Source organism: Bombina bombina, chromosome 6, assembly GCF_027579735.1.
Source record: "Bombina bombina isolate aBomBom1 chromosome 6, aBomBom1.pri, whole genome shotgun sequence".
Taxonomy (NCBI): domain Eukaryota; kingdom Metazoa; phylum Chordata; class Amphibia; order Anura; family Bombinatoridae; genus Bombina; species Bombina bombina.
In genome coordinates, this window is record NC_069504.1 from 546,090,513 (window position 1) to 546,378,870 (window position 288,358).

Below are 288,358 nucleotides of genomic sequence, written 5' to 3' on the forward strand. Positions count from 1 at the left end.
GGGTTTGGAAACCTCAGGAGGCGAGGTTACCAATCAATATTTTAGAACTCCATGCTATTTTCAGGGCTCTTCCGGCGTGGCCTCTATTGAAGAGACAACTTTTACATTTGTTTTTAAACAGACAATATCACAGCAGTGGCATATGTCAATCATCTATGTCCTTCAGTTTTGGAGGAAGTATCTTGGATACTTTTTTGGACGTAATCCAACTCTTGTCTAATTTCTGGGATTCATATCCCAGGTGTAGACAATTGGGAAGGGGATTATCTCAGCCATCAGACTTTATATCTGGGGGAGTGCTCCCCATCCAGATGTTTCTTTCATCTTGTACAGATGTGGTGTCTTCCAGAAATAGATCTGACAGTCTCTTGTCTAAACAAGAAGCTTTCCAGATACCTTTCCAGGTCCAAGAATCCTCAGGTGGAGATGGTGAATGCTCTAACAGTTACTTGGATTTTACCAATCTGCTTACATTTTTCTGCTTTTGGTACTTTTTCCAAGGGTGATTTCCAAGATCATAATGGAATGATCTTATGTGTTTCTGATAGCACCAGCTTGGCCTCTCAGGTTTTGGTATGCGAATCTTGTCAGGATGTCCAGTTGCCAGCCTTGGCCACTTCCTTTAAGGCCAGACCTTCTGTTTCAGGGGCTGTTTTTTCATCAGGATCTCAAATCTCTAAATTTGAAGTCATGGAAATGGAAAGCTTAAGTGTTTAGTCATAGAGGTTTCTCTGACTCAGTTATTAGCAAGGAGAATTTATTTTCGGGTTTGGAAAACCTTTATTTCATGATGTTCAACTCATGATTATTCTTGGCATTCTTTTAGAATTCCTAGGATTTTACAGTTTCTTCAGGATGGTTTGGATACAGATTTTGTCTGCAAATAATTTGAAAGGACAAATTTCTGCTCTTTCTGTCTTATTTCATAGAAAGATTGCTAAACTTCCTGATATTCACTGTTTTGTTCAGGTTTTGATTCATATTAAACCTGTTTTTAAATCTATTTTGCCTCCTTGGAGTCTCAATTTTGGTTTTGAAGATTTTACAGGCTCCTTCTTTTTTGAGCCTATGCTTTCTATGGACATTATATTACTTTCTTGGAAAGTGTTATTTCTTTTGGCTATCTCTTCTGCTTGAAAAGTTTCTGTATTGTCTGCTCTCTCTTGTGAGTCTCTTTATCTGATTTTCCATCAAGATAAAGCTGTTTTGCAGATTTCATTTAAATTGTTGCCTTAAGTTGTGGATTCTAACAAAATCAATAAGGAAATTGTTGTTCCTTCTTTATGTCCTAATCCTAAGAATACTCTTGAAGGGTCTTTTTCATTCTTTGAATGTGGTAAGAGATTTCAAATATTATGTTGAGGCTACTTAAGATTTCAGAAAGACTTCTAGTCTATTTTGTTATTTTTCCTGGCTCCAGGAAAGGTTAGAAAGCCTCTGTTATTTCTCTGGCTTTTTGGTTGAGACTTTTGATTCACAAAGCTTATTTGTCTCCGCCTCAGAAAATTACAGCTCATTCTACTAGATCAGTTGCCACTTCTTGGGCTCTCAAGAATGAAGCTTCAGTTGATCAAATGTGCAAAGCAGCAACTTGGTCTTCTTTGCATACTTTTTCTAATTTTATCATTTGTATCTGTTTTCTTCTTCGGAAGCAGCCTTTGGTAGAAAGGTTCTTCAGGCAGTTGTCTCAGCTTGATTCTAATGCCTTTGATTTGAGTTTTTGTGAAATTTTTAAGAAAACATAATTATTTTTTGGGATTTAATTTCTCAGCGGAAATAGCTGTTTTTATTTTATCCCTCCCTCTCTAGTGACTCGTGGACTTCCACATCTTGGGTATTATATCCCATACGTCACTAGCTCATGGGCTCTTGCCACTTACATGAAAGAAAACAAGGATATTCACAAAGGTTCTGGACGCTTTTCTAGCCAAAGCCAGATCGCAGGGTATTGCGGTAGCCCCTTACCTGGATGATATCTTGGTTCAGGCTCCATCTTTTAATTCGGAAACTCTTCTGAATCTGCTTCGGTCACATGGATGGAAAATAAACTTAGAAAAGAGTTCTCTGGTTCCCAGTACCAGGGTGGTTTTCTGGGCACTGTCATAGACCTTCAGTGGCCCAGTGCATGGAAGTAATTGGACTCATGGTGTCCTTTATGGACATTATTCCTTTTGCTCGATTTCATCTCAGACCTCTAAAACTATGTATGCTGACACAATGGAATAGTGATCATTCAGACCTGTCTCAGGCGATTATGTTGGACAACCTGATGATAGTATCTCTCTCTTGGTGGCATTGTCAAGATCACCTGTCGATAGGCACGTGCTTCTTGATACTATCCTGGGAGATTGGGACTACGGACGCCAGCCTCTCAGGCTGGGATCAGGGGCTTTGGTCTCTGGAAGCTTATTCCCTTCCGATCAACATTCTGGAACTCAGGGTGATTTACCATGCATTAATAGCATGGCCTCAACTGGGTTCGACCCAATATATATATATATATATATATATATATATATATATATATATATATCAATTCAATCAGACAATATAACCTCAGTCGCTTACAGCAACCATTAAAGAGGAACAAGGAGTTCCCTGGATGATAAAGGAGGTTTCCTTAATCTTACAATGGGCAGAAGTTCACAACTGTGTTTTGTCAGTTATCCACATTCCGGGGGTGGACAACTGGGAAGTGGATTTTCTCAGCAGACAATCCTTTCACCTGGGAGAATGGTCTCTCTACCCCAAGGTGTTTGCAGAGATTTGTCTCAGATGGGGAATGCTGGAGATCGATCTCATGGCTTCTCAGCTAAATGCTAAGCTTCCCAGATATGGGTCGAGATCCATAGATAATAGATGCACTGGCGGTTCCATGGAGGTTCGGTCTCATATACCTTTTCCCTCCATTGGCTCTGCTCCCTCGGGTAGTGGCTTGCATCAAACAGGAGCAAGCCCCAGTAATTCTAATAGCTCCATCCTGGCCTTGAAGGACCTGGTTTGCAGATCTGGTGAGAATGTCATTGTCTCCTCTTTGGAGGTTAGGTTTCAGAAGGACCTTTTTAATTCAAGGCCCCTTCCTACACCAAAATCTAGATTCTCTGAGGCTAACTGCATGGAGATTGAACGTTTAGTTCTGTTCAACAGAGGATTCTCAGAGAGGGTCATAGACACATTGATCCAGGCTCGTAAGCCAGTTACTCGCCGCATCTACCATAAGTGGTGGAGGACTTATTTTTACTGGTGTGAGGAACCTAGTTTCCCATGGCACAAAGTGAAGGTTGCTCGAATTTTATCCTTTCTCCAAGACGGTTTGGAGAAGGGTCTATCTGCCAGCTCTCTGAAGGGCCAGATCTCGGCCTTATCAGTCTTGTTGCACAAAAGATTAGCTGATCTTCCGGATGTGCAATCCTTTGTTACGGCTATGAGTAGAATCAGACCAGTCTTTAAACCAGTTGCTCCACCTTGGAGCCTCAGTCTTTTTCTTTGTGTTTTGCAACCGGCTCAGTTTGAGCCCATGCATTCTGTTGATATTAAGTTATTATCCTGGAAGGTTTTGTTTTTGTTAGCTATTGCCTCAGCTCGCAGAGTCTCTGCGATTTTGGCGTTACAGTGTGTGATTCTCCTTACCTTGTGTTTCATGCCGACAAGGTGGTGCTTACGTACAAGGTTAGGTTTCCTTCCTAAGGTTGTGTCTAATCGCAACATCAATCAGGAGATTGTAGTTCCTTCCCTGTGTCCAAATCCTTCCTCTACTAAGAAACGGTTGCTCCATAATTTGGATGTGGTTCGTGCCTTGAAATTTGACCTTCAGGCAACTAAGGAATTCAGACAATCATCATCCTTGTTTGTTCTTAATGCTGGTAAGCGCAGAGACCAGAAGGCCACCGCGACTTCCTTGTCTTTTTAGTTGAGGAGTATCCTCCACTTAGCTTACAAGACAGCGAGTCAGCAGCCTCCTGAGAAAATAATGGCTCATTTCACTAGGGTGGTTGCCTCTTCCTGGGCTTTTAAGAATGAGGCATCTATGAATCAGATTTGTAAGGTGGCTACTTGGTCCTCCTTACATACTTTTTAAAAGTTCTACAAGTTTGATGTGTTTGCTTTGGCTGAAGCAGCTTTTGGCAGAAAGGTTTTGCAGGCTATGGTGCCCTCAGAATAGGGTCCGCCTTTTGTTTTTTTGTTTCCCTCCCGCTTTTTCATTCAGGGTCCTCTGGAGTTTGGGTATTGTTTCCCAACAGTAAGGAATTAAGTCGTGGACTCTCCATGCCTTTGGAAAGAATGGATAAATGTGTTTCTTTCCTGGCAGGGAGTTTCCACGACCCCACCTGTGAGAATTTTTGTTTGGGCGGCCCCTCTTTTTATTTCTTCTGGCACCTTTATACCCTGATGTTTCTCCTACTTTTCCTCGTTCCCTCAGCCGAGGGGGGATGGGGGAAATGGGAGGGATATTTAAGCCTTTGGCTGGGGTGTCTTTGCCTCCTCCTGGTGGCAAAGTGTTGAATTCCCAACAGTAAGGAATGAAGTTGTGGACTCTCCCTGCCAGGAAAGAAAGGAATTTATCTGGTAAGCATAAATTTTGTTTTTTACATAACAGGCATGCAGTTATGTAGAACTATAATGTTAATTATACTGTCCTTAATTAGAAATAATAAACACCCCAAGCAACATTAATTAAATGTCAATGTATATGCAAATATTTAAACATTATGCATTCTAAATATCAATTTATCATTTTAAATATTGAATATTTATGTTTAGGGTCTTAGCTTCTACAGTTAGTTTTAGGGAATGGCAGATTAGCGGTCAATGTTTAAATGATATGCATAGTCATGTACAATGCATATTGTTTAAAGTATTGTAGATATGTTACAAGGGATTTAATGGTTGTTTGCTATTATTTTAAATATTAACATCTTTTTAAATTTATATTTATGTTTGAAATAATAGCAAGCAAATATTAAATCCCTTTTAAAATGTCTACAATACTTAAAATAATCCACATTATACATGACTATGCATATTTTGTTAAGGAGATGAGGTAAATGCTCCTAAAACTCAGCGCCACCAGAATTGAGCCCCAGTCCATTGTTTCTTAAAAGGGGTGTTGATCAAACATTCCTCCCAGAAGGTAGCACCCCCAAACAAATGGTATCCCTAAGTTCCTTATTAAATTGCCGACAACTTACAAAAAGGGCGACTTGATCCCCTGCACCCTACTCGATCGAACCCCTTTTAAGAAGCAGCAGACCGGGGCTCAATTTCCGATCCGGCGCTGAGTTCTAGGAGCCCGGCTAGGCCGACAAGGTTTTGCCGGCCCTCCGGCGGTCGGCCACTGTGGATTTAGCGCATCTCTGTGACACATTATTTAAGTATTGATTATAGCTTTAACAACATAGATTCATAGTTATAATGGGGAGGTTTATTATTTATAGTATAGTTTATTATAGTGATTTATTTTTTGACAGTAGGTAATTAGCTGGGCGTTCCAGGGGTGTGTAATTTAGGTGTGGCATACAGTACTGTGCAAAAGTCTTAGGCCACCATTAGATTTATTGTTTTAGGAAAGCTTTAATGACTATCCATATTTATTCTCCGGTCTCTTTATTAAGACACAAACAGAGAATACAGGAAATATGTACACAAAATATAAAAAAAACACAATTTTCAGCACAAAATGGCTTCTTCAGGCAAATATCAGTATTTAGTGTGACCTCCCTTGGCACTAAGCACATCTTTAGATCCAGGATTACTGCCAAGACAGTATTTCACTAGCATCAGAATAGATTATATAATATATAAGGGGCTAGATTACAAGTTTAGCGAAAAATATTGCTTCAGTGAAAGCGATATTTGCGTTCAACTTAGTAATACCAGCACACGCAAATGTGCAATGGTATTACAAGTGAGGTGCAGTGCCAACGCGACCTCCCGTTCGCATTGCACTGAAGCATTGCGTTCACAAGAGCGTGCTTCTATAGGCTTCAATGGGAGCTTTGTTCTCATGCCGTCAGGGGGTAAGTCGCACAGCGATGGGCAGCAAATATAAATATATATGTATATGACTATATACATATATATTTATATGTATATAGAAGGTAAGTCCCACCAGGGGGAGAGAAAGTAGGAGACCCGAAGACAACAAACTTGAGGTAAATTAGTATCTTTTATTCAGCCAAATAGCCAAATGACAGGTGTAAGTACAGATGGATACCTGACGCGTTTCGCGCATGCGTACATGCGCTTCATCAGAGGCTGTATGTATATACACATAAATATATAAGCATATACATATATATTTAAAGGGATACACACAGTTCCCATAGACCGCAAAGTAAAGCCACTCTTCAGTGCTGGTTTTTTACACCCCACGCCCACACACTTTAACCCCTAAAAACTGCTTAGTACAGTTTAAAAAAAAAAAATTAAAAAAAATTTAAAATGCTACTTTTTTTTTTTTTATTCAAACCACTACGCACATTTGTTGGGGCCAATTGGAGAACTTTAAAAAAAATTCTGAATGCTAACTGCTACCGCAAGCTCATGGTAGCAATAACCAGCCATGGCTGGTTATTTATCGCGTGCCCGCAAACAGGCAAATTTGCCAGTTTGCGTGCATGCGATAAATTAGCAATCCACTTTTTTTATTTTTTATATTGAAGAAATCTATTTGGAAAAAAATGGGGATTTTAGACAAACAGTAACAGCTCTTATTGCCACTGAATATGTTTCTGCTTACTGAGATTACTGTGGCTGGTACCCTAAAAATAACATCATCAAACACTCAAGAATGTTTGTTTATTAAGCCATCAACACGAGCCCTGGTCTGCAATCACTTCTTTCACACAACATATTTGTTTCTTGAACAAACACACAAATACACAGCCAGAAGCTGCTGAGATAGCAAAAAACTGTGAATTAATAAATGCAAACAAACACAACGTGTGTGTATATCTCTATCTATCCCGCTCACACAGCGGGTTAGGGACCGGAGTCCCGCTGTAAAGTGAAAACCGCATTAAAGTGAAACAAGGTAGTTTTTGCTTTATTTTCACTTGCCAATGTGTTTAAAAACTTGAAAACATGTTTTAACTAACATATATTAGGGGTGCAATAGTGCTAAGTTTAATTTAACACTAGCACAGCAAAGTATTCAATAAGTATTCAATAAATACTGTACCTGTAAAATAGTGACAATTACTGTAGTAACATTTGCCAGACTATAGCACTGAAACACCGATTGCACTGTAATGCTGTAAACAGAGTGAACTGTGCATAATAAAATGGTGCCAGTCACTTTTCTCGCAAACTCACAAAGATTACAGCACTGTTTCAAAATCCTTGGAGGTTGAACTTCAACTCCATAAAGCTATGTATTAGCGAAGCGCTGTAAAGTAAAGCACTGTAAAGTGACGTATACCTGTGTGTATGTGTATATATATATATATATATGTGTATATGCATATATATATATATATATATATATCCTATATTATAATATTATAAAAGGCCAAGTGTTTGTCTGAAGCCGTCATGCGCAGTAGAGACAAACACTTGGCCTTGAGATAGGGAGTGCGAGGTACACAAACAGCTGTGAGGTCTGGGGAGCGCGAGGTAAGCTAATTGAAACAGCCTGTGGCAAGAGATATGGAGCGCGAGCTACTCAACAGCTGTGAGGTGTGCTGTGTGAGAAGAGGCCACGCGCTCCCCAGACCTCACAGCTGTTTGTGGCCGACGGGAGCGTTGCAATGGGGGCGTGGCCGGGCACCGCGATGGGTGTGGCCGGGCGGGTCCCGTCGCGGTGGGGCGTGGCCGGGCGGGGTCCCGCGATGTGAAGACTTCAAGACAGAGCCAGAGAGGGAGCAGGAGAGGGGGGAGAGAGAGCCAAAGGGGGGAGAGCCAAAGAGAAGGGGGGGAGCCAAAGAGAAGGGGGGGAGCCAAAGAGAAGGGGGGGGAGAGCCAAAGAGAAGGGGGGGAGAGCCAAAGAATAGGGGGGGGGAGAGACAAAGAGAAGGGGGGGGGGCCAAAGAGAAGGGGGGGGAGAGCCAAAGAGGAAAAAGAGCCAAAAAGGGAGCAGGAGAGGGGGGGAGAGAGAGCCAAAGGGGGGGGGGGAGAGAGCCAAAGGGGAGAGAGCCAAAGAGAAGGGGGGGAGAGCCAAAGAGAAGGGGGGGAGCCAAAGAGAAGGGGGGGAGCCAAAGAGAAGGGGGGGGAGAGCCAAAGTGAAGGGGGGGGAGAGCCAAAGAGAATGGGGGGAGAGCCAAAGAGGAAAAAGAGTCAAAGAGGGGGGAGAGAGAGCCAAAGAGGGGGGAGAGAGAGCCAAAGAGGGGGGGAGAGAGCCAAAGAGGGGGGGGGGGAGAGAGCTAAAGGGGGGGAGAGCCAAAGAGGGGGTTGAGAGAGAGCCAAAGAGGAAAGAGAGCCAAAGAGGAGAGCAAAAGAGGGGAGAGAGCCAAAGAGGGGGGAGAGAGAGCCAAAGAGGGGGGGGGGCAGAGCCAAAGAGGGGGGGAGAGCCAAAGAGAAGGGGGGGGAGAGCCAAAGAGAAGGGGGGGGAGAGCCAAAGAGGAAAAAGAGCCAAAAAGCAGAGAGAGCCAAAGAGGGGGGAGAGAGAGCCAAAGAGGGGGGAGAGAGAGCCAAAGAGGGGGGGGAGAGCCAAAGAGGGGGGGGAGAGAGCTAAAGGGGGGGGGAGAGCCAAAGAGGGGGTTGAGAGAGAGCCAAAGAGGAAAGAGAGCCAAAGAGGAGAGCAAAAGAGGGGAGAGAGCCAAAGAGGGGGGAGAGAGAGCCAAAGAGAGCCAAAGAGGGGGGGGGAGAGCCAAAGAGGGGGCGGCAGAGCCAAAGAAGGGGGGGCAGAGCCAAAGAGGGGGATGCAAAGCCAAAGAGGGGGGCAGAGCCAAAGAGGGGGGGAGAGAGCCAAAGAGGGGGGAGAGAACAAAAGAGGGGGGAGAGAGCCAAAGAGGGGAGAGAGAGAGCAAAAGAGGGGGGAGAGCCAAAGAGGGGGGGGGGCAAAGGGGAGGGGAGAGCCAAAGAGGGGGGAGAGAGAGAGCCAAAGAGGAAAGAGAGCCAAAGAGGAGAGAGAGCAAAAGAGGGGAGAGAGCCAAAGAGGGGGGGGAGAGAGAGCCAAAGGGGGGGGGGGAGCCAAAGGGGGGGAGAGCCAAAGAGGGACGAGAGCAAAAGAGGGGAGAGAGCCAAATAGATGGGGAGAGCCAAAGAGGGGGGGGGAGCCAAAGAGGGGGGGGAGAGCCAAAGAGGGGGGAGAGAACAAAAGAGGGGGGAGAGAGAGCAAAAGAAAGGAGGGAGAGAGCCAAAGAGGGGAGAGAGAGAGCAAAAGAGGGGAGAGAGAGAGCAAAGGAGAGGGGGAGAGAAAGCAAAAGAGAGGGGGGAGAGAAAGCAAAAGAGAGGGGGGAAGAGAGAGCAAAAGAGAGGGGGGAGAGAGCAAGGGGTGGGACCGCTGTACTGCAAAAAATGGCCCGTGTACACGGGCTTTAGTACTAGTATATATATATATAGCATACTCAGACAGACAAGCAAACCCATGCACACAGACACACTCATATAGACAGACACACTATCACACACACAAATACACTAATACATGGACACACAGACACACTCATATAGGCAGACACACAAGCACACACAATAATCCACAATAATCCACGCACACATAGACACACTCATATAGGCAAACAATCACACACATTAATACATGCACACACAGACACACTCATATAGCCAGACACGAGCACCCACTTACACACTAATACATGCACACACAGACACACTCATATAAACAGACACACAAGCACACACCTACACACTAATACATGCACACACAGACACACTCATATAGACAGACACACAAGCACACACCTACACACTAATACATGCACACACAGACACACTCATATAGGCAGACACATGATCACACACACAAACACACTAATACATGCACACACAGGAACTTACATGCCATACACTTACACATTAAAGTAAGGTGAGGCATATGTTCACTGAGGGCATAACACTCACATAGCCATTCATTTTATATTTGGCATGTATGCAATCAGTCACACAATGATAGGATTTATTATATTTTAAATAGGACTTTATACATATACCATGTCATATAAAGTTTTTAATACATATTTTAGTACATACAGCATACATGTGTGGTTTACCTGACCTGAAAAAGTCCTTTCAACTTTTATCAACACCATAAACATTGCACACACACATATTGCATATAAAATCCCATAATCATATTGAGTCGATCATCTATACTCAGTTGCACAGGAATACACATTTACTTCTTGCCAGTTTGTGAAACAGACAGAAACACACATACACATGAACACACAGAGGCTATCACATGTGCTGGATCTCAGCAGGAAGAGAAATATAATAGTTTTATTAGAAACAGACAATAAACAGCAGTAAATTAATATCATATACCTTTAAATGCAATTGCAAAAGGTGTAACAGTAGCCAGGGCCGGTGCTACAATAGAGGCAGCCTAATTAACGGGCGCCCCTGTGTATGTGTGTGTGTGTGTGTGTGGGGGGGGGGGTGCAGATTTGGTGCATGAGATATATTTTTTTAACGTTTATATTTTTTTCTGCCTAGCTTGGGTTTCATAGTAGGGGACATATGTGATAGCATAATGGTTATAATGGGACGTGACACCCCTGTAACATAGGATGGCAGCGAGTGCAGGTCAGCTGGACGCATCTGGCTGAAATATATCACTGCATAGCCCATGTGCTCCCTATAAAACTATAGCAGCCTTAAAGGGACAGTCTAGTCCAAAATAAACTTTCATTATTTAGATAGAGAATGTAATTTTAAACAATTTTCCAATTTACTTTTATCACCAATTTTGCTTTGTTCTCTTGGTATTCTTAGTTGAAGGCTAAACCTAGGAGGTTCATATACTAATCTCTAAGCCCTTGAAGGCCACCTCTTCTCTCAGGGCATTTTGACAGTTTTTCACCACTAGAGGGTGTTAGTTCATGTGTGTCATATAGATAACGTGGAGTTCAGGCGAGCCAGCTCTGATTGGCTAAAATGGATGTCTGTCAAAATAACTGAAATAAGGGGTCAGTTTGCAGAGGCTTAGATACAAGGTAATCACAGAGGTAAAAGTGTATTTATATATGTGTTGGTTATATATGTGTTGGTTGTGCAAAACTAGGGAAAGGGTAATAAAGGGATTATCTATCTTTTTAAACAATAAAAATTCTGGTGTAGGCTGTCCCTTTCATAAAAGGTGGTGGAGCTGGTGACAGCAGTGGAACTCGCCTCCACCCACAGCCTTATGGGTATTAATAGGGCTAATGGGTACTTGAAGGAACCCTGATAATCGTACAATCCTTCAACTTTTGATATACTGCAAGATATCAGTGCACTTTCTTCTCCTGCACGATGTCTGGTATATCTATGTATGTATGCAGTACCACATGTCTATCATCTGTCTACCCTGCGTGCATATCTAAACATTAAAGTATAAAAAATGGCCATAATTTCAGCACATGTCCTATTTCAGTGTATAGATACTTAGCATAATAATATAGTTCTATTACTTCATTTTCAGTGTATAAATGTTTGGCATCATTATGCAACACATAGTGTTAACCACCAGTGTATAGGCACCCATCATCATTATACAGGGCAGCCGGTTCTGTTTTTCATGTCTGGACCCTCAACATCCTTATACAGTGCAGCATATATGTAATCTGTGTATATGTAATCTGTATTAATTTTACAGTGCAGCATGTTTATTAGTGTAAAGACGTTTGCATGATCATATAGTGCAGTGTATTGTGTTAATATGTGTATAAATGTTCATTATAATTACTATACAGTGACACAAGTGAGATTTGTACTGGCCCTTGGCTAAAACTTGCAAGTACTACCCTGCAAGTTAATGTGGTCTATTGTTAGGCTTGATGCATTTGCGAGAGTGAGACTGCAACCACAGAGACACAATCCCTGCTTCTTAATCTAGGTGCCAAAAATAAAACAACTTAAACTCACTTGTTCAGGGGGACTGACAGGCCCTGCTCTCATGCAATTGGTTGTCCAAGAGCAGGGGCCCGGACTGAACAGAGCTCTTCTGCAATCTTAAAGTTTGCCAAGTGGTAATTGCGGGTGGACAGGATCTCTGCTTGAGAACTTGTCCACCTACAGCTTGATACATTTTCCTGTTAGACATGCTAGTTTCAGTCTAGGGGGTCCATTTATCATTGTGCGGATGGACATGATCCGCTATAGCGAACCATGTTCGCTGCACATCGATAAATGCCGACAGCATTCTTGTGAACTGCTGGTGCAACACCGTCCCCTGCAGATTTGAGGCCAACCGGCCGCCAGCAGGGAGTGTCAATCAACCCGATCGTATTGGATCGGGTTGATTTTCGGAGATGTCTGCCCGCTACCTCAGAGCAGGTGGACAGGTTATGGAGGTTATTCATAACTTGTGTTTCTGGCGAGCCTGAATGCTCGCCAGGAACACGGGGCATCAAGCTCCATTCGGAGCTTGATAAATAGACCCCTATGTGTAATGGTTGAAAAGCGAAGAGGTCATCCTGTCTCCAGGTTCATGTGTTTTATATATTCTCACCACTGTTTAAACCTTTATGGAGAGCCACCACGGATTTGTTATATTGTGCAAAGCCACAACTTTCATACATTAGGTCATGCATAAATGTATTATTAAAACTATTATAGTTTTAAAAAATCAGATAAGCAGTAAGAGTTTGATGTCTGTATCATAGATAAAATAGTTATTTATATCTGCTTAACACATCACTAGAACATTTTGTTAAGAAGCAGTAATGGCAGGGTATATTATATCTACGGCGGGGGCAAAATGTGTCTTCGCCTGTGTAGCCAAAAATCCTCGCACCAGTCCTGACAGTAGCAATTCAACACTAAAAGTCCCCTCCTTTCAAATAGTTCCCTAGTACAATAGCTCAGCCCCTATATTGGTGATGAACATGATGGAGGCTCTTGAGATAGCGCTGCCTGGTAGTGTGAGTGAAAGTGCCCTATTCCTTGAATCCTCTGGCAAGGCAATAATCTGTTCTTTTATCCTCTCAACTCTCACCATCCAATCTAAGGCTATGTACTCTTTTAAAGATGCAGTCTCCTACTATGCCATCTCTTTGTGGTGGACTTTAAGAATGTCTGGGATAAGTGTATGGCTATCCTACAAACTAAATAAGTTTATACTTTTAGGAAATATTGGACAGCCTTGCTGGACCTATGGTTTTTATCTACCGTCAAAATCAATGTTGCTATATTTAAAGGAACATGAAACCCATTTTTTTTCCTTTCAGCATTCAGATAGAACATACAATTTTAAAAGACTTTCCAACTTCTATTATCAAGTCTGCTTCAGTTCCTTTATATCCTTTGCTGAAGGAGCAACAATACACTACTGAGAGCTAGATAAACACATCTAGTCAGCCAATCACAAAACAAAATTTTTGCAGGCACCAATCACCAGCTAGCTCCCACTGTAGGATATGTACATTTTCTATTTCAAAAAGGGATACCAAGAACAAAGTACATTTGAAAATTGAAGTGAATTTAAAAGTATCTTAAAATAACTTGCTCTATCCGAATAATGCAACTTTCATTTTGACTTTCCTATCCCTTTAATGGTATAGTTTCTAATCATGTGGTCTCCTAAAAGTACCGTTTCTTGAAGGTGGAGTGTCTCACATTGTGATCTCTTAAAGATGCAGCCTCTCACTATGAAGTATCTCACATGACTGTGTACCCAAACCCAGGATGACACCTGCTTCTTGTCCTGAGGTCGGTTAGCCGGACTACCGGAAGACATGAAAAATCGCACTCAGGAAGCTGGACACATCAACTGTTTGCTCCAGGGTAGGATCTGACTAATCTTAGTAAGTCTTCAGAAAGCTGATACCTCTCATGCCTAACCCACGTGCTTGAATGCTCACTGCTCCCTTGGAGCAGTTTCCCTGAAGCTAAAAGATACTACTCCCCGGATCTTCTCTACAGCTGTGGTTTAATGTGGTGATAGGTCCCTGTCTACATCACTTTGGGTAGTGGCTTAATCTACCTGGTCCCGTGCAGCACTGACTTCTCCTAAGCCCTTCTATACAGAACTTTAAAGCCAGTCCGTGATTATTTAGGAACCCTGGGTTTTTATATATATATATATTAAAGAATGGGGATGCACTCGCCAGGATTTCCAAAGTTACCTTTAATGTAACGTTTTGGGGTGTTACCCCCTTCGTCAGACAATACAAAATAACAATACACAACCTACTTACCACCGTGCCTTTTAAACTAACTTAAGTGATACAGTTCTAGGTCAACACCTGTGATGCCACTCCCACAATCAGCAATCAACAGGTGTAGACCCACACTGCCCTCCCAGTGTATGTGACTACCTAATCATACAAACATATTAACTAAAAGTGAACACCAAGTGCCCTATCTTACTAAAAGAATCACATAGCAAAAATGAATACATAACATTGCTCATAATAGGTTAGAGGAGTAGAAAAGAACATTTTGGGAAACTGTGATATCAGTCCCTGATAAGCCATATGTGCTTTAATCTGCTTACAGCCTGTGAGTGGTTGCCATAGCAACCAAAACTATCAACTACGGCCCCCATTACTGGGTAAGGCATAATATGGCCAATCAAAGGTACTGCAGCATGAATGAGCACCTAAAGTATGCCAATACAGCCTATTGTTGCCAAAGCTCCTAAGTATGTGTCTTAGTAACAAGAACTAACACGAGAACAAGGAGAAAAAAAAAAGTGAAAGAAGAGTAAATAAAAAAGGATAAGCAGAGACAAAGACAAACACAGATACTAAGTCTAAATACATATATAAGGAGGGTCATAGAACTAAAAGATAATCAAGACATAGTTGCCATGTAACTTTACAGAAAACAATGCCAGTCTAGATGAACATTAAGGCCATTTGGGGCCAGGGTGTCCAATCTGTGGGTCCACGTAGATTCTCTTTGCAGAAGAATTTTCCCTCTGTCCCCACCTCTAGATAAAGGTGGTACGTGGTCGATGATAGTGTGTTTTAAATCAATCACTGTATGTCCTTTTTGGACAAAGTGTCTTGCCACTGGTTGGTCCGATGTTCCCTTCAGAATAGCCATACGTATAGATGATCTGTGGTTGGCCATTCGTGTCCTCAAATTATCAGTCGTTTTCCCAACGTAAAACAGGCCACAGGTACAGTGAAGTAGGTATACAATGTATGTGGTTGTGCACGTCAGGCGATATCTATTTTTATACTTCATCTTCTTGGTAGGATGAGTGAAGTAAGGTCCTGTCTGTAGGGCGCTGCAGGTCGTGCAACCAAGGCATCTGAAACAACCTGGTTTTGTTTTTTCCAACCAGGACTTCTTCTGATAGCAAGGAAGGGGGTCCGTCTTTACCAGCATGTTCCTTAGTGATGAGGCTCTTCGAAAGCCCATGTGTGGTGGTACCATATTCTTGAAAGGCAACGCTGGATCACTCTTCACAATGTCCCAGTGCTTGTTAAAAGAATCTCTAAGGCATGATTTATCGCTTGTGTACGTGTCACAAAAGTGAGTTGTTCCTGTAGCCTGTGAGTTTTGGGGGTGTCCAACTCCATCAGCTGTTGATTAAGGATCCTCGAGGGGTACCCTCTGTCCTGGAATCTTTTATACATTTCTTCCATCTGCTGTTGGGCTCTCTCCTCATCCGAGTTGTTTCTTTGGACCCTTTTGAATTGGGACTTAGGCAGGGATCTCTTGAGCGATGGTGGGTGGCCACTGATAAATGAAAGAAGGGAGTTCCAATCCGTCTCCTTTCTATAGAGTGTACTTTTCAGAAAGCTTCCATCCTTAAACAGCTGGAGGTCCAAAAAGTGAATCATTTTATCATCTGTCTCCATTTTGAACTTGAGTGCCGGGTTGGCATTATTCAGGTTCTGAAACCATATGTCCAATGTTGCTCTGTTGCCTCTCCAGATCAACACCAAATCATCAATGTAACGTCTGTAGAATAGTATACGTGCATCTTTGAATAATTCTGTGTCATTGGTTTTAAATTCCGCCATGTACAAGTTGGCGTAAGATGGGGCCCCATTGGACCCCATCGCTGTCCCCGTTCTCTGTAGGTAAAATTTGTGTTCAAAACGGAAGTAGTTCATAGTGAGGCAGAATTCCAGGAGGTTAATTAGAATCTCCATAGGGGGTCCTATTTATGGGTCCCTCCTGGTGGGGAATTACAGTGTAAAGGCTTGTCACATCAAGTGTGACAAGTAAGTCATCATCTTCAAGGGGTGGTAGTTCTTTGATTGATTGTTTTCAGTAGTGCCTGTGAATCAAGTGGGAATGAGTCCATATTTCTCACCATTGGCTGCAGTAGTCCGTCAATATATGTAGCAATTGGCTGTAGTATTGAACCTATTGCCGATACAATAGGTCTGCCGGGGGGAGGGATCAGGCTTTTATGTACCTTCGGTAAGGTATACACCCTCCTTATACATGTATTTACACTTAGTATCTGTGTTTGTCTTTGTTCTCTGCTTATCTTTTTTATTTACTCTTCTTTCACTTTTTTTTGTTTGCTCTTGGTTCTCATGTTAGTTCTTGTTACTAAGACACATACTTAGGAGCTTTGGCAACAATAGGCTGTATTGGCACACTTTAGGTGCTCATTCATGCTGCAGTACCTTTGATTGGCCATATCATGCCTTACCCAGTAATGGGGGCTGTTGTTGATAGTTTTGGTTGCTATGGCAACCACCCACAGGCTGTAAGCAGATTAAAGCACACATGCCTTATCAGGGACTGATATCACAGCTTCCCAAAATGTTCTTTTCTACTCCTCTAACCTATTATGAGCAATGTTATGTATTCATTTTTGCTATGTGATTCTTTTAGTAAGAAAGGGCACTTGGTGTTCACTTTTAGTTAATATGTTTGTATGATTAGGTAGTCACATACACTGGGAGGGCAGTGTGGGTGTACACCTGTTGATTGCTGATTGTGGGAGTGGCATCACAGGTGTTGACCTGGAACTGTATCACTTAGGTTAGTTTAAAAAGCACAGTGGTAAGTAGGTTGTGTATTGTTATTTTGTATTGTGTGACGAAGGGGGTAACACCCTGAAACATTACATTAAAGGTAACTTTGGAAATCCTGGAGAGTGCATCCCCATTCTTTACTACTATCAATACCATGGAAGCACCCTGGGTGGATGAAATGTTAACCGTGAGTGCTGGCCTGCCTGCTGTCTATATATATATGTATATACATATATATATATTTATATATATATATATACAGGGAGTGCAGAATTATTAGGCAAGTTGTATTTTTGAGGATTAATTTTATTATTGAACAACAACCATGTTCTCAATGAACCCAAAAAACTCATTAATATCAAAGCTGAATAGTTTTGGAAGTAGTTTTTAGTTTGTTTTTAGTTATAGCTATTTTAGGGGGATATCTGTGTGTGCAGGTGACTATTACTGTGCATAATTATTAGGCAACTTAACAAAAAACAAATATATACCCATTTCAATTATTTATTTTTACCAGTGAAACCAATATAACATCTCAACATTCACAAATATACATTTCTGATATTCAAAAACAAAACAAAAAAAAATCAGTGACCAATATAGCCACCTTTCTTTGCAAGGACACTCAAAAGCCTGCCATCCATGGATTCTGTCAGTGTTTTGATCTGTTCACCATCAACATTGCGTGCAGCAGCAACCACAGCCTCCCAGACACTGTTCAGAGAGGTGTACTGTTTTCCCTCCTTGTAAATCTCACATTTGATGATGGACCACAGGTTCTCAATGGGGTTCAGATCAGGTGAACAAGGAGGCCATGTCATTAGATTTTCTTCTTTTATACCCTTTCTTGCCAGCCACGCTGTGGAGTACTTGGACGCGTGTGATGGAGCATTGTCCTGCATGAAAATCATGTTTTTCTTGAAGGATGCAGACTTCTTCCTGTACCACTGCTTGAAGAAGGTGTCTTCCAGAAACTGGCAGTAGGACTGGGAGTTGAGCTTGACTCCATCCTCAACCCGAAAAGGCCCCACAAGCTCATCTTTGATGATACCAGCCCAAACCAGTACTCCACCTCCACCTTGCTGGCGTCTGAGTCGGACTGGAGCTCTCTGCCCTTTACCAATCCAGCCACGGGCCCATCCATCTAGCCCATCAAGACTCACTCTCATTTCATCAGTCCATAAAACCTTAGAAAAATCAGTCTTGAGATATTTCTTGGCCCAGTCTTGACGTTTCAGCTTGTGTGTCTTGTTCAGTGGTGGTCGTCTTTCAGCCTTTCTTACCTTTGCCATGTCTCTGAGTATTGCACACCTTGTGCTTTTGGGCACTCCAGTGATGTTGCATCTCTGAAATATGGCCAAACTGGTGGCAAGTGGCATCTTGGCAGCTGCACGCTTGACTTTTCTCAGTTCATGGGCAGTTATTTTGCGCCTTGGTTTTTCCACACGCTTCTTGCGACCCTGTTGACTATTTTGAATGAAACGCTTGATTGTTCGATGATCACGCTTCAGAAGCTTTGCAATTTTAAGAGTGCTGCATCCCTCTGCAAGATATCTCACTATTTTTTACTTTTCTGAGCCTGTCAAGTCCTTCTTTTGACCCATTTTGCCAAAGGAAAGGAAGTTGCCTAATAATTATGCACACCTGATATAGGGTGTTGATGTCATTAGACCACACCCCTTCTCATTACAGAGATGTACATCACCTAATATGCTTAATTGGTAGTAGGCTTTCGAGCCTATACAGCTTGGAGTAAGACAACATGCATAAAAAGGATGATGTGGTCAAAATACTCATTTGCCTAATAATTCTGCACTCCCTGTATATATATATATATATATATATATATATATATATGTGTGTGTCTGTGTGTGTTTTAATGTAATTCTGTAGACGAACATCCGTTCTCCTAGTTTTTACTTATATCCATTTGAGAGTGGTGCATATCATGACATTGATGGTCAGGGTGGGGGTGAAAGGGACACCTGTATTATGTTACAATTCCTTTCTACTGACTTTTTTTAAAAATAATTTTAATGTTTTTTTAATTTGTGTCCTCTTTTGTTTACTATAGCTTCTTTCTTGCTTTTCTTTGTTTCTTCATCCTCACTTTTTCATTTATTTCACTCTTCAGCATCTTTATTTCTTGCCTCTCTCCATTATACATATGTTCTCTCCCTCCCTTCTCACCCTAGAGAAAATGTAGATTATTTACAAGTGCCTTTCTATAGATAGAAAATACATGCAGAAGCACTCCAGCAATAAGCCAGCCTTACTCATGTGAATGTTTCTCTATTTGTAAAGGAAATTTGTTTTCTAGTGGATAAAAAACAAACAAATAGATAAAACAGTAAATATATAATCTGGTTATTAACAGGAATGGATAATACAAGAGCACATATTATCCTTCACCCATGCATTAGTGAAATGGAAAATAATAGTTGCAGCATATATAAGTACTGAAATCTTTTTGCTCTTTATGGACTACATTTATTTTTTTGACCAATGTTTCCATTGTAAGCACTTATCAGCTAACAGTGAGACATGAAAAACCCTTGTACACACTACCTGCATGCAACCTTGGTTAAGAGCAGTCTATAAAACCATTTACAGCCGTATACACATATATACCTAGCTAATCTATTGAAGACAATACCTTCTTAATCATGGTGACTTCATTTTCATTTATCATGACCTTAAGAGGATTACATTTTTATGGTAGCAGCATGGAATGTTTCCAGTTGCCATGATTCTAGTGCTTAAAGAGAAAGTAAAGTAAAAATAAAATGTTTATGAATCAGATAGAGCATTCAAAGTACTTCTATTATTGCTTTATTCTCTTGCGGCTAGATTACGAGTTTTTTTCGGTAATGGTGTGCGGGGCTAACGAGCAGTTTCTGCTCACTACTCACCTACAGACAACGATGGCATTACAGGTTTTTACAAACCCGGCGTTAGCCGCAGAAAAGTGAGCGGAGAGCAAAATTTAGCTTCACTGTAATACGGTAGCTGCTTACGGTAGCGGTGAGCTGGCTGAACGTGTTCGTGCACAATTTCCCTATAGGAATCAATGGGGCAGAGCTTGCTGAAAAAAAAAACAACTACAAAAAAGCAGCGTTCAGCTCCTAACGCAGCCCCATTGATTCCTATGGAGAAATACATTTTATGTCTACACCTAACACCCTAACATGAGCCCCGAGTCTAAACACCCCTAATCTTACACTTATTAACCCCTAATCTGCCGTCCCTGACATCGCTGACACCTGCATTATATTATTAATGCCTAGTCTGCCGCTCCGGACACCGCCGCCACCTACATTATATGTATGAACCCCTAATCTGCTGCCCCCAACATCGCCGACACCTACATTATATTTATTAACCCCTAATCTGCCGCCCCCAATGTCGCTGCAACCTAACTACAATTATTAACCCCTAATCTGCCTCCCCCAACGTCGCCGCCACTATAATAAAGTTATTAACCCCTAACCCTAACACCCCCTAACTTAAATATAATTTAAATAAATCTAAATAAAATAACTACAATTAACTCAATTATTCCTATTGTAAGCTAAATACTTACCTATAAAATAAACCCTAAGACAGCTACAATTTAACTAATAGTTACATTGTATCTATCTTAGGTTTTATTTTTATTTTACAGGCAACTTTGTATTTATTTTAACTAGGTACAATAGTTATTAACTATTTAATAGCTACCTAGTTAAAATAAATACAAATTTACCTATAAAATAAAACCTAACCTAAATTACAATTACACCTAACACTACACTATAATTAAATAAATTAAATAAACTAAATACAATTAATTACAATTAAATAAAATTATCTAAAGTACGAAAAAAACAAACACTAAATTACAGAAAATAATAAAATAATTACAAGTTTGTTAAACTAATTACACCTAATCTAATCCCCCTAATAAAATAAAAAAGCCCCCCAAAATAATAAAACTCCCTACCCTATACTAAATTACAAATAGCCCTTAAAAGGGCTTAATTCTATCAGCCAATCGGAATTAAGGTAGAAAAAAGCCTATTGGCTGATGCAATCAGCCAATAGGATTGAAGTTCAATCCTATTGGCTGATCCAATCAGCCAATATGATTGAGCTCGCATTCTATTAGCTGATTGGGACAGCCAATAAAATGTGAGCTCAATCCTATTGGCTGATTGGATCAGCCAATAGGATTTTTTCTACCTTAATTCCGATTGGCTGATAGAATTCTATCAGCCAATCGGAATTGAAGGGACGCCATCTTGGATGACGTCACTTAGAGGTACCGTCATTTAGTAAGAAGACTCCGGATGAAGAGGATGCTCCGCGTCGGATGGCTTGAAGATGGACCCGCTCCGCTCCGGATGGATGAAGATAGAAGATGCCGTCTGGATGAAGTCTTCTACCCGTCTGGAGGACCACTTGGACTTCGGCCCGGTTGGGTGGAGACTTCTCAAAGTAGGGTGATCTTCAAGGGGTTAGTTTTAGGTTTTATTAAGGAGGTATTGGGTGGGTTTTAGAGTAGGGTTCGGTGTGTGGGTGGTGGGTTTTAATGTTGAGGGGGTATTGTACTTTTTTTTACAGGTTAAAGAGCTGATTACTTTGGGGCAATGCCCCGTAAAAAGCCCTTTTAAGGGCTATTTGTAATTTAGTATAGGGTAGGGATTTTTATTATTTTGGGGGGCTTTTTTATTTTATTAGGGGGATTAGATTAGGTGTAATTAGTTTAACAAACTTGTAATTATTTTATTATTTTCTGTAATTTCGTTTTTTTCCCTGTACTTTAGATAATTTTATTTAATTGTAATTAATTGTAGTTAGTTTATTTAATTTATTTAATTATAGTGTAGTGTTAGGTGTAATTGTAACTTGAGCTCTGATGAAGTGCCCAATAGGGCAGGAAACGCGTCAGCGGTAGTCAGGTCTGTGTACTGTGCCTTTGTCTTTTTACTCATGGAGTCTAAATATAGGTGAAGTTTTAAACGTATTTCATCAGCCTCACTGTTCTTTCGATTATTGGGTTCTATTTTGTCTCACTCAGAGGTGCTGAATATTCTTTGTAAATGTAACTTAGGTTAGGTTTTATTTTACAGGTAAATTTGTCTTTATTTTAACTATGTAGCTATTAAATAGTTAATAACTATTTAATAACTATTGTACCGAGTTAAAATAAATACAAAGTTGCTTGTAAAATAAAAATAAACCCTGAGATAGCTACAATGTAACTATTAGTTATATTGTAGATATCTTAGGGTTTATTTTATAGGTAAGTATTTAGTTTTAAATAGGAATAATTTAGTTAATTATAGGAATATTTATTTAGATTTATTTAAATTATATTTAAGTTAGGGGGGTGTTAGGGTTAGACTTAGGTTTAGGGGTTAATACATTTAATATAGTGGCGGCAACGTTGGGTGCGGCAGATTAGGGGTTAATAAATGTAGGTAGGTTGCGGCGATGTTAGAGACGGCAGATTAGGGGTTAATAAAATTTAACTAGTGTTTGTGAGGCGGGAATGCGGCGGTTTAGGGGTTAATATATTTATTAAAGTGGCGGCGATGTCCGGTTCGTAGGATTAGGGGTTACATTTTTTATTTAAGTGTTTGCAATGTGGGGGGCCTCGGTTTAGGGGTTAATAGGTAGTTTATGGGTGTTAGTGTACTTTTTAGCACTTTAGATAAGAGTTTTTTACTACAGCGTTAGCCCATAAAACTACTGACTTTTAAATGCAGTACCAGGCTTGACAGGAGAGGGTCTACCGCTCACTTTTAGAACGACTCGTAATACCGGCATTAGGAAAATTCCATTGAAAATATAGGATACGCAATTGACGTAAGTGGATTTGCGGTATTTTCGAGTCGCGAAAAAAAGTGGGCAGAACACCTGTACCTGCAAGACTCGTAATACCAGCGGGCGTTAAAAAGCAGCGTTGGGACCTCTCAACACTGCTTTTTAACCCTAACGCAAGACTCGTAATCTAGGCGTTGGTCTTTGTTGAAAAGAATACTGAGGGGTAAGCTCAGGAGCAGCAATGCAGTACTAGGAGCTAGATGATGAGGAAGATCTTAAAAAATGTATATCTGTGTATACATATATATTTAGACATATATACACATATAAACACATAAATACAAATGTACACACATATAGGGGCTGATTTATGAAAGTGCGAGCGGATATAATACAATGTAGCGTATCATGTCCGCCGCACATCGATAAATTTATCATTGCACAAGCAGTTCTTGTGAACTGCTTGGGCAATGCTGCCCCCTGCAGATTCGCAGCCAACCGCCTGCTAGCAGGGGGTGTCAATCAACCCAATCATTTAGGATCGGGCGGATTGATATCCGCAGCCTCAGAGAAGTTGCTTTTTGAAGGCTCACGCGGAAACAGGGGCATCAAGCTCCATTCGGAGCTTGATAATTCGGCCCCACTGACACATATACACACACATATATATATATATATATATATATATATATAAATATAAATAAGTGCATTGGAGCCCAACATAGAAAAACCTATTTATGCAATATTCATTTTTAATAAATTGTTATAGTGTGTTTTAACTGTAAATATTTCACATTCAGATGTTCTGCACATAGCAGAATATGTTCTATGTATTTCTAAATAAATATTCATATATACAGTATATTTGTATAAATCTATACCTATATATATATATATAATGTATGTGTATGTGTATATATATATATATATATATATATATATATATAAAAGCAGAAGTCCCGACTTACTGAATAACTGACTCATCAATGCCCAGCTTGAACCGTTTAACCTAGGAACGTGAAATTTGGAAGGATTTTTGGAACTTACATCCCTAAGGGGGTGAAAAGGGGAGTGGAAGTGTTTTAATAAGATACCTATATCTCAAAAAACAAATATGTTACAGACGTGAAAATTGGTATTTAGATTATCCTTTAAAAATAAAGAAACATGTTTTACCATTTCCCGAAAATCCACTTAAAGGGACACTGAACCCCAATTTTTTCTTTAGTGATTCAGATAGAGCATGCAATTTAAACAACTTTCTAATTTTCTCCTATTATCAATTTTTCTTCGTTCTCTTGCTTTCTTTATTTGAAAAAGAAGGCATCTAAGCTATTTTTTTGGTTCAGAACCATGGAAAGCACTTGTTTATTGGTCGGTGAATTTACCCACCAATCAGCAAGAACAACACAGTGTGTTCACCAAAAATGGGCCGGCATCTAAACTTACATTCTTGCATTTCAAATAAAGATACCAAGAGAATGAAAAGAATTTGATAATAGGAGTAAATTAGAAAGTTGCTTAAAATTGCATGCTCTATCTGATTCATGATAGAAAAAAAAAATGGGTTCAGTGTCCCTTTAAGGGGGCTGAAAAGGGGAGGGGTTATTTATGAGGATACCTATATCTCAAAAACCAAAGTTGCTACAGGTGTGAAAATTGGTATTTATATTCTACTTTAAAAATAAAGAAACATTAGTTTTACCATTTCCCAAAAATCCACTTAAGGGTAGTGAAAAGGGGAGGGGTTATTTATGAGGATCACTATATCTCAAAAACCGAAGATGTTAGAAAAGTAAAAATTATAATGTAAAATCGTCATTATAAAGTAAGTTAAAATGTAGCGTATCATGTTCGCTGCACATCGATGAATGCCGAATTTATCATTGCACAAGCAGTTCACCAGAAACTTTTATGATTCAGATAGAGCATGCAATTTTAAGAGACTTACATTTACAGTGACAGACCTTGAAAAGTAAATTAGATTTATTTTTTTTTAAACTATCTGAAACATGACAGTTTAATTGTAAATTCCATGTCCCTTTAAATATAGGGCGGAATAAATTGTTGTAAGCAAATGAGTAACTGGTAAGTTATTTTTCATTTTAATTTCCTCTTTGTATGACTCGCATTTTATTTCAAAATAGCAGCATTGTTAGATTTGTTTCCTATTAGGAATACATATATGCAGAACATTATTTTATTGACTTTACAAATGAACTTAAAGGGACAGTCTAGGCCAAAATAAACTTTCATAATTCAGATAGAGCATGTAATTTTAAACAATTTTCCAATTTACTTTTATCACCAATTTTGCTTTGTTCTCTTGGTATTCTTAGTTGAAAGCTTAACCTAGGAGGTTCATATGCTAATTTCTTAGGCCTTGAAGCCCACCTCTTTCAGATTGCATTTTAACAGTTTTTCACCACTAGAGGGTGTTAGTTCACGTATTTCATATAAATAACACTGTGCTTGTGCACAAGAAGTTGTCTGGGAGCAGGCACTGATTGGCTAGACTGCAAGTCTGTCAAAAGATCTGAAAAAAGGGGCAGTTTGCAGAGGCTTAGATACAAGATAATCGAAGAGGTTAAAAGTGTATTTTTATAACTGTGTTAGTTGTGCAAAACTGGGAAATGGGTAATAAAGGGATTATCTATCTTTTAAAACAATTACAATTCTGGTGTAGACTGTCCCTTTAAAGGAACTTACAATTCAAAATGAAACGTTCACAATTCAAATAGAACATGTAGTTTTGAAAGTCAGTTTTAAATTTACTTTTATTACCAAATTTACTTAGTTGTATTGGTATCCTTTGTTGAAAAGCATATCCAGATAAGCTCCGGAGGAGCAATTCCCTTTACTTGATGGAAACTAAAGTACTTTATTTAAACTAAAGCTTCACATATATTTTTCAATATTTAAACAACTAATATAATTGTAAAAAAATCTATATATTATTGTAAGGCTAATTTTTGCTTTGAGTACATCATTATGTGTAGAGCATATGTACCGTTTAACATCCCTTTTTTAAGGTATTAGCTTTGTCATTAAAAAAGCAAAGACAGTGAGTAAACCCTAAAAGATCCTGGTCCATTTAAATGAATAGCTAAAATGTGACACTTTCTATAAACTCAAACATTATATGTAATATTGGACTAATATAGATTTTTTTTAAAAGAAAATACAAGTGCATAAAGAGGACCGGGATTACCATGGTAATTCTCATGGAACACAACAGAATGGAAATATTCTAGTAAACATTTCTAGCAGACCTGTGCCATAGGAATAAGACTACAAACTCTCATGTCAATGTCACAAGCTGATCCATGTTATCTACTTGAGATAAACACTGATATCTGGTTAGACAGGATAGTAAGATGTATTTAGTGCTATAGTTCAAGCACAGACCATTTAAAACCATCTTATTATTCGAATACATGAGCTCCGTGGTAGCAAAGCATCTACAGACTGTTAAAAAAAACGAAGACTACAAAGCCCCAGAGTGGTTTTTGTTTGTTTGTTTAATCAGATGCACATTGTAGCACATCATGCACATAGATTTGCTATTTTGTACACACATTTTATTAAAGGTACAGTCAACTCCAAAATCTTTATTGTTTATAAAGATAGATAATCCCTTTATTACTCATTCCCCAGTTTTGCATAACCAACACAGTTATATTAATGTACTTTTTACCTCTGTGATTACCTTGTATCTAAGAGGCCCATTTATCAAGCACCGTATGGAGCTTGTGGGCCCGTGTTTCTGGCGAGTCTTCAGACTCGCCAGAAACACAAGTTATGGAGCAGCGGTCTAAGGACCGCTGCTCCATAACCCTGTCCGCCTGCTCTGATGAGGCGGACAGGAATCACCACAATTCAACCCAATCTTGTGAGCTGCTGGGGCAATGCTGAATACGGAGAGCGTATTGCTCTCCGCATTCAGCGAAGTCTGTCGGACCTGATCCGCACTGTCAGATCAGGTCCGACAGACATTTGATCATTCGGCCTCATAGCATCTTCTGAGAGTCCCCTTATCCCATGGCTATTTATTTATTATCTATTGACTTGCATTTTAGCCAATTAGTGCTGTGTTGTGCACAACTTCACGGGCGTGAGAACAATATTAGCTATATGGCCCACATGAACTAGCAGTCTTCTGTTGTGAAAAGCAAATAAAAAAGCATGTGATAAGAGGCTGTCTATAGTGGCTTAGAAACAGGCAGACATTTAGAGGTTTAATTGTTATAAAGTATATTAATATAACTATTGGTTGTGGAAAGCTGGGGGGTGGGTAGAAAAAAGGCGTTATCTCACTTTTTAAACAATAACAATATTGGAGTTGACTGCCCTTTTAAATCAATTGGTAAAATCTTGAGGATTTCCCAAGCGCACTTTACTGGAAGCCAGGTGCTTGAGATCATAAACAAAAGCTAGATACCTGAATGTGTTTGTTTTGTAAGGTCATTATGTAAAGATATTTTTTCATTGTGTTATACTGCAGTTTGCCTTACAAATATATATTGACAAACCTTGCTACTATGTATGGCATTATTGCTTGCAAAAAGACCAAGGCGTAAAGTCTGTCATCAATATGATGATTTGGGTTAGGTGATTTTCTTTATAACTTATTTTCAAGGTGCTGCAGGCATTTTAGTACTTTGTATGATTAATTTAAAGGGACAGTCTACTTGAAACATTTTATTGTTTAAAAGGATAGATAATACGTTTATTACCCATTTCCCAGTTTTGCATTACCAACACTGTTATATTAATACACTTTTTATCTCTGTGATTACCTTGTATCTAAGCATTTGCAGATTCCCCCTTTTCTCAATGCTATTTACAAAATTGCATTGTAGCCAATCAGTGCTAACTCCTACATAACTACACTGGAGTGAGCACGTTATCTGTAAGGTACACAGAAACTAGAACTGTATAACTTTGAAAAATGTAAAAAACTGTAAAATTCACTGAGATGAGAAGAGACCCTCAAGGACTTAGAAAACTGCCACTGAGCCTACCTAGGTTTAACTTTCAACAAAGAATACCAAAAGAACAAAGTAAATTTGATGATAAAAATAAATTGGAAAGTTTTTTTTGAAAATTGCATGCCTTATCTGAATCATTAAAGTTTAATTTTGACTTTACTGTCCCTTTAACTACTCTCATACTTCTGCTCATATACATTCTGAAAAATTACCTGCAATTAATTAGTTCATGAAACATCCAGTATCTTTTTAATGGAGACTAAAAAAAAAAAAAAAAAACTCCAGTTTTTGGGACATAAACAGTATTCATGGGTTTAAGGTAATATGTTGCAGAAAATGCATGAAAAGTCAATTATATATAATGCACTCATTTAATTAAAGGACTTAAATAATCACACTGACAATATGCATATATAGTGCCAGATTACAAGTGGAGCGCTAAATATTGCTTTTGTGAAAGCAATGTTTGCGCTCCACTGAGTAATACCAGTGCACGCAAATGTGCGCTGGTATTACAAGTTGAGAGCAATTGCTGGGAAGCATTGCGCACACAAGAGCGCGCTTCCATAGTCTCCAATGGGAGCCTCGTTCTCATCCCATGAGACATGGCATGAGAACTAGGACAGCAAACGGGTTAATTTGCGCAGCGATGGGCAGCAGTTTGTAAATATATAGGTATATGACTATATATATTTATGTGTTTATATGTGTATATACATATGTTTACAGGAAACACACAGTTCCCATAGACCGCAATGTAAAGCCACTTTTCAATGCCGTTTTTTTTCTAACGCCCGACACCAGCCAACTTTAGCCCCATGTAACTGCTTTTTGCAGTTATTTTACTAAAAAAAAGTATATTACACTGTATTCTGGGGGCATTTGGTGGAGGTTTATAAAATTATCCAGAGATCTGATTTCTGGTTAATTTTATAATTGCTACCGCAATGATGGGAAAATGTTTTTCTATTAGATGTGAAGGGATGGAGCAGTCAGTTGCCCACCCCTCCCTTAAAGGGACAGTAAAGTCATAATAACACATCCATGACTCAGAAAGAGCATACAATTTTAAACAATTTACAAATGTACTTTCATTATTTAATTTGCTTCCTTCTCTTCTTATCCTTTGTTGAAGGGTTTATATAGGTAAGCTAAGGAGCAGAAAAAGCACCTGGGTGCTAGCTGCTGATTGGTAGCTGCATATATATATGCCTATTGTCCTTGGCTCACCCCATGTGTTCAAATTTGCCCATTTTCGGACACGTGATAAATTAGCGCTCCCAACACAAAGTTGCATAGCAAATAGACTGACAAAGGTTTGCAAGTCAACTGATAGCCACACAGACTTCTAACATAATATAAAAATCACTCCATGGACTTGGAGTTTGAACTCAATTAATTAAAATTACTTCAACTGGCAATCCATAAAGCATCTGCTTTAGAAAAAAAAACAGGTGGATCGCATTGATGCCCTTTTGTGTCCATATCAATGCAACTCAAACTACTATCCTGATAGTTTAGTGTGGTTGAGAGTAGACACCCCCACTTATCGCTATGCTGTGATCCTACGTGCAGGTAATGAAATCTAAGATTTAGGAAGTAACAGAAGACTAAAAAAGCTGCTAGGATGCACTCAATACTTTCAATTACAAACATTTTAATTATTTCTGGCAACAAATTGTAAGCCATGTGTTGTTTTGAAAGAGAACACATAAGCTGGTAAACTGAAATCTAAACAGTTTGAATGCAGTCCAAAGAGCAGTTATATATAACATTAAAGATGTGTTGCTCCTATTTCAGCCAAGATTATTGCTGCATCTTTTTGTGCTATAATTAATAACCAAGTACTCAGTATCTGCACTGACCATGTGGGAAAATCAAAGACAAAATGTTTTTGGCTTGTTGGAAGGAAGCTTCACATTATGTCTGCTAGTCACACTTTATAGACTGAAAGACAACAAGGACACTGTTTTCGCTCTAGCGGTAACCCGACTAGCCCAAAAATCCAAAGTTAAAATATTGTGTGTGCGTTCACATATTCGCCCATAAAAGTCAATGGAACACTCCACTCTCGTTAAAACACGATTGCATATTCTCATTTTCGTTAACCCAATATGAAATATGAATTTTTCATATTCCAATGTTCTTCACATAGCATAATATGTTCTATTTATTCATAAATACATATTTCTACATATATCTGATATCCTATATTATAAAAGACAAGTGTTTGTCTGAAGCCGTCATGCGCAGTACAGACAAACACTTGGCCTTAGACAGCGGATCGCACGCGCACCCCTTCAGGTGAAAACAGCAGCGCGAGGACCGGCAAGTGAAAGAGCACAGCTGATCGCACGCGCAGGGGTGAAAACAGGAGAGAGAGAGAGAGAGAGAGAGAGAGAGAGAGAGAGAGAGAAAAAAAAAACACGGCCCGTGTGAACGGGCTTTAGGACTAGTATATATATAGGAATATCTATTTAGAAATAGAAAGAACATATTCTGCTATTTGCAAAGCATTGGAATGTGGAATATTTACAGTAAACACATAGCTAAAACCTTTATTAAAGGGACACTGTACCCAAATTTTTTCTTTTGTGATTCAGATTGAGCATGACATTTTAAGCATCTTTCTAATTTACTCCTTTTATCAATTTTTCTTCATTCTCTTGGTATCTTTATTTGAAATGCAAGAATGTAAGTTTAGATGCCGGCCCATTTTTGTTGAACAACCTGGGTTGTCCTTGCTGTTTGGTGGATAAATTCATTCACCAATAAAAAAGTTGCTGTCCAGAGAACTGAACCCAAAACAAGCTTAGATGCCTTCTTTTTCAAATAAAGATAGCAAGAGAACGAAGAAAAATTGATAATAGGAGTAAGTTAGAAAGTTGCTTAAAATTGCATGCTCTTTCTGAATTACAAAAGAAAAATTTTGGGTACAGTGTCCCTTTAACCCCTTAATGACAACTGACGTACCAGGTACGTCCTGCAAAAACTAGCAGTTAGTGACAATGGACGTACCTGGTACGTCAGTTGTTTAAGAGAGTGCTGGAAGCGATCGCAATCGCTTCCAGCAGCTCTCAGGGTATTGCAGTGATGCCTCGATATGGAGGCATCCTGCAATACCTTTTAACAAGCCTCCGATGCAGAGAGAGCCACTCTGTGGCCCTCTCTGCACCGGTAACAATGGTGCTGTGTTCCGGGGGGAAGGGAAGCAAGGAGGCGGCAGCGTGCGGGCGCGCGCGTGCACGTGGGGGCACGCGCGCGTGCACGTGGGGGCGTGCACGTGGGGCCGCGCGCGTGTGCACGTGGGGGCGCGCGTGTGCACGTGGGGCGCGTGCGCGTGCACGTGGGGGCGCGCGCATATTAGCCACTGACACCAATGAAAAAAAAAAAGAAGTTCAAAACATTAACATTAACATTAACATTAAAAAAAATATATATAAAAGGATCTGGGGGGGTTGGGGGTATTGAGGGGGGGGCTGCTACACTACAGAAAAGTTTATAAATATTTTTGGGGGCAAAAGTTTATAAATATTTTTGGGGGCAAATTGGGTACTGGCAGACAGCTGCCAGTACCCAAGATGGCGGCAATTAAGTAGCAGGGAGGGTTATAGAGCTGTTTGGTGGGGGATCAGGGAGGTTGGGGGCTAAGGCAGGGCTCCATTACAGCAGGATACATTTTTCTAAAAAATAAAATAAAATAAAAACTCCTTTTATTTAGTACTGGCAGACTTTCTGCCAGTACTTAAGATGGCGGGGACAATTGTGGGGTGGGGGAGGGAAGAGAGCTGTTTGGGAGGGATCAGGGGGTGGGATGTGTCAGGTGGGAGGCTGATCTCTACACTAAAGCTAAAATTAACCCTGCCAGCGCCCTACAAGCTACCTAATTAACTCCTTCACTGCTGGGCATAATTCACGTGTTGTGCGCAGCAGCATTTAGCGGCCTTCTAATTAACAAAAAGCAACGCCAAAGCCATATATGTCTGCTATTTCTGAACAAAGGGGATCCCAGAGAAGCTTTTACAACCATTTGTGCCATAATTGCACAAACTGTTTGTAAATAATTTCAGTGAGAAACCTAAAATTGTGAAAAATTTAAAGTTTTTTTTTATTTGCTCGCATTTGGCGGTGAAATGGTGGCATGAAATATACCAAAATTGGCCTAGATCAATACTTGGAGTTGTCTACTACACTAAACTAAAGCTAAAATTAACCCTACAAGCTCCCTACATGCTCCCTAATTAACCCCTTCACTGCTGGGCATAAAACACGTGTGGTGCGCAGCGGCATTTACCGGCCTTCTAATTACCAAAAAGCAACACCAAGGCCATATAAGTCTGCTATTTCTGAACAAAGGCGATCCCAGAGAAGCATTTACAACCATTTGTGCCATAATTGCAGAAGCTGTTTGTAAATAATTTCAGTGGGAAACCTAAAGTTTGTGACAAAATGTGTGAAAAAGTGAACATTTTTTTTTAATTTGATCGCATTTGGCGGTGAAACGGTGGCATGAAATATACCAAAATGGGCCTAGATCAATACTTTGGGATGTCTTCTAAAAAATATATATATACATGTCAATGGATATTCAGGTATTCCTGACAGATATCAGTGTTCCAATGTAACTAGCGCTAATTTTGAAAAAAAGTGGTTTAGAAATAGCAAAGTGCTACTTGTATTTAGCAAAGAACATGTAAACATTGGGTATTTCTAAACTCAGGACAAAATTTAGAAACTATTTAGCATGGGTGTTTTTTAGTGGTTGTAGATGTGTAACAGATTTTGGGGGTCAGTCAAAGTTAGAAAAAGTGTGTTTTTTCCATTTTTTTCTCATATTTTATAAAAAATTTTATGGTAAATTATAAGATATAATGAAAATAATGGTATATTTAGAAAGTCCATTTAATGGCGAGAAAAACGGTATATAATATGTGTGGGTACAGTAAATGAGTAAGAGGAAAATTACAGCTGAACACAAACACCACAGAAATGTAAAAATAGCCATTGTCATTAAGGGTAAGAAAATTGAAAAATGTTCTGGTCATTAAGGGGTTAAATATGAAAATGGCATAAATATGTTTTTTCATGTTTTCATCTACTGCAAAGGGCTCCAATGCATATATATATATATATATATAGATATATATATACGGTGTGTATATATATATATATATATATATATATATATATATATACTGTATATATATATGTGTGTGTATTTATGTGTTTATATGTGAATATATGTCTGTATAAATAAATAAATACATACATACATACATACATATGTACATATATATAGACATATATATGTTACGGGTAAGTCATAAATCCTGGTAATCCTGGGATTAACCTGGTAAACCTGACATTACCAAAGTTGTGGGTAAAGCCCGATGTAATGTAATTCCCCCATCTACACTATTTTTTGCCTCTGTCTGGGGGGTTCAAGAAAGGAGCCTTGCCGATCCTTTGGCATCCACCCCAAGTGAACCTTAGGGAATGAGGTTTACATGGGGGCTTAGCCCCCCTTGAACCCCCCAGGCGGAGGCAAAAAAGATAGTGAAGATGTGTGAATTACAGTGCATCGTATATATGTTTGATGCAGTGACTCGATGCACATTGAGAAGATTTACTGCATGACTTCACAAAAGCAGGTGTTTTATATATATATAAAATCCGTAGTGCATACTCACCTAGATTACAAGTTTTGCAAAAATAAAGGGTGCGAAACGAATGCAACAAAAGTTGCATTATTTTACCCTCCATAGCGCTGCCATTTCAGGTTTTTGAAAAGCCGCCTTGTGCATGCAATATGGTGGCGATGAGCTCCATACCGCACAAAATCCAAGGGCTGCTTTGACATGCTTGTGCACGCTTTCCTCATAGACATCAATGGGGAGAAGGTGTTAGAAAAAAAATCTAACACCTGAAGCGCGGAATGGTGATTGCCGTAATGCAACCCATTGATGTCTATGGGGAAAAAAAAAGTTAAGTTTAAACCTAACACCCTAACATAAACCCCAAGTCTAAACACCCCTAATCTGATGCCCCCTACTTCGCCGACACCTAAATAAAGTTATTAACCCCTAATCTGCATCCCCGACATCGCCAACACGAAATAAACTTATTAACCCCTAATCTGCCGCTCCCAATATCGCCACCACTATAATAAAGTTATTAACCCCTATTCCCCAACATCGCCAACACTAAAATTTGCTGCCATACCATTTTTTTGTTACACATCCTCCCTCTGAGATTGGACTACTGAGAGTTCCTGACTACTGGAGAATAAGTCTACTGGGTGACTTTATTGATCCCAGCTTGCCTCTATAGTACCAACGGAGGTGTTCTGCTAAATGTGAGTGTATATATTACCTTACTTCTCACCGCTTGTTACAACAATACTAGGCCATATACACACCCTTGTGTTTTATATACTTTTCTACAGATATCTGAATATCCACCATGGGCCAGTCTTTTGGGTGACTGCACTTGATCTCAGATTGTTCCGTCCACACCACTAGGGATGTCTTACCACATGTAATTGTCACATATACCATTATCTTTGTTCCATACAATATTGGGTCATGTGGCGCTTCTGTCCCTTTATGTTGTGTGCAGATAACTGATCCTGGATCATGGCCTTGATCCGTTACAGATAGCTGCCTCGACCAACTCAGTCATCCACCCACATTTGATACCTTCATCTCTAATGAGACTGTCTCATAGTTAGTCAAAATATGACTATCCATCTCACGTCTATTACTGTATTTTACATTTTGTATTTTTATCATCTCAAACTATTCTGTTGTCTATCAAATAGGGAATTTTAGATAGGGGTCCCTTCTGTCTATCCCATTTGTACCATTGTTTGTGTGCTGATGTCAGTTTAGCATTATAATATAGCAATTTTATTAGTGACATCTCCTATTACCACATTAATTCACACCAGACCACCAGTATATAAAGGTATTTATTTATTTTCTTGGTGACACAAGGGCGCCCCCTACCCTCTTCATACTTAATAAATATATTAACCCCTATTCCGCCACTCCCCGACATCGCCACCACTAAATAAAGTTATTAACCCCTAAAACAACCCTCTAACTTTAAATTCAAATTACAATATCCCTATCTTAAAATAAATAAAAACTTACCTGTGAAATTAAAAAAAACCTAAGTTTAAACTAACAATTAACCTAACAACTATTATACTAAAATTAAAATAACTATCAATTAAATAAACTAAATTACACATTAAAAAAACCTAACACTACTAAAAAAAATAATTCTAACATTACAAAAAATAAAAAATACTAAATTACGAAAAATAAAAAAACCTAGCCTACAATAAACTATAAGCCCTTAAAAGGGCCTTTTGTAGGGCATTGCCCTAAAGAAATCATCTCTGTTCCCTGTAACTAGAGCCGTTTGCTTAAGAATAGTAAGGAAAAATCCTTGTCAAAAAAAGTGTAAAAATGTTATCCAGAGCTACAGAAAGTGCTTGATTGCAGTTATTGTCTCCAAAGACTGTGCTACAAATTATTAGGTTAAGAGTATCAATATTTTTGTGCATGCCATTCTCATTTGTTTTACTGTTTAAAGGGACAGTCTAGTCAAAATTAAACTATCATGATTCAGATAGGGCATGCAATTTCAAACAATGTTCCAATGTACTTTTGTCATCAAACTTGCTTTGTTCCCTTGGTATTCTTGTTGAAACTGCTAAACCTAGGTAGGCACATATGCTAAGCCCTTGAAGGCTGCCTCTTATCTCAGTGCATTTTGACAGTTTTTCACAGCTAGACAGCGCTAGTTCATGTGTGCAATATAGAGAGCATTATGCTCATTCCCATTGAGTTATTTATGAGTCAGCACTGATTGGCTGTCATGTAAGTCTGTCAAAAGAACTGAACTAAGGGGGAAATCTGCAGAGGCTTAGATGCAAGGTAATCACAGAGGTAAAATGTATATTAATATAAACATGTTGGTTATGCAAAACTGGGGAATGGAAAATAAAGGGATTATCTATCTTTTTAAACAATACAAATTCTAAAGTAGGCTGTCCCTTTAAAGTAATATGGGAAATTATAAATCAAAAGTTAAGTTTCTGTTCTAATTCATTTTAATTATAGAATGGTGGATAACAGGCCTGCCACTAGAGTTTGTGGGGCCTCTTACTAAACCATTGAACAGGGCCTGCCTTTGACCTGTGACCTAGACCCAAATTCAGGACACCTCATAAATGTTGAGGAGGTTGTACCTTATAAAAACCCCAACATTTTTAAAACATCTGGCTACAACCTTTGAAAATCCACTATATTTATCTGTAATTATCTACAAACTGCACTTTGGGAGGGAGACATTGGAAGAAGGGAGGTAGAGAAATAGGGAGGGCGAGAGACAGAAGGAGGGAGATACAGGGGGGTGGAAGAGATCGAGAGGGGAGAGGGAGACAGGGGGAGAAACAGAGACAGGTGGAGGGGGGAAAAAGGGAGACAGATGAGGAGAGAGAGACAGAGGGGGAGGACAGAGGGGGGGGCAGAGAGAGACAGAGGGGGGGCAGAGAGAGACAGAGAGGGGGACAGAGAGAGACAGAGGGGGCAGAGAGAAATGGGGATACAGATGGGGGAGAGGGTAAGAAAGACCACTGAAAGAGGGGGAGAAAGACCACTGACAGGAGGAAGAGACCACTGAAAGGGGGAGAGGCCACTGAAATTGGGAAGATTGACACCACTGAAAGGGGAGGGGAGACACCACTGTAAGGAGGGGGGAGAGAGAGACATCACTAAAAGGGGTAGAGATCCCTGGGATCAGCTTTCCTCTCTCTCTCATATCCCTTTGGTCACTTTCCCTCCTCTCTCCTCTATATACCTGCCAGTCTCGCAAACTGCCCCTGCCCCAGCTACAAAACGTATATTTGCTCAACTCTTGATATTCCCCTACTAGAGCTCTAACCGTCTGCCCTGTCTGTCATGCAAGGTACCCAGCTTACCCTCCTCCCTACCTGAAGCCTCCTGTGGGGGGGTATATGACTTTCAGCCCCACTCACTTCCAATTTGTAGCTCCGGGCAGGAGCTCCTCTCTCCCGCTCTGGGTTGAGGTATGACAGAACACTCCCACCAAGCCTTCCTGTTCCCTCTGCCTTGGTCCCTATTCCATACTGGCGGCCTGGCTTCTCTCTCAGTGACAGTTATAGTAAGAGGCTGAGTAGGGACCCCAGTAGAGGTAATAAGAAGAGTGACAATCATAGCCAGTCTGTTTGGAGGTAGGGCCCAGCCAGATATTCCCCATGCATCAGCAGAGCACACATTATTTGCAACCAACCCCTTCCGGCCACATTTTCTTTTCCTCCCGCTTCCTCCTGGCTCCGGGCCCAACTCACTGTGCCTACAAAAAAAACACAGCACACACTACAAAAAAAAACCTAGCGCACTCTTCTGCAAGCACCAGCACTGCTCTGGTGGTCAGGGCTGGGCAGCCCCCCTGAGACCATCAGCCCCCTGACTACAGTTACCCCTTTCACACACTGATGGCGGCCCGGGTGGATACCAAATACTTTTCTCAATTTTTACTTAGTTCAGAGAAAATTGTGCATTTTACTAAAAAAGTGGAAGGGTAACAATACTTTTGGCCACATCTGTGTGTGGATAGATAGATAGATGGATAAACAGATAAAAGATAGATAGATGAAAGATAGATAGATGATATTATTATTATTTACTCATCACTGCCATCTCTTAACTGTCAAGGACTAGCGAAGTAGTAGAAATTTCAATTTGAAATTTTGTGTGTGTATGTGTAGTGTGTGTGTATGAAATATTTGAAAGGTGTCTTCTTTAGCTATAGTGCAATTGTGCAATACTGAATATTACTTTTATACTCAGTAAAACATATATTTAAACTAAGTAACCTCATTTTACCTCACCCTGCAATGCAAGTTAAGTTGGTATTTTGTATACACAGGATTAAAGTCACATGTGCAACGATATCATTTTCAAAAGACATCTATTACCACAGACTAGGACATGACATGCCTGGACCATGTTTCCAACAGCTACAATAGATGTTTTGTTTAGAGACTTATGCAGTATGTAATTGATGTTTATGGTGGAGACAGGACACCTTTTATTCTTTACTTATAATTCAACATGAACAATAATTTACTTTCTTCTCTTTACATAAAAATGAAATCAGCGTTACTATTTGAGAAGATAATTATAAATGAAAAACATGGGTATATACATTTATTCTTTGTATTCCAGACATGGCATGCTACTCAGTAAATTGTAATATTATAATAAATTCATAAAATATAAAAAGAAAAAACAGCTTAGCCACACAGGTTTTACTTTTAAATAAAGGGTAGGATTGAATGTACAAACATTCTGTGCCTTTTTGTATGTTTATATTGCCAAGGCACATGAAACTATAGACTGGTAAGGTGCAAAATGGTAAATGGTAAAGTCCAGATCTTCATAGGAACGCAGATTCCCCTTTTTAACTATACACTTGACATATCATGCAATGATTCCAGTGTTTACATAACTAGGGATAAAACACCATTATTTGGTTGTAATGATTTCATATATGTTTTGTATTGTAAGATTACATGAGCTTTAAGAGGTACTGCTTAGTTCCGAACCAATAAATTATTTTGCTGACTTATGTTTGTATTCTTGTGCAAGGCTGGTCTAAAGACCTTCTAAAAATGTGTTACATGAATAAAAAACTAAGTGCTCATGATTTTAATTAAATGGTAATTTTAGAATTAATTTGTAAAATAATGTTTAGATACTGTACTAAAATGAAGGAATAACTTTCATGCAGAAGTAAATCAAATACAGCATAGGAATCAAAAAATGCCTAGAATTTATTAATGTGCTGAAAATAGAAAAAAAAAAATTGGAATAAGGGTCGTCAAAATGAAAATTTAAAAATGCATAAAATGTTTCATTAGAGAAAATTGCAATATACTTATTTATTTTGCTGCTGTTTGCATTTGAAAATGATCTACTTTTCTGTGAACTAGTGGGAGGCAAGCACTAGTTCACAGAAAAGTAGATCATTTTCAAATGCAAACAGCAGATTTCTTAAAGTGGATTATCAGATTTGCAACCATAATCATCATAGGAAAATCATTTTTTGCAGAAGTAGTGGGCATACCAGGTAGCAGTGGTGGTTCTAGAAACCTTATTATGGGGAGCAAAGACTACTTGGTTCAGTTGCGGGTGTTCCTCAGGTGAGGACAGAGTAGGTGGAGGCATAGTTAAAGGTGTCCAATGGGAACGTTCAGGGCAGGGGAAGGTGGAGTCCAGGTGTTCTGAGTCATGTTGTCCAGGGGTCTGGTTAGGTAGTTGTGGAACATGGCTAACCTAAGAGGCAGGGAGCAATAATTTTTGCCTTTTTTAACCTCCTCCATTTGGACAAATTGCTCCCCCCTAGAATGCCCCTGCATGGTAGTTTAGGTGCAAATATTACTGTGTATATAAATATAGCTATTGCATGGAGATTAGAAAGGAATATATGTCTGTTTGTAAAAATATATGTTAAATATTAATTAACTAAGCCATTTCATTGTTAAACCACCTTAAGTGAAGACAGGACAACCCCAATATCCGTCTTTAACTGCCCACACAATAATTCAAGCTCAAACCCCCATATGTATAATAGTATATGATGGATTATAAAGGGTGATATTGAGCTGAGGAACAGGGAAACCAGAGAAAAAGAAAAAAGATAAAATAATATACTATTTGACAAAATAAAGCTGCATTGTTCATTGCAAAGTTCTTCTCAGGTATGAAGAAACATTATCATGCAGCTTGTGTTTAATGTTCCTTCAGAAAATGTTCAGACAATTTCCCAATGTGTCCTCAAAATAATAATGCAAATAACCAACATCAAATCAATCATGCATGCTGCTCTAAAGGGATACTGACAAAATACGCTCTGATGTGTATGATATCACAGTTTATTAAGCATATTGCATTTTTCCTAATCATTTGGCTTAAAATCAAGTACTGGATATATGCAGTCTTCATTTATAAATTTTATATTTAGACAGCACACAAGTGATATCATCTAAAACTGTTTTTAATGAAACAGTGATATAAAAAAAATATCAGAGATGAGCAAAAATGAAAATTATTCAATTTTATGTGTCTGCTCTATTTTCCAAGTCACAGGTTTGTAAAATTGGCCCAATGAACAAACATATAACAGCATGGAGAGAACTCACACAAAATCTTTTTTTATTAGCATTATATTGTAATTTGCCTATCCTAAATGATTTGAATCACCTTGAACTACTGAAGAGACCTCAGGCATATAGCAATAAGTACATGGTTCCTATTTGTAGAACTTAATAAAGGCTTCTGGGTAATAGGTTTTGTTTAGTTTGTTTTACTGAACCTTTCTATAAAAGTAGCCTGACCAGTGGCCATGCTGATAAATTTCTTTCTCCTACGGTGTGTCCGGTCCACTGCTTCATCCTTACTTGCGGGATATTCTCTTCCCCTACAGGAAATGGCAAAGAGAGCACACAGCAAAAGCTGTCCATATAGCCCCCCTTCTGGCTCCGCCCCCCAGTCATTCGACCGACGGTTAGGAGAAAAAGGAGAAACTATAGGGTGCCGTGGTGACTGTAGTGTACAGAAATACATTTTTTTAAACCTGACTAAAAGCCAGGGCAGGCCGTGGACCGGACACACCGTAGCAGAAAGAAATTTATCAGGTAAACATAAATTCTGTTTTCTCCTACATTGGTGTGTCCAGTCCACGGCTTCATCTTTACTTGTGGGAACCAATACCAAAGCTTTAGGACACGGATGAAGGGAGGGAACAAGTCAGGTTACCTAAACGGAAGGCACCACGGCTTGCAAAACCTTTCTCCCAAAAACAGCCTCTGAAGAAGCATAAGTATCGAATTTGTAAAATTTGGCAAAAGTATGCAGAGAAGACCAGGTCGCTGCCTTACAGATCTGATCAACAGAAGCCTCTTTCTTGAAGGCCCATGTGGAAGCCACAGCTCTAGTAGAGTGAGCTGTAATTCGTTCAGGAGGCTGCCGTCCGGCAGTCTCATAAGCCAATCGGATGATGCTTTTCAGCCAAAAGGAAAGAGAGGTAGCCGTAGCTTTCTGCCCTCTCCTCTTCCCAGAATAAACGACAAACAAGGATGATGTCTGTCTGAAATCCTTTGTTGCTTCTAAATAGAATTTTAAAGCACGGACCACATCTAGGTTGTGTAACAAACGTTCCTTCTTCGAAACTGGATTCGGACACAGAGAAGGAACAACTATTTCCTGGTTAATATTCCTGTTGGAAACCACTTTTGGAAGAAAACCAGGCTTGGTATGTAAAACTACCTTATCTGAATGGAATACCAGATAGGGTGAAGTACACTGCAAAGCAGATAATTCAGAAACTCTTCTAGCAGAAGAAATAGCAACCAAAAACAGAACTTTCCAAGATAGTAACTTAATATCTATGGAATGTAAGGGTTCAAACGGAACCCCTTGAAGAACTGAAAGAACTAAGTTTAGACTCCATGGAGGAGTCATAGGTCTGTAGACAGGCTTGATTCTGACTAACGCCTGTACAAACGCCTGTACATCTGGCACGGCTGCCAGACGTTTGTGCAACAAAACAGACAAAGCAGATATCTGTCCTTTTAGAGAACTAGCTGACAAACCTTTATCCAAACCCTCTTGGAGAAAGGAAAGTATCCTAGGGATTTTAATTTTACTCCAAGAGAATCCCTTGGATTCGCACCAACGGATATATTTTTGCCATATCTTATGGTAAATCTTCCTAGTCACAGGTTTTCTGGCTTGAACCAGAGTATCTATAACTGAATCTGAAAACCCACGCTTAGATAGAATCAAACGTTCAATTTCCAAGCAGTCAGTTGCAGAGAGACTAGATTTGGATGTTCGAATGGTCCTTGTACTAGAAGATCCTGTCTCAAAGGTAGCTTCCATGGTGGAGCCGATGACATATTCACCAGGTCTGCATACCAAGTCCTGCGTGGCCATGCAGGAGCTATTAGAATCACCGAGGCCTCCTCCTGTTTGATCCTGGCTACAAGCCTGGGAAGGAGAGGGAATGGTGGAGACACATAAGCTAGATTGAACGACCAAGGCGCCACCAATGCATCCAGTAGTGTCGCCTTGGGATCCCTGGATCTGGACCCGTAGCGAGGAACCTTGGAGTTCTGACGAGACGCCATCAGATCCATATCTGGAATGCCCCATAGTTGAGATAACTGGGCAAAGACCTCCTGGTGAAGTTACCACTCCCCCGGATGGAAAGTCTGACGACTCAAATAATCCGCCTCCCAGTTGTCTACTCCTGGGATGTGAATTGCAGATAGATGGCAGGAGTGATCCTCCGCCCATTTGATGATCTTGGATACCTCTCTCATTGCCAAGGAACTCTTTGTTCCCCCCTGATGATTGATGTACGCTACAGTCGTCATGTTGTCCGACTGAAATCTTATGAATCTGGCCTTCGCTAGTTGAGGCCAAGCCAGGAGCGCATTGAATATCGCTCTCAGTTCCAAAATGTTTATCGGGAGAAGAGACTCTTCCCGAGACCATAGACCCTGAGCTTTCAGGGAGTCCCAGACCGCGCCCAGCCTAAGAGACTGGCGTCGGTCGTGACAATGACCCACTCTGGTCTGCGGAAACTCATTCCCTGAGACAGGTGATCCTGAGTCAACCACCAGCGGAGTGAGTCTCTGGTTACCTGATCTACTTGAATCTGGGGAGACAAGTCTGCATAATCCCCATTCCACTGTTTGAGCATGCACAGTTGCAATAGTCTTAGATGAATTCGAGCAAAAGGAACCACGTCCATTGCTGCAACCATTGATCCTATTACCTCCATGCACTGAGCTATGGAAGGCTGAGGAATAGATTGAAGAACTTGACAAGCGTTTAGAAGCTTTAACTTTCTGACCTCTGTCAGAAAAATCTTCATTTCTACAGAATCTATTATTGTTCCCAGAAAAGGAACCCTTGTGGATAGGGACAGGGAACTCTTTTCTATGTTCACCTTCCACCCGTGAGACCTGAGAAAGGCTAAAACAATGTCTGTATGAGCCCTTGCTTTGGAAAGGGATGACGCTTGGATTAGAATGTCATCTAGGTAAGGTGCTACAGCAATGCACCTCGGCCTTAGAACCGCTAGAAGGGACCCTAGCACCTTTGTGAAAATTCTGGGAGCAGTGGCTAAACCGAATGGAAGAGCCACGAACTGGTAATGTTTGTCCAGAAAGGCGAACCTCAGGAACTGATGATGATCTTTGTGGATAGGAATATGCAGGTACGCATCCTTTAAGTCCACGGTAGTCATATATTGACCCTCCTGGATTGTTGGTAAAATCGTCCGAATGGTTTCCATTTTGAATGATGGAACTCTGAGGAATTTGTTTAGAATTTTTAAATCCAGAATTGGTCTGAAAGTTCCCTCTTTTTTTGGGAACTACGAACAGGTTTGAGTAAAAACCCAGACCTTGTTCCGCTGTTGGAACTGGGTGTATCACTCCCATCTTTAATAGGTCTCCTACGCAATGTAAGAATGCCTGTCTCTTTATCTGGTCTGAAGATAAGCGAGACATGTGGAACCTTCCCCTTGGAGGAAGTTCCTTGAATTCTAGAAGATACCCCTGAGAGACTATTTCTAGTGCCCAGGGATCCGGAACATCTCTTGCCCAAGCCTGAGCAAAGAGAGAAAGTCTGCCCCCTACTAGATCCGGTCCCGGATCGGGGGCTACCCCTTCATGCTGTCTTGGTAGCAGCAGCAGGCTTCTTGGCCAGTTTACCCTTGTTCCAGCCTTGAAATGGTTTCCATGCTGGTTTAGGCTGGGAAGCGTTACCCTCTTGTCTAGAGGCTGCAGAGTTAGGAGCCGGTTCATTCCTGAAATTGCGAAAGGAACGACAATTAGATTTGTTCTTAGCCTTGAAAGGCCTATCCTGTGGGAGGGCATGGCCCTTTCCTCCAGTGATGTCTGAAATAATCTCCTTCAATTCTGGCCCGAAAAGGGTCTTAACTTTTAAAGGAATATTAAGCAATTTTGTCTTGGACGACACGTCCGCCGACCAAGTTTTTAGCCAAAGCGCTCTGTGCGCCACTATTGCAAAACCTGAATTTTTCGCCGCTAATTTTGCTAATTGAAAAGCGGCATCCAAAATAAAGGAATTAGCCAACTTTAGTGCGTGAATTCTGTCCATGACTTCATCATATGGAGTCTCCTTTTGAAGCGAATTTTCTAGTTCCTCGAACCAAAAAGACGCCGCCGTGGTGACAGGAATAATGCACGAAATTGGTTGAAGAAGGAAACCTTGCTGACCAAATATCTTTTTAAGCAATCCTTCCAATTTTTTATCCATAGGATCTTTGAAAGCGCAACTGTCCTCAATAGGAATAGTTGTGCGCTTAGCTAACGTTGAAACTGCCCCCTCTACCTCGACAATGGGGAACATTTTCTTAAATATAGGAGGGGGAACAAAAGGTATACCTGGCTTCTCCCAATCCTTAGTCACTATGTCCGCCACCCTTTTGGGTATCGGAAAAGCATCAGCGTGCACTGGGACCTCTAAGAATTTGTCCATTTTGCACAACTTCTCTGGAATCACCAAAGAATCACAATCATCAAGAGTAGCTAGCACCTCCTTAAGCAGGGCGTGGAAATGTTCTAGCTTAAATTTAAATGCCACGATATCAGGTTCTGCCTGCTGAGAAATTTTTCCTGAATCAGAAATTTCTCCCTCAGACAGACCCTCCCTCACTGCCAACTCAGATTGATGTGAGGGTATAACAGATAAATTATCATCAGCGCCAACTTGCTCATCCTCTGTATTTAAAACTGAGCAATCACGCTTTCTGGGAAATGCTGGCAGTTTGGATAAAAGATTTGCTCTAGAATTATCCATTACTGCTGTTAATTGCTGCATAGTAACAAGCATTGGCGCGCTAGATGTACTAGGTGTCGCCTGCGTGGGCAAAACTGGTGTTGACACAGAAGGAGAGGATGATGAGCTATCCCCACTACCTTCATTTGAAGAATCATCTTGGGCAACCTTATTAAATGTGACAGTACTGTCCTTAATTTGTTTGGACGCCATGGCACAATTTGCACATACATTTAAAGGGGGAACCACCTTGGCTTCCATACACACAGAACATATGCTATCTGAAGGTACAGACATGTTAGACAGATTTAGGCAGGCTATTAATGCAATAAAAACGATTTTAAACAAAACCGTTACTGTCTCTTTAAATAATAAAAAGAGCACACTTTATTTCTGAATGTTCGAAAAACTATCAAGGAAATATCCGATCTTTATAATTTATATATTATAATTTATACCCCAGTGTCTTAATGCTTTGAAAGTATTGCACACCAAATTTCAAGTCTCTAGACCCTTAAATGAGCAAACCGGAGCTAAAAGTTCAATTTACCGGTTTAAACACACTACAGTCCCTGCCACAGACTTTGCTGCGGCTTTTACCTTCCTTAGGGGTTATTCACCACAGAAATAAGCCTTCCTGAGTCTGTTTCTCAGTCACAGGACCCTCTCACATGAAGCTGCATGCACTGCCTTTAGAAGTAACTGCGCAACTGAGGCGCGAAAATGAGGACTCCTCCCTCTGCATACCAGAGTGAAGGGGCCTTTCTGACTAGATTAGGCGTCTAAACAACTGCCAGGCGTAATTAAAAGTTCCCAAAAGTGTTTCAAAGTTCACAAAACACTCCAAATGTCATATAAATATGATATAAACAAATCGATTTAGTCCACAATAGTGTCAACCAGCATAAAGCCCAATTTATAAGCCTTAATTCTGTTACTGAGTTTAAGAAAATGGCTTACCGATCCCATAAGGGAAAACTGACAGTCTTCTAGCATTACTATGTCTTGTTAGAAAAGAGACTGGTCATACCTGGAGCAGATAAGTCTGCAAACTGTTCCCCCCAACTGAAGTTCTCTGGTTTCAACAGTCCTGCGTGGGAACAGCAATGGATTTTAGTTACTGGTGCTAAAATCATACTCCTCTTTTAAACGAACTCTTCATCACTTTCTGTTGTAGAGTAAATAGTACAAACCGGCACTATTTTAAAATAACAAACTCTTGATAGAAGAAATAAAACTACAACTAACACCACATACTCTTTACCATCCCCGTGGAGATGCTACTTGTTCAGAGCGGCAAAGAGAATGACTGGGGGGCGGAGCCAGAAGGGGGGCTATATGGACAGCTTTTGCTGTGTGCTCTCTTTGCCATTTCCTGTAGGGGAAGAGAATATCCCGCAAGTAAGGATGAAGCCGTGGACCGGACACACCAATGTAGGAGAAATTTGGGTTGTATGTCAGTTTCCAGCATTTGTAAACCTTGGTATATGCATACAAAATGGTTACCACATAAATGAAAAATTACTGCATATTTGTATATAGGGTGACATTTCTGGAATGCATATATTTTATATTTGATTATTAATTAAACATATGTCAATGTGTTTATAAAATAAGAAGGTCCAGCAAATCTGATTTGTTCTTTTAATTTAATATTCATAAGTTGAATTATCAGTCAAATGACAGCTGAACCCAGTATTCATATCACAACTTCATCACCTCTCCCTCTCAACAGCTCACTTCTATTTCTGACTTGCAGACTCCTGGGTGACCTTTCCGCTTGCTTGACTGGATTTTAATTCTTTAAAATTTGCCTTTAAAATACCTTTCCGCAATTTACCAGGACAATAGTAGTCAGGTAAGCTATGCTCATGGAAAGACAGGCATATATATAATATATAGTTAGCAAACGTTAAAGAAAAAAATGTTTAAAAATGTTATTTAAGATGTAGTATTACCACTGGAAAAAATGTTTAATTAAATATTTAAAACATTTCTTTAGACCATGTAATTTAATAAGGCTTTTGCTAGAAAGCAGAAAGCACACTGTACATATAGATAGCCACAAATGTTAAAAAACAACATTATCAGTTACACTAAGCATTGGGAAAAAAAACAGTAAGTTACATAACTATCAGAATTTAATATGTTACATAATGAAATCAGTTTGTGAGTTCAGACCTTAATCTCCTTGTGGGGATTACAACCCTGTATAGGTTTCACAACCAGCCCTTTTCTGTACCTCATTTTTCATATCTGTCATACTGTTAATAGCTGTGAAAATGATTCTTTTCTTTGGTGTGTGCTAACCTTTTGTGAAATGCAGATGTGTCTGTCAGAGGCCTTAGTGCTTGAAAATCTCTTATGAAAAAAACAGAAAATTTGAGGTTCGAACTTGAGTGTAAAGCAAAAATAGTGTTAGTTTAAATAAATAAATATTTTTAAAAAAAAAGCGTTTTAGGACCCCTTTCACTTTAAAAAGGTATGGTGGTATGGCATTTTCTTTACTTAGAGGCTGGTGCCAAAACAAGCATGTGTGTTTTGATGCCAGAGATGTTGAACTAATTATTCACAACTGTTTTCAATAATCTAACCCCGGTTTATATGCCCCCTTATTTCCTTGCATATATAATTGTAGCACAATGTGAGACATACAAGCACATCCATCTACATACTTTGTTCCTGTATAAAATCATTTTAATTTCAGTACATAAATTACATTTGCATATAGAGGTAAAAGAGATACACATTTTCAATTTTCTGAGGCTCTAAACTATTGCATTATGTTTTTTTCTGTGCTTCATTATTCTCACAATAAGAAATGATTTAACAAATTCATAAAATGTGCTTTTCCTAGCTGGTGTTTTGCTTTTTTTGTGTTGCTGTATTTTTTCCAAAACAATAATCAAGAGATAATTATTGCTAGTGTTCTTTAGATTAATCCACTTGCCATAACAAAACAACTGGTCTTTTGGGGCATTACTGTCCTTTGGAGAGAAAAAAAAACATAATTATAATTTGGGCAGCCAAACTAGTACTAACAAAATGTTCTAAGTCTAAGAGGATTAGAAAAAGCTGGGAGCATATGAGTTAAGACATTAAGAAGTGTTTACTATATGAGAGTTTCAACAAGGAAATCAGCATGATTTCCAACTGAAATAGAGCAGCAGGTTTACTTTAACAAAAAAAGGAGAAAAAAAAATATTCCAGAGGAAGTTAGTGTTTTGATAATCAGAACCCCCACTGTAAAACATAGATGAACTTAAAAAAACATAGGGTTAGATTACAAGTAGAGCGCTATTTATCGCTCTCGCTTGTGCGTTAACTTCTCTTGAAGTAAACTTTTTGCATGTCGGGTAGTGCACATTTTACAAGTTGAAAGTGAACGGTTTGCCCTTGTGCACTAACTAGATGCATGGAAAAAGCAGAAGTTAGAATATTACGATCACATTAACGTTTTCCCCCAGACTTCGATGGAGTGCAAAAGATCTAACACCCTACTCGCGCACAAACCCGATCACATTTTTTCAAGTGTGCTGACACAACTTATTCATAAAGATATATATATATATATATACAGTATATATATATATATATATATATATAGATTCTCAAAAAACAAAGTATTGCAGTATGCAGTGATACCTTTTTTTATTGGACTAACATAATATTTAAAAGACAAGCTTTCAAGAGTTTTCCTCTCTTCCTCAGGTCTGAAGCAATACTAATCATTCTGATATAGATACACATCACTTAGAACAAATGGAAGGGAGGGAGGGGGTGAGAGCGGTGTCATAAAAGCAGAGAATGTGTCTGAAGGAGAAAATAGCTGAGGAGAGTAAATAGGCCAGATGAGAGGAAAAACAAAAGGAAAAATAAACCAATATAGGACAATAAGATGAGAGATTATAGAAAGTTATGGTAGTGTGTGAGAAAGCCAGAGTCTACATTAAGTCCTTCATTTCTGGTATTGAAATGTGTGATCATTTTCATCTCAAACGTCTTTCGCTCATGAGTCTTTGAAATTCCAATTAAGAATTTTAATCCTGAGGTTAAGGATGGAGTGACCAGTCTGGGTGAAGTGATGACCAACAGGGGTACAATATTCATTTTCCTTGTGGTTTTTGATCGAATGTCTGTGTAAATTCATTCTGAGATGCAGTTTTAGGCCAGTTTCTCCAATGTAGCAACCTCTGTCACACGCTGTACACTGTATCATGTACACCACATTAGCAGATGAGCATGAATAGGATCCTTTAATATTATATGAGGCGTTGTTGTGTCTGGCTGTGTTGTTGTCACATATATGTTGACACAGTTTGCAGAGTGATTTGTTGCATCGTGCAGTACCATTCTGTGTAAGCTTCTGTTCTGTGGTTAATTTGCTGCGGACCAATCTCTGTCTCAGGTTAGGTGGTTGTTTGAATGCTAGTATGGGGGGTTCAGGAAATATTTTTTGGAGTGTGGGGTCTTCTGAAATTAGTGGTTGTAGCTCTTTAATAATTTTGCGTATTCCTTCCAGAGTAGGGTTGTAAGTGACTACTAGAGGGGTTCATGTTTTGTTTTCCTTTTCTTTGTATTGTAGGAGCCTTTCCTGTGGTGTTTTTAGGGCAGATTTGATTTTTTTAGATATTGTCCTTTCCTTGTAGCCCTTTTGCCTAAATGACTCTGACAGTGTACTCAGGTGCTGATCTCTGTCTTTTGTGTCAGAGCAAATGCGGTGATATCTGATAGCTTGGCTGTAGATGATACCTTGTTTGGTGTGAATGGGATGGAAGCTGGAATTGTGGAGATAGCTGTACCTGTCTGTGGGTTTTCTGTATATAGATGAATGAAGGATGCCATTGGTGACAGTTATTGTGCAGTCCAAGAAGTTCACACTATGATTTGAAAAGTCCATTTTAAGGTTTATTGACGGGTGAAATGAATTAAATGATTTGTGGAAATCGAAGAGGCTTTCTTCTCCTTCTGTCCATATTATGAAAATATCATCGATGTAACGATAATATGTATAAGGTTTGTGGGGCTGAGTACATAAGAATCTGTATTCTAGGTACGCCATGAAAAGATTGGCGTATTGGGGTGACATTTTTGTGCCCATCGCTTTCCCTGTCATTTGTAGGTAGTAATTGTTGTTAAAACTGAAATAGTTGTGTGTGAGTATGAATTCTATAAGCTGGGCAATAGTTGCACTATCATATTTGTGTGTTGGTTGGTGGGATGAGAGAAATTTACTGCAGGCCTCAATACCATCCTTATGCGGGATGTTGCTGTATAAGGATTCCACATCCATAGTAACTATAGTGTTTCCAGGTAGTTCATTTATCTGGTTAAGTTTATTAAGGAAGTCTGTAGTGTCCTGTATAAAGCTATCAGTCTTAATAACAAGAGGCTTAAGAATGTTTTCTATTAGGCCAGATATTTGTTCAGTGAGTGTTCCCATACCTGTTATAATGGGGCGTCCTGGGTTTCCTGGCTTGTGGATTTTGGGCAGCATGTAGAAGGTACCCATCTGAGGATTGGACGGTACCAGATTTTCTAATTCTTGCTGTATGTGTTTAGGAAATGTTTTGATAAGTTTTGTGAGTTTAGCTGGGGTCCGTGTCCAGTTTTTTGTAGTAGTTTACATCAGACAACTGTCTGTAACCTTCTGTAGTGTAGTCCTGGGTATTCATGATAACTACTGATCCACCCTTGTCCGCCAGCTTGATGATGATGTCATTATTATTCATCAAGTTTTTCAAGGCATTTCTTTCCATATGTGAGAGGTTGTAATCGATTTTTTTCTCTTGTGTGGTGACTAGGGATGCCACTCTCAGGCGAAAACTTTCAACGTAACTGTCCAATTTGATGTTACGTCCTGCTGTCGGTGTAAAATCTTTGTTCTTTTTTCAGTTTGTTGTATGTGATGTGTATCTATATCAGAATGATTAGTATTGCTTCAGACCTGAGGAAGAGAGGAAAACTCTCGAAAGCTTGTCTTTTAAATATTATGTTAGTCCAATAAAAAAGGTATCACTGCATACTGCAATACTTTGTTTTTTGAGAATCTATCTACTGGACTAACACGGCTACTCCAATCTTCACTACTATGGCAGATACCGTATTCAGCCGCATAAAGAAGCAAATGATCAAACTGATTAGAAGAGAAACACAAATTAACAGTGACATATATTTTTTTACACGTTGTAAGAAAATGTATCTAATCCCTAATGGACTTCGAATTAAGAATCCACTTTCTACTACCCACAACTCACCATATGCTGAGAATCTCTGCAGACAGACTAGTGAGAAACTACGCAACAACCTAATTCACCAACTATATGACAGAAAACAAAAATGACTCTGTCATAAGCAGTCCCTATTTCAAGATCTTCAACAGGTTACATCCGAAACCAAAGCAATGGAAATAGAAATGGATTACTTCTACAGGAAACAACAACATAATCTCATCAGGAAAAAGAATAACAAACTGGCTGAGCTCAAACAGCACAAAGAAAGCCCTAATGAAAGATCAACTGATTGCTCCATTGAAAAACAGCTTACTCCAACCAGAACTACCAATGACCCAAACCAAACTGAGCCTGCTAACTACCAAAAACAATTCACGGACAATACTGGGATTGTAAACCTCTCTAATCATCACCTTTCAAAACCTGAAAAATCAGTCTTATCCAAGGGGCTAACATTCTGTCCTAACACAAATGTTCATCACATCCAGTTATATTCAGACTTGGAAGAATTTTTCAGAAGATTGAGACTTAAGGAATTCTTTTATGCCAAAAAAAACACGACTCTTAAACAGGATAATAATGGTAGGAAAAAGAACAAAGATTTTACACCGACAGCAACACGTAACATCATATTGGACAGTTACATTGAAAGTTTTCGCCTGAGAGTGGCATCCCTAGTCACCACACAAGAGAAAAAAATCACTTACAACCTCTCACATATGGAAAGAAATGCCTTGAAAAACTTGATGAATAATAATAACATCATCATCAAGCCGGGAGACAAGGGTGGATCAGTAGTTATCATGAATACCCAGGACTACACTACACAAGGTTGCAGACAGTTGTCTGATGTAAACTACTACAAAAAAATGGACACGGACCCCACCAAGGAATATTCAGCTAAACTCACAAAACTTATCAAAACATTTCCTAAACACATACAGCAAGAATTAGAAAATATGGTACCTTCCAATCCTCAGTTGGGTACCTTCTACATGCTGCCCAAAATCCACAAGCCAGGAAACCCAGGACGCCCCATTATAACAGGTATGGGAACACTCACTGAACAATATCTGGCCTAATAGAAAACATTCTTAAGCCTCTTGTTATTAAGACTGATAGCTTTATACAGGACACTACAGACTTCCTTAATAAACTTAACCAGATAAATGAACTACCTGGAAACACTATAGTTACTATGGATGTGGAATCCTTATACAGCAACATCCCGCATAAGGATGGTATTGAGGCCTGCAGTAAATTTCTCTCATCCCACCAACCAACACACAAATATGATAGTGCAACTATTGCCCAGCTTATAGAATTCATACTCACACACAACTATTTCAGTTTTAACAACAATTACTACCTACAAATGACAGGGACAGCGATGGGCACAAAAATGTCACCCCAATACGCCAATCTTTTCATGGCATACCTAGAATACAGATTCTTATGTACTCAGCCCCACAAACCTTATACATATTATCGTTACATCGATGATATTTTCATAATATGGACAGAAGGAGAAGAAAGCCTCTTCGATTTCCACAAATCATTTAATTCATTTCACCCGTCAATAAACCTTAAAATGGACTTTTCAAATCATAGTGTGAACTTCTTGGACTGCACAATAACTGTCACCAATGGCATCCTTCATTCATCTATATACAGAAAACCCACAGACAGGTACAGCTACCGCCACAATTCCAGCTTCCATCCCAGTCACACCAAACAAGGTATCATCTGCAGCCAAGCTATCAGATATCACCGCATTTGCTCTGACACAAAAGACAGAGATCAGCACACTGTCAGAGTCATTTAGGCAAAAGGGTTTCAAGGAAAGGACAATATCTAAAAAAATCAAATCTGCCCTAAAAACACCACGGAAAAGGCTCCTACAATACAAAGAAAAGGAAAACAAAACAAGAACCCCTCTAGTAGTCACTTACAACCCTACTCTGGAAGGAGTACGCAAAATTATTAAAGAGCTACAACCACTAATTTCAGAGGACCCCACACTCAAAAAAATATTTCCTGAACACCCCATACTAGCATTCAAACAACCACCTAACCTGAGACAGAGATTGGTCCGCAGCAAATTAACCACAGAACAGAAGCTTACACAGAATGGCACACGATGCAACAAATCACTCTGCAAACTGTGTCAACATATATGTGACAACAACACAGCCAGACACAACAACGCGTCATATAATATTAAAGGATCCTATTCGTGCTCATCTGCTAATGTGGTGTACATGATACAGTGTACAGCGTGTGACAGAGCTTGCTACATTGGAGAAACTGACCTAAAGCTGCATCTCAGAATGAATCTACACAGACACTCGATCAAAAACCACAAGGAAAATGAATTTTGTAACCCTGTCACCCAGACTGGTCACTCCATCCTAAAATTCTTAAGGGGAATTTCATGAACGAAAGACGTTTGAGATGAAAATGATCACACATTTCAATACCAGAAATGAAGGACTTAATGTAGACTCTGGCTTTCTCACACACTACCATAACTTTCTATAATCTCTCATCTTATTGTCCTATATTGGTTTATTTTTCCTTTTGTTTTTCCTCTCATCTGGCCTATTTACTCTCCGCTGTTTATTTATTCTTTCTGGCTATTCTCAGCTATTTTCTCCTTCAGACACATTCTCTGCTTTTATGACACCCCTCTCACCCCCCTCCCTCCCTTCCATTTGTTGTATGTGATGTGTATCTATATCAGAATGATTAGTATTGCTTCCGACCTGAGGAAGAGAGGAAAACTCTCGAAAGCTTGTCTTTTAAATATTATGTTAGTCCAATAAAAAAGGTATCACTGCATACTGCAATACTTTGTTTTTTGAGAATCTATCTACTGGACTAACACGGCTACTCCAATCTTCACTACTATGGCAGATACCGTATATATATATATTCTATCACCTACCAAAGGTTCATAAAGACACTAAGAACCCCCTAGGTAGGCCCATAATAGCAGGAATTGATTCACTAACCTCCCCATTGTCTGAGTATGTGGATCATTTCCTGCAGCCTATAGTGCCAAAGATTAAATCCTATATCAGAGATACACTTGATACCATAACAAAAATTACTAAAGTTAAATGGGATGAGGACTATATATGGGCCACAATTGATGTCACGGCCCTTTATACTAATATCCCCCATACTTTAGGGATTGAAGCTGTGGGACATTGGTTGGAAACACTAAGGCCTAGATTTGGAGTTTGGCGGTAGCCGTGAAAACCAGCGTTAGAGGCTCCTAACGCTGGTTTCAGGCTACCGCCGGTATTTGGAGTCATTCAAAAAAAGGGTCTAACGCTCACTTTTCAGCCGCGACTTTTCCATACCGCAGATCCCCTTACGTCAATTGCGTATCCTATCTTTTCAATGGGATCTTTCTTACTCCGGTATTTAGAGTCGTGGCTGAAGTGAGCGTTAGAATTCTAACGACAAAACTCCAGCGGCAGAAAAAAGTCAGTAGTTAAGAGCTTTTTGGGCTAACGCCAGTTTATAAAGCTCTTAACTACTGTGCTCTAAAGTACACTAACACCCATAAACTACCTATGTACCCCTAAACCGAGGCCCCCCCCACATCGCCGACACTCGATTACATTTTCTTAACCCCTAATCTGCCGACCGCCACCTACGTTATCCTTATGTACCCCTAATCTGCTGCCCCTAACATCGCCGACCCCTATATTATATTTATTAACCCCTAACCTGCCCCCCACAACGTCGCCGCCACCTACCTACAATAATTAACCCCTAATCTGCCGACCGCAAAGAGCCGCCACCTACATTATAGCTATGTACCCCTAATCTGCTGCCCCTAACACCGCCGACCCCTATATTATATTTATTAACCCCTAATCTGCCCTCCCTAACATCGCCGACACCTAACTTCAATTATTAACCCCTAATCTGCCGACCGAATCTCGCCGCTATTCTAATAAATGTATTAACCCCTAAAGCTGAGTCTAACCCTAACACTAACACCCCCCTGAGTTAAATATAATTTAAATCTAACGAAATAAATTAACTCTTATTAAATAAATTATTCCTATTTAAAACTAAATACTTACCTGTAAAATAAACCCTAATATAGCTACAATATAAATCATATTAGTTCAATTCGATTGGCTGATCAGATCGGCCAATCAGATTGAACTTGATTCTGATTGGCTGATTCCATCAGCCAATCAGAATTTTCCTACCTTAATTCCGATTGGCCGATAGAATCCTATCAGCCAATCGGAATTCGAGGGACGCCATCTTGGATGACGTCCCTTAAAGGAGACTTCATTTGTCGGTAGTCCGTCGGGCCAGCAGGATGTCGGAGGTCTCCAAGATGGATCCGGAAGAAAGAAGATTGAAGATGCCGTTGATAGAAGACTTCAGCCGGATCATGGACCTCTTCAGCTCCCGCTTGGATGATGACTTCAGCCGGATCATGGACCTCTTCAGCTCCCGCTTGGATGATGACTTCAGCCGGATCATGGACATCTTCAGCCCCCTGCTTGGGCTTGGATCAGGACATCGGAGGAGCTCTTCTGGATCGATCGGTGAACCTGGTATGGTGAAGATAAGGTAGGAAGATCTTCAGGGGCTTAGTGTTAGGTTTATTTAAGGGGAGTTTGGGTTAGATTAGGGGTATGTGGGTGGTGGGTTGTAATGTTGGGGGGGGGGGTATTGTATGTGTTTTTTTACAGGAAAAAGAGCTGAATTTCTTGGAGCATGCCCCGCAAAGGGCCCTGTTCAGGGCTGGTAAGGTAAAAGAGCTTTGAACTTTTGTAATTTAGAATAGGGTAGGGCATTTTTTATTTTGGGGGGCTTTGTTATTTTATTAGGGGGCTTAGAGTAGGTGTAATTAGTTTAAAATTGTTGTAATATTTTTCTTATGTTTGTAAATATTTTGTTTTTTTGTAACTTAGTTCTTTTTTATTTTTTGTACTTTAGTTAGTTTATTTCATTGTATTTATTTGTAGATATTGTATTTAATTCATTTATTGATAGTGTAGTGTTAGGTGTAATTGTAGGTAATTGTAGGTATTTTATTTAATTAATTTATTGATAGTGTAGTGTTAGGTTTAATTTTAACTTAGGTTAGGATTTATTTTACAGGTAATTTTGAAATTATTTTAATTATTTTAGCTATTAAATAGTTCTTAACTATTTAATAGCTATTGTACCTGGTTAAAATAAATACAAAGTTACCTGTAAAATAAATATAAATCCTAAAATAGCTATAATATAATTATAATTTATATTGTAGCTATATTAGGAATTATTTTACAGGTAAGTATTTAGCTTTAAATAGGAATAATTTATTTAATAAGAGTTAATTAATTTTGTTGGATTAAAATTATATTTAATTTAGGCGGGTGTTAGTGTTAGGGTTAGACTTAGCTTTAGGGGTTAATACATTTATTAGAATAGCGGTGAGCTCCAGTCGGCAGATTAGGGGTTAATACTTGAAGTTAGGTGTCGGCCATGTTAGGGAGGGCAGATTAGGGGTTAATACTATTTATTATAGGGTTATTGAGGCGGGAGTGAGGCGGATTAGGGGTTAATAACTTTATTATAATAGCGGTGCGGTCCGGTTGGCAGATTAGGGGTTAATAAGTGTAGGCGACATTGTGGGGGGCAGATTAGGGGTTAATAAATATAATATAGGGGTCGGCGGTGTTAGGGGCAGCAGATTAGGGGTACATAGGGATAATGTAAGTAGCGGCAGTTTACGGAGCGGCAGATTAGGGGTTAAAAATAATATGCAGGGGTCAGCGATAGCGGGGGCGGCAGAATAGGGGGTAATAAGTGTAAGGTTAGGGGTGTTTAGACTCGGGGTACATGTTAGAGTGTTAGGTGCAGACGTAGGAAGTGTTTCCCCATAGACAACAATGGGGCTGTGTTAGGAGCTGAATGCGGCTTTTTTGCAGGTGTTAGGTTTTTTTTCAGCTCAAACAGCCCCATTGTTTTCTATGGGGGAATCGTGCACGAGCACGTTTTTGAGGCTGGCCGCGTCCGTAAGCAACTCTGGTATCGAGAGTTGAAGTTGCGTTAAATATGCTGTACGCTCCTTTTTTGGAGCCTAACGCAGCCATTCTGTGGACTCTCAATACCAGAGTTATTTTAAAGGTGCGGCCAGAAAAAAGCCAGCGTTAGCTACGCAGGTCGTTACCGACAAAACTCTAAATCTAGCCGTAACTAATTTGACACATACCAAACGGTCCTTTCTTAAGGATGCCATAGGTTTCATTTTAGAGAAAAATTACTTTTTATTTGAGAATGAGTACTATGTACAGGTTGGCGGCACAGCTATGGGCGCTAAGTTTGCTCCTAGCTACACCAACCTGTACATGGGATATTGAGAAGAAAAATACATTTGGCAAAATAACCCTTTTCAAAATAAGGTAGTTACTTGGCTTAGATTCATAGACGATATTCAGTTGATCTGGAAAGGGGAAGAGGAAGAACTGCTCCAATTTTTTGAATATCTTAATGTTAACAATATGAATCTCAAGTTTACTGAGAAACATAGTAAAAAGGAAATAGAGTTCCTAGATCTCTTACTATTTCAGGAACAGGGAGTGATAAAAACCCGCCTATTCACTAAAGAAACAGATAGTAACGGGTATATCCATGCCTCTAGTGGACATCACCCTGCTTGGATTAGAAATATCCCGGTTGGACAACTAGAAAGGATAAGAAGGAATTGTACAGATTATAGTGACTGAGAAAGAATCAAAGAAGTTGTCTCAAAAATTCTTGGAGAAAGGGTATAAGGAAAAATGGATAGATTTGGCCCACAAAAGAGTCGAAGATAAGTCTAATAAAAAGGAAATGATTAACCCTGAAATAATGAAGAGTGAGAAAAATCAGAGAAATGGGAATACCAGCTTCATATCAGTATATAATGAGGGATCAGAAGGGATTAAACAGATCCTTAAAAAACACTGGTATATCTTACAGAAAGATAGTCTTCTAAGGGATAAAATAGGGACGAAACCAAATTGTATTTTTAAAAGAAATAAAAATTTGAAATCTATTGTAGCACCCAGTCAGCTAAAAGAGTTAAGCAACAAGGATAATTGGTTAAATAAAGGATCTGTTGGGTTCTATAAATGCAACAGACTTAATTGCATTTCCTGTGAACATATGTATCATGGTAATAAATCTTCTGGAATTATCAATTCCACATCTAATGGGAAACAATGCAAGATTAATAAGATGGTGAATTGTAGGACTACCTTTGTAGTATATCTACTTCAATGTAGCTGCAATCTCCGATACATAGGCAGAACAACTAGGCCATATAAGAAGAGACTGTATGAGCATGTCAATAATATCAAAGAAGGTCTGAAATCACATAATCTATCTGACCACTATAGACAAAAACATGATAAAAATCCAAACTGTCTCAGGGGTACGATTTTGGAGCATGTGATCGTTGGAAAAAGAGGGGGTGACAGGGAAACCCTACTAAGACAGAGGGAAACATTCTGGATTCATGCTTTTAATATGAGAACACCTGCTGGACAGAATATAGATATTGATATTGCAGCATTTTTATAATCAGGCCCCTACGTTCCCCTTGCAGGCAAAAATATATATAAACCCTAAAAAATATAAAAACATAAAAACCTAAAATGGTTTTAGAGTCCTATGATCTAATTTTTAATATGGTCTTTGCTTCTATAATGTCTTACAAATGATCTTAGAACATTTTTTAGAGTAATCCCCCCCCCCTTTTTTTGAGTAGTTGGGTTTAACTTTGTTCTTGTTTTTACAAGTAGCTATTTTAATATTTAATATTTATTATGCATATTGGCTGTCTTATTTTACATATTTTAATCATTTATTGTTTTAAATGTATTTTTAACAAAAGCAGACTGAAATAGAATTGTGGTCTCCCTCATCCTTTTGTAAGGGAATCTATCTCTTGTCTAATATTTTAAGGGAATATTGGTTCTATTTATGTGTGTTCATACATATATATAGATAAGCTATATTTAGGAGATTGGAGCATGGTTTATTTATAATTACTTAATCATGATGTTCATAATGGATGGGTTTTAACACATTTGTTTCTTAACCTATATTATGGAATACTTTCAGATTGCTTACACTAGGGTTCTCTTATATATATATATATATATATATATATATATATATATATATATATATATATATATATATATATATAAAAGAGATATTGCAATAAGTTGTTCCTTTTAATAATTGGCATCTTATATTGCTGTATTAGCTTCGCCTTCGGTCTGACACGCATGGTTGCAATAAGTCCTATATGGATTACGGATGTCCGTGGATTACTGTTGGTACCCATGGTAACCGTCAGTGATACATGCTGAGTACTTTACTATAGGTCGCTTGATACCGGAAGTGACGTTTTGCGCTTCACTGCGACCGCAAACGTGCTTTGCGTGTCAGACCGACAAGCGCATCGGTGTGTGTAGAAAGAATTACAATATGGGCTATTTAAGGTGAGTCTAGACCTAAGTTACTTACCTCTGATGAAGAAGGGAATTACACAATTAACCCCTTCGAAACGCGTAAGGTATATATAGATAAAGGCTTTTCCCTCCTGCATGTGTACCGGATCAAGCAGTGTCTCTAGTACCCTGGATTGAACTGTATACTCTTGGACTCAGTTATTTTCATGCTGTATTCATGCCTCATTAGTTGAGGACTCTAAATGTGAGTGGAAACTTGTGTGTTGTGCTTTTAAACTATCAATAAACGGTTTTACACTATGCACTGTTTTTCTGGCTTTTCCTATGGTCACCGGAGTTGAAAGTTTCCATCCTAAAAGAGAGCACTGGACCTCAGAGTATCTATACGGAGTCTGTATGAGAAACGTGTGACAAGATTCTGCATATCTCCAGAGATCAACGACACGCCTGATCCATACTACAGGAGGCGCCTAGCCCATTTGTGATTCAGCTACATCCTTACCTCATACGATTGAGGGTATTAGAAGTAAGTGCACATCTACTACGGGGACAGTGACGAAGATCAGCTGGTTCTCTTCATATATATATTTTTATATATATATATATATATATATATATATATATATATTATCACCGACTTTTTTCTTTTCCCCTGGAACTGTGATACTTGCCAGTCTATTCATATGTTTCACATTTTATTTATTTGCAAACGTTTTTTTATAATCTTTTATTTATGTTTATTATGATATTGCTGTGGGTATAACTACCTTATTTTTGGCATTACTTTTATATTGTTCCTGATTTCAATTGATTTTTGTATGCTAGTTGTATCTCCTGCGCCATCCCACCTTCTTGGTTTTAATTTTGTCTGTTATTAGAAGTGTGAAGGGACACCTCTATTGTTTTGGGACTGGGCTGCTAGGTACCCTCAGCTAGTGTGGTGTTTTTAGGTGCTCTGTAGTATTCTCAGGGCGGTCGAATATCTGTATAGCTGCGCCATAGGGTGAATTAGGGGCTTTTGTCCTTAACACATTTCCCTCTTTGCTTTATATATATATGTGTGTATATATATTTGTGATTTTTTTGTAAAATATATATCTACACCTATATATTTAGATAATTATATATACAGTATATAATTATACATATATACAGATATTTATAGGAATATCTATTTAAAAATAAATAGAACATATTCTGCTATGTGCAGAACATTGGAATGTGAAATATCTACAGTAAGTACAAAGTATAACACTTTATTAAAAATGAATATTGCATTAATATGCTTTTTCATGTTTTTATCTACTTGACTGCAAAGGGCTCCAATGCACTTATATATATACTAGTGGTAAAGCCCATGTACACGGGCCAAAATGTTTAATGAAAGAAATATGCCTATCCATCCCTATCCCTCTATTCATCTATCCCCCTATTCCTCTGTCCCTGTCCCCCTGTCTCCCTATCCCCCTGTCCCTATCCCCCTGTCCCTATCTTCATTTCCAATAACTAAAATTACCAAAAATAAAAAAAGATAAGATTACTGAAAAAAATGTTATTTTTTTTATTTTTTTTTAAAAAGCCACCCCAAAATAAAATCCTAATCTAATCTAAACTACCAATGGCCCTTAAAAGGGCCTTTTGTAGGACATTGCCCTAAGTTTAACAGCTCTTTTACTTAAAAAAATACTAATCCCCTTTTAACATTAAAACCCCCAACCCACCAAACCCCCCAAAATAAAAAAAAATAACACTAATAAACCTAAACTACCCATTGCCCCTAAAGGGGCATTTGTATGGGCATTGCCCTTAAAAGGGCATTCAGCTCTTTTTTACTGGCCTTAAAAGGGCATTCAGCTCTTTTTCAAATTGCCCAAAAAACCCTAATAAAAAAAATATAAAACAAAAAAAAAAAAACTAACTAACACTAAAGCCCCAAATAGGTACTCACGATTCCTGAAGTCCGGCGGAGAAGGTCTTCTTCATGACAGGTCCATCATCTGGCAGCGCTAAGCGAAGATGCGGAGCAGTGTTCCCAGATGTGGCGATCCGCAGAGGAGGCGATCCTCGGCTGCGATGTTCCTCGGCGAGGAGGCTCCTCTTTATGTGATCGTCTGCCGCACAGTAAAACCAAGAGCAAGTGAAATCTTATTGGCTGGTGAACAGCCAATAGGATGAGAGCAACTGAAATGTTATTGGCTGTTCACCAGCCAATAAGATTTCAGTTGCTCTCATCCTATTGGCTGTTCACCAGCCAATACGATTTCAGTTGCTGTCATCCTATTGGCTGATGTGAAAATGTCAGCCAATAGGAATGCAAGATACCCCAATAAATATGGTGTACCTTGCATTTAATCTTTAGTGTGCGGCCGACAATCGCATGAAGAGGAGCCTCAGCACCAAGGATCGCCACATCTAGAAACACCGCTTCGCATCTCCGCTCCGCACCGCCTTCGCTGAGGATGAAGATAATGGACCCACATAGAAGAAGACCTTCTTCGCCGGACTTCAGGAACTGTGAGTACCTATTTGGAGCTTTTTGGGCAATGTGAAAAAGAGCTGAATGCCCCTTTAAGGGCAGTAAAAAAGGGCTGAATGCCCTTTTAAGGGCAATGCCCATACAAATGCCTCTTTAGGTGCAATGGGTAGTTTAGGTTTATTAGTGTTAGTTTTTTTTATTTTGGGGGGTTTGGTGGGTTGGGAGTTTTAATTTAAGAGGGGGGCTTAGTATATTTTTAATGTAATTTCTTTAGAGCAATGCCCTACAAAAAGCCCTTTTAAGGGCTATTGGTAGTTTATTCTTAGATTAGGGGCTGTTTTTATTTTGGGGGCCTTTTTTATTTTCATAGGGATTAGGTTTAATTTTTTATTTTGGATAATGTGGTTTATTATTTTTTGTGATATTATACTTATTTTATTTTCTGTAATTTTACATTAGTTTAAACTTAGTTTTCTTTATTTTTAAAGTAATGTTAGGTTTTTTATTTTATTTGTAATTTAGGATTATTTTAATTTATGTAATGGGGTTAATTTAGGGGGTGTTAGGTTAGGGGGCTTAGTGATTAGTTATTTGCATTGTGGGGTTTGGCAGTTTAGGGGTTAATAGATTTTTTATGTTAATTGTGATGTGGATTAATGACGGTTTAGGGTTTAATAGATTTATTAGGTAGTTTGCGATGTTGGGGTTGGCGGATTTAGGGGTTAATAATTTTATTAGGTAGTTTTTTTTTTATTAATACTTCGTACGGGTAGTTAGTTTTAAAAAAAAAAAATACTTATTGCGGGCGGTTATTTTTTTTTTTTAATACTATGGGGTTTATTTATGAATGTGCGAGCGGACATGATCCGATATTGCAATGCCGCCCCCTGCAGATTCACGGAAAATCAGCCGCTAGTAGGGGGTGTCAATCAGTCTGATCGTATTGGGTCGGGTTGATTTCCGGCGATGTCTGGCCGCCGCCTCAGAGCAGGCAGACCGGTTATGTAGCCACCAATCAGCAAACCTTACCCAGGTTAGCAATTACCACTACAAACACTACTCAATTTAGACAATAGTTTAGGTGCAATATGAGAGTTGTAATATAATCAATCTAAAATGTGACTCTCTCCATGCTATTAAAGTGGTAGCACTTTCACCCAGAGTTATACTGTTTTATAGCTTTTATATCTAAGTCATTAAAATCCCTTCGCCGTTTTTGACTCATCACTTAAAGATAAACTTGACCTTATTTTGACATAAGAATCTTTTTTCTGATTGATTTAGAGTGAATTCCTGCCCCAAAACGTTGGACACGCTTCTCTATCTCTCCCTATGACCAATTTTGACCATATTTCTCAATTAAAAAAAAAATAAATGTCTTAGTTATAAATAAGAATAAAATCCACATTGAGGAATAGAAAATTCCTTATTCAAAATATCAAATGTTTAAATAAGTCTCCTTATCTTTTAATTGCATCACATATTTAAGTATCTTTTTGATAATAGTTTTTAAAAATCCCAGGACTAAGACCAGGAAGAAAATCTGGGTTACCTATAATTGGTAAAGACTGACGGCTAGATTTAGAGTTTTGTCGGTAACGACCCGCGTAGCTAACGCTGGCTTTTTTCTGGCCGCACCTTTAAAATAACTCTGGTATTGAGAGTCCACAGAATGGCTGCGTTAGGCTCCAAAAAAGGAGCGTAGAGCATATTTAACGCAACTTCAACTCTCGATACCAGAGTTGCTTACGGACGCGGCCAGCCTCAAAAACGTGCTCGTGCACGATTCCCCCATAGAAAACAATGGGGCTGTTTGAGCTGAAAAAAAACCTAACACCTGCAAAAAAGCCGCGTTCAGCTCCTAACGCAGCCCCATTGTTGTCTATGGGGAAACACTTCCTACGTCTGCACCTAACACTCTAACATGTACCCTGAGTCTAAACACCCCTAACCTTACACTTATTAACCCCTATTCTGCCGCCCCCGCTATCGCTAACCCCTGCATATTATTATTAACCCCTAATCTGCCGCTCCGTAAACCGTCGCTACTTACATTATCCCTATGTACCCCTAATCTGCTGCCCCTAACACCGCCGACCCCTATATTATATTTATTAACCCCTAATCTGCCCCCCACAACGTCGCCTCCACCTGCCTACACTTATTAACCCCTAATCTGCCGAGCGGACCGCACCGCTATTATAATAAAGTTATTAACCCCTAATCCGCCTCACTAACCCTATAATAAATAGTATTAACCCCTAATCTGCCCTCCCTAACATCGCCGACACCTAACTTCAAACATTAACCCCTAATCTGCCGACTGGAGCTCACCGCTATTCTAATAAATGTATTAACCCCTAAAGCTAAGTCTAACCCTAACACTAAAATATTTTTATTTTTTTTGTAACTTAGTTCTTTTTTATTTTTTGTACTTTAGTTAGTTTATTTCATTGTAGTTATTTGTAGATATTGTATTTAATTAATTAATTAATTAATTAATTAATTAATTACAATTAGGTTAAATTGTAGGTAATTGTAGGTATTTTATTTAATTTATTTATTGATATTGTAGTGTTAGGTTTAATTGTAACTTAGGTTAGGATTTATTTTACAGGTAAATTTGTAATTTTTTTTAACTAGGCAGCTATTAAATAGTTCTTAACTATTTAATAGCTATTGTACCTGGTTAAAATAAATACAAAGTTACCTGTAAAATAAATATAAATCCTAAAATAGCTATAATATAATTATAATTTATATTGTAGCTATATTAGGATTTATTTTACAGGTAAGTATTTAGCTTTAAATAGGAATAATTTATTTAATAAGAGTTAATTTATTTCGTTAGATAAAAATTATATTTAACTTAGGGGGGTGTTAGTGTTAGGGTTAGACTTAGCTTTAGGGGTTAATACATTTATTAGAATAGCGGTGAACTCCGGTCGGCAGATTAGGGGTTAATGTTTGAAGTTAGGTGTCGGCGATGTTAGGGAGGGCAGATTAGGGGTTAATACTATTTATTATAGGGTTAGTGAGGCGGATTAGGGGTTAATAACTTTATTATAATAGCGGTGCGGTCCGGTCGGCAGATTAGGGGTTAATAAGTGTAGGCAGGTGGAGGCGACGTTGAGGGCGGAAGATTAGGGGTTAATAAATATAATATAGGCGTCGGCGGTGTTAGGGGCAGCAGATTAGGGGTACATAGCTATAATGTAGGTGGCGGCGCTTTGCGGTCGGCAGATTAGGGGTTAATTATTGTAGGTAGCTGGCGGCGATGTTGTGGGGGGCAGGTTAGGGGTTAATAAATATAATACAGGGGTCGGCGGTGTTAGGGGCAGCAGATTAGGGGTACATAAGTATAACGTAGGTGGTGGTCGGCAGATTAGGGGTTAAAAAAAAATTAATCGAGTGGCGGCGATGTGGGAGGGCCTCGGTTTAGGGGTACATAGGTAGTTTATGGGTGTTAGTGTACTTTAGAGCACAGTAGTTAAGAGCTTTATGAACCGGCGTTAGCCCAGAAAGCTCTTAACTACTGACTTTTTTTCTGCGGCTGGAGTTTTGTCGTTAGATTTCTAACGCTCACTTCAGCCACGACTCTAAATACCGGAGTTAGAAAGATCCCATTGAAAAGATAGGATACGCAAATGACGTAAGGGGATCTGCGGTATGTAAAAGTCGCGGCTGAAAAGTGAGCGTTAGACCCTTTTTTGAATGACTCCAAATACCGGCGGTAGCCTAAAACCAGCGTTAGGAGCCTCTAACGCTGGTTTTCACGGCTACCGCCAAACTCCAAATCTAGGCCTGAGAGACTTGTTGATTGATCTGCAGTTCTTTACATATGTCTGCCCTGCTATAATACTATTTCTAAGTGCACACATATTATTAACATTAGACAGGAGTTTAGAACTTGGACAGTGTAAAACTGCTTTTAAAGAAAACGGAGAGATCAAATTCTCCTCCATTTCATAAAAATAAACAGTTATTTCCAGTAAACCAATCAACAGCTATTTTTACCATGGAGACCAATTATAGTATCAAATATTTGGAAAACCAAAACCTCCAAATTCTCTGTGTTGGGAAAATCTATTTATTGAAATACGTTCCTCCCCCAAGCCATAAAAATAAAAGTTGCACTATATAATTTTTCAGTATAAAAAGGGAAAGATTTTGCATTAAATATAACAGCTGAGGAAAAAGAATATTTTAAATCTGCCTAATCTTTGCAGACAGACATAATGGAAGATGGGACCATCTTTTTAATTCTAACTTACATCTGCACAAAATTTTGGGAGAATTCCATTCATACCATTTTCCTGGATTCCCTCCTAAGTAAATATCTGTGTATTTAATTTGATCCTCTACTATCTTAAAAGGATAGTCTAATCAAAATTAAAATTTCATGATTCAGATAGAGCATGTAATTTTAAGCAACTTTCTAATTTACTTCTATTATCAATTTTTCTTCGTTCTCTTGGAATCTTTATTTGAATGTAAGCTTAGGAGCCAGCCCATTTTGGTTCAGCACCTGGGTAACTACATTTAGACACCAATTAGAAAGCGCTAACCAGGTTATAAACCAAAAATGGGCCGGCTCATATGCTTACATTCCTGCTTTTTCAAATAAAGATACAAATTTCTAATGGGAGTAAACTAAAAAGTTGCTTAAAATTGCCTGCTCTATCTGAATCGTGAAAGTGTAATTTTTTACTAGACTATTCCTTTAAAGGGATAATTACTTATACTATCCTTTGTTTTAAAGATCAAAAAAATTCAGATTTTTCCTGATTAAGTTTTTATTCTCAGAGAAAGCCCTATATTCATTAATAATATTAAAAAATGCAGAATATTCTCATTAGCAATGCTTATGAATAATAACAAATTGTCTGCGTATAAGGAGAGTATATGTGTGTTACCTCCTAACTGAGTACCCCCCAATTCTTTTCTTAAAAAAGCAGCCAATTGCTCTGTAGCAAGATTAAAAACTAGCAGGGAAAGAGGACAACCTTGTCTCATCCCTGTAGATAACACCATTCTAGAAGTCAGACCACCATTGATTAATATATAGATGAAACAGGGTTTTTAAAAATGAAATTAATAAAATTATTGAACTGTCTGGTCAACCCAAAAGATATTAAAAAAATGGACCCAGCCAATTGAGTCAAACGCCTTTTTGGTATCTTTAGTAAGTAAAATAATATCAACTTTACGGTGGGATTTTTTAGTTTTTATTCTATTTCAATAGTAATCTAAAACAACATAGCTTTACGTAAATTCCTCACGGAATTCCTACCAGACACGAATTTGGAATGATCATTACGTATTAAAGTACCTAAAATCCTTTTAAGTCTATTAGCAATTATAGATTTTGGTCTGTAAGAGCTCAAAGCTTCTGGGTCTTTATAATATTAATATTATAACAGATAAAGTAAAATAGGGTGAGTTCATTCTATTTTGGGTATAATATTAATTAAATAACTGAATGCGAGTATAAAAAAATCTCATCTTTCAGAATCCTATAGAATTCTGCCAGCAATTGGTCTGGATAGGAAGCTTTATTTAATGGAATAGATTTTATGACCTGTATAATCTCTTCTTGAGAGATAGGCTGATTTAATTGTTGTAAATCCTCAAAGGAGACTTTTGGGAGACTAACCTTATCCCAGAAATCCTTCTTATTAACTACATTCAAAACATTTGCTAAATATATATTCTGATATCTTTGGGACAGGTAAATCTCCTTTTCCCACTATTAATTGCTTCAATAACATTATTATTCTTTCTACTTTTGACTAAACTAACTAAATATTAAGAAGATTTCCACCGATAGCCATTAAAAAAAAAAAAAAAACTTTAGTCCTAAGATCTTCCTGCATTGTTTTTTGCTTTAAAAAATATCTCTTTCAACTTTAGCTGAACTATATTTATCCCATGACATTTTGGGCTGGATTACTAGTAGAGCAGTAATTACTGCTCCCGCTTGCACGCTAACTCAGCTTAAATTCTGCTTTTTGCGCACGTCAGGTAGCGTTGACATTAAATATTTTACATTCACTCGCTAACCCGATGCGCACAAAGAGCAGAAGTGACAATATCGCTACCGCGTTAGCTTACTCTCTTATTGACTTCAATGGAGAAAGAAAAGTGGGAAAAACCTAATTGCCATAAGCCTCCTACTTTAATAACCCTTAACCTTCCGCATAGCCCACCGCAAAGTCCCCACTACACTATTAACCTCTAAACTGCCACACCCCCATCGCAAAGTAACCTAATACACTATTAACTCTTAAAATGACACAACCTTATCACAAGGTAACCCACTACACGATTAGCCCCTAAATCACCACACCGCCATCGCAAAGTAATCACTACACTATTAACCCCTAAACCGCTACCCCCATCGCAAAGTACCCCACTAGCATATAAACCCCCTAACCCTACACCCCCTGCTACCACAAAACAGACTAACCTTACTTGTGAAAAAAAACTATTTAACAGTACCTTTAAAAAAACAAAAAAAAAACAACCTAATCTTACATTAAAACCAACAATCCTAACATTACTGAAAAAAGAAAACTATCAATACAAAAAACAACTAACAGTACAATGTGGGGGGGCGGTTTAGGAGTTAAAAGTGTAGTGGGTTACTTTGCTAAGGGGGTTGTGGCGGTTTAGGGGTTAATAGTGTAGTGGGTTACTTTGCAAGGGGGTGGCAGTTTAAGGGTTAATATAGTGTAGTGGGTTGCTTTGCGATGAGGTGTGTGATGATTTAGGGTTTAATATAGTGGGTTGCATTGTGATGGGGTGTGTGGCAGTTTAAAGGTTAATAAGAGTAAATACATATATACACATATAAACATAAATACACATGTATGCATATATATATATATATTTACACATAGGTATATATACATACCACATACACATATTTAGACATGTATATGTATGTATATATACATTATAGCCCTTTCCAGTCAAATACATTGTCAAATACCATATACCTTTGAACTCTTATAACTTTTTTTTAATATTTATGTGAATAATTTTCATTAGATAGTGTGTATATGAGTATAACACTCTATTTTAATGTATTTATGTTGTGTTTGGTGCAACTTTTAATTTAGCCCTAACCCTTTACCTGAGGACTTCAGTCGTAGCTTGTTTGCTCTTTTGCTGTCATGTTTACTTTCAACTTGCTATATGAGCTCGTTAGCACAGGGGAAATATTTCAATATTGCACGCTAACGTTAGCGCAAAACACTTGTAATCTAGCCCTATGTGTTTTACAAATTGGGAGGCTCATAAGTCTTGACATTACTTCATACCTGATGAAAAAAACTGCTTATTTCTAATGCTTGGATTTTTTATTTATTTTTTAAACATGGAAGCAGTTTGAAAAATGCTAAGATTATTTAAATGATGATGTAAAATAGCTGTTATACACAATCATTCCATGCATCTCACTAATGTGATGTGTCCTCTGCCAGAGTAAGAGGTGTTGGCTTGAATACAAATGTACTTTGACTCCTTCTGATCATGTTGTGCTAATTAAGTCTGTTCTCATCTGCTACTTGAAATGCTGCTTTCACCTATGAAAGACTTATTCCTGGCCATCATATGTATAAGGCCCCATAATTATGGCAGAACATATATAATAGTTTAAATCCATTACAATTAATAATTACTCAGTCTGTTAAATTAGATATAACACATCTTTAACTATATATAGAATTCACCTTTGATTTTAAATTAACTAGTTGCCATTTCTTGAAAAAGAAACTGAAATATATTTAGTTTCTTTTTTATTAATTAAATGTAAACATATTTTTTTCTTAAACCTTTTTGTATAAATCATTTCCTGAACCTCCCTAAGGGTGATGGGGAAAACAAACCTTGCCCAATGTGCTTAGACGAATATGGCTGCACCTCACTGATGAGACCCAAAGAAGGCCAAAACGATTGTCTGGGGTAGCTGTGTTCCTTGTTCAGATAGTGTTTGCCTGGTATTTTGGGTCTGGCCTGACCTTGTCTAACAGAATTGATATAGTGAATAGAGGGTTGGCGCTTACTAAAAAATCCTGTATGCCTGGTGGATGGGGGAAACTACTCCTCCTCAGTAGTTTAGGTTGAGAACAATTGTAAGAGTTTGGATTTCCACTGGCGCTTAAAAATTAAGCTAGGATTTATGCTACCATTATATGTGTAACTTATCTAAGTGAAATATTATAAGTGATTCTGATTTGTATCAGGTGTAAAAACAAAAGTATCTAAGTGTCTCAGACAACGGATATTTAGGATTTAAGTCCTATGTGTTGACTGGTATAAATTTTTTTTTTTTTTATGTTTTGAAAAGAATAATATTACTAAATCTGTAATTACAGATGATGTGGATAGTGTTCTTGAATAGATTATGAGGAGTAAATAAGTGTAAGTGAAGCTAGTGACGATCCAATTTACAGTGATAAGAAATGGATATAACTATATCCAAAAAATAAAGAAAGATATAGAAGTGTTAAAACTATTTTATTAAACTAAATTATCTGTCAACAATAAAACTTTAGGATTAACTAAAAGATATATGGCAAATAAAACAAATAAAAGCAAATAAAACAAGGGACGTCTCCCTATGAACTTGTTTCAGTAAGTCGAGTGACTTGACAGTATATGGTCTCTGAATATAACTTGATAAACAAAAAATGCCACCTTGGGATTAAAGCAAGCTGTAAGGTACCTTACAAATGTCTGTTGGGAATCGTGTAAGTGCCGATGTTCTGTGAGCTTCCTTCTCAGTTTTGTTCCTTCGTGGCTTAACGTGAGATAACAAACAAGCCTCCGTTCCTGATTGGTGGTTAGGGGGTCACACCTCTCTTAGGATAGGCTGTGACTGTGCACGCTGGATGTTTAGCGTGTTCAGATGTAATTGATCTTTTTCAAGATGTTTGAACTGCAGCTGTAAAAAACTTTTTTCTTCTGCACTTTGATGTGCAGTGTTGGGGATCCACTGTTAGAAAGAAAAGCTGTGCTCCACTTTCTCGCTGATCAGATCCTTGGTCCTCCTTGTGGTTTTGGCTCCTAAATCATGAAAATTAGAGAGTCCACTTGAGGGGCTGGATCGCAGCTTCTTGGAGTTTGTAAGACTTTCTTTAAACGTGGTTGTAGAAAAGTGGTAGTAGAAAAGTCTGGAGTAAAATCTACGCGTTTCACCCTCTGGGGGCTTTATCAAGATACTCCAGACAGGTTGAGTGCTTCCTTATAAAGGTGTTTCTTGTGATCTTATTGGTTGGGTAATTAAGGTAGGTTCCATGGAGGCACACCTTCTTAGGTTTAAGGTGGAATTGCAGGTTAGCAGTTTTTTGTATATAAAGGTGGTAATAAGGTTCACTTTATGCTTTTCACTCGACTTCTGACAAAATAAGATATTCATTATGGAATCTTATACACATAATAAATTAACTATTATCTCATAAGATATTATTATAACAGGGAACACAATAATGTAAGTTTATAAAAAATAGGCAATATGGACTTTAAAAAAGTTACATTAGATATAATACCTTATGTTGTGAGGTGTTGCACATAACGTTAAGCTAGTTTTAAAGTGATCTCTGAGGCAATAGATTAGTGTTAAGGATGAATTGTTTTGTAAATACTACCATTCAGAATTAATGACGTTATACCTACATAAGTGACATCACTGAAGGTGGACTTGATGGAATAGTGTACATGAGGGACAGTGAGTCCATCATATGGTAGGATTTGGAATTGTAATTTCATCCAAATATTGCAGATATAGAGGTTTTCTAATTCTGAATCCATTTGTGGGATTGGACTGCCAATAATTAGACAGATAGAGTTATTTGCGAAATTAGCGATTATGTATACCAATATCAATTATGAGTGTGCCTACATTTTGTAGTTTTGGGGGATCGCTCCTAAATATAAGGTATCAAGGGTACATTAAGCAAATATAACAAAAACTTACAATATGGATATCTCTAATTCTGAATTTAGTCCTAGTGGCTGGAGGGTCTGTAATGTATATATGGTTTCTGATTCCATTCTAAGGAGTTCAACTTCTAAGTTACCTCCCCTCCAATTCGGAGTGATCTTTTTAATCCCCCAATATTTAAAATCTGATAAATTATTGTTATGGTGTTCTTTAAAATGTTGGTATAAGTAGGTTTCTTTTTTGCCTTTCTCTATTGTCCATAGATGTTCTCGGATTCTTTCCCTGAGGGTCCTAGTCGTTTCTCCAATGTATTGTTTATTACATGTGCATTGGATCATATATATTACCCCTTTATCTTGACATCTAATTGTGCAGTCTATGTCATATATTTTTCCAGTTTGTGTGGACTTGTAATTTTTTGTTTTACAACTATGTTGGCAGGACTTACATCCAAAACAGGGGAAAAAACCTTTAATATCGTTACCTGATAGGCTGATTTGTTTAGTGATTTGATGTTCAGTTTTAAACTCACTAGGGGATAGAATATTTTTTAGGTTTTTTGCCTTTCTGTATAGAATATTGGGGTATGGAGATACTTTGTTGCCTATTATTGGATCATTTTGTACCAAATGCCAATGTTTGTTAACAATCTTTTTCAAGGTTTTGAAGTCATCATTATAATTGGTGATTAGTGGTACATTAATAATAGTATTTTCTGGAGTGTTTATTTTAGATTTGTCTTTATATTTTAAATATTCATTTCTATCAGTTGCTTCCACATCTTTTTTTGCTTTTGTTACTATCTCTTTTTTATAGCCTTTCTCTAGAAATTTTCTTTCTAGAAAGTCCGCTTGTTCCAAATAATCTATTGTTTTAGAACAGTTTCGACGTAGTCGAATACATTGTCCCTTTGGAACATTCTCTTTCCATCTTTTTAGATGACAGCTTTCTGAATGTATTAAATTGTTGGCGTCTACTGTCTTAAAATGTGTCTTTGTGTTTATTGAATTGTCAATAATTTCAATTTCTAAATTCAGAAAAATTATTTTTGTTCTACTTATATTGTTTGTGAATTGCAGACCTATTGTGTTATGATTCATATCATTAAGGAACTTTTCTAAATGGACAATATCCCCTCTCCAAATCATCAGGATATCATCTATGTACCGTTTGTATAGCACGAGGTTTGCGCCAAGCTCATGGTTCTGGATAAATTCTTGTTCCCAGTTGCCCATGAATAAGTTAGCGTAGCTTGGCGCAAACCTCGTGCCCATAGCTGTACCTGTTATCTGAAGGAAAATTTTCCCATTGAAAGAAAAATAATTTTGATTCAAAATAAAAGAGATTCCCTCCAATAAGAATTTGGCCTGATCTTTCTCAATTTCTTTGTCATTAGATAGATAATTTTCCACTGCTTTTATACCGTAATTATGTTTGATACTTGTGTAGAGTGATGAAACATCACTAGTAATGAGGTAATAATTGTCTTGCCATGTAATTTTATCTAAAGTTTGTACTACGTCTGTCGTGTCTTTCAGATATGATGGGAGAGTTTTAACATATTTCTGTAAAAATTTGTCTATGTATTCTGAAAGGTTGCATGTTATTGATCCAATACCTGAAATGATTGGTCTACCAGGTGGATTTTGTATATCTTTATGTATTTTGGGGAGGTAGTAGAAAATGGGTATTTTTGGGAATGTTGGTGATAGATATCTAAATTCTTTAGTATTAATAATGCCTTTCTGTTTGGCTTCATCTAGTAATGCATTCAATCTGTTAGAGTATGTATTAGTTGGATCTGATTTAAGTATGGTGTAAGTGGTCTGATCTTCAAGTAATCTATTTGATTCTTTCAAATATTCTGTTTTATCCAGAATTACAACCCCCCCCCCTCCTTTATCAGCTTGTTTTATTACTATGTTTTTGTTCTTTTGTAAACTTTGCAATGCTTGTTTTTCTTTTAGTGAAAGATTATATTTAGCATGGTTTTTTTATTTTGTATTTTGTATATCTTTTTGAACTAGTTGTTCGAATAACTCGAGATTACTTCCACGTTCATGTCTTGGATAAAATTTAGATTTTTCTTTTAAGCCAGTATGTATATACTTTGGAGAATTATTGGCATTAGTAGTGTGATTAAGTGGTGTCTGGAAGTTTCTTTCAATGGGATTTTTTATGAAATATTTTTTCAAAGTCAGTTTTCTGACGAATTGACTTATATGTATGTGTGTTTGAAATTTGTTCATTCTTGTAGAGGGTGCAAATGATAGACCTCTGTTTAGGACTTTTAATTCATCTTTATTCAGCGTGACACTGCTTAAGTTAAAAATACCCTTAGCTACTACTTCGTCCTTTTGTAATCTCTTATTTTTGTCTCTTCCTCTACAACCTCTCTTAATCTTTTTCTTGGACTTTTTTGGGGTCTTTGTATATCTTTTTCTGTTTCTATTCTTGGTCTTAATCTTGGTGATTTTGGATCTACTGGGCCTTGGGATAAAAAATGATGATGGTTTTATAGAGTGATTTCATCTGATCTTAGAGTTTCAATAGCTGTAAATCTGTTCCTAGTTGGTATTTGCCAATGTGGTTTATCTTCAATGTAATTGTGATTTCTACATTTAGGATAGGTCCAATAATTTTCATTTCTCTCTTGTTTATTATCATACCTGTCATATTTGTCATTGTATCGTGTTTGGTAATGATTAGAATCATTATTTCTATAGTTATAGTTTCTCTGTGGGTGTGTGTTGTCATAATAATTTCTTGGTTCTGTATAATACGTGTTAGATCTAGTGTGGGCATTATCCATCTCATTTCTTCTTTCTCTAAAAAGATTTGTCCTATTCCAGTTTTGTCTATTGTATGTGTTACCCGAATTTTGCCTTCTCTCTCTATTGTAGTGGAATTGATTCCACTCCCTTCTATTATAATTATCGTTAGTATCATTAGTGTGGTAATGGTGGAAATCTCTTCTATAGTTATCATCCCTGTTGGATCTATTATTTAGATGTTGAGGGGCATATTGACCTCTAGAATGTTTCAAATGTTCATTTTGTTTGTGTTCAGTGATAGTTCCATTATTCTTACTTGTTGATGGTTTCGGTGTTGTTGGCTCTGTGTCTATATTTATTAATTCTATAGTTTGTTCTAGATAGTCATTTTGATCTCTTTTTAATTTTCCCCATTTTGTGTTTAATAGGTCTTTTCTAAGTTCTCCCAATTTATATATAATGTCTTTTTGTCTATCTTTATAATCATTATTTTCCTTTTTGTCTGACAGTTTTGTTTTGATCTCTGAAATCTTTTTTTCAATATCTGTAAGTGACAGTTCTCTTGATTTTTTAATGATACCCATTAATGTTATTGCCGCTTTTTCTAAAGTGTCATCCCATTCTTTTTCAAATTGTATTTGTAATTCAAAGTTACATTTTTTCTTTATTCTAAGGCCTCTTGGAACTATACTTGAATCTATATATTTATCCATAAAGATAAGTTCAGTTTTTTGTTTGAGTTCTCTAATCATATATTTTTCTAGGTTAAACATTTCATCCATAATATTAATGGTTGTATTCAGGTTATTGTTTTCAATTGTATGATTGTCTGTTAAGTGAGCTAAAAGATTATCTCTAAATTCAAACATATCTTCTTCCATAGTTAAAAGTGTATTTTATACGGTAGTTAGTTAGCGCAATGCAACACTCAGTGAGAAGATAAGAGGGATAGTAGTGATATAGTGAATAGAGGGTTGGCGTTTACTAAAAAATCCTGTATGCCTGGTGGATGGGGGAAACTACTCCTCCTCAGTAGTTTAGGTTGAGAACAATTGTAAGAGTTTGGATTTCCACTGGCGCTTATAAATTAAGCTAGGATTTATGCTACCATTATATGTGTAACTTATCTAAGTGAAATATTATAAGTGATTCTGATTTGTATCAGGTGTAAAAACAAAAGTATCTAAGTGTCTCAGACAACGGATATTTAGGATTTAAGTCCTATGTGTTGACTGGTATAAATTTTTTATTTTTTTTTTATGTTTTGAAAAGAATAATATTACTAAATCTGTAATTACAGATGATGTGGATAGTGTTCTTGAATAGATTATGAGGAGTAAATAAGTGTAAGTGAAGCTAGTGACGATCCAATTTACAGTGATAAGAAATGGATATAACTATATCCAAAAAATAAAGAAAGATATAGAAGTGTTAAAACTATTTTATTAAACTAAATTATCTGTCAACAATAAAACTTTAGGATTAACTAAAAAATATATGGCAAATAAAACAAATAAAAGCAAATAAAACAAGGGACGTCTCCCTATGAACTTGTTTCAGTAAGTCGAGTGACTTGACAGTATATGGTCTCTGAATATAACTTGATAAACAAAAAATGCCACCTTGGGATTAAAGCAAGCTGTAAGGTACCTTACAAATGTCTGTTGGGAATCGTGTAAGTGCCGATGTTCTGTGAGCTTCCTTCTCAGTTTTGTTCCTTCGTGGCTTAACGTGAGATAACAAACAAGCCTCCGTTCCTGATTGGTGGTTAGGGGGTCACACCTCTCTTAGGATAGGCTGTGACTGTGCACGCTGGATGTTTAGCGTGTTCAGATGTAATTGATCTTTTTCAAGATGTTTGAACTGCAGCTGTAAAAAACATTTTTCTTCTGCACTTTGATGTGCAGTGTTGGGGATCCACTGTTAGAAAGAAAAGCTGTGCTCCACTTTCTCGCTGATCAGATCCTTGGTCCTCCTTGTGGTTTTGGCTCCTAAATCATGAAAATTAGAGAGTCCACTTGAGGGGCTGGATCGCAGCTTCTTGGAGTTTGTAAGACTTTTCTATTGCCTCAGAGATCACTTTAAAACTAGCTTAACGTTATGTGCAACACCTCACAACATAAGGTATTATATCTAATGTAACTTTTTTAAAGTCCATATTGCCTATTTTTTATAAACTCACATTATTGTGTTCCCTGTTATAATAATATCTTATGAGATAATAGTTAATTTATTATGTGTATAAGATTCCATAATGAATATCTTATTTTGTCAGAAGTCGAGTGAAAAGCATAAAGTGAACCTTATTACCACCTTTATATACAAAAAACTGCTAACCTGCAATTCCACCTTAAACCTAAGAAGGTGTGCCTCCATGGAACCTACCTTAATTACCTAACCAATAAGATCACAAGAAACACCTTTATAAGGAAGCACTCAACCTGTCTGGAGTATCTTGATAAAGCCCCCAGAGGGTGAAACGCGTAGATTTTACTCCAGACTTTTCTACTACCACTTTTCTACAACCACGTTTAAAGAAAGTCTTACAAACTCCAAGAAGCTGCGATCCAGCCCCTCAAGTGGACTCTCTAATTTTCATGATTTAGGAGCCAAAACCACAAGGAGGACCAAGGATCTGATCAGCGAGAAAGTGGAGCACAGCTTTTCTTTCTAACAGTGGATCCCCAACACTGCACATCAAAGTGCAGAAGAAAAAAGTTTTTTACAGCTGCAGTTCAAACATCTTGAAAAAGATCAATTACATCTGAACACGCTAAACATCCAGCGTGCACAGTCACAGCCTATCCTAAGAGAGGTGTGACCCCCTAACCACCAATCAGGAACGGAGGCTTGTTTGTTATCTCACGTTAAGCCACGAAGGAACAAAACTGAGAAGGAAGCTCACAGAACATCGGCACTTACACGATTCCCAACAGACATTTGTAAGGTACCTTACAGCTTGCTTTAATCCCAAGGTGGCATTTTTTGTTTATCAAGTTATATTCAGAGACCATATACTGTCAAGTCACTCGACTTACTGAAACAAGTTCATAGGGAGACGTCCCTTGTTTTATTTGCTTTTATTTGTTTTATTTGCCATATATTTTTTAGTTAATCCTAAAGTTTTATTGTTGACAGATAATTTAGTTTAATAAAATAGTTTTAACACTTCTATATCTTTCTTTATTTTTTGGATATAGTTATATCCATTTCTTATCACTGTAAATTGGATCGTTACTAGCTTCACTTACACTTATTTACTCCTCATAATCTATTCAAGAACACTATCCACATCATCTGTAATTACAGATTTAGTAATATTATTCTTTTCAAAACATAAAAAAAAACAAAAAAAAACAAACTTTTTTATACCAGTCAACACATAGGACTTAAATCCTAAATATCCATTGTCTGAGACACTTAGATACTTTTGTTTTTACACCTGATACAAATCAGAATCACTTGTCTAACAGAATCAGACTGATAAACGTCAGGAAAGTTCTTCTCTGTGAAAAGCATTATTAGGGCTATAAGAAGCTACACCCAGGTGGTAAATCGCCATAGAACAATCTAACATGGTATTGAGCAGTTGTTTGCTCCTGAGAGAGTGCTTCTCTTTCTTTATGTATTTGTACTATTTCTTTATGTATGTGTACTATGACCCTGGGGAAGTCTCCCTAAGGGTGATGGGGGAACCAGGCATGGACTCCTTACCAAATGTGCTTAGAGGAATATGGCAGCAGCTCACTGACAAGGCCCAATGAAAGCCAAATCAATCATCTGGGGTTGCCTGGTATTTCGGGGCTGGACTGACCTTGCTAGGTTGTATCAAACTGATATACTTCAGGAAAGTTCTTCCCTGTGAAAAGCTCCCAGGTGGTAAATCACCATAGAACAAGCTAACATGTTATTGAGCTGTTGTTCGTTCCTGAGGCCCAGATATTCAAAACATTGACAGACTGGCAAGAAACTACTTGCTTGGGCTTTCCAGACTCGCAGTTCGTCGATCTGTTGATATATTGCAAAAATGGGGCTGAACCGCAAAGTGCCAAGGAGTGGCGATGTGTCTCCCTTAAGAAATAATAGGCATGGATTCAGCAAAAGTCTGCCAACATTGTGTAATAATCCAAGTAGATTATTTTCTGAAAAAAGGAGATGCAGACAACCCAGCTGCTGAACAAACTCAGGCTGAAGTAAAAAAGGTGTGTAACAGTAGCTTTTAACCATAAACCACAACTTAGGTCATAGTATTTAAGCACTGTGTTTATTTTAATAAAGGATTTGCTAAACAAATGAGTAAAAGTCTTAATTCTCAATGCAATTGTTTAAACCCTTTATATAACATAACAAAACTGAGTACCCTGATATAGTAAAAATAAATATGCATAATAGAAAAAGTAAGAGCTCTAATGTGATGCAAAATAATCCTTAATAGAATAAACAAAGTTATGCACAAAAAAATACCTTTGAGTAGAATATCACTGAATTTACAGGTCCGTTATCACAGCAAGTAGAACTTAAGAAAAAATGAGAGAGCAGGGATTACTCTCAAAGTTTGCAGAGCAGGAGTGAGCAGGAAGCGTGTTCACAGAGCTGAAGGAGAGAAGCCACACCCGGCTGCAGCTGATGATGTCAGAAGTGTCTCAGTAGAAGGCCTGTCAGATTTTACAGCACATCAGAGCAATAGAAGACTGAGGAATTCAAAATAACAAGCAATGACAGGAAGACACAGGTCAGTATTTATAGGGTGTCAGAATGAGCAGCCATAAGGGGTGGTAATATGACATACCCCCCCCCTCAAGGAACAACCTCCGGTTGAGAAGAAGAAGGTCGATCCGGGTGACGGCGGTGAAAAAGTGATACCAACCGAGGAGCATGCAAGTTCGTGGCAGGCTCCCAAGAGTCATCAGCAGGGGTAAACCCCTTCCATCTTATGAGATATTGCAGAACCCCACCTACTCTTCTAGAGTCCAAAACAGTTTGAATCTCATACTCAACCTCAGGTTGTACAATGGTCGAAGTCGATGCAGGAGAAGATGTGTCCAAACGTAATGTGGCAGGTTTCACCAATGACACGTGAAAGGTGGGATGAATTTTAAAATGTGCAGGCAAGTCCAAAGTAACTGTATTCGGGTTATTTAATGCTGTAATAGCGTATGGACCTATAAACAGTGGACTTAGTTTCCTCGAAGGAGCGGATAAGCGTAAGTGTTTGGTGGACAACCAGACCTTTTGTCCAACCTTATACACAGGTGAAGGCCTTTTTCTTAAATCATAATAACGTTTATGAGAATTTTGAGCTACTTCAATATTATCCTTGATAATAGCAAACTTCTCCAAAATAGAATTGAGAGTATCATTCACCGCTGGACAGGTGCTAGTCATATCAGAGAATACATGAAATGAAGGATGAATGCCATAGTTAATAAAGAATGGTGTTTGTTGGGTGGAGCTATTCATAGTGTTATTGTATGAAAATTCTGCAAGAGGTAAATAAGTTGACCAATCTTGCTGTTGGGAAGAACAGAAACACCGGAGGTACTGTTCGAGCCACTGGTTAGTGCGCTCCGTCTGTCTATTTGTTTGTGGGTGGTAAGAAGTACTGAGCCTCTGTTGAATATGAAGTGTAGAACATAATTCCCTCCAAAATCTGGAAGTAAATTGTGATCCCCTGTCTGAAACAATAGATGTTGGTAAACCATGCAACTTGATCACTTCTTTTATCAAAAGATCACTAGTTTGTTTTGCTGTGGGTAAAGAGATGCAAGGAATGAAATGAGCCATCTTGGAAAATGGATCCACTACTACTAAAATGGTAGTGTAATTGGAAGATTTGGGTAAATCCACAATATAGTCCATTGAAATGTTTGACCATGGTTTACTGGGCACAGGGAGAGATAACAGCAATCCATAAGGTTTGCCTCTTGAGTATTTTGATGTTGCGCAGGTGGTACAAGTAGAGACGTAAGTTTTAACATCCTTATTACAAGTAGGCCACCAAAAAGATCTCTTTAGTAGAGATAATGTCTTAGTCACTCCTAAATGACCTGCTAAAGTGGAATCATGTACCATCTGGAGAACAGTGGGTCTACAAGATTTTGGAATATATATCTGGTTGTTATATAAAAGAATACCATTAGAATCTTGATGCAACAGATGCATTGGTTTCTCTGTGTCACTACGTTGTAACTGTTTTAAAGAAGTAGGTGTAAGTTGTAGAATACCTAAGAAACAATCTTCTGGAATGATATGTTGATGTGGTGGTGCGTAGCTGGGTTTATCAGGCAACCTGGATAGGGCATCTGCTTTACCATTATTTCTTCCCGGTCTATAGCAAATAACAAAGTTAAACCGTGAGAAGAAAATACTCCACCTCACCTGACGGGCAGACAGTGTTTTACAAGTTTGCAAATATTGCAAATTTCTATGATCAGAATAGATTAAAACTGGTTCAGTTGTACCCTCTAGTAAATGCCTCCATTGTTCAAAGGAGGCTTTTATAGATAGGAGTTCTTTTTCGCCTACTGAATAATTCATCTCCGCAGCTGAAAGAACTCTAGAAAAAAATGCCACAGGATGAAGTACTTGGGTAGTGGAATTTTTTTGTGACAATACAGCTCCTAATGCATATTCTGATGCATCTACCTCCAAAGTAAATTGCAACAATGGGTCTGGGTATTGCAAAATAGGGCCAGAAGTGAAGCTAGATTTTAGGAATTCAAAAGCGCTTTGAGCTTCTGAATGCCATTTGAAAGTGTTTTGTACTTTAGTGAGATTAGTCAAAGGTTTTGCAATGTCAGCAAATTTATTAATAAACTTGCGGTAGTAATTAGCAAAACCTAGGAAACGTTGTAATTGTTTCCTAGTCCGAGGTTGTGGCCAATCTTGAATAATTTTCACCTTATTCTGATCCATCTTAATACCAGATGGTGAAATTTGATAGCCTAGGAAGGTAATCTCTGATGAGTTAAAAATACATTTTTCTAATTTGGCAAACAAATGATGAGCTCTTAAACGGGATAAAACTGAACGAACATGTTTTATGTGTTCATCCAAGTTCTTAGAAAAGATCAGAATATCATCCAAATATATGATGATGTAAGTGTCTAATATATCTCTAAAAATATCATTTATGAAATTTTGAAATGTGGCTGGGGCGTTACATAGCCCGAATGGCATGACTTGATATTCAAAGAGACCGTAACGGGTCCTAAAAGCTGTCAGCCATTCATCTCCCTCTTTCATTCTGATCAGGTTATATGCACCACGTAAATCAAGCTTTGTATATATGGTGGCGCCTTGCAATCGTTCTATAATCTCTGGAATGAGAGGTAATGGGTAACGATTCTTTTTGGTACATTTATTCAGTTGACGATAATCAATTATTGGATGTAATGAATTATCCTTATTACGTACAAAAACATTCCAGCACCTGCTGGTGAGGTAGATGGCCTAATAAAACCTTTTTTTAAGTTATCATCGATATACTCTTTAAGATGGTTTAATTCAGATTTAGATAAAGGATAAATTCTCCCTATAGGTACTGTGCTACCAGGTAATAACTCAATTGGACAGTCATACTGTCTATGCGGAGGTAATACCTGACTTTCTTTTACATCAAAAACATCACTAAAATCCGAATAGTGAGATGGTAATGAGAGTGAGGATGTATGTAGTATGTGATGATTTTGTAAACAGGTATTTTTACAATAACCAGAATCAAGTTTTATAGATAATGTTTGCCAATCAAAGATAGGGTTATGTTTTACTAACCAGTTCATACCTATGACAACTGGAAACAGAGGTGAGGGTATTATGTCAAAAGACATGTATTCAACATGTGTCTGATTGCAAGTCACCAGTAGAGGTATAGTCTCATGTGTAACTGGACCAGTACTCAGGGCCGCCATCAGGGGGTGACAGGGGTGACTCCTGTCAGGGGCCCAATGGGCTAGGGGGGCCCCAGTGGGTACTACAGCAGAGTGCTAATTGAGCATGGGGAATGTTATTACAAGGAGTAAAGTATTAGCATTTGAGAGGATTTCAGAGTGTGCACTAAACCACTATGCACAGTGTGAGACAGACTTGGCACTTTGTTTGTAGAGCGTGTGCCTGAGTCAGACGGCTGATCACTTTCATTTGCAGAGGAGGTAGGAATTACTTAGCAAATGTTTTTTATTTCTTTGTGCAATTTAAGATTGTAACTTCAGTGTGGTAGTAGTTGTATGGTGGGGCCAGGGGTTCATAAAAACAAATTTTTTTAGCAGCAGTGTATTTATGATTATTTGACAATGCTGTAGAAATTCTATATTTAAAACCATGCAGAAATGTTTCCTCCTCAATACACAAATGATATATTACATTCCAGTTTACTGCCCCTTTATGCAAGGACATTCCAGATACAAGGAGGCATTTTATGTAAGATTTTTACATCTGCATAACATGTTATACTCTCAGACTAAGATTGCTCAGTGTTGGAATGAGACAGGTTAACTTAAAACTGTTCAGTTTACTCTACAGCTGACTTAATTTTGAAATGCATACCAACAAGCTTAAATCCTGCATTTAACCAGATCTAATGGTATGAGTACCACAGCTTATGGTTCCACCAAGACCATATAGAGTACAGCATTTTCAAAATCCACAAGTACAGCTGACAGATGGGAACATTTGTACACTATATTTGAAGTGGTGCTCTTGGTTGGGGAAAATATCAAACAAACATATGTCAACCTTTTAAAAGTACTTTTCTTCATCTAGCCATCTACCCAGATCATTAATGTACAATTTTGAATTCACAGAATTATTTTTGTTTGCACATTTACAAATATGATTCTTTAAAAAGTGATCTCTTAATTTCTGCATTTTTTTATCATGCATGTCACACACTGTTGATTAAGGGGATGCAAGGTGCATAAATGTTTCCTCCTGTGAGTGTTTCTGTGGGTGTCTGTGTTTATGTCTTTGTGCTTTGGTTTGTGTCTCTATGAGTGTGTATGTATTTTTTTCTGTTGGTCTCTGTGAGGTTGGGTGTGTATGTCTTTGTGCATTTTCTGTGGATGTCTGTGAGGGTGTGTGCATATGTCTTTGAGCTTTTTCTATGGGTGTCTCTGTGAGGGTGGGCGTGTATTTGTCTTTGTGTATTTTCTCTGGATGCCTCTGTGAGGGTGGGTGTGTATGTCTGTGTTTTCTGTGGATGTCTCTGTGAGGGTGTGTGTGTGTGTGTGTGTGTGTGTATGTATGTCTGTGTTTTCTGTGGATGTCTCTGTGAGGGTGTGTATTTTCTGTGGGTGTCTCTGTGAGGGTGTGTGTATGTCTTTGTGTGTTTTCTGTGGATGTCTCAGTGAGGGTGTGTATGTATGTCTTTCTGTGTTTTCTGTGGGTGTCTCTGTGTGTGTGTGTGTATGTATTTGTGTGTTTTCTGAGGCTGTCTCTGTCGGTGTTTCCTTGGGTGTATGTGCAAGTTTGAGTTTATGTGTGTGTGTGTCCATTGTCTGTTCCTTTTTAGGACATTTTGACCTAACTACTAATTATTCACATCTTTCTACAGACTTTGAGACTAATGAGACCTTTCCGGAAGTCAGCAATCTACCATTTAACCTTTAAATTATTGTTTAGGCAGTTCAGGGCCCTTCCTTTCAGCCACTGCATGCTGTTGTCATCATTTAGTTGGCATCTTCCTTTACAAAAAGATAATCAGAACTCCATATTTTGTTTTCTAAATCTCCTTTTTTTACAACTGTAGTCTACCTCATTACTTGTCAGGTCAATGTAAACAAGTGCTGAGTGTCTGTTTGGGTGTCTGTGTCTGAGTTTCTTTGTGTGTCTGCTAGAGTGTCTATATGTGAATCCTTATTTGTAAGTGTGTGTGTGTGTCTATGTGTTTGCATGTTACTACCTTTACAACATTTCCAAGTTTAAATAGACAATTAAGAATAAAGTGCATATACATTTTAGTCACTTGGTCAAAAATTGCACGTGTCAAAGGAGGGGGGGGGGCCCTGATCAATGGTTAAGTCAGGGGCCCCAAAATTTCTAGTGGCGGCCCTGCCAGTACTAATTGTGTTACCATCTATGACACGTATAGAAACAAGTTTTTCTTTTGCTATATGTGGTATTTTATTTTTTTCAATTAAACTTATGTCTATATAACAACCAGTTGCTCCAGTATCCACGATGGCCTCAATATTCAGTCGTCTTTGATCCCACTGCAAAGATAGAGGTAGTTTTATAAACATCTGATCTGAAAGAGAAGTACAGACAGTAGTGTTAGTAGTGATGGTTTTACCTGACTTCTGTTTTAGAAGATTAGGGCAGTCTCTCAGAATATGTTCTTTAGAACCACAATACATGCAGAGATGATTCAATCTCCTTCTATTCTTCTCCTCTTGAGTTAGGGGTCCACGTAATACCCCTAAATCCATAGGTGTTTCAGTAGATGTGGCTGGAGCAGGGTTAGGAATACTGTTGTATCTTTTGCTAGATGACTCATAAGAAAGTTTCTCAACCCTTCTTTCTCTATATCTCCTATCTAATTTTATTGCTAAATCATATAGGGCATCTAAGGATACAGGTAAGTCTAATCTAGCAAGTTCATCTTTTAGGGATTCATTTAAGCCCAGGCGAAATTGATTTCTTAAAGAAACTTCGTTCCATTCAGAATCCCTGGCATACCGTTTGAACTCAGTAATAAAGTCCTCCACAGGTCTTTTAGCTTGTTTTAAATTTCTTAGGGCTTTTTCAGCTGTTGCCTGTCTATAAGGATCCTCATACAATGCTGACAATGCATCAAAAAAGACCTGAAAATTATTTAGTATTGGATCTTGTGATTCAAAGTAACTATCAGCCCACGCACGGGGTTCTCCCCTTAAATAAGTTATGATAGTTAAAACCTTCTGTTTGTCAGTACTATATGTTTTTGGTTTTAGGGAAAAAAGGAGTAGACAGGCGTTTTTAAACTCCCTATACTTTGATCTATCACCAGTAAAAATTTCAGGGTGTAACACCTGTGGTTCAGGTGTAGTAGCTGACATTTTAACTGCAATTTCCTGAGAAATAAAGGCTCTTAGATGTTGTATATCTAATTGAGTCTGTCTGAGACCTTGGCTTATATTATCAACTCTTTGGGATAATGTATAAACTGCTTGAGCAAGTTCAGCTGGGTCCACTTGCATTTTTTAGGCTTGTTATTATGTAATAATCCAAGTAGATTATTTTCTGAAAAAAGGAGATGCAGACAACTCAGCTGCTGAACAAACTCAGGCTGAAGTAAAAAAGGTGTGTAACAGTAGCTTTTAACCATAAACCACAACTTAGGTCATAGTATTTAAGCACTGTGTTTATTTTAATAAAGGATTTGCTAAACAAATGAGTAAAAGTCTTAATTCTCAATGCAATTGTTTAAACCCTTTATATAACATAACAAAACTGAGTACCCTGATATAGTAAAAATAAATATGCATAATAGAAAAAGTAAGAGCTCTAATGTGATGCAAAATAATCCTTAATAGAATAAACAAAGTTATGCACAAAAAAATACCTTTGAGTAGAATATCACTGAGTTTACAGGTCCGTTATCGCAGCAAGTAGAACTAAAGAAAAAATGAGAGAGCAGGGATTACTCTCAAAGTTTGCAGAGCAGGAGTGAGCAGGAAGCGTGTTCACAGAGCTGAAGGAGAGAAGCCACACCCGGCTGCAGCTGATGATGTCAGAAGTGTCTCAGTAGAAGGCCTGTCAGATTTCCCAGCACATCAGAGCAATAGAAGACTGAGGAATTCAAAATAACAAGCAATGACAGGAAGACACAGGTCAGTATTTATAGGGTGTCAGAATGAGCAGCCATAAGGGGTGGTAATATGACACATTGCCACTTGTTGGCACCATCAGCAGTTTGGGGGGGGGGAATAGGGGCTGTATTTGAAGTGTTCCTAAACAGCCCAGACAGTGCGTTTACTGAAAAAAAAAAAGAGGTTTCTGTGTAAGAACACTTCAAATAATGCTTACCTAATCTTACTTTTACTAAACCTATAATACCTGCCTAACACTGGAAAATATGGCTGAAAACCTGTACCTAACCTGCAGGGCACTACTGGCAATGTTTTCCTTTTAAAATGCAGGCTACACCCCTGGAAAGCCCAGCAAATTCCCAAGGAACGCCTATCTCTTTGTCATATCTGCAAACTAACTTAACAAAATAAAAAAAACCTTCCTATTAAAGGGATACTAAACCCAATTTTTTTTTTCATGATTCAGATAGAGCATGCAATTGTGAGCAACTTTCTAATTTACTCATATTATGATTTTTTCTTTGTTCTCTTGGTATCTTTTTTTTTCAATATTTTTCTCTTTATTTTTTAAAGATATAACAAAATTACAACATTTCAGAAAATTAAAGATCAAACATATCAATTGACCAGAATTAGTTTAACATAATACAGAACATCATTTGTAAAAATACAATCCAGGCAGGATTAATCAGACTGCATTATATGTGGAAAAAAACCCAAAGTCATTAAATTATCGTCTTTCTGGTGTCCAAATGTTGACTATGTGATATTTATAGTCTAGACTCACCCACAAAATGGTGAGTAGATTAAATGTTGGTAACCAGAAAGGGGGAAAAGAAACATAAACAAAACTACCAAGGGAGTATATAGCATATAACAATATCAATACAATAAAGAAAAAACACATTTGCAGATCAATACCTTGCAAGATTCTACATGTCTAGCACTATATAAATACCATTTTGTTTCAAACTAAGAACTCTCTATAAAGCATAAATGTATTGCTCCCATAGGAAGATCATGTCCTGATAGAAGTTCATTTGTCCTATTTTAAAATAGTGAAATCTTTCTAAGATTAAAGTATTTTTTACTAAATCAATCCAGTAAGAAAGGTTAGGAATTTGGGAACTTTTCCAAAATGTAGGAATTAGACGTTTAGCAGCGTTTATCCGAATCTGATATAAACCTTCTAATTTTGCAAGAGATGTCAGATAATGCATTGAACAAAATCCTTTCTGGGGATAGTGTCAATTGGATGTCAATGATTTTACAAGCATGGTCATGAATTTTGGCCCAAAAGGGGCGTAGGACATCACAGTTCCATCAAATATGATACATAGTGCCCTCCTGGCCACAACATCTCCAGCATCTATTGCTAGCGCTGCTAAACATATGTTTTAATTTACTAGGAGTTAGATACCATCTATTAATAATCTCTGTGTTAGTCTCGAGAGCTGTCGCAGAATGTGCGGATTTGGCTGTGGCTTTAAACCATGATGACCATTGTTTAAGAGATATAGGTTTATTCATTTATTTTTCCCATTAAAATGTATAATTTGGTTTGGTAGCAAAATATGATTTAAGAAGGCACCTATAAATCATAGATATTACTTTTTTGGGGGGGGGGAGTCTGCGATGTGCATAAGGTTTCAAATATAGTGACCGGTCTTAGCATATCATTATTTGATTTATGTGTAGTGAGGAAATGTCTTACTTGGTGATAAAGTAACCAGGAGTTGAATTGATTCAGGCCCTTCTCTAGCAGTGTTGTCCTCTGGGTCAGATGGCCTTGGTCTAATAACGAGTATATAGGCATGCGTTCTAGTAATGTTGCTGGATTGGATATGTTAGACATTGTTCCGGATATGTCGGCTGGGAAATCTTTATTGGGACTTAGAATCATTAATGGTGAATAGGGTGATGTGATACGGTGGTGTTTACTGCGTATAGTTGTCCAGTCTGACCATGTTTCTTTTATGATCGGATACGAAAAAATCCTTTTCAAAGAGGGTTTTTGAGGAGCCCAGCAGATTCCTCCTAATTGGGGTACATCTAGTAATTGTGATTCTAGGTGAACACATCTTTTATAAGATGCATCTCCTTGTCTACACCAATTAATAACTCGGTTTAAAGATATCACTAATTTATATAGGTGGAGATTGGGAACTCCCAGTCCTCCCTCTTCTCTATGTGTGTATAAAGTACTTTTAGCTATTCTTGGTGGTCTACGATGTCAGATATATGTATCAATAATAGATTGTAATCTACGTATGTCTGCACTAATACCTGGAATTGGAAGGGCTTGCATGACATATAAAGCTTTCAGCAATAACGTCATTTTTGTCGCTGCTATTCTCCCTAACCATGAAATGTTCTTTGGAAGCCAGGAAGAGGTCAAATATGCAAATTGATCTAGTAAACAGCCATAATTTAGTTTATGCAAGCCTTCTATTTTTAAAAATATCCATAAGTATTTTAAAGCTTGTTTTTGGATTTTAAAGTTATATTGTTGCCTAATTATTGAGAGATCTTTGTCAGATAAGTTTATTGGGTATAATTCTGATTTGTTGGTATTTATCAAGAAGTTGGAAACATCACTATATGCTTTCAATTCATATTGGACAATTGGGAGGGATTGTAATGGGGAGATCAGTGTCATGAGAATATCATCGGCAAACATTGCCAATTTGTACACTTGATCCTGTATTGTAATACCTTGTATCTTGGGGTTATTACGTAGTTTTATTGTCAAAGGTTCTAAGGAGAGTACGAATAAGATGGGGGAAAGTGGGCAACCTTTTCGGGTCCCACTGCGGATTTCAAAATTTTCAGATAGTATCCCGTTAACCCTAACCTGTGCTGATGGCTTGGAATAAAGGGCTAATATTTTTTGTATAAATTTCATAGGGAATCCAAGAAGAGTGGTTTGCAAGAAGGTCCAATCCAATCTATCAAATGTTTTTTCAGCATCGGTTGAAAGATATATTGAGGAGGTATTTTTTTTTTTTACATATTCCATTATATTTAGTACCTTACATATGTTATCTTTAGCTTCTCTATGTGGGACTAATCCGACTTGATCGTGATGGACTAAATTTAGTAGGCATTTATTTACTCTATTTGCTTAAATTTTTGAATATAGCTTCAGAGGTCAACATTTAATAGAGAGATAGGCCTAAAATTTGCAGGAGAATCTGGTGTTCTACCGGGCTTGGGGAGTACTGAAATCTGTGCTTGCATCATGGTGTCCGGTAGCTGTTAAAGTCTGATATATAAATGAATAGATTAAGAAGGTGCGGAATGAGTTGGGTTTTGAAGGTTTTACAATATCGATTTGAGAAGCCATCAGGGCCGGGAGTTTTATCTGGCTTCATTTATTTTAGGGCTTCTAATATTTATTTGCCCGTGATCGGGGATTTTAGGAGATTGACCTCACTTGTGTCTAGTTTGGGAAGTGTTATGCTGTCAAGATATTTCTCGCAAAGTATCTTGTGTAGGTCTGGGGACCTTTTAGGAAATAAGTTATATAATTTATGATAAAATGTTTTGAATGTTTTACCAATAGTTGTCGTATCTTCTATTATAGATCCTTGATTTGAAGTTAGAGAGTGGATGTATGATTTTAGCGTTTGTTTTTTCAAGGCTCTAGCCAGCATTTTACCCATTTTATTCCCTTCACCATAATATTTTTGTTTTAGAAATAACTGATATTTGTAAGTGTTGAGTTAAATTATTTTGCTTTTCTTTTAAGGTGGTGATAAGATTTTGATCATTTGGATTTAGTTTTAGCAGATAGTCTGCTTCTGATACTTCTTGGGCTAATTTAATATATGCTTTTAAGGATTGTTTGCATTTGTAGGCTTTTATCTTAATAAACTCGCCATGCATAAAATCCTTATGAGCTTCCCAGATCATGGTTGGTTTAGATTCTGGTATGTTGTTAATAGAGAAGTATGTATCCAACTGTTTAGTCAGTTTTTCTTATACCATCTGATCTGATAATAAGGAGTCATCTAATCTCCATGTAAAAGATTTAATTGGAATAAAGGGCCAGTGTAAAATGCATTCTACTAGGAAGTGATCTGACCACGAGGTATGTTTGATATGGATTTGTTTAACTAGTGATAGGGCAATGTGGTCAACCAGTATGTAGTCAATCCTAGAATGACTTTTTTGCGGGTTTGAGAAAAAGGTGTAATCTTTTATGTGGGGATGGGAATATCTCATGAAGAGTCAGAGATTTAATATCTTTCCATATGGAGTGGAGTGTTTTTTGGCTGGTCCGAATACAAGGGTTTGAGCTGTCCATTTCAGGAACTAGAGGGATATTAAAATCTCCCGCTACTATGAGAGGGCCTTTATAGAGGTCAATAACTTTAGTGGTGATGTGAGAGAAGAATTGATCTTGACCTGTGTTGGGGGCATAGAGATTGATTATAGTAACTGGTTTGCCAAATAATAAGCTTGTGATACCCGAATATCTTCCTTCTCTATCTTTGTCTATCTGCTGGATGATATGGGCTTATGTATTAATATGCTTACCCCGTTTGTTTTTTTTGGTTGTATTTGTACTGTGGAAATGTTGGGAATAATGAGTAGAGAAATATTTAGGAATTTTATTAGCTTTAAAATGGGTTTCCTGTAATAATAGTATAGTCCCTCCTCTTTTGCGAAGGTCTTGTATGGCTAAGGCCCGTTTGTTGGGACAATTAAACCCTCTCACATTTTGTGTAATTATACGAATATTTTGTGCATTAAATGACATCATGACATAAGTTCAATTCTATCTTGATAGCTAGACTATGGCCTGGTAATAATATATTCATATTGCAGTGACATTTCAAACATATGTTAGAGATCCTTGGAGGACCAATAATAGTACAACAAAAAAACAGAACATTGAGCATAACTAGCAGTACACAACAGGTGTAGCTTGCAGAACATGAATTAGAAATTCTCTTAAAGGGGGGAAAAATCCCCTGGTGGGCGTTGTACGCTATTTAAAGTCATAATACGCCTAATGATATGAGGTAATTAACATATTACTCTGCTTAATAATTGTGGAGTTTGTAGTTAAACAACAATCCAGTTAGAATATGAAACTTAGAACTAGCAATTTTTAATGTGGCAAGATTTTACAATGAAGTTTAGAACATTGCGGTTTATGTTAAATTAGTAACAGACATGTCCTAATACAAGGCCTAGAAGAAAGCATAATATTGTGACTAATGGAAATGCATTACCTTTCAAAGTCTATATCTAGGCATTGCCTGTGGTGACCCACCTCTAAAACAAAACACTAGGGTAAGTCACAGCAGAGCAATACTCTGTTTGATAAACATATTAAATGAAAGGCACATCATGTCAATTACCATCCTGAGGCAGTTACCGTCCTATAGAGTCAGAGTCTCTAGATCCAAATGTGTCTTTATGGGGTTTATTTGGAGATACTTTCTTCCAACCTGATCTTTGAGGGAGAGGTGGCATGTGGAGAACATCATCAACTGTGGATTGACGTGATTCCTCTTGTAAAGAAGGTGAGATGATTTCTAATTCTTTGCAAATCTGAATATCTTCCTGTGCATGACATATTAATCTTCTACCCTTCCATACAATTTGCAAGTTGAAAGGATGTCCCCATCGGTATGGGATGTTGAGTTGTCGTAACTTGGAAGCTAGAGGTTTAAGTTCTCTCCTTTTTTGCAGAGTCCTAGGAGTCAGAGCTTCGAATAATTGTATGGGGTCAGATCGGAATTTTATTGGGTGTTTCTGCCTTGCTTTTTTCATTATTTCTTCCTTCATAGGATAGCTGGAAACTTTAACAATGACATCCCTTGGTGGCTGGTCGCCTAGGGGCTTAGCTCGTAGAGCTCTATGAAATCTATCTAGAGCTATAGTGGCATCCTCGACAGTGTCCATCAGATAAGTGATAAGGCCTTGTAAATACTGCTCCAGATCCGCTGGTACAACTGCTTCAGGGACTCCCCTGATTCTAATGTTACAGCGGCGACTTCTGTTTTCCAGATCGTCTATTTTGTTTTCCATTTGTGCCAACTTCTCATCTTGCTGAGAAACTTTAGTGCGAAGGAAAGTTAGATTAGAGTTAGTGAGATTCAAGTTTTCTTCAAGCTTTTTTACTCTCTGACCAACATCAGATAATTCCTTTTTGATTTCTGAAATGTCCTCCCTTATACATTGTTTGACTTGACAAAATAGTGTTGAAAAGTATTTTTTAAATGGTAAAGAGCCCAGTAGGGCCCTAAGTATAGAGATAGCTGAGTCCAGATGTTCTGCCTCTGAATCCGAAGATAGTAAAGAAGCTCTAGAGCACATATCAGAAGGGTTATTTAGTGCCTTGACAGGTGTCTCCAGGTTTTTAAAACAATTATTTGCTGAAGGCATTGAAGACACTTGCTTCTTGGCCGACTTATTGGCTTAGCGCCCCTTCTTAGGAAACATGATAGCAACAAAAGATCCAGAAACATTTTCAAAAAGTCCTTGCTGTAAATATATTACATGCAGCAGACAAGTTGGTCTGAAAGCAACAAAAATCTGAGAGAGCAGATTTGTGGTGGAGAAAATTAGAAGATAAATCTGTACCAGGTCTCAGGCAGGTAACATAATTAGCAGGTTAATATCCACCCCTTAACAGGATGAAATTGCAGTGTACAAAGGAAGTCTCATATATTTTTCTTGTTATTCATGCACATGTGATCAACCATACTTCTGAAGGCTGTTCATCATAAAATGACTAGATATATAAGATTTACGTTGTGTTATACCCATATTGTATAGCAAGCAGGAATAATTATATTTTTATCAAACATCTTCCAACCAGCAATAACCATAAGAAATTCATGCTATAGACATATATGTTTGCTGGTCTGATATGATAATATCCACAGACTTTATCTCAAAAGTGCTAATAGTGGCAAGCGTCTGCCTAGATGTTGTAATAGCTTCTGGGTATACTCATGATCCTACATAAATGTGATAACCATGTTACCTTTTTTATCCCCCTTTAGGCTTGTGTCCGTGTAGCGGTTATCATTGCGCTGTTGTCCCACACGCAGTCTGAGGCTGTTTTGCAGCTCAATCTGCAATGTACGTCCAACAGCAGGGAGAGAGATTGACGCAGTCAAATGCGGCCTACCAGCATGGCGCAGTTAGCTTCTGTGTGGCTCTGTCAAGGGCTAAAGCTGCTTGTAATCCGTCTCGCTTAGCCGGAGCAATTCGCTGCATAGACTCACTGCCTCAGCCAGTACGATCTGCTGTTAGGGGAAACCTCACATCGGTATTAGGTTGCATTAAAAGTTATTTTGCCCTGCAGGGAGCTCAGAGCTCACAAAAGTGCAGCCATCTCAGTTGATCGCTGGCTCCGCCCCCCGTTATCTTGGTATCTTTATCTGAAAAAGCGGGAATATAAGCTAACGAGCCAGCCCATCTTTGGTTCAGCACCTGGGTAGCGCTTGCTGATTGGTGGCTAAATGTAGTCACCAATCAGCAAGCGCTACCCAGGGTGCTGAACCAAAACAGTTATGTAAAAATGTAAAGTTGCAGCTACTGACTTGTATAACATAATTATATAATGAAAAATAAATATTATTTTTAAAAAATGGTACACAAACCCCCTAAGCTGTTTAAATTCTATACAATAATTAAAATAAGATGCATTATACAAGAAAATGCATCTAATTAAAACATTGTATATACATATAATTCTCCTCTAAACTATTAACCTCTTATGCTCCCTCTCCCCCAGTGCAACCTAATCTTGTGACATTATTAACCCTTAATCTGCCATAACCCCCATCGCTATTAGCCCCTAACCTTTTAACCCCTAAACCCCCAATACCCCATCACAAAAAGCTCTATACTACTTAACCCCTAATCCAACACATCCCCCATTGCGAATTACCCCCTAACCTATTAACCCCCTAACCACCACACTCTCCATTGCAAAACAGTTTGTGATGGGGTATTGGTGGTTAGGGGGTTAAGTAGTGTAGGGATAGTTTGCAGTGGGGTATTGGTGGCTAGGGGTTAAGTAGTGTAGGGATAGTTTGCGATGGGGTATTGGTGGTTAGGGGGTTAAGTAGTGTAGGGATAGTTTGCAGTGGGGTATTGGTGGTTAGGGGTTAAGTAGTGTAGGGATAGTTTGCGATGGGGTATTGGTGGTTAGGGGGTTAAGTAGTGTAGGGATAGTTTGCAGTGGGGTATTGGTGGTTAGGGGTTAAGTAGTGTAGCGATAGTTTGTGATGGGGTATTGAAGTAGTGTAGGGATAGTTTGCAGTGGGGTATTGGTGGTTAGGGGTTAAGTAGTGTAGGGATAGTTTGCAGTGGGGTATTGGTGGTTAGGGGTTAAGAAGTGTAGGGATAGTTTGTGATTAGGTATTGGCAGTTAGGGGGTTAAGTAGTGTAGGGATAGTTTGCAGTGGGGTATTAGCGTTTAGGAGGTTAAGTAGTGTAAGGATAGTTTGCGGTGGGGTATTGGTGGTTGGGGGGTTAAGTATGTATAGAGCATACTTATCCCTACAACATTCTACACAGCAATTGCTTACATAAGTGTTGAAGAATATTTACATATGGCTATAACTGGCTAATGCATAGATAAACATACTCAAGAGGAGTTTAAATGGGTATTTACATAGATTCCTCTGAAACATTAACATCATGCAAATTTTGCTAATAAAATTAATGCTTTAAATTTAAATTATAATACAAATGCATTCTCTAAAATGAGTTTCATGTCAATTTAATTATTTTTGGAAAAGTAATGTGACATTGTAGTTGTTTTCTGTTACCAGTATTATAACTACAATACTGTACATACACCTTGTACCCCTACATCTCTCCCCTTACCTGGTGGAATAAACCGTTTTCTCAAAACCCTGTTTTACTTATCCATTCATTATAAAAGATGCATGATCACTGTCCAAATTACACTTAGACAAACTGGTAATTTAAATGTTGCACTGTATGGTTGAGGTTTTCCAGCCTTATTTCATCATCATTTAACCTCCTCCACTGCAGGGACTGCTTGATTTTTTGGTCTATTGTTAGGTCTCTTTTTGTAGTTTCATTGCCTGCTTTCTAGATGTATCTTGATTTCATTTGGATTATGTATGTTGCTTTGTGCTAATGATGGTTTATACTGGTTATGATGGCAAATAGTTACAACTGCTATCTAGATCAGATTATTAAAAACAATTTATTATACACCTTTATAAAAACAAAATTCAGAACTCTCTTTAGGATCTCCAAGGACTGTTGTTGAAACTGTTGCTCATTATCTATTCTCATTGGGACTAATTATAGACTGAGAGAGATAGTATTGGTGAAATACATTAATTTCAGATACAATATTGATATTTTTCTGGATTTGAACTTGTTTTTTATTTAATGTATTTATGTTATAATTATATAGCTTATTTGTTATATGTCATGCTGTACCACTCAATTCTGACTGCATGGTTTGTCCACTGTTAAGATTTTTATAACAATAATTATCTGTATTATTTTGACTGCAAAATATAAGCAGTATGTATTCAAGTATGCTGAAGTTCAATGCATTTTTTTTATTTTCCCTTCCTCAACTAAACTCTTCCAAACTGAGAAGAAAATAAACTGATTAAAGGGACACTAAAGTCAAAGTTAAATGCTTATGATTCAGATAGAGCATGCAATTTTAAACAACTTTCAAATTTACTTCTGTTATCAAATTTGCTTAATTCTCTGTGTACCTTTATTGAAGAGTAAAACTAGGTAGGCTCGTAAAAGCTCAGGAGTGTGCATGTGTTTCAGATTACTTTGTTATTGTATTGAGGTGATTTACTCAGGTTTGGAGAGTTACTTAACCCTCAACGAACCATCTCCATAAGATAATAATAGAATTGAGATTTTTCACTAGGGAATGTTATGAATTCTTAGTAGATCTGTGTAATTGAGGATAAAATGTATTAATATACAATTACGTATGTAGTCAAATATAATTTGTGTAATTCTGTTTTGCAGTAATTAATATAAAATGAGCGTTTTCTGTTTACTGTTAAAAATAAGTTATTTTTTTGTGTGCAAGTGGTTAATTTCTGCTATTTATGGTAAATAATTGAAGATAGTTAACAGTTATTACTTAAATAGTAGCTGCACCCTGTAGTTCCTGTGTGTTAAGATAGAATCTATGAAATATTACAAAAAAAAAACAAATCACTGAACAAGTATATACTAAATGTGATCTCAAAAGGCTGAATTTTATTAGTAGTATTTATTTGTAAAATACCACTGTATGTCCAATGAGGTATGTAGCACATGACAATTAGATAATGCAAACAGAAGGAGGAGACGCAATCTAGAGGTTAGTGGCTGCTGAGATAAAATTGTAGGGTATAATATATTCTATAAAATCCTTTTACACTTTCTTTGGGACTTGCCTCGGAGGTTCAAAGTGTCAAGCACACAGCCTTTATTAAAATATTTATTTTATTTTTTATCTCACCTTCAAACCCTTCCCTCTTAACTGGTCCCCATCTATGCCATTTAAATTAGTCAACAGACTAAGCATATTATTTTGATCAAATGTGTGAAAAACAGCTTCCTTAGCCCTTAATGATGTCATATACAGCCATGTGCCATGGTGCTGGTTGGTGGTATGCTACGTGTATACCTACTTACAGTAATGTAAAAGATCTGCATAAAAAAAAAAATTTATAAGCACTTAAAACAGTATTTCCAGAGGAAGGACTACCTTAAAAGGCCACCTTAGAAGTTGCAGAATTTTTAGCTCCCAGAAGCATCCATGTATACTAACCTTAATATCCTTTTTCCATGATCTTTACAGATTACATTGTTACTGATTTTTTTTGTCTCTAATGTGCTCTTTGCTGAGAGCAGTCCAAGGTCTATATAGTGTAAAGTTGTTATGACATACTCTTCAATAAAGAGTTGATCTCTTAAAACCCCTCTCCTGCTGTGATGGACAGATCTGTAAATGCTAAAATAAAGGCTAGGAAATCTCCTGCCTCCGAGAAAAATGTTTGCATAAAAAGGACCTGCTGATAACTGGCCCTGTGACTTTGCTGAAATGCACCAGTTCCTGTTTGAGGAAGGTGTTGTCAGAGCCTTGGTGCAGCTTTACCTGAATGAAGAGTTTGTTATGAGACTAATCAAGGATCCACACATATTGTGGTTCAATTCAAGCTGATGAAGAGGACTAGAATGGAGGTCAGAGGTGGGCGGATTAAATTTAGCCAAGCAGTTGAATAGTTTACTGTAGGTTCCCTGCCAGTACAGTCTTCTTTTCTCAATAACATTACATCATATCCCATGCAATTCTGCCTTTTAACATATATAGAGGCCCATTTATCAAGCTCTGAATGGAGCTTGAGGGCCCGTGTTTTTAGCGAGCCTGCAGGCTCCATAACCCTGTCCGCCTGCTCTGAGCAGACATCGCCGAAAACAACCCGATCGAGTATGATCGGGTTGATTGACACCCCCCTGCTGGCGGCCAATTGGCCGTGAATCTGCAGGGGGCGGTGTTGCTCCAGCAGCTCACAAGAGCTGCTGGTGCAATGCTCAATACTGAGAGCGTATTGCTCTCCGCATTCAGCTAGGTCTGTCGTAAAGATGTAAAGATGTCTTTATTGTAGCATTTATCTTTAATCTTTGAAAACATAAACTGTATCTTTTTATATATATTTGTTTTCTATTGAAAATTCAATAGAAATATTTTTCAACTGTCCTTTTCATTAGAGGACTATTAAATACAGTAGAGTTGCATTATCAACAAGTGCATAATAAAAACACATTCAATAGCACTTACTTTGAATTTTAAATGAGCAGTAGATTTTTTTTCTGACCAATGTGTCGGCCCCCTGCATCATGTAACAGCGCTCAGCCAATCACAGACTCATATACGTATACACTGTGAACTCTTGTAAAAGCTTATTAGTAGTTGGTGCCTCAGAAAGTGTGCATATAAAACAATATAATAATGGAAGAAAATGGGAAAATCTCTTAAAATTGCACATTTTATCTGATTCAAGTTTAATATTGACTTTGTATTTCACTTGTAGTGATATATATTGAAAAAGCTCTTGAGAATGCTGATCTTAAAGGGACATTGTCGTGCAAAAATGACATGCTCTTATTCATTACAGCAAGTAACTTTAGCACAACTGACACTGCAAGTCTATAGGGTAGATTTATCAAATGTCGGGCGGACATGATCCGCTGTAGAGCATCATGTCCGCCCGACATCGCTAAATAATATCATGTGAAATGTTTGTGCAATGCCGCCCACCTACACATTTGCGGCCAATCGGCTGCTAGCAAGGGGGTGCTAATCAACCTGATCGTATCCAATCGGGATGATTGCAGTCAGCCACCTCTGAGTGAAGGAGCAGCGGTCTTACGACTGCTGCTTCTTAACTTATGTTTCTAGCAAGCTGGAAGCTCGAGTAGAAACAGCAGCATCGGCTGCATAATAAATCTACCCCTATTTGTTGAAGCCCTGCTATCGACCCGTATGTCTCTGCAGCATCTAAGCAGAATTTTGTGGGGTGTTAAAAACAGATTTGCAGGGCCAGTAGTGCTAAAATTAGAGCATGTGATCTTTGCACTACAATGTCACTTTAATTCCCTTGCTGTGACCAGAAAGCGCCAGATAATAATAAGCTCATACAGTGATCAAAGCAAGCCCTGTATAGAATGTTGCATAGATATTTAAAGGCCCATTAAGTACAATACAAATACCTAATAATAATATAATTGCATAATCAACAAATGAATAGTAAAAATGTAATGTAATTTCAGATGAGCAGAACAATTTGTATTCTGATTAATTTGACATTTCTTCCATTTGCTGGCTCTCTGTATTACGTGACAGCCATCAGAAAATCATAGACTCATATACGTATACACGGTGAACTCTTGCACATGCTCAGTAGGAGCTGGTGCCTCAGAAACTGTGCATATAAAAAGAATGTGCACAAGTTGATAATATAAGTAAATTGGAAAGTTTACTAAAAATGTGTGCTCTAGCTCAGGGCTTCTTAAACTTTTTCCACTCGCGACCTCTTTGTGCAAGACAAATTTTTACGTGACCCCTGGTATATAAAATAGGTATACAAATCAAACATTTACTGATAATAAATCATACTCATATTTGCCCTTTCATGCTCACTCCCCTGCCCTTTCCATACTCCTCCTTCTATGCTCACTTCCCTGCCCCTTTCATACTCCCCCTTCATATTCATACCCCTTCAATGCTTATAGCCCCCCTTCCATGCTTATACTCCCCCTTCATGCTCATACTCCCCCTTCCATGCTCACTGCCCCTTCCATGCTCACTCCCCTGCACCTTCCATACTCCCCCTTCACACTCATACTCCCCCCTTCCATGCTCATACTCCCCCTTCATACTCCCCCTTTCCATGCTCATACTCCCCCCTTCCGTGCTCACTGCCTCTTCTATGCTCACTCCCCTGCACCTCCATACTCCCCCTTCATAGTCATACGCTCTTCAATACTCATACCCCCCTTGCCATGCTCATACTCCCCCCTTCCATGCTCACTCCCCTGCTCCTTCCATACTCCCCACTTCATATTCATACCACCTTCATTCTCATACTTCCCCCTTCAATGTTCATATTCCTCCCTTCCATGCTCATTCTCCCCCCTTCCATGCTCACTGTACTTTTGTGTGTAACGCTATAGGATGTGTATATATTTATATATTTAAAACTTGTGGGGATTTTTAGCAAATAAGTAGATCATTTTAATACTTGGTAGAATAACATCCTTAAAGTTTTCTGTATCATGCACATACTTTAGCAAAGCATTTATGTTTTAATTATTAGTCTTACATATTGCACAATTAAGTCATTTTTTAATCCAGAAAAAGTATTCGACCTCTAAGCTTGTTCTCAAAACATCCGTGCACATATCAATCTCACACGCCAAAGCAAGAACTGTGCAGTGCACAATTCAACTACTAATTGTCTGCGGCGGCCGGTACTGAGTGCACAGTGACCATGGGACTGGGTTAAATCTTAAATAAGTGAACTGGCAGCCAGAGCACCAGCCTCCACCCTGCTTGCACTGTTACCTGTGCAGTCTGTACTCTGGTTGCTCTGCTGCGTCGGCGGCCGCCACCCCCCCACGAAAATAGATTTGATCTCATGTCACAGCACACTGAGACAGACAGAATGGATAAGATTATTTTCTTTACACACCTCTGAGTCCCTCAACTGAGACAGTTCTGCGCCGCTGCTCGCACTCAAGCAGAGATGACCACGTGCAGTCACCTGCACCAATACCTTGTGACTTGAGCCACATGATTGCAGTGCAGACTCACATGTGCACTGCAGCTATTGGGTGCAAGCTGATTGTCATGTAAGGAGGAACCAATAGGAAATAATATTTTTAAAAATTAACAATGCGGGACAGACAGCACGGGCCTTCTTGAATTTTTTGTAGCCCCCACATTAGGGTTACGCGACCCCATATGGGGTTGCGACCCACTGTTTAAGAAGGTCTGCTCTAGCTGACTCATGAAAGAAAAATTTTGACTTTAGCGTCTCTGCAAACTTTCTATGTTTATAAATTTTTTTTACTTCCACTGGAATCAGTTCAACTTGGAGAAAGAGAACTGAGTTTATAAACTTTATGTTGTAGTTAACAGAACTATGTACAATTGTATCCATAACAATGGTTTAAAAATATAAACAAAAAAGTTTCCAGTGTGTGTGTGTAAAGAAGTCTTTCTCCAGTAAAAAAAGACCTGAAAAATATCAGGATTTATTTTGAAGCTAACACATTTTATGACTTAAATCTACACATTCTACCTCCTGGAAGTAAAGCCCCAATTTGATTCTGGACTGATCTGACCTCCTCACAGAAAACAATGCAAATGTCTGTAGACCATGAATACAACTAGAGCTTTTGTAAACTGAAGAGATACAATAACATCCCAAATACATTTAGGGTTAAAATAAACTTTGCTTCTTTTAAAGGGGCTTATAAACTGAAATTAAATGCATTTCAGATTGAGGGGTTGATAGAAGTATTGTGCTTGTTTTAGGCAGATGATTTATACAATTTTGATGATATTGTCAGTCTGCTTTACAAGTGATCACAATCCCAAAATGTTTCTGCTGCTAATTTAATTACCCACAAGGACAAAATCCATCTGCCTCATTAATTTGATTTCAAAATCTAAAAAAGTAAAAGACATTTTTGGTGATTATTAATTACATTACAGGATATTTTGTGTAGTGAGGCTATCAGCCAGAGAGAAAGTGATCTGTGTGGATCAGTTGTGCACAAACATGCATAAAATGCATTTTCTGTTTCATTCAATACTGGTAAAGAGGTTGATTACAATTTTAATTTTGTTTTCAGTAGATAACAATTTCAGAACAATGGCTGATGTCAATGTGTTTTCCAGTGATCACAATCATAAAATGTCTCTCTTGTTAAAAAATGAAAAATATGACCGGGTCAACATCAAAAAGGCTCATCTGTAGTTTTTAACACATGGATAATTTCAAATGATATAAGTATTTTTTTATCAATGTGCATGCATGCAAAAATGCTGCTTTTGTGATAACTTTTATTGTGCGAACAACCTTCTTTCACTAAGGCAACATGATACGATAAAATTAATCACAGAAGAAGCAATCATTTTAAATTAAACATATCTGCATATACATTTATATTGCATAAACTCTTCTAATTGAATCTCAAATGTGGTAATAAGGATTTTAGATTTGATATTTGTGTCTCTTTAAACTGAAGTGACAAGCATTATGCTACAATCCTATATTATAAAAGACAAGAGTTTGTCTGAAGCCGTCATGCGCAGTTCAGACAAACTCTTGCAGCTGATCGCACGCGCACCCTTGGCCAGCTGTTGATACTTCGCACGCGCGCACTCTCGCACCCACTTAGCAAGAATATAGGATAAAATACCCCCCCAACACATACATAGATCATGATCCCAGTATACAAGTATGTAGGGTACCACACTAATGACATCACTGGTGTATTACTGACGTCATAACATGATTAGCTAACCTATACTAATAAGGTATTTAACTGACAGGTGTGATATAATAACGCACGTGACTACTGCATGTTGTGTAAACCTACAGCAAATGACACAACACATGCAACATTGCTGAGTGAAATGCGAACTCGCTGATAGTGTATTGAAAGGCCCCTGACTTACCATCCCGCTCCGGTATCCGGTGCGCGCACAACTCAATGTCACTAGCGAGGGTCAGAGGGAACACTATAACCGGAAACGACATTAAAGTGAGCGACCATATTGGTACTCCAACTGTGGGACGTTAGGGGTGTTCCAACATAGCCGTCTTCCGGTCGCGTTGCCAGGAAACTGAATCACACCGCGACAATGTAGCTGATTTCAGATCTTCATCATAATTCATATGCCCAGAGGTATAATGTGCACAGCTCCCTGGTATTATAAGAGACATCAGGTTTTACTGTGCTGAAAACTGTTAGTTTTGTATTAATAAATGTAGTTGCTGAATCCTCTACACGTTTTTTTTTTATAGTTTTCATCATTTGAAATATATGATTTTTCATTGACCCTTGGATGAGAATCCCACAATATGGGCCCAACAAGGACCTTGAGTTGACATCCATGCCAAACACACACCACGCGCACGCAAATAGCCGTTGAAAGCAGCTGATCAGAGGCAGGGGAGAGGGAGAGAGGGGAGAGGGAGACAGGGGAGAGGGAGAGAGAGACAGGGGAGAGGGAGACAGGGGAGAGGGTGAGAGAGACAGGGGAGAGGGAGACAGGGGAGAGGGAGACAGGGGAGAGGGAGACAGGGGAGAGGGAGACAGGGGAGAGGGAGACAGGGGAGAGGGAGAGAGGGGAGAGGGAGACAGGGGAGAGGGAGACAGGGGAGAGGGAGACAGGGGAGAGGGTGAGAAGGGAGAGGGAGACAGGGGAGAGGGAGACAGGGGAGAGGGAGACAGGGGAGAGGGAGACAGGGGAGAGGGTGAGAGAGACAGGGGAGAGGGAGACAGGGGAGAGGGAGACAGGGGAGAGGGAGACAGGGGAGAGGGAGAGAGGGAGACAGGGGAGAGGGAGACAGGGGAGAGGGAGACAGGGGAGAGGGAGAGAGGGAGACAGGGGAGAGGGAGAGAGGGGAGAGGGAGAGAGGGGAGAGGGAGACAGGGGAGAGGGAGACAGGGGAGAGGGAGAGAGGGGAGAGGGAGAGAGGGGAGAGGGAGACAGGGGAGAGGGAGACAGGGGGACAAGGGAGAGGGAGAGAGAGACAGGGGAGAGGGAGACAGGGGAGAGGGAGACAGGGGAGAGGGTGAGAGAGACAGGGGAGAGGGAGACAGGGGAGAGGGAGAGAGAGACAGGGGAGAGGGAGACAGGGGAGAGGGTGAGAGAGACAGGGGAGAGGGAGACAGGGGAGAGGGTGAGAGAGACAGGGGAGAGGGAGACAGGGGAGAGGGTGAGAGAGACAGGGGGGGAGAGAGAGAGACAGGGGGGGAGAGAGAGAGACAGGGGGGGAGAGAGAGAGAGGGGAGAGAGAGAGACAGACAGGGGAGAGAGAGAGAGACAGGGGGGAGGAGAGAGAGGCAGGGGAGAGAGAGAGAGAGACAGGGGAGTGAGAGTGAGAGTGAGACAGGGGAGTGAGAGTGAGAGAGACAGGGGGGAGAGAGTGAGAGAGACAGGGGGGAGAAAGAGGGGAGAGAGAGAGATAGGGCAGAGAGAGAGAGAGAATATAAAAATAAAAATAAACCACACGGCCCGTGTGAACGGGCTTTAGGACTAGTAAATAATATGTAAATAGGAGTCTGTTACCTTGAAATGGTGTACCTCAAATCAAATTGTGGGGAGGGAAAAGCCATTTAAACCACAAAATACCAGGCAGTTAAATCTAGATACTGTATATAGAAAGATAGAGTACTGGATACAGACTCACTCTGCCATTACTGCATGCATCAGTGTTTTATTATATTAGGTTATTATACATTCTCAGGGTTAGACGACATACAGTACAAGGTTTCTCTTGCATAGCAGAGCTATTTTCTATTGTATGCATTTTAAAATGGTATTCCAAAAACAGTCATTAAAATTGTTCAAAGAAACCTAACACCATTGAAATGTTTGTCCATATTGTGAAGCATTGTTAGTTGCCTAAAGCTTCACTGCTGAATCTACCCACTTTAGGCATGCATGTAACACAAAATACACCTGGTGAGATATGTTGTAGTTGCTCTATAAGGGCTAGATTATGAGTGGAGCGGTAGTTTGAGCTCACGCTCGCGTGTTAACTCTGCTAGACGAAGGCTTTTTGCGCGTGTATTACAAGTTGAAAGTAAAACGTTTTTGCACAAGTGCTAACCCAAAGCCCAAATATCGCAAACCACAAGTGCACTAACCGAACATACCAGTGTTTTTCACATATAGGGGGGTAGTTATCAAGCCGTCAACTTTTCTGCCTTCGCCAGCCCAATACGCCCGCCTAAGCTCGCCTCACATCGCCGCCGCGGACCTGAAAAAATATGCCTAAGTTATCAAAAAAAGCTGTCAAAAAGCCGCGGGGCGATGAGCAGCGCGGACTGTGAGAGTTATCACTCATCCGATCTCGCTGCTCTTCGGCTGTTTGACAGCTTTCTTGCTAGCCTGTCACTAAGCACCCACACTAAACTGCACTGTTCTACCCCCTATACCGGTGCCCCCGGAGCCCCCCGCAACTAAATAAAGTTACTAACCCCTAAACTGCCACTCCTAGACCCCGCCGCAACTATTAAAAATGTATTAACCCCTAAACCGCCGCTCCTAGACCCTGCCGCAACTATTAAAAATGTATTAACCCCTAAACCGCCGCTCCTAGACCCCGCCGCAAGTCTTATAAATGTATTAACCCCTAAACCGCCGCTCCCGGACACCGCTGCCACCTACATTATACCTAGTAACCCCTATCCTGCCCCCCCTATACTGCCGCCCTCTGTAATAAAGTTATTAACCCCTATCCTGCTGATCCCGCACCTCGCCACAAATAAAAAAATTGTTTAACCCCTAAACCGCCGCTCCCTGAACCCGCTGCAACCTATATTAAATTTATTAACCCCTATCCTGCCCCCCCTACACCGTCGGCACCTATAATAAATTTATTAACCCCTATCCTGCCCCCCACTACACCGCCGCCACTGTAATAAAATTATTAACCCCTAAACCTAAGTCTAACACTAACCCTAACACCCCCCTAACTTAAATATTAATTAAATACATCTAAATCATATTTATATTATTAACTAAGTTAATCCTATTTAAAACTAAATACTTACCTATAAAATAAACCCTAATATAGCTACAATATAAATAATAATTATATTGTAGCTATCTTAGGATTTATTTTTATTTTACAGGTAACTTTGTATTTATTTTAGCTAGTTAGAATAGTTATTAAATAGTTATTAACTATTTAATAACTACCTAGCTAAAAGAAATACAAAATTACCTGTAAAATAAATCCTAACCTAAGTTACAATTAAACCTAACACTACACTATCATTAAATTAATTAATTAAACTACCTACAAATAACTACAATTAAATACAAATACATAAACTAACTAAAGTACAAAAAATAAAAAAAGCTGTTACAAAAAATAAAAAATAAAAGTTACAAACATTTAAAAACATATTACAACAATTTTAAGCTACTTACACCTAATCTAAGCCCCCTAATAAAATAACAAACCCCCCCAAAATAAAAAAATGCCCTACCCTATTCTACATTAAAAAGTAAACAGCTCTTTTGCCTTACCAGCCCTTAAAAGGGCCTTTTGTGGGGGCATGCCCCAAAGTTCAGCTCTTTTGCCTGTAAAAGAAAAATACAACCCCCCCCAACATTAAAACCCACCACCCACATACCCCTAATCTAACCCAAACCCCCCTTAAAATAACCTAACACTAATCCCCTGAAGATCATCCTACCTTTAGTTGTCTTCACTCAGCCGAGCCACCGATGGAACTGAAGAGGACATCCGGACCGGCAGAAGTTATCCTCCAAGGGGCGCTGAAGAAATCTTCCATCCGATGAAGTGATCCTCCAAGCGGCGCTGAAGAAATCTTCCATCCGGGCGAGGTCATCTTCCATAAGGCGCTGAAGAAGTCTTCTATCCGGGCGAGGTCATCGTCGAAGCCGGGTCTTGAATCTTCATCCCGCCGACGCGGAACATCCTCCTTTCCCGACGAACTACCGACGAATGAAGGCTCCTTTAAGGGACGTCATCCAAGATGGCGTCCCTTCAATTCAGATTGGCTGATAGGATTCTATCAGCCAATCGGAATTAAGGTAGGAAAAATCTGTTCCGATCAGCCAATAGAATGCGAGCTCAATCTGATTGGATCAGCCAATCAGATTGAACTTGAATCTGATTGGCTGATTCCATCAGCCAATCAGATTTTTCCTACCTTAATTCCGATTGGCTGATAGAATCCTATCAGCCAATCGGAATTGAAGGGACACCATCTAAAGGAGCCTTCATTCGTCGGTAGTTCGTCGGGAAAGGAGGATGTTCCGCGTCGGCGGGATGAATATTCAAGACCCGGCTTCGACGATGACCTCGCCCGGATAGAAGACTTCTTCAGCGCCTCTTGGAAGATGACCTCGCCCGGATGGAAGATTTCTTCAGCGCCGCTTGGAGGATCACTTCATCGGATGGAAGATTTCTTCAGCGCCCCTTGGCGCTGAAGTTCCATCGGTGGCTCGGCTGAGTGAAGACAACTAAAGGTAGGATGATCTTCAGGGGATTAGTGTTAGGTTATTTTAAGGGGGGTTTGGGTTAGATTAGGGGTATGTGAGTGGTGGGTTTTAATGTTGGGGGGGGTTGTATTTTTCTTTTACAGGCATGCCCCCACAAAAGGCCCTTTTAAGGGCTGGTAAGGCAAAAGAGCTGTTTACTTTTTAATGTAGAATAGGGTAGGGCATTTTTTTTATTTTGGGGGGGTTTGTTATTTTATTAGGGGGCTTAGATTAGGTGTAAGTAGCTTAAAATTGTTGTAATATGTTTTTAAATGTTTGTAACTTTTATTTTTTATTTTTTGTAACTTAGCTTTTTTTATTTTTTGTACTTTAGTTAGTTTATGTAATTGTATTTAATTGTAGTTATTTGTAGGTAGTTTAATTAATTAATTTAATGATAGTGTAGTGTTAGGTTTAATTGTAACTTAGGTTAGGATTTATTTTACAGGTAATTTTGTATTTCTTTTAGCTAGGTAGTTATTAAATAGTTAATAACTATTTAATAACTATTCTAACTAGCTAAAATAAATACAAAGTTACCTGTAAAATAAATATAAATCCTAAGATAGCTACAATGTAATTATTAATTATATTGTAGCTATATTAGGGTTTATTTTACAGGTAAGTATTTAGTTTTAAATAGGAATAATTTATTAAAGTATAGTGTAGTGTTAGGTGTAATTGTAACTTAGGTTAGTTTTTATTTTACAGGTTAATTTCTCTTTATTTTAGCTAGGTAAGCTATTAAATAGTTAATAACTATTTAATAGCTATTGTACCTAGTTAAAATAAATTGAAAGGTACCTGTAAAATAAAAATAAATCCTAAGATAGCTACAATATAATTATTATTTATATTGTAGCTATATTAGGGTTTATTTTATAGGTAAGTATTTAGTTTTAAATAGGATTAACTTAGTTAATAATATAAATATGATTTAGATGTATTTAATTAATATTTAAGTTAGGGGGTGTTAGGGTTAGTGTTAGACTTAGGTTTAGGGGTTAATAATTTTATTACAGTGGCGGCGGTGTAGTGGGGGGCAGGATAGGGGTTAATAAATTTATTATAGGTGGCGACGGTGTAGGGGGGGCAGGATAGGGATTAATAAATTTAAGATAGGTTGCGGCGGGTTCAGGGAGCGGCGGTTTAGGGGTTAAACTATTTATTTATTTGTGGCGAGGTGCGGGATCAGCAGGATAGGGGTTAATAACTTTATTACAGAGGGCGGCGGTATAGGGGGGGCAGGATAGGGGTTACTAGGTATAATGTAGGTGGCGGTGGGCTCCGGGAGCGGCGGTTTAGGGGTTGACATTTATTATAGTTGCGGTGGGCTCCGGGAGCGGCGGTTTAGGGGTAATAACTTTATTTAGTTGCGGCGGTGTAGGGGGGGGCAGATTAGGGGTGTTTAGACTTGGGGTACATGTTAGGGTGTTAGGCGTAGACAGCTCCCATAGGAATCAATGGGATATCTGGCAGCAGCGAACTTGTACTTTCGCTATGGTCAGACTCCCATTGATTCCTATGGGATCCGCCGCCTCCAGGCTGGCGGATTGAAAACCAGGTACGCTGGGCCGTAAAAGTGCCGAGCGTACCTGCCAGTTTTTTGATAACTAGCAAAAGTAGTGAGATTGTGCCGCACTTGTGTGCGGAACATCTGGAGTGACGTAAGAATCGATCTGTGTCGGACGGAGTCCGGCGGATCGAAGCTTACGTCACAAAATTCTACTTTTGCCGGTCTGAAGCCTTTGATAACTAAGGCGAATCAGCCTCTCCACAAATACGCTGCGGAATTCCAGCGTATTTGAGGTTGACGGCTTGATAACTAGGCCCCATAATATGTTCTATTTATTCATAAATACATATTTCAATATATAATGGTTTTTGGTAAAATATATATCTATACCTCTCTCTCTGTATATATATATATATATATATATATATATATATATAGATATATATCTATATATATCTATATATATATATATATCTATCTATATATATATATATATATATATATATATATATATATATATATATATATAGACAGAATGAAAAGGGATGGCACTACCATGCAAATACTATATGCATAAATAAGCTGATAAAATATATGTGCAAATATAAATATCAAATGTCACAGAAAAGAAATAAAAATATGCCGCTAAACACTAAAGGAAAGACGGACTCCTCAATATGTCAAACTTAAAACGATCAGAGTTGTTTGTTTAAAATTATTTGCAAGATATATACACAAATACCATATCTTAAACATATCTAAAAGTTTTAGATATGGAATTTGTGTAAATATCTTGCAAATAATTTGAAACAAGTCTGATCTTTTTAAGTTTGACATATTGAGGAGTCCGTCTTTCCTTTAGTATTAAGCGGCATAAGTGGCGAGCTTCCAAATATTAGTCTTGTGTCCCTTGGCATCCATAGCAAACACTTACCTAGCACAGATCGTAGACACTCGTAAGCCACCCTATCCGCGTCACACTTCCAGGTTTGACATAACCTACAATTAATAACTAAATAATTCCTATTTAAAACAAAATACTTACCTGTAAAATAAACCCTAAGCTAGCTACAATATAACTAATAGTTACATTGTATCTAGCTTAGGGTTTATTTTTATTTTACAGGCAAGTTTGTATTTATTTTAACTAGGTAGAATAGTTATTATATAGTTATTAACTATTTAATAACTACCTAGCTAAAATAAATACAAATTTACCCTTTAAAATAAAACCTAACCTAAGTTACACTAACACCTAATACTACACTACAATTAAATAAATTATCTAAATTAAATACAATTAAATAAATTTAATACAATTACATAAATTACAAAAAAACAAACACTAAATTACACAAAATAAAAAACAAATTACAAGATATTTAAACTAATTACACCTAATCTAATAGCCCTATCAAAATAAAAAAGCCCCCCCAAAATAAAAAACCCTAGCCTAAACTAAACTACCAATAACCCTTAAAAGGGCCTTTTGCTGGGCATTGCCCCAAAGAAATCAGTTCTTTTACCTGTAAAAAAAATACAAACAACCCCCCAACAGTAAAATCCATCACCCACAACCAACCAACCCCCCAAATAAAACCCTAACTAAAAATCCCTAAGCTCCCCATTGCCCTGGAAAGGGCATTTGTATGGGCATTGCCCTTAAAAGGGTATTTAGCTCTATTGCGGCCCAAACCCTAACCTAAAAATAAAACCCACCCAATAAACCCTTAAAAAATCCTAACACTAACCCCTGGAGATCCACTTACAGTTTTGAAGACCGGACATCCAGTTTTGAAGACCGGACGCTGCTTTATTGCAGGTGTTAGGCTTTTTTCAGCCGGCTCTCCCCAGTGATGTCTATGGGGAAATTGCACACAAGCACGTACAACCAGCTCACCGCTGACTGAAGCAGCGCTGGTATTGGAGTGCGGTATAGAGCACAATTTTGCTCTACGCTCACTTCTTGCCTTTTAACGCCGGGTTTGTAAAAACCTGTAATACCAGCGCTGTAGGTAAGTGAGCGGTGACAATAACGTGCAAGTTAGCACCGCACCCCTCATAACGCAAAACTCGTAATCTAGCCGATAGTTAAACACTTTATTAAATATGAATATTGCATAAATATGATTTTACATGTTTTCAGCTACTTAACTGCAAAGGGCTCCAATGCACTTATACGTAAGTCTATGGGGTAAATTTATCAATTGCTGTAGACATGATTCGCTGTAGTTAATTATGTCCGCCCAACATTGCTAAATGCTGAACGCATACGCTGTCCGCATTTAACATTGCACAAACATTTCTTGTAAAATGCTTGTGCAATGCCGCCCCCTGCACATATCATCTCGATCGGTGGTGTAGAAGTTAAGGAGCAGCGTTCTTACGACTGCTGCTTCTTAACTTAAGTTTCCGGCGAGATGGAAACTTCGGGCATCGAAAACAGCATCCGCTGCTTGTTAAATCTACATATGTATTTATATGTGTCTATATGTCTGTAAATACATACATACACATATAAATACATCCTTACACATATTTAGACATATGTATGTATGTATATCTATGTTAAAGCCCTTTTGGAGACTTTTTTAACACCTGATACCTCATATGTTTGAGCCTTTATAACTTTTTTATGCATTTTTTAAATAATTTGTATAAGATAGTGTTATTATGAGTGTAATGGTACTTTTAAATAAAATGGTGATGTGTTTTGTGCAACTATTCAAGCGTAACAGTTAACCAAAGCTCTAAAGTCCCGCTATCCCGACGCGCATTAAATTCAATTGTGCACAAGTGAACACATTTACTTCCAAATTGTAATACGGTTGCTACTTCCGACATGCGCAATGAGCCACGATAAACCCCTTTCCGCTCACACGCAAGAGTTAGAGTGCCACTTGTAATTTAGCCCTAAATCGGCAAAGTCAGTACAGGTGGCCCTCATTTTACAACGGTTCAATTTACATCGTTTCAGAATAACAACCTTTTTTTCCAGTCATGTGACTGCTATTGAAAAGCATTGAGAAGAAGTGCATTGATTAAAATAGCCAGTAGGTGGAGCTGTCCGCTTGTGTTGCAGCAAAGCCAAGCAAGCTGAAATTAATCAGTTTAACCAGACCTGAGCAATCGAACAGATTTTAAAGGAACAAGATCTTCCTGTCTATAAATCATTCCAGATTGGAATGCATAGAAAGAACTGTTTGCAGAAAAATGCAAGTGAAGTCTGTGTTGTGTGATTATTTTATTAGGTTTATAATGCTGTTTAGCAAATGTTTTTGTTCATTTAACTTAGTTTAATTATATATTCTGTGTTGTGTGATTATTTTATTAGGTTTATACTGCTGTTTAGCATTAAAAGTCTTCATTTCAAAACTTTAAAAATAATGTATTAGGTGTTACTTATGACAATTTTGAGAGTGGCCTGGAACCGATCTCCCTCACTTCCCATTGACTTGCATTATAAACTGGGTTTCAATTTACAACGGTTTCGATTTACAACCATTCCTTCTGGAACCTAACCCCGGCGTAAAGTGAGGACTACCTGTATTGCCCCTGAAAGAGGTTGAGAAGAATCAATCAACCCAACCCAGCCAGCAAGCTGTGAATCAACATACTGGTAGTAATTTGTACCCAGTCTTTGCTTAAACCCCCCCCCATTATTCTATTAAAAAATTATATGTGATCTTATCCCAGCATTTTAGTTACGAAAGCAGGATAGAATATGCGGTGCTCTTTATTTATTCATTGCTTAGTGTACTAGCTGAGGAGCAACAAAAGATGTTTTCTTTTTTAAAGAATGAAATTTTATAATTAGTACGATCGTTGTTTGAGTATCGGTTTGATGATATCTGCAACACGCTCACACATTCACAAGGCTTTTTCAAACAATAACAGCGTACAGTAGTGTTGTAAGCAGGATCATATTTCAGATGAAGAGTGCTAGCGTAAGCAGTTACAAAAAGCCATCAGCAGTCTGCATTATTTTCTTTTATGCAGCAGCTAAGAACTCCAGTTATGAGGGAAAAACAAAACTAACAAGTTTAATTTAATTAAGGTTATACTATTTAAAAAATATTAATTTTACAGTGCAGCTTTTATGGCATTATGTGATGCAATTGCATCTTATAATTAGAAAAAATAATAATAAAAGCAGTGTTTAGTATAACATAAAAATTCTAATATAAAGTGAAATATTGGTATTGAATTCTATGATAATCACTCCTGGCCAAAATTCCCAAATCAAACATAGGAATCTATCAGAGAGGACAATGTAAAATCACCTGAATAGTGATAGGTTTTATAGGTAGCCTGTACACTAAAGACTCTACAAAGTAATGATACACAGAAAAATGTGAGTTTTCTGTGTGATATATTGTAATTGGGCCATTTTAAGAAGCCTTGTACAAATTACAAGGTGGTATTACCCTCAAAAAATGAAGCAACACTTTAGCCAAAGGCAGTCATACCAACCACTGAGGCTCACGCTAGTTAGGGATCAGAGATAAACTGAAATGCAGGTGTCTCCTATATACCAGAATAATTACTCCCAATACTGCTAAGCTTAATGTGAGATATTTTATTGTAATTAATCCTGAAGGACCCATACCTCATTCTCATTGCAGAAGTGACATCCAAGCTGCATACATAGCTGTCACCACATGGGCTGCTAAATAAAACAGCTGGATGTATGCCTGTAGTATATCAAGACCTGCACTGCCGATACACATCTTTTGCTGGGTTTTTATACTATTCTTCTTTAACTTGGTTGTGACAGCCTGCCTGTGTTTACCTTGCTATTTGGTGTTACCTTAATTCCTATTGAGATTGCTTTACTGCAGAAGTCTACTGGCTGCAGCAAATCCTTGACTGCAAAGTAATAACAATACAATGCAATCCTCAATGATCTTCATTCGCAGCCTTAGGGGCCTATTTACCAATGTGCGAGCGGACATCATTTAAGTAGCGTATCATGTCCGCTGCACATCGATAAATGTCAACAGCATACTCTGGTGCAATGAAGCCTCCTGCAGATTTACGGCCGCTAGCAGGGGGTGTCAATCAACCCGATCATATCCGATCGGGTTGATTTCTGTCCGCCGCCTCAGAGCAGAAGGATAAGTTATGGAGCAGCGGTCTTTAGACCGCTGCTTCATAACTTCTGTTTCCGGCGAGCCTGAAGGCTTGACGGAAACAAGGGTCATTAAGCTCCATATGGAACTTGATTAATATGCCCCTTATACTGGGGTTTCTGAGCTTCTTTACTTTGCCCTATGGGTACAACACCTGCTAGTACTGTCAATGGGCTAGAACCAATAAACCACCAATGATGATATTATACAGATAAGAGGGTTTCATTTTACAGAAGATGTTGTCCAAATAATTGTATTTTTTTTCTTCATTTCAGTCTGACTTGTGAGAATAAGGGAATACTTTGTGCCTCCTCTTCCATACAGCACTGTGAAATGTATTTTACGTGTTTATATTTTGCAACTATTTTATTCACTTCATAATGTAAATTTATACTTTGTATATTTGAATTACTGTAGCAAGGAAAACAATATTACATATACAGTATATACAGCCTTGGTTAAATACAAAATAGTTGTTTATTCCTATAACATTCAGATGCTAGGGACCTTGCAGACCGGTTTCAAGACCGCTCAATTTTCAAACAAACTTTATTAAATCTAACCAAATGATAAATGAAATAAGCATTACAGGATTTTGTGGCGCTATACAAATAAATGCAAACAATAATAATCCAACCAGCCAGCATTTCACAGTGAACATTCTTTTGCACACCTGGCGATATCACAAAACAATATCTACTGTGTTATACAAATCAGTTCCTCCTTGTTTTCATCTATATTTTATTCTTAGTGGAAAATTATTTTATTTCATGTTTTTCTAATATTGGTCAATATTTTTGAGAAAATAAAAATCTAAAATAATTTGAAATTTAAATATTTTAACTAGTGAATAAAACATTTCTGACAAACAATATTTTTGGTTTTAATCTATTTCTTTCTCTTGAACTTAACAAAAATATTCATTCAAAATGTGTAGGCTTATTAAAACTTACATACACAGCAGCTAAGATGTAATTAGATATTAAAATATTAATTTATTGTACTTTTCATTGATATATGTTTTGCATTGTTAATTCCTAGATTTTAGAAACAATAACAACCCTATACAGAAACTGAATAAATAAGTAAAGTTTTGTTTATATATATATTTACTTTAATAACAGAACCACATTATATGTTAGAAATAATAAACATAAACAGATATTGTATATTCTAAGCCAGGGTAATCAAACAGGAAGGGGTTTACATCATTTGATTTTTCATTTCATTATATGATCTTGAAATAAACCTAAATAGTGTATCATACTGTCTCATAGTGTGGAACAGCAAGCAATGTTAAAAACAATAATTATAACAGCAACACTTTGGAAACAAGCCTGCAAAACTGTTTATGCAAATGAATGTAATTGGAAAATATTTGCATGTCTGTTTTGCTAAAGTAAATTAGTCTCACTAGATAGAATTTTGGGTATCTTGAGATGCTGGCAGTGGGCATTCTGGAGTGTTCTAGAGGCTTAGCATGTTGAATGAAGACTCTATTGCCTTTGTGAAGTATCTCACTGTTTCAAAGCTGATGAGGTTGTTTCATTTTTTATTTTATTTCTCTTGTACTGTTTTTAAGTATTAGTTTGTGCATATGTTAGCTTGGACTGTTTCTGAGGGTTTTTTTTTTTACTGTTAAAGTGAATGTAAAGTCAAGCTCAATGCTAAACACTGCTTAAAAACTGACCTTAAAATACTGCCACTTTAATTCATAATTTTTTCAGCAAAGTTCTAATGACCTATTATTTGAGCTTTATTTCATTACGATCGTCATCTCAATCCTCCGCCCGCCATATTGGATTAATGATTGACATTGTAGGCTTGCTTATGTCAACCACGGGGGACCAAACCCCTTTTGGCTACGTCACGTGTATGTAATGCGCCTGAGTTTGTAAGCTGTTGTCACACTGAGCTCTCACGCGTGTTCACATTTTGCGCATGCGCTATTAAATTTTTATGGGACTTAGAAGTCATTTTAGCAGCAATTTTCATAGCGCTTGGTAAGTAAGTACATGGGGGGCTTTGTTATGAATGCTAATGCAATGCGTTCCGAATCAGAACATAGCACAGTATATTGGGTATGATATAAAAATAATAATATGAGATTTATCGATTATGTTAATTATTTGAATGTTTTAAAAGCTGACCATTTCTTTATGGCTGTTACATCGTTGGAATCAGAATAATACTTTCAATGTAATACTCCGGTTTATTTTGTGTGTGAACAGTGGAAAAAATTGACACTGCCATTTATCAATCTACATATTATATTGTACCAACCAAAATATATTTTTTTTTTGGTGGGGGTGAAATAACATATATATATATATATATATATATATATATATATATATATATATATTTTTTTTGTAGTTTGAAAATAACAGGTAACCGAAAAATTGATGCAAAAATAACAGTTCATAAGTAAAAGTAAAAAGAGTTCACAGTAAAGATCGTATCAAGTAAAGATCTTTTTTTTTTTTTTTTTATGCGAATAACATGATATTCTTATTTATTTATTTATGTAGTTTAAACATATTATGGAACATAAAAATTGATGCCCAAATCTAAACTGATAATAATAATAACAATTAACAGTAAAGATAATTTCCAGCAAAGATTGTTTTTTTTCTTCCTTTTTGGGCATATAAATACATGAATATATATCTAAAAGAATTTGTAATAATAATAAGGGACATAATAATAGAGGCACTAATTCAAGTTCATACTCACAAGTCAATATCGTTAGAAATTCAAAGAGTTCAAAATAAACTGTACGGACAATGTAATGCTGCTGGACTGTATTCAACGATAGTGTATATATATATATATATATATATATATATATATATATATATATACAGTATATATACTCACAAATATAATTTTCCTTGTTAATTTTACACTTTTGAAATTAAAAACCCCCCTAAATGGCTAGGATTAATGACAATTGTGGGTTTAAAGATTACATCACAGAGTGAATGAACCCTTTTAATAGTTTGTAGTGATACAAATATAGGTAACACTCGTACAATTAACTTGTTGTGTTCCAAAACCAAAGAGATATGTGTGCATGTCTTCCTAAGAGATTTTAACAATTGAGAATTATTAGTATAGTGAGCATGTGTGTTTGTTGTGTTATTTATTTTACAAATTTGTGTTAAAGTGCTTATTATTATTATTATTTACTTTAATTGATTGAGCAGGTACTGTTTGTATCTTTTTGGTGAAATTACTTTCTAACATCATTCAATATGGCAAAAAATGGTCCTATAAATCTGCTGTTAAGTATTTAGAATCTGTATTGTGATCTGCCAAACAGGACTAGAAAGTATTTGGGATAGGGTAATTTTTTCACTAACCCAGTCATGAAAAAAGAGCGTTGCAGATAAACAATGAAAGTAGCTGATTTTTTGTGATTGTGCTGACATGGAAAAATGCCCTTTTGCAGACATTGACATCCCGATAATGACCAAACAATAAACTGTGATCAACCCTAAAATAGCTGAATAATTTTTCATGTATGTATGTATACATAAAATGTGTTTAACTGACACTATTTGATATGTCTAATTTCTTTCAAATAGGTGGTGAGAGTCCACGATTTGTTGGATATGGGATATACATTCCTACCAGGAGGAGGCAAAGTTTCCCAAACCTCAAAGCCTATAAATACCCCACCCACCTCACTCATAGCTCAGTTTAAACTTTGCCTCCTTTGGAGGTGGTTAAAGTATGATGTGCTTAAAGTGAAGGTAAACTTTGATGAATGAAAGCCCGGTTTTTAAAAATACTATTTAAAACAGGGGCACTTTCATTCATCAAAGTTTAGAAAGCAGCCGTTTTATTTAAAAACGTACCTTTCTTCTCTTTACAGCCGGAGCAGCTTCCCCCGCCCCATAGATCCTCTCTTCACACGTCAGCAATGACTAATCCGGCTTCCTCCAATCACGGCTTTCCCCCAGGGGAATCATTGTCTGAGGCCATGCCGTGATTGGAGGAAGCTGGATTAGTCATTGCTGACGTATGAAGAGAGGATCTCCGGGCGGAGGAAGCTGCTCCAGCTGTGAAGAGAAGAAAGGTAAGTTTTTAAACTTTGATGAATGAAAGTGCCAGTTTTTAATAGTATTTTTAAAAACCGAGCTTTCATTCATCAAAATTTATCTTCACTTTAAGATAGGTGCTTCAGTGTATATTGAAGTCCAGTTTTCCCCTCAGAGTAACATGATTGTCGGAGGGATGTTTGGGGAGTTTAGCCTTTAGACACCATGTTGAAAACCTCTGGAAGTCTTTCTAAGGCCCTCTGTAAATTTGGTTGCAGTAAGTCTTTTTCTGCCTCCCTTTACAGATCTACATACTCCTATCTTTACCTTTGCTGATGGGCTTTTCAGTACTGGTTGGCTGTCTGCTTAGCGTGGGCATGTGTCTACAGAAATACAGGTACGTATATATTTTTTCTTTTAAACACTGCCTTTTTATGAGCAACTTGTATAGGCTTATATTTAAGTTTATAGGCAGCCTGGGGACAAGCATTAGGATGTTTTATGGAAACAGTCAGGGTTCTGATTTGTAATTGTGATCTAATTTTTGTGTGTTATATGGAGTGTTTTAGGCTCAGATAGTAATTACGGTCTCCAGGGAATGTTTAAAAAAATTATACAAGAGCGGCTGTTGTGCCGCGCCTTTTTTTAACCCCCGGTGACGTCATAGTGCGCCGGTGCGCTTTTGTGCAGCAAAATTTTTCGCATAATTTAAATTTAAATAGTTTCTCTCTGTTTTCATTCTCACCCTCATTTTTATATAGGGGCTTTAAAAACAACAGCTAATAAGCGCTCTATGTTTATTGTTTTTAAAAGAAACAGTTATTTATTTAGAAAACTTCTTTTTAGCACAAACTTTTCCAAATCTCAAAGTTTTTTATGCAAATAAGGAATTATATTATATTTTTTCATTTTTTTGCTTTTTTACTTTGTCTGCCATAATTGAACATCTTGCTTCTGTCCCTGAAATTACCATAGAACCTGAGTCTGTTGTACACCTTTCTACCAAAGCGAAGTGTGTTTTTTGAAGAACGTCTTCAGCAAATTTATGTGACTCATGTATAGTATTTTTATCACGTCCTAACGATGTATCTATGGTTTCAAATGCTCCTTCTGTTTCAAATTCACAGATGGATACAGATGGCGTACCCCCAGCAATGAAGACATTTATTGCTGCTTCAATTCAGAAGGCCCTGACTGAAATTCCGCATTCAAATAAGCATAAGAGATCTGCCCATGTTTTACCATCTTCTAGTAAAGTATGTAATGATCAGACTATTACTGATGTATCTTCTCATAATGGTTCCTATGATTCTGAGGCTCCCCCATCTGATACAGAACCAGATAAATCTTCTTTTTTATTCAAAATTGAGCATATTTGTTCTCTTTTAAAAGAAGTTTTAGTCACTTTAGGAATTGAAGAAGCTAAACCTGAGGATATTCCTGGTAACAGGTTAAATTCTTTTTTTAAGTCTAACATTTATCTTCCAGAAATATTTCCTGTACCTAACGCAGTTTCTTATATAATTTCTAAAGAATGGTCTAAACCTGGTACTTATTTTAATCCTACTTCTAGGTTTAAAAAATTGTATCCTTTACCTGCTGCTAATTTGGAGCTATGGGAAACTATCCCTAAAGTAAATGGGGCTATTTCTTCTCTGGCTAAGCGTACTACAATTCCCTTAGAGGATAGTACTTCTTTCAAAGATCCTTTAAATAAGAAACTTGAATCTTTTATGAGAAGGACTTATTTACATACTGGTTATGTCCTTAGGCCAGCTATATCTATTGCTGACGTAGCTGCTGCCTCTACTTTTTGGCTTTCTAATCTTGCTCAACAATTTTCTTCAGATCCTGAATGCTGAAATATTCTTCATTTACTACAGGAAGCAAATATTTTTATTTGTGATGCAGTATTTGACATTATTAAGATTAATTCTAGGACTGTCTTTAGCTGTTCTTTCTAGAAGAGCTTTATGGCTCAAATCTTGGAATGCTGACATGGTCTCTAAAATGAGATTATTATCTCTTTCTTTTCAAGGAAAGAATCTTTTTGGATTCAATTATTTCTTCTATTACTGGACGTAACTCAGTTTTTCTGCCTCAAGATTATAGATCTAAAGGAAAATTTAAGGCTCCTAATCGTTTTCATAGTTTTCTAAACAAAGATCAAAAGCCTCTGGCTCTAATTGGAGACCTTCTTCCAATTGGAATAAATCAAAACAATTCAAGAAGCCTAATCCTGTCCAGAAAACAGCATGAAGGAGCGGCCCCCAACCCAGTTCTTCTGGTAGGGGGCAGATTACATTTTTTTTAAACAATTTGGTCAGAATCTGTCAAAAATCCCTGGATTCAGAGTATTATCTCTCAGGGATATCGAATTGGTTTCAAAGTCAAAACCCCAAGGGGACGGTTTTATCTAACCCATGTTCCAAAATATCCGTTAAAGGCTCAAGCTTTTCTAACATGCAGTGGCAGCTTGTGGGTTATTAAAATGGGGGTTCACAATATATAAATATATATATATAAATAAATATATATAGCTATATATCATTCTATATATATATAAATATATATAAATGTATATCTATTATAGATAATTATATATATATATATATATATACAGGGAGTGCAGAATTATTAGGCAAATTAGTATTTTGACCACATCATCCTCTTTATGCATGTTGTCTTACTCCAAGCTGTATAGGCTCGAAAGCCTACTACCAATTAAGCATATTAGGTGATGTGCATCTCTGTAATGAGAAGGGGTGTGGTCTAATGACATCAACACCCTATATCAGGTGTGCATAATTATTAGGCAACTTCCTTTCCTTTGGCAAAATGGGTCAAAAGAAGGACTTGACAGGCTCAGAAAAGTCAAAAATAGTGAGATATCTTGCAGAGGGATGCAGCACTCTTAAAATTGCAAAGCTTCTGAAGCGTGATCATCGAACAATCAAGCGTTTCATTCAAAATAGTCAACAGGGTCGCAAGAAGCGTGTGGAAAAACCAAGGTGCAAAATAACTGCCCATGAACTGAGAAAAGTCAAGCGTGCAGCTGCCAAGATGCCACTTGCCACCAGTTTGGTCATATTTCAGAGCTGCAACATCACTGGAGTGCCCAAAAGCACAAGGTGTGCAATACTCAGAGACATGGCCAAGGTAAGAAAGGCTGAAAGACGACCACCACTGAACAAGACACACAAGCTGAAACGTCAAGACCGGGCCAAGAAATATCTCAAGACTGATTTTTCTAAGGTTTTATGGACTGATGAAATGAGAGTGAGTCTTGATGGGCCAGATGGATGGGCCCGTGGCTGGATTGGTAAAGGGCAGAGAGCTCCAGTCCGACTCAGACGCCAGCAAGGTGGAGGTGGAGTACTGGTTTGGGCTGGTATCATCAAAGATGAGCTTGTGGGGCCTTTTCGGGTTGAGGATGGAGTCAAGCTCAACTCCCAGTCCTACTGCCAGTTTCTGGAAGACACCTTCTTCAAGCAGTGGTACAGGAAGAAGTCTGCATCCTTCAAGAAAAACATGATTTTCATGCAGGACAATGCTCCATCACACGCATCCAAGTACTCCACAGCGTGGCTGGCAAGAAAGGGTATAAAAGAAGAAAATCTAATGACATGGCCTCCTTGTTCACCTGATCTGAACCCCATTGAGAACCTGTGGTCCATCATCAAATGTGAGATTTACAAGGAGGGAAAACAGTACACCTCTCTGAACAGTGTCTGGGAGGCTGTGGTTGCTGCTGCACGCAATGTTGATGGTGAACAGATCAAAACACTGACAGAATCCATGGATGGCAGGCTTTTGAGTGTCCTTGCAAAGAAAGGTGGCTATATTGGTCACTGATTTGTTTTTGTTTTGTTTTTGAAAGTCAGAAATGTATATTTGTGAATGTTGAGATGTTATATTGGTTTCACTGGTAAAAATAAATAATTGAAATGGGTATATATTTGTTTTTTGTTAAGTTGCCTAATAATTATGCACAGTAATAGTCACCTGCACACACAGATATCCCCCTAAAATAGCTAAAACTAAAAACAAACTAAAAACTGCTTCCAAAAATATTCAGCTTTGATATTAATGAGTTTTTTGGGTTCATTGAGAACATGGTTGTTGTTCAATAATAAAATTAATCCTCAAAAATACAACTTGCCTAATAATTCTGCACTCCCTGTATATATATATATATACATACACACACGCATATATATATCTATACATATATATATATATATATATATATATATATATATATATATGTATATATATATATATATAGTAATCTTCAACATAGGACTGCACTCGCTGAGTTTATATAAAAAAACTTTTTAATTAGGTAACGTTTCGGAGCACGCAGACCCCTTCCTCAGACCAGGGGTCTGTGTGCTCCGAAATGTTACCTAATTAAAAAGTTTTTTATATAAACCCAGCGAGTGCAGTCCTATGTTGAAGATTACTATGATTACTAATTGATCTGGCACCCTGGTTGGCGACTATATGACATTGTGAGTGCAGATACACATGGAGGATATATATATATATATATATATATATATATATATATACACACACGCATACATATAAACAACTTTTATTTTTTTAATCTGGATCCAAAATGAATGGATTTTTTTTAATACCTAACTATCTTTTAATTGCACAAATCAAATAGATTCACCACTTGCAGGAGTTAATACAAAGAATTAAACCATAATGTAAGAATTTTTTAAAAAAAAACTTTCTAAAAAAAAAGAGCAGTACAGACAATGATTTACACACAATATTAGGCACCACACTTATCTCACAGCATCACATTTTTTATCAGAAAGGTTGAACGGCAAAAGACTGACTGATTACTAAGGGCTCAGATTCTACCAAGCACATGAATGAAAACAAACATATAGCGAGGGGGAAGACATGAATGAAAACAAACATATAGCGAGGGGGAAGACGACAGGAGCAAATCAGCAGCTTAAATAAACATGACATTCACACTCAACTGAATTTAATGTCTGCAGCCCAGACCACTTCACTCACGCATAGTTAATAAAGATGCAACAGTCCTCAGACTTGATTTATAATTCCCGCTCTAAACTGGCACGCACTTCCCCAACTAACTAAATAAAATATGCATGCTCTACCCTCCCAGACTGCCACTTTAAACATTTCATGACCGGGTTAAAAGTCTACATCGGAACAGCGTTCCGATGTAGACAAATTGAAATCACACGATCGTACAAAAGATCGCAAGATTTCAATTATGGGATCGGGTCTGGGGGGCGTCACTAAGACGCTAGGAACGCCCTCCAGACCGCGATCAAATCCTGCAAGCCTAGTAGGCTTCAGGACAGCCGTTTGCGATGACGTTGTATTCCGTCATAATGGCTTTAAAGCCCAGTGCCGTTGTGACGGAATACAACGGCATAAAAAGGCTAAAAAAAATAAATAGATAAATAAAAAAAAGTAAACAGTGTGTCTGGGGCCTATTTAGGGAAGTGGGCCTGGAGCTGTAGCTCCTCTGGCCCCTACGTTAATCCGGCCCTGAAGTTTGGCTGTTTTTTTTTTTCTTTCAAAATGGAAACTATAAGGACTATTCTGCCTTTTGTTCAGCAAGGTCATTATATTTGTCCACAACCGACTTACAGGATGCTTATCTTCACATCCCTATTCATTCAGATCATTTTTAATTTCTGAGATTCTCTTTTCTAGAAAAGCATTTTCAGTTTGTTGCTCTTTCCTTTGGCCTAGCAACAGCACCAAGAATATTTTCAAAGGTTCTCGGTGCCCTTCTATCTGTAATCAGAGAGCAGGGTATTGCAGTGTTTCCCTATTTGGACGATATCTTGGTTCTAGCTCAATCTTTTCATTTAGCAGAATCTCACACGACTCAACTATTGTTGTTTCTTCAAAATCATGGTTGGAGGATCAATTTTCAAAATAGTTTTTTGATTACTCAGACAAAAGTCACTTATTTTGGATTCCAAATAGACTCAGTGTCCATGACTCTTTCTCTAACAGAAAAGAGACGAATAAAGTTAGTTTCAGCTTGTCTGAACCTTCAGTCTCTATCATACCCTTCAGTGGCTATGTGCATGGAAATCTTAGGCCTAATGATTGCAGCATCGGACGCAATCCCCTTTGCTCGTTTTCATATGATACCACTTCAACTTTGAATGTTGCGCCAGTAGTGCAAGGACTATACTCTAATATCACAACTAATATTCTTAGATCCCAACACTCGTTTTTCTCTGACGTGGTGGCTAAACCACCAATTTCTTCAAGGGGCTTCCTCTGTTTGCCTTACCTGGCCTGTGATCACAACAGACAACAGATGCAAGTCTTATGGGTTGGGGAGCCATATGGGGGTCCCTAACAGCACAGGAAGTTTGGAATGTTCAGGAAACAAAGATTCCTATCAATATCTTAGAACTCTGTGCTCTTTTCAAAGCTCTTTAAGCTTGGCCTCTTTTGAAGAACGAACCGTATCTTTTTTTTCAAATTGACAATATCACAACGGTGGCTTATGTCAATCACCAAGAGGGAACTCGAATTTACCTAGCCATGAAAGAAGTATCCCGGATACTTTCTTGGGCAGAGACCAATTCCTGTCCAATCACTGCGATTCACATCCCAGGTGTGGACAACTGGGAGGCAGATTATCTTAGCCGTTACTTCTTGGCTATATGTTAAACTGAGATATGAGTGAGGTGGGTGGGGTATTTATAGGCTTTGAGGTTTACGAAACTTTGCCTCCTCCTGGTAGGAATGTATATCTTATATGTAACAAATCGTGGACTCTCGTCACCATGAAAGAAATTAATTTATCAAGTAAGTTCTTACATAAAAAAATGGTTTTATCAGTGATCTTTCAAGGAAATCTGCTACTCCATTGAGATTGCTTAAACCAGGCTAAAGAACCAAGCATAATCCCTTTATGAGGCCAGGTCCTAAATAAATCACTTAGGGTCAGATTACGAGTGGTGCTTTAACAATTATGTGTGAGTGAAAAGGGGTTTATTGCGGGTGTTTGACGCTCGTATTACAAGTTGAAAATAAACGCAAATTTGTGAGCGCAATTGCAGTTTACACTAGAATGAACACCACGTCCTCACAGCTCTGGTTAACTGTTCCATGAAACAAAAGTGTCACAAAACACATCAAAAATACATTACAAAGTACAGTAACAATCTTAATAACACTAATAAAAATTATTAATAAAAAATATTGCACAAAAAGTTATCAGGGCTCAAAGAATCACTCTATCTAACCTTCAGAAGGAAGGTGAGAGTTCCATTACCAATGCTCAAACTAACAGAGTAAAGGGAATGAAACCGCCATCAAAATTCTATCCCATACACAGTAGGGGTAGCATAGTCGAGAGCTTAAAACTCTTTCGGAATCACCAAAGAAATCAAGAAATAACCTCAATAGGGATGAGATAGAGGCTATTAAACAATTGGCAAGTAACCCAAACATTGTTGTCCGCAATGCGGACAAAGGTGGTTCTGTAGTGGTCCTTGATAAGGATCAATACATTAATGAGGCAATTCGTCAACTGGAGGATAGTAACTCTTATAGTATATTGTCATCCAATCCCACTATTCGTTTTCAAAAAGAACTTGGGCACCTCCTGGATGATGGTTTGGAAGAAGGGTTTCTTGACCCTGATACTGTGAATTATCTTTATGTTACAAATCCTGTAACACCTGCCTTCCACCATCTCCCGAAGGTGCACAAGTCCTTAACCAATGTCAGAGGCCACCCCATAGTCAGCGGCATAGGATCGCTTTTTGAACATCTGTCTCAATGGTTGGACATGATTCTACAACCATTTGTAGAAGCACTTCCCAGCTACCTTAGAGACACGAAACATCTGGTCAATTTAATGAGAGATCTGGAATGGAAGTCTGATATCTACAGGTGGGCAACTATAGATGTTATAGCACTATATTCCTCCATCCCTCATGATAGAGGGATGGAGGCGGTTGCCTTCTTTCTGAGGGAATGGTCAGATCTCTCCTGTGAATTTCAGACTTACATTCTTCGTGTCCTTAGGTTCCTTTTAACACACAATTTCTTTGAATTTAAGAACGTCTTCTATCTCCAGAGATGTGGGGCAGCTATGGGGGCCAAGTTTGCCCCCTCCTATGCCAACCTGTTTATGGGTTGGTGGGAGCTGTCCCACATCTTTGGAGAGAGAAATGAGTTCAAGCACAACATTACATTTTATCGTCGTTTCATAGACGATTTGATTATTGTCTGGGAAGGTGATATAAGTGAGCTGACATTATTTGTCAATAATCTTAATACCAACGATGTGGGTATACAATTTACTTTTGAAACACATCAGAAATGTATCAATTATATTGATATAACACTAAGTGGTACAGAGTGGGGCCAAGTCAACACCAGTCTCTACAGGAAACCCATTTCGGGCAATTCCGTATTACATGCCACTAGCTGTCATCCTAAATTTGTACCTTACGCAATTGCGAAGGGACAGCTCATCAGGGCTAAGCGGAATTGCTCGGATGAGGCTGACTGTAAGGTACAAATGGATGATGTCTGTAACCGACTTAAGAGAAGGGGCTACCCACGTAAAGCTATTCATAGAGCTTATGGGGAGGTCTCTAGATTGAACAGAATTGAGTTACTAAAGGATAAACCTAAGAAAACAACTACTGTTGCCAATAATGGAGTAACATTTGTAATAGACTACAGTGCTCAATATGAGCAAGTGGTCAATATTGTTAAACACCATTTTAACATGCTCATTGCTGACAACAGATTAGTTGATTGTGTACAAGAAGGATTAAGATGTTCCTATCGCAGAAATCGCACTCTAGGCAACATACTATCTCCCACAGTTCTTAAAAAACCTTTGTTCTCAGGTAGTGCCTGGTTAACTAGCAAGGGGTCCTACAGATGTGGGAGCTCCAGATGTGGAGCTTGTGAATACCTCATTGTATCTGACCACTTCAGGTCTACTGTAACTGGTAAAACTTATGAGATAAATTTTTGTCTCAATTGCACATCTGAGTTTGTTATCTATTGCGTAACATACACTAAATGTGGAAAACAGTATGTTGGTCTCACCACTAGAGACATAAGGTCCAGGGTGAGAGAACATCTCTCCACTATACGTGTGGGAAAATCTACCACACCTTTGGTAAATCATTTTGCCAAATTCCACAAACAGGATTTGTCCTGCTTCTCATGGCAACCTATCGATATGATACCTCGACCACGTAGAGGGGGTGACAGAGAGATCCTGTTAAACAAAAGAGAAATGCTGTGGATTTTTAAACTTGAAACCAAAGTACCTAAAGGTTTGAACTCTGAATTCGATCTTATTAATTATTGGGAATGATATGGTTGTTACCATCCCATCTATTTTGGGTCTTTGGTTTCCCCACAGTATGTTCTGAACAACAGGTCACTGTCTATATCCCTATTTCCCTCTACTGATATGGTGTATGATAGTATAATAACGCACATGAATGGCTATGTACAGTTCCCTCTCTATCTATATATATGTTTCTAACCTGTTAGATCTAATTGTTCTATATGTATGAGATATTTATCCATACATTTATGCATATTAATATATTACTAGACATTTCTGACGTGTATATATATCTACATATTCTTTTATAAAGCTTGTTATTTTGAGTTAATGATATTGTTCCACTTCGATATGCTTCATTGCTTCTAAAGTGGTGTACATGAATGTCTTTTTCATACTAGTTGTGTACAGTGTTTAGTGTCATCCATATTACTATTTTTATGTATCAATATACATAGAATACCTATAGTGTAAAAATAACGTATGAACAATCTAGTCATGTACGGACACTACTTCATTATACATGCATGTTTAGTAAATATTAACATAATATGCCTATAATGTTCCTATTTCATTTAACTATTGGCATATGTATTATGGAATTGATCTACTTACATTTAATCTATATTCCTGTATTTGTTTGCAGTGTGTTACATTTGCATTATAATCTATCAATTACTTTGTTCTGTCCTGGACATGTAATAGTTACACCTTGTGGGCGTGTTTGGTTTATTAACATGTCCTTCAATTTTTAACCAATGAAATTTAACAGAATTGTGTATAAATTATACACCTGGGACTGGCAAACTATGCTATGACTACGGCATAATGCCGAAACGCGTAAGCCTGCCAGCCCCAAGGTGTTCATGACTCTCAAAGGATGTCTCCTTGATCCTGTTTTTATATTTTTTGAATAAACACTACGTTTTATTTTTACAGCTGGTTTGCTCTCTCTTTGTTTATTGGCACTATATCTTTAGTCTGTTTGAGCACCGGCACCTGCCTGAACTTTATCCTGTACACCATTTCTACGCTAATATCCGTGACCGGACACCAGTGAGTGCTATGGATTCTACACGCAGCCTGTGTTACCTTTTGGCTCCCGATACAGGAGCGCACTGATTGGCAGTTCATCCACTACGACATAGTCGTCTGCTTGTGCCTGATAGGCTCTACCCGCGGAAGTATCCAGGAGGAGGGCGGGACCAGAGCGGCATCGAGCGAGGACGCCAAACTGCGGTAAAATCAAGTTTACAGCGAGTAACACGAGAAGGGCCCCATACTTTACAGCGGTATCGAATGTGACCTCAACACAGTGTAAGTCTTTTGGGACTCTGCTTTTGGTGGTGAGACACCCATTCAAAGTTATTACCGAATAAGACTTTTTATATGTTTTGCTATCGTAGCACTAGGATCCTGTGTTGTGAAATGATGATTTATGACCGCTTGTGAAATGACTCTGATGTCACTGGGTCACACTACAAATCAAGCTATAAGCTTTTGGTGTACGCCTTGTGAGCTATAAGGACTTGTTCAGTATTGGCGTTGATTTTCCCCATTTTCTTCTTTGGTTGTTCTCAAAGATATGATGTCTCAGGTAAGGCAAGGGGCTTTAACATTGAGATACATACATATACATGTCTAAATATTTATATGTATGTAGATATATATATATATATATGTACAGATGTATTTATATGTGTATATATGTATTTACAGACATATACACACATAAATAGACATGTATACAATATAGACATATATATATATATAACAGAAGAGGAAAGGGCGCACAGCAAAAAAGTCCTTCCTAGTGTAGTATATCAGATAACTTGAAAGTTATTCAAAACAGTGTAGCCAAATGAACACTCACGTGCAACACAGCTCTTATGAGGTATGGATAAAGCACTGTGTGGCATATAGCCACTGTAGATCTCAGCTCCGTTTCCCTCAGGCACCCAGTCATTCTTTTCTTGCAGGTATAGTACTCACCTCTCAACAGAAGATTAACCGTTTCAGAAGGGAGGGCAAAATCCAAGGCTATCCCTTCTTACCACCTTCATATGAGAGCTATCACAGCTGCAGTGAGAGCTAAGAGCAGAACATCCCAGTAATGTACTCCCAATCTGCCTAGTGAGAGCGGTGGATGGATCATTTTTGCCCACAATAAAGATGGATTCAGGCGTAATGGCCAAGTACTAGATAGTGACGCAAGCAGGATATAAATAAGAGGACTGGGGGGGTGTTCCCTACCTCTGAAGCGACCAATAGCGTCGTGAAACGCATCATGCCACGCCCCCTCACTAGCTCAGATACTCAGTGCTACGGCACACCTCTGTCTTCTCTCATTTACTGTTGGAGAGTTTTTAATGAGTGTTCGTCTGTCACACTATACTATCAATAGTATTTTTAACATTTGTTTTATGTTATATGTTTAATAAATCGTTCCTTTAACAAAGCCGTTTCTTGCCCAGTATTTCTCTCCCTGTTTGGGTGCATATAGATACACTCTGCAAAGATTTATCTCTCCCTCTCAAAACGGTTCAGCTTCTGTTGGGGAGGTGAGGATTGGATCTGGAAAAAGAGAGCGACTGCTGGGAAAGCAAGGAGATCTGGTCTGCACTCCCTAGAGGCTTTATGCCCTCTGGTGCTGATTCCATGCCTCATAGGAGTTGAGGTTGAAAAACGTGAGTGTCCATTTGGCATTTTTCCTTCTCTTACATTCAAGTTCATCCTACAAACTAAACCAGAGAGGACTTTTTTGCTGCGTGCCCTTCCCTCTTCTGTTCTATATATATATGTGTGTGTGTGTGTGTATGCATTAGAGCACTTTGCAGTTAAGTAGATGAAAACATGTAACAGAATATTTATACAATATTCATTTACTGTGTATTTATTGTAAATATTTCACATTCTAATGTTTTGCACATATGGGAATAGGGAATATGCTCCAAGTATTTATAAATAGATATTCCTATTGGAATGTGAAAAATTAATATTTTCATGTCGGGTTAACGCACTTGAGAATAGGCAATCGGGTTTGCACGCAAGTAGGGTGTTTTTTTTCACTTTTTTGCTCAATTGAATTCTATGGGGGAATACCTTATTGTGCATGCGATATTCTAAGTTTGGCTTTTTACATGCATCAGGGTAGTGCGTGAGCGAAACCAGTTTACTTTCAACTTGTAACACGAGAGCACTAAATGATGCACACAAAAAGCTTACATCTAGAGAAGTTAGCACTCAAGCGGAGAGTTAAATACCGCTTCACTTATTATCTGGCCCTTAATTGGGTGAGCTCATCACATTATTAGCTGGCTAAGATCTAAAGTGAAGATTGAGTACTGCAAGTTTCACTTTTTTTAATACTGGAGGGAAACCAAGATAGTGAAAGGGCTGTGGGGTTATACCTTAGGTTGGTGTCAATAAGAACACAAAATGAAAGTTTCACTCTGGGAACAGTCCAAAGTGGCTCCAGATAAAAATAAAGCTGGTTATTGGATCATATGTATACATGCCTGCTCTTGATGGGTTCATCAGCCATTTTCTTATTTTGAGCGGCATGAAAAAAACTGCTTTGACTATATACTAGATTAAAAATCATTTGGATAGCCAAACATAAAAAACAATGGTATAATATGCTGCAACCCACAATTCAAAATCACACTATGGCAGTCAGTGGCATGCCTACCTAGGGGGCCACCTATGACCTTTCCACAGATGCAGGTCTTGTAGCAGAAACAACATGGCTTGCAATTTTGGGTTTTGCATATGAGGCTCCATGATATACTCTATACTTCCTACACTGGTGTAAATCAAATTGCATTGCACTCTGGCCTCACATTTAAGGCTTTTCACCAGTCCTGTGATCTGGAACTATAATTCAAATATACATACACTTTTTATTGTTGGTGCTTTTGCAAGTTTGAGTAGAGAATCTGACCCCAGAGAATTAAGCCTACCAGCTAATTTGCAGTTTGAATATCACATTCGTTACTGTGATTTTCAAATCTGGCCAGCCAACAATATGATAGATAGATTGCGAGGGTCAAAGTTCTTGATTTACACTTTGTTCACAAACAAGTCTCTTCTATTGATGTTGACACTTTTTTTTATAGCTATCTTGATAAAGAGACATTTTCCGTCTGTTACCTACAACGAACCATTCATTGTTATAACAAGTGTTGCGAAATGTGCCTGCATCAGTAGAAGTACAGTATACTGCTATTTGGACAAAGGCAGTGCTGAGGGGATTTTGAACCTCAACATTTTTTTCCAGTGCGTTTTGCAAGCTCTATTACCAAATTAAACACAGTACGACTAAATTATTCAGGATGCTAAAATAAAGCGTTCAGTTCCCCCACAAAAGAGTCTAAACTTAGCACGCAGCACCAGTTTGAACGCTCCCGCCCAGGTGACGCGGTGCCTGCAAGGGCCGGGCTAATGACGCAGGAGGCGGTGGCTGCTCGCTTTCCTCTGCCTTTCTCCTCCCTCAGCAGTCAGTCCGGGTACATGGCGACTGCGGCAAAGATCAGGAGACAAGACGTAGAACAGACTGGGAGGAAGAGCGAAGCCTCCTTTGTTTTACGCTTGTGTTTCCATCACTCCATATTATGAACCTGCCCAGACCAGTAAGTAATCTGTGTTCCAGCAATGCTGGCTGTGTCCTCTATAACCGGTTGTGTGATGTGCCGGCTGTGTCCATTGTGTGACTGACAACGTCGTGATAACTTAACAAAGAATGACCCCCATTGCAAGTCTCTGTTCGCGACTCATTCACCAACGTGCAGCCCTTTCTTACGCTGGTTGCTCCTGTAGTTTCCTCGTAAGCTTTTTGTCTAACGGGGACCGACGACATTGTCCCTTTTTCTTTCGTTTCGGGATGTACCAAGCCACCTGTGTTCTCAGCTTCATTTTGTGTGCATCGCATCTCTCTGCCCTTGGGACAGATCTTCTTTCCCATTCATTTACACGTTATTTACCTATCGCATATAGCCGAATTCATAGTAACAACTGTTATAGCTTGCTTATGCTGTTAAAGCGTTTTATATTACATGTACAATCTTGCCTACTTTAGCAAAAAGGAGAAGATTTAGGGGAGAATGCATTCAGCTGGCGGCACGGAAGTAACCGGCCTTTATTTGGCTTGCGACCTTTGCGTAAAATCAGTAGAGAATACAAAGAGCAGCATAGTAGCGCAGTGATTGACGTGGGACTCGGAGTCAGTAAGCAAGGGGGCTGCTAATGGGCTGTCCCTGGAAGCAACCAATGGCTTTACGCTATTTCCGCTGTAGGGACTGGTGACACGTTGTAGACCACGGTGGCTCATTTTATTTTGGTAGTGGGAGTCCTACGGTGACAAATGTAATCTAGTAATTTTAATATCATTTTGTTATTCAACCCAACACCTAAAGCATAATACATTTAGCTTGAGAGCACCACGTATCTAGCAAACAATACTACATTATTGTGGACGTAGATTTTCAGTTTTCACATTTAGGGAGCAGTTTTTAATTCTCATAATCGTAGGCGTACTTTATATTGCGGGGAAGAGAAATGCATCACGAGTGGGAGAGTATTTTTTTGTGATGACTCAGTGTTCATGAAAACAAAATCTGCAACGTGTTGGCGTAGGCATCGCTTTATTTATGCCATACATTAAATGAGTGATTATCTGCAATGGTTTTAAATCCATCATTGAGGCAGAGTCTCTATTAGGCTTTACAAACATTTATAATACAAGTTTCCATTGATGTATGTAGGGAATGTTGTAGATGGTGTGTGTGTGTGTGTGTGTATATATATATATATATATATATATATATATATATATATATATATATATAAATTATATTGCAAGACAGCTGTTCTGTAGATAATTTACAGTCAAGCCATCAAGAAAACAGTGAAGTTGTGTGTAAATAGATGTATTCAGGGAATTCCCATGTGACTACCCGGAACAAACCTGTGTCACTAGTGATGACGTCAAAGCTACCGTGGTAACAAGCTTCATTGTTGAAGTTGAATCATAAAAGATGTGGACATAAGGATGCACTTTCCTGGAATGCTGCAAGGTTCTAGTTAGAATTGGTAGCTTGATGGTATTTTGCTGAGTATTGTTTGACTTTGATCATAATGTTTTAGCAGAAGCACTATAACATTACATATTGTTGTATGTAAACGATTGTGTCAAGGTACATACATGAATAACCATTCAAAATTATCAGTCTGTCAGCACTATAGAAAATAACACCACATTTGATGTTCTGTGTGCTTTCTTGAGTCATTAGGGTAAAATCAGTTCAAGCCTTAGCTTCCTTTGGATATTGCGTTAGGATATCAACCCACCTTTTTTAAAAATTACATTTCTTCAGCAAGTGTCTGCATCATGACCTGCATACGTGAACTAGCGCTGTCTAGCTGCGAAAATGCACTGAGATAAGGCAGTCAATGGCTTAGAAATTAGCATATCAGCCTGCATAGGTTTAGCTTTCAACAAAGAATACCAAGAAAACAAAGTAAATTGGAAAGTTGTTTAAAACTGCATGCCCTATCTGAATCATGAAATTTTTATTTTGACTAGACTGTTCTTTTTAAGACTATTGAGCCTACACTACTGTGTGTTTAACTCCTGAAACGGGTTAAACCCAAGTGCTACTCTGAACTTGCAGAGTACTGCAGGCACCCTTTTCATTTTTTTTTATTTTTGTTGGTGAATACTAGCTTTTTTAATGCTAGGGTCTACCATAACTTTAGCACATTTAAATTGCTTATATATTGCAGGGATCCATTATGGAAAATAATTAAAGGGCCATAATATTTGAAGTTATATGTCCTATTTCATTAGAGCATGTCATTTTAAGACTATAGGCCATACACTATTGTGTGTTTAACCCCTGCAAAGTGCCACTGCTGGTCCGGAGTGGAAACTATCACTGATCCAATTGACAGTGCTAGTTGCAAGAGTCAGATGTGCAGTTAGCGCTGCTGATTGGACCACTGCTGTTTTCCTGCTCTAGACCTGCAGTGCTCTGCGTCTTACGAGTAGCACTTGGATTTAACCCCTTTTGCAGGGGTTAAACACACTTAGTGCAGGGTGTATAGTCTTACAGCGACAGTAAAGTAAAAATTAAACTTTCATGATTCACATAGAACATTGAATTTTTAAACAACTTCCCATGTGGCCAAAAGCATACAAGCTGGGGCTGTCAATCATTTTAAATTAAAATCCGCCCCTACTTTAGGTGATGGAGAGGTTAAGACCACTGCTTAAAGTTGCGTGAGCCTGAAATGCTTAGCGCAAACTTTGTACCTTAAAAGATTTCAGTGAAAACATGCTAAGAAATCTACTTTCACAGTATGCCGCTCCTGGCTCTACTGAGCGGGTCTGTTTGTTTCCCCTAAGTGCATCGGGCGCGCTGTCTATTCATAGCAGTCTCGATTTCTCCATTAAACTCGATGTAACTCGCTCCTGCTACCAGACCAGAGTGGGAGCGAGTTACATTGAGCTTAATGGCGCGGTCGGGCTGGCTGTGAATAGACAGCATGTCCGATGCGCTTAGGGGAAACAAACAGACCCGCTCAGTAGAGCCAGGAGCAGCGTACTGTGAAAGTAAATTTCGTAGCATTTTTTTACTGAAATCTTAAGGTACAAAGTTTGTGCTAAGCTGATGTTATATAATTCTGCACTATGTGCAGAGTCATATAACATTATTTTGTGGGTTTACTGGCCCTTAAATAAATTGAGTCCTATTTCTGATCTCTGTACGTTTTTATTACATTTTTGCTATGAAGAAGAGGCATGTAAAAATGCCCAATATTGGACTAGGCTACGAGTGAAGTGCAATTTTTCACTCCTGCTCAAGCGTTAAGCTTGCTCGGAGGTTTTGCGTGTCGCATTATGCTAGTATTACAAGTTTAATTGCCCACGCAAAGAGACTAACTTCAAATATCGCGAACACTTTAACATGTTCCCCCATAGACTTCAATGGAGCTCGTAAAGTGGGGTAGAAAATGAACAACCATACTCGCAGGCAAACCTAATTGTATTTAACATTCCAATGTTCTTCACATAGCAGAATATGCTCTATTTTTGTTATGTCTGTTTTTCTGGTTAAATAAAAATCTGTACCTTTTTTTTAAAAAAAAAATATAAATATATATATATATATATATATATATATATATATATATATATATATATATATATATATTTATATTAGGGGTTAAAGGACAACTAAACACAGTAGAATAGCATAATCAATAAAGAGACAACACAAAAGCACTTAGTTTGAATTTTTCCATGTGACATCCATTAACCAATCACAAAATGCATATACGTATATTCTGTGAATTCTTGCACATTCTCAGTAGGAGCTGGTGCCTCAAAGTGTGCATTTAAAAATACTGTGCGCATTTAGATCATTAATGTGAATTGGAAAGTTGTTTTTAAATGTTTGCGCTATCTAAATCATGAAAGTTTAACTTTCACTTTAGTGATCTTTTAAACATATATTAAAAGTAAGCTTCAGATTACCAAAACACTATTTGAGGCTAGCTGAACACCATTCAACATCTAGCTCCCACTAGTGCATTGCTGCTCATGAGCCTACCTAGGTATGTTTTTGAACAAAGGATGCCAAGGGAAAAGGGGAATTTGACCTTAAATTATAAACTCTATTAAAATTGCTTACTCTTTCTGAACCATGAAAATGTAATTTTGGCTTTCATGAACCTTTTTTTGCGAACTACAATTGCTTGGAAGATTAAGAAAACTGACTAAGAATGAATAATTGCTAACTTGTAGTCTCTTTTTTTTTTGTCTTCTAGGTTTTCAGAATATAAAATGGATAGCAGCTTCGATTGTGATTGTGGTGAGCTGGAGCCACCTGATCATTAACAACGTTCTTCTATAATATAAGTTCTGTCACAGTTTCCTCTTCGAATGCACTGCACCTAAAAGTAAAACAAAATCAGAATAAAATAATTTATGGTGCTTACCAGCTCCATATGTCGCTGCTCAGGACAAGTTTAACACTGAATGTATCTGCACTGTGAGGAGGATGTTGATAAAAGCCCATTTTGGCATATTTATTCACATTTTTGTTAAATGTTAATCTGTTTTGCACACTAGAGCCGAGTGCATAGTATGTCATTTCATTCCGTTTCCGTTCCTGTGAGTGTTTTCTTTAAGGTCTTCTGGAATGCTGCATCTCTTAAGAATACTGTAATTTTTCTAGTCAATATTCCTGAGTGTAGGGTCCTTGCTTGTGAGAGACACCAGGCTTGGCAGGCTGGTATGCAATCAAAATAAAAGGAGTCAATTCTAAGTAAGAGCATTTTTTTATTATTATTTAGTCACCAGCAGTGGTTGCTCAAATATTTGGTATAGGCTAAAAGGTTGAGATAAAGAAAGTAGTAACCAACAAAATGGCAGAAAAGTTTGAAAGTCTCATGAACATTCACGGCTTTGATTTGGGATCTCGCTATATGGACCTTAAACCCCTTGGCTATGGTGGTAACGGGTTAGTTTTTTCTGCCGTTGACAACGACTGTGATAAGCGAGTTGCCGTGAAGAAAATTGTTTTGACAGATCCCCAGAGTGTTAAACATGCCCTGCGTGAAATCAAAATTATCCGAAGACTTGACCACGACAACATTGTGAAAGTATTTGAAATTCTTGGCCCTAATGGATGTCAGTTAACGGATGAGGTGACCTCCCTAACTGAGCTAAACTGTGTTTACATAGTACAGGAATACATGGAGACTGATCTCTCGAAATTGCTTGAGCAAGGCCCATTACGTGAAGAACATGCTCGGCTTTTCATGTACCAGCTGTTACGTGGTCTCAAATATATTCATTCAGCTAATGTGCTACACAGAGATCTCAAACCAGCAAACCTATTTATAAATACCGAAGATTTGGTGGTAAAGATTGGAGACTTTGGTCTTGCTCGTATCATGGATCCTCATTATTCTCATAAGGTGGGTATTTGCATGCAAATCTGCAATTTATAAACAAACTGTTGATTTCACATATGGTCAGTCTGCCTGTTGAGGAGGTGGTTTGATAGCTTACAATTATTTGCCAGTTAGATTGCACTGAAACATTAATATAATGGATGTATCCCATGTCTTTTTGTGTAGTCGATATGCACAAAATTTTATATATTTTCTTAGGTGCAGTTGACTTTATGATTTAAGAAAATCTTTGATAGTCTGAACTCTACAACTATGTATAATTACACACCAGAAAAGTGAGTGCCAGCAGGTCCATGCTTTAAAAATGCATGATTGGTTTAATTTAGACCAGGCATGTCCAGCCTCAATCCCAGTGCCCTTCATTTCTGTAAACCAAATTCTGTATGTCTGAAGCAGGGAGGGTTATTTTCACTACTGCATTTTATAATAGCTTCATGCAGGAAATGTGTACTGAAACCAATTCATATCTCCAACCAAGACATTGCTTGCTTTAAGGTTATGGCAATAGTGATGCCATGCTCATTAGATTTGACAAAGGGGAATTTTGTTTGTGATATTTCTGAGGCAAACGTCCTCTGAGTTTTGTCCCTGAAACAAATACATTTATTTTCTCCTGACACCTCTTGTCTGCTGAACCCACTGTCTTAAACCTTGTTTTCAGCTCTAGCCCTCATGTATCCCTAACTAAGATATATTTTCAGCCCTGTTTGGGCTGTTCAAAGGTTCCATCTCTGGTGGAAAATTCTTTAAATATGGTCTCTTAGAACAGTGTTTCACAAGTGTTTTTTTTTTTTTTTAAAGCAAGTAACCCTTTAGGGTTTTGCCATAAGTACACTAACTGTAACATGTAAATATTAAGTTAAAGAAAAGAGGCAATCCTGCATAGATATATTGCTGAAAATAGAAAAAATTAATTAAAAATCCTGAAAGCAAATGCAGCAAATACATTTGGAAATATAAAAGCAGCAAATAATAAACAAACTAATATTTAAGTTTCCACATCTACCTGCATCATTTCCACTGATCAGGCTTATTTTAGTGGGACGCACATGAGTATAGAACACTTTTACCTGGCACATTTTCCTTATATTTCACTGTATCTCTATATCTGGAACATGTCTCACTTTTACACAGTGATACGCACTTTACCTGCCACTCCAGGCCTCAAATTTCCATCACTGGCCAGATCTAAGTGAGTGAGCAGCTGATCAGCCCAGGCAGGCAATTCAAATCTGGCCTTCTAGAGGTGCTTAAGGGTAGAACTGATTTTCCGTGGCACAGGACAAAAAATAAAAAAAAACATGTAAGCCACTGAGGCCCTCTTACCACTGATCCACGTACCCCCAGGGGTACATGTTCCACAGGTTGAGAAACAATGTCTTGGAGGTACTGGAGTTGAGAAACACTATCCTAAAGCTTCAAGTTGTGACTTTGTTTTTATTCCTCTTTCTATTTTATAAAATGAATCACCAATCGCTTAAAGGGACACTGAACTCGCATTTTTAAGCAGCTTTCTAATTTACTCCTTTTATCAAATTTTCTTCATTCTCTTGCTATCTTTATTTGAAAAAGAAGGCATCTAAGCTTTTTTTTCTTGGTTCAGAACTCTGGACAGCACTTTTTTATTGGTGGATGAATTTATCCACCAATCAGCAAGGACAACCCAGGTTGTTCACCAAAAATGTGCTGCATCTAAACTTAGATTCTTGCATTTCAAATAAAGATACTAAGAGAATAAAGAAAATGTGATCATTGGAGTAAATTAGAAAGTTGCTTAAAATGACATGCTCTATCTGAATCACTAAAAAATTTTTTGGGTTCAGTGTCCCTTTAATCGAGCAATTTTAGTCATCTGGAAACAGGGTATATATATGATCTAATATAGCGCAACATCATGTGCATAGTCCTCCTTTGGGTTTGTGAATCCTAAATGCATAATTGTCCACTTTTTCTGTTAGATTTTAGCCCAGGGCTTCACAAGATTTTTCAGAAAGTTGGAGATCAAAGCCATCTTTTTAAAATGCTTATGTATGGCTTTAATGAAAAGGGATCTCCTGTGAGCTTCTTATACAATAGCGATGTCACCAGTTGTATATGGACCTCATTCAGTCAGCACTTCTGCTCCTTCAGTGGCAGCACTATGCTAAAAACAAAACCTCAATCGCACTCCCACATACCTTTTTTTTATTTAACCCAGCAAGGTTTCATATTACCGGGTCCCAGTGCAGACTAACACTGCAGGATCTGTCAAATACTCTCAGTAGTATATGGGGCAGCAGACTATTAGGTCCCCAGGCAGTTTAAAGGGACACTGAACCCAATTTTTTTTTCTTTTGTAATTTAGATAGAGCATGCAATTTTAAGCAACTTTCTAATTTACTCATATTATCACTTTTTCTTTGTTCTCTTGCTATCTTTATTTGAAAAAGGCATCTAAGCTATTTTTTGGTTCAGTACCCTGGACAGCACTTGTTTATTGGTGGGTGAATTTATCCATCAATCGGCAAGAACAACCCAGGTTGTTCACCAACAATTGGCCGGCATCTAAACTTACATTCTTGCTTTTTAAATATAGATAGCAAGAGAACAAAGAAAATTGATAATAGGAGTAAATTGAAAAGTTGCTTAAAATTGCATGCTGTATCTGAATCACAAAATAAAAAAATTGGGTTCAGTGTCCCTTTAACACCCTGGACCTGGGAAATACACACAAAGAATGGGCAGCAAAAAGAGTGGGTCTTTTAAATACGTTTCCCATATGGTATCATATATTGTAAGTGTGTGTAATGTCTGTTTATATTGTAGCTATTGAAATTTGTAGTCCTACAAAAGGACATATTTGAAAAAGCCATAGATCTTTTAATTTACTTATTTTTTTTTTTTTTTTTTTTTTTTTTTTTTTTAGGGTCATCTATCTGAAGGACTTGTTACCAAATGGTACAGATCTCCACGTCTTTTACTTTCCCCCAACAATTACACAAAAGCAATTGACATGTGGGCGGCAGGGTGCATTTTTGCCGAGATGCTGACTGGAAAAACACTGTTTGCAGGTTAGTTGAAATACTACAAATTAAATATAATGTATTTTGTATTAAAATAGATGCTGTTGTCTATTTGCTTGTTTTTGCCCCACCTTTTGTTTCGTGCGTGCATAAAAAGTTCATGGTTTTTTTTTGGGGGGGGGGTTTTCTTTTCTCTTTTTTTTTTTTTTTTTTTTTTTTTTTTTTAAAGTGTGCCACCAAGAGGTGTCTGCTTACATCTTTGATTCCTAATGCAAATTAGTGGACATTAGATCACTGCTTCAGCAGTTCATAATGTCACTTGAGATCCAACAAACCATATTGCATATAACAGAATTTAACAATGTGTGTGTATATATATATATATAATTTTTCTATGGATATTCTTCTTTATAGTAGTGTCTATTACATGCATTTATATGAAAATTGGTGTGTACTGTCCCTTTTTTAGTATAGAAACTTATGTAAAATAAACTATTTCAAATACAGATAGAAAGCTAAAGGAGATATTGGCAAACAATAATGCATCAGGTAAAATTGATCATTGGGAACAAATTAAAGGGGAGACGAATATAGACCTCAAGATAAAAGGTTAAAGGAACCCTCTTATTGCAAATACATATTTTTCCTATAGATAAATTACTTATGTGGGCGTTTCTGGGGAGGGGGACACTTTTTTTTTTTTTTTTTTTTTTTTTAAAAACCCTCTTTTTTTTTTTGTATTTTTTTTTTTTATTTATACACATGAGGTAATTAAATTGATTGCCGCCATTTTGACTCCATAGTTTGTCCAGGCAGGCACAAAGTTGCATGAGCGCCACCTTCATTCTCTTGATATCATAATTTTTTTTTTATTTATTTTTTTTACAGCAAGAATATAAGCTTAGGACCCGGCCCATTTTTGGTTCAGCACCTGGGTAGCGCTTGCTGATTGGTGGCTACATATAAGCACCAATCAGCAAGCTTTACCCAGGTGCTAAACCAAAAATGGGCCAGCTCCTATGCTTACATTCTTGCTTATCAAATAAAGATACCAAGAGAACGAAGACAAATTAATAGGAGAAAATTAAAAAGTTGCTTAAAACGCATGCTCTATCTGAATCATGAAAGTTTAATTTTAACTAGACTATCCCTTTAATTCTTAGTATTGAGATGTGTTATTTAGGTTGACCAGAAGGTGGTGCTAATCCATTAATTTCACATTCAATATTGCAACAAAATTGTTTCAGCACCATTTTTATTTTTAATATTGCATAACTATCAAAAACAAGTGCCTTTTACCACAGCAGCATTTATTAACCCCTGCATCAACTAACCACTATCTCCTTTCTTCTTCAATCCACATTTGCTCTCTACAAACACCTCACTCCTCCAGCACATAACTCTGCAGCCTCTCAGCTGCTTCCTGTTATGCTGTGCACCAAATTCCACCCCTCCCTCAGCACATCTGGACTTCTGTTAGTTATTAGTACTGCTCACACTGATAGAGATTCCTCTGCACTCCTCTTTGTACCATTGCTTCCTAGCATTAAAGTAAGTACACCTTACCCAACCCAATTGCCCACAGCATTTCTTTAAGTAACCCTATAAATGCCAAACAGCTCAAATTATTTATCTCATTTTCCATTTTTATTTTTCAGTTTTTCTCAAACTGAACCTGTATGATTCCTGTAGATTCTAATAAATCTCAAATTACCATGCAGTTTTTTGTCAGCCCTATAGTCACAAAAAGCATATTCCCTTGCATTATGCATCAGATGCCCTGCACCACCTCTGAAAACCACATGACCCAGCTCCCCTTAACTGGTTGTATGGATTGAACATTTGAGTTCTTTACTGAGCAACATACAATTTAAATACAATTTGAGCAACATGACTATTGACTTTCTGGATGTTAGAGTACTCAAAACTGAGGAAGGCATGGGGACAAACACTGATAGAAACTCTATTCTTCATGCTACCAGTTGTCATCCTCCAGCGTTGATATGCAATATTCCCAAAGCCCAATTTCAGAGGGTAATTGTGAACAACACAGATCCAGGAGTACGGGAGAGACAAATCGATTAAATGATAATACGCTTTTTGAAGCGGGGATAGAAACAGAAATTATTAGACATTAAAGGGACACTGAACCCAAATTTTCTTTCGTGATTCAGATAGAGCATGCAGCTTTCTTTTTTTTTAATTATTTATTTATGACAAAGACAGAGAAGGTTGCTACAATCTCGGTTACCAAGTATAAAAACATGTGTCACAGTGAATATACATAATATATAAATACATACTTAGGTAAAAAGCCATATAGGTTGATTTAAAGAAGAAAGAGTGCCCGTACATCATTCCAATCATTCAAAGTTATTTAGGGCACTAATAATTATAGAAGTAAACCATAAAAAATTGCATAGGGTAACCAGATAAACCTTTGTACAATAACTAGTCTTTCTTTGTCTCGGAGATTTCCCCCTTTTATCCCCCCCCCCCTATTGGAACAAGACGAACCACATCAACCAGGACCATGAGGAATAAAAAAACAAAAAAAGTGAAATAGAAATAATGATCCTCCCCCCCTCAAACCACCTCACTCGGCATCCGTTACCCACTCTTCCGGGAAGTGGCCCACTAAGATATTGATCTGGACAAACTCCGAATTTCTAAATGGTTTGATTAATTTTTTTTGTTGTAGTAAGGGCAGGGATCTTACAAATGGCTCCCATTTTTTAAAAAATACTTCTAAGTATTTATCTTGAGGGAATGGTACATTAAACTGTTCTGTTATGAATTGGTTACACAGTGCCATTTTAAATTGGGCCATAGTAGGTGCAGAAGATGCTTTCCATGATTTAAAAATGAGGTTACGTGCTGTTAGTATAATAGTATTTATCAGAGCATGCAGCTTTCTAATTTACTCCTATTATCGTTTCTTCATTTTTTTTTTTTTTTGGTATCTTTATTTTAAAAATAAGACATCTAAGCTTTTTTGTTGTTCAGAACTCTGGACAGCACTTTTGTATTGGTGGATGAATTTATCCACCAATCAGCAAGAACAACCCAGGTTGTTCACCAAAAATGGGCCGGCATCTAAACTTTCATTCTTGCATTTCAAATAAAGATACCAAGAAAATGAAGAAAATTTGATAATAGGAGTAAATTAGAAAGTTGCTTAAAATTTCATGTATTTATATATTATGTATATTCACTGTGACACATGTTTTTATACTTGGTAACCGAGATTGTAGCAACCTTCTCTGTCTTTGTCATAAATAAATAATTAAAAAAAAAGAAAGCTGCATGCTCTATCTGAATCACGAAAGAAAAAAATTGGGTTCAGTGTCCCTTTTTAAGAGATGAATATGAATGATTTGAGTATGGAGAACCCTCGAGAAGGAGTTACCAAGAATGTCCTTCATGACTAGATAGTCACCTGACAAGACCCCAGTAACGGCAAGTGTTGAATGGCTGACAGTCTCTACAGGTCCTACATTACCTTTTAAAAAATGGGGACCATCGAGAGAAACATACAAACAGTTTAAGAGATATTTAGGTTAAAACTGATGATAGGAAAGTGGATGAACCTTAGTGTTGAATAAAAAATGAGGATGTTACAGATGTGTTAGCTGCACTACTTGCAACAGCATGCTAACAGGAGCAGTTTTTCAACACCCATTGAAATCCAAGAAATTTGAAATTAAATATTTTGACATGTACAGCAAAGTACATTATCTAGCTCCTTAATTGTTCATGTGGATTGTTCTATGTCGTAAGACTAAAGATGATGCAAGAAACGAGACTGGCTAACCATCGAACAGCTATGCATCTCTGAAGAAGTGAACATTGGATCAGCCTGTAGCTTGACACTTTGTGGAGGCTGGCTATACCGTGAAGGATCTACAGTACATGGGTGGCGATAGTGCAAAGATTTTTTTGAAGAAAGAGACCAGATGGATCTAAATGTTGGATACCTTGACTCCCAGTGGCTTGAATACACATGGGTTACAAACCTAACATGTTTATGTATTCTTAACCTGGGGTTAGCACAGCCTACAGTGGAAATAGAGGAATTAACCAAAAAGTTGCATGCTGTATCTGCATCATGAATGTTTTTAATTTTGACTCTAGTGTCTCTAAGTGTGGTTTATAAAGAAACTAACCTAATGGCCATACATATTTCTCTTGTAAGGTGTATCCAGTCCACGGATCATCCATTACTTGTGGGATATTCTCCTTCCCAACAGGAAGTTGCAAGAGGATCACCCACAGCAGAGATGCTATATAACTCCTCCCCAACTGCCATATCCAGTCATTCTCTTGCAACTCTCAACAAGCATGGAGGTAGTAAGAGAGAAGTGGTGTAACATAGTTTTTTTGTTTTTTTTCTTCAATCAAAAGTTTGTTATTTTTAAATGGTAGCGGAGTTGTACTATTTTGTCCCAGGCAGAAAATAGAAGAAGAATCTGCCTGTGATTTCTATGATCTTAGCAGGTTGTAACTAAGATCCATTGCTGTTATCACACATGACTGAAGAGAGAGGTAACTTCATCAGGGGAATGGCGTGCAGGTTATCCTGCTATGAGGTATGTGCAGTTAAAATTTTTTCTAGAAGATGTGAATGCTAGAAAATGCTTCTGATACCTGATTTATGTAAGGTAAGCCTGAATACAGTGATTTAATAGCGACTGGTATCATGCTTACTTTCTGAGGTAATACTCTTATAGATTTGCAATATAAAACGTTTGCTGGCACGTTTAAACGTTTTTATATATACTTTGGTGATAAACTTTATTGGGGCCTAGTTTTTTTTTCCACATGGCTGGCTTAAATTTGCCTAGAAACAGTTTCCTGAGGCTTTCCACTGTGTTACTATGAGTGGGAGGGGCCTAATTTAGCGCTTTTTTGCGCAGTAACTTTTACAGACTGAGACATCCAGCTTCTTCCAGGAGTCCCCTGAATGCTATAGGACCTCTCTCAAGGGCTCTTAGGCTTTCCAAAATCGTTTGCTGGGGAAGGTAGGCCCACAGCAAGGCTGTGGCAGTTTGGTGTGCTGTTAAACGTCTATCGTTTTTTTTTATTCATTTTTTGAACTAAGGGGTTAATCATCCATTTGCAAGTGGGTGCAATGCTCTGTTGGCTTATTATACACACTGTAAAAATTTTGTTTGATTTACTGCTTTTTTTTCCCACTGTTTTTCAAATTCTGACAAAATTTGTTTCTCTTAAAGGCACAGTACCGTTTTTATTTTTTGCTTGGTAACTTGATTTAAAGTGTTTTCCAAGCTTGCTGGTCTCATTGTTAGTCTGTTTAAACATGTCTGACATAGAGGAAACACCTTGTTCATTATGTTTAGAAGCCATGGTGGAACCCCCTCTTATAATGTGTACCAAATGTACTGATTTCACTTTAAGTAATAAAGATCATATTCTGTCTTTAAAAAATTTATCACCAGTGGAATCTGACGAGGGGGAAGTTATGCCGACTAACTCGCCCCACGTGTCAGACCCTTTGACTCCCGCTCAAGGGACTCGCACTCTAATGGCGCCAAGTACATCTAGTGCGCCCATAGCGTTTACTTTACAAGACATGGCGGCGGTCATGGATAATACCCTGTCAGCGGTATTATCCAGACTACCTGGGTTTAGAGGAAAGCGAGACAGCTCTGGAGTTAGAAGAAATACAGAGCATACTGCCGCTTTAAGAGCTATGTCTGATACTCCCTCACAATATACAGAAGCTGAGGAAGGAGAGCTTCTTTCTGTGGGTGATGTTTCTGACTCAGGGAAAAAGATTCAACCTGATTCTGATATGTCTACATTTAAATTTAAGCTTGAACACCTCCACGTGTTGCTCAGGGAGGTTTTAGCTGCTCTGAATGACTGATACAATTGCAGTGCAGATTGGACAAATACTATGCAGTGCCGGTGTGCACTGATGTTTTTCCAATACCTAAAAGGTTTACAGAAATTATTACTAAGGAATGGGATAGACAAGGTGTGCCGTTCTCTCCCCTTCCTATTTTTAAGAAAATGTTTCCAATAGATGCCACCACACGGGACTTATGGCAGACAGTCCCTAAGGTGGAGGGAGCAGTTTCTACCCTATCTAAGCGTACTACTATCCCTGTCGAGGACAGTTGTGCTTTCTCAGATCCAATGGATAAAAAGTTAGAGGGTTACCTTAAGAAAATGTTTATTCAACAAGGTTTTATTCTACAGCCCCTTGCATGCATTGCCCCAGTCACTGCGCAGGGCGCTATGGCTTAAATAATGGTCAGCTGACGTTACTTCAAAGTCTAAGCTGCTTAACATTCCCTTCAAGGGGCAAACCCTATTCGGGCCTGGTTTGAAGGAGATCATTTCTGATATCACTGGAGGAAAAGGACATGCCCTTCCTCAGAATAGGTCCAAATCAAGAGCCAAACAGACTAATTATCGTGCCTTTCGAAACTTCAAGGCGAGTACGGCATCAACTTCCTCTAATGCAAAACAAGAGGGAACTTTTGCCCATTCCAAGTCGGTCTGGAGACCTAACCAGACCTGGAACAAAGGTAAGCAGGCCAAAAAGCCTGCTGCTGCCCCTAAGACAGCATGAAGTATCAGCCTCCTATCCGGTAACGGATCTAGTAGGGGGCAGACTTTTGCTCTTCGCCCAGGCTTGGGCAAGAGATGTCCAGGATCCCTGGGCGTTGGAAATTGTATCCCAGGGATATCTTCTGGATTTCAAAGCTTCTCCAAAAGGGAGATTTCACCTTTCACAATTATCTGCAAACCAGATAAAGAGAGAGGCATTCTTACACTGTGTTCAAGACCTCCTAGTTATGGGAGTGATCCATCCAGTTCCACAGGAGGAACAAGGACAGGGATTTTATTCAAATCTGTTTGTGGTTCCCAAAAAAAGAGGGAACCTTCAGACCAATTTTAGATCTAAAGATTTTAAACAAATTCCTCAGTTCCATCATTCAAGATGGAGACTATTCGTACCATCCTACCTATGATCCAGGAGGGTCAATACATGACTGCAGTGGATTTAAAGGATGCTTATCTTCACATTCCGATACACAAAGATCATCATCGGTTTCTCAGGTTTGCCTTCCTGAACAGGCATTACCAGTTTGTAGCTCTTCCCTTTGGGTTAGCTACAGCCCCAAGAATCTTTACAAAGGTTCTGGGGTCACTTCTGACGGTCCTAAGACCACGGGGCATAGCAGTGGCCCCTTATTTAGACGACATTCTGATACAAGCGTCAAGTTTCCAAATTGCCAAGTCTCATACAGACATAGTTCTGGCATTTCTGAGGTCGCATGGGTGGAAGGTGAACGAAGAGGAGAGTTCTCTATCCCCTCTCACAAGAGTCTCCTTTCTGGGAACTCTTAATAGATTCTGTAGAAATGAGGATTTACCTGACAGTGTCCAGGTTATCAAAACTTCTAAATTCCTGCCGTGTTCTTTATTCCACTTCTCGCCCTTCAGTGGCTCAGTGTATGGAAGTAATCGGCTTAATGGTAGCGGCAATGGACATAGTACCGTTTGCACGCCTACATCTCAGACCGCTGCAACTATGCATGCTCAGTCAGTGGAATGGGGATTACACAGATTTGTCCCCTCTACTAAATCTGGATCAAGAGACCAGGGATTCTCTTCTCTGGTAGCTATCTCGGGTCCATCTGTCCAAGGGAATGACCTTTCGCAGGCCAGATTGGACAATTGTAACGACAGATGCCAGCCTTCTAGGCTGGGGGGCAGTCTGGAACTCCCTGAAGGCTCAGGGATCGTGGACTCAGGAGGAGACACTCCTTCCAATAAATATTTTGGAACTAAGAGCGATATTCAATGCTCTTCAGGCTTGGCCTCAGCTAGCGACGATGAGGTTCATCAGATTTCAGTCGGACAACATCACGACTGTGGCTTACATCAACCATCAAGGGGGAACAAGGAGTTCCCTAGCGATGTTAGAAGTCTCAAAGATAATTCGTTGGGCAGAGATTCACTCTTGCCACCTATCAGCTATCCATATCCCAGGTGTAGAGAACTGGGAGGCGGATTTTCTAAGTCGACAGACTTTTCATCCGGGGGAGTGGGAGCTCCATCCGGAGGTGTTTGCACAATTGATTCATCGTTGGGGCAAACCAGAACTGGATCTCATGGCGTCTCGCCAGAACGCCAAGCTTCCTTGCTACGGATCCAGGTCCAGGGACCCCAAGGCAACGCTGATAGATGCTCTAGCAGCGCCTTGGTCCTTCAACCTGGCTTATGTGTTTCCACCGTTTCCTCTGCTCCCTCGTCTGATTGCCAAAATCAAGCAGGAGAGAGCATCGGTGATCTTGATAGCGCCTGCGTGTCCACGCAGGACTTGGTATGCATATCTGGTGGACATGTCATCCTTTCCACCATGGACTCTGCCGCTGAGACAGGACCTTCTACTTCAAGGTCCTTTCAACCATCCAAATCTAATTTCTCTGAGGCTTACTGCCTGGAGATTGAACGCTTGATTTTATGAAAGCGTGGTTTCTCAGTCAGTCATTGATACCTTAACCCCTTAATGACAACTGACGTACCAGGTACGTCATGCAAAAACTAACAGTTAAAGACAATGGACGTACCTGGTACGTCAGTTGTCTAATAGAGTGCTGGAAGCGATCACAAATGCTTCCGGCAGCTCTGAGGGTATTGCAGTGATGTCTCGATATGGAGGCATCCTGCAATACCACTTTACAAGCCTCCGATGCAGAGAGAGCCACTCTGTGGCCCTCTCTGCACCGGTAGCGATGGTGCCAGTGTCAGGGTGTGAGGGTGCGTGCGCGCATGCACGAGGGGTGAGTGTGCACGTGCGCGCATTAGCCACACTGACACCAATGAATGAGGGCAGAAAGGGAGAAAAGGTAAACAACATTTTTTAAATATAAAAGGATCTGGGCGGGGGGGGGGGGGGTATTGTGGGGGGCTGCTACACTACAGAAATAGTTTTTAAGTTAAAAATAAAAAAAATACTTTTTGGGGGGTTTTTGGGGCCAAACTGGGTACTGGCAGACAGCTGCCAGTACCCAAGATGGCGGTAATTAGGTAGGGGAGAGTGTTAGAAAGATGGAGGGGGGATCAGGGAGGTTGGGGCTAAGGCAGGGGTCCATCACAGCTAAAATATTTTATTATTTTTATTTAAAAAACAAAAACTCTTATTTAGTACTGGCAGACTTTCTGCCAGTACTTAAGATGGCGGGAACAATTGTGGGGTGGGGGAGGGAAGAGAGCTGTTTGGGAGGGATCAGGGGGTGGGATGTGTCAGGATGGAGGCTGATCTCTAAAATTAACCCTGCAAGCTCCCTACAAGCTACCTAATTTAACCCCTTCACTGCTGGGCATAATTAACGTGTGGTGCGCAGCAGCATTTAGCGGCCTTCTAATTACCAAAAGGCAACGACAGACATATAAGTCTGCTATTTCTGAACAAAGGGGATCCCAGAGAAGCTTTTACAACAATTTGTGCCATAATTGCAGAAGCTGTTTGTAAATAATTTCAGTGGGAAACCTAAAGTTTGTGACAAATTTTGTGAAAAAGTGAACTTTCTTTTTTTTTTTTTTGATCGCATTTGGCGGTGAAATGGTGGCATGAAATATACCAAAATGGGCCCTAGATCAATACTTTGGGTTGTCAAGGGATATTCAGGTATTCCTGACAGATCAGGGTTCCAATGTAACTAGCGCTAATTTTGGAAAAAAAAAGTGGTTTGGAAATAGTGAAGTGCTACTTGTATTTATTGCCCCATAAATTGCAAAGAACGTGTAAACATTGGGTATTTCTAAACTCAGGACAAAATTTAGAGGATGAAATGAGGGTGTAATACACATCAATGTGTATTACTGCCCTTAGGGGGCGCCTCCTATAGCCTAACAACTAAACATATGTTCAAACAATATCAGTTAACTAAATTAATACTTATAAGAGATATATATATACAGAAACATACATATATATAAAAGTGTACCAACATAAAGTCCAGTAAGTGATATAGATATAGTCCCAATCAGTGGTAAGTCCAAAAAAAACAGTAGTAGGCAGCTCTCGGTCTTAGGATGGTCTTCCTGAAAGATGGGTAACTAGAAAAAAAGAAAACACAGAGGCGCCAAACATGGCCTAGTATAGCCAGATACCAGATATAACAATTAACAGGGTAGCAATTGGATACTCACAAAGGAGACGCACCCAATGGTGCTATTGAAGCAGACTGGAGCCTCTCAGTGGTCCAGCTCACTGATGTGTCTCACGTATCAGTTGTGGTCCTTGGTGATGGTGATTAACAGGTTCCTGAGTGAACAAAAAATATGCAAACCATAGCCCAGTAACGTTTGTACAAGTGAATGGCAATCTGAGCAATCCTACTTACAAGATCCAAAGCACCTGCAGGTGCATACACTGCAAACTGGAACCAAACAGTCGCCCAGTAGACTGATCCCTCCAGGTGAAAGCAGATTAACTCTCAGGTGCCAATCAAAGTTTAAGCAGCATGTAAATGATATAAAGATTGTCCAAAAAGCAAGTGTATTTCTGTAAAAATCTTTATTAAAATGCGACGCGTTTCTCAGCTATAACAAGCTGTTTCATCAGGCTAAAAAATTATAAAAACACATTCAGAATACACTTGCTTTATACAAAACTAAACCTACTAATTAGCCAATCAGATGGCTCCAACCTTGATGGTCATTAAGTGTTAGCACCTGTCTGCTAGAAGGTTGGTATGGCAACCAACAGCCCAAACATAATTTAGTACAGATACCAAACTTCAGCAGACCATACTAGTGACCAAATCATCGTTTGTGTGCATCAAAATAAATCATCATTGTGTATTGATGATAATAAAAAACATAAGCAAAACACTGTTAAGAACAGGAACACATTTCCTATAAAATTGTACTTCATGAAATATAAATAAACAAACTAATACATATAATGATATGTTTCCCATACCTATTCAGTCTACATAAATCGTGCTTTTATAATTTCAGCCTTAACTTCCTCTTAAAAAATGTTAAATTAAATATGCGACTTAATAACAAGTTAAGGACAGGCAAAGCAATGCTGTCAAACTTATTGTTGAACTAATGTTGCAAACCCAAGTGTTCGTTAATACGACTCCTGCTTCCTGATGTCAAATAGCACAATAGCTGATTCTTCAAAAATAAATGGGTGGAATTTGTTTGACGAAAATCTTATGAGACCTTGATGACAGGTGTATATTAACAGCCGCTGGGTATAAGGCTATTTTATGTGCGATCCTTGTATGTCAGTGTGTTTACCACTGATCCGGTGGCTTGTCGGTGTTTAACCGGGTTTATCTCTATATGCAGTATTGCCTAAACATTTGGGTGTAAACTATTTGTATAGCATAGAATCCTACACCAATGGCTGCTTTGGCCTGTGTGGGTGGGTGTGAACTATTCCTATAACGTATAAACATGTACCAATGATTACATAGGCATGTGCAGATGGGATTGGCTTAACCTGACAACGTCAGCATACTGTGTGTCAAGCGTACAACCTCAATCTTGCGTGTAGAGGTGTCAACCCACGCAACCTCCGTGAACGACAGTTCAAATAACATTATGCGATCCTATCTATTTGGCAGGGGATGTTATATCCAAAGTATATCTAGGCTGCCTGCACTCATAAATAGAGCGTTGTGTCACAACTCTGAGCACCAAATGTAATACTGTCATAGACATCTAGTAGGCACTCGGTTCTAATCAAAACATATAGTATTATTATGTTGAATTTATCCGACCTTTGTAATCATATGCTGATAATAAAATATCAAATTGTGTTTATCCATGATGTGATGATATAGTGAGATTAGTGATGTGAGATAGGGTGATGTGCAGATTGTGCTGTAATGATCTGCCATCATCATGGTTATGAGTGGGAAGTGTATGATATTAATATGTGATTAACAACATGTAGTGTTAGATCGTTCTTAGTGAATATTATAAGTGTAATGTGTATGGTGTTAGTGTGTATTCTACTGTGAATGGTGTGTGGATCATACTTTAAGGAGAATGTAATGTGCTGTGCAAACGTGTGAGTGATGGCCCAATCCAACGGGCACTTCTAATAGTGATATTCTCTACGTGGTGTATGAATAACATACTGCTAGAGATATAGGGGAAGGAAAATATGAAGAGAAAAGGAGGACTCTCTCATACCAGAATATAAAAGTTAAAATAAAAGAACTTTCTAAACCAGATATTAGCCCTGGCTATAGGGCTAAAACAAAGGGGTTCAGGTGCAGGAATTAAGGTACCTATACCATCACCTTATTGGTCTAAGTGGGTATTAAAACCATATTTGTGACGTATAAGCAGTCAATGTTATTTATAAAAAACTAATAATAAGTTAAGGCACTGGTCATTTCACTAGTGTAAGGGGATACCGTCTTCTAGTAAATAGAGGTAGGCGCAGCATATGTCTGCTTTCTAAATCCATTGGATAGGGATAGGCACAGCTTAGGTCTGCTTTCTCGGTCCATGCATCAGCATAGTCGTGGAGGCCATATATAAAGAATTACACATCTGAAAGAATAATACCTGGGTTAACTAACCATTATTTGAGAATGGTTGATATAGGACCCTATATGGTACATGATACAAGGGAGCAGTCTGCCTTGTTGGAACACCCTAAGGTGAACGTGAAGGGATAATGGAAGGGACTCTTCCTGTGCCAATAGAAATTAGGCAGAGGCAAGTGAGTTCCCTAACCGTTGAACGGAGACAGGATTGTTCCCTATATATTCTGAGTAACCATAACTTGTTAGATCTGCCTTAGAGATGATTACGCTGGTAATAGGTCAGATCAAAAAGAAGCCATGTCTAGATTTTCATTCAAGCCATAAGGCTGTAATGTGACTAATTTCTTGATCCAAAAGGATTCTCTTCTCCTGAGAGTTATAAAAGCATCCTTATTGGATCTGGATATCATCTCTATGGGTGTTATCCTCATGGGGTCTTTGAGTGTTTTATGGAGATTCAGACAGTGTCTTGAGACACTGTGAGATTTAGATAATTTTTTGATGTTATATGAGTGTTCCCCCCATCTTTTTTTGACCCTGCGGCAAGTGCGGCCCACATATTGCACCCCACATTTGCAGCTAAGCAAATATATTACAAAAGATGTTTCACATGTTATACGATTCTGAATCACAAATGATTCTCCTGTAACAAAAGATGTGAACGATGATACTCTGTGTGTTATGAAACTGCACATACCACAACGTTTTCTAAAACATTTTGATACCATAAGTTTCTGTTTGTTAATGTCCCGTGGAATGCCTGGGAATAAATTATTGTTGGTGTATTTGTCCCTGACAATTTTGCTCGGCGCTAGAGCTGTTTTTAGGGTTGGTGCCCTCCTATAAACTACCTTGGGTTTGTCACCCAAAAGTTGCTTAAGGGTAGGATCATTGGTGAGGATAGACCAATGTTTCTTGAGAATTTTATTTACTGCAAGGTGGTTAGAATTATATCTGGTAATGAAGAGGGGGGGATTAGTATCCTTGAAGACAGTCTGGTTTCCAGCTTTATTAATGAAGTAATTCGACCTATCTTCTTTCCTGACCCTATCCATCTCCCTGGATATCAGGTCTGGTGGATAGCCTTTTTCAAGAAATCTCTCGCCAATAATTTTGGCCTGTGTGTCATAATCATCAATTGATGAACAATTTCTCCTAATCCGTCTAAATTGTCCGTAAGGGACATTCGTTTTCCAACATTTATAGTGGTTGCTCTCAAAGTGGAGAAAACTGTTGCAATCAACTGTCTTGAAAAAGGTTTTTGATGATACGTGTCCATTTGGAGAACTACCAAGGACTAAATCAAGAAATTCAATTTGTTCCTTTTGAATGTTATATGTGAAAGATATCCCGAAGTTGTTATTATTCAAATGTGTGACAAAGTTATGGATATTTTCCTCAGTGCCTTTAAAGATGAAAAGGAGATCATCAATATAGCGGCCATAGAACACCAGGTTCGCTCCAAACTGTGAGTTGTAGATATACAGGTGTTCAAAGCTACCCATAAAAAGGTTAGCAAAGCTTGGAGCGAACCTGGTGCCCATGGCCGTCCCCTTCACTTGAAGGTAATATTTGCTCTGGTAGAGAAAGTAATTATGTTTCAATATGAAACTGATCAGTGTAATCAAAAAATCAACTTGTTCACCAGGCATATATTGATCCTCTTCCAGGTAGGATCGCACAGCTCTAATACCTAACTCGTGTTGGATGTTGGAGTATAAAGCTCCAACATCACATGTGATCCACCAGCATTGTTCATCAAAGGTATGGTTTTTGAGTTTCATCAATAAATCAGATGAGTCCCTTATATAGGAGGGTAAGGTTATAACAAATTTCTGTAAGAACTTATCAATATATGCTGATAGGGAATCAGTCAGGCTTCCTATTCCAGCAATAATGGGTCTACCTTGCGGTTTAATGGGGTCCTTGTGGACCTTGGGTAGATGGTAATAGAAGGCCGTGCACGGGTATTTGGGTAGACAAAAGTCTCTTTCCAGTTTGGTAATAATACCCATGTCAAAGCCTTTTTGTAAGATTCCCTGAAGTTGGTCATAGAACTTGGATGTAGGGTCCCCACATAACACCTCATAATACTCTTTATCATTGAGGATACGATCGGCTTCAGTTAAATAGTCCTGCATGTCCTGCAGGACTATCGCCCCACCCTTGTCTGCCTGTCTGATCACAAGGTCAGATCTTTTAATGAGTCTGGTCAAAGCTTTCTGTTCTTTATAGTTAAGATTATTTTTATATCTTAATTTTTTCTGCTTTTTGGCCAGTTTCTCTAGATCCTCCAACACTAGGTTGGCATATATCTCTATGTGGTTTCCACTACTCTTCGGTGGAACAAAAGAGGATTTTGGCCTCAAATTGGTATGAATATATCCATCATATAGATCTTCTATAAGCATGCTGGGTTCATATACCAGGCAGCCATCACTTAGATGGGCATCCATTAGGTCTGTGGTAATGGGTCTCATAGAATCATCTTTAAGCTTTTTTTCAGCAAAATATTTCTGTAGTGATAATTTTCTTACATAGCTGTTGATGTCTACAAACATCTCGTACATACTAAAATGGTTGGACGGGCTGAAAGAGAGACCCCTCCCCAGAACTCTAATCTCATCATCCGATAGTGGATGGGATGATAGATTAAAGATCCCCTTCTTGAATTTTTCTAATTTTTCCTTTTTGCGGGTGATGGATTTACCTCTAGATCCTCGTTTCCGAATGGTCTTTTTTGTCTTTGGGGCAAAGACAGTCCCCCATGGCCTTGCCATACCGGAGGATCCTGATGTAGGTGGCCTGGCCCTAAAAAAGGAGAAGGAACTTGTGGGGTGTTAGTATTCCTATTTTCACCATTTTTATTCTCCAAGTTATGTAAAACTTGGAATCTGTTAGGATGTGAGAAGCTATGTTCCTGTGATCTTTGGTCAGTATCATTAGATCCCATCGTATGATGGTATGGTTGTTGCCTGTAAGTATTGTGATGGTTATGTCCTGGGCTATTGGAAGCTCCCTCAGTATGTTGTTGATACGTATTAAGTGTGGATGGGTACATATTGGAGGTGGAAGGATATTCCCTATTCTTGTGATAATGTTGATTTTGATTGTGTACCCTTTGGTTCGCATAATTGTTATGTGATTGGTGGCTCGGTGTAAAAGTTTTATGATGTGACATATTGGAGTTATATGTGTTAGGGGTGAAATTGGTGTTGGTCCACGGGGACTTAGTGTCCCTGTAGGGGGGACCAGGGGGTCTCCTGACTCCAGTCTGTATTTCACTTCTATTGTTGTTATCTGCATTATAATTCTCTTGGTTGTGCATGTATCTATTATGGCCATTATGTCTTGAAATCCTATTCACACGATTGTAGGTGTAGACTAAGCCCTTAGAATAATCATCATCATCTCTCTCCATTTTCTTGTTTTTATTGCTGATGATTTGCTGTTGATATTCATCAGCTTTATCATATGTGTTCTTCATAAGATTTTCAAATTGGGGTGATGATTTGTGTGTGTCTATTTCTTTTTGGAGGTTGTCAATTTCAAGGCCTACTTCATCTACCAACACCTGTCTGTGTTTGATCAAAATCTCCATAAGGGTCATAGAACAGGTGTTTAGAGCACTCTCCCATTCTTTAAGCACCCCTTCATTATTTTTGAAGGAGCAGTTTTTAAACATCCTAAGTCCCCTAGGGATCTGATTTTTATTCTTATATTTTTTGAGTGTATCAAGATCCCACCAGTGTCTGTGTTCTGTTTTTAGTAACGCCTCTAGTTTGTTAAAAGAGGACTGTAGAGACAGTGGTGGGTTAGATCCTACCGGACTTGACTGTTCTATGCATGCCCTCTTGTTAGCTCTTTCTGAAGATGACAGCATTTTGGAAAACAATAACAAACAATATTGCTATTCCAAATTGTTGGTTCTACCAATAAGTGATAAGTGTATGAATTGATACTATTAGAGTGATAATAATCAGCAACCTATAGTTTAAAAACTGATATAGGTAGGTGTGCGATCAAAATAGAGTAGGTTACTCTAATTTAGAGATAATAGATATATATAAAATGCTAAACTAAACAACAAACCACTATAATGGAGTACAGCTCCCCTATAGGTGACCTAGATAGTGTATAGAGGATGAAATGAGGGTGTAATACACATCAATGTGTATTACTGCCCTTAGGGGGCGCCTCCTATAGCCTAACAACTAAACATATGTTCAAACAATATCAGTTAACTAAATTAATACTTATAAGAGATATATATATACAGAAACATACATATATATAAAAGTGTACCAACATAAAGTCCAGTAAGTGATATAGATATAGTCCCAATCAGTGGTAAGTCCAAAAAAAACAGTAGTAGGCAGCTCTCGGTCTTAGGATGGTCTTCCTGAAAGATGGGTAACTAGAAAAAAAGAAAACACAGAGGCGCCAAACATGGCCTAGTATAGCCAGATACCAGATATAACAATTAACAGGGTAGCAATTGGATACTCACAAAGGAGACGCACCCAATGGTGCTATTGAAGCAGACTGGAGCCTCTCAGTGGTCCAGCTCACTGATGTGTCTCACGTATCAGTTGTGGTCCTTGGTGATGGTGATTAACAGGTTCCTGAGTGAACAAAAAATATGCAAACCATAGCCCAGTAACGTTTGTACAAGTGAATGGCAATCTGAGCAATCCTACTTACAAGATCCAAAGCACCTGCAGGTGCATACACTGCAAACTGGAACCAAACAGTCGCCCAGTAGACTGATCCCTCCAGGTGAAAGCAGATTAACTCTCAGGTGCCAATCAAAGTTTAAGCAGCATGTAAATGATATAAAGATTGTCCAAAAAGCAAGTGTATTTCTGTAAAAATCTTTATTAAAATGCGACGCGTTTCTCAGCTATAACAAGCTGTTTCATCAGGCTAAAAAATTATAAAAACACATTCAGAATACACTTGCTTTATACAAAACTAAACCTACTAATTAGCCAATCAGATGGCTCCAACCTTGATGGTCATTAAGTGTTAGCACCTGTCTGCTAGAAGGTTGGTATGGCAACCAACAGCCCAAACATAATTTAGTACAGATACCAAACTTCAGCAGACCATACTAGTGACCAAATCATCGTTTGTGTGCATCAAAATAAATCATCATTGTGTATTGATGATAATAAAAAACATAAGCAAAACACTGTTAAGAACAGGAACACATTTCCTATAAAATTGTACTTCATGAAATATAAATAAACAAACTAATACATATAATGATATGTTTCCCATACCTATTCAGTCTACATAAATCGTGCTTTTATAATTTCAGCCTTAACTTCCTCTTAAAAAATGTTAAATTAAATATGCGACTTAATAACAAGTTAAGGACAGGCAAAGCAATGCTGTCAAACTTATTGTTGAACTAATGTTGCAAACCCAAGTGTTCGTTAATACGACTCCTGCTTCCTGATGTCAAATAGCACAATAGCTGATTCTTCAAAAATAAATGGGTGGAATTTGTTTGACGAAAATCTTATGAGACCTTGATGACAGGTGTATATTAACAGCCGCTGGGTATAAGGCTATTTTATGTGCGATCCTTGTATGTCAGTGTGTTTACCACTGATCCGGTGGCTTGTCGGTGTTTAACCGGGTTTATCTCTATATGCAGTATTGCCTAAACATTTGGGTGTAAACTATTTGTATAGCATAGAATCCTACACCAATGGCTGCTTTGGCCTGTGTGGGTGGGTGTGAACTATTCCTATAACGTATAAACATGTACCAATGATTACATAGGCATGTGCAGATGGGATTGGCTTAACCTGACAACGTCAGCATACTGTGTGTCAAGCGTACAACCTCAATCTTGCGTGTAGAGGTGTCAACCCACGCAACCTCCGTGAACGACAGTTCAAATAACATTATGCGATCCTATCTATTTGGCAGGGGATGTTATATCCAAAGTATATCTAGGCTGCCTGCACTCATAAATAGAGCGTTGTGTCACAACTCTGAGCACCAAATGTAATACTGTCATAGACATCTAGTAGGCACTCGGTTCTAATCAAAACATATAGTATTATTATGTTGAATTTATCCGACCTTTGTAATCATATGCTGATAATAAAATATCAAATTGTGTTTATCCATGATGTGATGATATAGTGAGATTAGTGATGTGAGATAGGGTGATGTGCAGATTGTGCTGTAATGATCTGCCATCATCATGGTTATGAGTGGGAAGTGTATGATATTAATATGTGATTAACAACATGTAGTGTTAGATCGTTCTTAGTGAATATTATAAGTGTAATGTGTATGGTGTTAGTGTGTATTCTACTGTGAATGGTGTGTGGATCATACTTTAAGGAGAATGTAATGTGCTGTGCAAACGTGTGAGTGATGGCCCAATCCAACGGGCACTTCTAATAGTGATATTCTCTACGTGGTGTATGAATAACATACTGCTAGAGATATAGGGGAAGGAAAATATGAAGAGAAAAGGAGGACTCTCTCATACCAGAATATAAAAGTTAAAATAAAAGAACTTTCTAAACCAGATATTAGCCCTGGCTATAGGGCTAAAACAAAGGGGTTCAGGTGCAGGAATTAAGGTACCTATACCATCACCTTATTGGTCTAAGTGGGTATTAAAACCATATTTGTGACGTATAAGCAGTCAATGTTATTTATAAAAAACTAATAATAAGTTAAGGCACTGGTCATTTCACTAGTGTAAGGGGATACCGTCTTCTAGTAAATAGAGGTAGGCGCAGCATATGTCTGCTTTCTAAATCCATTGGATAGGGATAGGCACAGCTTAGGTCTGCTTTCTCGGTCCATGCATCAGCATAGTCGTGGAGGCCATATATAAAGAATTACACATCTGAAAGAATAATACCTGGGTTAACTAACCATTATTTGAGAATGGTTGATATAGGACCCTATATGGTACATGATACAAGGGAGCAGTCTGCCTTGTTGGAACACCCTAAGGTGAACGTGAAGGGATAATGGAAGGGACTCTTCCTGTGCCAATAGAAATTAGGCAGAGGCAAGTGAGTTCCCTAACCGTTGAACGGAGACAGGATTGTTCCCTATATATTCTGAGTAACCATAACTTGTTAGATCTGCCTTAGAGATGATTACGCTGGTAATAGGTCAGATCAAAAAGAAGCCATGTCTAGATTTTCATTCAAGCCATAAGGCTGTAATGTGACTAATTTCTTGATCCAAAAGGATTCTCTTCTCCTGAGAGTTATAAAAGCATCCTTATTGGATCTGGATATCATCTCTATGGGTGTTATCCTCATGGGGTCTTTGAGTGTTTTATGGAGATTCAGACAGTGTCTTGAGACACTGTGAGATTTAGATAATTTTTTGATGTTATATGAGTGTTCCCCCCATCTTTTTTTGACCCTGCGGCAAGTGCGGCCCACATATTGCACCCCACATTTGCAGCTAAGCAAATATATTACAAAAGATGTTTCACATGTTATACGATTCTGAATCACAAATGATTCTCCTGTAACAAAAGATGTGAACGATGATACTCTGTGTGTTATGAAACTGCACATACCACAACGTTTTCTAAAACATTTTGATACCATAAGTTTCTGTTTGTTAATGTCCCGTGGAATGCCTGGGAATAAATTATTGTTGGTGTATTTGTCCCTGACAATTTTGCTCGGCGCTAGAGCTGTTTTTAGGGTTGGTGCCCTCCTATAAACTACCTTGGGTTTGTCACCCAAAAGTTGCTTAAGGGTAGGATCATTGGTGAGGATAGACCAATGTTTCTTGAGAATTTTATTTACTGCAAGGTGGTTAGAATTATATCTGGTAATGAAGAGGGGGGGATTAGTATCCTTGAAGACAGTCTGGTTTCCAGCTTTATTAATGAAGTAATTCGACCTATCTTCTTTCCTGACCCTATCCATCTCCCTGGATATCAGGTCTGGTGGATAGCCTTTTTCAAGAAATCTCTCGCCAATAATTTTGGCCTGTGTGTCATAATCATCAATTGATGAACAATTTCTCCTAATCCGTCTAAATTGTCCGTAAGGGACATTCGTTTTCCAACATTTATAGTGGTTGCTCTCAAAGTGGAGAAAACTGTTGCAATCAACTGTCTTGAAAAAGGTTTTTGATGATACGTGTCCATTTGGAGAACTACCAAGGACTAAATCAAGAAATTCAATTTGTTCCTTTTGAATGTTATATGTGAAAGATATCCCGAAGTTGTTATTATTCAAATGTGTGACAAAGTTATGGATATTTTCCTCAGTGCCTTTAAAGATGAAAAGGAGATCATCAATATAGCGGCCATAGAACACCAGGTTCGCTCCAAACTGTGAGTTGTAGATATACAGGTGTTCAAAGCTACCCATAAAAAGGTTAGCAAAGCTTGGAGCGAACCTGGTGCCCATGGCCGTCCCCTTCACTTGAAGGTAATATTTGCTCTGGTAGAGAAAGTAATTATGTTTCAATATGAAACTGATCAGTGTAATCAAAAAATCAACTTGTTCACCAGGCATATATTGATCCTCTTCCAGGTAGGATCGCACAGCTCTAATACCTAACTCGTGTTGGATGTTGGAGTATAAAGCTCCAACATCACATGTGATCCACCAGCATTGTTCATCAAAGGTATGGTTTTTGAGTTTCATCAATAAATCAGATGAGTCCCTTATATAGGAGGGTAAGGTTATAACAAATTTCTGTAAGAACTTATCAATATATGCTGATAGGGAATCAGTCAGGCTTCCTATTCCAGCAATAATGGGTCAAAATTTAGAAACTATTTTAGCATGGGTGTTTTTTGGTGATTGTAGATGTGTAACAGATTTTGGGGGTCAAAGTTAGAAAAAGTGTGTTATTTTTATTTCATTTTTTCCTCATATATTTTTTTTTTTTTTTTTAGTAAATTATAAGACATGATGAAAATAATGGTATCTTTAGAAAGTCCATTTAATGGCGAGAAAAACGGTATATAATATGTGTGGATACAGTAAATGAGTAAGAGGAAAATTACAGCTAAACACAAACACTGCAGAAATGTAAAAGTAGCCATTGTCATTAAGGGTAAGAAAATTGAAAAATGGTCCGGTCATTAAGGGGTTAATTCAAGCCTGTCACCAGGAAAATCTATCATAGGATATGGCGTAAATATCTTTATTGGTGTGAATCCAAGGGCTACTCATGGAGTAAGGTCAGGATTCCCAGGATATTATCTTTTCTCCAAGAAGGATTGGAGACAGGATTGTCAGCTAGTTCCTTAAAGGGACAGATTTCTGCGCTGTCTATTCTTTTGCACAAGCGTCTGGTGGATGTTCCAGACGTTCAGGCATTTTGTCAGGCTTTAGTTAGAATCAAGCTTGTGTTTAAACCTGTTGCTCCACCTTGGAGCTTAAATTTGGTTCTTAAAGTTCTTCAGGGGGTTCCGTTTGAACCTCTTCATTCCATAGATATCAAACTTTTATCTTGGAAAATTCTTTTTTTGGTAGCTATTTCCTCTGCTCGTAGAGTTTCCGAGTTATCTGCCTTACAATGTGATTCTCCTTATCTGATCTTCCATGCAGATAAGGTAGTTCTGCATACCAAACCTGGGTTTTTACCTAAGGTGGTATCTAATAAGAATATCAATCGGGAGATTGTTGTTCCATCATTGTGTCCTAATCCTTCTTCAAAGAAGGAACGTCTATTACACAGTCTTGATGTTGTTCGTGTTTTAAAGTATTATTTACAAGCTACTAAAGATTTTCGTCAAACATCTGCTTTGTTTGTTGTCTACTCTGGACAGAGGAGAGGCCAAAAGGCTTCGGCAACCTCACTTTCGTTTTGGCTAAGAAGTATAATCCGCTTATCTTATGAGACTGCTGGCCAGCAGCCTCCTGAAAGGATTACAGCTCATTCTACTAGAGCTGTGGCTTCCACATGGGCCTTTAAAAATGGGTTTTCTGTTGAACAGATTTGCAAGGCGGCGACTTGGTCTTCGCTTCATACCTTTTCAAAATTCTATAAATTTGATTATTTTGCTTCTTCGGAGGCTATTTTTGGGAGAGAGGTTTTACAGGCAGTGGTACCTGCCTTGTCCCTCCCTTCATCCGTGTACTTTAGCTTTTTGTATTGGTATCCCAGAAGTAATGGATGATCCGTGGACTGGATACACCTTACAAGAGAAAACATAATTTATGCTTACCTGATAAATTTCTCTTGTGGTGTATCCAATCCACGGCCCGCCCTGTCTTTTTAAGGCAGGTATTTTTTAATTTTAAACTACAGTCACCACTGCACCCTATGGTTTCTCCTTTCTCTGCTTGTCTTCGGTCGAATGACTGGATATGGCAGTTGGGGGAGGAGCTATATAGCAGCTCTGCTGTGGGTGATCCTCTTGCAACTTCCTGTTGGGAAGGAGAATATCCCACAAGTAATGGATGATCTGTGGACTGGATACACCACAAGAGAAATAAATTTATCAGGTAAGCATAAATTATGTTTTTAGCATAGCAATATTAAAGGGACATAATACTGATATGCTAAATCACTTGAAACTGACGGGAAAATATCACCTGAGCATCTCTATGTAAAAAAGGAAGGTATTTTACCTCACAAAAAAACAGCAGCCCATCAGCAGTGCTGAGGTCATGAACTCTTTTACTGTGATCTCATGCGATTTCACTTTACTCTCTCATGAGATTTCATAGTAACCTTCCTTAAACTGATTAGGGAAATATGAGTGTGCACAAAGCTCACTCCCTTGCCTGTCCCGGGACAGACATACTGATTTGCTGCTTAAAGTCCTTTTACAATGGGGTGTGACTACTTCGGACTATTTGAGGTAAAATATCTATTTTTTTTTTTTTTTATTTTTTTTTTTTACATAGAGATGTTCAGGTGATATTTTCTAGTCAGCTTTTTACAGCTATGCTGTATCACTTTAAAGTGTTTCAACATTTGGGTATAATGACCCTTTAAGTAAATAAAATCTTTCTTGGTGTTTCCATGCCAGGCAGTTTGTGGAGGATATTCCTTTGAGACCAGTAATAAAAGATAATAGAGGCACTAAAAGTGTGTAGCAAAGGAAAATTAAAAAGGTCATTCATTGTGTTACGTCTAAAATTTGGATGATAAATCCAAAATGGGTAAAGTATTTAAGCAGTTTAGTTGTATATTGACAGTTTACTCAGAACAGACAGTTGGCTTTGAATATGGTGTAATAACCAATAATTTTTGTCTAGTTCTCCAAGGGAAATTTAAAGGGATATGAAGCAGTGTTATATTCTCTCTCTCTTCTCCCCCCCCCCCCCCCCCCCCCAACTAAAAGAAGGTAGAAAACACTTTATCCAAACTCTTTGGAACTAGAAAATGTTGGATTTCGGAATCATTTGGTTTTGGAATGTTTGCATTTGTAAAATGGGACAGTTTGGAGAGGGGATGGAACCAAGTGTAAACATCTTGTCGTTTAGGCAATATTTACATATCTTAATACAGTTTATACCTGTAACCTAAAGGTAGTTTTATATGAAGTATCATGTACACTTTTGTATACACTCAGAAATATAGTACAGTGTTGTATATCAGGTAATATTTGTTGTTTTAAATAAATGTAGACTATTTTGTTTTTAGAACACAAACATCAAACCAAAGACACAGGTAGAGAAGATTGTGTAATTTTTCATCATTTTATATATTATAAAAAAAAAAAAAAGTTTGGATTTCGGAATTCTGTATTTGGGTTTTGTGCTTGTGTTTATAGTAAACATGAAAGCAACCTATTGTGTTAAATAAATTAAAAAAAGAGCATTTTACTTGTTTTCTTGCAAAATGAGCACTTAAAAAATTCTTAGTTTAACCCTGGCCTAAGGAAGCTGATATGTTGAGAACTTAAAAGAAATGAAATCCAAAATATTTTTCTTTCCTGATTCTGATAGAAGTAAATTGGAAAGTTGTTCAAAATTGTATGATCTATTACACATTTCTAGGGTCAACAAATCTGTTTAAAATTTAGGATCCAAGAAGAACATCTAGTGGCCAGTGTCTCTGTCTCTAGATCTATCTGAATTATAAAAGAATAAAGTTGGGTTCGATATCACTTTAAATTGCATTCTGCATTGGCAAGAAATTGACTATTTCTCTAGAATTAATGTAATAAGCCAGCTCATGTTGCGCTATTATCAAGCTATATATGCCTTCCTGTAGAGACCCCAACCCCTTGTGGGGCTGTGACGGGACGTAATGGACCCTGCACAAATGAAGTTAAAAAATAAAAGGTAAAAGCCTTTCAAATTGATGGAAATCACTTCAATGTGTATTAATTATTTAACGCCTTTAGGACATTCCATGCCGTCCTAACTGCGCTGGGCTTTAGAGCCGTTAGGATGGGATGGAACGTCCTAGCCGTTCTACTGTACTGAAGCAGCTATGGCTTGCAACTGGGATTGCGGACTGGAGGGCGTTCCTAGCGTCATAGGCACTCCCCCCAGACCTGATCCTATCATTTCAAGTCAGTTGAACTCAGGTGATTTCAATTTTTTTTTACTAATTTTGTTTACATCGGAACTTTGTTCAGATGTAACAAATTGGTACTGGCAGGAAGGGGTTAAGTTAAAACCCACTGCTTAGTGCATTTTTTTTTTTTTTATTACCACAGTGAAACGCTGGTTTTATATTTTTTTTTTAATGCAATTTTAATGTGTTGCAAAGGTAAATAAATTGCAGACTTTCTAAAACAAAAATGTGTACTTTTTAAAAAATAAAATAATTCACAAATGTTTTATTGCGTTTAACGTTAATTCTTGTTTTAAATTCAAATTCATTGTAGTGGCATGATGGTATGAAAGTAAACTGTTTACAAGTTTTTGTTTTTTTATTAAATTTCATCCTCTGGCACTAATATTCCTTTTCTTACCTAATTTTAATTTCTACCACTAGGTTCAGTGTTTGAGTGACTTCTGAACACCATAACCAGCTTTTGCATTTATACTTTTGTTTGTAGTCCGTACTGTTCTTTCTTTTTCTATATAATCTCCCCAAGTTGTTTAATTCTTGCGTTCTTCCATCTCTACCTTTCCCACTTCATATTGCCCCCTCCCTACTTCTTTTCATGACCTAATTTCTTGGGGGACCAGCACTCCCATTATATATTACTATCATGCCATGTTTGTCACTGTCATATTGATGTCTATCAGGCAGGACTCGCAATTACTACAAGTCTTTTGACTAGTTTAAAAACAAAATGTGGTACATAAATATGAAGCAGTGTTTTCCTTATGTATAATTGAAAAGGCTAGTATATTTTTCCACTTGATCTGTAGTGATATTTTCCTAGCAATGCCTATGGTGGGGTTTGTGATTCATTGGACTTACAGTCCTTTTGGGCCTCTAAACATAGACCAATGATTATTAGTGTTTGTTTTGTGAGCTTCCTAACAAAATACGTTTGATATATGTATATTTAACTTGGCAGTTGGTAATTTGGTTGCAACATGCATGTATGTTGGTTGCCCTCTATAGTTGTATTTTTTTTTTTTTATTATTTAAAGGGACAGTCAACACCAACATTTTTGTTGTTTAAAAAGAAAGATAATCCCTTTTATTACCCATTCCCCAGTTTTGCATAACCAACACTGTTCTAGAAATACACTTTTTACCTCTGTGATTACCTTGTATCCAAGCCTCCTCAGATTGCCCCCTTATTTCAGTTATTTTGACAGACCTGCATTTCAGCCAGTCCGTGCTGGCTCCAGGGTAACTTCACGTGCATGAGCTCAATGTTATCTATATGAAACACATGAACTAATGCCCTCTAGTGTTCAAAATGCATTTAGATTAGAGGCATTCTTCAATGTCTAAGATATTAGCATATGAACCTCCTAGAATTAGCTTTCAACTAAGAATACAAAGAGAACAAATCAAAATTGGTAATAAAAGTAAATGGGAAAGTTGTTTAAAATTACATTCCCTATTTAAATCATTTTTTATTTTGGACTTGACTGTCCCTTTTTAAGCTACTTGAAATTAGGTATTAAAGTGTAACCATGTTTTCCTTTTGCCTTAAGGTGCACATGAGCTTGAACAGATGCAGCTTATTTTAGAATCAATACCTGTTGTTCATGAAGAAGACCGTCAGGAACTTCTCAGTGTAATCCCAGTTTACATCAAAAATGACATGTCGGAGCCACATAAGCCTTTAACACAATTACTTCCTGGCATTAGTTCTGAAGGTAAAGTATGCTTAAGTCTGTGTTAAACCCTTAAAGACGATAAAATATCTGTGTATACTGATGTTTGTCCCATCTTACAGCTCTGGATTTCTTAGAACAAATTCTGACGTTTAGCCCTATGGACAGGCTAACTGCAGAAGAAGCCCTATCCCACCCATATATGAGTATCTATTCTTATCCCATGGATGAGCCAATTTCCAACCATCCGTTTCATATTGAAGATGAGGTAGACGATATATTATTGATGGATGACAGTCATAGCCACATTTATAACTGGGAAAGGTAAACTAAAAATATACTTTTTATTTTAGTCTTGACCTTAAATGGATAGACATGAATACACATTTTCTTTCTTGACAGTAGCAACTTATTGTTTTAAATGTTCATGGTGAACAAGGTAAAATCTATTGAGGTATTGAAATTTTAAACCAGCATGAAATATTTGTTGTGCTCCCTTGCAGCATCATTTGCCTCTTGTGTAGTTATTTTTCATATGTACATTGTATTTGGTATCTTGGTGAAAATGATTGGAAGGTGCTTACATGGACATTTTATAGTTCAGAGGTAGATCATGTTTTTTTCAAACTAAGGGTGATGATCTAGTTAATACCAAGAGTAACATCAGCGTCCTTCTTCTTTTGCCAAAGTAAGGGAATGTTTCAGAGCATTTGTTTATAACAAACGTTGATTGCTTCTGTCTACTCTTGATAAATGTTTGCATTATGGTATTATTTGCTACAAATGAATGTGATCTTTTAATTTAAAGGGAAATTAAGCACTAAATGTATTTTGTGATCATAGACAGCCTGCCATTTTAGAAAAGTTTCCAATTTACTTCTATTATCAACTTTGCTTCGTTCTCATGTTCTGTGTTGAAGAAATACCTAGGTAGGCATCTGGAGCACTACATGACAGGAAATAGTGCTACCATCTAGTGCTGTTGCAAATGGATAACATTCTTGCAAAACTACTGTCATATAGTGCTCCAGAAATGGGTTGGCTCCTAAGCTTACGTGCCTGCTTTTCAACAAGATACCAAGAGAATGAAGAAAAATTAATAGAAGTAAATTTAGAAAGGTGTGTTTTATTTTTTTTTGTTTTTAAAATGCATGCTCTATCTGAATCTTGAAATACATTTTTTGGGTTTCATATACATTCAAGAATATGTAAGTAATGCTTTTAAATGTAATATTCTAATGTTGACTTATAGTATTTCTGAGAATCAACATTGAGATATTTCTTCTACTAGATACGAGTCCACGGATTCATCCTTGTGGGATATTCTCTTCCTGCTAACAGGAAGTGGCAAAGAGCACCACAGCAGAGCTGTATATATATAGCTCCTCCCTTCTCTCCACCCCCAGTCATTCTCTTTGCCTATACTAAGTAATAGGAAGAGGTAAAGTGAAAGGTGTTAATATGATAGTTTTTATTTTCTTCAAGCAAGACTTTTTTTTTTATTTTAAATGGTACTGGTGAGTGCTATTTTTTCTCAGGTAGCAGATGGATGAAGATTTCTGCCTGGAGACTGATGATCTTAGCAGTTGTCACTAAGATCCAGAGTAGTTCCCACAGAATGGCTGAGGAGTACTTGAGAAGCTTCAGTGTGAGGAACGTTTTTCATGCTACAAGCATTGAGGTATGGTCAGTCATATTTTTCTGGAGAGACTTATTTCAGAACTGGCTGACATTGTTCCCATAAGGAAAGGGGTAAGCAGTAATCCTACATTTAATAGAAGGGGTATTACTGGGACCTGTATATTATGGGCTAAAAATTGGTTGACACTGGTAACAATGTTTTGAGACAAAATGGTTTTATGCTTAGAGGGCATCATAACGTTTTTATGAGCAAACATTTTATTTTTGATGGCACTGGAGGGTTTCACATGGCTTACAGTGGTGGATTGGGAATATGAAAAACCCACATGGCTAGTTTCTAGACCGCTTTAAAGCGATTTTATTAGGCAAAAAGACATCAATATGTATGGGCGGGGCCTAATTTCGCGCCTCAGATGCGCAGTTGAAATTTCTATGAAGGCAGCAAGCTTCAGCTCCGGTGGGCCTAAACTGAAGATTTAGCCAAAACAAAGTGATAGAGTGGTTTATCAGACCCCTGAGGGCAGGTAGGCGCCACAGTAGAGCTGTGGCGAGGTGCAGGGGGTTGCAATCTTAATTTTCATAACGTTTTTGTGTAACGTTTTTTTCTATTAAGGGTTAAGTATACCTTACTTGTGGTTCAATCTTAGCTGGCAAGATAAGACACATTTATACTAAAATTGTGATAATTATAACATTTTAGAGCAGTTTTGGAGAAATTTTACGCTTTTTTTTTACTCTTAAAGGCGCAGTACCGTTTTTCAAATTGTTGTTTTTTTCACTAAATAAAGTGTTTTCAAGACTTTTTGTGGTTATTGCTAGTCTGTTCATGTCTGGCATTGAGGAAAGTCAATGTTCTATGTGTTTTAGAAGCCACTGTGGAACCCCCACTTTAAAATGTGTCCCTCATGTACTGAAAGGGCCTTACTTTGCAAAGAACATATTTTAGGTGATAAAAGTATGTCTCGGGATGATAATCAGTCTGAAGAGAATCAGGTTATGCCATCCAATTCTCCCCAAGTGTCACAACCTTTAACGCCCGCCCAAGCGACTCCTAGTACTTCTAGTGCGTCTAATTCTTTTACCCTGCAAGATATGGCTGCAGTTATGTCTACTACCCTTACAGAGGTATTATCTAAACTGCTGGGTTTACAGGGTAAGCGCAGTAGGTCAGGTATTAGAGTAAATGCTGAGCCCTCTGATGTACCCTCACAGTGTTCTGATTTGGGGGTGGGGGAATTGCTGTCTGAGGGAGAGCTTACTCAGGAAAGAAGTTCCCTCAAACAGACTCATAAGTGACGGCCTTTAAGTTGAAGCTTGAACACCTCCGCTTGCTACTCTGGGAGGTTTTAGCGACTCTGGATGATTGTGACCCTATTGTAATTCCACCAGAGAAATTGTGTAAAATGGATAAATATCTAGAGGTCCCTACTTACACTGTTTTTCCAGTTCCTAGAAGGATTTCGGACATTGTTACTAAGGAATGGGATAGACCAGGCGTTCCGTTCTCTCCCCCTCCTACTTTTAAGAAAATGTTTCCCATATCTGACACCATTCGGGATTCGTGGCAGACTGTCTGGTGGAGGGAGATATTTTACCCTGGCTAAACGTACAACTATACCTATTGAGGACAGTTGTGCTTTCAAAGATCCTATGGATAAAAAAATTAGAGGGTCTTTTAAAGAAATTGTTTATTCATCAGGGTTTTCTTCTGCAACCTATAGCGTGCATTGTTCCAGTAACTACTGCAGCAGCTTTTGGTTTGAGGCTCTAGAGGAGTCTCTTAAGGTTGAGACCCCATTAGATGATATTTTGGATAGAATTAAGGCTCTCAAGCTGGCTAATTCTTTTATTACCGATGCTGCTTTTCAAATGGCTAAATTAGCGGCAAAGAATGCAGGCTTTGCCATTTTAGCGCATAGAGCGTTATGACTTAAGTCTTGGTCTGCTGATGTGTCATCAAAATCTAAACTTTTAGCTATTCCTTTTAAAGGTAAGACCCTATTCGGGCCTGAACTTAAGGAGATCATTTCCGACATTACTGGAGGTAAAGGTCATGCCCTTCCTCAGGACAAGACGGTTAAAATGGGGGCCAAACAAAATAATTTTTGTAACTTTCGAAACTTTAAAGGTTGGACACTCTACTTCCTCCTCCGCCACAAAGCAGGAGGGGAATTTTGCACAATCAAAGTCAGTCTGGAGACCTAACCAGACCTGGAATAAAGGTAAACAGGCCAAGAAGCCCGCTGCTGCTACCAAGACAGCATGAAGGGGCAGCCCCCGATCCGGGACCGGATCTAGTAGGGGCAGACTTTCTCTCTTTGCTCAGGCGTGGGCAAGGGACGTTCAGGATCCCTGGGCATTAGAAATCGTGACCCAGGGGTATCGACTAGAGTTCAAGGATTTTCTCCCAAGGGGAAGATTTCATCTTTCACTTTGTCTGTAAACCAGACAAAAAGACAGGTGTTTTTACGCTGTGTAGAAGACACTAGAACAGGGGCAGGGGTTTTACTCAAATCTGTTTGTGGTTCCCAAAAAAGAGGGAACCTTCAGACCGATTTTAGATCTCAAATGCCTAAACAAATTTCTCAGAGTCCCATAGTTCAAGATGGAGACCATACGAACTATTTTACCAATGATCCAGGAGGGTCAATATATGACTACCGTGGACTTGAAGAATGCGTATCATCACCAGTTCCTCAGGTTCGCCTTCCTGGACAAACACTACCAGTTTGTGGCCCTCCCCTTTGGGTACCACAGCTCCCAGAATCTTCACAAAGGTGCTAGGGTCCCTTCTGGCGGTTCTAAGGCCGCGGGGCATAGCAGTGGCGCCCTATCTGGACGATATTTTGATTCAGGCGTCAAATTACCATTTAGCCAAATCTCATATGGACATTGTGTTGGCTTTTCTAAGAACTCACGGGTGGAAGGTGAATATACAAAAGAGTTCACTAGTTCCACTGTCAAGAGTTCCATTCTTAGGAACTCTGATAGACTCGGTAGACATGAAAATATTTCTGACAGAGGTCAAAAAGTCAAAAATCCTGACTACTTGCTGAGTACTTCAGTCAATTCCTCGGCCATCAGTGGCGCAGTGTATAGATGGCCTTGGATTAATGGTAGCGGCAATGGAGATTGTTCAGTTTGCTCGCTTAGATCTCAGACCACTGCAGCTGTGCATGCTCAGACAGTGGAATGGGGACTATGCTGATTTATCTCCTCAGATAAATCTGGATCTAGAGACCAGAGACTCTCTCTTCTTTGGTGGTTGTCACAGGATCGTCTGTCTCAGGGAATGTGCTTCCGCAGGCCAGCATGGGTCATAGTGACGACGGACGTCAGCCTCTTACGGTGTTTGGACTCGGGAGGAGTCCCTACTACCAATCAATATTCTGGACCTGAGAGCAATATTCAACGCGCTTCAAGCGTGGCCTCAGTTGGCTTTGGCCAAATTCATAAGATTCCAGTCGGACAATATCACGACTGTAGCATATATCAATCATCAAGGAGGAACAAAGAGTTCTCTAGTGATGATAGAGGTTTCCAAGTTAATTCGATGGGCGGAGACTCACTCTTGCCATCTATCAGCAATCTATATCCCAGGAGTAGAGAACTGGGAAGCAGATTTTCTAAGTCGTCAGACTTTTCATCCGGGGGAGTGGGAGCTCCATCCGGAGGTGTTTGCGGCATTGATCAATCAATGGGGCACACCGGAATTGGATCTGATGGCATCTCGTCAGAATGACAAACTTCCTTGTTACGGGTCCAGATCAAGGGATCCCCAAGCAGTACTGATAGATGCTCTAGCAGTACCTTGGTCGTTCAACCTGGCTTATGTGTTTCCTCCTTTTCTTCTCCTGCCTTGTCTGATTGCCAGAATCAAACAGGAGAGGGCTTCGGTAATCTTAATAGCGCCTGTGTGGCCACGCAGGACTTGGTATGCAGATCTAGTGTGTCATCTCTGCCACCGTGGAAACTGCAACTGAGACAGGACTTTCTCATTCAAGGTCCGTTCCAACATCCAAATCTAAATTCTCTGCAGCTGGAGATTGAACGCTTGATTTTATGTAAGCGGGGATTCTCTGAGTCGGTCATTGATACCTTGATTCAGGCTCGGAAGCCTGTTACTAGGAAAATTTACCATAAGATATGGCGTAAATATCTTTATTGGTGCGAATCCAAGGGCTACTTATGGAGTAGGGTTAGGATTCCTAGGATTTTGTCTTTTCTCCAAGAAGGATTGGAGAAGGGATTATCGGCTAGTTCCTTTAAAGGGACAAATTTCTGCTTGGTCAATTTTACTATACAAGTGTCTGGCGGATGTCCCAGACGTTCAGTCTTTTTGTCAGGCTTTAGTCAGAATCAAGCCTGTGTTTAAACCTGTTGCTCCGCCATGGAGTTTGAATTTAGTTCTCAATGTTCTTCTAGGGGTTCCGTTTGAACCCATGCATTCCATTGATATTAAGCTTGTATCTTGGAAAGTTTTGTTTTTAGTTGCTATCTCTTCTGCTCGAAGAGTTTCTGAGCTCTCTGCATTACAATGCGACTCGCCTTATCTTATATTCCATTCGGATAAGGTGGTTTTGCGTACAAAACCTGGATTCCTTCCTAAGGTTGTTTCAAATAACAATATTAATCAGGAAATTGTTGTTCCTTCTCTGTGTCCTAATCCTCCTAAGAAGGAGCGTCTGTTACATTATTTGGACGTGGTTCGTGCATTGAAATTTTACTTACATTCGACCAAGGATTTCCGTCAAACATCTTCTCTATTTGTTGCTTATTCTGGAAAGGGTAGGGGTCAAAAAGCTACAGCTACCTCTTTCTTTTTGGCTGAAAAGCATCATCCGTTTGACATATGAGACTGCTGGACAGCAGCCTCCTGAAAAAATTACAGCTCATTCTACTAGAGCGGTGGCTTCCACATGGGCTTTTAAAAACAACGCTTCTGTTGAACAGATTTGTAAGGCTGCGACATGGTCCTCCCTTCATACCTTTTTACAAATTTTACAAATTTTATACTTTTGCTTCTTCTGAGGCTATTTTTGGGAGAAAAGTTCTTCAAGCAGTGGTGCCTTCTGTTTAGGTATCTGTCTTGTCCCTCCCGTTCATCCGTGTCCTGTTGCTTTGGTATTGTATCCCACAAGTAAGGATGAATCCGTGGACTCGTATCTAGTAGAAGAAAAGGAAATTTATGCTTACCTGATTGATTTTCTTCTAAGATACGACGAGTCCACGGCCCTCCCTGTCATATTAGACATATTAAATTTTTGTTTTCAAAACTAAAGTCACCTCTGCACCTTTTAGCTTTTTCTTTTCCCTTCCTATACCTTCGGTCGAATGACTGGGGGTAGAGAGAAGGGAGGAGCTATATATACAGCTCTGCTGAGGTGCTCTTTGCCACTTCCTGTTAGCAGGGGAATAATATCCCACAAGTAAGGATGAATCCGTGGACTCGTCGTATCGTAGAAGAAATAAATTTATCGGGTAAGCATAAATTTCCTTTAATTGGTGGGAAAAATAATTGACAAATTTAAAACATTAGACATATGTATTGGGTATAATCATAAGAATGCAAGGTATAGATGAGCATTTAAAGGGACAGTCTACCATAGAATTGTTATTGTTTTAAAAGATAGATAATCCCTTTATTACCCATTCCCCAGTTTTGCATAACCAACACAGTTATATGAATATACTTTTTACCTCTGATTACCTTGTATCTAGGAACCTTCTTCCAGCCCCCTAATCACATGACTGTGACTGTTTATTATCTATTGCAGAGCTTTCCAAACTTTTCATGTTGGTGACACACTTTTTAGACCTACATCATTTCGCGACACAGTAATTAATTCAGTTGTAGTAGCAAAAAGGAGGTTAAACTAACTTGTTTTAAGATATACGTACACATACATAAATCCTATATTGTAAAAGACAAGTGTTTGTCTGAAGCCGTCATGCGCAGTACAGACAAACACTTGGCCTTAGACAGCTGATCGCACGCGCACCCACCCGACCTGACAGCAGCGCGAGGACCCGGCAAGTGGAAGAGCACAGCTGATCGCACGCGCACCCACCCGACCTGACCGCAGCGCGAGGACCCGGCAAGTGGAAGAGCACAGCTGATTGCACACCCACCCACCCGACGAGAGAGAGAGAATAATATAACACAACACGGCCCGTGTGAACGGGCTTTAGGACTAGTTATATAATAATTAAATGTTTTTACAAGTAACAGTATGTATGTGCAAGAATTAAAAATAAGTTTAATATCACCAATAGCTACTTACTATTTTAATGGGATGTATGAGGTTGATAGGATGAACACAGTTTCTGAATATTTAGTGAAATATTAGATAAAGACACTCGCATTTTTAAGCTTCAACTTCCTATCCATATATCAAGAGCAGGAGCAGCAATGCACTACTGGGAGCTAGCTGCAAAAATACCTCACTGTGACTTCTGACTTCAGCTCAGCTCCGTGAGTCTGACTGAATACTGCCCATGCTGCAAACACACTGCTGTCCCACTCACTAACTATACATGCAGTCACGAGCCAATTAATGAGACTTCACGTGCAGTCAGGAGCCAATGTCCCGCCAAAGCCGCCAATGGGAATAGTTTCAGTTCTCACTGAGCTGCGCCAATTGGTTAAGATGATCTGTGACCCACTAGGTATCAATCACGTGTCAACCATGTGATATGCGTAGCAGGCAGGCAGAAAGTCGGAAACCAAAAAAATAAAAAAATTTAAAAAATTTGTGCTGAAGCAGGGACACACCTACACACTGCTGCCGACACACAGTTTGGAAAGCACTGCCCTAAAGCATAACACATATAATATAAATTAACAAACTCTCTGGCAGCCAGCTCACTAAGAGGAAATAATGTTTTGGGTCAATTAAATAGAATACTCAAGCTCCATGTATGTGTAAAGTCCCATAACATTCTTAAATCTCTTCATTAAGAGGCTTTGGAGACATACTAGCCTCTGTGTAGCAGGGAATAAGCTATATTGGAAAAAAAACCCGGCACAAGATGGATAGTATTACATACTTTATATGAACAGACTCACATTTATTTAAGTGACCTGGTCTGATTGACAATATGACATAGTCAATTCTTTGGTAGCTAATATGAATCTGAGTGCCCAGAAAATTGAGAAACATTTCTCAATGATAAACCAACATAGTAGCAATTGAATAATATCTCAAATTATATAATAAGTTGATAAATGCAAAGGGATGGCACAGCAGTCTCCTTTTTAAAATCATATGGTCTATTACAGAGAGCCTTTAAATTTAAAACATAGGTGAAAGCATTATATGGGTGTATAGATGTGAATCCAGGTAGGTTATATGTTCTAGGGCTAGTTCACTGAGACGGAGACAATATTAACCCTTTGAGTGCTAAGCTGGATTTAATTTTTTTTGTTTTGTTTTTTTTACTATTATTGTTTCTGTTTCCCAGATCCCCAAGGCTTTTGGAAAGGCTAGGCGATTACCTTTCCAATGGTGGGTCTTGGGAGTCTGTAGCTGCTTAGATGCCTGAAATACAGGCTTCTAACCAGCATGCCCCCTTTTCCTATCTTGTTAATTGTTATTTTTAAATAGTTGCATGGTGACATCATTGTGCGTGACGTCACCGCACGTAACGGGAAGCCCTGGCGATGCCTGTCACTATACAGTCTCGATCGCTGGGGTGGGAGTCGATGGGAGCCCCCAGATAACACTCAAGGGGTTAACTGCATGTATTTTAAATAACATGCTCTTTTAAGTACCTCGCGTAATGAGGTTCTACAAACTTATTACAGTTTAGGGTAATGACACTTGAAAACGCCTCAAAGAAGCAGTACATGAGTAAGAGAAATATATTTCAGGAACGCTGACCATTTGTGCTACTATATCTTCTCCAACTGAAAAAAGACAGTCAAACCCCAGTTATAGCTATACGATATTTGTATCTTAGTACAAACGACCTAAGAGTAATATAGATTAGGTGAACTACAGCCTGTCTCATGTCATACCAGGTCAAATATAAAATTCTGTACTTGAACTTAAAGTACTACTATGGTTATACGAAAGTTCGAATGAGTCCCAGCAGAGAACTGAAAATTCAGCCAATTGTTCTCCTGATGCGATATTCCAAAGGGTCGCGTTATCTCACTCTAGAGCGATCCACTTAGCCCACTCCAACTCGCCATAAACTGTCTCATTAGGAGTAGAAAAGCAGGCTGAACCTTGCCTGGGTCTCGTAGTCGAAAGTAGCAGACAGCATTCTTGAATCTTCAGATTTTGTGTGCTAGAATGAACAATTTTCTCGTGTTTCTGTCAAAGACTGAGCCTCTGGAGTATCCTTACCCCACTCAGATGAGCTGGCTGCATCCCTCCAAGTAAGTAGGTCGTTCTGCCTCACAAGTCGATCCAGCTGAGATACTTCTCCACAGCCTATGAATGCGGGTCTCCAGTCAGTAGAGTGCATCATGCTCCACTACAATAAGTTCTAAGGTCTCCGATGCATGCCTCTGTAGCTCCAAGTTAGGGGAGTCAGCCTAAGGTATACCTTTCATCAGAGTCTCTCTCACAATCCTTGGAGCCTAATTCTGTAGGGTAGGAAATGGCTGTAAACTCTGCCATTTAATAGTAGAGGAAAAATGCAACACTTCATTTAGATCTTTTAAAAAGGCTGTTCAAAAATCTTCCAGCAAGTTGCTAAAGTTGGCCAGAATAGCAGTTTCCATATTAATGCAGCACTTTTCACTGCCAATAATCGTCTGAATCTGGGGGGGGTACCTCAACTAAAATCTTAAGTATAATAAATCAATTCTAAGAAGAAATAACCCCTGAAAGCACAGCAAAAATCCCACAAACACGTCCTTTTGCAACAGTTGTAGGCTCCATCCCCCTTAATTTTGCTATTTTGTATGTGGTTTCCTTAAGTTTTTTCCTATTTTGAACATTTTTAAAGCATTCAATAATGAACAATTCTGATATAAAGTTTAAAATGGTTACTGGGAACATTCATCTGATTAACATATTTGTTTGAAGCATTGTCCGGCTTCCTCTAATCGCTGCATACCCTGTTTATGTCGTGGGGCACGCATCGATTAGAGGAAGCCGGATTCGTCATAGCTTTGCTATAGAAAGTAGGAGATACGTGCAAGTTCAGCAGTGTGTTTACCATAACAGTGGTAAATATTGTAAAAATTAAGCGTCTTTGTAAAGTTTGATTTAAAATGCCCCTGTTTTTAAGATTATTTTTAGATACTGGGCCGTAATTTTTTAAACTTTAAAGTCACTTTAACAATAACAAAGCATATGGGTTGTGAGGGTATATGATGATTTTGAACATATTTGTGTGTAAATAACATTGGTTTAGAACATGCTTCAACTATGATTATGTTGAAAATTTGTATATCAGTTTATTCTAAAATTATTTATATATTTTTTTTTAATTTACTAGTAGCATGAGGTACTTTTTTAGTGTCAACTTTGCTCTAATTGTATTTACAGGTATCACGAAAGTCAATTATCAGATCATGATTTGCCTATCCATAATAATTTTGAATCTGATGAGGTCCAGCGAGATCCAAGGGCTTTGTCTGATGGTAGTGATGAGGAAGAAGTACTAGTTGATCCACGCAAATATCTGGATGGAGACAGAGAGAAGTATATGGAAGATCCTGCATTTGACCCTCACTTTTCTACAGAGCCTTGCTGGCAATATCCAGACCACCATGAAAACAAATATTGTGATCTGGAATGTAGTCACACTTGTAACTATAAAATGCGATCAACATCTTACCTAGATAACTTAGTTTGGAGGGAGAGTGAAGTTAACCATTATTATGAGCCAAAACTTATCATAAATCTTTCTAACTGGAAGGAGCAAAGCAAGGATAAAGTAGATAAAAAGGGCAAGTCTAAATGTGAAAGAAATGGCTTAGTGAAAGCTCAGATAGCTCTAGCAGAAGCGTCTCAACAGCTGGTTGAGAAAGAAAGGGAAAAGCACCAAGGATTTGACTTTGATTCATTTATAGCAGGTACCATTCAGCTTAGTTTGCAACATGAGTCAAATAATGTTGACAAACTTAATGACTTGAATAGCTCTGTGTCACAACTTGAATTGAAATCTTTAATCTCAAAGTCTGTAAGCCTAGAAAAACAGGAGAAAGGAATGGCCAACTTAGCACAATTAGGTGTCCGAAACCAAAGTTCTTGGGACAGTCAACTTGTAAGTGGGGACGACTGCTTCCTAATAGATCAGTTTTGTTGTGAAGTAAGGAAAGATGATCATGTTGAGAAGGAAAACACTTACACAAGTTACCTAGATAATTTTTTTAGCAGGAAAGTAGAGTCAGATGTGTTAGAAACTGAGCCATTAGATGATGGAAAGGTTATTGGTAAAGAACAGGAAGGCCTATTGAATTTTAATGGTGACATAATGCTTAATAAGCAATTGGATTGCATAGATATTCCTCAGTTTCACAATCCTGTTGACTCACCACTTAAAGCAATTCAACCCTTACTGGCACCCGCTACAATTAAATCTCCTCAAGTTCCACATAAAACCTACAGCAGCATTCTTAAACATCTGAATTAAAACGCTCACCATTTCTTCATTTTTTTAAAATTTTTATTATTTCATCGTGTTTATTTTTTTAACTTGAATTGTAATTTTAGTATTTAATTCAGTTTTCATTTTTAGTTTTGTTTACCATTGTTTTTACAATCTTGAATTAATTTCTACACATTAATTTTAAACTGGCATGGCATTTGCACATAATAAATTAAAAAAAAAAGTAAATAAAAGTATATCTACAACAAAATAATGCAGTGCAGGTGGAGACAGGTAATGCACTAAATGAAGTATAATAGAGCCATTTTGTTCAGCATATTATCTTGCCTTGATATTAACACAGTGAGTCACCTTCACATAATTGCATTGAATTGTCAGTTTCCTTTTCCTTCTAATATACCCATTTGTGAACATGTTTCATAATATTTTTTTTTTCTCATATCCATTTCTTAAAACACATGATACCAGCAGCAACTGAAGAATGCATTTGCTGGTACGCATGTGTTATCTACCTCAAGGTAACGACAGTATGTGGCCAACCATTAGCCACTTCTAGTGCAATTCATCATGCACCTGTTACGCCAGCATTATTGTAGTAGCTTTTCCTAAATGAGTGAAAATGCAAAAATATATTTGTAAATGTTCTGGAATGCATCTTATGTAGTGAAGTGTTAATATGCAGTATTTTATTTATTATCATTTAGAAATGTCTTTATAAAAGTCTATCAATGTTTCTGAAATGCATTTACAACTGTTTAGATCTATAGTTACTATTTGTCTTTTATTTAACATCTGCATATTACTAGGCTTACTGCCTAGACTTCGCTCTGCTCGCCCCCATGTCTTCATTTCAAGGAAAATGTTCACTGTGTATAGGAATTTGCAATTTCAAAGTGCTTGACCGAACTCTATGGAAAAAAATAGGAACAGCTTTATTTTAATGTCTAAACTTTTTTATTTTATTTTAATTTTATAAAGCTAAAATAGAGTGCATGGGAGTAATAGTGGTACAAAAATACTGTAAGTTAAGATTTGTCTTTCTTTTAGCTTTTGCTGTATGTTTTTACTGAATCATTTTTGTTTCAAGCTTGCATGAAAAAAATATAGCATGTAGTATTCTGAATTCTCTGGAAACTTGATTTGCCTTTGAATTTTGCATACTATTTATGTACAATTGGTTCCCATATTTAAGAAACAAAATAAACCTGGCCAGCAAGATTTGGATTGTCTTAGTATTTCGGAAATTTGTATTAATCATTTAGAAACTGTAAAACAATTACACTTTTTAGGAGCTTTCTCATTATTCTAACACTGTGGTTTGACATTTTCCATGTTAAAGGCACATTTTAGGGAATAATATAAAGCTGTGCTAGACCATTTTTTTTATTAAATGAATACTTGTGAACTGTTTAACATCTGTAAATGGGTTAAACAGTTAAATGTCTTGTTTAGTGTCTTCTAGCTTTGAAGTAAATGGTATGTGCCATCCATAGGGTCTAATCCAGTGTTCCCTTTTTTTTAAGTTTGAACCCAACCCAAATTGCGTTAGCGTTCCATAACACATGTATCTTATGTTTTCATTGCATTTGTTCTTCTAAAACACCCCTATACATTGCATAGAGAGAGGTTGATACTGGTACATCAACCAATGTGAAAATTCCCTTCTGCCAGCTTTTCATAAGATTTGTGGACATTTTTACCTTCTACACTTTGGACCTAAAGAAAAACAGTTTTGAAAGAATAAAATGAACCACTCCAATTTGAAAGCATCCCTTTTATTTATTGCCTGTTTGAAAGGGCATTGAATTGATGTTTTACCAACTATTACATTTCACATTTCTTTCCCATGCTCAGTCCACAGTAAATTGGATTTTTATTATTAGAAAAATGAAAAATGCTGTTCAAATAATTCTATTAAACTGTATCATATCTATGTTCATTTATGTTTGCAATTTAGCATTTTGAAGGTTTAAAATGTTAATAGTTTCATAACATTTTTATTATTGTATTTATTCCATACCATCAACTACTCTACTAGTTATGAGTAACTATTATTGGTTAAAAAGTGCATTCATAGTCTATTTTCACTTTATCAAATATTTTGCTTCTCTAAAAGAAAAGTCTTGTGCAGCCCAGAAAAAGCATTGCTTATTGGTTTTTGCTAAAATTCTAAATAAAGTAATATATTTTAATACACTTAGTCAGCAAATCAAACCGAAGATCAAACCACTGGTGTAGCTATGTATTTAATTAGCCTTTGCAGAGACAGTGCTAACTATTTTTATCTTAATTGGACATTGAATAATTGATTATTTAAAACTGCCCTCTGCATTCCCCATTAATATTCTAGATGCTGGCCTTTTAAAGTGTGCACAGTAGCACACTACATAGTATACACTTACACATGCAGATACACACACACACTACATAACATACACTTAAACACTTATACATACACACACATTACATAGCTTAAATACCCACACACCATAGCTTACACTTATACATGCAGATACACACACTACATAGCATAAACCTATTCATGAAGATACACACACTACATAGATTACACTTATATACGCAGAGACACACACTATATAGCATACACTTATACATGCAGACACTCACACTAACTACATAGCATAAACATACATATAGATACACACACACATGCTCTTATAGCTACAGATAGAGACACACACACACACTACATCATTTATGGGTATCTGTAATCCATTGTATGGGGTCCTGGGCTTGGCAAGCACATTAGCTGGCAGTCTGAGGCTGCCACTGTTCGTTACCCTGGTGTTAGCACTGCTCATCGTATAAAACTGAAGGCATGCTAGTATTATCACCAAGTGTTAGACGTCATCACTACCAGAGGTAGGTTAGAGAGGCCATTACCTGAGGTCAGAGGGTACACAGCCTTCTTACTCCTGCTTAACCCACACACCTTTCTTTTTCCACAGAGAATCTAACGGGTATCTAACCCTGGGAGAGCAAAGCCAGCTGCTTCTGAGTATGGGCCCAATAGAATTTAAAACATTTTTTTAAATGTATGGGGCAATGCGGGACCAACCCCTAAAATCGTGACTGTCCCGCAAAAAGTTGGGGGTTTGCATACATACATGCACAATTGTTACTCTAATACTCTGGCCCATTATCTATACTAAAAGAAGGAATGATCAAGATCCTATCTATAGATAGCGGGGTGGGGGGGATTTTTACTGAAGGATCCATGGACCTTTCAAAGTGGAGTGAGTAATCTGCAATTAAATAAGCACCAGACCAGTTTTTTATTATATATTTACTTTGCCCAACTGAGTGTCTCTAAAGTATTAGGCGCTGCAATGTTTTTTTTCTTCTTCGGATAATTAGGGACAGATCTAAGACCTACCATGAAAGAGTGTATGCAAACAAGGCTGTGTTGGAACTCTGATAGTGACATTAAGAAGCCTATTTTCCACAAAATCTTTCACTGTCTTGTTATGTCTAACTGCCCTTACCAGGGAAAACCTAGGTTACAACATGGCATCACCCATGAATCAATAATAAAATGACTAATATAATGTAATAAACCCAAAAACACGTCTGAATACCAGTGGCATGGGGGGCTGCAAAGCACACCTAGTCTATTTTACACCTGCACTCCTGCAACTCCACCTGCCCTGACCATACCTATAGAACACCTACTATGCTTACACCCAGGAATGTTTGCCATTGCTCATAGAGAAATATATAGAGAGATATAGAAATTATCATATGAGCCTTCCTAGGTTTAGCTTTCAACTAAGAATACAAAGAGAACAAAGCAAAATTGGCAATCAATGTAAACTGGAAAGTTGTTTACAATTACATGCCCTATTTGAAACATGAGATTTTTTTTTTTTTTTTTTACTTGACTGTCCCTTTTTTATGATTGAGACAGAGCAGGCAATTTTAAGCAACTTTCTAATTTACTCCTATTTATCAAATTTTCTATGTTCTCTTGCTATCTGTATTGGAAAGCAGAAATCTGAGATTAGGAGCTGGCCCATTTTTGGTTCAGCACCATGGGTGCTGATTGGTGGCTACATTTAGCCACCAATAATTTTCCCGGTTTAGTATTCTTTAAAGCACTTATTGCACAGGGAAAGACTGCTTGGATAAGCTATAAAGACATACAAGTAATGGAGCAATGATGTAGTGACCCCATAAGCTAAGGGACTGATACTGTCAAACTGTGCCCTTGATAGGGTACAGTTTATGTATTAATATAGTTCTCTTGTAAGGTGTATCCAGTCCACAGATTCATCCATTACTTGTGGGATATTCTCCTTCCCAACAGGAAGCTGCAAGAGGATCACCCACAGCAGAGCTGTCTATACAGCTCCTCCCCCAACTGCCACCTCCCAGTCATTCTCTTGCAGCTCTTGAAAAGGGAAGTAGCTAGATGTGCATTAATGTAGTTTATCTTCAATCAAAAGTTTATTATTTTCAAATGGTACCGGAGTTGTACTATTTTAGCCTCAGGCAGAAAGTTGAAGAAGAGTCTGCCTGTGGTTTTTGATGATCTTAGCAGCTTGTAACTAAGATCCACTGCTGTTCTCACACATAACTGAAGAGATGGGTAACTTCAGCTGGGGGAATAGCGTGCAGGGTCTCCTGCTCTGAGGTATGTGCAGTTTTAAATTTTTCTAGAGAGATGATAAGCTAGAAAATGCTGACAATACCGGATTTATTTAAGGTAAGCATGATTACAGTGATTTAATAATGACTGGTATCATGCTTGCTGTAAAGGGTAATATTTTTGTTATTTACTCCCATTACTGAATAGATATAACGTTTGCTTGAGGTATATAAACGTTTATTATATATTGGTGATAAAACTTTATTCTGGGGCTCAGTTTTTCCACATGGCTGACTAGATTTTGCCTAGGGATAGTTTTTTAAGGCCCTCTCACTGTGAGTACAGGTTGGGAGGGGCCTAGTAGTTTTTGCAGCTTTAGACATCCAGCTTCCCTGAAGGAGTCCCCTGAACATATAGGACCTCTCTAAAGGGTTTTTGTGCCTTCCAAAGTCGTTGTATGGGCAGGTAGGGCCACAGCAGAGCTGTGGCAGTTGGTTGTGACTGTTTAAAAACGTTTATCGTTTTTTTGATCCGGTTTTGAAACTAAGGGGTTAATCATCCATTTGCAAGTGGTTGCAATGCTATTTCAGTCTATTATACACACTGTAAAAATTTCGTAAGATTTACTGCTTTTTTCACTGTTTTGCAGTTTCTGTGATTGTTTTTTTTCTATTAAAGGCACAGTACCGTTTTTATTTTTTGCTTGTTCAGTTATTAAAGTGTTTTCCAAGCTTGCTGGTCTCATTACTAGTCTGTTTAAACATTTCTGACTTAGAGGAAACTCATTGTTCATTATGTTTAGAAGCCATTGTGGAACCACCTCTTAGAATGTGTACCAAATGCACTGATTTTACTATAGATTAAAAAGACCATATTCTGGCTTTAAAAAATTTATCACCAGAAGAAATTGACAAGGGGGAAGTTATGCCGTCTAACTCTCCCCACGTGTCAGAACCTATAAATTCCGCTCAGGGGACGCCAAGTACATCTAGCGCGCCCATTGCGTATACCTTGCAAGACATGGCGGCGGTTATGAATCATACCCTTATAGAGGTATTATCTAAACTGCCAGGATTGCAAGGAAAGCGAGACAGCTCTGGGACTAGAATAAATACAGAGCTCTCTGACGCTTTAGTGGCTATGTCTGATTCACCCTCACAATGTACTGAAGCAGGGGAGCTTCAATCTGTGGGTAATTTTTCTGACTCAGGGAAGATACTTCAACCTAATTCTGATATGTCTACATTTAAATTTAAGCTTGAGCACCTCCGCGTATTGCTCAGGGAGGTCTTAGCAACTCTGGATGACTGTGACACTATTGTAGTCCCAGAGAAATTATGTAGATTGGATAAATTCTATGCAGTACCTACTTACACTGATGTTTTTCCAATCCCTAAAAGGTTTTCTGAAATTATTACTAAGGAATGGGATAGACTAGGTGTACCGTTCTCTCCCCCTCCTGTTTTTAAAAAGATGTTTCCTATAGACGCCGCTACACGGGACTTATGGCAGACGGTCCCTAAGGTGGAGGGAGCAGTTTCTACTCTAGCTAAGCGTACCACTATCCCTGTCGAGGACAGTTGTGCTTTTCTAGATCCAATGGATAAAAAATGAGAGGGTTACCTTAAGAAAATTTTTATTCAACAAGGTTTTATTCTCCAGCCTCTTGCATGCATTGCCCCAGTCACTGCTGCTGCGGCTTTCTGGTTGGAAGATATTATTGACAAGCTTAAAGCTCTTTAGCTAGCCAATTCATTTGTTTCTGACGCCGTTGTTCATTTAACCAAACTAACGGCTAAAAATTCAGGTTTTGCTATTCAGGCGCGTAGGGCGCTATGGCTTAAATCCTGGTCAGCTGACGTGACTTCAAAGTCTAAACTTCTCAACATTCCCTTCAAAGGACAGACCCTATTCGGGCCTGGACTGAAGGAGATCATTTCTGGCATCACTGGAGGAAAAGGTCACGCCCTTCCTCAAGATAGGTCCAACAAATTAAGGACCAAACCGTCTAGTTTTCGGCCCTTTCGAAACTTCAAGTGGCGCAGCTTCAACTTCCTCTAACACAAAACAAGAGGGAACTTTTGCCCAGTCTAAGCCGGTCTGGAGACCTGACCAGGCTTGGAACAAGGGGAAACAGGCCAAAAAGCCTGCTGCTGCCTCTAAGACAGCATGAAGGAGCAGCCCCCGATCTGGAAATGGATCTAGTAGGGGGCAGACTCTCTTCGCCCAGGCTTGGGCAAGAGACGTCCAGGATCCCTGGGCATTGGAAATTGTGTCCAAGGGTTATCTTCTGGAATTCAAAACCTCTCCCCCAAGAGGGAGATTTCATCTCTCACTTTTATCTGTAAACCAGATAAAGAGAGGCATTCTTACATTGTGTTCAAGACCTCCTAGTTATGGGAGTGATCCACCCAGTTCCGCAGGAGGAACAGGTACAGGGCTTCTATTCAAATCTGTTTGTAATTCCCAAAAAAGAGGGAACATTCAGACCAATCTTAGATCTCAAGATCAACAAATTTCTCAGAGTCCTATCCTTCAAGATGGAGACTATTCGAACCATCCTTCCTATGATCCAGGAGGGTCAATATATGACTACAGTAGACTTAAAGGATGCTTATCTTCACATCCTGATACACAAAGATCATCATCGTTTTCTCAGGTTTGCCTTTCTAGACAGGCACTAACAGTTTGTGGCTCTTCCCTTCGGGTTGGCCACGGCACCAAGAATCTTTACAAAGGTTCTAGGGTCCCTTCTAGCGGTCCTAAGGCCGTGGGGTATAGCAGTAGCCCCTTACTTAGACGACATTCTGATACAGTTGTCGACTTTTCAAATTGCCAGGTCCCACACGGACATTGTTCTGGCATTTCTGAGGTCCCATGGGTGGAAGGTGAACGAAGGAAAGAGTTCTCTATAACCTCAAACAAGAGTTTCATTCCTAGGGACTCTGATAGATTCGGTAGAAATGAAGATTTACCTAACGAAGGCCAGATTGTCAAAACTTCTAGACTCTTGCCGTGTTCTTTATTCCACTTCTCGTCCTTCAGTGGCTCAGTGTATGGAAGTAATCGGTTTAATGGTAGTGGCAATGGACATAGTACCGTTTGCCCGCCTACATCTCAGACCGCTGCAACTTTGCATGCGCAGTCAGTGGAATGGGGATAACACAGATTTGTCCCCTCTACTAAATTTGAATCAAGAAACCAGGGATTCTCTTCTCTGGTGGCTATCTCGGGTCCATCTGTCCAAGGGGATGAGCTTCCGCAGGCCAGATTGGACTATAGTAACGACAGATGCCAGCCTTCTGGAACTCCCTGAAGACTCAGGGTTCGTGGACTCAGGAGGAGGCCCTCCTTCCGATAAACATTCTGGAACTAAGAGCGATATTCAATGCTCTTCAGGCTTGGCCTCACGACTGTAGCCTATATCAACCATCAGGGGGGAACAAGGAGCCCCCTGGCAATGTTGGAAGTTTCAAAGATAATTCTATGGGCAGAGGTTCATTCTTGCCATCTCTCAGCTATCCATATCCCAGGAGTAGAGAACTTGGAGGCGGATTTTCTAAGTCGGCAGACTTTTCATCCGGGTGAGTGGGAGCTCCATCCGGAGGTATTTGCCCAGCTGATTCAACTTTGGGGCAAACCAGAACTGGATCTCATGGCGTCTCGTCAGAACGCCAAACTTCCTTGTTACGGATCCAGGTCAAGGGATCCCCAGGCAGCGCTGATAGATGCTCTAGCAGCACCCTGGTCCTTCAGCCTGGCTTATGTGTTTCCACCGTTTCCTCTGCTCCCTCGGCTGATTGCCAAGTTCAAGCAGGAGAGAGCTTCAGTGATTTTGATAGCTCCTGCGTGACCACGCAGGACTTGGTATGCAGATCTGGTGGACATGTCATCCTTTCCACCATGGACTCTGCCGCTGAGGCAGGACCTTCTACTTCAAGGTCCCTTCAAACATCCAAATCAAATTTCTCTGCGTCTGACTGCTTGGAGATTGAACGCTTGATTTTATCAAAGCGTGGTTTTTCTGAATCGGTTATTGATACCTTAATTCAGGCTCGAAAGCCTGTCACCAGGAAAATCTATCATAAGCTATGGTGTAAATATCTTCATTGGTGTGAATCCAAGGGTTACTCATGGAGTAAAGTCAGGATTCCCAGGATATTGTCTTTTCTCCAAGAAGGATTGGAGAAAGGATTGTCAGCTAGTTCCTTAAAGGGACAGATTTCTTCTCTGTCTATTCTTTTGCACAAGCGTCTGGCGGATGTTCCAGACGTTCAGGCGTTTTGTCAGGCTTTAGTTAGAATCAAGCCTGTGTTTAAACCTGTTGCTCCGCCATGGAGTTTAAATTTAGTTCTTAAAGTTCTTCAAGGGGTTCCGTTTGAACCTCTGCATTCCATAGATATCAAGCTTTTATCTTGGAAAGTTCTGTTTTTGGTAGCTATCTCTTTGGCTCGAAGAGTTTCAGAGTTATCTGCCTTGCAGTGTGATTCCCCTTATCTGACCTTCCATGCAGATAAGGTAGTTTTGCGTACCAAACCTGGGTTTCTTCCTAAGGTGGTATCTAATAAGAATATCAATCAGGAGATTGTTGTTCCGTCACTGTGTCCTAATCCTTCTTCAAAGAAGGGAACGTCTTTTACACAATCTTGACGTGGTTCGTGCTTTAAAGTTTCATTTACAAGCTACTAAAGATTTTCGTCAAACATCTGGATTGTTTGTTGTCTACTCTGGACAGAGGAGAGGCCAAAAGACATCAGCAACTTCTCTTTATTTTTGGTTAAGAAGTATAATCCGCTTAGCTTATGAGACTTCTGGCCAGCAGCCTCCTGAAAGAATTACAGCTCATTCCACTAGAGCGGTGGCTTCCACATGGGCTTTTAAAAATGAGGCTTCTGTGGAACAGATTTGTAAGGCGGCGACTTGGTCTTCGCTTCATACTTTTCTAAATTCTACAAATTTGATACTTTGGCTTCTTCGGAGGCTATTTTTGGGAGAAAGGTCTTACAGTCAGTGGTGCCTTCCGTTTAAGCGCCTGCCTTGTCCCTCCCTTCATCCGTGTCCTATAGCTTTGGTATTGGTATCCCACAAGTAATGGATGAATCCGTGGACTGGATACATCTTACAAGAGAAAACAAAATTTATGCTTACCTGATAAATTTATTTCTCTTGTGGTGTATCCAGTCCACGGCCCGCCCTGTCATTTTAAGGCAGGTGTTTTTTATTTTTAAACTACAGTCACCACTGCACCCTATAGTTTCTCCTTTCTGTTGCTTGTCTTCGGTCGAATGACTGGGAGGTGGCAGTTGGGGGAGGAGCTGTATAGACAGCTCTGCTGTGGGTGATCCTCTTGCAGCTTCCTGTTTGGAAGGAGAATATCCCACAAGTAATGGATGAATCCGTGGACTGGATACACCACAAGCGAAATAAATTTATCAGGTAAGCATAAATATTGTTTTTTTCATGAAGGACATAAATCCAGTGTCTGCAACAGGGGCAGAGCTACCACTAAACATTTTTCTTTAAAACACTCTAAACCACACCTACTTTTCAGATATAGTGCAAAATATTAATCTGTTACTACATGGATTAAGACAGTAAACGTTGGGAATAAGGTTACATAACTGCACTATGTGCAGAATTATGAAACGTGACGATAGCCCTTTTGATTTAATTTTTTTTTAAAGCCTAATTTCTTTTGTAAACTGATGGGCCACAATATTCCATAACATACATAATATATTTCCTGCCACTAGGAGGTCAAGAGCCCATATCAGAGTTTAAAATCCCTCCCATCTCGCTCTTAGTTTTGTTTTTGGCCTCATAGAAGTTGGTTGAGAAAAGGGGTTCCCAGCTACTTGCTTATGGATTTGGAAACTCAGACAAATGTGAGACTCGTAGTCCCTGGGAAGTATTCACAAAGAATACAGAAGAGAAACTTCACAGCAGCTGAATGATGCAGGGACATAGGGAAATACTGTGCACATAACAGGGTATGCCTATGTGACTTCAGCCATAACTACCATCAGGTGTTGTGACTCCTTAGCCTCCCGCGAGGGACACTGGTATTTCCTACTGCAATCCTCGGGCGGAACCCGATACCTGCACTGGATGGGCTCTCTACTTGATACTGCTGCAACTGCATTGACAAGGATCTGACATGCTCTTGGTAAGCCAGTGGAGGGGTTCTGCATAGGTAAGTGGAGCACCCACACAGCCCAGAGGCTATTTGTATGTACTCTGAAACAGGCACAGCAGGGGACTTAACTTGCTCTCCTTTTGATACACTTATCTTTTTTCTTTCTAATAACACGATGAGTCCACGGATCATCATCATCATTAATTACTGTTGGGAATAACACTCCTGCCCAGCAGGAGGCGGCAAAGAGCACCACAGCAAAGCTATTAAATATCACCTTCCTTCCCACCCCAGTCTGTCTCTGCCTACGTTAGAGCAAGGAAGTGGTAATGTTAGGTGTTAAAAAACAATAAAATCTTGCTTGAAGAATCTTTTCTAAGTAGTGCAAGATTGTGCTGCTTTGTTCTAGGGTGTAGCCGTAGTCCATATCAGTCTCTTCAGTAGAGCAGTGGTGGCTTTCAAGCAATGGGAACTTGTGGGACATAATTCTCACTATGCCTCCCATATAGTTAATGCTGCCCTAATACTGAAAGCCCCTGAGTAAGATTACTGTCTATCTCATTTTTCCACAGGTCCATGTGAGGGAGAGGAACTTTAAAACCAAGTGAGCTGCCATGCTGCTTGGCATATTTATGAGGTAAGTGCTGACTTTATTTTTCTGGGTACAACAGGAAAAAGTGGGCACTTTATTCAAACTAAGGGACACTCTGTTTTTCAGAAAAAAAGGGGGAAGATCTGCGGTGCAAATGGGCTAGTTTATAATGCCAACTAGATACAGGTGATTTCTCCAAGCACACCATAAAATAGTGTGCTTTTATATATATATATATATATATATATATATATATATATAAACTATATGACTGAGCAAGTGTAAATAATATGCAAATATTGTGCATATGTAATTTTGATACAATATAAAAATAATAAGGTATACAATAAAAAAGGTAAAAAGGGGTATAGAGATACTATTATCCTCGCAAGCAATGTGGTTTCTTAAACAAATGGATATTGATATTCATATAAAAGATCTGCTTAATACGATATATAATCCGGAAATTGCCCCAGAATAATTTATAACAGTTCAAAAATATATTAAAAACCTTTCATATAAAACAAATTAAAAATCTTCCAAAAAAAAACATTTCATAAAGATTTCATAATGAACCCATTTCATAAGCCACACATTAAAAACCTTTTCCAGAGCAATATAGTTGGTTATAAACACAAAAACAGAATCACAATAAAAAAAACAGAATCGCAATACAAAAACCAACATGCAAACGTTTAAAATCCGATCTCCACAGGGAGATATTCCTTTTGATAAACTTAAAGTGTAGTAAGCAAAACGATTCAAATGTACAATCTATGTGCTGTGTATAAACGGAGAGCCTTTCAAATAAAAAGTCTTTCAGTTTTGAGACTCCAGTTTCCCTTATATAGGGGGAGTTTAATTGATAATTCAATCTATTAAAATAAACTTGTAAGTTTGATTGCTATTGGGATCTGACAATGCTCATGATTTTATGATATATAAATTTCTAGATTTATCAAGATTTGGGTATTAATGTAGGTTTATTTAAGATTTGGGTATTAATGTGGGCATAAGATTGAAACCGCTAACAATCTAATTGATATAAAAATGCACATTTCATATTGATATGTATATATCAACTTTGTGTACAATAACATTTGGAAAACAATAATAGAAGATAAAAAATATTGAATAATCATGAAAAATGTATATACCTGTATTTGGTTTTAAATGCCTTCTTATTGAAAAACTCATACGGTATGCTAAACTGTATAAAAATATAATTAATGAATGATTTATTATAAGTATTGAATAAAAATATTAGATTAAAATATACTTGATGGACAATCTTTCATAGGATATTTCATTATTTAAAATATCAGAGCAATGATATTTTTGGGGTATTTCATTATTTAAAAATAATAATAAATATAAATAATGATGGACAGTATATCAAATAATCTTATACTAGGGAAATATTACTTTTAATATTAGTTTTATTTTATAAAGGTAGCAATTGCACTATATATATATATATATATATATATATATATATATATACACACACAATTGCTATTCTGAGAGAAAACAACGTAACTCAAATTTTTTATTTAAATCCAATTGCTCTCTAATTTTAATAGACTATTATGTATATCTATTCCTCTCCAGTTGTTTCTAACCTTTGCAATACTTGTATATTTGAAATGTTTAGTGTTGGCTTTATTACACCTAACAAAATGTTTCGTATAGGGAGTACCTGATTTCTTTCTTGGTTATGGTTCTCAATTGATAGGATATGCTCCCTAATTCTGTCCATGAGGGGCCTTTCTGATTCCCCTATATATTCTAAGCCACATTTGCATTCTAAGAGATAAACAACATTTTTATCTGAACATCTAATTTGCTGTGTAATTTTATAGCTTTTCCCTGTAACATTTGATTCTATTTCCTTTCTCTTTTCTGCATGTTTGCAGGCTTTACATGTAAGGCACGGAAAGAACCCCTTTATAGTTTTGCCCGTGAGGTCTTGATCCCTATTTGTTTTTTTCTTCTTTAATTCTGTTGGGGCAAGGATAGATTTTAAATTTTGGGATTTCTTATAAACCATGTTTGGATTTTTCGGTAATAGATCCCCTAGTATTTTGTCACTTTTTAAAACTGTCCAATGTTTCCTTATACTTTTTTCTATTAGATAGTGGTTTTGACTGAATTTAGTTATAAAAGGAATGAACATTTCTTTACTATTTGTTGTTGTGTCCTGTATTGCATTCTTTTTTATTGTTGTTGTTGTTATTCATTTTTTTCTATCTCTTCTTTTCACTTCCTCTTTAATTGCCACAATTTCATTTTCCTTGTAACCTTTTGCTATAAATTTATCTTTTAAAAAATCTGCTTGTACTTCATAGTCTATATCATTACTGCAATTCTTTCGAATGCGTAATAACTGTCCTTTAGGGATGTTGCTCTTCCATTTTTGATGGTGGCAGCTTGTCTGATGTATATAGTTGTTCGCATCGACAGTTTTAAAATGTGTTTTAGTATTTATAATGTTATTTGAGATATAAATTTCTACTAATTTCACTAGTGAATTTATGATTTTTATTGTTATTCATTTCTATCAAGAATTGTTAAAATTCCAAATTGCTTCCCTTCCAAATTAACAGTATATCATCTATATACCGTCTGTAGAGGACCAGGTTTGCCGCAAGTTTGCTAGTCTCCAGGAATTCTTTCTCCCATAGTCCCATAAAGAGATTAGCATAACTTGGGGCAAACCTAGTCCCCATTGCTGTCCCACAATTCTGTATATAAAATTCATCATTATAACTAAAATAATTATGAGTTAACATAAAATTAATACCTTCCATTAAAAAAGATTTTTGCAATGGTTTCATGGTATCATCATTGTCTAGAAAATATTGTACTGCCTCTAAGCCATCTTTATGGGAGATACAGGTATAAAGTGAAGTTACATCACAAGTTGCGAGCCAAAAATTGCTCTCCCATTCTTTATTCTCTAATAGTTTTAGCACCTTGGTCGAGTCTTTTAAATATGAGGGTAGATTTTTTACGTACTTTTGTAGATACATATCGATATACTCAAATATGTTTGAAGTTATAGAGTTAATCCCTGATATTATTGGCCTACCTGGTGGGGCAACTAGGGATTTATGAATTTTAGGAAGGCAGTATAGCAATGGTATTTTAGGTGTTTGTAATAGAATGTATTCTTTTTCTTTTTTTTATTCAATATACCCTCCTTGCTTGCCCTATCTATAATTTATTTTAATTGTATATTAAATTGCAATGTTGGATTTTTTCTAATTTTACTATATGTATGAATATCTTCCAGAATGGTCTCACATATTTTGTGATAGTGTTCAAAATTTAAGATGACAATTCCTCCACCCTTATCGGCAGGCTTCAATATTATTTTTTTGTTGTTTTCTAAGTCTCTGATAACTTTAAGTTGTTTTTTAGTGAGATTATTCTGTACTTTATTCATTTTTTTCTTCTTTAATATTTTCAATATCTCTAGTTATGAGTCTTTCAAAAGTTTCAATAGCATGTCCCTTATGTTTTGTATAAAATGTGGATTTATTTTTTAAATTTGAATGTATATATCCATTTTGATCTGTGAGAGTGGCCTGTGCTTTTTTCTCAATTTCAGTTTTAGCAAACCATTGTTTGACCATTTTGTGCATCAATGAAAGTCCCAAATTTGTCTAGTTTACTAGTAGGGGTAAAAGTGAGTGCTTTGCTTAAAATATCCTCTTGAGTCTTATTTAGTGTATAATTACTTAGATTGAAAATTCCATTGCTTTTTTTATTCTTATTTAATCCCAATTTTTCATTTTTTTGTGACAGTTTGTTCCACCTCTAATTCCTCTTTTTCTGATGCCCTTCTTTTTCTTATATTTCTTTGTTGTAAGGGGCTTTCTTGTAGTGGCTTTTTGCTTACCCCTAAAATATGATGATTAACTGTATTTTGGCCAGATTTTTTATTATTCGTTTCTGTTTGCCTAGAGGTGCTTGGTCTTGGGGAATTGTAGCTATTTTCATCTATGTGTCTTAGTGGTTCATATCTATTTTCTAAAGGCACTCTATTGTTTGTCTCAATGTTAGAATTTCTGTTCCTATTCTGAAATTGACTATTCGAATTTGTATTAGATCTCCAATTCTTATTTGTGTTGTAGGAATTATTTCCATATCCATTACCATTATAATGATGTCTGTTATAGTTATAAGAAGCATAACCTCTATTGTGTGCATAGTGTTGTGTTTCAGTAAAGTCTCTATTTCTATGGTTATTGATATATCCTCTATAGTTTCCCTAATCCTCAGTGTGATCTCTACTATGGGTGCCATGTACTAAGCTTCGAAGTGACCGTCCGTCTGTATTTCCGCATCAAAATTCGCTCACGATCTGCTTCTCGTATGTACCAATCTGCGATCTGGTCGAAAAAGCACTATTTTCATCAGCGATCGTAATTTTACGCAACTCATCGTTCCGAAGCCTTTTTCCACTTACTACATGTTCGATCGCACGTAAATTCGCTGTAATCGGAAATTATGAATGTTACAACTAATCCCTCCGCTCCAACTTTCACTGTTACTTCGCGACCATTTAGGTAGCGAATACAATAGAAAACTATAGGGGGTATCAACCTGACACCAGGTAGAAGTACTTAAGTGAAAGGACTAGACTACTATTTTAGCATTATTGGTTTTTGGATCACTGAATGAAGATGGAGACACTTTTACACATGTTTCTTTTCCGATTAATTCAATTACGAGGAAGAAGGGCTATACAGGTACCGGTTGACAACTTGCAAAGAAGGAGAGGTAGAAGAATCAGAGTCCCTAGAGTTTTCCTTCCACGTATGGGTTTGGAAAGCATTTCTGACCGAGAGATTATCCAGAGATTCCGTTTGGACAGAGAAGCTATTATGGAACTTTACAATGAAATAGCAGAATACCTTGAACCTATGACAGCGCGTTCACAAGCCATACCCGGACTATTATACTATTATATATTATATATATATATATTTTATATATATATATATATAAATATATATATATATATATTATACTATTATTATACATGTCAGCAGCCAGACGTTGCCGCTTGTCTGACGATTATGACACCTAGATCGTCACGTGGGTAAAGAACTAAACCAATCAGGTCGCAGACTGCTTCTTAACTTTGCTTCGACACACAATAGACGCGAAATTTTACGGCTTGGTTTTTAGTACATTCATGTAACGAAGTGCCATCCGCATGGTGCGAATGCCGGCGGGTTATTTCGATACGGTCTGTGCGAAAAAATTGACGCCTTAGTACATGGCGCCCTATACCTTTTGTTTATTTGCATAATTTCTATTATTACTATTGTATCTGACTTAATTCTTATTATTTTAAACCTCATGTAGTTATTCCAGAAGTTTTCCCAGTTCCTGATGCTATTTCAGAAGTAATTTCTAGGGAATGGAATAGTCTGGGTACTTCATTTACTCCTTCTCCAAGGTTTAAGAAATTGTACCCTTTGCCATCTGATAGATTAGAGTTTTGTGAGAAAATCCCCAAAGTTGATGGGGCTATCTCTACTCTTGCTAAACATACTACTATTCCTACGGCAGATAGTACTTAGTTTAAAGATCCTTTAGATAGGAAGCTTGAATCCTTTCTAAGGAAGGCTTATTTATATTCAGGTAATCTTCTTAGACCTGCTATTTCTTTGGCTGATGTTGCTGCAGCTTCAACTTTCTGGTTGGAGGCTTTAGCGCAACAAGTGTCAGACCATAATGCTTATAGCATTGTTAGACTTCTTCAACATGCTAATAACTTTGTTTGTGATGCCATTTTTGATATAATTAGAATTGATGTCAGGTATATGTCTTTAGCTATTTTAGCCAGAAGAGCTTTATGTCTTAAGTCTTGGAATGCAGATATGAATTCTAAGTCAACTTTGCTTTCTCTTTCTTTCCAAGGTAATAAATTATTTGGTTCTCAGTTAGACTCAATAATTTCAACTGTTACTGGGGGGAAGGGAGCCTTTTTGCCTCAGGATACAAAATCTAAGGGTAAATATAGGGCTACTAATCATATTCGTTCCTTTCGTCAGAATAAGGAACAAAAGCCTGACCCTTCCCCTAAAGGAAAAGTTTCCATTTGGAAACCTTCGCCAGTCTGGAATAAATCCAAGCCTTTTAGAAAGTCAAAGCCAGCTCCCAAATCCGCATGAAGGTGTGGCCCTCATTCCAGCACAGCTGGTAGGGGGCAGGTTACGATTTTTCAAAGATGTCTGGATCAATTCGATTAAAAGTCTTTGGATTCAGAACATTGTTTCACAAGGGTACAGAATAGGTTTCAAGGTAAGACCGCCTGAAAGATTCTTTCTCTCACGCATTCCAGTAAACCCAGTAAAGGCTCAAGTGTTTCTGAAATGTGTTTCAGACCTGGAGTCAGCTGGGGTAATTGTGCCAGTTCCAGTTCTGGAACGGGGCCTGGGGTTTTATTCAAATCTGTTCATTGTTCCAAAGAAAGAGAATTCTTTCAGACCAGTTCTAGATCTAAAAATATTGAATCGTTATGTAAGGATACCAACATTCAAAATGGTGACTATAAGGACTAGTCTGCCTTTTGTTCAGCAAGGGCATTATATGTCCACAATAGACTTACAGGATGCATATCTTCATATTCCAATTCATCCGGACCACTATCAGTTCCTGAGATTCTCTTTTCTAGACAAGCATTACCAGTTTGTTGCTCTTCCTTTTGGCCTAGCAACAGCTCCAAGGATCTTTTCGAAGGTTCTCGGTGCCTTTCTCTCTGTGATCAGGGAGCAGGGTATTGTGGTATTTCCTTATTTGGACGATATCTTGGTACTTGCTCAGTCTTTACATTCTGCAGAATCTCACACGAATCAACTTGTGTTGTTTCTTCAAAGACATGGTTGGAGGATCAATTTACCAAAGAGTTCCTTGATTCCTCAGACAAGGGTAACCTTTTTGGGTTTCCAAATAGATTCAGTGTTCATGACTTTGTCTCTGACAGAGAAAAGACGTCTGAAATTGGTTTCAGCTTGTCGAAACCTTCAGTCTCAATCTTTAACTTCGGTAGCTTTGTGCATGGAAATTTTAGGTCTCATGACTGCTGCAGCTTTGTATGCTGAATCAATGGTGCAGGGATTATACAAAGATATCACAATTAATATCCTTAAATCCCAATGTTCGATCTTATCTGACTTGGTGGTTGGATCACCATCGTTTAGTTCAAGGGGCCTCTTTTTTTCGTCCAACCTGGACTGTGATCTCAACAGATGCGAGTCTTTCAGGTTGGGGAGCTGTATGGGGATCTCAGGAGGCAAGATTACCAATCAACATTTTGGAACTCCGTGCGATTTTCAGAGCTCTTCAGTTCTGGCCTCTTCTGAAGAGAGAATCGTTTTTGGTTTTCAGACAGACAATGTCACAACCGTGGCATATGTCAATCATCAAGGGGGGGCTCACAGTCCTCAGACTATGAAAGAAGTATCTCGGATACTTGTTTGGGCGGAATCCAGCTCCTGTCTAGTTTCTGCGGTTCACATCCCAGGTATAGACAATTGGGAAGCGGATTATCTCAGTCGCCAGACGTTACATCCGGGCGAATGGTCTCTTCACCCAGAGGTATTTCTTCAGATTGTTCAAATCTAGGGGCTTCCAGAAATAGATCTGATGGCCTCTCAACTAAACAAGAAACTTACCAGGTATCTGTCCAGATCCAGGGATCCTCAGGCGGAAGCGGTGGACGTGCTACTTCCTTGGAATTATCAACCTGCTTATATCTTTCCGCCTCTAGTTCTTCTTCAAAAAGTTATTTCCAAAATCCTAATGGAGCATTCGTTTGTACTGCTGGCGGCTCCAGCATGGCCACACAGGTTTTGGTATGCGGATCTCATTCGGATGGCCAGTTGCCAACCTTGGACACTTCCGTTAAGACCAGACCTTCTATCTCAAAGCCCGTTTTTCCATCAGGATCTCAAATCATTAAATTTGAAGGAATGGAGATTGAACGCTTAATACTTAGTCATAGAGGTTTCTCTGACTCAGTAATTAATACTATGTTACAGGCTCGTAAATCTGTGTCTAGAAAGATCTATTACCGAGTCTGGAAGACTTACATTTCTTGGTGTTCCTCACATAAATTATCTTGGCATTCTTTTAGAATTTCTAGAATTTTACAGTTTCTTCAGGATGGTTTGGAAAAAGGTTTGTCTGCAAGTTCCTTTTCCTCTGCTCTTTCTGTTCTTTTTCACAGAAAGATTGCTAATCATCCTGATATTCATTGTTTTGTACAGGCTTTGGTTCATATCAAGCCTGTCATTAAGTCAATCTCTCCTCCTTGGAGTCTTAATTTGTTTCTGAGGGCTTTACAGGCTCCTCCGTTTGAACCTATGCATTCTCTAGATATTAAATTACTTTCCTGGAGAGTTTTGTTCCTTTTGGCCATCTCTTCTGCTAGAAGAGTTTCTGAGTTATCTGTTCTTTCATTGTGAATCTCCTTTTCTGATTTTTCATCAGGATAAGGTGGTGTTGCAGACTTCATTTAATTTTTTACCTAAAGTTGTGAATTCTAACAACATTAGTAGAGAAATTGTTGTCCCTTCATTGTGTCCTAATCCTAGGAATTCTCTGAGGAGATCTTTACATTCTTTGGATGTAGTAAGAGCTTTGAAATATTTTGTTGAAGCCACTAAAGATTTCAGAAAGACTTCTAGTCTATTTGTTATCTTTTCTGGTTCTAGGAAAGGTCAGAAGGCTTCTGCCATTTTTTTTGGCGTCTTGGTTAAAGTCTTTGATTCATCATGCTTATGTAGAGTCAGGTAAATCCCCGCCTCAAAGGATTACGGCTCATTCTACTAGGTCAGTTTCTACTTCCTGGGCTTTTAGGAATGAAGCTTCTGTTGATCAGATTTGCAAAGCAGCAACTTGGTCTTCTTTGCATAATTTTACTAAATTCTACCATTTTGATGTTTTCTCTTCTTCGGAAACAGTTTTTGGTAGAAAAGTACTTCAGGCAGCTGTTTCAGTTTGATTCTTCTGCTTATATTTTCAGTTTTTTTCATTATAAGATTAAAACTTTTTGATTTGGGTTGTGGATTATTTTTTCAGCGGAATTGGCTATCTTTATTTTATCTCTCCCTCTCTAGTGACTCTTGCGTGGAAGTTCCACATCTTGGGTATCTGCTATCCCATACGTCACTAGCTCATGGACTCTTGCTAATTACATGAAAGAAAACATAATTTATGTAAGAATTTACCTGATAAATTCATTTCTTTCATATTAGCAAGATTCCATGAGGCCCACCCTTTTTGTGGTGGTTATGATTTTTTTGTATAAAGCACAATTATTCCAATTCCTTATTTTTGATGCTTTCGCTCCTTTCTTATCTCCCCACTTCTTGGCTATTCATTAAACTGAATTGTGGGTGTGGTGAGGGGTGTATTTATAGGCATTTTAAGGTTTGGGAAACTTTGCCCCTCCTGGTAGGAATGTATATCCCCATACGTCACTAGCTCATGGACTCTTGCTAATATGAAAGAAAAGAATTTATCAGGTAAGTTCTTACATAAATTATGTTTTTAAGGTGGTTATGACTTTTTGTATAAAGCACAATTATTTCCAAATTTCCTTTGTTGATGCTTTCTACTCTTTTCTTTATCACCCCACTGCTTGGCTATTCGTTAACCTGAATTGTGGGTGTGGTGAGGGGTGTATTTATAGGCATTTTGAGGTTTGGGAAACTTTGCCCCTCCTGGTAGGATTGTATATCCCATATGTCACTAGCTCATGGACTCTTGCCAATATGAAAGAAATGAATTTATCAGGTAAGTTCTTACATAAATTATGTTATTCTATCACTCATAGGAAGGGATTCCATCAATGATACTAGTCTGGCCCTTTTTGGATGTTATATCCATCTATAAAATGGTAGATTAATGTAAAGATGTATTGAATGAGTGAATTAAATAAATTGTGATAAACGTGAGAAACCCTAAGAAGTGGACAAAAATAATATCAACTATATAATGAGTGAGTGAGATTGTGTAAACATTTTTTTCTGTGTCTGTAGATATGCAAGTCATTGCATGTTCTATGCTAATAATGTACACAATAGATTAATATATGCTCCTCTAGGTATATGTCTTTTATGCATATTAATTTAATTCCAAATGCAGTCCTGTAGGGTTTCTCTGTATTTTAGTACAAAAGTATAGATCCTTTAGAAAGAAAATCTATTGCTATCTCTCTTATACCAATGTTATGTGTTATTTATATCTATGCAGGTACTGAACATTAATCATGAATATTTTCAATAACAATGTAAATTGCGTATTCACTTTGTAAATATACGCAGTCGCTACTTATTCTGGACATGGGTTTACATATGTGGTACTTCTCTAGTCAGTAAGGTCAAATGAAAAACTAAAAATGTGTTTATGCTTAAGTATATACTGTACATGTATACTACATACTGATGCTTAGGTCATGAAAATATTTATAAACTTTGTATAAATTTTATGTATAAATTTATATATTTTAGTATTCATCGGGAAAAATAGTTTCGGATATCCAGACTAATTCTTTTTGTCCTTCAAGAGATTAAGAGTTTTGTTCTCCTTTTTGACCAGCGGTTCTCTCTCAAACATTCTTCAGAGGTGGCAGCCTTTATTAATGGATTTGGAGCATAAGGAAATAATTAATCCCAATACCTTTGTTGCTTTAGGGTCAAGGGTTTTACCCCAATCTGTTCATTGTCTAAAGGGACTTGCAGTTCTGTCCTAGATTTAACAGCCCTAAACATGTTTGTCACTTGTATACCATTATGCACAATCTTACCCTTAATCCAATAGGGTCAGTTTATGGCTACAATAAAGGTTGCATATCTGTGCATCCCTATAAATAGGGATCTCTTTCAGTTCCTGAGGTTTGCATATCTGCAAAACACTGCCAGTTTGCCACTCTGTGTTGGGTACAATCTTTGCGGTGATCAGAATTCAAGGCATTTCAGTCGCACAATATCTGGACAACATACTAGTGAAGCCTATTCCCTGTCACTATCTATTGTTCATACTCATAAGCTTCTGTTTTCCTTCAAGATCATGGTTGGTCCATTTCCAGTCAGACAATATCACGGCGGTGGCCTACTTAAATCACCAAGTAGGGTACCCGCAACCCACTGGCCATGCAGGAAGTGCCTCAAACTCTGTCTTAGCGGCAGAGAGGAATCATTGCTCCCTATTGGAAATTTACATAACTGGTGTGAACAACTGGGAGGTGGATCGTCTCACCAGTCAATGGTTTTATCCAAGAGAGTTGTCTCTCCATTAGGACATTTTCGATCACTTAGTGATCAAATGGGGCTTACAGGACATAGATCTGATGCCCTCTCACTTTAATCACAAGCTTCCAAGGTATTGTGCCAGTTCAAAAAATCCAAAGGTTCATATGAGAGACGCCTTGGTATGTCCATGGGAGGTTCATCTAGCATACCTGATTCCTTTGTTTGTTCTTCTTCTAAGAGTCATTACTCGGATCAAGCAGGCGTCAGCATCAGTAATATTAATTGTTCCAGCTTGGCCCCGAAGGACATGGTATGTGGATCTAGTGCAGATGTCCTCATCTCCGTCATGGATTCTTCCTCTGAGACAAGACCTGTTGTCTCAAGGTCCTCTATTCCATCAGGATCTCAAATCTCTAAATTTAAAGGAGTAGAGGTTGACCGCCTATTTTTGAAACATATAAACAGTTCAATATCCAGCACTCTAAACCCATAGAAGTGTGCACACTGTCAAAGGATTACTGCAAAAATCCCACAAAGTAATACAGCACAAAATTGCAGCAGCACCACTGATAATCTTCAAAAGAATCTCTTTATTTTCCACAAGGTGGGAGCAAGTATTAAAGGAACAACGTTTCTGGTTACAAACCCTTAGTCATGTTCATGTTTTGTGCTGTATTTTTGAAACATAGAGGTTTCTCAGATTCGATCATTGAAACTTTGATGCAGGCCAGAAAGCCTGTGGCACAAAAGATTTAGCACAAGCTTTGCAAGGCATACTTTGAGTGATGTTCTTCCAGAGGTTTTTTTTGGTATTCCTTTAGGATTCCTAGAATCCTTCAGTTTTTATAAGATGGCCTTGAGAAGGGTTTGTCTGCTAGTTTCCTAAAAGGGGAAATTTCTGCTTTATCTGTTCTTTATCAGAGTTTTGTCAAGGCGTTAGGTTTCACAACTGGCCTAATGTTAACCCTATTTATCCATCCTGGAATTTGAATCTAGTTCTCTCTGTATTACAAGGTTCTCCTTTTGCACCAATCTATTCCATTAATATCTACTGTTATCTTGGAAAGTACTTTTCCTATTAGCAATCTCTTCAGCTTTTCAAATTTGGAGCAGATTTGAAAAGCTGCAACATGGTATTCTCTGCATACTTTTTTCTAATTTGATCGCTTTGATATTTCTCTTGTTAAGTGTATCCAGTCCACGGATCATCCATTACTTATGGGATATTAACTCCTCCCCAACAGGAAGTGCAAGAGGATTCACCCAGCAGAGCTGCTATATAGCTCCTCCCCTAACTGCCATTACCAGTCATTCTCTTGCACCCAACGAATAGATAGGATGTGTGAGAGGACTGTGGTGAATCTACCTGAGTTTTTCTATGATTTTAGCCGGAGTAGTTAAGATCATATTGCTCGGCCATCTGAGGAGAGGTAAACTTCAGATCAGGGGACAGCGGGCAGATTAATCTGCAAAGAGGTATGTAGCAGCTTATTATTTTATGACAATGGAATTGATGAGAAAATTCTGCCATACCGATATAATGTAAACTCAGCCTTAAATGCAGTAGCAGCAACTGGTATCAGGCTGTCATGTATGTATATTTTACACTTCAGTATTCTGGGGAATGGCACTTCACTGGAATTATACTGTATGCATAAAACGTTAGCCTAATTTGCAGGGACTAGCAACAGGCTTTTTAATAACACTCAATTTATTAATGTTAAACGTTTTTTGCTGGCATGTAAAATCGTTTAATTTTCTGAGGTACTGGGTGAAAAAATGTTTTGGGCACTATTTTTTTCCACTTGGCAGTCGTTTTATTTAATTTATGACAGTTTACTGATCTCTCTCACTGTTATGTGTGAGGGGGAGGGGCCTTTTTTGGCGCTTTTGCTAGGCATCAAAAAATTCAGTCAGAAGTTTATTGTCTTCCCTGCATAATCCGGTTCATCTCTACAGAACTCAGGGGTCTTCAAAACTTGTTTTGAGGGAGGTAATCACTCACAGCAGAGCTGTGAGATTGTAGTTGACTGTGATAAAAAAACGTTTATTTCTGTATTTTTTTTTTTTTTCTGCTATCAGGGTTAGTTATCCTTTGCTAATGGGAGCAATCCTTTGCTAAAATTGTGTTTTTTACAAAGATTTGATGCTATAACTTTATTTAAAGATCCTAAACAAATTCCTAAGAGTTCCATCGTTCAAAATGGAAACTATTCGGACAATTTTACTCATGATCCAAAAGGGTCAGTACATGACCACAGTGGATTTAAAGGATGCTTACCTTCACATACCGATTCACAAAGATCATTACCGGTATCTAAGGTTTGCCTTTCTAGACAGGCATTACCAGTTTGTAGCTCTTCCATTCGGATTGGCTACGGCTCCGAGAATCTTCACAAAGGTTCTGGGTGCTCTTCTGGCGGTACTAAGACCGCGAGGAATTGCGGTAGCTCCGTACCTAGACGACATTCTGATACAAGCTTCAAGCTTTCAAACTGCCAAGTCTCATACAGAGTTAGTACTGGCATTTCTAAGGTCGCATGGATGGAAGGTGAACGAAAAGAAGAGTTCTCTCTTTCCACTCATAAGAGTTCCCTTCTTGGGGACTCTTATAGATTCTGTAGAAATGAAGATTTACCTGACAGAAGACAGGTTAACAAAGCTTCAAAATGCATGCCGTGTCCTTCATTCCATTCAACACCCGTCAGTAGCTCAATGCATGGAGGTGATCGGCTTAATGGTAGCAGCAATGGACATAGTACCCTTTGCACGTCTACATCTCAGACCGCTGCAATTGTGCATGCTAAGTCAGTGGAATGGGGATTACTCAGACTTGTCCCCTACTCTGAATCTGGATCAAGAGACCAGAAATTCTCTTCTATGGTGGCTTTCTCGGCCACATCTGTCCAGGGGGATGCCATTCAGCAGGCCGGACTGGACAATTGTAACAACAGACGCCAGCCTACTAGGTTGGGGCGCTGTCTGGAATTCTCTGAAGGCTCAGGGACAATGGAATCAGGAGGAGAGTCTCCTACCAATAAACATTCTGGAATTGAGAGCAGTTCTCAATGTCCTTCTGGCTTGGCCCCAGTTAACAACTCGGGGGTTCATCAGGTTTCAGTCGGACAACATCACGACTGTAGCTTACATCAACCATCAGGGAGGGACAAGAAGCTCCCTAGCAATGATGGAAGTATCAAAGATAATTCGCTGGGCAGAGTCTCACTCTTGCCACCTGTCAGCAATCCACATCCCGGGAGTGGAGAACTGGGAGGCGGATTTCTTAAGTCGTCAGACTTTTCATCCGGGGGAGTGGGAACTTCATCCGGAGGTCTTTGCCCAAATACTTCGACGTTGGGGCAAACCAGAGATAGATCTCATGGCGTCTCGACAGAACGCCAAGCTTCCTCGTTACGGGTCCAGATCCAGGGATCCGGGAGCGGTTCTGATAGATGCTTTGACAGCACCTTGGACCTTCGGGATGGCTTATGTGTTTCCACCCTTCCCGATGCTTCCTCGATTGATTGCCAGAATCAAACAGGAGAGAGCATCAGTGATTCTAATAGCGCCTGCATGGCCACGCAGGACTTGGTATGCAGATCTAGTGGACATGTCATCCTGTCCACCTTGGTCGCTACCTCTGAAACAGGACCTTCTGATCCAGGGTCCCTTCAAACATCAAAATCTAATTTCTCTGAAGCTGACTGCTTGGAAATTGAACGCTTGATTTTATCAAAACGTGGTTTTTCTGAGTCAGTTATTGATACCTTAATACAGGCTAGGAAGCCTGTTACCAGAAAGATTTACCATAAGATATGGCGCAAATACTTATATTGGTGCGAATCCAAGAGTTACTCATGGAGTAAGGTTAGGATTCCGAGGATATTGTCTTTTCTACAAGAAGGTTTAGAAAAGGGTTTATCCGCTAGTTCCTTAAAGGGACAGATTTCAGTTCTGTCCATTCTTTTACACAAACGTCTGTCAGAAGTTCCGGACGTTCAAGCTTTTTGTCAGGCTTTAGCTAGGATCAAGCCTGTGTTTAAAACTGTTGCTCCACCATGGAGTTTGAACTTAGTTCTTAATGTTTTACAGGGGGTTCCGTTTGAACCCCTTCATTCCATTGATATCAAGTTGTTATCTTGGAAAGTTCTGTTTTTAATGGCGATTTCCTCGGCTCGAAGAGTCTCTGAGTTATCTGCCTTACATTGTGATTCTCCTTATCTGATTTTTCATTCAGATAAGGTAGTTCTGCGTACTAAACCTGGGTTCCTACCTAAGGTGGTCACTAACAGGAATATCAATCAAGAGATTGTGGTTCCATCTTTGTGTCCTAATCCTTCTTCGAAAAAGAAACGTCTGCTACACAATCTAGATGTAGTCCGTGCCCTGAAATTTTATCTACAGGCAACTAAGGATTTTCGACAAACGTCTTCCCTGTTTGTCGTTTATTCTGGTCAGAGGAGAGGTCAAAAAGCTTCGGCTACCTCTCTCTCCTTTTGGCTTCGTAGCATAATACGGTTAGCCTATGAGACTGCTGGACAGCAGCCTCCTGAAAGAATTACAGCACATTCTACTAGAGCTGTGGCTTCCACTTGGGCCTTTAAGAATGAGGCTTCTGTTGAACAGATTTGCAAGGCTGCAACTTGGTCTTCTCTTCATACTTTTTCCAAATTTTACAAATTTGACACTTTTGCTTCTTCGGAGGCTGTTTTTGGGAGAAAGGTTCTTCAGGCAGTGGTTCCTTCCGTATAAAGAGCCTGCCTGTCCCTCCCGTCATCCGTGTACTTTAGCTTTGGTATTGGTATCCCATAAGTAATGGATGATCCGTGGACTGGATACACTTAACAAGAGAAAACATAATTTATGCTTACCTGATAAATTTATTTCTCTTGTAGTGTATCCAGTCCACGGCCCGCCCTGTCACTTTAAGGCAGGTAATTTTTCCATTAAACTACAGTCACCACTGTACCCTATGGTTTTCCTTTCTCTGCATGTTTTCGGTCGAATGACTGGTAATGGCAGTTAGGGGAGGAGCTATATAGCAGCTCTGCTGGGTGAATCCTCTTGCACTTCCTGTTGGGGAGGAGTTAATATCCCATAAGTAATGGATGATCCGTGGACTGGATACACTACAAGAGAAATAAATTTATCAGGTAAGCATAAATTATGTTTTTTGCTTCTTTGCAAGCAACTTTTGACAGGAAAGTCTTTCAGGCCGTAGTGTCAGCTAAATAGGAACTGTGAGAAAAATTGTCCCATTCTTTCTGTAACATAGACCATCTGCTTGGGTAATAATCCCATATGTTATGGAGGACTGTGGACCATCATCATTTTACAAAAGAAAACAAAATGTATGCTTACCTCATAAGCTTTTCTTTTGAAATAATGGTTCACAGGCCCTGCTGATTCAATTTTTAGGTGACAGTTCTAATGACATCTCTACAAACCCTGCTTTGTGTTTCCTACCTTTGTTTCATATTCTCTACTCGGCTATACATTAAACTAAGAGAGAGGTGGGAGGGATTTTATGCTCTGATATGGATTCTTGACCTCCTCCTCTTAGTGGTGGGAAGTATATCCCATATGTTATGGGGGACTGTGCACCATCATTCTAAAAGAATAGAATTTATCAGGTAAAGCGTACATTTTGTTTTGTCACCTAAAAGTACTTACCTCCTGTGTGAAGCCGGTCTCTTCTGCAGTTTTTCAAATAGTGTGTCACAGGCTGACTCTAATCACAGAGAGCTCTGTGGCACTATTAAACTATATGTAGTGCGCTACTGTACTCAGTAAAGCTGTCTTTTAGGTGACAAATTAGGCTTTTAAAAAATAAAAATCAAACTAAGGGCTATTGTCATGTTATATAATACTGCACATAGTGCAGAATTATGTAACATTATTCCTAACATTTATTGTTCCTTTAAGGTTTTGTGCATTACAGGTAATTTAGAATAGAGATTTACTAATATCGAACACTGTACAACTTTATAAAACAGTACTAATGTCAGAAAAGGCTTTTGAAGGGACTGGTAATATATATAATATATATATATATATATAATCATGTATTCTCAAATTTGTTGATTGTAGCTGAAGTATAGGAAAGAAAGGGAAACACACACATATTAAAGGACCACCCATGGGTGCTATTTATATAACATGTATGTTGTACATTATTGCAAACACTGCATTCATAAATTGCTAAAGATGTGCATACACATGAGCCTTCCTTGTTTTACTCTTCTACAACACCAAGAGAACAGACTAAATTTGATGACAAATCATGTTTTGTTTTTAATTGCATGCTGGATCTGAAGAATGAATGTTTTATTTTTACTTTATTGTCCCTTTCCTATTTGGACAACTCAGAAGCCCTTGGGCTAACAGATTTCTCTATTTCTGGTTTACCTTTGTGAGGTTTAGTAAAAGTGGAAGTCAAGGACATCTCAACCAGTATTGTAGAATTGCTACAATAACAGCTTTTTCTTGAAGGATCCCCAAATCAGATGAAAGGGGATGTACACAATGCTGAATTGGCAATTTAGACGTAAAACAGCTGTAGCAAAATCTGTTATCTGGCTGACGACAGACACAGACTGAAAACTGATGATTTTATGATGAGGCCGTCAGACATATTTTGGAGGCCCTATCTCCTGAGAAGCATCTTGAACACAGACTCGAGTTTCTACTATTATGGTAAAAACCTGTAGCCTGTGTAATCCACTTGTATCCTGCTTGTTCCTGGGAGATGAACTGTTATAAGACTCTTAACATTGCTTTCTGTCCATAGGATCCTTTCTCAATGAAAGACGTATTTCCATTCTGCCCTGGTATTTTAAATAGGTCACAGATGCTTTGTTAGTGTAAATGTAGAATGCTAATCACCAGAGAAGATGAGCAAAATGTGTAAGGGACATTTTTATTACTTTGATAGGGCCCTATCTTGATATGCTGTTATCTAATGAAATGATATGCCATTCAAGTTCCACAAAAAAGATTGCCAATTGGAAAATGGTAATAGAATAATTATAAATCTTTGTGTTTTTTTTCTTGTATACTTAAAGGGACAGTCTACCATAACATTGCTATTGTTTTAAAAGATAGATAATCCCTTTATTACCCATTTCCCAGTTTTGCATAACCAACACAGTTATATTAATACACTTTTTACCTCTGTGATTGCCTTGTATCTAGGAACCTGCTTCCAGCCCCCGATCACATGACTGTGACTGTTTATTATCTATTGTCTTAAATTTAGCATTGTAATGTGCTAAATCTTAAATAACCCCCTGTGCCTGAACACAGTGTTATCTATATGGCCCACGTGTACTTTCTGTCTCTTTGTGTTGAAAAGAGATTTAAAAAGCATGTGATAAGAGGCAGTCATCAAAGGCTTAGAAATTAGCATATGAGCCTGTTACGGTTACCCTTAGTCTCGCTGAGAGATGGACCGCTTAGTAGCCTGGATCCCTATTGCTAAAGAGGGGAGAAGCTGCTTTCCATAGTATTCTATATGAGTCTCGCAAATATAGAATAATCTCCCTTAGCTGCAGTACAGCTAGGATACCCTTCTGCCCACAAAAACGAGTCAACGCTGCGATTGAGGGTCAAACAAGAACTCAGGACTGGGATGCCCAGCCTGCTTTTTATTAAGGTTACATGCACACAGGGCACTCCCAGGGGGAGAGGGGGGGAAGCACAAAATCCCCCATCACACATTTAGATAGAGAGCACTGTCCTTTGACAGGCCACAATAGGATTACAGTACTTAAGATAACAAGTTTACAAGTTCATCTTATCAATTAGCAGTCTGGCTCCGGAGGTGATTAGACAATGGGATTGGTTATCTCTAAACTTAGAGCTGAAGCCAGCAAATGTGTATTTAGGCAATAGTTTCTAAAAGCTGAAAAAAGTTAACTCTTTATGAAATGATACTTGTTACGGTTTTCTTGGAGCCCTTCTTAGGCGCTGGCTTGCTGGTTCAGGCATTGCTGCTGGGAAATAAGCTCTTCACAACAAAATAACTAATGCTTCTGTAACAGTGCTCCCTTTCTGTGGAACACTCTGGCAGACACGGTCTGACCCCTTTTCGGGGCAGACTAAGGCTGTCCAGACCGCTGGTTATGCGGGGCTGAGGTCGGTTTGTCTGGACAACCCGTCGGCGTTGCCATTCTGTTTCCCAGGTCTGTAAGTAATGGTGAAATTGAAGGGTTGCAACGATAAGCTCCAACGTAATAGCCTGCCGTTATCTCCAGAGACCCGGTTCAGCCACACCAACGGGTTATGGTCGGTGACCAGAGTGAACTCCTGCCCATATAAATAGGGAGTCAATTTCTTTAATGCCCACACCAAAGCCAAACACTCCTTTTCGACCGCTGCATAGCTGACTTCGCGGGGCAGGAGCTTCCGGCTGATGTAGGCAACTGGATGCTCCCCTGCATCTTCGCCTACTTGGCTGAGGACGGCTCCCAGCCCAAACATGGAAGCATCTGTATGGACGATAAAACGTTTGTTAAGGGCTGGGGCCGCCAAGACAGGAGCGTTAATTAGAGCATTTTTGAGAGCCTGGAAAGCCGTTTCACAGTGGGGAGACCACAGGACCTGTCGAGGTAAGTTCTTCTTGGTCAAGTCAGTCAGGGGTTTGGCAAGTGTGCTGTAGTCTGGTACGAACCGTCTATAGTACCCTGCCGTGCCCAGGAAGGCTAGGACCTGAGTCTTAGTGATGGGGGTGGGCCAATTGGCGACAGCTTCTATCTTGGCCGGCTCTGGTCGCTGCTTTCCACACCCCACCCGGTGACCCAGGTACTGTACCTGGGCCATCCCAAAGTGACATTTTTCTGGCTTCAGAGTCAGGCCAGCAGCCCGTATCTGATCCAGAACCATTCCTACATGAGCTAAGTGGTCCTCCCAGGACTCAATGTGGATAGCTATGTCGTCGAGGTAGGCGCAAGCAAAACTCTGGAAGCCATCCAGGAGCCTATCCACCAAGCGCTGGAATGTAGCTGGGGCATTCTTCATCCCAAACGGCATTACCCTAAACTGATATAAGCCGAATGGGGTGACGAATGCCGACTTGGGGATAGCCTCCGGGGCCAGGGGAATCTGCCAGTAACCTTTGCAGAGGTCAATAGTGGTCAGGTAACTTCCCCTGGCTATACGATCGAGTAGCTCGTCTACCCTGGGCATAGGGTAAGCGTCCGTCACGGTTTTTTCATTGAGCCTCCGATAGTCTACGCAGAACCGGGTGGTCCCATCTTTCTTGGGCACCAAGACAACTGGGGAGGCCCAGGGACTATCGGAGGGCTCAATTACCCTGAGCTGGAGCATCTCATCGATCTCCTTCTTCATTCCTGTCCTAACTGCTTCGGGGATTCGGTACGGAGCCTGGCGCAAGGGAGCTTGTCCCGGAGTATCTACCTGGTGGGTGGTTAAAGTAGTGTACCCTGGCTTCGGGGAGAAGGTGAGGTGTTTGGACTGGAGGAGTTGGCTGAGCTGCTCCCTTTCAGTGGGGCTAAGTCGGTCTCCTATCTGAACCTGAGCCACTATACCTGTGGGGAGACTCTTTTCTAATAGGTCTGGAATGGGTAGACTGTCTGGGTCTTCCTGAGGGGAACAACATACGGCCGTCACGTTCTCTGGTCGCTCAAAATATTCCTTGAGCATGTTTACATGGAATGTCTTTCTAAGATTGTTGTCATGGCAGCTAGCTATCACATAAGTGGTGTCTCCCCTTTTCTCTACGATCTGGTAGGGACCCTGCCAGGACGCCTGCAATTTGTCTGTCTTCACCGGCTTAAGTACTAGCACCTTTTGTCCTATGGTGAAGATTCTCTTTCGGGCCCCCCGATCGTACCATACTTTCTGTCTTCTCTGGGCCAACTGGAGATTAGCCCGCACGGATTTGGCTAATTGCTCCATTCGGTCCCTGAGTTCCAGCACGTATGGCACAATGGGGACACCGTCAGCCTCCATCTCTCCCTCCCAGTGCTCCCGGATCAGGTTGAGGGGTCCCCGTACCTTTCTTCCATAGAGCAACTTGAAGGGAGAGAACCCTGTCGTTTCCTGGGGCACCTCCCGATAAGCAAATAGGAGGTGCGGCAGGAAGCGTTCCCAGTCTCGGTATTCCTGAGTGAACGTCTTGAGCATTTGCTTGAGGGTCCCATTGAACCTCTCACACAGCCCGTTCGTCTGGGGGTGGTATGGGGAGCTCAGGAGGGACTTAATTTTGCAAACCTGCCAGAGTTGTTGGGTCAATTCAGCTGTAAATTGGGTGCCTCGGTCGGATAGGATTTCTTTTGGAAATCCTACCCGGGAGAACACCTGTACTAGTGCATTCGCTACCGTATCCGCTTGTATGTTGGATAGGGCGACAGCCTCTGGGTACCTGGTAGCGTAGTCCACTACGGTAAGAATGTAGCGCTTACCGGAGGGACTAGGGGTAGCCAGTGGTCCCACTAGGTCAATAGCAACCCGGCTGAAGGGTTCCTCTACAATGGGCATATTTACTAGATGGGCTTTAGGGTGATCGCCTCGCCTTCTTACTCGTTGACACACATCGCAGGTGTTACAGTAAGTTCTAACGTCAGCGTGCACCCCTGGCCAAAAGAACGTGTGAGTAATGCGGTGTAGGGTACGGGTTACGGCTAGGTGGCCTGCTAAGGGGATGTTGTGGCCTATTTTGAGGATTTCTTGATGGTATTTGTGGGGCACTACCAGCTGTCGCCTACGCTGTCCCCTTTTCTCTGTCCAGCGGTATAGTTTCCCTTTTTCCCATAAGAATGTTTCGTTATCTGCCCCGCCCCCTCCGGTCTCTGCTCGTTCCCGGTACTTTTGTAAGGTCGGGTCAGTCTTAGACTCTGCCTCGAAAGCATCTGGGGTGTCCCAGGGTATGGGGCCTAACCTGTCAGGCAAGGTCGGGGTAGGTCTTACCTGTGTCTCCCGCACTGGTGAGAGCTCTCGCTCCGTCCGGGCTTGGGCCCGTGTAGTCACTGGGTCCGCCTCGTTGTTGCATACTGGAGCATAGGCAGAAGTCATGGGGCCCAAATCGTTGCCCAGTAGTACTTCGGCAGGTAAATTATCCATTAGGCCCACGTTCACAGCCCCCTTTCCCGCTCCCCAATCAAGATGCACTTTAGCTGTTGGAATTTTGTACCCATCCCCCCCCGCCACTCTAACGGCCACAGTCTGTCCGGATCGCTTGTGCTCTGGCACCAAATGACTCTGTACCAGCGTGATAGTAGCCCCTGTGTCTCGCAATCCCTCGGTAGATCGCCCCTCGAGCCATACCCTCTGCCGATGGTGCTGGCGGTTATCTGAGGCAGCATATACAGGGTCTGCCTCGTGAAGCGGCCCCACATATCCCTCCATAGGGGCCTCTTGGTTAACACAGAGGGCCCGGGCCAGACGATAGGACCCAGAGGGGTAATTGTAATTCCTGGGTGTCTGGTGCGTATTAAGGGGGCAGCTAGCCATGAAATGCCCTGGTTGCTTGCATCGGTGGCAAGTCGGTCTGGGACGCTCAGAGCTGTTATTGGGTGGTCCTGAGTGTCGGACGGGCCCTGTGGGCACTGGGGCTCGAAATTCAGCACGAGGGGGTGCACGGTAAACCTCTCTGGGTTCGACCCGTGCTGGAGCTCGGTAGTTCATGGGTTCGTGAAGACGGGAGTCATAATGTTCATCGGCCAATTTGGCTGCTTCTTCTAAGGTAGAAGGCCGCCTGTCTAGCAGCCATTCCTTCCCTTGCTGTTCCATGCCATTTTAAAAATGTTCTAAGAGAAACAATTGTAAAATTTCCTCACCAGTCACCGCTTTACTTCCGCTCAGCCAGTGATTTGCCGCTCTCCGCATTCGGTGCGCCCATTCCATATGGGTATCGTTAGGCTTCTTTTTCATGCCCCGAAACTTTCGGCGATATGTGTCCGGAGTTACAGCGTACCGTCGCAACAGTGTCTCCTTAACTAGCTCATACTGTGTCACTTCCTCAGCACCCAGAGTACGAAAGGCTTCCAGGGCTCGCCCGGATAGTTTCCCAGACAATATCGTGGGCCACTCTCTGTTGGGAATCTGGTGCAGGGCACATTGCCTTTCGAAGTCCGACAAATATTCATCAATCCCTGTCTCGCTCTCTAGGAAGGGTCGAAATGCCGCATAGGGTATCTTGGGCCTCCCAGCATTTTCGACAGGGATGATTACCTGCGGGGCTTCAGCATTGCGGTGTGCGTTCGCTAGGTTGAGTTCGTGGGCTCGAGTCTCTCGTATATCCTCATCCGCCTCCGCCATCAACTGCTGTACCAATTCCATGGAGGGGTTCGGCCCGTATAATGAGAGCCTTTCCCGAACAATCCTGGTTTTTTTGTCACTAATCGTGGTCGGTGTTTCCGCCATTGTGAAGCTCTGATCCAGTTCGGTCAATTCTGCGATCAGCTCTCTCCTCGGCCGGTTGCTGGCGTACCCCCCTCTGCTTTCAAGTAAATCCTTTAGGGTTGTACGCTTCAATTTTTCGTAAGCGCTCTCCATCCGTTCTGTACCTCTCCTAGGAAATCCAGGAAAATCCCGCCGCTGCCGCCAAATGTTACGGTTACCCTTAGTCTCGCTGAGAGATGGACCGCTTAGTAGCCTGGATCCCTATTGCTAAAGAGGGGAGAAGCTGCTTTCCATAGTATTCTATATGAGTCTCGCAAATATAGAATAATCTCCCTTAGCTGCAGTACAGCTAGGATACCCTTCTGCCCACAAAAACGAGTCAACGCTGCGATTGAGGGTCAAACAAGAACTCAGGACTGGGATGCCCAGCCTGCTTTTTATTAAGGTTACATGCACACAGGGCACTCCCAGGGGGGGAAGCACAAAATCCCCCATCACACATTTAGATAGAGAGCACTGTCCTTTGACAGGCCACAATAGGATTACAGTACTTAAGATAACAAGTTTACAAGTTCATCTTATCAATTAGCAGTCTGGCTCCGGAGGTGATTAGACAATGGGATTGGTTATCTCTAAACTTAGAGCTGAAGCCAGCAAATGTGTATTTAGGCAATAGTTTCTAAAAGCTGAAAAAAGTTAACTCTTTATGAAATGATACTTGTTACGGTTTTCTTGGAGCCCTTCTTAGGCGCTGGCTTGCTGGTTCAGGCATTGCTGCTGGGAAATAAGCTCTTCACAACAAAATAACTAATGCTTCTGTAACAGAGCCTACCTATGTTTAGTTTAAACTAAGAATACCAAGAGAAAAAAGCAAATTTGATGATAAAAGTAAATTGGAAATTTGATTAAAATTAAAAGTCCTATCTGAACAATGAAAGTTTAATTTATACTAGACTGTCCCTTTAAATCAAGTGTTTCTCATACCTTCATAAAGGTTCTGGGAGCAATTGAGAGGCTAAGTGTTTGACAAAAGCTGAAAATAATTGGCACTCCAAACTGAATGTTAGGTGTTGACAAAGTTTGATGGAAATTTAAATGTTAAAATAAGCATTTTGAAGGTCTATGGTTACCATGTAAGCACGAGAAGTACTAGTTACCTTTATTATGGTAAAGATGGATTACATTCTGAAATATTTATGGTGTATAAACTTGTTTAGATTACATAGATCTAACAGTGGATGCAAGAATTCCCTTTCTTGTATACTAGAAAAAATAAAATAAAAACATGCTTTGTACTGTTGCATTGAAACAGGAATGATCAAATCTACTTTTATTCCTTTCTAAAGGTAATCTTTCTTAGTAATTTATATGTTTAAGACTTTTGGGATAAATGAGGTAGAAAATGATCCTCGGTTGGTATAATCATTCTATTAGTAGCCTTCACTTATTTCCATAACCCATAAATCTGGCACTGGCTGCCCAAATGTTTATATGAAAAAAAACAGTCTGGCAACTACAGTGGAAGATGGAATATGCAAAACATCATGCCTGCATATTTTGTTAATATACAGCTTCTCACTTAATTTTGGTGATAGGGGTTACATCATGAGTAGTGTTGACAATTATATTTGATAAGGTGGCGAGAGTCCATGATCCATTACACTTGGGATTCAACTCCTGGCCACTAAGAGGAGACAGTTTCCCAAAACTCTCAAGACCACTTTATCCCTTCCACCTCACTGGTATGTCAGTTTAAACTTTGCTTCTTAAGAGATGGGAGAAGAATTGAGGTGCTTGTATGATTCTTATTTTAGAGCGGTTCTCAGACTGAGTTGAGACCTGATTTTCCCCCTCAAATAGCTGCTTCTGAGTGACAGATGAGAGACTAGTGTATGGGGTAGTGACATAATTATGTACAATAATGGAGTTAGTCACAAGCCTGCAACAGGTGTCACAGGGACAGATCCCTTGCCTCCTCTTGTTGGTTCATCAATATATTCCCAGTGTTCTACACAGAAGATGTTGCTAGCCGGGTGGGGGCAATGTAATGTCTTCTAATATTAGATCATTTTAGCTATCTAAAGCAGAAATGAGTTGCATATTGTAATTTAAATGTATTAAATGATCATTTGTGCAATAAAAATTTTACATTTCTAATACTTAGTTTAGCTTAATATTGCCTAAAATTTTTGTAGGCTGGTCAGTAAAATCACCTGGATGGTGCATGCACTAAAAAGGTCCTGGGGAGAACACTGATCCATTTATATCCCTTGCTGTAATGTGCTCATCATTGGATGGGCTATGCACTGGAAGCAGTTACTCTGCAGCGGTAAGCAGAGTAGTAGGGGTGCAAGACTGGTAAAGTAGCACAGGCTACACCGGCACTCACATAGCCCACATGCTACTTTTCTTATGCCTTAGGTTTTTATTCTTTATGTCGCGCCTCCATTTTCAGTATATTGCGTTCTGGATTTTAATGTGTAGTTACTTTTCGCACTCCAACTTATTTTTTTAAATATATTTTATATATAATATTTCAATAACGCACCTTAAGTATATTAAGTTCACATGTGCGCTAACCTGACCTCGTTAAGACCTAAACTGAGAAACGCAATGCACAAAATGCATATATTCCATTCCTATCTTCTTCACATACACCTAGATTACAAGTTTTGCGTTAAACAGGGTGCAAAACCTAGCGCCAAAAAAGTTGCGTTATTTCACCCTGCATAGTGCTGCCATTACGAGTTATTGAAAAGCCTCCTTGTGCGTGTGATATGATGGCGTTAAGCTCCATACCGCACTAAATCCAAGGGCTGCTTTGACTTGCTCGTGCATGCTTTCCCCCATAGACATCAATGGGGAGAGAGTGTTATAAAAACACCTGAAGTGCGGAATGAAAATGGAAAAAAAAGTTAAGTTTAAACCTAACACCCTAACATAAACACCCTAATCCGCCGCCCCCGACATCGCCGACACCTAAATAAAGTTATTAACCCCTAATCTGCCGCTCCCGACATCGCAGACACTAATAAGTTATTAACCCCTATTCCACCACTCTCCGAAATCACCGCCACTATAATAAAGTTATTTTCCCCTATTCCGCCACTCCCCGACATCGCCAACACTATAAAAAAAGCTATTAACCCCTATTCCGCCGCTCCCCCACATCGCCGACACTATAATAGTTATTAACCCCTAAACCTTCGGCCTCCCACATCTCGGCAACTAAATAAACCTGTTAACCCTTAAACCTCCGGCCTCCCACATCTCGGCCACTAAATTAAACTATTAACCCCTAAACCTAACACCCCCTAACTTTAAATTAAATTTACAATATAACTATTTTAAAATACCGTATTGTCCCGAGTATAGGCCGCTCCTGATTATAAGCCGCACCCTTAAAGTTTGATGCCATTTTAAAGAAATTACATTTTTAACCTTTACAGCCCCTTTCATCCTCTCAGCCCCCTATCCCTCATGCACCCCCTGACCCTTTTCAGCCCCATCTCCCTCATACACCCCCTCCCTCCTTACACTCTCAGCCTCATTCTTTAATCTTATTCTCATCCTCCCCCCTCTCAGCCCCTCTATCTCCCTCACACACAGACACCTCCTAAATCTCTTGGCCTCCCATCCCTTTCTGACAGATAACAGTCTTCTTGCCCTCCCCCCTCACACACACACAGCCCCCTCTTAACCCTCACAGGCTGCCTCCTCTTAACCCACTCAGCCTCCTTCCCTCAAAGTGTCCACTACTCACTCTATTAACTACCTCCCCTCAGCCCTCCTCACCCTCTTAGCTTTCTTCTTCATCACGCAATAACCCACTCTCATCTAAGCACTTCCCTCTCCAATACTGAGCTCCTCACATCTTGAGCAGTGGGCTTCTCCAGATTCAAGTGTAGATGATAAAAATACAGATACATGTATTGAGCCCCACACAGTTTACTACTCACAAAAAATACCAGTAACCCTCACGTAAATACGGTACCTTAAATAAAAGCAATAAAACTTGTCAGGAAAGTTGCGATGGCTCCCAAGTCAGCATGAAGAGCTATGGATGCCTCACAGGGACAAAATGACGCAAAACGATCAGACGCCCTCTGCACTAACTCCCAAGTCAGCGTGGGGAACTACGGATGCCTCACAGGTAATACCGGTAACTTGTGGGCTTCTCCAGTGTGCTGGCTTGGTGTGTCTAAGATATGGGCTCTTAGGACCTGGGAGAAAAAAATAGAAGCGAGCATGGAGAAAGCGGAAGAGGAATTGAGTTGCTGCTGTACCTACATCATCTATTCAGCACTCAGAGGACCCGGGTTAGTGGTAGAGCAGCGGTCTGCAAACTACATATGCTGAGTTAGAGGCATCATGCTCAAAGTCCCTGCAGGGGCTTTGGTTGTCAGCGGCGGCCGGCATAGTCTCAAGGAAGCCTGGTGTGTGCCCTGTAACAAGAACAGCGCTTCAAGGTACATACTGTTTTTAATGTTTACCGGTATTTTGATTGTGTTTTAAGCAACATCCCGATTGTCCTATACTCGGGACAATACGGTAAATAAAAACTTACCTATGAAATAAAAATAAACCTAACATTAAACTATAAATTAACCTAACCTTACTATTCTAATAAAAAAAATACTACGAGACAAATAAAAAAATCTTAAATTACAAAAAATAATAAACACTAAATTACGAAAAATAAAAAACACTAAGCTTACAAAAAATAATAAACGAAATTATCAAAAATGAAAACAATTACACCTAATCTAATAGCCCTATAAAAAATAAAAAAGCCCCCCCCAAATAAAAACACCCCCTAGACCTTTTTTTGCCGTGGCACACTTTTTTACATTAAAAAATCCTGCGGCACACCACCATCCCAAAATTTTACAAAATCACACATTGTAGCCTAATACATTATATATATATATATATATATATATATATATATATATATATATATATATATATACACACACTGTACTGTGCTGTCATGCCATGCCTCCTACAAACTATACATGACATATTGACATTCATTCACAAACAATCATAATGTTTGTCTGTGCATGAATGTCAATGTCATGGTTGTAAATGATGCCTGATGAGCCTGTCACATATCTCCCAATATTTCAAAATTTGAAAGAGGGACACCCCCGCACTGTTGTCAGTCTGCCGCGGCACACCTGAGGATCTCTCACGGCACACTGGTTGAAAAACACTGCCCTAGACTACAATTGTCCTAAGTTAAACAGCTCTTTTACCTGTAAAAAAAATACAAAGTCCCCCCAACAGTAAAACACACCACACACAACCAACCCCCCAAAATAAAAAAAAATAACTCTTAAAAAAACCTAAGCTACCCATTGCCCCTAAAGGATCATTTGTATGGAGATTGCCATTAAAAGGGCATTCAGCTCTTTTTCATTGCCCTTAAAAGGGCATTTAGCTCTTTTTCAAAAGCCCAAACCCTAATCTGAAAAATAAACCTAACACTAACCCCAGAATATATACTCACAATTGCTGAAGTCTGGACATCCAGGCGGCAAGAAGTCTTCATCCAGGTGGAGACATATTCATCCATCGCTGGGAGCATCTTCTATCTTCATTCCGGGGGTACGGAGTGGCGAAGACATCCAGCGCGGAGCGTCCTCTTCATGTGGTCCCTGCCGTATGAATCCGGCTTCCTCCAATCATGGCGTTGCCTCAGGAAATGATTCCCCTGGGGGGGAAGCCGTGATTGGAGGATGCTGTATTCGTTATTGCTGACATAAGAAGAGACGAGCGGCAGGAGGGGGAATCGCTTGTCCGGCTTCAAGAAGAAAAGGTAAGTATTTTAACTAAACCGGTGAAATGTAAACTTTCATGAATGAAAGTGCCCCTGTTTTTAATAGTATTTTTAAAAACCGGGCACTCATTCTTGAAATTTGACATTCACTTTAAAGAACATCAAATTTCAGATTGTTATCACATGGCAAACAATGTATATATAAAGAAGGCGTACCTTGGAGCTGCAAGTTCTATGAGTAAGGCAGTTGGCCAAAACGCGTAAGACCGCAGTTTGCCAGGGCATGCCATTTTTAAAAAAAATATATTTTCTCCAATAAAAGTTTTAGTTTTACAAGTCTCCTGCCTCACTATTTTGATTTTCATTTGCCTATGAGGATACAGGATCCTTTGGCGGTTTGCAGGTAGACTCATCTTGCTGTAGGAGGAAGGGTTTGTTCCTCACGATCGTATTTCCGGGAATGCCGTTACAGAGAACTTGCAATAGGAGCTGCGAGCGGCTGTGAAGGGGACAGACAGCCCGCTACCCTAATCTACTTACTGAGGATCATAAGCCGATGAACTTGGCATAAGGTATTTGGATGTGGATTTTTCTCACTTGCATGCTTTTGGCTTTGAGCTTGAGGTACATGTGGAGTGCTGTGGAGGGACTTTTTTTCTGTTTATTAATGCCTTTAGTAGTGACTGCTAAGAGAGAGAACAAGCTAAAATAGATATTCCATGTCCAAGGCTCTAACCAATACACATAATCTTATTTGTCTGTGTCCAAACACACAGCTGTTATATTATCTAAAGTCAACATGGACCATCTGGATAATGGGAATCAAACACTGGTCTGCTGTTCACTTCTTATGTAAGCACCTGGAAAACACTACTTTTTTAATTAAAGGGATATTGTACATTAGATTTTTCTTTGCATAACTGTTTTGTAGATCATCCATCCATCTGGGAGTGTTTTTGTAATAATGTATAATATTGCTTATTTTTTAATAACATTGCACTGATTTTCAGCCTTCTAACTAAGTCCCAAAACTTTAGATGTATACTGAATGTCTCCAGATTCCTGTGGTTCCTTTTTGTATTGTCTGTCTTTTCATATTCAGGGCAGGGGGGAGTGTCTGCTGTTCCTGTTTTCCCAGCCCCTTTTACAGGGTGTCCCAGGCTAACCTCGTCAACAGTGCTAATCTGGGAGCTTCTAAGCAAGTTTTTAAAAAGTTTTATACTGGATTTTCATATCAGTATCTGTGCATATTCTTCTTTATAGTAGTGTCTATCACATACAGTTAAATGAAAATTGGTTTATACTGTCCCTTAAAGCTTAATCCTTTGACACCTACTCTGGCACATTCTGTAAACGTTCTCATGCTGTGATGTTTTCCCATATTCTACATATGAGCATGGGGATTTTCACATTTAGCCTAGAAAGACTATGTACAGTACTTTTTTAAAAAGAAAGAGGTGCCGGTACTCATTAATTGTTGATTGATATATTGTGCTCAGTAAGTTTGAGAAAAGCAAATGAACAAAGTTATTTACAATGCTTGATATCTTTTGCAGCTCCCTTTTCTGAAATCTAAAGTATTTACATGATGATTACAAATAGTACGAGTTATGAGATGGCAGAGGTGGTGGGACTCAAAACCTGGTATTGGAATAATCTGATATAGGTATTCCAAACCATCAGAAATCTAGCAACCTTTTACATTATTTTTTTACTTTTCTAATTCAACAGCCCCAAAACTCAATTTTAATCCTTTTTTTCCCCCCAACATTTCTTCTCTTGCCATATGGCTTTTTAAAATATTAACATTTTTGTGTGTGTTCAGTTCACATGTTAATAAACACAATCACTTTTTGGTTTAACCACTCGCCTGCACATGACCAGAATGGGTCATCATGTAAACTGTTGCCTGTGAGCTCACAATGACCCGTTCTTTTAATTAAGGGGAATCGCTGATTACAACACTAGATCAGCAATTCCTTTGTACCACAGTCCTGGTCGTTTGTGGCATAGTGGGCGGCTGATGTGGTGACATCACAGGGACACACACCACAAAATGACAGTCAGTTAAGCGAGCTGGATGGGGGGTTGCTGTTACTAGCCACTGACCTCCAAGACCCCTCATTTGAAAGAGAATCACCTGCTCTTTCAAATGATAGTGGTCTTGGAAAGCCACATTAAAGCAGATCTTTCAAAAAAAGTTTAAATGCAATAATTGGGGATTTGGTTGAGAATGGGACATTGTATGCACTATAAAAAAAAAATCTGTTATTTCTAGAGACTCCTAATAAAGTTTATTTTCTAGTAGATTCTTAAAAATATATATGAATTTTGTCTGTATAGCCAGGTGATCACTGCAGTAACCGTAATCACATTGCAAGAAAAAAAAAGTACTTTTATTTCTGTGTTGCACAATTGGGCCTCTCTAATCTATATTATAACCCCTAAAAGCCTGTATGGGCCCGTATTTCACATGTGGCTGCCCTTAATGACAATTTTGTAAGGTGATCACATTAACAGTAGTTCATTTTAAATGTTATTTACTAAAATCTTAACAAAAATATACATTTTTTTTTTACAGTTTTTGCTGCAGCTATCTTACATGTGATGAAATATAAATATAATAATGGTATATTCTGAATCTGCTGGGCCTGAAAAAGAACAATATATCATTTGTGTGATTATTTGATGCAAGAAAGTTCCAAAAAGTGAGGGATTTCAGCACTATTTTAAATTACCAAAACTCCCAACGTCTGAAAATAGCACACACAGCACCAGAGAAACGACCATTGAAAAGCAGTTATGTACAGAGAAACCATTTATTGGCCCAAACAGACCGGTTTAAGGCAACAAGCCTAAATAAACATTCACATATTCAGAACATAACCTGTAGGACATAAAGTTGTAAGACAGTGATACATAAAATAAATACATAAAAAAAGAACACTGTATTTATGTCCTCAATCAATATTTAAGCCAAAGTTATTGACTTTTAGAGCTCTTGGCAGTGATCATGAAATCGTTCAACTAAAACAAATTGCTGGAGTAGTAGAGGCTACAAGGTAAAGACGCTCTCACAAGCCATTAATCTCAGGTTGCAAATGTTCCTTTTACATATGGAAAGTAACCATTGAGACTTTTGCAACAAATCTCAGTGTCTGGGTATACCTCAAACTGAAACACTGTAACCCGTGTATGGATTGACTGCAAGTTCACCGTAAGCAAATTCAAGCCGTAAGTATATTTAAACAGATGTTTCTTTTCGCAAAGTTATTTTTCCATCATGTGCAGATGTTAAGGACATCAAAACAACAAACAGTTGCGTGATATAAATTTCACCTTGGCATAGGCATCTCAGGAAAACCTCTCTGAGAATGCAGCACAGGATCGAAACTTTATGGTAGGGTTGCACCGATACCATTTTTTTAAGACCGAGTACAAGTACCGATACTTTTTTTTCAAATACTCACCGATACCAATTACCGATACTTTTTAATGTCATGACAGTTTACCAAGCACAATACAGACTAATGATTTAAGATCGCTTCTTTATAATTATGAACTGTATCTCAAAATACATTTTGAAATAATAAAACAGTTTTATGTGCTTGTTGTCACAACGTTCATAGAACATGTTTATAAATAAAATTATTACAATAACATATATAAATAATATCAACAATAAATGCAGCAGCTTGAACTGGAAAGCTACAATTTAAAGGGGCAATTACTGGATGCAATTGGGTTGTAGGGTGCCTATATAACTGATAAATCTGACACTTGTACTTAATACAAAGTCATATAATTTAATTCTGAAAATAATATTGGGGAAGGAGTATCCCAGTAATCCCCTTTGAGAAAAATGGGGCATTTGTATTCTACTGACTCAACAGAAAATATGGCTGGTCTTCATATTTTTCCAGGGCTGTTTTTTATTCCCAGTCCAGCCCTGGCTAAGGGTGTTCCTCAGACTACAGTATATTTTGAGAATAATTGTGCAAGATGAGAGGCTTCCAGCTGTAAAATAGCAGCTTTTGGAGCACTGCTCTGACGTACAATAATACAAATAACAGCAATTTGTATTGGCAGAACAGAAGTGAACAATTTTTAGTTAAGTCTCCACTCCAGCTTAAAACGAAATGGGAACATGCAGTTTGAAAAACGCCACAAGATGGCATATGGGTAGGAATTGGAGGTATCGGTTTAAGTATCGGTGCATTTGCACGAGTACAAGTACTCATGTAAATACTTGGTATCGGCACCGATACCGATACTAGTATCGGTATCGGTGCAACCCTACTTTATGGTCTTGAAAACGGGTACAAACCAACTGTCGGGTCTTGGAAACAGCGAGGTATAGTTCACTCTGTGAATATTCAAAGTCGAAGCGCGTTTCACCCCATAATGCAAAGTGAAAATCAGGGCTTCGTCAGGACTAAATGTCACCAGTAAGTCAGCATAATTTATTGGATAAAAGTTACAGGTACGGGGTATCCCATGTAAATTATCCACACCTTCGAGATTAACCACATCTTAAACTAAAAAAAAAAAAAGAAATTTATACCAAATAAAATACAAATACGTATTAAGAATAACTGCTTATAAACAAAGGTCACTTGTGAATCTGACAACAGCCGTCACCCAAACTACATGATGCTTAAAAATGGGGGGAACTATTGTTTGTAAAAACCTGTTTTGAAAGCTATAGCTATAAAGTTAAATTCAAGCTATTACATGATTATTTAGCAGATAAATAGATCAAATACAGAAAACAACCTACATATTTATGCACATACTTTTTACTGAGATCTGAGATTACAAGTACATTACATCCTTTTCTTTAAACATATGTCAATGAAGAATGATTTAGCCCTTTAACAAAATCCAAACATTTTAAACAGGCATATAAGTATGAATACAATTAACATGTAGCCCATTTATTATTTTTCATTTTCTAGAAAATAAGATATATTTTAACTAGAACAATGAATTGTATTCTCTATGGAGCTACATCTACTATACTGAGCTTTAGTTCAGAAATGGGTCATATTCAATTTTTCATTTAGTCCCTTACGATATAGAGTTTGCAAAAGATAGATCCATCTTGTCTCCTTTCTTAAAAGGCAGTTATCTTCATCACACGAACTAAATAAAACAAGTTCCACGACGGAAACCTGAAAGGGGCGCGCTGGGCAATGATACACCGAGCGTGTGTGCACAAACAGTCAGAGTTCAAACAAAGAAATATAAAACTCCCAGAGGGGAGATATAACCATAAGACCGGCCTGTGTTCATCGATAGTGCAGTGATCAGGGCTGGATGTAAAACTTGGGCTGCTCCTCTGGTTCTCGATGTAGAAAAATCTGGAGTATTAGACAAAAAGAAGAGGGCGCCTCATAGTGTGAATCAGTCTTGATAGGACTGAAGAATACAGATAAAAAAGGCTTACCGGATGGAAATGCACCGTGCTATGACCGGTGCCCTCGGGCAGACTTACTCTTGCAGTGGTTAGCACACTGGGTAGTTCGCTGCTCCGCTGTGTCCTTGACACCGGAATGCTTGATGCTGTGTTCAGAGAACCCTTGTAACTGAACGGTGGGTAATGTTAGCACTGGACTTGCTGTGCAAACAAAGGCAGATGACAACTTCCGATAATGTAAAAGATAACAAGTTTTATTCCAAAAAAACACTGCTACGTGTTTCTCGACCGTAAACTGGTCGTTTCCTCAGGCATTAACAATTTGGATAAAGGCAATAAAAATGGGGAACGTTAAATACAGGTGTTCATTAAAAAACGGAAGTTGTCAGAAAACACAAAAGGACCAATAGTAACATTGTTTGTATCAAAAGCTACATGTCTTTATAAACCATAAGCACCTGTGCGCTGTCAATTGGACCTAATAAACCTCAGTGAACATTTAAAAGCTAAAAGTGGAACAAATAAAGTATAGTGCGTGTGGACCGACATGTGAATGTCTGTTTATGTACACATTTTTATGTATGTGCCTGTGTGTGGTGTAACCTCCTAAAAATATCACTAAACATATTAGCTGAAAATCGCTGAATTTATTGACTGGAAGCCCTTGAACTAAAATGTTTGTGTGACTGGAATGTTGCGTCTGATATAAATTAGTTATTTCGATTGGTGTGCCCAACTGTAATACAGTGTGTTTCATGATTGTAGAGTGTGAGATTGTGGATGTATAGATGTTTTGTGGTTGTAGATGTATAAAGTAATCAGCAAACGTTAGATAAACAAGTGTGTATGATGGTATTAAACAGGACCAGTGGAAACATTCAAATGTTTGCTGCGTTAGAATATGGCAAATCATCATTGCAAATTAGATAATGGTTTATACCCAATTATCAATGTATGCATGAATCCTAACTGGATCCAACTGATTTTAGTTGATCAATATGCGTGTGCGAAAGAGGTCACAAACCCCATATTTATGTAAATAAAATGTCAAATGGATATTTAAAAATGTATTCCGTATTTGAGTATGGTTAAAAGCAAACTCATGTTTGGTTGTGGCTAATAAGAAGAGATTCCAACAATATGAGAATGGATGTGTTGTGTATGTGGAATGCAGATCTGATGTAGTTCAGCAAATAAGTAGGTAAAGGAGTAGGGCTAGTAAGGTTGATCTGTATTGTCTGTCAAAAATATCTGTACGATGATTGGTTTGGGGACCAACAGGGCAACGTCAGTTAAAAGCCGCTAAATTCAGACTGGCATTTAAGCCAGCGGGAAACAACATCTTCAATATGAAAATCCAAAAAGTCTCCCGTTGTCTTAGTTTGTTAACCCTATTGTAATCTGATGATTTGGGTATGAAATCTGTCGGATGATATTTAAAAAAAATGAGGATTGCCCTGATGTTTCAATAGACAATAATTAGGTACACTATGTTTAAGGTTGGAAAACCGTTCATAGCAATAGAAACAATCATTTTAGGATGCCACACCAGCCAGATGATAGGATATCACACTACAATTCCACCTTTGGTAATACATCACAGTTTTTCACGTCAAGACACAGATCAGAGAACACATAGAGAGGGCTATTACAAACAGGGCATTCCCTCCACAAACAATAGGATTCACCACAATTCTAATATGCACCACAATACAACACACCAATCGTGTCCAGAAAACAAACTACAACATTATCATCACTATTCCAACAGGGAACAAGCCCACAGCTATCACAATCACCCAGATTCATATACTACATCTTATCAGACCATCCAAGCACATCAACATAAGAGGTCACATCCTTTACCACACAAGGGTCCTTCGTGGGGATCCAACAGCTATAACAAACCACAGGGTGAACAAATTAATACACATGACCATCACAATCACAACACTATGTCACGTCATTACAAATGACCCACTCTTGATCCACCAACTGATCACATTTGGACACACAACGTTAATTTGCAGATGCCCAGTGCCAACTTTGAACATTTTGAACGCCGCAACAGATTCAGTCCACTTATATCAATAGGAGACACAGAAAGTCCAAGCACCAGCAATACTCCACCACCTCCTTTTTTAGAGATGGGTCCAAACACGATAACAGACAATTTTCCAACACGGTCCGCAAAGAGACCTCATATACAAGAAAACGAGGCGCTAGAGTTAGATCCCTTACCGCCAAGAAAGAGGAATTATCCAGACTAGATCAGGGCTTATTCAATCTTTCATCCCACACATTATCCATTGAAGAAAAAAGAATCTTGAAAAAATGTTTGTCCTTTTGTCCACCCAATCCTCCCAAGATTTTCAATTTATTTGTGGATGTGAATAATTTCACTCGTAAGTTATCCTTACAGAAATATTTTGCCATTAAAAAATTGAAGGCAGAGAAATACAACAACATAGACTCCCAGTTGATACTAACTGACAACATGCCATCCAACAAACTCACCCCTTGTATAACATTGAATGTAGATGATCTTACAGTGAAAAACAAATCCAATTTCAACCCCATCAATATAAATAACAAATACATTGAATTATATCAAAATATGGTTCTGGAAGATTGTGAGAGTCCTTAAATCGGCCACCAAAAGAAAAAACTTTTCTTTTTACAGACACCAAAAAGCCCTACATAGCCTACAAAACAATTCAAACATCATCATTTGGGATGCGGATAAGGGAGGGGGGATCATTATTCAGGATCACAAAGATTACATTAAAGAAGCTGAAAGAATTTTGGGGGATTGCAATTACTACAAAACTCTATCCAAAGATCCAACTTCATTATATCTGCAAACATATCACCAATTAATAGAGAAAGGTGTCACTCAAGGAATACTAAACAAAAATGAAAAGGAATTTTTGAAAATATATAACCCAAGCATCGCTCATTACTACCACCTACCCAAAATCCATAAAGACAAAATCAACCCCCCCGGGCGACCAATCATAGCAGGGATTGGTAACTTAACTTACAATTTATCATTCTACATAGACCAATTTTTACAGAAATTTGTAACAACTCTGCCCTCATATATCAGGGACAGCACTCATCTTTTACAATGGTTACATGAAACATAAATTACAAATACAAACACACTATGGATCACATGTGACGTCAGCTCTTTATATTCCAACATAACACACGATTTAGGAGTTTCAGCAGTATCTCATTTTTTAGAACAAGATCCATATTTACCAAAAACGCAAAAGGCATTCATTTTAGAATGCATCATGTATATTTTACAACACAATTATTTTCTCTATCAAGATTGTTATTATTTACAGATTAGGGGTACGGCCATGGGTACCAGGTTTGCCCCAAGTTTCGCAAATCTCTTTATGGGTTTGTTTCAGGAAAAGTACATCTACCACGCAAATCTCGGGGCAAGCCTGGTGTTCTATGGCCGTTACATAGATGATTTGATTTTCATTTGGGAGGGGGACAAAGCATCGGCTGACATGTTCATTACACATCTCAATCAAAATAATATGGGTATCAAATTTACAGCCAACATTCAATTGCCATAGAATATTTGGACCTAGTTCTAAGTTGGGGTCCCGATCACACTATATTATCCAAAACTTTCTTCAAGGATGTAGACAGTAACAGTTATTTAGAGTATCACAGCAACCACCACAGAAGTTGGATCAATAATGTTCCATACAGCCAGTTCAGACGTTTAAGAAGGAATTGTTCTGAATTTAATACCTTTTCAGCCAGATATTATACAACAGATTCATCGAGAAAAGTTACCCTACTTACATCTTGGACCAAGCACTAATGAGAACAAGTCTATTAGACAGAAACCAAATACTTAAAAAAAAAGAAAAAATATGTTGTAAAATTGAAACATCAGACAATCAGGGGAATATTATGTTCATCACACAATATAACAACAGCTTCCATAAAATACAACAAATAATCAACAAACACTGGCAGATCATACAAAGGTATCCCATATTGAGAAACATTGTCCAAGACAAACCCAGAATAGTTTACAGAAGAGCACCCACTTTGAGAAACAAATTAGCTCTGAGTAAAATAGTTAAACATGTGCAACCCTATCTCAAAGAAAAAAACAAACTTAACAAAGGCATTTTTGGCCTTCAGGGAGTATATAAATGTGGAAAAACAGGATGCAGTTCCTGTAAATATATCAAATCTGGTATCAAGAATTTTAAATCATTCACTACTGGGGATAGTTTTCCCATTGAGGGCTTCTTTAACTGTGACTCCCTTTTTGTAATATACCTATTAGAATGTGTTTGCGGCCTACAATATGTAGCTTTTGGTGCTCTCTGATAGATCAAGAAGAAATAGGGTAAAATCAATTAGGATTACACTAACATTTAAAATAACAAGAAATGCATTTGATTGCATCTGCCACAATGAAACATTTTTTTGTTTCTACCCCCATTTATACTGTCAGACTAAGAACAAATGAGATAACTCAGACAAAGATTGTTGACTCAGACAAAGATTGTTAATCTTAAAATAAGATGACTCAGATAAAGATTGATCTAACACACGGCTAGATTTAGAGTTGGGCGGTAGCCGTGAAAACCAGCGTTAGAGGCTCCTAACGCTGTTTTTTACCGCCCTCTGGTATTTGGAGTCAGTCAGGAAAGGGTCTAACGCTCACTTTCCAGCCGCGACTTTTCCATACCGCAGATCCCCCTACGCCATTTGCGTCTCCTATCTTTTCAATGGGATCTTTCTAACGCCGGTATTTAGAGTCGTGGCTGAAGTGAGCGTTAGAATTTTTTTTTGTTTCTACCCCCATTTATACATACTGTCAGACTAAGAACAAATAAGATAACTCAGACAAAGATTGTTGACTCAGACAAAGATTGTTAATCTTAAAATAAGATGACTCAGATAAAGATTGTTCTAACACAATTACAATATGTAGGCCGCACCTCTAGAAAAGTGAAGACACGTTGGGGGGGAACACCATCGTAATTGTAAGAATTGTAAAAAATCCAAGATTAAACATAGTGTACCTAATCATTGTCTATTGAAACATCAGGGCAATCCTCATATTTTTAAACATCATCCGATTGATTTCATACCCAAATCATCAGATTACAATAGGGTTAACAAACTAAGACAACGGGAGACTTTTTGGATTTTCAAATTGAAGACGTCGTTTCCCGCTGGCTTAAATGCCAGTCTGGATTTAGCGGCTTTTAACTGACATTGCCCTGTTGGTCCCCAAACCAATCAGCGTACAGATATTTTTGACAGACAATACAGATCAACCTTACTAGCCCTACTCCTTTACCTACTTATTTCCTGAACTACATCAGATCTGCATTCCAGATACACAACACATTAATTCTCATATCGTTGGAATCTCTTCTACCACCCCCCGCCCCCTTCCCCCCCCTACCCCGCTCACATCTTCTCCTCCTTTTTTTTTAAAAAAACTTTATTTATAATCCAGATTCATCACAATATGGAAATCACAATATCCAATACATCAAAAATTACATTTGTATGATACAGAAAGGGAATTCGACAACCCTCATCCCCCATAATCTGAGGGAGATCTTCTCCTCCTTTTACAGACAACTTTTCATAACTCTAACTTATACATTAACAATACACATTCACCCATCACAATTTTTCTCTGACAGATCACTAACCGAATTTGGCCCAAACAATACAGACATATGCACATGGATCAATAACAAACTCACAGTTAATACAAATCTAACAAACAACTAGATACAGTTACATACACACAGACCACTAACATATCCATGCTAGTATCAATTCATCCAATAACCAGACCATGTACATAATAGACATATATATTTGGTAAATACACTTTGATTCTTATACAGTGAGCTAACAGACCACTAACAAATCCATGCAAGTATAAATTCATCCAATAACCAGACCATGTACACAATAGACATACCCATTTGGCAAATACACTTTGATTCCTATACAGTGAGCTTTTGGTGCTCTCTGATAGATCAAGAAGAAATAGGGTAAAATCAATTAGGATTACACTAACATTTAAAATAACAAGAAATGCATTTGATTGCATCTGCCACAATGAAACATTTTTTTGTTTCTACCCCCATTTATACTGTCAGACTAAGAACAAATGAGATAACTCAGACAAAGATTGTTGACTCAGACAAAGATTGTTAATCTTAAAATAAGATGACTCAGATAAAGATTGATCTAACACACGGCTAGATTTAGAGTTGGGCGGTAGCCGTGAAAACCAGCGTTAGAGGCTCCTAACGCTGTTTTTTACCGCCCTCTGGTATTTGGAGTCAGTCAGGAAAGGGTCTAACGCTCACTTTCCAGCCGCGACTTTTCCATACCGCAGATCCCCCGACGCCATTTGCGTATCCTATCTTTTCAATGGGATCTTTCTAACGCCGGTATTTAGAGTCGTGGCTGAAGTGAGCGTTAGAAATCTAACGACAAAATTCCAGCCGCAGAAAAAAGTCAGTAGTTAAGAGCTTTCTGGGCTAACGCCGGTTTATACAACTCTTAACTACTGTGCTCTAAAGTACACTAACACCCATAAACTACCTATGTACCCCTAAACCGAGGTCCCCCACATCGCCGCCACTCTATTAAAAATTTTTAACCCCTAATCTGCCGTCCGCATGCCGCCGCAAGCTACGTTATACTTATGTACCCCTAATCTGCTGCCCCTAACACCGCCGACCCCTATATTATATTTATTAACCCCTAATCTGCCCCCCTCAACGTCGCCTCCACCTGCCTACACTTATTAACCCCTAATCTTCCGACCGGACCGCGCCGCTATTATAATAAAGTTATTAACCCCTAATCCGCCTCACTAACCCTATAATAAATAGTATTAACCCCTAATCTGCCCTCCCTAACATCGCCGACACCTAACTTCAAGCATTAACCCCTAATCTGCCGACCGGAGCTCACCGCTATTCTAATAAATTTATTAACCCCTAAAGCTAATTCTAACCCTAACCCTAACACCCCCCTAAATTAAATATAATTTAAATCTAACAAAATAAATTTACTATTATTAAATAAATTATTCCTATTTAAAGCTAAATACTTACCTGTAAAATAAACCCTAATATAGCTACAATATAAATTATAATTATATTGTAGCTATTTTAGGATTTATATTTATTTTACAGGTAACTTTGTAATTATTTTAACCAGGTACAATAGCTATTAAATAGTTAATAACTATTTAATAGTTACCTAGTTAAAATAATTACAAAATTACCTGTAAAATAAATCCTAACCTAAGTTACAATTAAACCTAACACTACACTATCAATACATAAATTAAATAAACTACCTACAATTATCTACAATTAAACCTAACACTACACTATCAATAAATTAATTAAAAACAATACCTACAAATAAATACATTTAAATAAACTAACTAAAGTACAAAAAATAAAAAAATATTTACAAACATAAGAAAAATATTACAACAATTTTAAACTAATTATACCTACTCTAAGCCCCCTAATAAAATAACAAAGCCCCCCCAAAATAAAAAAATGCCCTACCCTATTCTAAATTTAAAAAGTTCAAAGCTCTTTTACCTTACCAGCCCTTAAAAGGACCTTTTGTGGGGCATGCCCCAAAGAATTCAGCTCTTTTGCCTGTAAAAAAAACACATACAATACCCCTCCCAACATTAAAACCCACCACCCACATACCTCTAATCTAACCCAAACCCCCTTAAATAAACCTAACACTACCCCCCTGAAGATCTCCCTACCTTGTCTTCACCATGCCAGGTATCACCGATCGATCCAGAAGAGCCTCCGATGTCTTGATCCAAGCCCAAGCAGGGGGCTGAAGAGTGATCCGATCAGCCAATCAGATTGAGCTTGCATTCTATTGGCTGTTCAGATCAGCCAATCGGATTGAACTTGAATCTGATTGGCTGATTCCATCAGCCAATCAGAATTTTCCTACCTTAATTCCGATTGGCTGATAGAATCCTATCAGCCAATCGGAATTCGACGGACGCCATCTTGGATGACGTCATTTAAAGGAACCGTCATTCGGCGAGTAGGCGTCGGTAGAAGAGGATGTTCCGCGTCGGCTGGAAGATGATGGCTCCGGAAGAAAGAAGATTGAAGATGCTGCTTCATAGAAGACTTCATCCCGATTATGGATTTCTTCAGCGCCCGCTTGGATCAAGACTTCAGCCCGATGATGGATTTCTTCAGCCGCCACTTGGATCCAGACTTCAGCCCGAGGATGGACGTCACTCTTCAGCCCCCCGCTTGGGCTTGGATCAAGACATCGGAGGCTCTTCTGGATCGATCGGTGATACCTGGCATGGTGAAGACAAGGTAGGGAGATCTTCAGGGGGGTAGTGTAAGGTTTATTTAAGGGGGGATTGGGTTAGATTAGGGGTATGTGGGTGGTGGGTTTTAATGTTGGGGGGGGTATTGTATGTGTTTTTTTTTACAGGCAAAAGAGCTGAATTCTTTGGGGCATGCCCCACAAAAGGTCCTTTTAAGGGCTGGTAAGGTAAAAGAGCTTTGAACTTTTTTAATTTAGAATAGGGTAGGGCATTTTTTTATTTTGGGGGGCTTTGTTATTTTATTAGGGGGCTTAGAGTAGGTGTAATTAGTTTAAAATTGTTGTAATATTTTTCTAATGTTTGTATATATTTTTTAATTTTTTGTAACTTAGTTCTTTTCTATTTTTTGTACTTTAGTTAGTTTATTTATTTGTATTTATTTGTAGGTATTTTATGTAATTAATTTATTGATAGTGTAGTGTTAGGTTTAATTGTAGATAATTGTAGGTAGTTTATTTAATTAATTTATTGATAGTGTAGTGTTAGGTTTAATTGTAACTTAGGTTAGGATTTATTTTACAGGTAATTTTGTAATTATTTTAACTAGGTAACTATTAAATAGTTATTAACTATTTAATAGCTATTATACCTGGTTAAAATAAATACAAACTTGCCTCTAAAATAAATATTAATCCTAAAATAGCTACAATATAATTATAATTTATATTGTAGCTATATTAGGGTTTATTTTACAGGTAAGTATTTAGATTTAAATAGGAATAATTTATTTAATAAGAGTTAATTTATTTCGTTAGAATAAAATTATATTTAACTTAGGGGGGTGTTAGGGTTAGGGTTAGACTTAGCTTTAGGGGTTAAAAAATGTATTAGAGTAGCGGTGAGCTCCGATCGGCAGATTAGGGGTTAATACTTGAAGTTAGGTGTCGGCGATGTTAGGGAGGGCAGATTAGGGGTTAATACTATTTATTATAGGGTTATTGAGGCGGCAGTGAGGCGGATTAGGGGTTAATAACTTTATTATAGTAGCGGTGCGGTCCGCTCGGCAGATTAGGGGTTAATAAGTGTAGGCAGGTGGAGGCGACGTTGAGGGGGGCAGATTAGGGGTTAATAAATATAATATAGGGGTCGGCGGTGTTAAGGGCAGCAGATTAGGGGTACATAGCTATAATGTAGCTTGCAGTGGTGTACGGAGCGGCAGATTAGGGGTTAATAATAATATGCAGGGGTCAGCGATAGCGGGGGCGGCAGATTAGGGGTTAATAAGTGTAAGGTTAGGGGTGTTTAGACTCGGGGTACATGTTAGGGTGTTAGGTGCAGACTTAGGAAGTGTTTCCGCATAGCAAACAATGGGGCTGCGTTAGGAGCTGAACGCTGCTTTTTTGCAGGTGTTAGGTTTTTTTTCAGCTCAAACAGCCCCATTGTTTTCTATGGGGGAATCGTGCACAAGCACGTTTTTGAAGCTGGCCGCGTCCGTAAGCACCACTGGTATCGAGAGTTGCAGTGGCGTTAAATATGCTCTACGCTCCCTTTTTTGGAGCCTAACGCAGCCCTTCTGTGAACTCTAAATACCAGCGGTATTTAAAAGGTGCGGGGGAAAAAAAGTACGCGTAGCTAACGCACCCCTTTGGCCGCAGAACTCTAAATCTAGCCGACAGAATCTTAACAAAATTTTTTTTGTATTTAATTTTATTTTAATTTTATTTTAATTTATTTGCATATATATACATGAGTATTTGTTATTAGCCACAACCAAACATGCGTTGGCTTTTAACCATACTCAAATACGGAATACAGTTTTAAATATCCATTTGACATTTTGTTTACATAAATATGGGGTTTGTGACCTCTTTCGCACACGCATATTGATTAACTAAAATCAGTTGGATCCAGTTCGGATTCATGCATACATTGATAATTGGGTATAAACCATTATCCAATTTGCAATGATGATTTGCCATATTCTAACGCAGCAAACATTTGAACATTTCCACTGGTCCTGTTTCATACCATCATACACACTTGTTTATCTAACGTTTGCTGATTACTTTATACATCTACAACCACAAAACATCTACACATCCACGATCTCACACTCTACAATCAAAAAGGACAAACCTTTTTTCAAGATTCTTTTTTCTTCAATGGATAATGTGTGGGATGAAAGATTGAATAAGCCCTGGGCACACCAATCGAAATAACTAATTTATATCAGACGCAATATTCCAGTCACACAAACATTTCAGTTCAAGGGCTTCCAGTCAATAAATTCAGCGATTTTCAGCTAATATGTTTAGTGATATTTTTATGTACACATACATAAAAATGTGTACATAAACAGACATTCACATGTCGGCCCACACGCACTATACTTTATTTGTTCCACTTTTAGCTTTTAAATGTTCACTGAGGTTTATTAGGTCCAATTGACAGCGCACAGGTGCTTATGGTTTATAAAGACATGTAGCTTTTGATACAAACAATGTTACTATTGGTCCTTTTGTGTTTTCTGACAACTTCAGTTTTTTAATGAACACCTGTATTTAACGTTCCCCATTTTTATTGCCTTTATCCAAATTTTTAATGCCTGAGGAAACGACCAGTTTACGGTCGAGAAACGCGTAGCAGTGTTTTCTTTCATGTAATTAGCAAGAGTCCATGAGCTAGTGACGTATGGGATATACATTCCTACCAGGAGGGGCAAAGTTTCCTATAAATACACCCCTCACCACACCCACAATTCAGTTTTACAAACTTTGCCTCCTATGGAGGTGGTGAAGTAAGTTTGTGCTAGATTCTACGTTGATATGCGCTCCGCAGCAAGTTGGAGCCCGGTTTTCCTCTCAGCGTGCAGTGAATGTCAGAGGGATGTGAGGAGAGTATTGCCTATTTGAATGCAGTGATCTCCTTCTACGGGGTCTATTTCATAGGTTCTCTGTTATCGGTCGTAGAGATTCATCTCTTACCTCCCTTTTCAGATCGACGATATACTCTTATTTATATACCATTACCTCTGCTGATTTTCGTTTCAGTACTGGTTTGGCTTTCTACAAACATGTAGATGAGTGTCCTGGGGTAAGTAAATCTTATTTTCTGTGACACTCTAAGCTATGGTTGGGCACTTTATTTATAAAGTTCTAAATATATGTATTCAAACATTTATTTGCCTTGACTCAGGATGTTCAACATTCCTTATTTTCAGACAGTCAGTTTCATATTTGGGATAATGCATTTGAATCGATCTTTTTTCTTACCTTAAAATTTGACTCTTTTTTCCCTGTGGGCTGTTAGGCTCGCGGGGGCTGAAAATGCTTCATTTTATTGCGTCATTCTTGGCGCGGACTTTTTTGGCGCAAAAAATCTTTTCTGTTTCCGGCGTCATACGTGTCGCCGGAAGTTGCGTCATTTTTGACGTCCTTTTGCACCAAAAATGTCGGCGTTCTGGATGTGGCGTCATTTTTGGCGCCAAAAAGCATTTAGGCGCCAAATAATGTGGGCGTCTTATTTGGCGCTAAAAAATATGGGCGTCGCTTTTGTCTCCACATTATTTCAGTCTCATTTTTTCTTTGCTTCTGGTTACTAGAAGCTTGTTTATTGGCATTTTTTCCCATTCCTGAAACTGTCATTTAAGGAATTTGATCAATTTTGCTTTATATGTTGTTTTTTTCTCTTACATATTGCAAGATGTCTCACGTTGCATCTGAGTCAGAAGATACTTCAGGAAAATCGCTGTCTAGTGCTGGAACTACCAAAGCTAAGTGTATCTGCTGTAAACTTTGGTAGCTATTCCTCCGGCTGTTGTTTGTATTAATTGTCATGACAAACTTGTTAAAGCAGATAATATTTCCTTTAGTAATGTACCATTGCCTGTTGCAGTTCAACATCTAAGGTGCAGAATGTTCCTGATAACATAAGAGATTTTGTTTCTGAATCCATCAAGAAGGCTATGTCTGTTATTTCTCCTTCTAGTAAACATAAAAAATCTTTTAAAACTTCTCTCTCTACAGATGAATTTTTAAATGAACATCATCATTCTGATTCTGATGACTCTTCTGGTTCAGAGGATTCTGTCTCAGAGATTGATGCTGATAAATCTTCATATTTATTTAAAATGGAATTTATTCGTTCTTTACTTAAAGAAGTACTAATTGCTTTAGAAATAGAGGAGTCTGGTCCTCTTGATACTAATTCTAAACGTTTAGATAAGGTATTTAAATCTCCTGTGGTTATTCCAGAAGTTTTTCCTGTTCCTAATGCTATTTCTGAAGTAATTTCCAGAGAATGGGATAAATTGGGTAATTCATTTACTCCTTCTAAACGTTTTAAGCAATTATATCCTGTGCCGTCTGACAGATTAGAATTTTGGGACAAAATCCCTAAAGTTGATGGGGCTATTTCTACCCTTGCTAAACGTACTACTATTCCTACGTCAGATGGTACTTCGTTTAAGGATCCTTTAGATAGGAAAATTGAATCCTTTCTAAGAAAAGCTTATCTGTGTTCAGGTAATCTTCTTAGACCTGCTATATCATTGGCTGATGTTGCTGCAGCTTCAACTTTTTGGTTGGAGACTTTAGCGCAACAAGTAACAGATCATGATTCTCATAATATTATTATTCTTCTTCAGCATGCTAATAATTTTATCTGTGATGCCATTTTTGATATTATCAGAGTTGATGTCAGGTTTATGTCTCTAGCTATTTTAGCTAGAAGAGCTTTATGGCTTAAAACTTGGAATGCTGATATGGCTTCTAAATCAACTCTACTTTCCATTTCTTTCCAGGGTAACAAATTATTTGGTTCTCAGTTGGATTCTATTATCTCAACTGTTACTGGTGGGAAAGGAACTTTTTTACCACAGGATAAAAAATCTAAGGGTAAAAACAGGGCTAATAATCGTTTTCGTTCCTTTCGTTTCAACAAGGAACAAAAGCCTGATCCTTCATCCTCAGGAGCAGTTTCAGTTTGGAAACCATCTCCAGTCTGGAATAAATCCAAGCCTTCTAGAAAGGCAAAGCCTGCTTCTAAGTCCACATGAAGGTGCGGCCCTCATTCCAGCTCAGCTGGTAGGGGGCAGGTTACGTTTTTTCAAAGAAATTTGGATCAATTCTGTTCACAATCTTTGGATTCAGAACATTGTTTCAGAAGGGTACAGAATTGGTTTCAAGATGAGACCTCCTGCAAAGAGATTTTTTCTTTCCCGTGTCCCAGTAAATCCAGTGAAAGCTCAAGCATTTCTGAATTGTGTTTCAGATCTAGAGTTGGCTGGAGTAATTATACCAGTTCCAGTTCTGGAACAGGGGATGGGGTTTTATTCAAATCTCTTCATTGTACCAAAGAAGGAGAATTCCTTCAGACCAGTTCTGGATCTAAAAATATTGAATCGTTATGTAAGGATACCAACGTTCAAAATGGTAACTGTAAGGACTATCTTGCCTTTTGTTCAGCAAGGGCATTATATGTCCACAATAGATTTACAGGATGCTTATCTGCATATTCCGATTCATCCAGATCATTATCAGTTCCTGAGATTCTCTTTTCTGGACAAGCATTACCAGTTTGTGGCTCTGCCGTTTGGCCTAGCTACAGCTCCAAGAATTTTTACAAAGGTTCTCGGTGCCCTTCTGTCTGTAATCAGAGAACAGGGTATTGTGGTATTTCCTTATTTGGACGATATCTTGGTACTTGCTCAGTCTTTACATTTAGCAGAATCTCATACGAATCGACTTGTGTTGTTTCTTCAAGATCATGGTTGGAGGATCAATTCACCAAAAAGTTCATTGATTCCTCAGACAAGGGTAACCTTTTTGGGTTTCCAGATAGATTCAGTGTCCATGACTCTGTCTTTAACAGACAAGAGACGTCTAAAATTGATTTCAGCTTGTCGAAACCTTCAGTCACAATCATTCCCTTCGGTAGCCTTATGCATGGAAATTCTAGGTCTTATGACTGCTGCATCGGACGCGATCCCCTTTGCTCGTTTTCACATGCAACCTCTTCAGCTCTGTATGCTGAATCAATGGTGCAAGGATTACACAAAGATATCTCAATTAATATCTTTAAAACCGATTGTACGACACTCTCTAACGTGGTGGACAGATCACCATCATTTAATTCAGGGGGCTTCTTTTGTGCTTCCGACTTGGACTGTAATTTCAACAGATGCAAGTCTCACAGGTTGGGGAGCTGTGTGAGGATCTCTGACGGCACAAGGAGTTTGGGAATCTCAGGAGGTGAGATTACCGATCAATATTTTGGAACTCCGTGCAATTTTCAGAGCTCTTCAGTCTTGGCCTCTTCTGAAGAGAGAATCGTTCATTTGTTTTCAGACAGACAATGTCACAACTGTGGCATACATCAATCATCAAGGAGGGACTCACAGTCCTCTGGCTATGAAAGAAGTATCTCGAATTCTGGTTTGGGCGGAATCCAGCTCCTGTCTAATCTCTGCGGTTCATATCCCAGGTATAGACAATTGGGAAGCGGATTATCTCAGTCGCCAAACGTTGCATCCGGGCGAATGGTCTCTTCACCCAGAGGTATTTCTTCAGATTGTTCAAATGTGGGAGCTTCCAGAAATAGATCTGATGGCGTCTCATCTAAACAAGAAACTTCCCAGGTATCTGTCCAGATCCCGGGATCCTCAGGCGGAAGCAGTGGATGCATTATCACTTCCTTGGAAGTATCATCCTGCTTATATCTTTCCGCCTCTAGTTCTTCTTCCAAGAGTAATCTCCAAGATTCTGAAGGAATGCTCGTTTGTTCTGCTGGTAGCTCCGGCATGGCCTCACAGGTTTTGGTATGCGGATCTTGTCCGGATGGCCTCTTGCCATCCGTGGACTCTTCCGCTACGACCAGACCTTCTGTCGCAAGGTCCTTTTTTCCATCAGGATCTCAAATCCTTAAATTTAAAGGTATGGAGATTGAACGCTTGATTCTTGGTCAAAGAGGTTTCTCTGACTCTGTGATTAATACTATGTTACAGGCTCGTAAATCTGTATCCAGAGAGATATATTATATAGTCTGGAAGACTTATATTTCTTGGTGTCTTTCTCATCGTTTTTCTTGGCATTCTTTTAGAATTCCGAGAATTTTACAGTTTCTTCAGGATGGTTTAGATAAAGGTTTATCCGCAAGTTCTTTGAAAGGACAAATCTCTGCTCTTTCTGTTCTTTTTCACAGAAAGATTGCTAATCTTCCTGATATTCATTGTTTTGTACAAGCTTTGGTTCGTATAAAACATGTCATTAAGTCAATTTCTCCTCCTTGGAGTTTGAATTTGGTTCTGGGGGCTCTTCAAGCTCCTCCGTTTGAACCTATGCATTCATTGGACATTAAATTACTTTCTTGGAAAGTTTTGTTCCTTTTGGCAATCTCTTCTGCCAGAAGAGTTTCTGAATTATCTGCTCTTTCTTGTGAGTCTCCTTTTCTGATTTTTCATCAGGATAAGGCAGTGTTGCGAACTTCTTTTGAATTTTTACCTAAAGTTGTGAATTCCAACAACATTAGTAGAGAAATTGTGGTTCCTTCATTATGTCCTAATCCTAAGAATTCTAAGGATAAATCGTTACATTCTTTGGATGTTGTTAGAGCTTTGAAATATTATGTTGAAGCTACTAAGTCTTTCCGAAAGACTTCTAGTTTATTTGTTATCTTTTCCGGTTCTAGAAAAGGCCAGAAAGCTTCTGCCATTTCTTTGGCATCTTGGTTGAAATCTTTAATTCATCTTGCCTATGTTGAGTCGGGTAAAACTCCGCCTCAAAGGATTACAGCTCATTCTACTAGGTCAGTTTCTACTTCCTGGGCGTTTAGGAATGAAGCTTCGATTGATCAGATTTGCAAAGCAGCAACTTGGTCCTCTTTGCATACTTTTACTAAATTCTACCATTTTGATGTATTTTCTTCTTCTGAAGCAGTTTTTGGTAGAAAAGTACTTCAGGCAGCGGTTTCAGTTTGAATCTTCTGCTTATGTTTTTCATTAAACTTTATTTTGGGTGTGGATTATTTTCAGCAGGAATTGGCTGTCTTTATTTTATCCCTCCCTCTCTAGTGACTCTTGCGTGGAAAGATCCACATCTTGGGTAATCATTATCCCATACGTCACTAGCTCATGGACTCTTGCTAATATGAAAGAAATGAATTTATCAGGTAAGTTCTTACATAAATTATGTTTTTTTGGAATAAAACTTGTTATCTTTTATATTATCGGAAGTTGTCATCTGCCTTTGTTTGCACAGCAAGTCCAGTGCTAACATTACCCACCGTTCAGTTACAAGGGTTCTCTGAACACAGCATCAAGCATTCCGGTGTCAAGGACACAGCGGAGCAGCGAACTACCCAGTGTGCTAACCACTGCAAGAGTTAGTCTGCCAGAGGGCACCGGTCATAGCACGGTGCATTTCCATCCAGTAAGCCTTTTTTATCTGTATTCTTCGGTCCTATCAAGACTGATTCACACTATGAGGCGCCCTCTTCTTTTTGTCTAATCTTCATCACACCTCTACCATTCAGGATGCCTCTATCTATCCCAGTGAACTTGAGTGAAGCAGGACTACTATTATGAAATTCAGTAAAATGACGTGCTTTTTAAAATAAATGAATGTAATTTATTTAATTTTAGTGTAATGTTAGGTGTTAGTGTTAGACAGGTTAGGTTTTATTTTACAGGTAAATTTGTATTTATTTTAACTAGATAGTTAGTAAATAGTTAATAACTATTTACTAACTAGTCTACCTACTTAGCTGTGAAATAAATAAAACCTAAGCTAGCTACAATGTAACTATTAGTTATATTGTAGCAAGCTTAGGGTTTATTTTATAGGTATTTAATTTTAAATAGGAATTATTTAGTTAATGATAGTAATTTTTATTTAGATTTATTTTAATTAGATTAAAGTTAGGGGTGTTAGGGTTAGGGTTAGACTTAGGTTTAGGGGTTAATATATTTATTTAGTGTTAGTGATGTGGGAGGCCAGAGGTTTAGGGGTAATAACTTTAGTATAGTGGCGGCGGCAACATTGGGGGAGGCAGATTAGGGGTTAATAAATTTATGTAGGTGGCGGCGACATTGGGGGCGGCAGATTAGGGGTTAATAAGTGTAGGTAGGTGGCGACGATGTCGGGTCAGAAGATTAGGGGTGTTTAGACTCTGGGTTTATATTAGGAATCAATAGGGCTGTGTTATGAAGCTTTACGCTCCTTTATTGCAGGTGTTAGCCTTTTTTTTAGCCGGCTCTCCTCATTGATGTCTATGGGGAAATCGTGCACGAGCACGTAAAACCAGCTCAAAGTAGCACTGGTATTTAGCTCAACGCTGCCATATTGCCTGCGAACGCCGGGTTTTTGCAAACCTGTAATAGCAGTGCTATTAAAGGTGAGCGGTAGAAATAACTTGCAAGTTATTTCCGAGCCACTCATAACGCAAAACTCGTAATCTGGCGTAAGTTAACATGCAAAATTAAATAAAAACACATTAAAAAATACAAACACTGTATGGCTATAAATTGGCCTTTGCGGAATGGCAGGTCTCTCGTATTACAAGACTCGGAGGTACAGCTATACTGCAAGCTTTTAAGCCTGTACCACAACTCTCCATTCCGCACACAAAAAATGGCTTTTGAGTGTGGAATTTTCATTGCACCTGTATTACATGTTGTGTGGTCCGGCTATTACGCTAGCGTTATAGCTTATACCACCACGATCCATTCTGCTATCAGAGACCAGTAGTTATGGATCTTGCGAAACAAAAATGTTTTACAAAACTCATAACAAAAATGTTACTAAGTAAACTAACACCCATAATCTACCTATTAACCCCTAAAACGCCACCCCTGCATCGCAAATACCATATTAAACTTATTAACCCCTAATCCGCTGCCCACCCACATAGCCAACACTAAATAAACCTATTAAGCCCTAAACCGCCGACCCCCACATCGCCAACACTAAATAAACCTATTAACCCCTAAAGCGCCGCCCCCCACGTCGTCAACACTAAATAAACCTATTAACCCCTAAATCGCCATCCCCCCACATCACAACTACTACAATAAACCTATTAACCCCAAACCGCCGACCCCCCATATCGTCAACACTAAATAAACCTATTAACCCCTAAAGACAAAAACAGAGGCGCCACATGTGTAGGTCAATTGAGTGTTGAGTGAGGTTTTTATTGACCTACACATGTGTCGCCTCTGTTTTTGTCTTTATCTCATCATCATAGAAGTGCATCATCCTTTTGGGTGACGACAGAGAGCGGCCTATCAAGTTTTGGGACGTTGGAGGACACCTGTTGGACTTTCTCTATCTGGCTTGTCCATTCCTTTTGTTTTGTATTATTTTTTTAATACTATATCACTTGCTCATTTAGGGATTTATATTATTAACCTTGTATTTATGTGTTGACATATTTACTCATAATTTTTGTAGCGCCTCCTATAGAAGCTCAGTGATCTGTCTATCACGGTTACTTCTTTATCTATCAACTTCTATAATTAACCTTTTAACCCCTAAACCGCCAGCCCCTCACATCGCAACTACTCAGCTCTGCGCCGCCGGGATGAAGATAGAAGATGCCCCCGCCTGGATGAAGACTTGTCGCCACCTGGATGAAGATGGATGTCCGGACTTCAGGAACTGTGAGTACATTTTTTTGGGTTAGTGTTAAGTTTTTTTTGTTTTTTTTTAGATTAGGGATTTTTTTTATGTTTTAATGGGCACTAAAGAGCTGATTAGGTTTTTTTTAGAATTAGGTTTTTTTTTGGGGTTGGTTGAGTGGGGGGGGGGGGTTACTGTTAGGGGGTACTTTGTAAAAAAATTTTTTATGTAAAAGAGCTTTTTAACTTAAGGCAATACCCTACAAAAGGCCCTTTTAAGGGCTATTGGTAGTTTATTGTTAGATTAGGGGTGTTTTTATTTTGGAGTGGCTTTTTTGTTTTTATAGGGGTATTAGATTAGGTTTAATGTTTATTATTTTGGATAATTTAATTTATTATTTTTGTAATCTTAGATTTTTTTTATTTTTCGTAAATTTTAGTGGTTTTTTTGTAATGTTAGATTTATTTATTTTATTCGTAGTGTTTTTTAGTGATTTTTTTATTTTGTAATTTTTTTTATTTTTTTTTTTCGTTTTTTAAATTTGTATTGTCAGGTTAATTTATAGTTTAAGCTTAGTTTTTTTTTATTTCACAGGTAATTTTTTATTTATTTTAAGGTAGTTAGTATATTGTAACTCTAATTTAAAGTTATGGGGTGTTAGGTTTAAGGGTTAATAGCTTAATTTAGTGTGTCGTGATGTGGGGGGCCGGCGGTTTAGGGGTAAATAGGTTTATTTTAGTAGTTGTTATGTGGTAGGTCGGCGGTTTAGGGGTTAATAGGTTTATTATAGTAGTTGCGATGTGGGGGGCGGTTTAGGGGTTAATAGGTTTATTATAGTAGTTGCTATGTGGGGGCCGGCGGTTTAGGTGTTAATAGGTTTATTATAGTAGTTGCTATGTGGGGGCCGGCAGTTTAAGGGGTTAATAGGTTTATTATAGTAGTTGCAATGTGGGGGGTCGGCAGTTTAGGGGTTAATAGGTTTATTTAGTTTTGGTGATGTTGGGGCGGGGGTTTAGGGGTTAATAACTTTATTTAGTGTTGACGATGACGGGGGCAGCAGATTAGGGGTATTTAGACTAGGGTTTTATGTTAGGTTGTTAGGTTTTTACATAATCTTCTTGTCCCCATAGACATAATGGGTATTGTGTTATAGCGACCTTCATTACGCAACAGCAAGTGTTTTTTTCTAACACTTTTTCTCCATTGATGTCTATGGGGGAAAACGTACACGTACACGAGCACGTCAAGTCAGGCCTTGGCTTTTGTGCGTTATGGAGCTTAATGCAACACAAGAAGGTTTTTCTGTAACTTGTAATGGCAGCTCTATGGAGAGTGCGATACCTCTAAATTTTTCACGTTATTTACGCACCTCGTTTAGCACATAACTTGTAATCTTGGTTACTATGAAATACAAAAGAATGCCCCCACTCATTATTTTGTTACACTATCATTAACAAATGTAGCTATTATTCCTATATAAGCAAATTATAATTTTAGATACATCATACAGTAAATAAAGCATACTACCCTCTTTCAAAAGGATACTGATAGGAACTCCATACTGGAAACAACAAGTTGTCCCCGCCAAACTTAAAGCGGGGTCTTCCGGTGTCCAAGTTAAGATGGGTGGTGCGAAATAATAGTGATGCACAGTTGAAAGAACAACTGATTAATGAGATGAGAACACAATTTAAAGCAAGGAGCTATGGTAAAAAACAGATGCTTGGAGCCTATAATATGTCAATGTAGTTGATACAACAACAAGCATTGATGTAGAGGACCAAGGAGGAGAACAAGGATCGATTGGCTCTGTCTACTACTTTTGCATCAGAGAAGGTTGACTTTCCACATATCCTGAGGGATCATTGAAAAAATATTGCTTTGGATACTACATTGCCGTTTGAGAACATGGAAACATCCATAGTGGATTTCAAGAGAGGACAATCCCTAAAGGACATGTTGTTGCATCCTGATTGCAAGAGTTATACTCCTAGAACATGGTTAAACACTACAATAATGGTGTGCTTTTTATGTAGTGGATGCACAACCTGTAGAGGGTTGACCCAGAGCAAATGTTTTGTGCATCCGTGTAAGAACAAAAGTTATGAGATCAGATATAGGGTCTCATGCACCACTAGGTATATAATTTATATGTTACACTGCCTATGTGGGTAAGACCCAGGATGATCTACGAACCAGAATAGCTAACCACCGGTCAGCTATTCGGGCCGCCATTAAAGCAGGCGGTTCAGAAAAGCTGGTGGCTAGACATTTTGCCCAACACCAACATACAGTAGCTGATTTGAGATAAATTATTATCGACTGTGTCCCCCCTCCTCAGAGGTGGGGTGACAGGAGAAGTTCTTACTGCAGAGGGATTCCAAATGGATTTATAATTTGGATACGTTGAGCCCCAAGGGGCTGAATATGCAGTTAGATTTTCATTGGTTTTTATAATGTAAGAGGGCTGGTATTGTCTTAGGAAGTTAATCCATATTCGGACAGGGTAGAATACAGGAAGATAGTTTAGTATAAGATTTAAAATAAGGGTTGTGAACTATGAGTTCTGTAGAATGGGTTCAGTAAATTCATTTATGTAATGTGAACTTAAAAAAATACTAGTGAGCACATTCTGTATAGTACAGGAGATTAGGTAAACGTTTGAGATTTTGTTCGCTTTTAGGTAAACTTGTACTGTCAGTAAAGCGTGAAGTGCAATTATAGGTGTTAAAGATAATGTCACGGATACACTGTTACTAGATTACTCTAGTGTGCCAGGCTTTTTTAGATAATTGTTTTGGTTTCTATTTTTATGGTTTGAACACTCTGTGGCTCCATACTTTCTTATGTGCATGCGCAGTAGTGCATGGATGATGCTGTGGAGCTCACGGGATGCATGATGATGTGGAACTTATATATGTCAGTAAATATTGTACTGTGAGTGTGTTTGATAATGGGGGTCACCCCAAAAATGTTAACACATTAATAAATTGATGTTGAACAACAGAGAATGCCGTCTTCATACAGTTTCATTATAAGGTTTTTTTTAAGCGCACACTGGCGGATGAGTGAAAGAGAGTGCTGGATCTAAGAGGAGAACATTATATATATATATATATATATATATATATATATTTCATAAAGTGGCAAGAGTCCATGAGCTAGTGATGCATGGGATATACATTCCTACCAGGAGGGGGCAAAGTTTCCCAAACCTCAAAATGTCTATAAATACACCTCCACCTCACACATACCTTAGTTTTACAAACTTTGCCTCTCATGGAGGTGGTGAAGCAAGTTGTGCTTGATTTTCTTCTGTGATTGGTGCTCCTAAGCATATTGAAGCCCAGTTCCACTCAAAGTACAGTGTTTGTCTTAGAGATGTGAAGGGAGTATTGCCTAATGATGCCATGTTTTCACCTATGGGAAATGTATTCTAAGGCTCTCTGTAAATCGGTTGCAGAAATTAATCTGCTGCCTCCTTTTACAGATCGACATTATACTCCTCTACCATTACCTCTGCTGTTATGTTTCAGTACTGGTTTGGCTGTCTGCTATATGTGGATGGGTGTCTTCTGGTAAGTATATATCATTTTTAAGACACTCTCAGCTATGTTTGGCACTTTATCTTATAAAGTTTTAAATATATATTGTATATATTTGCCATGAGTCAGGTCTGTGTATTTCTCTTTGCAGTCTAACAGTTTCAGCATGGAAATTATGTTTATGGAATTTTTTAGGCTTACCTGTGGTTCCAGTTAGTTTTAACTTGGAGTCTGATTTTTTTCAAAATTTTCGTGGGCTTAGGCTCGTGATGACTCGGAATGATACTTTTTATTGCAACATTTTTGGCGCAAACATTTTTGTCGTGAAGTCGAGTCTACCGTGGCATGAGTCGCATTATTTCTTGCGACTTTCTTGACGCAAGTTTTTTTGGCACGTCGCGCCTGTTATAACGCGAGCTGCATCATTTAATTTGTTAATCTTTGGCACCAAAAGTGTTTTTCTCTGCATTTGCACCTTTTTTGGCACCAATATTTGTTATATTAAGTCTCTCCCTTTTTTGCTCTTTGCTCTCATTTGATTCATAGAGGGCTAGGTTGCTTGCTTTTGTATACATTTTTTCCCATTCCTGAAAATGTTATTTTTTCTTTTCTGTTACATTTTGCAAGATGTCTCAAACTGATCCTGCCTCTGATGTTACTGTAGGAACCAAGCTGCCTGATCACAATTCTACCAAAGCTAAGTGTGTATGTTGTAAATTAGCTGATCTTACTTCTTCAGCTCAAATATGTGGCACTTGTTATGAAAAATTATTACATGCTGATAATGTTTCTATAAGTACAAATACATCTACTGTTAAACCTTCACAGTCTAATGTACATTATATTCCTGTAGATATAAAATATTATATTGCTGTAGCCATAGAGAAGGCTATGACTGCTATTCTGCCTTCAGATAAACGTAAAAGGTCTCTCCTAACTTCTCTTAAATCTGATGAAGTTTGTATTGATAGACAGCATACTGAAGTATCTTCTGCTGATGAGGATTTCTCTTGCTCAGAGGATCCTACTTCAGAGACTGAAATTGATAAATTACCTTTCTTTTTAAGTTTGAATATATTTGTTCTTTATTAAACGACATTTTGTTTACTTTGGGTATTGAGGAATCTAGTCTTCTTAATAACAAGAATAGCAAACGTTTGAATTCTGTTTTTAAAACTTCTGAGGTTACTCCTAAAGTTTTTCCAATTCCAGATGCTATTTCTCATATATTTTCTAAAGAATGGTCTAAACTTGGTGCTTCTTTTAACCCTTCTTCTAGGTTTAAAAAGCTATATCCTTTACCTGTGGCTAATTTACGGCTAGATTTAGAGTTTTGTCGGTAACGACCCGCGTAGCTAACGCTGGCTTTTTTTCCCCCCGCACCTTTTAAATACGGCTGGTATTTAGAGTTCACAGAAGGGCTGCGTTAGGCTCCAAAAAGGGAGCGTATAGCATATTTACCGCCACTTCAACTCTAAATACCAGCGGTGCTTACGGACGCGGCCAGCTTAAAAAACGTGCTCGTGCACGATTCCCCCATAGAAAACAATGGGGCATTTTGAGCTGAAAAAAAAACCTAACACCTGCAAAAAAGCAGCGTTCAGCTCCTAACGCAGCCCCATTGTTTCCTATGGGGAAACACTTCCTAAGTCTGAACCTAACACCCTAACATGTACCCCGAGTCTAAACACCCCTAACCTTACACTTATTATCCCCTAATCTGCCGCCCCGCTATCGCTGACCCCTGCATATTTTTTTAACCTTTAATCTGCCACTCCGTACACCGCCGCAACCTACGTTATCCCTATGAACCCCTAATCTGCTGCCCCTAACACCGCCGACCCCTATATAATATTTATTAACCCCTAATCTGCCGCCCCCAATGTCGCCTCCACCTACCTACAATAATTAACCCCTAATCTGCCGACCGGACCTCACCGCTACTATAATAAAGTTATTAACCCCTAATCCGCCTTACTCCCGCCTCAATAACCCTATAATAAATAGTATTAACCCCTAATCTGCCCTCCCTAACATCACCGACACCTAACTTCAAGTATTAACCCCTAATCTGCCGACCGGACCTCGCCGCTACTATAATAAAGTTATTAACCCCTAAAGCTAAGTCTAACCCTAACACTAACACCCCCTAAGTTAAATATAATTATTATCTAACGAAATAAATTATTTCTTATTAAATAAATTAATCCTATTTAAAGCTAAATACTTACCTGTAAAATAAACCCTAATATAGCTACAATATAAATAATAATTATATCGTAGCTATCTTAGGATTTATTTTTATTTTACAGGCAACTTTGTATTTATTTTAACCAGGTACAATAGCTATTAAATAGTTATTAACTATTTAATAGCTACCTAGCTAAAATAAAGAGAAATTTACCTGTAAAATAAAAACTAACCTAAGTTACAATTAAACCTAACACTACACTATCATTACATTAATTAAATAAATTACATACAAATAACTACAATTAAATAAAATTACATAAACTAACTAAAGTACAAAAAATAAAAAAAGCTAAGTTACAAAAAATAAAAAAAATAAGTTACAAACATTTTAAAAATATTGCAACAATTTAAGCTAATTACACCTAATCTAAGCCCCCTAATAAAATAACAAAGCCCCCCAAAATAAAAAATTTCCTACCCTATTCTACATTAAAAAAGTTCAAAGCTCTTTTACCTTACCAACCCTTAAAAGGGCCTTTTGTGGGGCATGCCCCAAAGAAAACTGCTCTTTTGCCTGTAAAAGAAAAATACAACCCCCCAACATTAAAACCCACCACCCACATACCCCTAATCTAACCCAAACCCCCCTTAAAAAAACCTAACACTAGCCCCCTGAAGATCATCCTACCTTGAGTCGTCTTCACTCAGCTGAGCCACCGATGGAACCGAAGAGGAGATCCGGAGCGGCAGAAGTGATCCTCCAAGGGGCGCTGAAGAAGTCTTCCATCCGATGAAGTGATCCTCCAGACAGTGCTGAAGAAGTCTTCCATCCGGGTGATGTCATCTTCCAAGCGGGGTCTTCAATCTTCTTCTTCAGGATCCATCTTCATTCCGCCGACGCCGAACATCCTTCTTCCCCGACGGACTACCGACGAATGAAGGCTCCTTTAAGGGACGTCATCCAAGATGGAGTCCCTCGAATTCCGATTGGCTGATAGGATTCTATCAGCCAATCGGAATTAAGGTAGGAAAAATCTGATTGGCTGATGGAATCAGCCAATCAGATTGAAGTTCAATCCGATTGGCTGATCCAATCAGCCAATCAGATCGAGCTTGCATTCTATTGGCTGTTCCGATCAGCCAATAGAATGCGAGCTCAATCTGATTGGCTGATTGGATCAGCCAATCGGATTGAACTTGAATCTGATTGGCTGATTCAATCAGCCAATCAGATTTTTCCTACCTTAATTCCGATTGGCTGATAGAATCCTATCAGCCAATCGGAATTTGAGGGACGCCATCTTGGATGACGTCCCTTAAAGGAACCTTCATTCTGTTTTAGGACGTCGGAAGAAGAGGATGGATCCGCGCTGGAGTTCTTGATGATGGAGCCACTCGTCATCGGATGGAAGAACATAGAAGATGCGGCTTGGATGAAGATGTTTGCCGGTCCGGATCTACTCTTCTGCCTGATAGGATGAAGACTTCTGCCCGAAGATGGAATTCTTCAGCCGCCGCTTGGATCAAGACTTCAGCCGTAGGATGGACGTCACTCTTCAGCCCCCGCTTGGGCTTGGATGAAGACTTCGGAGGCTCTTCTGGACCGATCGGTGAACCCGGTGTGGTGAAGACAAGGTAGGGAGATCTTCAGGGGCTTAGTGTTAGGTTTATTTAAGGGGGTTTGGGTTAGATTAGGGGTATGTGGGTGGTGGGTTGTAATGTTGGGGGGGGGGAATTGTATGTTTTTTTACAGGCAAAAAAGCTGAATTCTTTGGGGCATGCACCGCAAAGGGCCCTTTTAAGGGCTGGTAAGGTAAAAGAGCTTTTCTATTTTAATTTTAGAATAGGGTAGGGCATTTTTTTTATTTTGGGGGGGGCTTTGTTATTTTATTAGGGGGCTTAGAGTAGGTATAATTAGTTTAAAATTGTTGTAATATTTTTCTAATGTTTGTAAATATTTTTTTATTTTTTGTAACTTAGTTCTTTTTTATTTTTTGTACTTTAGTTAGTTTATTTAATTGTATTTATTTGTAGGTATTGTATTTAATTAATTTATTGATAGTGTAGTGTTAGGTTTAATTGTAGATAATTGTAGGTATTTTATTTAATTAATTTATTGATAGTGTAGTGTTAGGTTTAATTGTAATTTAGGTTAGGATTTATTTTACAGGTAATTTTGTAATTATTTTAACTAGGTAGCTATTAAATAGTTATGAACTATTTAATAGCTATTGTACCTGGTTAAAATAATTACAAACTTGCCTCTAAAATAAATATTAATCCTAAAATAGGTACAATATAATTATAATTTATATTGTAGCTATATTAGGGTTTATTTTACAGGTAAGTATTTAGCTTTAAATAGGAATAATTTATTTAATAAGAGTTAATTTATTTTGTTAGATTTAAATTATATTTAACTTAGGGGGATGTTAGGGTTAAGGTTAGACTTAGCTTTAGGGGTTAATAAATTTATTAGAGTAGCGGTGAGGTCCGGTCGGCAGATTAGGGGTTAATACTTGAAGTTATGTGTCGGCGATGTTAGGGAGGGCAGATTAGGGGTTAATACTATTTATTATAGGGTTATTGAGGCGGTAGTGAGGCGGATTAGGGGTTAATAACTTTATTATAGTAGCGGTGAGGTCCGGTCGGCAGATTAGGGGTTAATAATTGTAGGTAGGTGGAGGCGACGTTGGGGGCGGCAGATTAGGGGTTAATAAATATAATATAGGGGTCGGCGGTGTTAGGGGCAGCAGATTAGGGGTACATAGGGATAACGTAGGTGGTGGCGGTGTGCGGTCGGCAGATTAGGGGTTAATAATTGTAGGTAGGTGGAGGCGACGTTGGGGGCGGCAGATTAGGGGTTAATAAATATAATATAGGGGTCGGCAGTGTTAGGGGCAGCAGATTAGGGGTACATAGGGATAACGTAGGTGGCGGCGGTGTGCGTTCAGTAGATTAGGGGTTAAAAAAATTTAATAGAGTGGCGGCGATGTGGGGGGGGGGGCTCGGTTTAGGGGTACATAGGTAGTTTATGTGCGTTAGTGTACTTTAGAGCACAGTAGTTAAGAGCTTTATGAACCGGCGTTAGCCCAGAAAGCTCTTAACTCCTGGCTTTTTTCTGCGGCTGGAGTTTTGTCGTTAGATTTCTAACGCTCACTTCAGCCAAGACTCTAAATACCAGCGTTAGGAAGATCCCATTGAAAAGATAGGATACGCAATTGGCGTAGGGGGATCTGCGGTATGGAAAAGTCGCGGCTGGAAAGTGAGCGTTAGACCCTTTCCTGACTGACTCTAAATACCAGCGGGCGGCCAAAACCAGCATTAGGAGCCTCTAACGCTGGTTTTGACGGATAACGCCAAACTCTAAATCTAGCCGATAGAGTTTTAGGAAAAAGTCCCTATGGTTGATGGGGCTATTTCTACTCTTGCCAAACTTACTATTATTCCTATAGAATATAGTACTTGTTTTAAGTATCCTTTAGATAGGAAGATTGAATCCTATCTTAGAAAAGCATATTTACATACTGGCTATATTCTTAGGCCTGCCATTTATATGGCTGATGTTGCTGCTGCTTCAACTTTTTGGTTGGACAGTTTAACTCAACAGTTAACAGATCCTGAATTATCTAGCATTGTTATTTTACTTCAACATGCTAATCATTTCATTTGTGATGCTATATTTGATGTCATTAAGATTGATATTAAATCTATGTCTTTAGCTATTCTTACTAGAGGAGCTTAATGGCTTAAACCTTGGAATGCTGATATGTTGTCTAAATCTAGATTACTATCTTTATCATTTCAGGGTAGTAATTTATTTGGTTCTCAATTGGATTCTATTATCTCCACTATCACTGGGGAAAGGGAGTTTGTCTTCCAAGATAAGAAATCTAAGGGTAAATTTAAAGCTTTCAATCTTTTTTATTGCTTTCATTAGAATAGGGAACAAAAGACCTCTCCTTCCCCTAAGGCCTCTGGCTCTAATTGAAGATCATCTCCGAATTGGAGTAAATCCAAGCCTTATAAAAAACAAATCCAGTCGCTAAGACTGCATGAAGTTGTGGCTCTCAAAACAGTTCAACTGGTGGGGGGCAGATTGAAATTATTTCAACACATTTGGACAGTTTCTGTTCAAAATTAGTGGATTCAGAATATTGTTTCTCAGGGGTATCGAATAGGTTTCAGAATAAGACCTCCCATGGGAAGATTTTTTTCTTTCTCATGTTCCAACAAACCCTGTGAAAGCTCAGGCTTTTCAGAAATGTGTTTTCAGGGGTGATTGTTCCAGTTCCTCTGCAGGAACGGGGTTTGGGTTTTTATTAAAATCTATTCATTGTCCCAAAGAAAGAAGATTCGTTCAGACCAATTCTGGATCTGAAATGTTTAAATCGTTTTGTAAGAGTCCCAACTTTCAAGATGGTGACTATAAGGACTATTCGGCCTTTTGTTCAGGAAGGTCAATTCATGTCCACAAAAGACTTACAGGACGCTTATCTTCATATTCCAATTCATCCAGACCACTATCATTTTCTAAGATTCTCTTTTCTAGACAAGCATTACCAATTTGACGCTCTCCCGTTTGGCCTAGCGACAGCTCCGAGAATCTTTTCAAAGGTTATTGTGCCCTTCTAGCTGTAATCAGAGAGCAGGGTATTGTGGTGTTTCCTTATTTGGACGATATCTTGGTACTAGCTCAATCTTTTTATTTAGCAGAATCTCACACGAAACAACTAGTGTGGTGTCTTCAAAGACATGATTGGAGGATCAATTTACTTAAGAGTTTCTTGATTCCTCAGACAAGGGTCACCTTTTTAGGTTTCCAGATAGATTCAGTGTCCATGACTCTTTCTCTAACAGACAAGAGATGAATGAAGTTAGTTTTAGCTTGTCTAAACCTTCAGTCTCTATTATTCCCTTCAGTGGCTCTGTGCATGGAAGTTTTAGGTCTCATGACTGCAGCATTGGACGCGATCCCCTTTACTCATTTTCATATGAGGCCTCTACAGCTTTGCAAAACTTGAAGAACCTGCTTGCACCAAGTAAACTTAGAGACCCTACACCACCCATTAGTAAATTTAATTGGCTGACTGCGACCAAAGAAACCTTTTGTTGTAGGAAAACAATGTGCAATATGTGTAGCCATATTGATAAATCCCCCATTTTTACCAATTGGGGAGGTACACAAGAGTTCAACATTATATGTAGAACCACTTGTGATTCGACCTTTGTGGTATATCTAATTAGCTGTGGGTGTGGCCTCTTATATCTAGGGCACACCAAAAGAAAGATAAAAACAAGAACTAATGAACACTTATATAATATAAAAATGGCAAAAGAAAAAGTAATTAAAGACAGTATTCCAATTCATTTCTTTGAAGTTCATAACTGTAATTCATCATCCCTCAAGGTTAAGGTGATAGATTGGATTTCTCCAAATTTTCACAATAGACTGCTTGCTCTGAGACAGCAGGAGACCTACTGAATTTTTAAAATTGGCAGTTTACATCCTAGGGGTCTGAATGTTGATTTAGATCTTGCAGCCTATATGTGATCATACACACATACTTTAATGCTAGATCTGGCTACTGTAATTATTAGCCTGTCATCCCCCATAATTATGAGCCTGTGTTCTCCTATAGTTAATGTGTGCTATGTCCAATTTGTTGGTATTAAAATTTTTGGTATTTATTATTTATTTATATATCATGCTTTTATCAGTTTTTTCTTGAGATTATTATGAGTTTTTTTGTTTATGAGTTTATTATTATTATTATTTATTTTGAGAAACCAATTGATTAATGTTTTTTTAGAATATTTTTCTTTGAAACATTTTTTAATATATCGATCGATTATTTTTATCTCTCAGTGGTAGACTGTGGAGGACTTTTATATTACATTTTATATTACATTATATTATAAGTTTTTATGAATTTCTAGGTGTATTTGACATTTGATTTGATGTACTGTTATACAGCTTATCATTTAATATTCGATATGTTAAATATAAAAATTTACTGTTATGATGTATCAAATGTTCTAATATTGTTAGATATGCACTGCTTTGTTTTTTATTTTAGGTTTGTATAAAATTCATGTATGTAATTATTTTTTAAGTCACCAGAGGGCGCTCTCCCTTTTAGTATAAAAGAGTCATGTAACTTACACTCTAACATCCGACTTTGAACCTTTTTAATCCAAATGTGCCCTTGAAAAAGTCTGACCGAGATACGGACGAAACGCGTAGGGATATCGCAACCAAGACTTCACTGACAGTGTTTTAGCCTGAGAGGTATCCACCTGCCGGGAGACGCTCCAGATCCTCCATCCATGCTGACGTCAAACGCTGTCCTTCATTGAGATGGCCAAATGAGAACTTGGACATTTTTGCATGTAGAGTGGGACTCAGACTACTGCTGCCTCTGATTTTCTCCTGTTTGGGGATACGTGACTGCGCTTGCCTGAGTATAAGTTTTTATGTATTATTGTTTTAATATACTTAATAAATTATCTAAGTCGTTTTGCGCTTTTCATAAATTTTTGCTTCAGCTTTGCATGTTGCACCAATGGTGCAGGGATTATACTCAGACATCACTGATACACTTAAATCCCAACACTCAACTCTCTCTGACTTGATGGTTAGACCATCACCTTATTGTTCAAGGGGCCTCATTTGTTCGTCCTTCCTGGACTGTGATCACAACCGATTCAAGTCTTATAGGTTGGGGAGCTGTCTGGGGATCTCTGACAGCACAAGGGGTTTAGAAACCTCGAGAGGCGAGGTTACCAATCAATATTTTAGAACTCCGTGCTATTTTCAGGGCTCTTCAGGTATGGCCTCTATTGAAGAGAGAACTTTACATTCGTTTTCAAACAGACAATATCACAACAGTGGCATATGTCAATCATCAAGGAGGGACTCACAGGCCTTCAGCAATTAAGGAAGTATCTTGGATACTTTCTTTGGTGGAATCCAACTCTTGGCAAATTTCTGCAATTCATATCCCAGGTGTAGACAATTGGGAAGCGAATTATCTCAGCCATCAGACTTTACATCCGGGGGAATGGTCTCTCCATCCAGATGTGTTTTCTCATCTTGTACAGATGTGGGGTCTTCCAGAAATAGATCTGATGGCCTCTTGTCTAAACAAGAAGCTTCCCAGATACCTTTCCAGGTCCAGGGATTCTCAGGCGGTGGATGCCTTAGCGGTTCCTTGGTTTTACCAACCTGCTTATATTTTTCCGCCTCTGGTTCGTCTTCCAAGGGTGATCTCCAAGATCATAATGGAACAATCTCATGTGTTTCTGATAGCACCAGCATGGCCTCACAGGTTTTGGTATGCAGATCTTGTCCGGATGTCCAGTTGCCAGCCTTGGACACTTCCTTTAAGGCCAGACCTTCTGTCTCAAGGGCCGTTTTTCCATCAGGGTCTCAAAAATTTGAAGGCATGGAAATTGAACACTTAGTACTTAGTCATAGAGGTTTCTCTGACTCAGTGATTAGCACAATGATACAGGCTCGTAAGTCTGTTTCAAGGAAAATGTATCATCGGGTTTGGAAAACCTATATTTCATTGTGTTCCTCTTATAATTATTCTTGGCATTCTTTCAGAATTCCTAGGATTTTACAGTTTCTTCAGGATGGTTTGGACAAGGGTTTGTCTATAACTATTTGAAAGGACAAATTTCTGCTCTTTCCGTCTTTTTTCATAGAAAGATTGTTAAACTTCCTGATATTCACTGTTTTGTTCAGGCTTTGATTTGTATCAAACCTGTTATTAAATATATTTCTCCTTCTTGGAGTCTTAAATTGGTTTTGAAGATTTTACAGGCTCCCCCTTTTGAGCCTATGCATTCTCTGGATATTAAATTACTTTCTTGGAAAGTGTTATTTCTTTTGGCTATCTCTTCTACTAGAAGTTTTTCTAAATTGTCTGCTCTCTCTTGTGAGTCTCCTTATCTGATTTTCCATCAAGATAAAGCTGTTTTGCGGACTTTATTTAAATTTTTGCCTAAAATTGTGAATTCTAACAACATCAATAGGGAAATTGTTGTTCCTTCCTTGTGTCCTAATCCTAAGAATACTCTTGAAAAATCTTTACATTCTTTGGATGTGTTAAGAGTTTTGAAATATTATGTTGAGGCTACTAAAGATTTCAGAAAGACTTCTAGTCTATTTGTTATTTTTTTCTGGCTCCAGGAAAGGTCAGAAAGCCTCTGCTATTTCTCTGGCATCTTGGTTGAAACTTTTGATTCACAAAGCTTATTTAAAGGCGGGGCAGTCTCCACCTCAGAGATTTACAGCTCATTCTACTAGATCAGTTGCCACTTCTTGGGCTTTCAAGAATGAAGATTCAGTTGATCAAATTTGCAAAGCAGCAGCTTGGTCTTCTTTGCATACTTTTACTAAATTTTACCACTTTGATGTGTTTGCTTCTTCGGAAGCAGCCTTTGGTTGAAAGGTTCTTCAGGCAGTTGTCTCAGTTTGATTCTAATGCCTTTGATTTGATTTTTTTAAAAATTTTAAATGAAAACTTAATTATTTTTTTTGATTGAATTTCTCAGCAGATCTAGCTGTTGTTATTTTATCCCTCCCTCTCTAGTGACTCATGGATTTCCACATCTTGGGTATTATATCCCATACGTCACTAGCTCATGGACTCTTGCCACTTACATGAAAGAAAACATAATTTATGTAAGAACTTACCTGATAAATTAATTTATTTCATAGTGGTAAGAGTCCATGAGACCCACCTTATTTTTGTGGTTATGCTTTTTTGTATAAAGCACTTTATTTTTTCCAGTTCCTCTTTTTGTATGCTTTTTACTCCTTCTTTTACACCTCACTTTTAAGTGCCATCTTTATACAGTTTCATTATGTTTTTGTGCTTGATCTAAGAGGAGAACATTATATATATATATATATATATTTATATTGATTTATATATATATATATATATATATATATATATATATACACACACATTTAGCACTCTATACCAAATGCTCTAAAGGGCAGAGTTAAAACTTACAATTGTTTTAAAATCAGCAGTTTAAGTCCACACTGCTGCTCCTTCATAGACTCACCGGTAGGAAAGGGTGGTACTTAGAAACAAGCAAAAAAGAGAAAGGAGAGCAAGAGACTAATCTAAGAGTAGTATAAAAAGGCACCTTTTAATTGGCACACAATAAAATCTCACACACTCTGTGACTTCAATCTTATGAGGTATATAAACAGCACATCAATAGGTGGACACCACAGTCTGGTCTCTCTTTATGGAAACTCAGAGTCCCAGTCTTATTACCAAAGTTAGTGCTTGTCAGCAGGAACAGCTGTATTGCTCCCCTCTGCATCCGTTTGCACGATGCAATCCGTCAAGGTATAGCAGGGTCTCCGGGTCCGTTACTGCTGTGTAAGTCCACACTAAATGATCTCTTAAGGACACTAAAAATGACAAGACTGCTACCAATAACCAGAACACAACAGACGTTCACAAGCTGGCTAAAACATTGTGTGTTTGTTGGTTGCAAGTGTCCGTCAATGTGGGCATGGCCTAATGCGTTTCGTGCTGCTCTTCGTCACTTCGTCAGGGGCATGCCCACATACCTTAAAACCTATCTTTCAGGAAGACTTCCGGTGGGTGGACCTAGAAGATGGTAGCAAGTACCCTTAGCTCTGCAGAAACCCTCATTTAACATCTGCAAATTTGCCTTTTTCTATGCCATCTGCATATCACTTGACAGGCAAGCTGTCCGTGGATCTTCAGCAGATAGAGGCCTCTCAATCGCCTCTCCCCTGGAAGTCAGTTGACTGTATTAAAATCCTTAAGGGATCGTTGCTATGCACAGACTCTCCGATACGGCTCTGATGAATGCCGCTATGCTAACAAAAGATAGCCAGGTACAGATCGTACTCTCTACTCTGAAAACCCTTCTTTCCCCAGCATTTACTAGACTGGAAGCCACCATGCAGCGCTTATTGATGGAGACGCAGGCTTCTAAGCCGCCATCTTTATTGGCCGCGCGCCATCATCTCCCAGAGGCTCGGCAACGCAGAGACGAGCCGGCTAAAAAACAGACACTTACGCACCTAGAGCAAGACAGGCAAAAAGTGGAGACTGCCGCGGGGTTCTTTAACACAATGAGACTGCCTATCGCCTTTGCAAGGCATATACCTGAAAGCTTACACGGCGAAATCTCAACTCAACAGGGAGGGCAGCATGTCTGGCAGAAAGATCACGATCTGCAAGAAACGTATATGGCCTTGGTGTCTCTGCATATACGACCCCCACACCACCAGCTTGCTTTAATCCGTGAGCCCCTCACTGCTACTACTTCTCTACAGGCTCCGCAGCTGACCGCAAGAGTTAACAACTATCCCTATGTTCATGGAAAGCGGCATGCCGGTTGTTGCCCCCCGCAGGCGGGCTGTGCTCCACTGAACTGTGTTTGTCTAATTCTAACCCGTGCTGGAATCGGGTAATCTATCCACCCAGTACTGTTTGTTTGCTGCGGAGCTACAGTCTCTCTGTCAATCTGGCTAATTGTAGAGGAGAGAAATAGAATCGGACTGGACACGACAGGAGGCTCATACCCTCTGCAAATATTGGTTATTGTTATATGTTTAAGTTTTTCTAGGTTTTTCTTGTTATAACTCTCCATATACCTTAACTGTTGTTCCCTTAGGAATGTTGTGGACTTTGAAACGAGGGATGCATTCTTCTCAGAGGGTATACCTATGGAAACTAGAGCATCGCAATGGCTCACCTTTGTTTTCAATTTGTATAAGATTACCTTGTTAAAAGCTAAAGACCACATTTTTATGGTAACGGTTTGTTGATTACTTGAATATCTATATAAGCAATGTCACATTTCCAATGTTCAGTCTGGTTAGCACTAGTGCTCTCACAACAGGGAATTTGCCTACAATTACTCAGTGAATGTCATACTTTACAGTGAGTATTGTATGTTGACAATAACGCCCCACCTACTAGATCAGTACCTATTATTGAGGCACATGTTATGCTGACTGGATTTCTCATAATCCTCCATATAAAAACTGAAACACTGCATATTGCCTAAGCTGCAATCCACTGATTGAAGCTGCAGCTTATACTTCCCCTTCTGCAGCACTATAGGGAGACAGGCACAGTAACTTGCATATGCTTGCTTTTGATCAAAATTTAAATACAGCTCCACAACATCTTGTCTGATATGGTAAGATAATTGCCTCATCCAATTTGACATGTTTGGAAGGACATGCTATATACTCTTATTCTGTTATTTACAATTCAAGGTTGAGTCACCCATTTTGCTACCTACAACAATACATTAAGACAGACATGGTGGTCAGCATAGGCCCCCTTTTCAGGTTGTCCGAAGTTTCATGATGATAGAACCTCATAGTTGACACTAAACCCTAGTATTGTATATAATGTGGGCCAAATCATTGTACCCTTTATCTGGGGGCTTTGCATGGGGGGCTTCTGCTATCCTCATGTGCTCAGCGACTCATGGGAGGAACCACAGTATAAAACAGGTGTCTGGAAAATCATGTGGATGTGGTTTGCTTGGTTAAGCCCATTTTGCTTATTTTGCTTTAAGGATTTCTTATTACAACTCTCCTTGCACCCTATTCAGTGTCCCCCTGACTTTACATTGCTCCTGTGGGTGATGCTCGTGGAGGCAGTGGTATGGCAGCGGTGCTTTGAAATACTGTACTGAGGCGGACATAATAGTTGATATCTACCCCCCTTTTACTTAATATTAGTGCACAGTTCCAACTTCCATAGTAATCTGCTGTCTCAGGATAATAGAACCTTACTGACTAAAGAATATGCTGACTCTTAAAATATACATACTATAGGGGCCAACTACAATACAATTCAATAGTTAAATCAGTTTTGCCCCTTTCATACTACCTTACTCAGTGATGCACGAGTAGACTAATTGCCCAATTGAATGCCTAGGCTTGTTTGTCTTAATATACTGAACAACATATAATGATTCTTCTCCTACTTATCTAAGGGGGACTGTATACCTCTGAAATCTATGGATCTATGGAGGATTTAGTGTTTATTAGTTTTTTTTTTTGTTTTTTTTTTTATTATTTTGATGTTGTTTTTGTTTAGGTTTAGTTTAGTTTACTAAAGTTAAAATTAAGAGAGTTCAGGTAACAGGCAATGAGAATCCCGGGTAAATGTGTATGAATAAAGATTAGACCTGTATTGAGTGTACTATCATATGTTTCTAAATCATGATCCAATCTAACACGTGTCAAGGAAAGTTACCTTTGCCCATATATATCTATGTATCAGATCATTAATGTGCATTACGTTATATACTAGAAAGTTACATCTCCTATCTCATTGTACGTGACATTGTACAATTTTGAATTATCTATGTGTAACTGTTTACATGCTGTATGCCTGAATTCTCTTCAATAAAAAAAGAATTTAAAAAAAAAAACCTATCTTTCATAGGGCTTTCGTTACGGGTTTCCTGTTTCTGAGAGATAAGGTTAAGGTAAAGAATAACACGTCCTTATGTTTTTCATTTTGCTCTCTATATTGCTACTTAAAAGGACTGCCATTCCAAACACTGTGTATAACAGAGCCCTCAGATTGGAAAAAGCCCTTGAATTTATCCTCTTTTACATATCTAGAACACATATGTTTATAACCTATATATTAAAAACATTTAGAGTATCTCTTTAATAATTCATAAAATATTTGATTAGTATTTAGAATATAAACTTGATAAACTAGTCAGATGAGGACCATTGTCTTTTGTGACCTCTCATTTGAAGGAACAAACTCCCCTCTTTCAAATGACGGGTCACTTGTCCCACTAGAATGCAGCTAACTTACTGCCCCACCACTACAAATTACTCAGGTGGGCAGGGGGCTACTATATAGATTCTACCTTTTGCTCGGACGTCTGAGTATTAGACCATTCATATAATAGGTCACACCCCTCTAATTTTTAGATGATCACTGTGGTAATAATGGTGATTACATTTGTGCAGTGTCTGACTAGGGGGAACTATTATAGCCTCTAGTCTCCCAACGTAAAACATTGATTGGTATAAGGCCCCAGTTTGCAAAACATAATTATTTTTTAACAAATGCTTGGACTGCTGATATATAGCATTTATTTGTAAATGCAATAAGGACCAAACAGCTAAAAAAATTACTTTTGCACAGGAGTGTGGCCCAGCTCCGAAAGGGTTAATATACATTCAAGATAAAAGATTTGAACTACCCGGAGTTGTTAAAGGGGCAGTAAAATTACAAACTAATGTTATATAATTCTGCACATTTATACTTTAAAGTATTTCAAAGAAATTGTATCTAAAACCTCCTTTTACCAGAACGCCGCTCCTTACTCTACTGAGCGGGTCTGGTTTTTACACAGCGCATCGCGGCAACACAGTCACAGTGTGCCCAGTCTCGCCATTAAAATGAATGTAGCTTGCTCCCGCTCTGGTAGAAGGAGGTAAAAGGAGGTTTTAGATAAAATTTCTCTGAAATACTTTAAAGTATAAATGTGCCGGTAAGTTAATGTTATATAATTCTGCACTATGTGCAGAATTATATAACATTAGTGTGTAAGTTTACTGCCCCTTTAATAAACAGTTTGCAAAGTAAAAATGTGTCCATATAAATGTGAAGCATCATTATTCAATTAGTATCTTGTGATCTTTGTGCAATGCTAGAAATATGCAGCTTACTGCGCTGAGACCTCTCACGAAGCAAATTCAATAAGTGTTGAACAAACTTTGTATGTGAGCTAGTCACACAACCATACCAGTTACTGTAAACAAGTTTTTAGATTGATAAAGTATCAGTCTTTTCAGGCCACACTCAGCAATGTCTGTAGCAAACCAGGCATAGTTACAGTTACCATCTGTTTCAAGGGTCTAAATCTGCAGGTAATCCCTCCAGCGTTTACAGGTCAGTATACATAAGAAGCAACTAATAATAATCCTTCCCTTCCTAACGAGGTAGATTGCTTTGCTGATAGATAACTTTGCCATAAACGTGTTCACTGCATACAGACAAATAAATGCTATACAGCAGAGACATGCAAGAATAAGTTAAAACGTCTAAATTACCACATCACTGAACAAACACAGTATTGTTGTCCTACTAATTTCCTGCCTTTACAGATGTTCCTGTCCTAAAAATAAGTAATTGTTTAAAGCTGGTTTAGAGGTCTCACTATCCACCAATCTAGATGTAGCAGTTGTTTTTACCAGCTAGTGAGCTATGTCTCCCTAGGGAATTTTGCATTTACAGTTTCAGTATCAATTTAAATAGCTTTAATTTTAATTACCTGTTTTTGTTTTGTGCAAAGTATTTTAACTTGTTTATAGTGTTCATAGTTTGATATGCATTAATTTTATTTATTTCTGTGAGCTTTATACCCTTCTATGCCTTCAAAAACTGATTTACTTTTTCTATGTTTATTTAGATTTTTTTTAATGCCAACATTTATTTTAATGTGCTTTGCACAGAAAAAGTTCAGTTTGGAAAATGTAAAGAAATCTATGTCTCTTTTGAAAGACATCTCGGGAGACTAAATAAAACATATTGGACAAAAAGGTGCAGAAAGGCTGCTAACTGGCCAATCAAAATGTTGCCATGTGATACCCTTCCTTCACTCCCTGCACTGGGTGCAATTAAATGGTGACTACTATTCAAGATAGGCCTGGTATCTTACAAAGCTTTGCATGATTAGGGACCAAGCTATTTAAAATAATTACTTGTGCCCTATGTCCCAACTCGCTATCTTTGATCAGCACATGCCTGGAAGCTAAATGTGCCAAGAATTCACCAAAACAGCAGATTCTGCAGTGCTAAAAACATGGGTCTAATATGCAAGGTAACAATTATGGGAGACAAAGGGATAGAGGGCCCTGCTAAGAGTTTCACTGTTGTAAATCAGCTCTCATGAAGGACGGGACAGTCTTGTAGAGAGAGGCAGAGAATTCCACAAGATAGGGGCCAATCTGCAGAAGTCTTGTAGACGGCAATGTGAGGAGTTAACAAGAGAGGAGGAGAGTATCTGGAGACAAGGTTAGAGATATAGGGGGAGCAGTGATATTGAAACCCTTGAAATTCAGAGTCAGGATTTTGAGTATTCTGGAAGTTAGAGATAGCCAATGAAGGGATGCAGCAGACAAGGAGTGACATATAAGAAAAATCAGCCTGGCAGAGGCATTTATTATGTAAAAGAGATAGATCACATGATTGTAAGGGAGATAGATGACAGCTTGGGAGGCCGGAGAGGATGGAGTTGTTATAGTCAAGGCGGGAAATGATGACAGAGTGGATTAAAGTGCTATTTGTGTTTTGTGTGAGAAAGTGGTGAATTGTGGTTTTCAAGGTGGAAGCAACAGGAGTTGGCCAAAGACTGGATGTGGGGAGTGAAAAAGATCTGTCTCAAATGGGACCCCAAGACATTGGGCATGCTGGGTTGGGGTAATGATGTTATTATCAACAGTTATAGAAAGTTGAGGGGGTAGGGATTTTGGAAGAAGGATTGAGATAAGGATCTGATAGGACATCAAGGATGAAATATTAGAAAGACAGTGACACAATATAATAAGGCAGGGGATAGGTCTGGTACAGAGAGGAAGATTTGGGTATCATCAGCATACAAATGATATTAAAACTTGTGGGATTTTATTAATCAACTGAAGGATGAAATTGAGAAGAGAAGGGGACCAAGGACATAGCCATGCAGTACCCCAACAGAAAGTGATGTGCCAGAGAATGTTACACTAAAGGTCTGGTTAGATAGGTAGGAGGAGAACCACGAGAGGGCTGTGTAACAGATGCTGAAGGATTGGAGGATTTGGAGCAAGAGAGGTTGGTCAACAGTGTCAAAGGCTGTAGACATTAGTAACCTTAATGTTTGCTGTTTCTGTGGAGTGTTGGGGGCAAAATCTAGATTGCAATGGATCAAGGAGGGAGTTTAAAGTGAGGATAGTAGTTGGATGGGAATGACGGACCAAGAGAAGATTTTTTTGAGGATAGGTGTGATTAGTGCATCTTTAGGGGATGAGGGAAATATACCAGTGCTGACGGAGAGATTAAAAATATGTGTAAAGAAGATAAATTAGAACAGCCTATCACTATCAGAATAACCTATTATGCGTGATATCGAGCTTACCTTCGGGGAAAAGCCCAGGACCTGATGGGTTCACAAATGCATATTACAAGAAATTCAAAGATATAATTGCCCCACATTTAGAAAACCTTTTTAATATATTGGATAATGGCCAAGAGCTACCTAACAAGATGTTACTAGCACATATAGCAGTTATTCCAAAACCAGACAAACCACCCACAGATCCAGGCAGTTACAGGCATACATCCCTTTTAAATACGGATGTTAAGGTATTGGGAAAAATCCTCACAAAATGATTGTCTGGTCTTCTAGAAGACATAGTGCACACAGACCAGGTAGGTATTGTCCCTTGTCGAGAGGCCAGGGACAACACTATTAGAGACCTTACATTAATGTCCTACGCTAAACATAATGATATACCAGCGGTGATCCTTACGACCGATGCAGAAAAAGCATTTGACCGTATAAATTAGCGATTTCTTTTAAAAAAAAAAGAAGTATTAGTGTCGGTTGGAATAGGTCCCAAGATGATAGTGCGAATATTTAGTTTATACTCTCTTCCCACAGCTATGGTAAAAGCAAATGGTATGCTCTCCAGACCATTTGACATTAGGAATGGAACGAGACAGGGGTGTCCCCTGTTGCCTACCTTATTTATATTGACCATGGAGATCATGACAGCACATATCAGAGCAAATGATACTATTAAGGGTATCACACAGTTTTAAGATGGCATTATATGCTGATGATGTGCTCTTTACAATTACATCACCAACCACTACAATCCCAGTAATTATGTCAGAACTTAACAAATTTGATCAATTCTCTAACATCCTAGTTAACCAGCAGAAATCAGAATTATTAAATATTTTGCTCTCACAGAGGGAATTTCAATTGCTTTCTCACATATGCCCCTTACAATTAAAAACTAAAAAAGTAAAATACCTAGGGATCCACCTCTCGGCTACACCAACAACTTTATTTAATAGTAACTACCTGTCACTACTGAACACACTACAACAAGATTTAAAGAAGTGGATAGGGAAACCAATATCATGAGGGGGTCGCACTCAGTGTATAAAAATGAATACATTACCCAGGATTCTCTATGTAATACAAGCCCTTCCAATCAGAATACCAAAATGGTTCACATCTCAAATACAGGAACATATCAACACCTTTATATGGGGACAGAGTAAATCCAGAGTTAGCAGGGACATGATGTACAGTTTTACTAAGAATGGTGGACTGGGACTTCCATGTATAGCTAATTATATAGATGCAATCACCTTACAAAGGGTGATTGATTGGCACGGTGTGAGACACACCAAGGCATGGGTGGCCCTAGACTCTCATATTTTAAAAGTAACCTTAGTGGGAACACTATGCTGGGTCCTGAAAACCTTAAGACTCCCCCCCCCCCCCTTCTCAGGAATTGAGATACACAAAAATAAATTTCACACGTGGGATAATATTATAATGCAATATAAACACATTTCAGGACTTAGATCTTCTCTTTTCCATATTCCTATTAATGCAGAACTCATAGGAGGATTAGACAAAGGATATCAGAGACAACAAGAATGGGGGTACACCACTCCTATAGCAGATTTTATTTCGGACTGTAATCTATTGGAAAGGAACAGCCTGAGAGAAGTAGCAGGAGGCAACTATTCAAGTTGGCTCAAGTACGCCCAACTTTCTCACTTCATCCACACTTCACCATTTAAGACAGATTTCTTAAGGGAACTGACTCCATTTCAGAATTTATGTTACATAAACAAAACAATACCGCACTCACTGTCACTGACAGTAAGGCTCTTACATACTGCACAGGATACAAACATCATATACGACCAAATGGCATGAAGATCTGGGGAGGAATTTAGACAGAAAGGAATTGAGAAAGGAATTTAATTACACTAGAAGGGCCTCCACTTCCCCTCAAGTATAAGAACTTAATTTTAAGGTAGTTCTACGATGGTATTTGACACCAACACCGTTTATATTCAATATACAATGCAGCTAGTGATAAATGCTCGAGAGGCTGTGATACTAAAGGCAGCTACAAACACATGGTGGGAATGTGACAAACTAAAGACATTGTGGAGAGAGGTGGAATCCCACTTTCCTAGAATACTGACAACGGACTTTATACTAACCCCCAGAATGGCCCTACTGAAAGACCTACCTAAAGTCCAGTGTAAATTAAGGCTGACCTTAATACAGATAGGACTAAATGGGGCCAAATCCTTAATAGCACTTAGGTGGAAAACACAAGACATCCCAACCAAAAGGATGTGGATAGAGAAAGTAACAGATTTACTCGTCCTGGAAGAACACAGATTTTTTAAAAGACAGAAACTTAGTGATATACATGAGATAAAGTTCTTATGGGAGGACTCCCTATATGACCTATGATATACTTTATTGATCAGGAATTCAGGATATGGAGGTGAGGAGTGGATGGTGGTTGTACATAAATTACAATAAGGGGGCAAGTAGAGAGGTGACAGGGACCATTACGAGGTATGCCACACAAGGAAGAGCATGGTATAAAACTAGCCTATAAAAGGTAACCAAGAAGGAGCAAGCAAATTGTTATGAGTTTTATTTCAGTTGTTATTTTTAGTTGTAGTAGTAACACTGTACAGTTTAATTTCAATATCTGTTATAGAATTGCCTGCCTTGTCACTGATGGACAAAAAAAGATAAATTTTTTTGCAGTTTGCAAACATATTGAAATACATACGGCTAGATTTAGAGTTTTGTCTGTAAAGAAAAGCAACGATATCCAGCGCACCCAGTAGCAGTGAGACTCAAGACAGAATTAAGGTGCAAAGTAAATACCTGTTTATTGAAACATGTTGGAAATGTTTATCAAGCCATATAATACAAAAGTGGCAAAAAATCCAACAAGTAAAGGCTGTAACAGCAAAAGACAGGCAGCAGGACTAGGAATAAGATAGGTCAGACGCGTTTCCTTATGTTACTACATAAACATCCTCAGTGACCATGCCTGTTACCCACAATACACTGCCTTATAAACAGGGCAGCTGGTCACTCCCAGCAATTAAAGGGCTAATTACTATATGGCCAATCCCATAAGACAGGATAATGTGGGCAAGGCATATCACAGAAATTACAATGTCTAAACTGAAAAAAATGTGCATATATTATACAAAAAATGAAAATAATTAAATTAGGTACTAAAAAAATGCTAATAATGTAAGTACAGGCATATTGAAAACATATTTGCCTAACAAAATTCAAAAAGTACAAACATAAATAAACTTGAATGTACAATTTGTTTTACTTGATATAGTACCACAATAAAATAAATGTGAAAATTCTGCTAATGCACTAAAATATAAACAAAAAGCTGAAGAAATAAAAAAGTTTAAACTCTATTGATCTACAAATAGTTTTACGTCCCAGTCAAAATTTAAGCCTGCTGGCACCCTAGTGCCCAACTGAAAAATCCAATATACCTCTCTTTTACTGAGAGCAATGCCTCTATTACCACCTCTTGGGTGTCTGGAAATCAGTTGGATCGCTTGGAATGTCAGCAGTGAACTATCGGAATAGTGATGTTTTTTGAAATGCAGGGAAATGGGGGTAGTGGACTCTGGATCATCAATTGAGCGTAAATGCTCAAAAAGCGATCCTTTAACGCTTGTGTCGTTTGTCCTACATACTGCCTGAAACACCCCCTGCAGGTCAAAAGATATATAACATAGCAAGAATTGCATGTCATATATTCACGAATATCAAACATCTTATGGTTGTTGGTAGATGTAAAGCTAGTGCCAAAGGTCGCATAGGCACAAGACTTACATCTCCTACTCCCACATTTGAAAAATCCAGGTTTGATAGAGAGCCAATTTCTTTGTGACTGTTGCCGTGGCAACATAGAAGGAGACAGTATGTTCCCTAGGGTCTGTGCCCTGCAAGACACAAAACAAACACCCTCTTTGACAATGTCTACCAAGCTTTCATCAGTGGTCAAAATTGGAAGTGCCTTCCTGATTATATTACAAATTTTCCCATATTCCATACTATAGGAAGTGATAAATTTCAATTGCTTAAATTTATCACTATCCTTTGATCTACCTGACAAGAAAAGGTCTTTTCTGTCTAGAAGATCAAAATCTTGCTTAGTTTGTTGTAAAGTTGTAAGTGAATACCCTCTCTGGGCCAATCTGTCAGTTAATTCACTAGAATGGCTCTCTTCCTCTCTTAGATGTGGTCTTGATTTTTCTGAAGAATGTTCTATTTTAGATCTTATGGAATTGGATAGAGAGAATCTGGAATCAAACCCTTATACTACTGGGGTTTCTCAGGATATAACCAAATTGAAGGGTAAATCAAAATTTTATGCAGTTAAATCTATATCCAATTCCATAGAAGTTTTTCAGAAAACTGTTGAACAGGATCTGAAAAAACTTAGTTCTTTTGAACCTGAAAAACGACATCACAAATATAATCTGTCTAAAGCACAATTTTTTTCTATTCAAGAAATAAAAAATAATCAGGAGCTTGTCATACGTAACTCAGACAAAGGTGGCAAAGTGGTGGTTCTTAATCGACAGGACTATCTAAATGAGACTTACAGACAATTACTGGATGTCACAGTATATGAGAAACTCAAAAATAATCCTGTGTTTCTTTACAAAACAGCTCTAAAGACTATTTTGGAGCAGGCTTTATATGATGGTGTTATTAAACAAGCCAATTTTGATTTCCTATATACTGAAAATCCAGTTTCGGCAATTTTTCATTATCTACCAAAAGACCATAAACACGCCACCCGTCCACCTGGCAGACCCATAGTAGCAGGAATAGGCTCATTGAATGAGCCTCTTTCTGAACTGATAGACGGGTATTTGCAACCCTTGGTCTTGAGTCTTATGAGTTATATTTGAGACACGTCTGATGTTATTACTCAGGTTGAAAGCCTAGTTTGGCAGGAAGACTTTATGTTTGTTACCATTGACGTGGTCTCTTTATATACTTGTATCCCTCATGACAAAGGTGGTTTGGCTATCAAATTTTTCTTGGATACATTTTCTACCTATGATATCGCTCTCAAACGTTTCATTGAGGTCTCAGTTGACTATTTGCTGACCCATAACTATTTTTTTTTTGAGGGGGATTTCTATCTCCAGAGACGTGGGACAGCGATGGGGGCGAAGTTTGCCCCTCCTATGCTAACCTGTATTTGGGTTGATGGGAGCTGTCCCACATCTATGGAGATGGGAACCCCTTCAGAGATTATATACATTATTTTGGTCGCTATATCGACGATATTCTGTTGATTTGGAAAGGTCCAGTAGATCTTCTTGACTCGTTTCTAGCCTATCTACAGAACAATTAATTGAATCTACAATTTACTATGGAAAGTAATAAAAATTAAATTCCTTTTTTGGATATTGAATTACATTCCAATGTTCAGAAATCTTGTATAGACATTGAATTGTTCCGAAAACCTATAGCCGGCAATACAATTTTGAATGCCAAATCATGCCATACTAAGCACACCATTAAGTCTATTCCAAAAAGTCAATACATCAGGGTCAAGCGTAATTGCACAAGTCACATGAGCTATGAGAGACATTCTAGTGAATTAACTGACAGATTGGCCCAGAGAGGGTATTCACTTACAACTTTACAACAAACTAAGCAAGATGTTGATCTTCTAGACAGAAATGATACTGATAAATTTAAGCAATTGAAATTTATCACTTCCTATAGTATTGAATATGGGAAAATTTGTAATATAATCAGGAAGGAAATACAACCAGGGTAGCGCTCAAACTCCGACTGTGTAGACGATCTAGGTCACGTGGTGCTCTTCACGTAGTCCACACACCCCCTTTGACGTTACTGTGACGTATCCGGATTCACTCAGCTGCTCCGGTGCAAAGGAAAAGAGCACTCCTTCTGCGCTCAGTAGTACAAATGTCCCAATAGCTTCTATTGCACCCAGTAGCAGAGAGACACAGGACTTAACAGAGTAAATAAATACCTGTTTATTGTTGTATACTGCAAAGGTTTAAACACACACCATCATTGACAGTTGGATACAACAGAAAAAGGCTGTAGCCGCATATGACAGGCAGCAGGAAAGAAAGAAGTGCAGGGTCAGACGCGTTTCCTCATGTTAATGCATGATAATCTTCAGTGACCATACCTACTACCCACAATACACTGCCTTATAAACCTGAAAACCGGTCACTCCCAGCAATTCAATTTCCAATCAAGGTAAACGTTTACCTATAAGGCAGGGTAATGGGGGCAAGGCTTAAAGGGGACATAAATTGTCAAAAAATGAACATCAATATAAACAAATTATATATATATTTTATCCATATATATATAAAATATAAAATGAAATTTATATTGATAAAAAACTATAAAAATAAATATAAAAATAAAAATAAAAAATAATGATTTTTGAAAAAAGAAAAAACATATATATATATATGCATAAATCTTGAATAAACTATATGAGTAAAAATGTAATTAAATTGACAAAGTCCCACTTGCAAAAAGCATATAGATGTAGTGTAAAAACAGAAAAAATTAAAAAATGTATACTAATGATCTACGTATAACTTAACATCCCAATCAAAATTTAAACCTGCTGGTACCCTGGTGTCCAACTGAAAAATCCAATACACTTCTCTTTTACTGAGAACAATGCCTCTATTACCACCTCTAGGGTGTCTGGGAATCAGTTGGATAGCCAGAAATGTCAGCAGTAAACTGTCAGAATTATGTTGTTTTTTGAAGTGCAGGGAAATGGGTGTGGTGGACTCCGGATCTTCAATTGATCGTAAATGCTCAAGAAAGCGATCCTTTACAGCACGCGTCGTTTGACCCACGTACTGTTTCAAACACCCCCTGCAGGTCAAAAGGTATATGACATAGCAAGAATTGCACGTTATATGTTCACGAATCTCAAAATTCTCGTTATTTTTGGTAGATACAAAATTGGTGCCAAAAGAAGCATAAGCACATGACTTACACCTTCTACTACCACACTTGAAAAATCCAGGTTTTATAGAGAGCCAATTACTTTGTGACTGTTGCCGTGGCAACATAGAAGGGGATAATATGTTCCCTAGTGTTTGTGCCTTGCGAGACACAAAACAAACTCCCTCTTTGACAATTGGTGCCAAACTGTCATCTGTGGTCAGTATTGGAAGTGCTTTCCTAATAATGTTGCAAATCCTACCATATTCTAAACTGTAGGAAGTGATAAATTTAAGTTTGTTAAATCTATTACTTTCTTGTGATCTCTTGGGCAAAAAAAGATCCTTTCTGTCCAAAAGATCAACTTCTTTCTTTGTTTCATCCAAGGCTGTGCGTGGATACCCTCTCTGGACTAATCTCTCAGTTAAATCACTGGAATGTCTTTGATAACTCTTAAGACTAGTACAATTTCGTTTAACCCTAATGTACTGACTTTTAGGGATAGAGTTGATGGTATGTTTGGGATGACATGATTTGGCATTTAAAATAGTGTTCCCAGCAATAGGTTTACGGAACAATTCAACATCAATACAAGATTTCTGAACGTTAGAATGCAATTCAACATCCAAAAACGGAATTGAGTATTTACTGCTTTCCATGGTAAATTTTAGATTTAAAGTATTGTTCTGTAAATAAGCTAAAAATGGTTCAAGGAGGTCTGTTGGACCCTTCCAAATCAACAAAATATCGTCGATGTAGCGACCAAAATTTTTTATATATTCTCTGAAGGGGTTCACATCTCCATAGACGTGGGACAGCTCCCACCAAACCAAATACAGGTTGGCATAGGAGGGGGCAAACTTGGCCCCCATCGCTGTCCCACGCCTCTGGAAATAGTAATCCCCCTCAAAAAGAAAATAACTGTGAGTCAACAGATAATCAACAGAAGCTTCAATGAACCGTTTGGTAGCATCATCATAAGTAGAAAATGTATCCAAAAAGAATTTAATAGCCAAACCACCTTTGTCATGACGGATACAAGTATATAAAGAGACCACGTCAATTGTAACAAAAATAAATTCTTTTTGCCATACTAAGCTTTCAACCTGTGTGATAACATCAGACGTGTCTCGTATATAACTCATAAGGCTCAAGACCAAAGGATGTAAATACCCATCTATCAATTCAGAAAGAGGCTCATTCAATGAGCCTATTCCTGCCACTATGGGTCTACCAGGTGGACAGGTGGCATGTTTGTGGACCTTCGGCAAATAATGAAAAATTGCCGAAACTGGGTGCTCAGTATATAAGAAATCAAAATTGGCTTGTTTAATAACACCATCATGCATAGCCTGCTCCAAAAGGGTCTTTAAAGATGATTTGTAAAAGAACACCGGATTATTTTTGAGTTTCTCATATACTGCAACATCCAATAATTGTCTGTATGCCTCATTCAGGTAATCCTGTCGATTTAGAACCACCACTTTTCCACCTTTGTCAGAGTTACGTATGACAAGTTCCTTATTGCTCTTAAGTTCTTGAAGAGATAAAAATTGTGTTTTTGACAGATTATCTCTACGGTTTGGTTGTTTAAGTTCAACTGAACTCAATTTCTTCAATTCCTGCTCAACAGTTTTTTGGAAGACTTCTATGGAATTGGATCTAGATTTAACTGGATGGAATTTTGATTTACCCTTCATTTTAGTTATATCCTGGGTTCCCCCAATAGGATAAGGGTATAATACCAAGTTGTCTCTATCCAATTCCATGAGATCCAAAATGGAGCATTCGTCAGAAAAATCAAAACCACATCTTATGGGAGTTGGTTGATCCCTACCTTGTGCACTCAAAGCTGTGTCAGTAACTCCCAATAAATGTTTCTTGAGAACCAGCAATCTCACAAACCTATTTAAATCAATAACTGTATCAAAAAGATTAAAATGTGTGGTAGGGGAAAAACCAAGACCTAGAGACAAAACCTAAATCTGTGCCTTAGACAAATTAAAGAAGAAAGATTAATAACATTATTGTCCTTCATGCATATTTCTGAGACTGTGTGACTCTCCTCTTCTGTGGATACCGCCTGGGCTTGGGTATTAAGTCCTGACTTTGATTTCCTTTATTGTCCTCGTCCCCCTCTCCGTACTTTTTTCGACGTACAGTGGACTTCTGTGGGCCCCTCTCATTTTTTGACTGTGAAATATTTGAAGCAGTATTAAGTGCAAAAGATGTTGAGCCCTCAATAGCAGGGGAAGTGGCAACTGATGTTTCTATGTCAGAGGAGTCATAGTCATATTCGGTGTCAGTTTCTGCAAATCTCACTTTCCTATAGTCTGAACTTTGGCCTTTGTAAGAACTCCTATACCTCCTTCTTATATTAGTCACAGTCCATTTGTAAACTTTATTCGTTTTGTAATCCTGTTTGTCTCTCATAATTTTTTGTTTCTTAAAATTCCAGAGATTAGTTTTGAAATCATTAATGACTTTCTGTAATTTAATGTCATATTTTGTAAAATCTGGATTCTCATTAAGAGGACGTAAATATGACTGCAATTTCTGCTTCTCATCATACAATTCTTGACGTGATGATCTTTTATATTCAATTAGTAGATCAATGAGTGCTAAAGAGCACTCTGTGAGAATATTGTTCCATTTCTCAATAAAACCTTGATCAGATACTTGGAAAGAAGGAAATTTCCTAATTCGAAGGCCACGTGGTATACGCTGTGCCTTTTTATACATCTGGAAGCTCTTTATGTCCAATTCAATCCTAGTATCATTTTTCAATAAATTATCCATTTTGAAAAAAAGGCTATCCAGATTAGTATTAGCCTCCTGTTCCATAGTGTCTGAATTAAAGAGATCTTCAGTATCACTAACATCCTCAGCAAATTGCTGTAAAACAAATCCCCCTGCTGCCATGTCAAATTTAGCTGTGCCTTAATATACAAGTTAATTACTCTGTTTATACTATAAACAAATCGTCCCTTCCTTGGGGTGTGTAACTACTTATAACTAACACGGATATATCACATGTCTTTAAGTAGTGTACAAGCGAGTAAACACTGTCCGTAATATAATATTGGCTCAATGCCCAAATATATGCCTCTTCAGGGTGTACTACGACTTAAATGCACAATTAAATAGACAAATGTCAAACCACAGAAATGTCCGTGCTGCTTACCCTCAAGATGATGGATCAATGAAGCAAATACAACCAGGGTAGCGCTCAAACTCCGACTGTGTAGATGATCTAGGTCACGTGGTGCTCTTCAAGTAGTCCACACACCCCCTTTGACGTTACTGTGACGTATCCGGATTCACTCAGCTGCTCCGGTGCAAAGGAAAAGAGCGATCCATCTGCGCTCAGTAGTACAAATGTCCCAATAGCTTCTATTGCACCCAGTAGCAGAGAGACACAGGACTCAACAGAGTAAATAAATACCTGTTTATTGTTGTATACTGCAAAGGTTTAACCCTGCACTTCTTTCTTTCCTGCTGCCTGTCATATGCCGCTACAGCCTTTTTCTGTTGTATCCAACTGTCAATGATGGTGTGTGTTTAAACCTTTGCAGTATACAACAATAAACAGGTATTTATTTATTCTGTAATAAAAGGCTCCATTTTGGATCTCATGGAATTAGATAGAGACAACTCGGTATTATACCCTTATCCTATTGGGGGAACCCAGGATATAACTAAAATGAAGGGTAAATCAAAATTCTATCCAGTTAAATCTAGATCCAATTCCATAGAAGTCTTCCAAAAAACTTTTGAGCAGGAATTGAAGAAATTGAGTTCAGTTGAACTTAAACAACCAAACCGTAGAGATAATCTGTCAAAAACACAATTTTTATCTCTTCAAGAACTTAAGAGCAATAAGGAACTTGTCATACGTAACTCTGACAAAGGTGGAAAAGTGGTGGTTCTAAATCGACAGGATTACCTTAATGAGGCATACAGACAATTATTGGATGTTGCAGTATATGAGAAACTCAAAAATAATCCGGTGTTCTTTTACAAATCATCTTTAAAGACCCTTTTGGAGCAGGCTATGCATGATGGTGTTATTAAACAAGCCAATTTTGATTTCTTATATACTGAGCACCCAGTTTCGGCAATTTTTCATTATTTGCCGAAGGTCCACAAACATGCCACCTGTCCACCTGGTAGACCCATAGTGGCAGGAATAGGCTCATTGAATGAGCCTCTTTCTGAATTGATAGATGGGTATTTACAGCCTTTGGTCTTGAGCCTTATGAGTTATATACGAGACACGTCTGATGTTATCACACAGGTTGAAAGCTTAGTATGGCAAAATTTTTTTATTTTTGTTACAATTGACGTGGTCTCTTTATATACTTGTATCCCTCATGACAAAGGTGGTTTGGCTATTAAATTCTTTTTGGATACATTTTCTACTTATGATGCTACCAAACGGTTCATTGAAGCTTCTGTTGATTATCTGTTGACCCACAATTATTTTCTTTTTGAGGGGGATTACTATCTCCAGAGGCGTGGGACAGCGATGGGGGCCAAGTTTGCCCCCTCCTATGCCAACCTGTATTTGGGTTGGTGGGAGCTGTCCCACATCTATGGAGATGTGAACCCCTTCAGAGAATATATACATTTTTTTGGTCGCTACATCGACGATATTTTGTTGATTTGGAAGGGTCCAACAGACCTCCTTGAACCATTTTTAGCTTATTTACAGAACAATACTTTAAATCTAAAAGTTACCATGGAAAGCAGTAAATACTCAATTCCGTTTTTGGATGTTGAATTACATTCTAACGTTCAGAAATGCCAAATCATGTCATCCCAAACATACCATCAACTCTATCCCTAAAAGTCAGTACGTTAGGGTTAAATGAAATTGTACTAGTCTTAAGAGTTATCAAAGACATTCCAGTGATTTAACTGAGAGATTAATCCAGAGAGGGTATCCACGCACAGCCTTGGATGAAACAAAGAAAGAAGTTGATCTTTTGGACAGAAAGGATCTTTTTTTGCCCAAGAGATCACAAGAAAGTAATAGATTTAACAAACTTAAATTTATCACTTCCTACAGTTTAGAATATGGTAGGATTTGCAACATTATTAGGAAAGCACTTCCAATACTGACCACAGATGACAGTTTAGCACCAATTGTCAAAGAGGGAGTTTGTTTTGTGTCTCGCAAGGCACAAACACTAGGGAACATATTATCCCCTTCTATGTTGCCACGGCAACAGTCACAAAGTAATTGGCTCTCTATAAAACCTGGATTTTTCAAGTGTGGTAGTAGAAGGTGTAAGTCATGTGCTTATGCTTCTTTTGGCACCAATTTTGTATCTACCAAAAATAACAAGAATTTTGAGATTCGTGAACATATGACGTGCAATTCTTGCTATGTCATATACCTTTTGACCTGCAGGGGGTGTTTGAAACAGTACGTGGGTCAAACGACGCATGCTGTAAAGGATCGCTTTCTTGAGCATTTACGATCAATTGAAGATCCGGAGTCCACCACACCCATTTCCCTGCACTTCAAAAAACAACATAATTCTGACAGTTCACTGCTGACATTTCAGGCTATCTAACTGATTCCCAGACACCCTAGAGGTGGTAATAGAGGCATTGTTCTCAGTAAAAGAGAAGTGTATTGGATTTTTCAGTTGGACACCAGGGTGCCAGCAGGTTTAAATTTTGATTGGGATGTTAAGTTATACGTAGATCATTAGTATACATTTTTTAATTTTTATGCTTTTTGCAAGTGGGACTTTGTCAATTTAATTACATTTTTACTCATATAGTTTATTCAAGATTTATGCATATATATATATATGTGTTTTTTCTTTTTTCAAAAATCATTATTTTTTATTTTTATTTTTATATTTATTTTTATAGTTTTTTATCAATATAAATTTCTTTTTATATTTTATATATATATGGATAAAATATATATATAATTTGTTTATATTGATGTTCATTTTTTGACAATTTATGTCCCCTTTAAGCCTTGCCCCCATTACCCTGCCTTATAGGTAAACTTTTACCTTGATTGGAAATTTAATTGCTGGGAGTGACCAGTTTTCAGGTTTATAAGGCAGTGTATTGTGGGTAGTAGGTATGGTCACTGTAGATTATCATGCATTAACATGAGGAAACGCGTCTGAACCTGCACTTCTTTCTTTCCTGCTGCCTGTCATATGCGGCTACAGCCTTTTTCTGTTGTATCCAACTGTCAATGATGGTTTGTGTTTAAACCTTTGCAGTATACAACAATATACAGGTATTTATTTACTCTTTTGAGTCCTGTGTCTCTCTGCTACTGGGTGCAATAGAAGCTATTGGGACATATAATCAGGAAGGCACTTCCAAGTTTGACCACTGATGAAAGCTTGGTAGACATTGTCAAAGAGGGTGTTTGTTTTGTGTCTTGCAGGGCACAGACCCTAGGGAACATACTGTCTCCTTCTATGTTGCCACGACAACAGTCACAAAGAAATTGGCTCTCTATCAAACCTGGATTTTTCAAATGTGGGAGTAGGAGATGTAAGTCTTGTGCCTATGCAACCTTTGGCACTAGCTTTACATCTACCAACAACCATAAGATGTTTGATATTCGTGAATATATGACATGCAATTCTTGCTATGTTATATATCTTTTGACCTGCAGGGGGTGTTTCATGCAGTATGTAGGACAAACGACACGAGCGTTAAAGGATCGCTTTCTTGAGCATTTACGCTCAATTGATGATCCAGAGTCCACTACCCCCATTTCCCTGCATTTCAAAAAACATCACAATTCCGATAGTTCACTGCTGACATTCCAAGCGATCCAACTGATTTCCAGACACCCAAGAGGTGGTAATAGAGGCATTGCTCTCAGTAAAAGAGAGGTATATTGGATTTTTCAGTTGGGCACTAGGGTGCCAGCAGGCTTAAATTTTGACTGGGACGTAAAACTATTTGTAGATCAATAGAGTTTAAACTTTTTTATTTCTTCCGCTTTTTGTTTATATTTTAGTGCATTAGCAGAATTTTCACATTTATTTTATTGTGGTACTATATCAAGTAAAACAAATTGTACATTCAAGTTTATTTATGTTTGTACTTTTTGAATTTTGTTAGGCAAATATGTTTTCAATATGCCTGTACTTACATTATTAGCATTTTTTTAGTACCTAATTTAATTATTTTCATTTTTTGTATAATATATGCACATTTTTTTCAGTTTAGACATTGTAATTTCTGTGATATGCCTTGCCCACATTATCCTGTCTTATGGGATTGGCCATATAGTAATTAGCCCTTTAATTGCTGGGAGTGACCAGCTGCCCTGTTTATAAGGCAGTGTATTGTGGGTAACAGGCATGGTCACTGAGGATGTTTATGTAGTAACATAAGGAAACGCGTCTGACCTATCTTATTCCTAGTCCTGCTGCCTGTCTTTTGCTGTTACAGCCTTTACTTGTTGGATTTTTTGCCACTTTTGTATTATATGGCTTGATAAACATTTCCAACATGTTTCAATAAACAGGTATTTACTTTGCACCTTAATTCTGTCTTGAGTCTCACTGCTACTGGGTGCGCTGGATATCGTTGCTTTTGTTATTGTCTATGAGCGTGGATGGAGCGCTCTATTCTCCCTTGCACTAGAGCAGCTGAGTGAATGTGCATTCGTCATCACAGACGTCAAGCAAGAGGGTGTGTACACTACGTGAAGAGTGTCAGGTGATCGGAGACACACGCTGTTAGTGTTTGAGCGATTCCCTAGCTGCAATTTTTTGTCTGTAAAGACCCGCGGCGCTAACGCTGCTTTTTTTCCCAGCGCACCCTTAAGACAACGTTGGTATTTAGAGTTGTCTGAGTGGCTGCATTAGGCTCAGAAAAGGGAGCGTTGAGCATAATTTAGCTCCACTTCAACCCTCAATACCAGCGTTGCTCACGGTAGCGGTAAGCTGGCAAAACGTGCTCGTCACGATTTCCCCATAGGATACAATGGGGCTGAGCTGGCTGAAAAAAACACCTGCAAAAAAGCAGCGTTCAGCTCCTAACGCAGCCCCATTGTTTCCTATGGGGAAACACTCTTTATGTCTACACCTAACACCCTAACATGAACCCCGAGTCTAAACACCCCTAACTTTATACTTATTAACCCCTAATCTGCCGGCCCCTCTATCGCTGACACCTGCATTATATTATTAACCCCTAATCTTACGACCGGACACCGCCGCCACCTACATTATCCCTATGAACCCCTAATCTGCTGCCCCTAACATCGCCGACACCTATATTATATTTATTAACCCCTAATCTGCCCCCCCAATGTCGCAACCTAACTACAAGTATTAACCTCTAATCTGCCGACCGGACCTCGCTGCCACTATGATAAATGTATTAACCCCTAAACCGCCGCACTCCCGCCTTGCAAACACTAGAATAAATTGTATTAACCCCTAATCTGCCCTCCCTAACATCTCCGCCACATACCTACAATTATTAACCCCTAATCTCCCGCCCGCAACATCGCCACTACTATAATAAATGTATTAACCCCTAAACCTAAGTCTAACCCTAACCCTAACATAAATATAATTTTAATTAAACAAAATAATATTCCTATAATTAAATAAATTATTCCTATTTAAAACTAAATACTTACCTAGAAAATAAACCCTAATATAGCTACAATATAACTATTAGTTACATTGTAGCTATTTTAGGATTTATATTTATTTTACAGGCAACTTTGTATTTATTTTAACTAGGTACAATAGCTATTAAATAGTTATTAACTATTGCAACCAAGATAAACTGCAATACTGTGCTGGAGCTAGCTTTACTTCAATCTGTTAATTATTTTAGGATAAATGCGCAATCACTATCACTGCTATATACCACTGGATTTTTCAAGTAATGCAGAGAAAACATCTTTTTTTTGTCCCCCCAGCACTAGTGTTCCGTAACATTCACTGAGGTCTGAGGTGGTAGAGTAGTGGAAGCTTCAACTAAACCCCCCCTCGGCAGTTTCTTGACTGCCGAATGAGAGCAGTGTTATCTTGCATGTCAATGCAGAAACATTTTATTTGTACTTCATATACTTTTTTCTGTTAACAATAGAGCCAGCTTATTTTATCCTAGAGCCGACACTTTGTTACAGATTCCCAAGTGGCGCTTTGGGCCCCCAACAGATGATTCCCACCATCCTGGGTAAATTACAAGCTCCTGGGACAGCAGGCTGTGAGACTCACATGGAGGGCTGGTCAACGCATAGGGACCAGAAAGTAATTTTCCTTGCTAATGGCTGGCAAGTAACCTACCCACTTCTGCACTGAGCCGGTTACACTGTATGGGGATGGTTGACAATACCCTAGCTTCAATCGACCACTTGGAAGACCATCTAAACTAGGAACTGTAATGGCTTTTTCACCTACTATCACTTAGAAAAAAAAAAATTTTTGCACTTATCTGGACAGACCAATATCTTGCACTAATTAAAGGTCTTTGGCATACCAGAAAAGGAATTGGGTGAAAAACATCTATATCAAGATTAGCCCCTTTACAGAGATGCTGTATAAGATCCAGATTTGATGGTAGTCTATGCCAGGTTGTATATATACAGTTGGTCATTAGACTTTATGATGGCTATTTGCTTGAACTCCTCTTTTTACACATTTACTTGAAATTAACTCCAATATGTTTTGTTCCAGAAAGCTACTTCTTTTACAAAGTTTTTGCATTTAGCATAGAACAGCATCTTATTCATAGTTTTTTTTATTTCTTAGTTCTATTATGTATACCATGATATTCTCTTATGTTGGGAAAAGTTATGCCCAGTATACAAGCTAATATATCTAAATGTTATGTTCTCTTTTAAATGTATAGCTCATACTTTGTAACCCTAGAAATGTTACATTGCTCCTATCTATCTAGATCAGCCCTTCTTAAACTGTGGGTTGTAACACTAATGTTGGGGTCGCAAAAAATTCAGGGAGGCCCGTATAAGAAGGGGTCTCCTGATTCCATATTTTATCCCGCAATATTAAGGCTGGTCTTAGGGGTGTGCGACCTGTGCCATCGCAAAGGGCACACACTCCAAGTGCTGACTGGCTGCCTGCTTCCTCCCAGCACTCCCACTTCTCTCCTCTGTGGCAGCGCTGAGAGGAAGTGATCATATGTCACTTCCTACCAGCGCACTGTGCTGATCAGGAGAGAAGAGGGAGCCCTGCAGAGAAGGTGCTTGCCCAGCAGGTATGATAGGAGGCCTATATTTGTACGAGATGTAAGCCAGAGTACTGGTAGCTACTCTTAGAAATCAGTGTCAATCTCCCAGGGCTATTCGGTTTTCCTTGCATGCAGGAAACAAACCAGATTTTATGAATATCCGTATACAAGCACAGATAAGTCAATTATTAACTCATGGGGGAGTATGAGTATGGAAGGGGGTATGAGTATTGAAGTGAGGGTATGAGCATGGAAGGGGGTATGAATATAAAGGGGGATTAAGGAAGGAGCAGGGGAGTAAGCATTGAAGGGGGAGTATGAGCATGGAAAGGAGGAGTATGAGTATGGAAAGGGGTATGAATATGAAGGGGGGTATGGAAAAGTGCAGGGGAGTGAGCATGGAAGGGGCAGCAAGCATGAAAGGGGGAGTATGAGCATGGGAGGGGGGAGTATGAGCATGAAAGGGGGGAGTATGAGTCTGAAGGGGGAGTATGAAGGGGGTATGAATATGAAGGGGGAGTATGGAAGGGGTAGAGAAGTAAGCATGGAAGGGGTAGTGAGCATGGAAGGGGGGAGTATCAGCATGGAAGGGGTAGTAAGAAGGGGGTATGAATATGAAGAGTATGGAAGGGGCAGGGGGGTGAGAATGGAACAGGGGGGAGTATGGAAGGGGCAGGGGAGTATGAGTATGATTTTTTTTATCAGTAAATTATTTTTATATACCCGGGGTCACGTAAAAATTAGTCGCGCAAAAAGGGCTTGCGATTCGAAAAAGTTTAAGAAGCCCTGATCTAGATCACAACTAGATCACAAACATGCCAGGGCATTCAGTGGTGCAATATATGTATCACTTAAGTTACACCCTTATCTAGACATAGCTCAAAACTCTATTATGACATCTATGAATAGAGCCCTATTATAGAGCCACCTAAGACAGCACTTTCTCTCCAGTGTGACCAATAATCCTAATGCCCTTAGACACTTAGCTACATCTGTAGAACCTATGGCCACTTCATGTTTTGCCTTGTTCTTTACTGGATTATGGGCTTTTAATGTTCAACAGCTCAAACTGTTAAGATATAGTTGAGCTCCCTAAATTAAACTTTATAAGGATATCAGTTCTGATATTTTATACAGTTCACAGTAGCAAATTCAAATGCTAATTGTTCAAACAATTATCAATTTTGACTCGCTTGAAGATACATAATAGAATATTGCGATTATTGGACATATTCCTTGTTTACGTTTTTACTTTTCATTTCAGAATCTTGACTAGTCAGTTTGAGTTGTATTTGATTATATAAGTGGATTTTCTTATATTTCTACATATATATATATATATATATATATATATATATATATATATATGTGAGTGTTAATGTAGCCTTCTCTTGCCTGAACATTTAATATTGTTAGCTGTCCAAGAGTGGCCCCTTTGGAATTGTAAGAAGATATTTGTAGCTATCAACACCTGATTATATAGGATTGTGTAGTTGTTCATATTTATTTATATAATTATCCCACTTTGTAGAATATTATCACTTTATATAGTGCACACCTGTCTGTTGGAGTTAATAACATATTATATAGTCCTTATAGTCAATATGTATCACTTAGTACATTAAGGTCTCAACTGACACAAGACAAGAGGATGCGTTCACTTTAAAACACGAGAAGCATCGTTTTACACTGTGGGTATATCATCATTATTCACAATTGATAAACTATGGTAATCTCCCGGCTCTATTACTTCACAAGAGTGGGCGTGTATAATCTGACAACGTTATTGTCAGTTCCTTGTAGGACCAATCATACGCAAGAACAGACGGTCCTATTTGACGACAACACCTACTCATACATCGGTAGTGTTCATCTACATACACATAGAGTGTTCTGGCTCAAACAATTAGCGCTTATAGAGTTGAAGCTCAAACTAAAACACTGGGGTATTACATACTCAATTAAGGTATTTATTTAAAACATGCCAACCCGGTTGCTGTGAATACGATGTTTGAAATACAGGTGATTGATTGTCTATATACTCATATACATTACGATTCACTTTTATTATTGCCAGATAACGCTATTGCTTTATAGGTATAATGATATGTATCAATACATATAATCTAACAACAATTTATAAGTGTGAGGGTTTTGATCACAATCTGGAATTTTCTATATATAATCTAACTAATCTTGTATCACAGGTATGACTCTGTGGGGGTATGTGGAAACAAAGGGTTTTGATTGGCTAATGAACATGTTTGGAAAAAGGTGAGACCATTACACCTGGGTCCAATACAATAGAAGCATCGCATTATGGGTGTGTGGAAATGAAGTGTTTCTATTGGTTAATGAATGTGTTTGGAAGGGGTGTGATTAACACACCTGTAGGTAGCATAGCCCTATTTAAGAGCAGTTTTAGTTTGTATGTAACATGCCTGATGAAACGTTTTTTTTTTTACAGAGAAACGCGTTGCATGGTTTCTCCATATGCCAAGAGATTATACCACATTAAGCATGAGTTGTTTTTAAACTGTGTTTTTAATAAATCACTTGGATGTTTTTAACTCTCAATGCCTAGTATTAATCTCTGAGCCTACGCTACCTTTTTTGTGTGTTTTCCTTCCACTCCAACCACCTGCGTTTTTTCCTGATCCGGTAAGACCGTACACTGCGGGGAATTGATTGGATGGTGATCAGCTAGCTGGACTGCTGTAGAAATCCAGCCTGTTCCTATTGGCATGACTGAATGCCATTCATGAATGTGAGTACCCTGTGTGCAGCTTTTTGCCTACATTATACATTGTACTTCTGATTCGCACATGTGGCACCTCTTTCTGTTTTTTTAACATATACTGTAGATCTTCCATCCTTGATGACGAAGTAAGAGAGCTGCCTTGTGAATATCACCACCTTACCATTTTGGGCTTACATACACATACCCATCCTATGGGACTTCGGGACATTATATTACTACTTTTTTTTTTTTTTAAATATTTATTTTCAGATTTTCAAACTATGCATATCAAAAAACAAACAAGAACAGGAAAAAAAAAAAGAAAAAAATAATAATAAAAAAAAATAATATATAAAACAACAAGTTAAACATGAATTGTGGAGACACAGCTCCAATTCGTTCAATAAATCATGGAGACGCAGCTCCGCAACCAACATGCCCATACAGAGAGAAGAGAAAAAAATAATTTCTGACCAAGACTCAGTCAGAGCAAAATCTTATTTTCCATACATATTTGGATTCCCCTGCCTGTACACCGCTATAAACATAAATTAAGGAACCTCTTCAGTGTCTCGATCCCTCCCATTACTCTCTAGTGGGGCATAACAGATACATGAGCTTTACAAGTGAACCTGCACTGAAAGAAAAAAAGGAAAAAAAAAAAACAGGAAAAAATAATCCCCCCACTGTCTGTCAGTTCCCTCCATACCCTTCAACTTCGCCCGCAGCCCAGTCTCCAGGAAAACGACTGGCTAAGATGTTTAGCAAAACAAACTCGGACTCGCCAAAAGGTTTAATCATTTTTTTTTTATATACTAAAGGCAGAGATAGAACAAACGATTCCCATTTCCTAAAAAAAGCACCCAGGTGCTCTTCTTATGGGTAAGGTATATTGAACTGCTCTATAGTAAATTGATTCATAAGGGCCGCTTTAAAATATAAAATTTTAGGTGCTGAACGTGCCTTCCATTATTTAAGAATAAGGTTACGACCTATTAATATAATTGTATTTATAAGTCTATAATTTTTATTTATTCCTTGAAATTTTACCAAAAAAAAATCTCAATGGGTATCAGTTCATGTTCCAACTTAAGAACTGTGTTCATCCAATAAGTGATCTTTTTCCAAAATTGTAAATTTTTTGGGCACCCCCAGAAACAATTAAATAAATCTGCATCCGTAGCCGAACATCTAGAACACAAGACTCTTGAATTATACCACTTAGATAGACTTCCCGGGGTAAGATATCTCTGGAGACCAATTTTTATCTGAGATTCTCTCCACGATGTTGAAACCCAGCTCTGTTGGATTAATTTGAAACTATGAACAATAGTTTGCTCATTTATATCTGAGAGTTGGGTGGACCATTTTGCTACCATCTCGCTTAGCTGCAAACTGGAAGCTTTCTGAATTACGAGTAAATATAGTGGAGAAATGGCATAAAATCCTGATGCATAAGTAGATATCCTGGACTGTAATTCACCTACTGACCAATTATTTCCATAATTCTTAAGCAACTCTTGAAGGAAATGTCTAGCTTGAAGATAAGCATAGAATTTGCGAACACCTAGATTAAATTTATTCGCTATTTCTGCAAAAGTAAGTGGATGACCTTCTGCTCCCAAAATTTGACTCATGGTTTTTAGGCCTTTTAGTTCCCACTCTTTAAATATCTGGTTTGAAAGTCCCGGGCTAAAGTTGGGATTGCCACATATAGGTAAATAATGGGAAACATAAGGTGAGCAATCCAACTCTGTACACAATCTCTGCCATGCCTTTATAACATTGCTAAACATAGATAGATAGAATATATTTGAAGGAAGTGAAGTCATAGGGCAGTGAAGTAGAGCCTTCAACTGGAAAGGGGCCACTAACCGTGATTCCCAAGCGAAGGAGGAGATTTGATCTTTTTCAGTTACCCAATCCAAAGCAAATCTGGCCAGAATAACTAGATTGTAAGTCTGGATATTAGGGAGCGCTAGGCCCGCAGCCAGTTTAGAGTTCATAAGCCAATGACAGGCAATCCGCGGTCTGGCTCCTTTCCACAGAAATCTAGAACAAACTCTATTATACCTGACAATATCCTTTTTTTTTTTTTTTCAAAGAAATTTTTATTAAGAATCAGTGATAC

At 38.5% G+C, this 288,358-nt stretch overlaps 1 protein-coding gene across 2 annotated transcripts; it reads left to right on the top strand.

Moving 5' to 3' along the window:
- Nucleotides 1–46,491: 46,491 nt before the first annotated feature.
- Nucleotides 46,492–181,024, top strand: MAPK6 (mitogen-activated protein kinase 6). 2 transcript variants are annotated; one of them, XM_053717480.1, is made up of 6 exons: nt 46,492–46,624; nt 136,152–137,306; nt 140,209–140,353; nt 166,923–167,087; nt 167,168–167,369; nt 178,193–181,024. In XM_053717480.1, exons 2-6 carry the CDS (start codon nt 136,752–136,754, stop codon nt 179,280–179,282), a joined length of 2,157 nt encoding a protein of 718 aa, XP_053573455.1. In that variant the 5' UTR covers nt 46,492–46,624; nt 136,152–136,751; the 3' UTR covers nt 179,283–181,024. The 2 variants fall into 2 exon arrangements, with proteins under 2 accessions (XP_053573455.1, XP_053573454.1); XM_053717479.1 differs by lacking the exon at nt 46,492–46,624 and adding an exon at nt 131,800–131,953.
- The last annotated feature ends 107,334 nt before the right edge of the window (nt 181,025–288,358 follow it).

Coding starts and splice junctions, on each gene's coding strand:
- MAPK6 (XM_053717480.1), top strand. CDS start 136,752: ATGGCAGAAAAGTTTGAAAGTCTCATGAACATTCACGGCTTTGATTTG. Junction 140,354..166,922: donor TGGAAAAACACTGTTTGCAG/GTTAGTTGAAAT, acceptor TTTTGCCTTAAG/GTGCACATGAGCTTGAACAG. Junction 167,370..178,192: donor CACATTTATAACTGGGAAAG/GTAAACTAAAAA, acceptor TTGTATTTACAG/GTATCACGAAAGTCAATTAT.